Source organism: Acomys russatus, chromosome 2 (assembly GCF_903995435.1).
Source record: "Acomys russatus chromosome 2, mAcoRus1.1, whole genome shotgun sequence".
In the NCBI taxonomy this organism is placed as follows: Eukaryota; Metazoa; Chordata; class Mammalia; order Rodentia; family Muridae; genus Acomys; species Acomys russatus.
Window position 1 is genome coordinate 68,126,468 of NC_067138.1, and position 214,178 is coordinate 68,340,645.

Below are 214,178 nucleotides of genomic sequence, written 5' to 3' on the forward strand. Positions count from 1 at the left end.
AGGGGGAGATCCTACTTGAGCCCTTTACACTGAAGGTCTCTGTCACCTGTTGTGCAGCCAAACTCCCCTCACAAACCCTTTCTGTCCCGGACAGCAGCTGTCAAGGATGGTGCACCCAGGTCATAAGGACAGCCACTAAATGTGGAGTGTGTTCAGCAATACATTTTCATCAGAAAAACATCTTTTAAATCATGCAAATATTTCCCCTGACAGCACCCTGCTCTAGGAGCTCTGACTGAGTCGTAGAACGGAGAGGCACACCATTCCCCTCCTGGAGTCTGGGTGTTCTTTCCCTATGAAACACGCTCTGAGCATGTCACTGTGACCAACTACCCATCAAGAAGCATCCTTAATGGAGGAACGATTTAGTCTGGCTCCTAACACAGCTTGCTCACAATTTGGTGAACCAGGAAGCAAATGGCTTATGGCTAGAGCCAGAGAGAACTCTCAGCTTTATCTCTACCCTGCCAGCTCAGCCTCAAGTCCACAGCCTTTTAAATCAGCCCACCAACCACGAATTCTTCAAATACATGAGCCTGCGGGAGACATTTCTCATTCAGTCCAGAGCAGCCCTGGTCTCAGCAACCACATTCTGATCTTCAAAGGATTTTTGTTTTGTTTTGCTTGACAAGTGCATTCTGGGTGGTATGGCCAGAAAACGATTTTTTTTTTTTTTTTTTTTTTTTTTTTTTTTTTTTTTTTTTTGACTGGGAAGGAACTTCTTAGCCCCTGGTCATCTCAAGGAACTTTTTTCAAGTGAATTTAGGAAACTGGTACAAAGTGGTCCCTATCCTATGGACCACTGCCCTGCATAGCACTGACAAGACTGCACAGAATGCTTATTCCTGGTGAAGTGTTAGCTGCCAATGACAGTCTTATTATTCTTGGGTTCAGCACAAGGTGCCTGCTTCTGCAAACGACCTCTCGCTAATATTTACAGAAGAGTCCCTATCTTTTGTTTTATTTTGTTTGAACTTCTGGCTATCCTCCTGCCTCTGCCTCTGGAGAGCTGAGCTTGCAGGCATTGCATCATCACACCATTCTTGAATCGCTCTGTTTTCTGTCATACAAAAGCAACTGGAGGCAATACACAGATAGGCATGGCTGTGTTTTAAAACTTTGTTTCTAAAAACACACTGGCTCCTGGATTTGCCTCAGGGGTCTTCGTTTGATGGTGCATGTCCCAGAATAAGATACTATTGGTCAAAAATTACAACAACACCCAAAGACACACACAAAATAAACAGGAGAATCGCTATGTGTCCAGCAGGACACACAATGGCTTATCACCGACGGGTGCTTGGGGATGCCTGGGATGAATCGTAAGTGGCCCTGCAGATAAGACTGGGGTGCCTCAGAAGTGAGTTACAATCACTTCTATGTTAGCATACAACCCAATGTAATTCATTATGGCATTTTCACACACATGTCACGGCACACTGTCCCTGCTGTTGCCCCTTCCCCCTTTCTGCCTCTCACTGGTCCTCTCACTCTCCCCAGTGAGTCTTTTACTCTCTCTTTCACCCTCTTTCTTTAAGATTTCTCCCTGCTTCTCCTAGTTCCCTCCTACTTTCATGACCTCATCCCCAAATAGAGTTAAGTCTAGACCTTTGTCTGAGAGGAAACATGTTATTTGGCTTTTTGATTCTGGCTTATTCACCCAAAGTAATGATCTTCAGTTTCCTCCATTTTTTTCTACAAATATCATGATTTCATTTTTCTTTATACCTTGAAAATGATTGCATTGTGTACACGTGGTGCATATTCCTTATCCGCCACCGATTGATGGACAACTAGGCTGGTTCTGTGTCTTGGCTGGTGTCAATGCTGCAGCAGCAAACATGGTGTACCAGTGTTTGTGTGGTCCCTTGGGAGTATACCAAGGAGTAGCACAGGTTTGGTCATAGTTGCAGAAATGAGTAAAATGGATTAAAAGAGCCCACTGGTTATTTATGAATCTTACTGCAGAGAAATAGAGGGCATTTTCCATTTCCCATTTCTTTCTTTTTTCTGTCTGTCTGTCTGTATTTCTTTCTTTCTTTCTTTTGTTTTGTTGTTGTTTTTGAGACAGGGTTTTTCTGTGTAGCCCTGGCTGTCCTGGAACTTGCTCTGTAGATGAATCTGATGTCAAACTCACAGACATCCCTCTGCCTCTACCTCCAAAGTGCTGGTAATTCTATTTTTGTTTTTTGAGGAACCTCTACACTGATTTTGATAGAGTTTTCCCACTTTTCTATTGTCCCAATTCTTAATGTGCCTGGAGGGTTTTCATGTTAAGTGGGTATAATTTAAATTTGCATTGTTTTATGGAAAAATGATTGACCACCAACTTCATTCCTGGCCGCCTCTGTGACAGAAATGAAGAACGCCCTTCGACCTCTCATGGGTGGGTTTTTCTCACTCACAGGTGTTTGTCTTCAGCTCTTTTCTCTTAAACACTGGCACTCCCTGAGCTAAGTCAAGCTGTTCTGAGAACTTGCCCAGATCAAGAGATCCTTCTGGGCATGTCGTGGAGGATGAGATCACCATCAGAATCTGTACATCTAGTACACAGCTCTTCTGGGTGTGACTGGGCACTGTCCACCTGCTGAGGGCATGAGTGGTGCATACATAGGTAGAGGAAGGAGGCCCTCACCTCTCAGCCTCACTGAATACCTTGGCTCATCTTTTCTTGACCTTGCATTATGATTTGCCCTGTTCCTCATCCGGAGACTCAGTCTAAAGGACCAATCTGAGCCTGTTGCTGGAAGATTGTAAGACTTCTCACACTTGATAAACCTGTGAGCCAGTTCAATAAAGACACACACACACTCACACACACACAAAGTGTCACATGTGCACACACACACACACACACACACACACACACAGAGTTCTCTTTCTTAGAAGAGCCTTGCCTACTCATTCCCCCATATCCCACTTGGCTTTTGTTTGCTCTGTAGTCTGTGCTGCCTACTCAGACTCTATAAAGAACTACTACCTAATCTAAGTATTACCAGTCATTCCATTCCTCATGACTTTGGCCCACTCCAGACCCAACCCTGTTTTACAGTGGTTAATCCAACAAATGGGTGGATGCAGATGCAACTGAGTTCTGAGGATCAAATGATATCATCTGTGGAAATGTGACTGTCAGCCATGCACCACTTTCACAGACACAGGAGATTACTATTACCATTCGCTTAACACCAAGCTCACAGTCACTGGGTGCTTCTACTGGGGGATGATGATGACTAGTTAAAAGAAAATAGAGCCTGCATCTTAATCCAGAGAATTTACAGTATAGAACAATTTGGTTAAGCTAAAAATTCTTTACAACCCTCTACCATGCTTTTGTGCACATGTATATGCAATGTGAAGACAAAGCAGTAAATTTTCTTCTTCTTCTTCTTCTTCTTCTTCTTCTTCTTCTTCTTCTTCTTCTTCTTTTTCTTCTTCTTCTTCTTCTTTTTCTTCTTCTTCTTCTTCTTCTTCTTCTTCTTCTTCTTCTTCTTCTTCTCTTCTTCTTCTTCTTCTTCTTCTTCTTCTTCTTCTTCTTCTTCTTCTTCTTCTTCCTCCTCCTCCTCCTCCTCCTCCTCCTCCTCCTCCTCCTCCTCCTCCTCCTCCCCCTCCTCCTTAGTGCTGGGATTACCGGCATGCACTACCATGCTTGTCTAGGCCTATTTTTGGAAGCCTCCTGATATGGTTTGGACATGATATGGTCCCCCTAGGCTCATGCACCTAATCACTTGGTTTCAAGCTGACAGTGCTTTTTGGGAAAGCTTTAGGGCATGGAGCCTCACTGGAGGAAGTGGGTGTCACTGGGGACAGCCTTGAAGCTATAGCATTTGGGCCCCACTTTCTGGTCTCTGCTTCTTAAATGCAGATGTAATGTGATGATCTAGCCTCCTGCTTCTGCCACCATGCCTTCACTGCCTGCCGCCATATCTTCCTCACCATGGTAGACTGTGTAACCCCTGGAACTGTCAACCAAAATAAACCTTCTCTCACTTAAGTTGCTGCTATAGGGCAGCTGATCACAGAAACAGGAAAGGAAATAAAGATGGCCTACCCTTCCTCACCACCCAGTGCTGGGATAGAGTACACACCTGCTCAGTAAATGCTCCACCACCAGCCTGCATTCCCAAACCGCTAGCTCTTGTATAATCAGTTTCCTAGGAACCGCTGGACCTGTCATTTCTCAACTTAGTTCTGCCTGGGCCACATGCTATTGTGGTGGTTGAATGGACCCCATGGACTCATATATTTGAATACTTGATCCGCAATGAGTGGCATTGTTTGGGAAGGACTTGCTGGAGGAGTTGTGTCACTGGAGGCAGGCTTTGAGGTTTCAAAAGACTTAGGCCATCCCCAGTGTGCTCGCTTTGCCTTCTGTGTATGGATCAAGATGTGAGCTCTCAGCTATTCCTGTCCCCGTGCCTTTGCTCTGCCCACACGGACTCTAACCCTCTGAAACCATGAGCCCAATTAAACACTTTCTTTTCTAAGTTGCCTTGGCCATGCCGTCTCGTTGCAGGATGGAAAGCTAACTAAGACAGTTATTGTCTAGCTTGAGAACAGCATCAGAGTCTGCTGGGCATGGGAAGGATGGAAAGGGCACCGTCCATGATTCCAAGTGTGGTTAGCATGAATACATCTTGAACAAAAACACTCATAGGAATCTCCCTTGGCATTGGAGTTGGTAATTAATCACCCACCTCATAACGTGGAGACAGACTGGTATTCGGACAGAACTCTTTATACACCTCTCCTCCACTCCGTCCCTTCTCCTTCTCTTCTCTCCCTTTCTTTCATTTCTCTCATCCAATCTACCTGCTAATAGATAAAGATAAGACACCATCACTCACAAAAATGGAAAACTATACATGTTGAAATTTCAAAATGAAATACCACATTGTAAGCGAAAGCATGGGAGGATTACAGCTAGGAGGAAAGAACAGGATTTAGGGAAACAGGGTTTTAGAGAATGGACTTCCATCTCACTGTGAGGAATTTTGTCTTCACGATAACTGGTTCTCCCACAGACGGTATGATGGTGTTAGGAGTGTGAGCAGTACTCTCTGATGTCCATCACGCTAGACTGTTGCCCCGATGGGTGTGTGGTGACAAGCATGTCATAAGCACGTCTGACTGACACAGGATATACATAGGAGCATGGACATCTGCTAGGGAAAGGCAGAAGCAAATGCTGGAAATAATTCCTCAACATGAAATCCAGAGATGTTATACGCGTAGGAATCAGTGCCAAGAAGCAGAAGAACAGTTTTTTGGGGGAAAAAGAGCAGTGTTAAAGGAAGATAAAGAGGAGAGAAGGAGAAGCTCTCAAGCCTGCACGGCATGAAGCATCCTCACTGGAGTCTGGGAAGGGAGGGGCCACAGCGTTTGAGGAAGCACGCCGTCCAGTGGTTGGGCCAGCAGGCACTCTGCCTACCTCTTTGCACCCCACCACTTTAATCTGTTCAACTTTGATTTTATTGCTTTTACATAATACAAAATTACTGAATTTGGATAGGATTGTGTGTGTGTGTGTTTGTGTGTCTGTGTATTTGTGCATGTGTTCCTAAATGTTTCTGCCCAAGAGAGAATGCAGTCACTATGGCAAAGCCATAGGGAGGAGAACAACAATTCCTCAGTCAATACCATAAAATTTTGCTATAAAAAATGGATAATGAGGAAATATTGTCAGGAAAGCAACCCGGAAGGAGACAGTGTCAGAGAGTGGGAGTTTACTATTTGACTGAGTGAGGATCCAAAAGGGTCAATTTGGACCATGTGATTACTGCTTCTTCATACCATCTTCTCTTTGTATGTGTGTGTGTGTGTGTGTGTGTAGGTGTGCCTAGGTGTGGCATATGTATTTGTGTATGTGCGTGCACACAAGTACATGAGTATGCATGCTTGCATTGCATGTGTGTGGAGCTCAATCTTTGACATTTGGTATCTTCCTCAATCATTCAATTTTTGTTCACCGATTCACCAGAATAGCTAGGCAGGGATCCACCTATTTCTGGCCCCTACTCAGGGCTGCGAGATAGAGACGGGACATACCTGGCCTTTTATGTATGTGCTGGGGGTCCAACTCAGATTCTCATACTTTGATGGTGCAAGCATTTTACTGATTTAGCCTTTGTTCTTCCCCCTTCCTTGCTCTCAGAGACATTTGCAAGCAGATTTTAAAGCTCGTTTCTGACCACACAATTGTGCCTTCAAAGCCACTGTTGTAAGAGTGAAGCGCAGTGTGTGCTCACAGCCTCTTAGACATCCCAGAACTGCGCAGTGGGGGTTGCTTTAACGTAGCTGCTCTTCTTGAGTAGATAGAGGCTCTAACAGGCAGGAGAAGCCGTGAGCCTGGAGGAAGAAGGAAGGGCTGAGGTTTGGTTTTCCACTCTCTCTCGGATGATGATGTCACTTTGGTAACTCTCACGTAGCCTGAAGCCTTAACTCTTAGATCTGAAAATGAAGGCAGACCCTGGTCCTTAACGATGCTCAGCACCGAGCTAAGGTCTCTTCTGAGCGTTGCACTGTGGGAGGGAGGGCCTGAAGAGCCCCCATTCACTGTGGAGGCTCTAGAGAGGACACATGATCTGAAGCAGGAGCCAATGAGAAAAAGGAAGAATGATCATACCAGCAACAGAAAGACAAAGACATGGTGGAGGGTGGAGGCCAGATACTGCTGTGTGTTTATGTGAGTCACCGGAGAACAGATGACGAGGCCAATGTTGGGTGGAGAAGGCAGTTTGGATGTGTGAAAGCAGATGAGCCTGTTATAAAAGGCAAAGAGAAGCTCTCACCTGACTGCTTGTTCTCATAGTCTCTGCTTGGCTCTTAGGGAAAAAAAATCAATCAAGAGGGTGCTGTCAGATTTAGTGTATCAGTGCACAATGAAAGGTGATTCATTAGAAACAAAACAAAACAGCTGGGTGCACCTGTGATCCCAGCACTCGGGAGGCAGAGGCAGGCGGATCTTTGTGAGTTCAAGGCCAGCCTGGTCTACAAAGCAAGTCCAGGACAGCTAAGGCTACACAGAGAAAGCCTGTCTTGAAAAACCAAAACCAAAACAAAACAAAAACCCACAAAACAACAAAAACAACAAACAACTAACCAAACGAAAATTCCTGCTTTGGAAGCTCAGAGTTTCAGATAACTAATGCAATGCTTCTTTCCTTTGTTTTTATTTATGGCTACTGAGTGTTTTTCCTGCACATGTGTCTGTGTGCCAAGTGTGTGCCTGGTGCCTGTGGAGGCCAGAAAATGTGGATCTGCAGGGAGTGGAGGGACAGATGATTGTGAGCTGTCATATGGGTACTGGGAATCAAACTTAGGTCCTGTGGAAGAGCAGCCAATGCTCTTAATCGCTGAGCCGTCTCTCCAGTCCAGTTTTTTAAAGAACAAGGCCTCAGACAAAAACATCACAATGCTTTCGTAGGTGTAGAAAATACCCCTGGAGAGTTGGGTGATTAGTTCACCTGACTTTGTAAGTTTTCACATGCCAAATATCATAGTGAGACAATGATAGACACTGGAGGTTTAGTTTGATCAATTTTATTGAATCCAGGTTTGTAGGAGGCATCATTAAATTCTCATACACTTACTCTATGCCTTTTGGTTGTGAGAGGCATGCTCATTTCAGGGATGTCAAAAAGGAGAAATACTTTTTGAATGAATAAAACACGATCATTGGCTTAACTCTGTGGAAAAGTATGATTAAGATTTGAGCTGATTCGGACACTAATCTGGGGGTGTATGGTGGGGTACCTCTGGCTTAGGTTTCATTAGTCTTCAATATTTTCTAATACCTGGGCCTGAGTACTGAACACAGGCCTGTGAAACTCAGTGAGGCGGGCCTATTTCAGTAGGGGCACCAGAAAGAGAGGCTAGGACAATAGAATATTTTGGTCACTAGATTTCAGGGACCATTAGGCCAAGAATGGGGGCCGGGAGGGTTCTGCAGTTCCAGTTGCAAGCATGGGGTAGTGCTTACATCTCAGTGTTGGTCCTTCCTTCTTTCTTCCTGAAAGAGGTTTGGAAACATTAAGGCTCCAGATCCACATACTGGCTGTGCTGCCCTCTGGGAGGGGAGTGTCTCAGCTTCAGACATCATTGTGATGGCTACTGTGTAGGCTCCATCAGTTTAACCCACTTGGGTGGATCCTGTGTGGAGTTGAGCAACCAGAGCTCGGAGCCTAGTCTCATGAACTGTTAGTGTGACCATGGACACGGGGAAGCATTCCTATGGAGGGAAACTGACGGCCAGAGCAGGTTGGGTGAGTACCTTAGTGTGAACCCTGCTCCCGTGACACCCACAGGAGAGGGAGACATTTGAACAGCACTTTGTTCAAGTCACATGGCTGGTAAGGTCCAGGTCAGGATTGATGTGGGCGGCGGAGTTCCAGAACTCTGCATCCATAAATAAGAAAAGAAACCTTGCTATTAAAGATGGCCAGACACATAAACTAGACAGCCTGCAAGGAGAGGTGTGCTTTAATGCAGATGTTGTTTGAAGTGCTACGAAGCCCAAAGGATGAGATGGTTAGGTTCAGGGAGTGAATCAGCCACGTTGTCATTTTTAAGAAATGACACGTTTTATTGCTCAGTAGTTTCAGAGCTTGTATCCATGGAGTCAAAACTTTTCTAATGAACAATTAGGTGGTTAGGGGATAAAAGAGAAGGAAGAGGTTTTTTTTCTTTTTTTCTTTCTTTTTTTTTTTTAATGGGCAGCAGATGCGGCATAGCTTTATTTATGAGGTTAAAAGCCCTGAGCATAGCAGTAAACAGTGGGCAGTGATGGAAGTGGAAGTGCCTTTGACAAGGTGAGTGCTGCAGAGGAGGAGGTGGGCTGCAATACTCCAGAGCAGGCTAGCCGCTTGCACTGCAAGCCTCACAAGGCAGTGCTTTAATGCAGCTTATGATTTACCTTTGGATAGAGTAATGTTCACTATCAACCCCTTCCAAAACCCAACATTACTGTGACCTGTGGCTGTGTGTAGTGTCTTTTGGCACATGATGAACCAAGGCAGTCTCCATGGTAACCATCATCAGTTGTATCATTCAGATCTATTCTGTCTTTGACACTGGAAACACGTTATAAAAACAGAATTAACAAGTCAGGTTTCTGGGGAAGTGCTACAGCCTTGCCAGGGGGAAGTACATCATGGGGGGGGAGCAGGCTTTGAGAATTCATAGGCTCACCCTACCTCCAGGCTGCTCTGTCCTTGATGGCTGCAGATGGGATTTCTCAGCTTCCTGCTGCCATTGCTTCTCCCCACCTATGGACTCTCCCTTTGGAACTGCAAGCCACAGTAAACTTTTTCTTCCATTGAAAAAAAAAAGTTGCTTTGCTCCAAGGGGTGGGAAAGCCACCTATGTGTTTGTATGTCTATATAAACACAAAACATCTAGACTATTCCATTGTTTAGTAATATAACTTTCCTGGAAACTCCCCAGAATGGTTTTTTTTCTTTAAATTGCATGAACGATTTCTCCCCACTAAGTCTTATTTTACTTTTCCTCACAGTTTATTGTAGGTTTGCCAGAGGCCAAATGTTACCAAGGATAAACGGATAAAAAACACACAATGCTTCCCTTGACAGCGCTGACATGGACTGCATTCAGGATCGGAGTGGAGCGGTAACCAGTACTGGTCAACGGGTAAGCAGAGGTGGGTGGAAATTGTTATGTGGAAGAAGGCAGAAGGAACAAAATGAGTCAAATGCATGAATGTAAATCTCTCCAAATGCAACATTAGGAGAGAAACCAGAAAGAATTATCTGCAGTAGTTTGTAGCCTTTCCAGTCTAAGAGGGAGGGTACGAGGGACAGCAGCACTGGGAGCGGAGGGAGCTAACTGTCCCACTCTTGTGTACTTTAGGCACATTTTAGTCCCAGTTGTGGCTTTGGATCCTGAACTCTTAGGAGGTCGATTAACATGGTTGAAATCTAAAGCCTAAGCGAACAGTCTGCAGCAGGAGCACCAACGGTCTAGTTAGCGTCACCTCAGGGCACGTGCTTACGTGTGGTTCAGAAGAGGTTGGTGAGGTTAGACAGCTGTTCGGTGGGCTGGAGCGTGAAGACTAGGGTCCTGCTGCTTGTACGGGGAGAAGTGTGACCCTGTGTAGTAAACATCAGTGGAACTACAGAACTAGCAAAATAGTATAGTACTTCAGTGGTGTGGATGAGATCAGGATACAAATAAGGGAATGTGCCTTCCTGTGTTTATTCGGTAGGCTTGGCAGCCTGTGCAGGATAAGGCATCAGTGCCAGCTTCTGCCTGTTTTCCCTTCCACACTTCCAGCATGCAGGACTCTCCCCAATACAGAAGTAAAACACCGCCGTGCCCGAGTCTCTAGGATCTGGGTCTACATTTGGGACCTGTTTGGTTAGCAAGCTGGGCAGTGAGTCAACACCATGGCCATGGATTTGTTTGGATGGTAATAAATAGATTTGTGGTGTGTGTGTGTGTGTGTGTGTGTGTGTGTGTGTTATCAGCTTTACTGATTTTCTTGAGACTTAATATAATACACACGCACGGAAGCACACACGCACAGAAGCACGCGCGCATACACACACACACACACACACACACACACACGCATACACACTGTGTTTTCATTTAATGTTGGGGTTGGGACCTATGTTTATTTGTCTGTTCTACTCATTGTTATCACTGACTAAAAGGGACCATGGGACAGAGAAGGGCAGAGTTCATTTTTTTAACCATCCTAGATCAACTGGCCTTGTTGTATAGCAAAGTCGACAGTACCTGGGACCTCAGGGGAGATAATCCAGTCAGCTTAAACTCCTGCCTTGCAAACACAAGGATCAGAGTTTGAGCCTCAGAACCCACATTAAAGAAGCCGTGAGTGTAATCATAGTCGGGAGTGTTTGTAATCTCAGTTCTGAGTGGGCTGGAGAGAGGAGGACTCCAGTGGTTTGTTTACCAGCCAGCCTAATTTACTTAGTGAGTTTCAGGCCAGTGGGAGATCGTGTCTCAAAAACTGGACAGTGACTTAGGAGTTACTTCCAAGGTTGTCCTTTACCCTCCACGTGTACATGTGCGTGCACACACACACATATACATGTACACATAAGCATGTACCCATAAGAGCACAAATGTAGGAAGAGTATTGTGAGGGCGGGGTCGTGATGGTGGAGCTAGGTGGGACCAGAGAGAAGAGGGAGGTGGAACAGTAAGGGAAATACCTTGTGTAAAGGCCTCTGGAGGAGAGGCTATGGCAGTCAGAGATTCGAAGCTGAGGCCGTTCAGCCGGAGGACCTCTTTGTTTTGCAGTTCTGACTTCTAGAACATTTAGGCCATCCTTTAAACACAGCCTAGGGGCATTTGGTGGGACTCTCTCCTAAACCAGAGATGCCTTGTGATTAAGACGTTTTCCTTTGCAAACACTAGACACAAGGCTGTAATAACACGCCACCACACTAATAAATCTTCCACGAGGTTGAAAATGCCGAGGTCAGAGCCCAGCTAAGGTTTGTTCCCTGGAAAGGGTGCTGCCGATGGTCTAGCTGAGCCTGACCTTGGATTTGGCATTGCCCCTCCCCCCAGCCCCCCCCTCCCGTGGGCGTGACTCCCGCTTCTGTGTTCTTAGGTGAAAACAGGAGCTTTGCAGAATGTGCTGAGACACGCTGGGGAGGGCTGGGCACGAGGCAGGAACAAGAAGAACCGACAGTAAAGGATTTATTTGGTTACTTATAAAGTGACAGGCGTCCACAGAGCTTTGAATCCTCACAGCTTTATGCGATTGTGTAGGGAACAATTCGTTTTAGATGAGAAAGCAGAACACAGACTTTAAGCTGAGCCAAGCAAGACTTCGGAAGTGTCTCCGCTCTAACCATGTCATACATCCACAGGAATCAATTTGAAGACTGTGGTGTCCTTGGGAAATGCACGCTTGTAGCCTTTTTTGTGGTCCTTGCCTCAGTCTCTCCTATCAGGTTTTTCTAGTTTGTCCCTGGCCTCTATTACCTTTCGCGACAGGATACACTTTAACCTAAAGAAGCAATTAACCTCCCTTGAACCCTGCTGGGAAAGTAAAAAGATCCAGCAGACCAGATGAAAGGAGGAAACTTAAAGACTGACTGAGGAGTGGGTGTGTAATTAGACAAGCTTAGGACCTGGGACTTATGAGACTCACTCGACAGGGGGGGGGGCAGTTGGGGGGGTTGGGGGGAATAGAGGGGTGGGGAGATGTAGGGGGAGTGGGGGGCTGGGGATATGGGGGGCTGGGGGTTGGGGGGCTGAGGGCGGGGACTGGGGCCAGGATCCAAGGTTCCTCAGAAGAGGAGGGTCTGCAGTGCTCTGCTTCTAACTGGCCAGACACCCAGGAGCCTGTCTCTTGGGGTACCTGTTTCCAGGGCACCACGCTCTTCAAAACCCTGAAGTATTCAGATTCCGTGGCCCAATGACATGTATCTCAAGTGGCTTTGGCCACTGGGTTCTGCAGTTGAGAGCCTGTGCCTGTGCTTCCCTGCAGCCCTGTGTTCCTGCAGTTGGCTCACTGCTTTTCGTAGTCATGGCCAGAGACTGCTTGTTTGATCAGGTCTCACACAAGCCCAGGCTAGGGTTTCCTGGAATTGGCTCATCTAGCAAGAAAAAGAAAGTTGCTGTCACTGCCTTAAAGCCTTCTAGGAGAGTACTGTAGTAGCCATCATCTAAGGCTTGTTGCTATGCTGGTTGCTAAGGAAGTCCCAGAAAGTGATTCTGGTAGGACTTGGCTGGAACATTTGAGATATTTTAAGTATCTGTCTCTCCTCTCACTGAACCCTTTACCAGAGAATATATAGGTACAAATGGGTGAGCTATAGGGACAGTTTAATGTTTGATTCATAGATACCTTTGTTTAGTCATCAGGCAGTTTCTTCTCATGCACACAGCTGTGTACCACCAAGCCAGGCTCTCTGGCATCATATTAAACTAATAGTCATCTTGATCTTAATTCTTCTCCACTGGTTTCTGAAGGGGTGTTTAAACAAAACTAAATGAAGGCAGGTTCTAAGTTTATTTGGTATCTGCCTACGCCTATGACGGAGCAGTTACATGCACATACACACTAATGTGAGAATTTCATTCCAGTTAGTTTTTATGGAGATCATCACTTGTTATGAAGAGGTAACTGTATTTACAAGCACAAATGTGATGTAGGTTTTGGTTTTTAATGTTAAGATAGAGCCTCATTATGTAGTCCAGGCAGGCTTGGCACTTAATATATGGTGCAGGATGGCTGGGACTTGCAGGCCTGTCCCATCAAATCTTAGTCTAAAAAGTAACCTATCTTCATTGAAAACAAGTTAGTCATAAAGGGGAAAACTGGATTAAGATATAAAAATTACCCATAGTTCCCTGTCTTACAGAAAATGCTTATTAGCAGATCTCCATGTATGCTGTAGGTACATAATTTAGGCAACTGAGAACCACTAGAAACATTGTATACTCTATTTTCAACTCATCTTGTGTCCCACTGAATTTTCATGTCATTAACAATCCTTGTTAATGTGTTCGCAAAAATATTTATTGGCTTTTTAATATTTAATCCCATAAATAAACCATGAACCATGGGGCCAAGTCTAAGTTTTTGAATTACATAAATCATTGCCGACTTTGATGATACAATTGTTTTGTGCACAAATAGTCTACTGCCAAGTTGGGTTTCCTTGTGGGATTTCTTCTGAGTCAGGGGATTACTGAACTGAGAGGCATAATTCCTGTTTTAAACGTTTTTGTTACATGGTTAGCAATTGTTCTGAGGAAAGGTAGTTTCCATCCACTAGAGAGGTCTCAGAAATCTTATCTAACAGCCAAATGCACATTATCACTGGACCAGCACCACCACCACCATCACCGCCACTACCACTATCACTACCAACATAGCCACCACCACCACCACCCATCACAACCAGTGGCACAACTATTACTAACATAACCATCACCAGCAGCACAAACACTACCATCACCCCCACTACCACCAACACCCACCACCATCACCATAATCACCATCACCACTACCACCACCACCAGCACTGTCACCAGCAGCATCACAGCTGCCACCAACCCCAGAAGAAGCTCAGCCGATTTGTTAGGCAAAAATGTAGAAATTCTTATGGGATTTCTTTTATTAGCAAGATTTTTTTTTTCCCCATCAGTATTCATTATTTTCTCTCTCTCTCCTTTTTCTTTCTTTTCTTTTCTTTTTTTAGTATTAAGTTGCTTTATCATATTTCTGTCTAAAACAGAATGTTTTCTTAGGGACATCTATTAAAGAATTTACTATTCTTTAGAATTTATATGTGTGAGAGAGATGTATGCTTGTGAGATGGGTCACATGGAGGTCAAAGGATACGATCCAGGTGTCTGCTCTCTCCCTCCTTGCACAGGCTACTTCTCTGTGATGCTCCTGCTGAACTCCCCCAGGAATTCCCATTTCTCAGGTTCTTTTTGTCCTCGCTTCACTTATGGTCAGACCTGCAGTGAGCACACAGCTCAGGTGGCCTGAGGAAGAAGTCTGGGTCCCGCACAAAGTGCTGCCTGGAGCTGGTAGAATCTTTGAAAGGTAAGAGGAGAGTAGACCACTGGGGGTGTGCTCTTGAGAGGACTTTTGGGACCCTGGCCCACGCCTGCCTGTCTCTTTGTTTCCCACAAGGTGGAACAGGTTTTCTTCTCCAGTACTTCCTCTCTGTCCATTGGTAACAGCCGAAGAAATAGGGCCAAGCAATGTTGCACTGAAATATGGGCCAAAACAAACCTTTTCTTTTATTAAGCTGATTACCTCAGACATTTTGTCATAGTAACAGTATGTGACTAACACAGTTCTATAACTCCTTCCCTGTTCTAGTTTTCCTCATCTACTGTCTTGCAAGCATTTCCTCTAGGACATTTGTTGCTTGTCTAATCCTGTCTTGGTTCATTTTTCAGAGGGTCCAAGTTACCAGTGACAACCTTCTCTACCACCCTGAGGTTGGTTTGTTCTAGATCATTCGTTTTATTCCACAGACACCAAGCTGGCTCTTTATAGTTGGTACAAATTACAGCACTGAAAGCTTGATTACATTTTAATATCTGGCAAACTTAACTATTCTTCCTTACATTCGTTTGAGTTGCTCTCCATGAACTTTCCTGTGACACTAACTTTTAATAATAATGTTTTGTTTTTCTGGTCTGTGCTAGTGTAAGACATTGACAGTATTTAGGAACAAAAGATGTACGAGATGAGTGCACCCACCCTCACAGACAAATAATGACATATATTGATCAAAAAAAATTCCTCACTTATATGATGCATTGCTTCCTTAAAATCTTACACAATACATCTAATTTCGATTGGTTTGGAATTATAAGCCTTTAATCCATTCAAAGTAAATGAATTCAAATTCTAAGCCTTTTTTACCCTATTTGAAGTAGCGGAAGTCTACTTGGCAAATATTTCATCAGTAGGTTCTTTGAGAACCAAGTGTTACGATCAATGACTTTTTCTTGCTTTCTTCCTGGCACCACTTTTCTTTTTATTAATAATAGATGTTAATTTTTATTTTGTATTTTTATGATTATAAATGATAAAGATCAGCATAGGATGGAAGCCGGCAGGCTGTAGACAAACTGAATGAGCAGCAGGCCCATAAGCAGGAAAGAATAAGAAGTGGGAAGGATGTCAGGACAAGGAGCTGATGACAAAGAGACCACTAGGAACAGCAAGACCCTTTCCGTCTTTCCTGCATCTCTCTGCAGTGCTGCAGTGTACCCTACGCCTTGTGGGGGAAGTTCTCCCAGAGGACAGAGCCCATATGAATATTTATTTCCTATATTAGAAAGAAAACCTAAGGGTTGGCTTTATCTTCTGGAGTCTGGGGAGTCTTTGTTCTGAAGTAGATGGAATGATGGAAGTAGATGAAGCCATGGAAACAGCGGGGCAGTTGTCTTTCTTGTCTCGTCTTTTCCTTCTTTCTTTCCTTCCTTTTTTCCTTCTTTCCCTCCCTCCCTCCGTCTCTCCCTCCCTTCGTCCCTCCCTCCCTCCCTCCTTCCATTGTCTTTCTTTCTCCCTTCAGAAGAACCGGGAGCCACCTCTGAGAATTTTTCAGAGTACATCTACCTATAAGTCATAATCACCTCACACCCCCTCCTGCAAGTTGATATCTATAGTTTTCCAGATATGGAAAAAAGATCTTCCAAGTCACCCTCAACATCAGGACAGGATTCTTTGCAGAAGGCACTAGGGCACAGGTGTTCTGTTAATGAACAAAGGGAACCTTTACAGCCACACACTGTGTAAACAAGACAGGACCGAGGGAGGGGCCTCCTTTATCACACCTGTTCAGTATACCGCATGCATCCTTGCACTATGCCATAGGGTTAGGGGCGCACTCATGAGTTCTCTTCTTTGTTCCCCAGCTGCCTCAGAAGAATAGTACCGCCCAGAAAAAAAAAAAAATCTTGTTTAGTAGCAAAATATATTTTAATGGAAAGTCATCTTTAAGTAACAGAATAAAAACGTGTTCCAGGGGCTTTCCCAGAAGGCAGCAGAGTATGTACATCTGGTGAGGATGGAGCAGCGTCCGTTTAATATAACTTTTATATAGAAAATGCAAGCATATTTAAACAAAGGAAACAGGTAGGAAAGGACATCACAAAAATAACAAAATCAATCACAAAATCAAAAGTCAACCTCAAGTTTATAAAACAAAACAAGCCCCAACACCGTGTTGGTCTTCCTTGGTTTGTGTTCCAGGAGCTACCAGGAAGAGATGATCCTACTTTGGGAGATGTGGTGGGGGCGGGGTTAAAACCCAGTTCTTCTCTTCCTGAAGAGGGAAAAAAACAAAACCAACAGGCTGGAGAAACTGGGTAAGGAGAACATTCGGGGGGGGGTGCTCAAGGAAAAGGAAGCAATAAGTCTTAGCCCAGTAGGCACATCTGTAAAATGCTTAAGGATAAGGGTCGCTCCTCGGGAGAATGAACCACCTTGGAAATATTAAAATACTAGTAAACATGCTTATCAACTTCAGTAGTTTCATTGTAGTCAAACAGTTCAAACATCAGCTAGTATAGTTTTTCTTCCCTTCTCTCTCTCCCTCCCTCCTTCTCTCTCTCTCTCTCTCCCTCCCTCCCTCCCCCCCCCCCCCCCCCCCCGACAAGGTTTCACTATGTAGCCCTGGCTGGCCTGGAACTCACAGAGAACCTCCTGTCTCTGCCTTCAGAATGGTGGGATGAAAGGCATGTACCACCGTACTGAATCTTGCTAGGACATTTTCTATAAAATATGTTAATTTCATTATTTTATATTCTGTTCAAGAGTATTACTTTTTATCATTTATGTAAAATGTTATGCTTTTTAATATTTATGTATTTATTTAATGTGCACGTGTGTACATGTATGTATGTGTGTGTGCCTGCCACAGCTCACAACTAGAGGTCAGAGGACAATTTGCAGAAATCGTTACTCTCCCTCTACCTCGTGGGTCCTAGGGATCAAACTCAGGTCTTCAGACTTCACAGAAAGCACCTTACTGCTGAGCATCACCAGCCCTGCACCTTTTTCTTTAATCATGGAAAAGTCTGTCCCAGCCCTTGGGAGGGTGAGGCTGAAGGACCACGAGTCCACCATCACACAGGGGTCATATCAGCCTCTCTATGGCTCCAGTTTTGGTGAATGTGCTGCTGACGGGAGCCAGTACTGTTTATTTGAGCTCTTGTTTTCGTCAATCCTGACTTGGTGTTTTCTAGTGGCGGGTTTAGCGAGAATACGTAGACAGCCTGTGACGAACAAAGTTTACACTCCAACTAGAGATACCTTCTGGCTCTTGAACTATCACCTCCCATCCCTGGAAAACAGCTCAACACTTGCATTGGGTTGTCTTACCTGGAACAGTCATGTCCTGCCCAGGCTGAGAGACAATGGCATCGGTTTGGTCTTACGCATTTTCCGCCATTTAAGCAGGGAGACTGGCAGGTAGCTGTGATGAAAAAACAAAAACAAAAACAAAAACCCCACAACCCACATACATTCACTCAGTCAATACTCAGACATTCTAAAGATGCCACAGAGGCTCATGGGGGTAGGACTTGTTCCTTTTTCCCCTGAGCCATCAGTGACTATTCCTCACACACTTTACATCCATATGTGTCATCACTGCCCCTTCCGAGCTATTCAGGTTTTCACATCAAGTCCTTGTGTTAAGTTTCCTCACACTAAGAACAGCATTACTGATCATGTCACGCCCACTAGGTTCTGTCTTTTAAAAATATTTTACTGCTACTATTTTCATGTGTGCAACCAGTCTGGCACTTAGTTCTGAGCTTTTAGCTTTTTATATACTCAGTTAATTTATGACTCTCTGGAGGGAGCCAGCAATAAACTCTAGACTGGCTAAGCCAGACACCAGTTTACAGAAGAATAAGTCTGTCCCACAGAGTGCCCAGAGCAACAGATGGGCTGGAGAGATGGCTCAGTGGTTAAGAGCATTAGCTGCTCTTCCCGGGGACCTGGGTTTGATTCACAGTTTCCACATGATGGTTCACAAACCATCTGTAACTCCGGTTCCAGAGGATCCAATGTCCTCTTGGGATTTCCTCAGGTACCAGACATGAAAGTGGTTCACAGATATACATGCACACGAGACACTCACACATGTAAAACGAGGTGTCCAACTGCCCTTCATGTTTGGCCAGGAGACACAGCTCATGTTTTTTTTCAAATTAAAAAACAAAACAAAACAACCCAGGATTAATCAGAATTAGAGAACCTTAATTTGGGTTAAAATTAAAATTAGTAACAGATGAAATCCTGAGAGAACACCCAAAGATGGAGCACATGGGCATCTTCTTTTTTTTTTTACAAGCCCACAAATTCTCATGTGCACGAGTCTGTTCACTAAAACAGCGTGGCCTGAAAACGTTGATGAAAGTCCATTACCCACAAGTCCACCCTGCCGAGTGAGGCCTTCCAGGAAGAAAATCAGGTGATGTTTGTTAGGGGAGAGCTGGGCATGAGCTTCACCTTAGCACAGCCAGCCAGGCCTGGCTTTCCTAGGTGAAAAAAAAATCTCAGCCTTTATAAAATTCAGCGAGCTGTCTGCTAAGCGGCTACCAGGCAGGAAAAGTGAATACTAGGCTTTCCCCTTGAAGGACCCTCTTGGTACAGAAGAGTCAGAGCGGGTCAGCAGGATACACTTATTTGCAATTGAGATGTAATATGAATAAATTAATAAAATATATTTTAAAATATCCTTAATTGGTCCAATTATTAAAAAAAAAAATCAGAAAAAAAATTTGATGAGACAAAGAGGATAAAACCCAAAAAGAGTAAAACTTGAGCATCTCAATCCGACTCCCCACAGCTTCTGTTTGCTGAGACGAGAAAACGTGACTCACTCTCAGGAGCACGCTGTGTGCTGGTCCCTGACTAACTCATCACAACAAGCAGTATTTTCACTTTTCAACTGCTTCCTCTTTCCTTCTCATGCCCATGGGGGCTACCCACTCACTCATGCTCTGTATCTTCTGCACAGCGCTGTTTCCTCCCCCCTTAAGTGCTTTTCACTGAGGTCGCACAAATCTGTCTTCAGTCTCGATGTATTTGCTGGGAACCTAAAGGACCATACAACTGCCTTGCAGACCACTCCCCTAGTGTGTCCCAGATGCCTCAAGTCCATCTTCTCGCCTAGACATCGACCTGCTGCTTATCGCGGTTCCTCTAGCTCAGTAAATGACAGTCATTTCTATTCCTGAGACCACACTGGAAAGAGTGGAATCGCCTCCCTCTGTATCTGTAGCCTACTCCTGGCCCCGACAATCAGATCTGTAACCAAGTAGTGTTGAGTCTTCTTTTACAGCTTCTCACAGAGCCACTTTGGAGTTATTATTTATCTCGAGTTTGTTATTTCTTGTCTACTGTGTATCTATAACTTCCCAGCTAATCCCTTGCTGCTGCCCAAAACCACTTAAAAAAAAAAAAAAGACAAAAACAAAATCTTTTTATGTGTATGGGTGCTTTGCGTGCATGTGGGTCTGTGTACCATGAACTTCCTGGGTACTCAAAGAGGCCAGAAAAAAGCACTAGATAACCTCAAACTGAAGTTACAGGCAGTTGTGAGCTGCATGTACTGGAAATTGAACCCAGCTCTTCTGAAAGAGCAGTCAGTGCTCTTAACTATGGAGCCTTCTCTCCAGCCCCCATCACTGTGTATTGCTCCCGCCTAAAACCTCCCCAAGGCTCCTATACTCTCAAGGCATGGTCCCACACCTTGAATTTGCCACATACATTTCCTGATTCGGTTCTGTCCATCTTTACAGCCACACCCTGCATTTTCTTGGTGGCTTCTGTCAGATGTGGCTGAACTTCAGTTCTATAACAGTCTGTACCTGTGTGCTTCATTTGTTTTGTTTTGTTTTGTTTTTGAGACACATTTCTTTGTGTAGACCTGGCTATCCTGGGCTCACTTTGTAGACCAGGCTGGCCTCGAACTCACACAGAGTTCTGTGCTCTGCCTCCCCGAGTGCTGGGATTACAGGCAGGCACCACCATGCCTGGCTCATCCAGTGACTCTTAATGATGGTCGGCCTGGAAACGGAGCTGGCAATGAACTGGTAGATGTTACATAGGATCCAGAGAAGAGGTCTTGCTAGCTCGTGGGGGTACAGCGAAGGAGTGAGGGACGTTGCTCAGGAAGGGTCAAGAAGGTGCTGACTCAGATGGCGTTCTTCGGAGCATTCTCCTGAAAAGTGTTTTTTCAGCCAGGGGTGATCCAGCTCGGGCCTGAGACCTGGCCGCAGGGCCATCTTGAGACGTACCTGAGAATGGCTGGCACCCTGCTGTTGCAGTGCCACCTTTCAGACCAACTTCCTTTCCTCAGTGTCTCCTACGGCATGTCACGAAACGAAAGCATCAAGAAAGCAAACCATGGGAGGAAGCCTACCTGTATGACAGCGGGACCCAGTCCAGCCTGCGGGGCAGTCACACTGATAAGGGGCCACACAGCGCCCGCCATTCAAACAGGGAAGTATACATATTGCTAAAAAACAAAAACAAAGACCAAAAAAACCAGATTAAAAAAAAAAGCATAGAAAAGAATTTGATCACAACACCCATGCTCCGATCTGCCCAAATGTTCAAAATCCATTTTCTTGGAGGAGGAGCTTCACATGGCCACTAGAGGATCTTCCCGTATCTTCTGCTCACTAATGAGTATTGCTGTGAAAGCAGGAGCTGGGCGGCAGGCTCCTCCTTACTCAGATGTAACCACTGAGGCCACCGCCCTCTTTCCCGGAAGGCACTCTGTTCCTGGTGTTTGCCAATTGCTTTGCTTTCACTTTTTTGCAACATAAACGGAATGAACTCCATTTCTAAATCATTTCAAATGTCTTTTGAGAATTGGGTAAAATGCTGTAGGAGGACTTGGCTGCTTCAGGCCTTCTTCTTGAACTACGTGTGAGAATTGGAGTTGGTTGGGCTAGACCATAGGCTCCCGTTGGTATGATTTTAGCATTAATAAGACAACTCGCTCTTATTTCCTAGGAAGTGATGTGGAGCATGTGCCATCATTGCCTTGCATGAACTAGGAACTGACCACTTTGCCTTGGTGGGGAGGCCTTGGGACACTCAGAGGAAGGGTAAGTAGGCCACCAGGATGAGACCTGAAAGGCTGTGACCATATGGTGGGGGAGGAGGTCCCCTTCTGTCACAGAGCTAGGGGAGGGAAATAGGGTGAAAGAGGGAGGGAGAGGAGAACTGGAAGATACAGGTGAGGGGATAACAATTGAGATATAATCTGAGTAAATTACTTAAATAAATTTAAACGAATAAAAAATAAATAAAAAAGAACTAGGAACTGGCTAGAAGCACAGATGCTCAGGTCCCATCTCTGGTCCACTGAACCTGCATCTGCATCTTAAAGGCTCTCCAAGATGCTTCTATGCAAATTAAAGTCACGGACGTCCCTGCTTTATGCACAATGGCTGGCATATGCTCAGCGAGCTAAGCCAGCCTGTGACTAGGGGATCCCAGAATCGTTGGAGCCTAAATATTATGGCACGGAAGCCTGGGAGCCAGCCCCACATGAAAAGGAATGAATATTGGAAGGAAATCATCCTGACACTTTTTTTCTTAGCCACTGTGAAAATACTTGCTTTGATTAACTGACAGCAGCCATTATTCATTTTCCTTAAAAGAACAGATGAAAAAGTCACCCTGAATAGGTTTTAGAGTTGGCCTTGTGTTTACTGGGGAAAGAACTTGACTGCTGTCACACCAATGACTCAGCTTCTTCACACATGAAACTGTTTCCTCCTTACACATTAAGACATCGAAATAACACACTTCAGACATGAAAAAAAAATCACTTAACAGAACATATTGCGGGCCATCGAGATGGCTCAGTAGCTAAAAGCACTTTCTAAGCAAACCTGATGATGTGTGTTTGATCCTCAGGATTCTCTGTGGAAGGGGAGAACCGACTCCCCAAAGTTGGCCTCTAAACTCCACGCATGCGCGGACACAGATTAAAAAAAAAAAAAAAAAAAAAAAACCCAAGTAGTTATTTATACGCCCTTGATAAACTAAGCGTATTTTAAGTAAGCATCAAAGTTCTGCTAATTTCTTAAGTATTGTACAGATTATGGCTCCCGGCTCCCCTTGTTTTCTTAATCAGGAGTGACTTTCTTGGAGCTAAGAGCCATGATGGACTTGCGTATCCCCTGAGAGGCACAGTGCTCTGTGATGTTGCACAGTTGTTCCAACTGTAGCACATACAGGCTGTGGCTGGACATCCCTGAGGTGAGAGAAGGGAAGAGAGGGCTGTGACATGATTGGAAAGCCCCTTCCTGTAAAAGCTCAGTTACTGAGTGCCAGGAGGCACGAGTGACTTTAGATGAGGCGACTGCATGTCTGCTCAGTTACAGATGATGTAAATAGATCTTCTGCAGCCAATTGATGTGTTCGGGTTGCCCTGTGCCCTCGGATAGATGGGCTTTGAGGATGTGAGGCAAACAGTTCCTCAGCGTGGCAAAAGCAATTCCCAGGAACTCTCCTAAGTCTCTCAGCTTCTCAGGGAATAATGGGATTAAAGGAACATTCGAAGACACACTCACGCTCTTCACAGAGGCGCCCCATCCAGCCATCTGGGCAGGAGCAAGCATTTGGGCGTTGGCAGACCCCTCCATTCTGACATGGAAACCGACAGACAGCTAGAATGAAAACAAGGTGATTCATAATTCTAGAGAATTCTGGAAAGCTGATATCAGAGAACAGGATCTCTTATTCACCATTCATAAATGACGTAGGCTTTAGAGAGGAGAAATACAATTGAATACTAAGAAAGAATTTCAACATATGAAGAGAGGCACGTGTTGTTGGCTGGTACTATGACACCCTCCTTCATCTTCACATAGGTGAAACAGATAAACGAAAACTGTATTGACAACTTAGAACTTGATTGTTTCATGCATGTACCCTAAAGCACGCATAGTCAAGCTAATTACCATTTTCTAGCACATAATTGTCAGTCCTTCTCCCCCCCCCCCCGCCCCTTCCCACCCTTCCCCGCTTCCTCCCTCATCCTTTAGCCTTCCTTCCATCTTTCCCTTTGTCCCTCCCTCCCTCCTTCTATGCTTTAATTCCTCCCTGCAAACTTCAAAACTACAAAACAGCATTGTTCTTAACTGTAGGGAGGAATGCATTAGATCTCCAGGCTGTGTTCACCGTGACTATATGAAACCTTCTATTCTCCTACTAACGTCTGCATGCTCTTCCTTGCAGTCCGTGAGCCACAGCTGTGCTTCATGGCTCTCTGAGTTTGACCACTTTAGATGCATGGTCAGTATCATAGCTCTGGACTTTTAGCAAATACTTTTAGAGTGAATAAAACAACTGTAATTAAAAAAAAAAAACCAAACCAAACAAAAACAAAAACCATTCAGATGTTTCTGGAAAAGTGTAAGCTTTAGAGGAATGCACTTGGAGACCTATTGCCTATTTCCATTTTGAAGAAATGTACACGTTTTCAAAACCATAGATTAGCAAGTTATGGACAAGGACATAGTCGTCAAGCTAAGTTTAAGGTCAGGGAAAAACAAAGCGGCAGAGGTATATCATATGCTGGCTGTAATGACCTCTGCCCACACAGCCCTGCAGCCTCACTTGAAAGTGATCGTTCAAATATCCCTTTACCTCTGCAAAGAGGAGATGGTGTCCATGTTCCATTTTCTAGGCAAACACTCCTCAGAGAACCTTCTAGCATGTACCCACTGTAACAGGAGTAGGTGATCATGTCCCCGTATTGGTAATGTACACCTCGAGCAATTGCGTTTTCTACGTGAGTTGGAGGCCCACATGAGATCTCTACAGGAAGACACAAATATCAATCAAGCCCTTCCAATCAACTCAGATTGAGAACGGAAACCGAGTCAGTTTAAGGAGCATAGATAAGATACCGACACAGACTGTTTTCACCTGTATGATGTCTAGAATATTAGAAACTGAAAAAAACAAAAACAAAAGCAAAAACAAAACAATCGGCAGCTTTAGCCAAATTAGATTACAAGATCCCATGGTCTTTGCCCTGCAGTTCAAATGTCTGGGAAGAGCTGTTCGAAAGCCAAGGAAAGACACATAGCAGAGAAGGAGGAGGAGGCGGCTGCTGAGGAGGTTGAAACAAAATGCTTATCAAATTAGCAGGGGTGGGGGGTGGTGGGAGTGGAGTATGGTAGCCTGCCATCTCAGAGTAATGACCGTGGGCTATGGAATGTTCTGTTACTGAATAGAGCAGTGCCCGCAACCCAGTGAGTGCTCAAGATGTGTTTAGGAAACGAATGGCTGCAGATACCAGCCTGGGGTTGAGTTTCATGAAATTCAGGACCCCTCTGTGATACTTCATGGCGGCGTCTCTGGGCATCTGCCTTAGGCTGAGTAACCATCCCCTTTTCAAAGCTTCATGTTCTTGGAAAGTATTATACCTGTTTTTACTTTGAAGATTTTTATACGACATCTCAAGATAATTCTGGGGCGTATTGAGGACTGGGCTGAACTCCGTGTCCTGTTAGTTTGTGTGATCTATCAGACTTTATGAATGGGCTGACCAAAGGTAATTTTGTTTTATACTATTAATCTCTTTTCTTTCTTTCTTCTACTAGAAATAGATAATTTTCTCATACAATCTATCCTGGTTATAGTTTCCCCTCCCTCTGCTCCTCTCAGTTCTGTCCCACCTCTCCTCTCCTCCAGATCCACTCCCTTTCTGCCTCTCTTTAGTGTGGGAAGAAGCCATGCCAAGTTCTGCCATGTCAGAAATCCTATGCTTAGGCTGTATGCTGTGACCTTCTAGTTGCTGACCTTTACCTCACAAGGTCTTGTGTTCTAGGCTATCCTTGGACTTTTTACCTTTGAAAGAAGTAGGGAAGTCCCAACTTGGAACCACCCAGAGGATCTAGAAGTTCTTACAAGGAACTACTCAAAGAACTAGGAAGTTCTACAGGGAGCAATTTAGGCTATTGTATTCTTGCCCGGGGGCTAGGGTGAGTGAGATAAGAATAGATCCTATTGACCTTGCCCTATATATGTTTCTGCTAGTCAGCAATAAAGTGAATCTTGATCAGAAATGTCCTGACTGGATTCGTTATTTCTTGCGTCTCTGTATCCTACTTTCAATCCCCACTCCCTCTTTCAGGTGAACCCTGATTCAATTTTTACAGCAGGCCGGGACCCGACACTTTAGAAAAGAATTTTAAAAGACAACAATAAAACATGACAAAATAAAATATAATAAGATAAAACAAAAATTATCACATCGAGGCTGGGCAATGCCTTAACAGGGAAGAGAAACCGCCCACTATATATCCCAGACGGACAAGAAATAAAACACTGTGCTTTTCTCAGATAAACAGGGAATGTCAGACAAGCGATATGATAAGCTTCCTGTGAACTATATCATAGAATAGATGACCTGTCATAAAAACATTGAGGTAAGTGTAACTGGGCGTAGAGCTGTCAAGGTATGAACCACAGTAAAAGCACCATTTGTACTAGGCTAGGGAGTGCGGAGGGACCAGAGGGAAGGGCTTCTAAGACTGGGGCAACAGCCTATAGAAAAGAGCACAGAGAATTGATGCTTGGCTTATAACAGCTTGATAATCAAAGCATGGGCTTCACATCACCTATATGGGAATCATCTGGTGTTCTTCATAACGCATTGATGGGCTTTCCATCTTGAGAGCCTGCATCTTACATACCTGCCCTGGGTGGCCCTAATGTGCGTTAAGTTTTAACCATCGATTTGTAGGGATTAATATGAGAAGCAGGTAGGCAGGCTGAGGAAGGCAGCTGCTCAGGCAGAGGAAGGATATGTGGTTTTCATCCAACGACTTCCTGTCCGGTAGGAAATGTGAAAGAGGCTGGAGGGTTAACGGCTCCTCTCCAAGGCAGCTTGTGATCCACTCCAGAATACTGAATGCTTGCAGCATGCATCGAAGGAGCATTTGTAATGAACACACGTTCCTCCCTCCTCTTGTTTCCAGGGGCCTGAATGGCACGCATCAGGGAGCCAAGCACCAAGGTGCGGATGTGTGGGCAGAATGAGGTCACTTGGCCCAATTCTCCTCAGGCAGGTGGCTTTAAACTAGACCAGAAGGCCAGAGAGAAATCTAATGTGCACTCACTTACCTCTTTCCCTTGCATTAATGGATGATTTCTTAAGTGTTGGCAGTATACTGTTAGCTAAAAATTTGGTGCGTGTGTGTGTGTGTGTGTGTGTGTGTGTGTGTGTGTGTGTGTGACTGTGTGTGTGTGTGTGTCTTGGGAGCAGGGCTACTGGCCACCTCTTCCCATCTAGAGAAACTGTTGATACAGTATACACCAACGGATTTATTCTAGAAAACAAATCCACCATAGAAGTATTACTGTTGCCTTTTTCTGGCCTCTACAAGCCACCAAATATGCACATGGTGCGCAAACATATATGCCAGCAAAACCACTCTTACATGTAAAATTAAACACTTAAAATACATTTGTTGTTAACAGAACCAAGCATAAAAATAAAATAAAATAAAACAAAAACAAAGCCGCCAAAACATCAAATGGCCTGCAAGATGGCTCAGAGGTAAACCCACTTGCCAAGCTGGAGAATGGGAGTTGGATCCTTTGAACCTGGTTGCCCTCTGACCTCTCTCCATTAATGCTGTATGTGACACCTGCTCTCGCGTACTCTCTCTCTGTCCTTCTCCCCCTCCATCCCTCTTCTCCCCTTCTCTTACACACTAAGAGGAAATAAAATATGCAATTTACTTAAAAAGGAAAAACAAATTCCTCAGAAAGATGGAAAAGCCGTTCACACTAATGTACACCCCCCTGCCCCCCGCTGTGCACTCTGCCCGTTGACTTACTCTCACACTTGGCGTTGGTCTGTGTCCACGTCTCATCAGGGTTGCAGGTGATGACACCGTTGCCTTTGAGCAGGAAGCCTTCCCTGCACCTGATGGATACGTTCTGGTCGACATAAAACTCCTTTTCAGAGAGCAGAGCATTGTCCGGAATCACAAAAGGGACAGGGCACGGGTTTGCTGTAAAAAGGCGAGGCAGACGCTTACTGAGATGGCCTCTCTTCCCCCCCTCACCTCTTTAAAGTCAAAGCAAAGAGGCCTGCGGGACATGGATTCTCAGGGACAATAAAAATAGAAATCTTAAAACATTTTCCAAGAGTCCAGCCTCAGCCTCATGCCTCTCCTGACTCAGTCCCACCGGGCCCAGCAGGGTTTAACAACCTAGAACTTCAAACGTTTAAGCATGGATTTACCTTCGATCCACATAAAATTATTTGTAAAGATTTAAAAATCAGGCATATAAGAAATCGAGGGTGACATTGAGTCCTCCCTCAATATGTGAGGAAGTTCGACAGCACGGGGAACACCTTTCTTTCAACTAAAACGCCCTTCAGCGAGGAGAACCCTCAGACACTGCTGCGCGGGCGGGCGAGCAGGGCCTGCGCTGTGAGGATCAGAATGCTAAGACCTCGTGCTGCCTTTGTGGGCCTGATGGTAAAGACGGGAGGTCCCCACAGCTTAGAGGGAGCGCAGCATGCTAGGGCTTGACTTCGTTCAGAGAAAGAGCATGTCCCTGTACAGACACAGGCTTCAAGCTATTTCAATTTTTCTGATTTGAAGTGGGTATAAAATAAGTCTTGCCAAAGTAGGGCTCTCCTTAGTTCTAAAGGCTCCATTGGTATACCTGAAATACCTTAAGCACTAGCCAGAAGCCTCCTCAAGTTATATTTCATTTGTATTGTTTTCATTAAACTGGCCAAATGATCTCTATTTGCCACATGTATATGTGTTACATCAACATTAGATTTGTAACCATATCCTCCTCCTTTACCTCCTTTCTTCCCCCAGTAGAATTTGCAGTATCTTCATTGCAAAAGGTTTTCATTGATTTGTATTTTCCCTTAATCCCTGAATTTAGTCAGCCAGGAAATCTATTAAGAGCTGATTCTTTTTGTTTGTTTGTTTGTTTTTGTTTTTGTTTTTGTTTGAGATAAGGGTTTCTCTGTGTAGCCTTGGCTGTCCTGGACTCGTTTCGTAGACCAGGCTGGCCTTGAAGTCACAGGGATTTGCCTGCCTCTGCCTCCTAAAGGCGTGCGCCACCATGCCTGGCTAAGAGCTGATTCTTAGGCAGGCTATTACAACATAATACAAGTAGAGTTTTAAAATATCCCATAAAGTTGAGTTTTATGGCCACAGGTGGTTTTCCCTGAACCCATTTAACTTAGCAGTGCTTCCTCTTCATTTCATATATGAGAGAAGCTGATTTTGAAGCCAAAGGTGATTAAAATGGCTCCTAAAGTCAACACACACGTTTGCAGACGGGAGTCAGGTGACTCCAAGTTCCATTTTCAGTGCAGTGTGCCTCAGGGGACCCTTCCAGGGTGTAGCCTCTGTTGCAGGAAAACCGCAGGCTGGGTCCAGATGTGGTGTTTTCCATGACAGCCTTGCCATTCAGAAACTCAGCCGGAGCCTCACATCTGTTTTCTAAAAGGAAAAATAAAGCTTTGTATTAAATGTGTTTCAAATCTCCATTGCTTCTCTTGTTATAGTTGCTGAATGTACTTTGTAGTGTGTGTGTGTGTGTGTGTGTGTGTGTGTGTGTGTGTGTGTGTGTGTGTTGTGCGTGTGCAAGCATGTAATATTCATATACATATCAAACATATATATCTAGGCATGCCTACTTATGAACAAAACAAAATAACATTCATTAATATAGAAAAAAACCCTGTATGTATCGGTTGGATTATCACATGATCACAAGTGAAGATTGCTATTTAGTCCTATGAGGTTCATCTGTCTTTATGTAGTTTGCTAATAGTGATGGATATGGTGCAGTTTTAGATGCCCATGTGCATGAAATAAAGGAATCTCATGGCTGTGAACTTATCATATACCAGTTTTACTATTCTTTTTTTTTTTTTTTTTTTTTAATTATACTTGGTTTGTAAAACCAGATAAAAACACAGGATTCTAAGATACATCTGAATGTCCTATAAATAACATACATTATTCATCACAAATACTTCTCAAATACTGTGTGGTACATATTCATATTAAAATTATTTTTCATCTGAAATTTAAATTGAACTGAGTGTTGTGCATTTTTCTTCCAATCAGCAGCAATTCTGAGATGAGCTCAATAATACTTAAAAGAAAGTGGGTCTCAGAAAAGCTAAATAACTTGGTTGTTTATAAAGGCCTAAACAGGTGCTCAGTGAGATGATGTAGGTGGTGAAGGTGCTGCAGCCAAGCCCGGTGACCTGAGTTCAAGCCTCGGGATCCACATCTCCCGCAGAAGGGGGGAAGTCAACTCCTGAGTTGTCCTTTGACCTCCAGATGCACACTGTGGCTCGTGCACCTCCACTTTTCCACATGTACAAAAGAAACAAACAGATGTTTGAAAAGGAGACTGAAAAGGTAAACTTACTATGACATAAACTATGAAGTTAAAGTGTCAGGAAGAAGAAAACCTGAGTGTGGGGGAATTAGAGTAGAGTCCATTTCATGTTTTAGGGGCGTCTGACCTTCTGCCTACGATACTAGGTTGTATTAGAGCTATAGAATGGAAAAAGGCATTGAATCCTTGAGAAATGTTACTACTGGGAATGTCCTGCCAAAAGAAGAATTTAGAATCCTAAAAACTGGGCTTGAGGCCTATATATATATATATATATATATATATATATATATATATATATATATATATATATATATATATATATATATATATATATATATATATATATATATATATATAATTTTTTTAATGGAGTTAGAGAAGGTGGTTTAGGTCAGTGATCTTTAATTTTAGCTTTATGTTTAGCTGAAAGAGCTTGTGCCTGAGGTCATGTGTCAGGTGAAATGAATGAGGAATTCTGGATCATGGCTTGCACAGGGGAGCAGCAAGCGTCCCCAGATATATGGTGCATGGTCGCCAGCTTAGGAAGCTGGTTGACACACGTGATGATTCAATTGGATCAGGATGGACACAAACAAAATACACAAAACCCACTCTGGCTTCCTTTAAGCTCAGTTCTTCTTAGTTTTCCCCACTGTATTTTACTTTCTAGGCAGCTTCTCTCTCTTTATAAGTGGTATAAATACATTTGAACGAGATACCCAGGGCTTCTGATGCTGCTAGTCTGTGGGCTGTGCTGGCCGAAGGCATCCTACTGAGGTGCTTCGGCTTCCTTGAAATCCGATAACATATATGAAGAAATTCAATCATTTCATAAATTATGTAAAGATTTACAGGCCAGATTCTCGCTGCCTACATATCAACTTCAAGAACTGTTCATGGCTTTGAGGGTACCTAAAAATGTGCATAATAACGGGTATCAAAATATTGTGATTACTCTGAGTAGTAGTGACCTTAAACTTTCCTGATTTGTGTTGTCTAAGATCTTGAAATTAATTTGTGTAACTTTTAATAACTTAAAAATGGCCACTCATTAACACCAGGAAGGTTTCTAATGCCAGGCATGTGGGATTCCTCTTTGTTCCTCGCTCTCATTCCCTGCACATACAAACACTTTTTGAATATGAGTAGTTTAGATAGCATGCTACTGGGGTTGAGATATGCAAGTTCAACACATGACATAAACTTGTATAAAATGCCATGTATAATGATATTATCGTATAATTATGCCATGTACAATGAACATATGAAATGAAAAAAATTAAAAATAATAAGTAAATAGAGAATGTTAAATGTTTGGGACCACACTATATTTTGACATATGACTTAATTCAGATATTAAATAAAATATATTTGAAGTCAAAAGAAACGGTGGGATAATTTAAAAAAAGAAATGTTATTATGGACTGTCCCAAGTCCTAAAAAAGGTATTTCTGTGACTTGAGGTGTTACTGAACATTTAAAAATATTTCCAACATAATGTCTACCCAAGTTTTCGAGAACTACAAAAGACACGAAAAAAGGTTTCTTCATTAAATCACAACCATACAATATATTCCTTTACAGACTTAAGGTTCTTAAAGACACAAAGTTATTTCACTGGTCTACCTCTGAATGTATGGCTGAAGCCAGGGGAAGAAGGGTAGACATGGATTAACTGACACGTTGCCAAACAAAGTTGGCTGTTATCATAAATTCTTGCAACATTCTCTCAATCATGAGTATCCAACACCATTAAAAATGATGTCATTAGTGGCCAGTTGTTTCATCTATGAGCAACCATTCTAAACTCATTCACTTATACCTATTTTTGGAGAAAACACCCCAAAGATGCGAATGAATGTGCTTCTAAACTAATTTTTTTTCTGAAGCAGCATTTTTATGGCCTCTTGCAGCTAATCTCCAACCTCTACCACAGATTTTGACCCTTAATAGGCTGGGGTCCTTGTTCTCTTTTAGTTTTTGTGTCTGTTTTATTTATTAAGGTACAACATGAATATATTAAGAAATGGGGACACATTTTTATCTTGTGTGCTTGGTTTCTTCTCTGGGACCCTTCCGTGTCTCTTCACTCACCTCTACACACTGCCACCTGTCCACTCCACTGTCCGTTCTCCTGGCAGACTCGCTCCCCGTTCTCCTGTGAACCAACAGAGAGGGGTCAGGATCCTAGTTTCATAATAGAGAGACAAGAAGAGACTGTGAAGCCACCTTAGCCATGGACTTGGGTGGCTTAGCACTGGAATACTAAACGAATATATTAAATGAATATAATGTAAAGTTTAGAGTCTCAAAAACAATTTCACCAAAATTCCTCCCTGGAAGAATCATGTGATGATGGCAGACTTGGCTTTATCTTCTATTTTAAATGACAGCTAATTAGAATCCATAAGGAAGACTTGCAAAGAATGGAACAGCAAGGCCAGAATTAATTTTGTTTAATATTTTTAAAATATTTTGATTGCATTTATCCTTCAATACTTGATGCATAAAACAAAGCATATGAAATACTATATTGGTTTGAGGACTGAAAATTTCAACCATGACACTTATCTATTACATTGAAATTTATTAGGGGACTTTTGTGTTTAACATTTTAAATAATCTGGTGAAGTCTAAAAATTACTTCTCTGCCTTCTGAAATATAACTGTAGTGAACAATAATTTGTAAATATCTGAACATATTTAAAAATATACCATATGCTTTCAGGGCTGTGTAGGCTGCTTGCCTCCAGTAGCATCTAAGGTACTATTTTTTGATTCCTGAGTATAACTTTTGTTCATCTTTGCTTTCTATTTTTCTGTTATATCTTACCAGAACCACCTGTGTTCCTAACTTGTATTATGCGTCTAATCAACCCTTAAACAACAACTAATTAAAAGTTTATAGCATTACATATGAAAAAGACAAGGTTTTAAGGTCCCCTGATCTCATGTGGGGCATATATGGTGCACAGATGGGAGTCAGAGAGGCCAGAAGAGGATCCTGGGGTCTCTCTCTCTCTCTCTCTCTCTCTCTCTCTCTCTCTCTCTCTCTCTCTCTCTCTCTCTCTCTCTCTCCACCCCTTGTCTCCCTCTTCCTCTCCCTCTCTCTCTCTCTCTCTCCACCTTTACCTATCTATCTATCTATCCATCCATCCATCCACTCATCTACTCTATCTATCTATCTATCTATCTATCTGGATCTAAGTCCATATAATTGTGAATCAGCAACAGCTAGGAAGCTGCTAACCCTTTACTTTTGTTTCTTATCCGGATTGACTGATACCCTTATTGTTTTCCTTTGGGGTATTTTTTTTTTTTCTTGAGCCATGCATTTAATTAAGGATAATATTGCTCTGAGTGTGGTGGTGCAAGCCTTTAATCCCAGCACTTAAGGGAGACAGAGGCAGGTGGATCACTGTGAGTTCAAGGCCAGCTTGGTCTACAAAGGGAGTCCAGGACAGCCAAGGCTACACAGAGAAACCCTATCTCAAAACAAAACAAAATCTTATTAACTTTAATGGGACAGTCCTATCCTGACTATCCAAAGGAAAACAAAACAAAACAAAACAATAACAACAACAACAACAACAAAAAGTGGTTCCATAAGTTTCAGTGTTTTTAGAAACACATTTTTATTATCTTCTTAATAAAATAGTAACAATTCACAGAGAAAACTAGGTTGGACTCAGGAGCATCTCTCTTTCCCTTTATCTTTTGTAGGTAAGGAGATAGGAGCTGAAAAATAAGAAAGAGGGATATACAAATATAGAGGGAGGATAGAACAAAAGGTAGATTATTTAAGCTACTCCTCAACTCAAGGCCTTAATTGTTACTCACAAATAAGGTTATTCTTAATTCATTTGTATAGGATTTATATATTGATGCAAATCATGGTCATTTCAAAAACTAGTCTAATTTTATCACAAGAATATATAGCCTAGGTCTAATAGATATGAATCAATAGATATGTACAGTAAAATAGTTAAATAAGGTCTTCAAAAGCCTCAGAGACCTACAGAATATGGCATTTAAAGATGTTTTTATTGTTCTAAAGATTCTTTGACAAACAAGACAAGTTAACTCTTGGCAACACCCAGCCTACCTCAAAGAAGATGATGAGCATCAAAGAACCTCCTTATGGAGTTGGCTTCAATTGTGGTAAACTAGCCACTGTGCAAAATGTCCTCCTTTCTGCCACAGACAGAATTCGGCCTAAGAATAAACAAGCTTATATGCAGGCAGAGTTGACGGCTAAACTGTGCCAAGACAGGGTAAGCAAGTCCTCAATAGTTCCTGCCTTGCAAATATGTCTGCCAGATATATTGGACCAAAAAGCTGAAGATGATGCTCCAACATTACAGAGTGTTGGGTGTCTGTTCAGGCAGCAAACTGTCTCTGTCATTTTTTCCATTTTGGAAGCTGCTAACTTGCACTTCTGATTCACTCAGGTATTTAAGTTTTATTCCTTCTCAACTCTCTCACGGCACTGAAGACAAGAGAGTTTAGTCTTACAATTAAGTTTCGTTGGTTAAGGCTTAAGATGTTTTTAGATCAAGATAGATGTTTTAAGGTAATAGAGATAGATATGATTGATACTTATTTTCATTCAGAAATTTAGACCCAACAAAATAGAAAAGAGGTTTACTTCAAGTTTGCCAAATACAAATAGAATGTAATATTTATATAATTCCTGGTTGTCTCATGGTTCTTCATGCTGTACATAGTTTATTTTATTCACATGTAATAATATAAAATGTATATGTTCAAAATAATAAAAAATAAAATAGCAACATTTGTTCATTGTAGAAAAAATTTAAAATATATAAAAAATAAAGCCCCCACAGTTCTTCATCCACAGACAGTTTAATCCTTGTGCTTTTTTCTGTAGGCAGAGAAAGACTTTTTCTAACCTACATGTTACTTTTTAATGGTTTAAAAGAAATAGACAAGTACCCATCTCCTTAGCTCACTAAGCAGGTGCTCTCAGTCAAGTGGCCGAGTCAACAGGTTTGAGTTTCCTAGTGATCCTTGTCTTTGTTCTCTTCCTCAATGATCTCAGTGGTAAATATTCTGTTTGACCATGTCAATTTTTATTCTTATACAAATTCAAATAAATTATCAGTAGTTATTAATTTTTAAAAGCAAATAGCATCCACCCACTTCTTTAGTAACTCACAATGTTTATCATGTATTTCTTTCCTTTTCTTGCCTTGCTTTTTAACATGTCTGAGTTGTAGTTGTGTTAGCACACATTTCCCCTGCCTTCTCTAAGTTTCCAACCAACTTGCACGGATTCTTGTATGATGCTTTAGAGGCTGAACAGCTATTTTATTATTTCTGGCAGTGATTTCTTAAAACAGCTAACCCAGTCTCTAGCTGTTTAGTTTGATTTATCCTTTAGTTGACTTTAGAATATTTTTCCTACATTTTTTCAGGCATGGTATTTAAAAAAAATATTCAAATAGTTCATAAAAAGTAATTTGCCTCACGTACCAATGGGGATATATTTACACAGTAGAAGACTGTGACATAAATGCTATCGGATGTCTTGACTTGGTTTTGGTAACAGTTCAGATCCTGGGATGATGATAATTGTCCTGCACAGACTTGCGGTGATATGTAGAGGATGGTGCTTGCCCCTGTCATTTGCCTGCGGCTACCACAACCATATAAGCAAGGAAGCTCACTGTCCTGTATGTGCCAATAGGCTGAGGGCGAGCAGGCCATTTTTCCCAGTATCATTTCCCTCAGTAGAGCACATGGCCTGTAACAGAAGTCTGCTGGGACTAAGATTTGATCTAGAATTACTTTTCCACCCACCAACCTTTGATGCCCAGAATGCTTGTTCAGAATGCAAAATTTCTAGCGTGCTGGTAAATACCATGACCAAAAGTAACTTGCGGGTTAAAGGTTATTTTATGATACAGCTTACAATTCATCATAATGAGAAGTCAGGGAAGGAATTCAAGGCAGGATCCTGAAAGTGTAGAGACCAAACTAATGCCATTTTGTGTTCAGGGCCTGAGAACTTGACCTCTCCCCCCCCCTCCTCAAGTTTCCAGGGAGAGCCACAAATGTACAGCTAGTAACCACTCCTAGGAGCTTGCACCTGGGGCCAACCAATCAGAGCTACAGGTCACAGTGACCAGAACAAATGAAAAGTTGCCGCCTGCGTCTGGCCCTGGTCCCTCTCTTAGCCCTGGTCCCCTAGACAATCAGCTTTAAGGACAACTTTCCTGTACCCCTCTAACCTATTGTGTAATAGCAAGGCTTGAAACCGGCTTAGAAATACCCCCTACATTTTTTTTTTTTCCTTCAAAAACCCTGTTCTCCTATCACTAGGGGCTGCCATCTTCCTTCCTCACGAGGGGACTGACGGTCCAGCCTCTGAGCTTGACTAATAAGTGAGACCCTGTGTGATTTGCATCTGACTGGTTCCTGATGGCCTTTGGGGGTTTCGCAACTTGGGCATTACATTTGGTGCATTGGCCGGGAATCCCCAGACCTCCAGGACCCCCAGGTCCGGAGGGTCCAAGGCCTCCCGTAAGTATCTGAGCGCTCCCGTGCTGTCATTGTTTTGTTCTGTTTGCCTTCCCCCTTTCCTGTTACATGTTACTTTCCTTCTCAGGTGTCCCCACGTGACTCAGTATCCGAACAGCCAGAGGTGGCCAAGTGGATGTGCTAGAGGGTCATGGCTGTCGGGGGTGAGGGGGGCCGGAGGGCTCAGAAGACCTTAAAATTCCCCATGGGGGAGAGGAGAATCTCCATCTGGAGGTTGCTAACCTGGCTTGTGAGAGGGTGAGTTTCCATGCTGGCTAGCCAGTTCTCTTGGCAACCAGCTCTTGGCTTTTTTCTCAGTAACCCAGCTCCTTGAGAGGGCGCGTTCCTGTTCCCACCCCACCTGGCCAGTTTTACCTGGCAGCCACCTGCCTCTTCCGTGAGAGGGTGCACTTCCTGGTGGTCTTTAGGGGTTCACAAGTTGGTCATTACAAAAGCAGTGAGTGATACAGAGACTGTGAAAGAATGCCTCTTCCTGGCTTGCTCCCATGGCTTGTCTGGCTTGCTCCCATGGCTTGTCTGGCTTGCTTTCTTAGACAACCCAAGACACCTGCCCAGGGGTGGCACCACCCACAGGGGGCTGGGTATCATCTGTACACATCAATCACAGTCAAGAACTTGCCAGGCACATCTATAGGCTAAGCGAATGGAAGCATTTTCCCAATTGGAGCTCCCTCTTTTCACATGACCCTATCTTGCATCAAGTTGCCAACAGCAGCAGCAGCAGCTGCAGCAGCAGCAGCAGCAGCAGCAGCAAAACAACAAAAACCTAAGCAGGATGGCCCTACAGAATATCATGACTGCAGTAAATAATAATTTGTTATGTGTTTAAACAATTAAACAATTACTAAACCAAATCTCTAGGTTCCTTCTCCATTTACTCTCCTCCTCCCTGTCAAATTATTTCTTTCAGATTCTAGATACTTTGTCATTTGTTCTGCTGATATGCCAGAAAAAAAATATTTTTGTTGGTTGTTTTACATAATGCCACTGATACTGTTTATCAGAATTAGAAGCTTGGGGCTGGAGAGATGGCTCAGCGGTTAAGAGCAGTGACTGCTCTTCCAAAGGACCCGGGTTCAATTCCCAGCACTCACATGGCAGCTCACAACTGTCTTTAACTCCAAGATCTGACATCCTCACACAGACATACATGAAGGCAAAACACCAATGCACATAAAATAAAAATAAATTATTAAAAAAAAGACAGAATTAGAAGCTTGATAAAATCGAGTTCATTTTTATTTTTCCTGGAAGGGAACGAGTCATTTTCACATATGAGCTGTTCCCATCCTGAGACATGATGTATCTGATATCTCTATTTGGGGGGGGGGTGACATTAACAGACACAGCTGATCAAAGCCTAGATCCAGAAGTTTATAGGGATTGCAAGTTCTAGCAATTGTCTCTCATTCATTACCTGGGGTGTTTTTATGAAGGTGAGTGTCCTTTCACTTAGCATGTAGTTATTTACACATGCAGTCTGCACTAAGCATCAACCATCATCTTCAGGTATATGTTCTCAACATGAGTCTGCTTAGGAGCATCTGCTAACAGCTCTGGGTCACTGCTTTTCAGTACCAGTATGATCTCCTATCTGTCCATGCTGTTTGACACATGTCACTTCGTTGGCACGACCACCTGTACTGCTGCTCAAATGGCTTTTAAAGACTTCCTCTAGTTGGTTCCATGTTTTCTTTAAAGATTTACATGTTTTTACTTTATGCCTGCATATATGTCTGAGCACCACATGTGTGCAGCACCCACAGAAACCAGGAAGGGACATTAGAGTCCCTGGGACTGGAGCTACAGAGGGTTTTGAGCCACCATGGGGTGCTGGGAATAGAACCAAGGCCCTCTGAAGGATCAGCAGGTGCTTTTACCTGCTGAGCCAGCTCGCCAGCCCCCTCTAGGTTCCCACTATCTCAGGTGAAGAGGATTTCCAGGCAGTCTTGCATCCCTCACTATAGAACGGTATTCACTATTGCTACAAGCAGCTAGGCCTAAGTCTTTTGAAGACTCTCGGGGGATTTTTAACGTTGATTGGAATGAGAACAGTTATATTCGCAGACCTCTCCATCTTTGTAGTTAATACCAGGCTGTTACCCCAACATTTTAAGTTAAATTACCAACTTCATTACCAAATTTCATGAGTTTTTGGTATATTTTGTTTCCAAAAAGGTATGTATGTTTTCTTAAGAAATTTCAAAATCAGCAGTCTCATGTAAGGAATCACCCCAGTTTCAAAACCAGAAGAATTCTCCACTCACAATCCATCATTAGGTTGCCATTCTCTTTTTGTGTTTATTTTTACTTATTTTTTAACCTTTGAGAAGTAAAATAAGAACCACAGAAACCAAGTTCCAGTTCTTATGGCCCCCTCTTATGACAATTCTTTCATTTCACAGACAGACAAACAGGCACACACACACACACACACACACACACACACACACACACGCACACACACACACAAATGGGCTGCACCATGCACACTTAACAGCTGCCTGGTAATGAACACCTAAGGCAGGCCCATTCTTACACACCCCTGTAAGTAAGCACGCAGAGATTCCTAAAAGGCGAGACGACAATCTCCTGTGATTCACGGCATCCCTCTTAGACAGAGTTTGATGGTGAGATAACACTTTCAGGAAAGCAACTGCAGCGCTCCCATTGGAGTCCATGGGGAGACTTAGGTGCTGCCGGCGGGGCTATAGCACTGCAATTAGGAGTCATCTTAAGGATGAGGTTGGGGTTTTCTTAGGATAGTTCTGAGGCATTTCAGGCTAGACATATCTCATGGTGTGGAGATTTGAATAGGTTTGGGCTTCATAGACTCGTGTATATGGGGGTGGTATTATTAGGAGGTGTGGCTCTGGTGGAGGAAGTGGGTCACTGGGCGTGGCTTTGAGGTCTCAGAAGCTCGTGTGGCAGGGTGTCTAGGTCTTCGCTCGTGCTGCCTACGGATCAAGGTGTAGAGCTCTCAGCTTTTTCTCCAGCACCTTGTCTGCCTGTGCGCTGCTATGCTTCCCACCATGATGATAATAGACTAAACCTCTGAAAGTTTAAGGCAGCCCCAATGAAGCGTTGTCCTTTATAAGAGCTGTGACACAGTGGGGATGGTACCCTTCTGTGAGAAGAAGGGGAGAAGAAATGGGGAGGAGGATGTGAGTTGCTGTGGTCACGGTGTCTCTTCAAAGCAATAAGACCCTGACTAGGACACAGGGGCACCTGGCATCTCAAGTAAGAGCTTGCCAGTGCCTGCCAGTCACTTTTAGTGAAGTCTTGGCTTTACTCTGGTGCCTTCCGCTTGTGGCTGTACCATAGTGATGCAGAGTAGGGCAAGCTGGGGGCTACCTAATATGGGTGTTGGGAACTTAACTTAGTTTCTCTTCAAGAGCAGCAAGAGCTCTTAACTGCTGAGCCATCTCTCTAGCCCTGATTTGCTTCTTGAGCTGGAGATTGAGTCCAGGCCTTCAGTATTCCCCTGGGGTGTACACTCTGACCCTTTCTTTTATTTCTGTTTTATGACAGAGCCTTGACAGTTATCCAGGCAGGCCTTGAACTTGTTGCCTTCCTGTCTCTGTCTTCTGAGTAACTGAGATCACAGGTAACGGTCACCACACCAGGATGGCATTTTTTTGTATGTGTTTAAAAATCCTGAGTCATCTGAACTGTTTTTCCAGAAAGTGTTAAGAGAATAAAATAACAAAATATAATAGGCTAGTTTTAGGAGCAGTGTTGGCAAATTTAATTTATTCTAATATTAATAAGAATCCCAGGCATATCAAAATAGCATATTACCTTCTGTTAAATAGTTTGTTAGCATACCTCTAATTCGTAGCCAGGGTCACACTGATAAACAACGGTGCTTCCAAAGCTGTATTTACTGCCGACCACGAGCCCATGCTCTGGACTTTCAGGCTGCCCACAAGAGACCGGGATGCAGGATTCATCAGAAAATGGTGGCTCCCATGTCCCGTCGGGCTAAAGGACAGACCACAGGTCCTAAGTTATATTTAGGATTTAATATGTGAGTGTGCTGTTTATATATCACTCTCATCCCCAAAGTCAGAGTCAAAAGGACCCAGGGTTTCCCCCTAATTGTGTTGCTTATTTTTTTTTTTTATCTGCAGTTCTTAAAAAACACATTAATCATCAGAAGAATTTTTTTTTTTTCAGTCAGCACTGAACATTCGTGGACATCTCAGAGACACACAAAATGAGCACTCTCTTCCAAACAGACCCCTCCCTCAAGGAACTCTTCACTACTACAGCAGGCCAACAAGAGTGTGGACTAGAGTGAGGAAGGGCGGAGGGTCGATGCAGATACTCCAACTTCTATCCCAGGGCACCCTGTGTTTCACACTATTCCATGTCTTAATGTCAAATTTCTGAGCAATAGCAGCATTGGGCAGTATTATGTCAATTCTCTAAATATTTTGTCACATTTATTTATTTACTGTCTCTCTGTATATCTCTCTCTCTGTCTCTCTGTCTCCATCTCTCTCTCTCTCTCTCTCTGTCTTTCCATTCCGCCCTCCCTCCTCCCTCCCTCCCTCCCTCCTTTCCTCCCCCGTCTCTGTTTTGGTGTCATCCACTGTTTCTGCTCATAACTTTTTCTCCGAGGCAGGCCATAGATGCCTGGATATTTCCCTGCCTGCCTTGGAGTGGTTCATAAATACGTTCCTTGGAACACCTTGTGTGGCAGTAGATTGCAAGCTTCCCCATTTCAGAAGGGGTCCTGGCCTGAGCCCAACAGGAAGGAGAGTTACATAGAAAAGTCAAGGAGACTCTGGACAGTCTTTGTGTGGCTTCTTCACTCAGCCTGTCAGCATTAGAACATACCCCACTGTCCAATCACATTGCTACACAGTGGCTTTTACTGATTGCATGTGACTCGATGTGATGCAGTCTCCATCCATCCTCAAAGTGTAGCGTTCAGAGACCTTCTAGACAGCTGAGCACCTGAGGGCTTGTGCAACAGTAAATAGCACTCATCCACACACCTAAACTCTGTGGGGACGAGACAGAAGCTGCCACCTGCCAGCCTTCTCCAGTCCTTGACCTACGCATCTCTTCATTTGCTGTTTACTCGTGTTCCTCATAATGAGCTTAGTGAGACACTTCAGCAAATTACCGCATCCCGAGGAGGGAGAGGGAACTCTGACTAGTTGTCAGGAAGTCAGAGATTCCAGAGGCTCAGCCTCGCTTCCTGGTGTCTGAAGTGGGCGGCCTTAGGTACCTAGTCCTCAGCCTGCAGGACATAACACAACCTTCAGGTGTAGAGCATCAGAGTCAAAGGGTGTTGGGGGACACCCAGAACTGATTACTAGGTGTGTGTGGACAGCCCTATGTCAGGAGGTATTAGAAGGGTGCTGTTGATAACAGTTTGAAACAGTATTTGAGGCAAAACCCTTTATCATACATGTAACGCAAGTGATTTTGTATAAACAAACATCTAAGAATGCCTGTATTACAGACAATCAGTCTCCCAATGGATGCAAGCTGCACCCAGCTTTTCAGTATTCTTAGAGATGTTTCAACAAACACAAGTTTTGCACAAACATTTCTGAATATTAGTACAAAAATACTAATCTTTTAGACTGGCATACAAAATAGTAGGTTTCCTTCTGGCCCCTTTACACACCTGGTGCCCTTTGCTTTCATATGTTTCTACCCACAGCCCTCCCCAACGTACCCCTCTCTTTGCCCTGTCTCCAGCTGGTTTCCTCACTTTTCCAGTCAGTTCCCTCTTCTGTTTTCTTTGATAAAAAAATTTCAAAACTCCATTCTACTGTATATTTTTGAAATATCTGCTAATTTGGTTTTGAATATTTAAGTTTTATCCATGATGATATTTAACTGTCAGAATAATTCATTAGCTATTCACCACCTTGATGCCTTCATCAAGGTGTACTTCTGTTTTGTTTTTTTTTCTCTTCTGCCCCAATTTTACACCAATACTGCACTGATGGAAGTTTTGTAATTCTGTGATGTGTCATAATTTCTGGGAGGACCAGGCTTCCGCCAGTATTCGTTTTAAACAACTATATATCTTATCTACTCATTCTGTGACAAGCAAGATGATTTTGCTATATTATCATAAAATATTTCTAGGCAATGAACATAGCTCAGTGCAACTTTTGCATTTGGACACTTAGAAAGGGGTTTGTTTATTTTTCAGAGCAAAAATTAAGACAGAATCCAGGTGGAGAAAGGACAGAAATCATATGTTGTATAGAGAAAATAATAAAGGCTATCAAAAATAAATTACTGATTCAGAAAAAAGACCCCAGTCACCAGCGACCCAGGATCCTACAGGGCATGTGCGGGTCCATCGCGTCCCAGGATCCTACAGGGCACGTGTGGGTCCATCTAGTGCTCCATAACCTCATGTAGAGAGCATCAAATTGGAGCTCCTCGTCATGAAGAAACCCTGTTTGTTCAGGAAGCTCAAAGCTTTGGGGAAATTTTCCCTTTGAGTCTTTGGCTTTGAATAAACGGGGGGGGGGCAGATTTTGAGAACCTGGTATGTTGGGCTGCTATTGTCCCTGCTTCCTGCGATGGTTCTGTCTGTAGGTTTGGCAGTAACCAACTCATTGTGGATGCACTGATTCTAAATGGAAAATTAGGACAAAAATTTAAAAAAAGCCTTGAGTCCCTGCTCTCTGTTAGACATCTTCTAAACATTTGCACAGGCTAAATAATTTAATTCTCTCAGTGAACACAAACTTAGAAATGAGAATCAAGGCAGAGGATGATGTGTCGAGGAGCCTCTAAATGTGAGCAATGCCATACATGACCTGCAAACCCACATGCTGAGGGAAAAGATGATGCCTGCGTCATGCTGCAGACCTCCTCTTCCAGTCCCCAGTCTCACTCCAGTAAATGAAGGGTGGCTCAGGGCTCATTTTACAGTTTTCCTTTGATGTGGAAGCAGGGAGAAGGGCCTCTGCTAGGAAGGCCTGCTATCTGTGTGGTAACTCACATTTTTCACAAGGTGTAAAGTTAGCAAATGCTTAGACTATAGATAGAAAGCTATTCATGATAAGCTAATTATAAGTTGTATGCCCAACAGTGTCTATGTGTACAAACCAGCTGATGACTGCTGAAAGATCAAAGCTTGCAGAAGTAGGCACTTCCTCTCATCACTGATTTTTTTTTTTTTTCACAACAGCCATATGAGACGTGGGTCATTCCACACACTTGTTTTCCAATAAGGAAACCGGAAGTATAGATCCCTCTTCCTGATCTTGTAGCCTAGGCTGTCCTCAAACTCCTTATGTAACACCTGCTCCTCCTCCCATTTCCACCTGTAGGTGCAGCATTGCAGGTGTGTGCCACCATACCCAGATTGGTATGCCTTAGGCATCCTGGGCAAACATCTATCAACAGAGCCCCATCCTTCCCCAACACCATTTCCCCACAGTCTTGATGCATAACCCAGAGGTCTGGGAGTCTTCTTGCCTCTGCCTCTTGAGTGCTACATTTCTAGAATGGACCACTACACCTGGTTTAAGAGATTTTCTAAAATTAAACATGTAATAAATAGTGAAGGCATTATTTGACTCCTGTTTCCTGTCTGCTTGTGCAGCCTTTGGGCCTTCCATGAAGTCCATCACAGGCCATGGCAGACTTCTCCACATAGATCCTCACCCAGGCATACGACGTTGGGTTGATTTGCTATGATTATCTCATTATAGGCTTTTAAACATTTCCCCTAACATTGACTCTTAGTCTAAAATTGGGAGCATGAGAGGGAAACACAAATTCTATTTCCTTTTTCCTCTTTGTTAAATAATTTTATTTTATACATGTGAGTACTTTTGGCTGCACGTTTCCTCTGTGCACACGAACATTGGATCCCCTGACCTGGGGTTGCAGTTGTAAGCTACCATGTGGGTGCTGGGAACCAAACCCTGTTCCTCTGGAGCGGCAGCAGGTGCCCTTAGCCACCCATCCATCCCCTTGGCACACCTTCTATTTCCAGGAAACTTCTCAAATCTTTGGATGTAAATGAAAACTTGAGGTGTTTGTTCTTTCCAGGTAAGCAAGATGTGTGTTTAGTTCATAGTCACAGATGCTAGTTAGATTTATACATTCTATTTGGATGCAGTATCTTACCTGGCATGTTGATGAGTCCACTCCTTCATAGGTAAAACCTTCCACACATGACACAGAGACTTGTCTATTTACCCGGAAGTCGTCTCCATGAACACGGACATGTGTTGTGTTTGATGGCACAGGACATTTTTTAGGGCTGCAGGTGATTCTTTCAGGGAACCACCGACCATCTTCCTGGCAGGTGAATGTATCTGTGTCTGTATCCATCACAAACCCTTCTAGACACCTGCAACACAAATGAGAAAATAAACACCTGGTAGAAGGCACCACACTGTAATGGACCTGTGCTCAGATCAACGGAGCTGTCACAAGACTCAGGAGACACGAGAAACCTCAAAACTGCCTCAGCAGTCAGAAGGATAGCATCATTGTACAAAAAAAAAAAAAAAAAATTAGTGCAGCAACATCCACACAGATCCTTAGGGATCCACGTTCAAGGTTAGCTGCGATGCAATGTGTCCTAGATGCTGCTGTGGTTTCCTTTATGTACTTGTTCATTCTAAAACAGCCACTAGTTCAAGAAATGACAAAGAAGTCCAAAATGGCCCCAGACACTTGTAGGAATATAACCTGGTGTTTATGGTTTATCTACTTCTTGGAAGCATTTTTGCAGCTATTATACAGGCAAAACGCAAGTCAAATGGGCTCTAAAGCCCCCATATGATTTAAAAATGTGCAATATTTATGCAGCAGATGGTTCCATACAATGATTAATTTCTGTTGATCTTTCTTGGCAAACATCAACTCGCCCAACTCTCATGTCCACCTCACTAGCAGGTGCCAGTAGGGCCTTCATTGCCATTTGTCAGGGATGAGGTTGGTGCCTTCCTTGAAGCTACGTAACTCTGCATGGGTAGTGTGGGATGTGGTAAAACTGTGCACTCTAGAGGTAGGATTCTGGAACCTGTGCTCCTACCATGACTATATGATGCCTTTTAAATAAAACTACCTAACTAATTCATAATAACCATTGTAGAACATCTTTTAAGTTCCACATCTTACCAGGTTAGGTAGGAGATAAAGGTCTCATACAACTGGAACAACCTAGTATCCAGAAACTAAATGATCTGCTACTTGGTGTTAGCATCACACACCAAGGACAAGGCCTCAGAGGAATCTTGTCAAGCAGGTGACATCGTGGCTCTCAAAATGTCAATCCCTGATGCATCAATATCCACACGGAGGTTTTAAAATGTACCTCAAAGTTGAGGACTGGTCACTCGTGCTTCCGATTTGTGCTCAGGCCTTTGCTACTGTTGGGCTTCCTCATACTCCATCCTTCCACAGACTCTACTTTTTATTACAGTCAGGGCAAAGTGAAGGCGGGGCTAAAATGTTCAGAATGGGTCATCCCAGGAGAGGTGCTAAGTTCCCAGTCAGATGTGAGGTACTAATGCCCACAGTTCACTCAGGAATGTAAATGAACCCTTGGAACAGTTGAGATGCTTTGGGACATGATGATTATTTATGCCAATAAAAATTTTAACTCCCAAACTCAGCCTGTGCTTGGTTTAGGTAGCACAGGCTGAATAGCCTTTTCACTCATATTGTACGGTGATTAGAGAAGGATTGACGTTAGAGGACCTTGCAGCGCCAGGAGCACCATGAGGATTGTGTTAGAAGTCACAGTCTGAAAAGGGCATAGATTTGTTTTCATAGTAAATGGGTTTCTACATAATCCCAAGTAAATAAAGTCAAGTGTTAAGGGCTTTGGTGTTTGGAGGGCATCCCAGGGATGGTGGCTCTCTTTCTAATTAGCTACACTTTGACCTTTCACTTCATTTAATAATCTTTTGGCCTACATTCCTTGCAGACTCTATAGCCATCCCCAGTCTTACCTGAGTTTCACTTTGCTTTCATAGGTATGTGCCTCTCCTGTTGCCACTGCATTGTCAACAGATGGTGGGGGGCCACAGGACAGGGGTTCACATGTTGGGTAAGGCTGGCTCCATGTTCCTTCATCTGTACAAATCAGATCTGAACTACCCTGCATGATGTAGCCAGGTCTGCAGCTATAAGTTACCGTGCTGTCCTCCAAAGGGCTACTCTTGCTGATGATTGCATTGGGTACAGTTGGGAGAGGACCACAGTCAGCATGCTCACAGAGGGGCATGCCAGACCACTGGCCATTGGCATCACAGGTGATTTCAGGAAGTCCAAGGAGCTTGAAGCCTCTGAAGCACTCGATCTGGACTGTCTTTCCACAGCCCAAATCAGTTGCATTGATGGTTCCCTGTTGAATGATAGGTGTGGAACACCTACAAGGTAGGCAGGAAGGTGGGCTGCCAGTCCAGGAGCCATTGGGGAGGCATCTTCTTGAAGAGTTTCCATGGAGCTTATAACCAGGAAAACACTGATACTCTATGTGGCCCCCACGATGAAAAGAAAAGCCATTAGGGAAGCCCTGGGGAAGATTATCAGGAGGAGGCCCACAGGTAGCTAGTTTACAGACAGGAACCTCTGCATCCCAAGTCCCATCAGACTGACAGGTGAGTTTCGGAGACCCATGCAACACATAGCCCTCTAGACAGTGGAATGCTACTTCCTTCTTGAACCTATAGTCTTGGCCATCCATCACCCCATTTGGCACCTGTGGTGGGGCAGTACATCTGACAGGCATGCAGCTGGGAGTGGTACCACTCCAACTTCCATTGGTAAGACAGACACGGCTCATGGCTCCTTCAAGTATGAACCCTTCGCTGCAAGAGTAAGAAACCTCTTTTTGGGCTGTGTATTCGTCTCCTGTCACCTGGCCGTTGGTGGGGACTGGGGGTGAGCCGCAATCAACACGAAGACATGTGGGCTCATACCCATCCCAATCTTTATTTTCCTGGCATGTTCTCTTCTCGGTGCCATTAAGCACATAGCCAGGGTCACACTCATAGTATAACACACCCAGGAATGAGTAGTTGTTTCCTTTGATGGATCCATTCCTGAGTGGGGTTGGCTTACTGCATGAAATGGCTTCACAGCGTGGAGCACTGCCACTCCACTTCTTATTCTGTAGACAAAGTCTTAAGTGGGAGCCTTCCAGAATGTACCCTGGCTTGCAGCTGTACTGTGCAGCACTGCCCATGGTAGTCTGTGTGAAATGTAAGAAGCCATTTTCAGGAGCAACGGGCAAATCACATTCAATTGAAATGCAAGAGGGCGCACTCCCGTTCCACGTTCCATCTTCCTGGCAGATCAGCACAGGGTTTCCTAGCAGTTCATAGCCAGGGTCACAGCTGTAGTAAACCATCGTGCCATACAGAAAGTGGGATGCATGTGCAACAGGTGTTTCCTTTGTGTTTTCCAAAGTTTTAGCTGTTGCTTCTAAGTGTTGAGGGTGAAGAGTCAGATATGGGACTTCCATCATGTCATCGTCTTGATCAAAATATCCCTGGCTATCTTTGACTTTCGTACAGTCCCCAAAGTCTATGTGAGGAGGGAGACCGCAGTCTATGGGTACGCATGTCGGGCTGGAGCTCGACCACCCTGACTCTTCACAGGTCTGCATGGCATGACCAACCACCTGAAACCCAGGGAGGCAGCTATAGATAATCATGGCACCATATCTATAATCTGCACCTTCTACAAAACCATTTTCGATGGGCTGTGGGTCACTACAGTGGATGGCATTGCAAGAGGGGGCATCCATATCCCAGTCACCTGTCTCTAAGCAGGTCAGGACTTTGGGACCTTCCAGCCGGAAGCCTCGGTCACAAAAGTATGTGATGGTTTGTCCATACTGAAAGCTCAAGTAAGAGAACTGGCCATTTAAAATCTCTTTGGGTTCTGAGCATTCAATGGGTTTACACACTGGTTTTCCTCCAAGCCACTGGCCATTTTCCCCACAGAGGGTGGTAGAATTGCCCACTAACTCGAAGCCTGGCTTGCAGGTGTAGAGCGTGGTGCTGAGGTAGGCAAGCCCTTGCACATGGATGATGCCGTTGAGGATCTCCTCAGGTTGCGGGCATTCTACTGGAACACATTCGGGCAATGGGGAACTCCAGGTGCCGTTGGTCTGGCAGAGGACGGTTGGATTGCCTCTTAAGAAAAACCCATCGACACACACATATTTGACAGTACTTCCAAAATGCAAAGTGTCTGAAGATACAGGGAAGCCAAAGGAAATAAAGGGAGGTGAGTGACAAAGGACCATCTCACAAATGGGAAAGGAACCATTCCATTGCCCGGATGGCAAGCACTTCAGGACAGAGGGACCTTGCAAGACATGCCCCTCCTTACAGGAAATGGTTATTACGCCTACCTCAGAAGTTAATTCCTTTAATACAAGCTGGTTCTCTATGAGGGGAGGCTCTGGACACTTGGTGGGGACACACTTTGGGCTTGGTTTCTTACTCCATTTGCCAGATTTCTGGCAAGTCCAAGAATTATCACCAACAAGCTCATATCCATCATTGCAGAAAAACTGAACCTTGGATCCCACTTCAAAGTTTTCTCCTTTTAAGAAGCCATTCTGAATGGGCGGGGGTTTCCCACAGTTCAGAGGGGTGCAGGACAGAGGGGCCTCACTGTGCCAGTGTCGATTGGCTTGGCAGACAAACAGAGGACTTCCAGCTGCCTTATAGCCTGGGTTGCACTGGAACCTGGCTTCACTCTCAAAGGTCCTGCCAGTGGCATGCTGAACAACATGGAGAAAAAAGTCAGTACAGCTTACAACAGGCAAGACAACAGATGGCATACATTGCTAGCCATACAGACTAGAACTCAAAGACCCACATTTATAATTAACCAGTTAGCATTTCCATGCATAAAGCTTTATGTTGTTTGCAACGGGCCAGGAAGTGAAAATGCAGAAATGAAACGTGGAAGATCTAATGAGGTAATTTCCTCTGTAGAAATTCTTATGGAACTCAAAAAAGATAAAAGATCACGGTCTACACAGATTAATGAGTTGAAGAGTAAGACCAATAGTATGCGCAGACAACTTAGTAAGTTAAAAAAAAAGAACAAAGTATACATAGATGCTTTAAAGCTGTTTCAGTAAAAGTATTCTCTATTTTAAATGGCACTACAGCCTTTGACTTAGAGGACTATACTACTCTTCTTTTCCTCCTCCTCCTCTCTTCCTCCTCCTCATGTTGCTCTCTTTTGGTATATGTGGGTACATGTGTCTGGAGTCCAGAAGCCAACATCAGGTCTCATTTCTCAGCCACCATCGACCTTGTTTTTATGTATCTAATTTTTTGAGACAGCCTTTAACTATTGCTTGGCAGGCAGGCCAGGCTGGCAAGCCAGTGAGCTCTGGAGATACACCTATCTCTGCCTGGCCAGCACTGGGGTTACAGGTTTGCAGCACCACACATGGGCAATCTTACCCTGGAGTCTGGGAACCAAGCTCACACCTCACTCTGGCACAGAAAGCATTTTACCTCTTGAGATGTTGCTATGGCCCTCATTCTTGTCTTCCTGACACACCAAAAAGACACTTGAGTGTGAAAGCAGATCATGTTGGTATCACACCTAACAGTTTGCTCATTGTAGTGAAATTACCTAAAGATAGCTGAAGAGCAATGCAAAAAAACTGTACATTTCATTTAGAAATCAGAGTGATAATAAATATCTGTGAGTTTCACTTAGCTGATGAATTATATAAAAGCAAAATGGAATTTCATTAAAACTGGCCTGCTCTAACTTCATATTTAAGTCTAAGATATGGCTACAAAGTCCTTGGAATGTCTATAGGTTACTACAATGCAGAAAGATGTATATTGAGGGAGCTGGAGAGATGGTCCCATGGTTAAGAGCACTGGCTGCTCTTCCAGAAGACTAGTGTTGAATTCTCAGCATCCACATGGTGGCTCACAACTCTCTATAACTCTAGTCCTATGGGATCTGATGCCTCTTTTGGCTTCAACAGAAACCAGGCACATACATGGTGCACAACCATACAGGCAGGAAAACCCTGTACACATAAAATAAGAATTTAAAAAAATATATAATGTAAACTCTCTTAATTATCTTGGTTCCTTTTTATTCAGTACACACTGTGTGTAGATTTGAACCAATCTGTTCACTGCCTCTACTATAGAGGCAGTCCTATGAGATGAAAATTATGGGTCATTTGCTAGTCTCTTACCTCCAGAAAGCCATTCTCGACCTTAGGTGGGTCACTACAGGATACAGGGTGGCAGGTGGGCATGGGTCTGCTCCACTGTCCTGTGGCCTTACAAGTGCTCTTCTTCTCCCCTTTGATATAGAATCCCTTGTGGCAGCTGTACGCTACCACAGCCCCAAAACTGTAGTTGGTTCCACTTGCATAGCCATTCATGATGCTCGGAGGGTCTCCACACCGCACTGGGATGCACTGGATCGACATGGGAGAAGGGCTCCACTGTCCACCTCGCTGGCATTCAAGCTTTGCTGAGGTGTTCAGCACAAACCCCTCCATGCACTTGAAGCTCACTATTGAGCCAGCTGCAAATTTTGCTTTGCTCACAGATTCCAAGATGCTGTAGGAAACAGATGGGGGTTTTTCACAGAAGTGAGCTATGCAGCGCGGCATAGCCCGGCCCTCTGGGGGAACCCATTTCCCTTGGGCATTGCAGATGAGCTGGGAGTTGTCAGCCAGGCTGTAACCATCTGCACAGTAGTAGAACGCGGTGTCTCCAAAGAGCCGGTGAGCAGTCTCTGGAGAGGCGTGGTCCACATTGGGGGGCTCATCGCAGGAGACGGCCAGGCACTGCTGGTTACTGGAATTCCACTTCCCGCTGGCTAGGCATATGATAGTGTCAGGGCCGGCAAGGGTATAGCTATGGTAACGAGGAGAAAGAAACAACAACTCAGTGTAGTTTTGAGAAAAGTCATTGAGTTTTCATTTTTTTACATTTCCAATACTAACTTTGCTTTTATTCTGTTTTAAAAAATAATATTTGACAACTGAATATTGAGCTTATTGATCAAATGATTTTAATGCTTGGTCAGAAAGAAAATGGATTTAAGACTTTTACTATTTAAAGAACTCTGATGATTGTTACACTTGTGTGTGAGTGTGTGTGTGTGTGTGCGTGCATGCACATGCAGTTGTGTGTGTGTACACACTTGGAGAGGTCAGAGGTCATGACCACTTATCAGAAGCCATCTACCTTAGTTTTTGAGACGAAGTTTTTGCGGGGACCTGAAGATTGCTGCTTAGGCCAGCTGGCTGGCCTATGAAGCCCAGGGGGCTACCTGTCTCCACCTCCCCAGTAGTAGAGTCAAGAGCAGGCCATGCTGCCACACCCACACCATGGTTCCTACATCGGTGCTGGGGATCAGGCTTAGGTCTTCACTTTCTCAACTAAGCCTGATCCCAACCCCTGACTATTTTACACTTTTTGAAATAAAAATGGAAAATAAGCTTTGTTCTAGTTTGACTCAATTCAATATCAGGTCTCCATAGCTTTGGTAGCTTTAGTCTGTTGATATTAATACTCAGATTTTTAAGAAAGCTACAATGAGCTGCATTTAGCCTAGCTGTATAAGCCTAGCTTATAGTTGCTCATTTATAGTCAGTCAACTCTAAAACAGTGATTGTAACTCTAGGCTCCAGTGTTTCCAAGAACTTCTGCCCACATGGTTAGAATTAAAAAGCTGTGTTCTCCATAGGGCTATGGCATGCGATGAGTGCATGGGTACATTTTGCTCAATAGCTCTCATCCTTTTTTTATGTGCCAGGTATTTGCCCATGTCTGATTGACAGATTAATGATATGCTCCCCAGGGCTATCTCAATAAAGCAGAGCAAAGCACGAGGCTGTGTGGTGTCAGGTAAGGTGCACTCGAGGCATTCGGATGTTCACTTCCAGTCTCTGAGACGACAGGTTTTGAAGAGGCATCTCAGACGAACACCCGAGCAACAGTGACACTAACAACGAGTGAGGGAGTGGCGACAGCCAGCTGCCTAGCTGAATCCTTGTTAGACATCGTGGTTGGTCCATCTTACAGATGGCGGGGTGCTAAGTCAGAGAGGCCCAGTCTCTTTTCCAACATCACCCAGCTGTTAGCAGAAGAGGTGAGATCTGAATTTGGTTACTAGATTCCAACACTTATATCCCCTGCCCCCTTTGTCTTCAGCCTAGTTAGATACGGCTGTTTGTGGGCATGCCGTGGGAACTACGTGGAGGTATCATAGTACAGATTATTAAACTCAGCTTTCAGCCAAGATTCTTAAGTCATTAGTAACCAAACCTTTCACTGAGGTCACTTTTAGTACTAAAAGGAAGAATCCATTAGAGAGAAAATAGAGTTCTGTCATCCGCACCAGAAGAATTCATAACATTTAGAGGAGACCGACGGACAATTCAACAAAATGACAGACATCAGTAGAACTACACATCGCGCCACCTGCGGTCCCGTTCTGTGCATGCACAGAAGTGGTGTCTACTTGCATACTCTTAGATACCCCCAACAGCTGAGTGAGGTCCTCGCTTAGGGCCTCTTCAGTTCATGGTTTGGGAGAAACCCGGCCTTTGCAAGTGACTATAGACTTGGCAGTGTTTAGATGACTCCTCTCTTACCAGTCACAGGAAAGCATCCACAGGCAGGATGCTTGGAGCATAACTTTATTACTAAAAAGCTGCTGGGCGAGGCCTGCTCATTTGATTGCTACTGCATAGGACATGCCCCGGTGGAAGGTCTCCTTACTGAGGCTCCTGGTGTTTTACAGCACAACTTGAGTCATTTACGCCGTTTGAAACATGCATCACCATGGCGCCGACCCCTTGATGTGGCTGGCATTGTGTACTGACTGAAGTTGATTATGCACAGGCCCAGGCACCCTGATTTACAGAAATCTACCATACATAAAACTTTTCCTTTACTCCTCAGCTCCAAATGCTCTGAGGAAGAAGCATCTGTCTCTAGAATCTTCCTTATTCCACAGAACAACTTGAGAACATGAAAACTGTGCTATATAATTTGGTAGGACTTCGTGGGGACTCTGGACCTTGACCCCCTGATAACTCTCCACCAATTATTCTTTCTTGATGAAAAAAAATTAATACAAACCGGCTCCCTAATTGAATGGATAATGAACCCTGAATAGCCACCTTTACAATATATATGAGTGCAAATAATTCACTTTTAGAATCTTAGCTATCCCCTAGTTTGGATTAAGACTTTTCTTTTTTAACTCATTTCAGTTAACATTTATTTCTCGACTCTTTGTGGCCAGCTATGGGCCAGGTGCTTTCCTGAGGCACAGATGCTGCACTACTGAAGAGCTTGTTTTTTTTTTCTGAGACAGGGTTTCTCTGTGTATAGTCTTGGCTGTCTTGGAATCACTCTGTAGAGCAGGCTGGTCTTGAACTCACAAAGATCTGCCAGCCTCTGCCTCTGTCTCCCTGAATGCTGGGATTACAGGCATTCATAGCTTAGCGAGTTTTCAATAGTTGGATTCACACCCCTAGAGGAGGCTTACTAACCAGTATGGGCCCTGAGAGCTTTATGAGTGAGCTCCTGAGAGTGGCAGTTGAGCTCCTTCTAAGAGAGAAAAGACACTCACTGAATGGCGGCAGGTTAATGAGAATAATAGAAAATGCGGAGAAGCACCAGTAATTAATCTTGCTTCAATTCATAACAACAAGCAAAGATCAAAGCTTCTCTCGTAATAGGATCCAATAATTCCATTCAGAAGCTTATATGTAAGAAGAATCAAAGAGGGAAACTTGGTGAGGGTTTTACGATGTCATTAACCCTTCTACACTTGTGAGTTTCACACCAACAAATGTCAACCTAAGGATGAGAAGAAAAAGGAGAAACAAATGAGCACTCATATATTTGGCTAAACAATTAAAGCACCCCTCCACTGGCATCTGGGGTGTTGATAAACATTTAGAAAAGTGAAATATCTGGGTAAATATATAAATTTAGAATGGCAAGTTTAATGAAGCTGCTCGCTTCTTTCCTCTCCTGGCATTCACTGTTCTATTCCAGTCTCTTAACTTTGTGCCTCCTCACTGTAAACTTGAGAATGTGTCTTGCTTCGGTGACTCAGGGAAAGACTCCAATCCAAGCCCATTACCAGGAAAAAAGTTAAGATCAAACAACCAAGCAACAATTCGTCATCCATCCCTATTCACAGCTAACAGATGCTAAGCGAAGGAGAGACAGTTTTCTTTAAAGGTGTGGTCACCAGTAGGTGGTCCATGCTCTCAGGATGAGGTGGGGTGGGGGAGTGGGGATGGGGTGGGGAGGCAGTTCCATGTTCATGCATATATGGGCAGCACAAATTAGACTCAGTGGGTGGTAAAAAATCAAAACAAAGCAGAGGTCATGAGGTTTTGAGGAGGGTTCAGGGAGTAGGTGTGGATCCCAGAGGAGTTATGAGGAAGAGAGAAGAGATCAAAGTACATTGTATGCATGCATGAAATTCTCAAAGAACTAATAAAATATTACAATAATTTATAATAATTAAAATAACAATGGTGAGACAACAGTAAGAGTGTGCGCATGTTTCTGACATATGGAGGTCTGGGTGTCTTATACGGTATGGAGGGCAGACTTGAGGCTCGAAAGGAGATAAGCTCCACTTTCATGAGGCTGCAAGCAGCTCAGGATGTGGAAGGAGACAGCCAGCCAGGTCAGTTTACCCAGAAGTCATTGCTTGGATACAATGATGCTGTTTTTAATATAAGAAAATGCAGGGGGTGTGCCAGACAAGCTCCTGGGAGGAAAACAGAAATGGAAGAGACAGAAAGCGAAGAAGAATGGATTCCTGCTTCTGGCTCTCACATAATCTGGGACCCCCCTCTCTACAACACTTGATGAGATCCAACAAATATCAATTTAAATGCATAACTGGGCTAGCCAGAAAGGAAATCCCCACCCCCAACTCCCGTGCTCTTAACTAACAGGGGGTGGAAACTGAAACCAGAAAAGCAAGCTTGCCAACGAACGCTGTGGTTGCCTTTGGATTCAACAAAGAAAGGAACAAGAGAGGAAAAGAAACCCAGTCTTGGCCTGAATTCATAACAGGAGTGTCTGGCAGGAATTCCCATCCTAGAAGGAGGTTTGCTGACACAGTACTCTCGGAAAATTTGCATCATCTCTGTGTTTTCAGAGATGTTGGGCAGAAAAAACAAGGCCCCTGCTAACTATGAGTCTGTACCTGACATGGATTTCATGTTAGAATTCACACTACTTGCTTTGTGTGCAAAAAACCTTTCAAACTGATAAATTAATGTAAAGCTGAGGGCCCTGGAGTAGTAGGTAGAAAAAAGAACCCAGAGAGTCAGATCACGAGGGGCTTGTTGTACACACAGTAGGCCCTGTTCCCTGTAAGGAGCAAATCTGAAATGGCAAGACATACACAGGAGTCATACGGTTACTCCCACTGTGATGAAATGCTTGACCAAAAGCAAGTCGTGGAGGAGAGGGTGTATTTGTCTTACATTTCTATATCACTGATCATCATCAAAGGAAGTCAGGAAAGGAACAGAAACAGGGCAGGTACCTATAGCCAGGAGCTGATGCAGGGGTCAGAGGGATGCTGCTTACTGACTTGCTCCTCATGGCTTGCGCAGCTTGCTTTCTAATAGAACCCAGGACCACCAGCTCAGAGGTGGCACCACCCACAGTGGTCTGGGCCTTTTCCCACCAGTCACTAATTAAGAAAACACCTTACAGGCTTGCCTACAGCCTGATCTTGTGGAGGCGTTTCTTAATTGAGACTCCCTTCCTCTCCAATGACTCTAACTTGGGTTAAGTTGTCATAAAACTAGCCAGCACAACGGGCCTGTTTCCCATCAGCACACACAAAGAGCTGCAAGAATAGAGCGCTGATGAATGAGATACTAGAAGAAAACTGTTAACATGCTGGTTTTAAAAAGCCACTGTTGTTGAAATTTAGAGTGGGATGCTGGGTGTCAGAGACCAGAAGGAGTAGGGGTTGTCAGGCAAGGGGAAGGTATATTCTAAGGCACCAACTTAAAGGTACTCAAGAATAAAAGGTAATAGTGTAGGTAACAGCCATGCATATTTCAATAGGATGTAAGAAATAATTTTAGAAGTTTTCACCATAAATGACAAACATATGAGTAGACAGGTATATTTAACGTGGTGGAAGCATGACACTGTGTACATATGTACTGATGCGTTATATGATGTCCTGCTAATGTGTAGGGGTTTCAGACTTTCATGTATCACTTTTTAAGATATCACTTAAATTAAAATATAATTACATCACGCACCACTTCCTCTTTTCTCCTTCCAATATTTCCCACATCCCTTGACTTGTTCCCTCTCAAATTCATGGCCTTATTTTCTTTAATTATTATTGATACATATGCATATACGTATAAATGTATATATGTACATATATGTGTGTGTGTGTGTGTGTGTGTGTGTGTGTGTGTGTGTGTGTACAAATCACAGGCAATTTCCTAGTCTGCTGGCCCTTACAGCTTTTCCACCCTCTGGAATTCCAGATAGCTATTTATGATTGGACCATCAAGGTCTTCGTACCTGAAGGTGTTGTCGCCACCTGCTGGCAGTCACATGTAAGTTATACCTTAACTGGGCTGGCAAGGTCACTCTTTATTTTGGCAATTTGTTTCTATTTTGCAAAGCTCAGCATATGAATATCCCATGACCTGTGGTTGTAGGTTGCAATGTCTAGGCGAGGGATTCCCATTATAAATATGCAAGGGTATTTAGTGCAGCTCTGCTTGTATTAGCAAATACAGTGGGGACAGAAGAGCCTACTACTGTAAAGAAATGGGTAATTTAGAGACGGTTCCTGTAAGCATACATGTGTGCATGTGTGGCAAAGGCCAATATCAGGAGTCTTTATTGCTTTGCAGTTTATTTATTTTTTGGTTTAATTAATTAATTACTGTATTTATTTTTGAGATAGGATTTCTCTGTATAGCCTTGGCTGTCCTGGTCTTGATTTGTAGACCAGGTTGGCCTCAAACCCACAGAGACCTGCCTGCTTCTGCCTCCCTGAGTACTGGGATTACAGGTGTATGCCACTGTGCCCAGCTTGCAGTTTATTTTTTGAGCCAAGTTCTCTGCCAAACCTGGAACTTGCTGTTTTGGTTTGATTGGCTGGCTAGGGAACCACCAGAGTCTGCCTGTCTCTGCCTCCACCAGCACTGGGGTTAAGATATGTGCCACACTGCTTGGCTTTTTACCTGGGTGCTGGGGATTCGAACTCAGTCCTTGTGAGGAACTATACTCACTGAGTCACCTCCCCAGCCCCAGATAACATGCTCTTTTATGGCATATTTTATGATAGTGCAAGAGCAGGCTCAGTTGAGTCACATGTAGCTGAGAGAGAAGATTATTCACACATAAACATATATATAATTAAAAATAAAATGACTCTTTAAAGAGAGAAGTGATTTAAATGATAATTCTTTAAAGAAATAATATGTACAAATACACATAAATATGTACATTAATAGTATATCTGCCTATGACAACATGTACGTATTAGTGATAAAATGGTACTTTGCTAACATGAGGAGTGTAGAGGAATATTGAGAACGGCATCCAGGAGAATCTGTAATATCATGTGTCTTTTATAAAGCTATTTAATTGTAGCAAAATATTGACATGTACTTTTATCTCAGTAATGGGAACACAGGTGATTTTAAACAGAGCATTTGGTTATTTTCACTTCTGTATGTTTTAAAGGGACCATTAAGAAATGTGGTCAGAAGGGCAGGGAACAAGAGAGAGTCTCGCCCTCCAGTGCGGTCTCCCACAGCACCCCAGGAGAGGATGGTGTCCACAAAAGAGCTTAACGTCCTTTCTGTCCTTGAGAGTTGTAACTCCAGAGAAAGAAAACTGCCTCTTAATTGTTGGCTTTTTTCTTTCATAAAAACTACAAGTGGGTAGTGATTGTGACTCTGGGGGCTTACTATTCATTTGTTCAACCAGCAAAGACAGTTTGCTCCTGTATTGTTGCCTGCCAGCAGGTGCCCATGACTTTATAAGATCATTGTATTACAACGATAAGGCCATGTTTGCAGTAGCGCTGCACTGTGAAAACCTGTCACCTTCCCTCAGTAGCTATGAGATGTACACGGGCAGGTCCAATTCCCATTTATTCACTGGCCAAAAAAAAAAAAAGAATCCACAGACATTACCTGTGTAGACCTGGCAGCATCTCTAAGATATTCCTTCTTCCAGATTTCATCTCTGTAGAAGGGCCTGGGAAGGTGACTCAATAGGTAAAGTGTTTGTTGTATAAGCCCAAGACCCGAGTTAGAATCCCAGAACCCATGGGGAAAACTCTTCATGCGACTAATGAAGTAATATGGATTATTATGTGATTACATAAAGTATTTCACAAGAAACTTCTTTGAAGAAAGTAAAAATCGGTTCAAGCAAATGGGCTAGATATAACACCTGTCGCTATCTCTATTTGTTATAAACCACTGTAGGACAGAGAGACAGAACAATCGGGCAACCTGAAACTCCTCTGACACTGCAAGTAACTTATCAAGAAAAGATGAGCTCTCTGTAACCTGAAGACAGCACGACTGTTAAGATTAAAACTATATGCATTGTGCTGGGGTGAAATAAAGCAAAGCACCAATGCTATTGCTTTTCTAGATAGTAAAATAACAGGAGTCTTTTGCATATAGGTTTTATATTCTCTCATTTTATATGATAGCCACACATTGCTTTTTAGACACGTCTGGCTTTCCCCCTTAGGCTCTCATGCTTACACGACAGCCACTTGACCAACTGGCCCATTTCTCTAACTCCAGGAGCAAATCCTATGCAAGTCAATCTGCAGCAAACGCTGGAGAGCCCCCCAAAGTCACTACTGCATTGACATTATTTTTTTCTTTATTTTTATTTTATGTGTATGACTGTTTTTGCCTGCATGTATGTCTGTGCATAACAAGTATGCAATATCTGAGAGGCCAGAAGAGGGCATCAAATACCCTGGAATTGTAGTCAGTGGATGGTGTGAGCCACCATGTGGGTGCTGGGAATGAAATCTGGGTCCTATGGAAGAGCAGCCAGTGCTCTGAGCTGCTGGGCCATCTCTCCAGCCCACACCGACCTTTAATATTAGAGATCGCTTGTTCACTTAAGATATTAAAATTTAGCATTAGAAGAGGTTGAGCTTATGGAAGTTTAGAATAAAACAGTGGGTACAGGAGGCAGCAGGTGTGGGGGCTGGGAGGCTTAGGGAAATCTTGATTTGTTGTTGCCAGATAGGAACAAGGAACAAAATCACACGTGACCACCATGTACCACACTTGTCGGTAAGCTGGAAACTAGGCTTTTTGAACACTTCCTCCAAGAGGAAATGATAAACACCCACTCAAGGAGACAGATATTCAGAACTCCAGGTAAACAGCACAAGAGGCATGTGTGGAAATGTGACATGGGGTCCCATCAGTGTGTACCGTTTTTGCACTTTTATGTATCAGTTTTGTTGCTGTTTTAATTTAGGATTTTAGAAAGTTCTTTTTTTAAATTATTTTTTTATTTTATTTTATTTTTTATTTTTCTTTTTATTTTTTAGATTTATTTATTGACTACATATACAGTGTTCTTGTCTGTATGTATACCTGCACACCAGAAGAGGACACCAGATCTCATCATAGATGTTTCTGAGCCACTATGTGGTTGCTGGGGATTGAAATCAGGACCTTTGGAAGAGCAGCCAGTGCTCTTAGCCTCTGAGCCATCTCTCCAGCCCCCTTAGAAAGTTCTTATGTCAGTGTTAGAGGCTCAAGATCTCCTCAAGAATATGTCACCACCTGCTGGTGAAAGAGTCTGAACTGATGACGTGACTCGTGTCCTCTCTGATAGCTCACAACCTGCATGATCTCACCCGGGCACCTTTGCTGCCTTCACTGTGAGCTTCATTGTCCCCCCACCCACACATGGCTAAGCCATGCTTCATAATCTTTGTTCCCTCGTGACACCCACAAATATCAGCCTTTAGTGAACTAGTTTGACCTTCGCCAGTGGTTCTCAACCTGAGGGTCGAGACTCCTATGGGAGTGTCAAATGGCTTTTTCACAGGGGGCGTCACACCTAAGTCCACTGGGAAAACACAGATATTTACATTATGATTTGTAACAGCAGCAAAATTACAGTTATGAAGTGGCGATGAAAATTATTTCATGGCGGGGGTCCCCCGACACCAGGAACTGTATTAAAGGGTCGTAGCATTAGGGAAATTGAGAACCAGTGCTCTATGAGGTCATTGAAAACACAGAGAGGATACGCTGCTTCCCCGAGGGCACAGAGAAAGGGCAGGAATCCAGGGAGCAGCAGCTGCTGCTGCTCCTGAGTGCAAACACCAGGAGGATGAAAATACCTAACAAGAAAGTGTAGACAGGGAAGAACCACCCTGGGGTGTGTCAGACCACTGAGGGGGTGGGAGGTGGGGGTGGGCGTTAACCACACTCAGTGCCTTGGCAGCCTGGGACCCTACGCAGGCCATCACAGGCATCCCTCCCACCCCCACGTCTCACAGGGCTCTCTCAGCCACCACCAAATGAGGTCCCAAGCTAAAGCCTTTGCAACATGTTTCCTGATATGCCAAATATTAAAGTAAAATCAGCAAGTGAGAAACCCAAGTCCTATTTTTTTTTTTTTTTAATTCTCCCACTAACTTATCATCCTTATATTGTGACTTAAAGCCTTGGCTTTTGCTTTTGTGGGCGATAGACAGATACAAGCCTGCTTCGATGGCTTTTTGACATTCCTGGTTAAAGAACAGAGCAATTTGGCACTGCATTCTTCTTTGCTTATTGTCTGAATCTTAGATTGATCACTATAGTGGATTCTAGTGAGACACTATTTCCATGGGAAGCGTGCCTCCTCTCTGCTCTCAGAAAATAGGAGCAGACAGTGCTCTGGCCTGGCTGCCAGGAAGTTCATTCTCTGTCCTTGGTGCTCTGTGGCTCCTCTCCTCATCCTCAAGGCTCTACTTACCCCTCTTTGCATGTGTAAGTGGCCGTGTTCCCAAAAGTGAAGTTGCTCCCGGTGATGACAGCATCTTTGAGGACTGGCGGCTCTCCACAGGAGACCAGGTGACAGCTAGGTGGTGCTCTGTCCCAGCTGCCAGATGCCGTGCATTCAATGAGGGAAGGGCCCTGTAAGCTACAGATGTGAAAAGGGGCTTGGGTCATTTCTCTCATTGGGTGATAGTTTACAACTGTGGAGAAATAGAACTCCAAATAGAAATAGAAAATACAGGCTGCATGTTGAGTTTTAGCGCACAAAAAAAAAAACAGTTCTTTTCATTGTTTGCTTCATACGAGCCTCAGAAAAATTTACACTGGCCAGGCCATTTATTTATTTAGTTAGTTTTTCGAGACAGGGTTTCTCTGTGCAGCCTTGGCTGTCTTGGAGTCACTTTGTGGAACAGGCTGGTCTCTAACTCACAGCGCTTCACCTGCCTCTGCCTCCTGAGTGCTGGGATTACAGGCATGCACCACCACGCCCAGCTAATTTATTATTTTAAATGGGTAGAGAAACTATACTGCTTGGTGCAAAATTCAAGTCTAATGTGTTATCAATAAAGGGGGAACTCCAGAGCTTCTGACGGGCAGATTAGTGGGATAAGAAGGGTGAGTAGACTATTATCCCACTGGAAGGAAGATACCTGAGGAGACAGGTGACCAGAGTCACCAAGGTCAAAGGCAGTGTCCTTCCGGGACCTGGGATTTGGGTTGTTTGCTCATCACTCTGACTTTACAAAGCCTGCATCCTGTGTCATGGCTTATCCACCCATGCTTCCAGCATGATTCTGATGGCCTCGGTTCTTTCTTTCTTTCTATCTTTCTTTCTTTCTTTCTTTCTTTCTTTCTTTCTTTCTTTCTTTCTTTCTTTCTTTCTTTTAAATATCATTTATTTATTTGCTAGGGAGTGTGTGGAGGCCAGAAGACAACTGGAAGGAGTCAGGTCTCTCCTCCCATCATGTGGGTCCCAGAGATCGAACTCACGTCATCAGGCTTGGATGCAGGCACCTTTACCCTCTGAGGCATCTCATTGACCCTGGATTCTTTACTTTCTATCTACCTCATCTGTTTCAGTCTGATTTTGTCTATTGTTCCATCTGTTTGAACACACACACACACACACACACACACATACACACACACACACACTCAAGTGAACTTCTTACAGAATTAATCCCCTCCAATGCTTTTCCTACACTATGCCATGTGCTGCTGATTATAATCTTGATAAGCTGTGTATATGAACCAGCGCCAAGGCAAGGCATGACCTCAGCTATGGTTCTGTGCTCCACAGATCAACTAGGCCTTCCTCTTCAGAGTCCACCGAATGCTCCAGCAGTTGAACTGTGGTGACTATGGAGTCACAGACTGACAATCTCCCTGACATTTACTGTAAGTCAGGCTCCAAGAAGCATACAGTTTTAGGCATCCCTACTTTTACAGTTTTGTTTAGAAAGCCAGCTATTTCACTCACTCAAGCTTAGGAATGGCAGGAGGCCGGAGGAAGCCGGGCAGGTGTCCCACCCTTTACCTGTATCCACTCTCACAGGAGTATGAGGCAATAGAAAGGTAGGTGAGGCCGCTTAAGATGTATTTCCCATTATCTATGCTCTCAGGGCGGGAACACTTCACCAGCTCACACACAGGAGAGGAGTGACTCCATGCACCGCTAGCAAGGCAAGCTGACTCTTCATCCCCAGCCAAAGTGTATCCTTTATCACACCTGGAGATGGAAGAGGAAAATGTCCACGTATGCATGGCTTCACTTTGCACTCTTTAAAACTGTGTGAGCGTACGAGGTGTGCGTGTGAGCATTGCTTCCTAAGTGTGAGTGCAGACATGTGCATGCCATGTCGTGCACCAGGAGGCTGCAGGATAACCCCAGATGCTGGTCCTTGCATTTCACCTTGTTTGAGGCAGTGTCCCATTTTTGTTTGCTGCTACATATGCTGGGTGAGGTGTTAGAGTCCTAGGGAGGAGTACTCCTGTCTCTGCCCCCATCTCCCTGTAGGGGCACAAGAATTACAGATGCACACCATTGCACTCAGCTCCACCTGAGCTCCGCGGATTCAAACTCAGGCCCTCCATATCCTCAGCCCTATTTTACATTGTTTTATGTGTACCAAAGGGCAGACGTGAGAAGTTGGCTTGTCTCCAATATGTGCCATGGATGAACAGCTGACATCAGAGAATCCTGGGTTTGAGAATGATGTGGGCCAAGTCCCTTAGGCTATAAGGCTTGGACCCCCAGCTGGTTACTAACCACGGTTATCCATTAGTTGGGTGTGCCTTCCACCACAGTGCCTCAGGAAGATGCTAATGGCAACAACAGGCTCTTGGCCAGGAGATTTGAGGGTATGACTACCTGTAGATCATCAGATTTGATTTCTTTACACTATTCTGAAACCAATTAATTCAACAACAACAACAACAACAACAACAACAACAACAATAATAATAATAATAATAAATAAAAACAATCTGGGGATGCTGGAGAAATGGCTCAGCAGTTATGAGAGCACACTGCTCTTATAGAGTTTGGTTCTCAGAATTTACATCAGCATCCCAGAAGATCCTGTAACTACAGTTCCAGGAGATCTCATGCCCTTGTTTGGACTCCAACAAATCTTTATAAAACCTGGAGTTGTTTTCTTTTCCCCTGGCACTCTACCATTGCTGACATGTTGTTAACAACTACACTACATCTTTGAAGTTAGACACTCACCTGTATGTCACCTTGCTGCCATATGTAAACACTGACCCTTCAACACCACCATTGTCAGGAGCAGGTGGGGCACCACAGGAAATGGCTGCAAAAAGGGAAACGAAAAGTGTGGTTTTCAGAGACTCTATGCAAAGCCCCCTGAAAGCTCCTGGCTTCCGGATTTTATCCCCTTGTCATATTTAAATTTGAGCTTTCAGAACAAGACCGACATGACCTAGAACTTTACCGTGACAACCGTTTTATCTTTCTAGACCTGCCCAATACAGTCATAATGGCCATTTTTTCAGCCTACCTTCACAGGATGGTTTGAGGTGATCCCACTCGCCGGTCTCCAAACACATGATTTTGCTCACTCCCACCAGCTGGTGCCCTTCTTCACAGGAAAATGTGACTTCGGCACCCACGGTATAAATCTCGCCCGAAGAGTGGCCATTCTCTGGATTTTCTGGAGCTTTACATTTTACAGGTTCTTAAAAAGGAAAGATTTTGTGGAATAGTAAGTTGCGCTCACACAACCACAAAGTCTCAAAGCAAATGACGTCTGCGGCAGTTAAAGCAACTATAGACACGGGGCAAAGGCTTTTTGAAGGGAGAGTCAGTCACAAGGGCCAGAGACTTGCTGGACATTAGCCAGAAAATAGGTTTGCTAGGCACTTAAACATTCATATTTTTAAAAGATTAATTTTACTGTTTTCAAATGGTTTATTATTCTAACTTATATGTATGTGTCTCCATGTTGGTATGCACATCTGAATGTTGGTGCCCATGGAGACCAGGGGTATCTGATCCCTTTGGAGTTGTATTTGCAAGTAGCTGTGAACTGCCCTGTGTGGCCCATGAGAATCAAACTCAGGTCCTCTGCAAGACCAATGTGCGCTCCTAACTCAGCCATCTATCTGGCTCAAGGTGCGTGTTTGTGTGTGTGTGTGTGTGTGTGTGTGTGTGTACAGGTGCCCATGAGAGTCAGCAGATGGCATCAGATTCCTTGGAGCTGGAGTTACAGGCATTTGTGAGCTGCCCGAGGTGGGTGCTGGGATTGGAATTCAGGCCTATGATAGAGCAAGGCTTCTTTTTAACTAACTGCTGAGCCTTCTCACTAGAGGCTGATGTGATGAGGCAAGATGCCAATTTCCTTCAAAGACATAATTTTGTGTGACTGAGGCAACAGGAAGGAGGTTGGTGGTGAAGCTGTGAGCGGCATCTTCCTTTTCTGGTTGAGGCCTCGAGGCCAAACAATATTTCTGAGTCTACCGTTACTCTTGTAGCTTCCTTTAATATATGACAATATAGTGGGCTCAATTTTGCACTCAGAAAGTGGGAAGTCAGGGGAGGTCAATGCTAGTTAAGAGTAGCTTTAATGTTCCTATGTGTCCTTGATAAAAATGTTATCCTCCTCATCTACCCCTTTGCCCTTTGAACATGAAACCCTTGTCTTTTTTTTTTTTTTTTTTTTTTTTAATAACATACCCTTCAACATAAACACTTGCTTTAAACAGCTGAGCTAAGACCATCAGTACCTGCACAGTTTTTCCCATCTCCCGTATATGGTGGGTTACAGGAGCATGCGTAGGATCCGTTGGTGTTCAGGCAGGAGGCGTGCTCGTTACAATCCGACCCGACTGCACACTCGTCAACATCTGAAACAAAGATAGCTTACAAACAGTCCAGCCGATTTGTTTTTCTTAAAAAAAAAAAAAAAAAATGCCTTTGCTTTTGCTTTTAGGTCGATATATATCACTGAACGCGTAGAACTGTATGCAGTTTTTTAAATGAGGTTTAAGTGCAACCATTGTGCTTACACTGCAGATGAACAATAAAACTCTACTGCTTCCTCAGCTGATAGGTGGAAGACCAGGGCTGGAGCTATTGTCTTAATACTGAACTTGACTGAAAATGAGGAGCAGTTTTTGGCTCCCCTGGGAAGCAATAGCTGCTTTCCTATTACCTCTTGCCCAGGGCTTACTGGGATGTGGTGGAGTCAGCAAAGCGATGCCTGCCAGGAGAGCCTTGGGATTTGTGGTAAATGTTTCCCATAGAACATGGATGAATCCACATGGCAGTTGCCAGTGTTTATCTTACCAAGACACGCTGGTGAAATGCCATTCCAGCTCCCGTTGTCTGTACAGAACATTCTGGAATCACCCAACAAGTAGTAGCCATTGTTGCACTGGTAGGTCACCGTGCTGCCGGCATGGAAGTCCTCAGCTGAGTAGAAGCCATTCTCCAAGGCAGGAGGCAGCCCACAGCGAATGCCTGGAACAGGGCAGGAAGAACCGAACTTCAGCTGGAGCAAAGTGCTCACAGGACATCTTACCGACATGGACCTAGGCCCGTGGTAGTTGTCTTAGGTGGTTGACTTTTTCCTACTATATACCAACACTGGCTAGAGTATGCTTGCCACAGATGCATTCTCAGCATGTGGCATATTGTCTGGTTCATAGTAGGAATGTCATTCATTCATTTATTCATTCATTCATTCATTCATTCAAAAACGCCCAAGGCACTCTTAGGTACTGTCCTGAGTGCTGAGCTTACAGCAATGAGTAGAATAGATGGCACTCCTGCTTTGTGGTGCTTCTTGCCCTGTGAGGTAGACAGACAAGAAGGTACATGGATGCTGTGTCAGGTGATTGCTGCTAGTCTCTATTCTTGCAGTAGCCTTGGCTAACAAATCTCCTCCCTTCATCCCCCTACCCTTGCTGCTTGCTTAGTCTTCTGTCCTTTATCATTATTATTCATTATAAATAAACATTACAATATGCACTTTCCCCCCATCTTTTCTGACAGAATACAAACACAAGAACATGTGCCAAGGTTTTTAGTCAGTATTTTAAAACTTGAGTCAATGAATGAGTGGAGACACTCAGGCCAAGATACAGATTCCTCTTCCCTCACCCAGCAACGACACCCCTCAGGCTGGGTCTCCACCCTTCACCCTTACGTCACTCAACTCTCAGTTCCTTGCCACCGCCTCACATGCATTTGTCAGGAGTCTCTTTCCATCCTCATCATCCACCTCCCACAAGGTGCCTGGCTCAGCCACTTAGAACCAGGATGAGGATTTGATGGCTGTTTGCTGTGTTTGTAACTGTACATAATTAGCATTTTTCTAACATTCCCCAAGGCCTTATATAGGTCTCATAACTTTTCGGGGCCACCAAGTGAGTTGAACAAAGGCTGCTCACGTTCACAGTGAGGGAGTGGTTGGGTCCACTGCCCTTGGTTCAGGCAATACTGCACAGGATCCCCGACCATCTGGAAGCCCGGATCACAGTACAGACTGACTTTGGAATCTGGCTTTCGCTCTCCTGATGCGATTTTCAGATGAGGTATAGATCCTTCTAAGGATGGGCAATCTGAGGACAAAGAGCACAGGTGTAGAGTGTGTCAGCAACACGGCAGCAGGGCCACAGAGTCATGGGGGCTCCACTCTCTTTTGTACAAGCATAGAACCAGCTTTATTGAATTAAAACAAGTTATCACATTCTGAGGTCATTGACGAAGAAAATGATAAAGAAAAAAGCAAGCAATTCATCAAGCAATTCTCCTTCTCCGCTGCAAATAAATCTGTTGGATATTTTTAAAGGAATTTTTTTTTCCCATACAGGGTTTCTCTGTGTAGCTCTGGCTGTCCTGGAACTCACTCTGTACACCAGGCTGGCCTCAAACTCAGAGATTCACTTGCCTCTGTCCTGCCAAGTGCTAGGATTAAAGGCATGAGCCATCACTGCCCTGCATGTATTTAAAAAGGAACAAATGGCATTCGGGGGATAGTAGTGGCCCATTCCTGTAAATTATCTTAAGTCACAAACCCAAAACACAAGAATTCATTTAACTGTATCGATTAACTGAATGGCTTCTATTCTTCAGAGTGAACATTCTGTGTGCAGGTGGGACATCATTGGTTTTTATCTGTTCCATAAAAGTAACCTTATCTCAAAAAGGAGCAAGGGAATTTGGTGATCATTATAAACAAAAACAGGGGCTGAAGAGATGGCTTGGCGGTTATCTTGTAGAGAACTCAGGTTCAGCTCCCAGGACCCACACTGAGGATCTCAACCATCCTTAACTCCAGTCCAGGGAACCCAGTGCTCTCCTCTGGTCTTTAAGGACACCAGGCACTGGTACAGACATACATGTAGGCAAGAGAGAAAGACATACAGAAATTAAATTTAAACATTTGGAAAAAAAAGATAAACTCGGGGTCTCCCACCCATCTTTTAAATTTCATTTTATCCTTATCCAAGTATTCTCCCTAATTATTTTGTACCCATTATACAGAAAGAATCTCAATATTCAAAACACCCTTTGGGTGGACATGAGATAGATGTGAGTCCCAGTTAAGGGGCAGATTGACCTGTGCCATGATGAGACCACAAGAGAATTCTGAATTATGTGCTTTTGAGAGAACATTCCAGAAGAATCACGACATGGCAGAGTTGGTATAAGAGTGAAATCCTCACCAGAACAGAACATGCTGCTAAAATCAACCTTCACCTTCCCTATGATTCCCGACAAGAAATCAGGCCATGCTAACACGTTTCCCCGACTGAGTTCCTCTGGGCAGGAGCTGGCCAGCGACTTCACCTGAAAGTTTAAAGCACACTTTAAGACAAACCTTCTACTAAGATGGAGTGTGCACATCATACCTAACCTTGTTGAGTCAGCCACAGGTTGTTGCGGCAGAGGGAAAGAGAAGCATAGTTTCAATAGTGTGATGGTGATGGCAACAGGGAATATTCTTTCTTTTTCCAATTCCCATCACTATGTCCCCCCTTAATATTACTCTTAAAAGACTCATGGTTGCCTGAAATTTCGAAATTCTTTGCATAGTTTCTTGTCTAGATGTTAAGGTTTGTTGTGGCATATTATTTTCTCCAAAAGATATTACATAGGCGCTGTGTGTGTGTGTGTGTGTGTGTGTGTGTGTGTGTGTGTGTGTGTGTACCCACGCGCGTGCGTGCGCGTGTGCGCCATCTCTGTGCAGGTGCTTGAAGTGGCCAGAAGAGGGCATCATATCCCCTGGAGATGGAATTACAGGGGGTCGTGAGCCGCCTAATATGGGTTCTGGGAACTGAACTTGGGTCTTTTGCAAGGGCACCAAGTGTTCTAAACCACTGAGCTGCCTCTCTGTCCCCATCTCTCAGTATGATTTGGAGAGTGAATATTTATCAAGCCATCACCGTGGGGCAAACAATCCCACTGATGTGTAGGTGGCCTTCGGTTAATACTGTCTCCTGTGTAGGTGTCGTTCTCTCCTTTTGTAGTTAAGGAAAATGAAGTTTAGAGAGATGGAGCAACATGATTGAGACCATCTCAGAAAGACTGGGTTAAGCAGGTTGGATCTCGGGCTGTCAGACTCAAGCCTGGCTTGAAATACAAGTCTATCTGTTTCTCTCCGTGGCTACTCTCACACCCATTCTAGGTCTAGTCAGGGAAAATATGACGTACGACTCCCTATGATTCTTTCCAACTTAGAAACAGTAATACTTTCACAAAATACTCATTCCTACTTAAATGTCGGACTATCACCAAGAAACTAAAAGGATCATCAATGGAAACCACCATAGATAACATTCACCTAGCAGACCATGCCGTCCAGTGTCAGTGATGAATCCTGCTAATCAGGAGTCTACAACAAGACACATGGGCTATTCATGGTTTTACCAGGTTTGTACCTTTGCATCTCATTACTGTCATACACTGAAAATGGAACTGACCTGCTGTGGAGACAGGACATAGTCCCAGAGGTTGAGCTGGCTTATGGCGCCCACAAAAGACTCCGCTGGGTTGAATCCTTCTCCTTTTTTGTCTTGCTCTTGCCCAAGAACTAAGGCACCACCACCTTGAGAGAGAAGAGAGGGGGTGAGAATAAAGAGGAAAACTTCTTCAATGGTTTGTTATTCTCCAAAGGCTAATTTAATGAATGCGTTACTGAAAGCTGAACTATGAAACTTTGTTGCATGGTGGCTTAGGGACAAAGGACAGATGGAAATTAAGTTTCTGTGGATAGTCAAAGGCAATTGGAGGGTGAGACCACTGGGCTCCAATGGATAGTACACATAGCTCCCTGCTTCTGATCTCAGAGTTTCCTCCACTGTGGTTGCTTTTCTCTCTTGTTCAGCCAACTCCATTTCAGCTTTCAAGGCAGGCCTGCTGAATGCAGCAAGTACTTATGCAGCTCCTAATGCTGTGTTGGCTACACTATCATGGTTGGAACTGCACAGGTGTCAAAGCAGAGCAGAAAGCTTTTCTGCATGGCGGCGGGGGGGGGGGGGAGCGGGTGTTGTAATTTAAAGAGAAGATATGTGCATAAAATATGTTCCCGTATTGAGCGGCGAGTAAAAAAAAAAATGAAGTATGCAGAATAGAAGAACTGATGGTGGGCTGGGGTGGGGGATGGTGATTAGGAAGAGATGCTTGAGTAAGAGTTAGTTTTGTGTAGATAAAAGGCACAAAGTTTCTGGGCACAGGAGTCAATGCCAGAAGAAATACATGGGGTATGGGACTGAGGTTAAAGGTGACTGTCTATAGTTCCTTGGGTCTCTCCTGCAGCCTGTGTGCTATATCTTATAAAGGGCAACATCCACTACATCTGTGTACATTCTCAGTAAGTAGGAAAGGCAGACAGTGAGAACATACAAAGGGCACAGCTGTGAGTCTGAGCACCGGGACTTGAGCTGAGCCACCTGACTCTTGGAGTCTCTTTTCTTCCTCCCATCTAAAATGGAAACCGTTATTCACTGTTAAACTCACATGGTCATTGTAGTGAAACTGTTGAGTACATTGAGGTAAAAAGTAGAAATTTTTTTGGAAAAAGGTAATTAGGCTTAAATGGCATTACAAGGAAGTTGGGGGTTCTACAGTGGTTTTTGTTCAAATATATCTTACAAGGAGGCACATATTGCTAGAACGAGATATTTTACATTTTTTACTTTTGTTTTGTTTTGTTTGAGACAGTGTCTCACACATCCCATGCTGGGCTCAAACTTCCTATGTAGCCAACGGTGGCCTTGAACTTCTGAAGCTCCTGCCTCTGCTTCCCAAGTGCTACTATTACAGGCATTTCCTACCATGCCCTGCCCAGAATAAAATATTTTAAGTTTATTGAGAGTGGTCTCATTACAGCCTTCTGAATATTGTCCCAATCTTGTAAAATAATCATACACATTAACATTAGTATCAGGAATTGAAACTTGGGTATCTCATATGATAGGCAAATGCTCACCGCTAAGCTGAGTCCACCCACATGATTTTTATTATTATTATTATTTCAATTTAAAAAAATTTATTCAGATTACAATTCAACTGTTATTCCATCACATGTATCCTTCCGTTCCTCCCTCCCTCCCGCTTTCACCCTATTCCCCTCCCCTAGGTCTATGACCGAGGGGGACCTCCTCCCCCACTATATGGTCATAGGCTATCAAGTCTCATCTTGGTAGCCTGCTTATTCTTTCTTTGAGTGCCACCAGGCCTCCCCACCAAGGGGAGGTGGTCAAATATAAGGCACCAGAGTTCATGTCAGAGTCAGTCACCACTCTCCACATAACTGTGGAGAATGTCCTGTCCCTTGGCTAGATCTGAATAGGGGTTCAATGTTTAGTGAATCTATTGTTCTTGGTGCAGTAATTTGAGAAGATCTCCTGGGTCCAGATCTGCCCATCATGATGTTTCTTCTTGTAGGTTCCTAGGACCCTCTGGGTCCTTCTATTTTCCCATTTTCCCATACTTCTCTCACCTAGGGTCCCAATAAGACGTCCTCACATCTATCCCAGTCTCCTGGTAAGTGAAGATTTTCGTGGGACATCCCTTTTGGGCTAGTGTCCAGTTAAAAGTGAGTATAAACCTCGTGAGTCTTTCTGCTTCTGGGTGAACTCACTCAGTATGATTGTTTCTAGTTCCACAACCACATGGTTTTTAAAAAGCAGCTTCTATATCAGTATCCAAACAATATCACCATAAACGACCCCTCTATTGTTTCCGGTTGACAATTTCTGGTTCTTCTAGGTAGATCTCCCTAATTTATACCCTTACATGTAGTTCACTGCCTGGATTCAGGAAACCCCGTGAGGTTCCTTTTCTCCCCTCCCCTTGTCCCTGTCTCTACAGCTGCCTCTTACCCAAGCTACTCTCCAGATGGAGCTGGCTCTTGATAACACTTAGTGTGGGGCTCACATCACGGAACGTGTGCATGGTTTGTTTCTCCATCACATTGGCTGGCTGGCTCCTGTTTGTCACTTGAAGCACACCTTTCCCTCTCAGTAGAGATAAGCCAAGGGCTCCTGATTCTTCTGTCATTAATCTTCTCCCTTCACTGGGGACTCTTTTTCCTCTCGGGTTGGAATCATCTCTGCTATTTAGCCCCCCTCCTACACACTCTGTTGCTCTGTTCTCACCATGCCTGGAATGACTATCCCACGCTGGAGGCCACCAGTGACATCCCATTGGCTTTGCCCAACCAGACTCTGTGTGATCAGCTGTGACCTTTTTTTTACAGCCTCGTGCAGTGCATAGAACATTCATTTGTTCCATCTGCATTTCAGATACTTCCATTGACCTTTGTTTAATTCTTTCAACGAAGTCCAATCCCGTTCACTGGTTAGTGCTTGGCCAGCCTTAGAACTCAGGGAAGACATCTCCCTAGCCTTCACCAACATTTACTCTATACAGCTGCTCTGCTGGGAGCCAGCATGGAACTGTGTCCCATTCCTCGACAGTTTGCATGAACTATTCAAACTACCCCTTCACCTCAGTTTGAAATTGCATCTGATCATGGACTCAAAACAACATATCAGTTCTCCCTCCATACCAAAACCTTCTGGAGGTCATATGGATTTTGCTCAATAGGTGCCTGACTTACTTAGGGGTGGGTTCTCAATATATGTTTTCTATGGCCACAAATGAATGAATTTTAGTGTCTTTCTATAATCTTTTAGTATTACAAAGGAAAACAAAGAGACAGTTTCTAAAATTTAAATCAAATATCTGTTTTGAGGTGCTGAAAGGGTAGTCTCACCACATTTTCATGAGGATTTGTCTTTTGTTATAGAGTTATTAGTATATTTACCTTGGGTCAATATAACTTGCTTCTAAAAAAGAATAGTTCATTTTTAATACTTTAAACTATTTTTGTTGAGTTTTATTTAGCTAGACACTATTTTTAAGTATTGGAAACCTTAGGAAACTGCAGAACAATGCATCTACATAGCCCTTCCATGACCAACCACATCTATACAAACAAAATTACTTGTCATGTAAGACTGTAGCAATTTTCAGACTAACCCCCACCACCCCCTGCTGAATATTTTAAAGTGAGTTTAGAGGAAAAGTTGAATTCTACTTGAGAAAGGACACAAAAGCTGGAAACAATGCCCAGTGGCTCAGCTTTGTTCCAAAACAAAACAGAAAACTCCTAAAACATAGTAAGCAAGCAAGCAAGCAGCACACAGCAGTAATTAATGGCTTCCTTAGCAAATGTTCCTAGCCAACTTCGCTTCTTGGTCAAACCAAGATCCCCAAAGGCTTCTCCTACACAGTCACAAAGCTTGCCCAGGGAAAAGCATTTGGTAGCTTATAGTTTAGATAACTGATGGGCTAGGTAAGTGAAAGAAAGGCATAACCATGGGTCTTTGTCTGGAAGCAATGACAACAAAGTTGGCCAATGCTGTGTCCATATAAGCACAGACACCTCCAGAGTCCCCCACACATGTACGCATTTTGCTAAAACATACCAGGTATGGCTTTGCCAATGGAGAGGCCAGTACCACTGTCAGATAATTGCCCATCAATGTAGACCTTCCAGGCTCCACCAGCACTTGTCCACGTGATTGCAATGTGATGCCAAATGCCATCATTTACAGAGGGACAGTTGGTGATCTTTTCCTTTCCGTTCACATAAAGAACCCAACTGCAGAGAGAAAGATTTCAGGGAATGCAGTCAATGGTCACACTTTGGATTCTTTCTTTGAAGGCATGTCACTTTTTATCATGTTTGTGGGGTGTGTGTGTGTGTGTGTGTGTGTGTGTGTGTGTGTGTGTGTGTGTGTGTGTACACGTGTATAAAGTACTCATGTAATTCTCTAGTCATTTTTTCCCTCCATCTGATATTTTAGAAGCAGATCTGAGTTACCAATTACACTAAATTCTAATTCAATGTAAATATTGATGAGTGAAAACAAAGCCTTATGGTGAGCCAAGATGATTGAAATGATTTGCCATCCTTTGGGATGTCAAGAAGATGCTGAAGTGTCTAACTAATGCCCTTCCTCCAGCATATGTGTTTTTGTAAGACCAGAAACAAACTTCAGATGCCTGTAGGAGCTAAGTCTCCTCCAGGGCTTAGACTTCTGACTGGGCATTTGTGTCCTTCAAACTTTGTATGTTCAAAGTCCTGATCAATAATCTGTCAGTATAAGAAGAGAGGCCTTTGGGGGTGACTAGGTCATCAGGATATGGCCATCTGCACAGGATTATTGCAGTTACAAAAAAGGTCAGCTGGAACCCCTTGCTGCTTTGGTCCTTTTGGGCACAGGAAGAACACACCTTGAACAGGATCTGTGAGCCAGGAAGGGGCTCTTCCTAGACCCTGACTCTGCCACTGCCTTGATCTTAAGACTTTTAATATTAGCCTAAACAGACTCACATGGGCCACAGAGTAGCCCAAATACATCCATCCAAAAGAAGAGCCATAGAGACTCCCAGAAATCCCACTGCTCAGGGAAGTGGCGTGATGACATCGAACTGTCTGAAGTGGAAAGCGCCCAAAGACAAATGGAGACAAAGAAACGGTCATGAAAAATGGAGAAGAAAATAAAAGTCCTCTCAGGCTCCAGCAACAATATTCACAAGAGAGGAATATTCTTGTCAGCACTAGCTGCTTTCTTTCCCCCTTTTCTCTCTTTAGCCAAGCAGACAACAGTTTATCTCTTTATGTACATTTTACCTCAAGTGCTTGCAAATGCCTTTAATTTCCCCCCTGAAATTTCACATTCACTACGAAGTGTGTTTGATGAGATGTCTACCAAAATAATGAGATTTCCCTAGCTTGAGAAGAAGAAAACTCCCATAGGCCTCTGGGACCTGCAACCTGCTCATTAGGCCAGCACTGTAGGTGGGCCCCAGAAGAAAGGGCCCTGTGGGTCACCATGCAGCCTAGCCAGGGTGGATCTGCAGGCTTGCTGAGGAATGCAAATGTGGAAAAGAGTGGGGGTCTTCAAAGAACTACAGGGGCCAAGCCAGTGGACAGCTAAGCAATAACTAGTGGTTGGGCCTGTCCAAGCCTGTGGCTTCTCAGCAAGACTCAAGGGACAACTGAAGGGACATTAGAGACAGTGCCGAGGGAAAGACTCTAGAGTTATATTTAATTTCTCTTAATGGAACAAGGAATGCCCCCTTCTACCCTGAGACTGTTTGCTTCTCCTTCTAAATAACACCTGTCCCCCACAGACAAGTGTGGCTGATGGCCCTTAATCTCTGGATGGCCTGCTGTGCAAACAAAGAACATCAGGGGAACAGTTCCTCAAGGCACTGTTACGATCAAATAAAACAAAACTATGAAATCACCCAACACACAAGAGAACACTTCTCACTGACACCCCACTTCCCCAGGTGTTCCAGTGGCTGTTGTCATCCAAGTCTCCGGCCCCCTGGTTCCCAACCAATGTCAGAGGAAGAGCCCTGGGTGGGATTCAGTTCTAACTTGGTGTCAGAAGAAGGCCACTCTGCCACATCCAATCCTAACTCCGGTTTACCCATTGTAGTCAGTCAGGAGGAAGGTGTTGTCTTTGTCGCCCTCAAGTGCATAGGAGATGGGCGTCCCGTAGTTGATGACGTCAGAGGACTTCATCCAGAATGCGCAGGTTATGGCATGGAGAGATGGGAGCACTCCGTCTAGCATGACATACCCGTAGATGCCGGAAACTTCAAAATTCAGGTTAAAACCTGAAGGCTGTTCTGCAACAAATACAGAGAGTGTGCAGAATGCGGTACTTCTGTGCACTTCTGGATGTCCAAGGAAAGCAGCGGGGCTAGTAGCGCAAAGTCCAAAGAAGCTACCTTCAACAGACATGATTTGAGAACTGAATACTTATTTAACCAGTGAGTGTGCATAATAATAGGGGGAGGACACAGCTGCTGAAAGGGAGCAGAAAAACAGTGGTGAAAGGCCGGGAGCTGATAAAGCAGGGCATATGCTGTGGAGAGAGAGGGGTTGATGCTGTGGAGGAGGAAACGGGCTGACTCAAGGGCAGCCTCCGCCCTCACTCAGGAATCTGTTCTTTCCATAGCTGATGAAAAATTCAGCTCTTCCTCTGTTTGCTCTGCAAAGCCTACCATATAACAAAAGTCTTTCACCAATAAGACTTTGGTCTTCCGAGAAAGCAAACTAGCACTGGTCTATTGATTCTCTGAGTCCATCTGACCACCCAAGCCCAGTGGCTTTTGAAAGTATCCTTTCCAGACACATGGGAGAAATAGAGATATGATAACTACAGGTAACACAATCTCAGGGGAGAATACTTTGGTTGGTTCATTTGTTGAAATTCAACTCCACAACATGGTAAATATGGTTAATAACAGGGCATTGTACAACATTGCTAAGAGATTACTGTGTGCAGCAGTTGGGGTAAGAGACATATTAGCTAGATTGCCTTGAATATTCTACATTTTTTTCGCAAATCATAACATGCTCTTCACACTGCACGAATGTATATAATTCTAACGTTCCAACTTTCAATTGTGCAAATATCATTAAAATGAACAAGACTGGGATTGGGACGGAGGCTTGGTGGGTAAAGTGCCAGCTTCTACAAGCATGAGGGCATGAGTTACCAACTGTAGCACCCACATGAGAAGCCACACATGTGCATGTCTGTAGTCCCGGTGCTAGGAGGTGGAGACAAGATGACCCCTAGGGCTTGCTGGGCTGCCAGTCTAGACAGTGAGCTCATGGTTCAGTGACTGACTGCCTCAAAAGGGAAGAAGATAGAGAGCAGTTGACACTGACTTCTGGCCTCTACTCTCACATATATGCACACGTGTGCACACACGCATGCACACACACAAAGACATGCATACATGTACTAACAAGACAACAAATGAGGAAAAAAGGAGGAAGAAGGAAGAGGAGGAGGAGGAAGAAGAGGAGGAGGAATAATTGAACATCTGGTGTGTGGCAGAGCCTGGATAACCTAAAAGGTTAAAAAGGAAAACGTGGGAGAGGTCTGCCAAACTGTTTTCTCATCCATGCTGCTGGGGATAGTGACAGCAGTTCCCAGTTTCTTGATGGCTGTGAAGATGAAGTAAGTACCAAATGCTTAGCAGAGCCTCTGGTGTATGGGCAACACAAGACGTGGGTAAGCCCCGGCGCTGTTCTGTTGATTATTATGGGTCTTGTTAACAGTCATTCTGAGTTCATACATACTTGTCTCATGCCTGAGTTCATGCACACCCATCTCACACCTGAGCTCATGCACACTCATCTCACACACTAGCTCATGCATACCTGTCTCACACCTGAGCTCATGCACACCTGTTTCATGCCTGGTTCATGTGCACCTGTGTCATGCCTGAGTTCATGCATACCTGTCTCACACCTGAGTTCATGCACACCCATCTCACACCTGAGCTTATGCACACCCATCTCACACCTGAGCTCATGCACCCTTGTCTCACACCTGAGTTCATGCACACCTTTTTCATGCCTGGTTCATGCGCACCTGTCTCACGCCTGAGTTCATGCACACCTGTCTCACACCTGAGTTCATGCACACTTGTCTCACACCTGAGTTCATGCACACCTGTTTCAAACCTGAGTTCATGCACACCTGTTTCAAGCCTGAGTTCATGCACACCCGTCTCATACCTGAGTCTGTGCACACCCATCTCACACCTGAGTTCATGCACACCTGTCTCATGCCTGAGTCCATACATACCTGTCTCACACCTTTGGCCTGAAAATCCCGGCAGACATTTACAACTGTAGGAGTTCAGCTCATCCACGCAGGTGGCCTGGTTCCTGCATGGGTTCGAGTGACATTCGTTGATGTTCAGTTCACAGTGTGTCCCTGTGAAGCCTGCTGGGCACTGGCACCTAGAAGAGCACGGAATGTAGCAACAGACACTGTTAGAGGCTTATGATGACCTTGTTTCAGAAGACTTGGGAAAAAGCATTTGAATTGTTTACTTTCCCCATCCATCTGATTGTGATCGAACCTCTTTAAGCCAGTCAGCATCGTAAACAGAACAAAATAAAGCAAAAAGTAATTCAGGTCCTAGCATGTGTGAGTTTACGTGCAGTGAGCTCTTTCCCCACAGAGATTCCTAGAAAACACGAGTAGTTCGGGCTCTATCCTAAAGTCTTTTTATTTATTAAGCCAATTTATAGTAATGAGATAATGCTGGTGGGCTAAAGTTTGCTATAATGAGATAATACTGATGGGCTAAAGTTTGCTATAGCTGTTATGTATTTGTGGAAGTCCTGCTGCCACTGAGTGGTGGAGTGGGAGTCCCGTTCTTATCCATTGTGTCAGATCTGTGGTCACAACCAATTGCTAACACACACTGCAACCTAAGACACATCCAATAGTGACAAATGCTCACCATCCTGCTGTGAAATAAGAAATCTGAGACTGATATTAGAATTACAATCCCACAGTGGCTAGGGCAGTTGAGATCTGCTCCCCAGAGTCCTGTGTATCTACTTTATACCATTTGCTCTAGACAATCACGGCACATGAGCTCCACATCCTGTGTCCTGTGCTTATGACAGCAGTGCTCTGGAGAGGTGAATGTGAAAGCAATTCCTGGTACACACAGGTCATAGATACTAAGCAGACATTGGGAGAAATAAACCAGGGCAAGTGCATCTACTTGGCAATGCCTGAAAACAATGTTAAATGACAAATGCTATTTATGGAGTGTACCTAACACTCTGTACGCTGTATAGTGCTTATTGTGATTTAGGTAGTAAAATGTAAGCCCTACATGAGTTCTTTATGTCTATATAAAAACTTCAGAATATTGATTACCACTAGGAGAGAAGGAGAGAGGGAGGAGAGGGAAGGACGGAGGGAGGGAGTAAGTGAGTGAGTGAGGGAGGGAGAGAGAGAGAGAGAGAGAAACAGAGAGAGAGGGGGAGGGAGAAATTGTAAGTTGAAATGAATCCAACCCTGTCTTTAAAACTTTATTCTTTCAAAACAGGTATCACTCAAATAGAGCAAATATTAATATTTGCCAATCACAGTGATGAATGCATGTTTTTATTATTCTTTGCAATTTCCTACATGACTGAAGGCTATAATATCAACACCAGCACATTCGCCTGGAGCTGTCTCTGATGTTGATCTGAAGGTGACTCGTGTGAGTGCACAGCACTGGAGGAGTTTAAAAGGAAACCTTTGAGTGGACAGCCATCTTGACCCGGTCTCCCCTCTGTGGTGAGTCTGTTTTGGCTAGCAGCTCACTCATCTTTATCTGCCATTACAACACTACCATAGCTCCCTCCACGATGTTTACAGAAGCCACAGCGCTACATTCTGGAGACAGACGCTTTTCTCCTTTCCTCTGGGTCTAGATGAATTACATACTCTTTCATTGTTCTGAGGCCTGGGGTGAAGTCAGAACTGTTATAGATCTCCTGAACATTTCGTACTGCTTACGGTGAGGTGCTCTTTGTTGGAAAACATGATACCCCATGAGAAGATGAGGTTACATTGACAACACCTCACTTCGACCCTGACAATACCGTTTTCACTGCCTTAGCCACCCGCCTTGTATACACTTTATGTATGGGTTGGATGCTTGTAGGAGGGTGACAATAGGCAGGGACAAAGCTGGAAGGGGACTGTGAAATGTTGTAAGGGGGTGACTTTGACTTTTTTCTTTTAACTTTGTGAGTTGATAGATCCAGCAGCAGCTTTAGGACCATGGCCTTTCCTAAGGTTCGCCAGCAAGAGCAACCTATGCTCTCTATTGCAGAAATGTTGTCTCCCGGGTTTTCCTGCAGGCTGGGCGGATGCCTAGGGGGCTCTGGGAGATGCCGACTGGTGGGGCTGCTTCTTAAACTGCATTCTACTGACACCCTAAGTGCTCCCCCAGGAAGGCAAAGTCTTTCCCCCCAAGAACTTTAACTTAGTCCAGGAAGGCTCAGCCTTTATTATTTTATGTATTGTGCTCATGTCAGATTTCTTTTGATGAAAAATTTCTAAAGTAGATGTTAAAACATCATGGACTTCCAGTGCACATGGGCCCTCGGGCCGTATCATCAGGTAGCCCGTTTTTATCTTACCTCATGCAAAAACTTCAGCTAAAAGGCAACATGTTTGAAAATACTGGGTTTTGTCTATTGCCAATATATTAACTTTCATGCCCTGGGACTATACGTCTTTCCTTTCATCACTGTTTTGTGCAGGTGTGTGTTCCCATGTGTGTATTCCTGTGTGCGTGCATGTGTGTGTGTGTGTGTGTGTGTGTGTGTGTGTGTGTGTGTGCCCATGTGCTGGCCAGAGGTTGGCATCAGGCATTTTTCTCTTTCATTCTCTTATTTTTCCAAGACATGGTCTCTCACTGAACTCAGGGTTGGCTAATCCGGCTGGCTCTGTGAGCTCTAGAATTTACCTGTCTCTGCCCTCTAGTCTTTGGGGTGACAGATTGGTTGCCGCCTCACTGAGCTTTGTTTTACACAGCTGCTAGGGATCAGAGCACAGGTCTTCATGCATTCTTAGCACACACTTGACAAACAGGCCACCTCCCCAGACCCTCCTTTGCCCTTGTAGGATTTCCCAAGGTCTAGTTTAGGTTCCTAGACCTGGCACACCTTACACTCACAGACTGCAAACACATTGAGTTGCCTACCTTAAAACTACAGGTTTGGGGTTGGAAGGATAGCTCTGTGGTGCTTGCTTAACATGCAGAAAGCCATGGGTTACACCCCCAGAACTGAAAAACTGCCCAGGCGTGGTGGCACCGGCCTGTGATCCCAGCACTCGGGAGGTGGAGGCAAGAGAATCAGAAGTTCAAGGTCATCCTCAACTACATAGTGAGTTCTAGGCCAGACTTGCCTATAAGAGACTCTGTCTCAAAAATAACACCCCCACCCCCGCGAACAAGCAACAACAACAAAAACTCAATGGGGTCACATCTAGCCGTAACCCTGCCTTATGCAAGTGGTGGTGAGATTCTGCTGTGCCTACCTTTGGGTCAGCATGCAAGGATAGCTGATTCGGGGCTTTGCAGTTATTACTCCATTAAGACTGTTCAGTAACATGGCCTTTTACCTGAAACTGTTGGCACCATCCTTACAAGTGGCTCCATTTTGGCATGGCTGGCTGAGGCACTCGTCCACGTTTTTTTCACATCGAGTACCCAAAAATCCAGGTGGGCATTTGCACAAGAATCCCCCAACTTCGTCTTTACAAGCTGCATTGTTTAAGCAGGGGTTCGACTGGCATTCATTGACGTCTGTTTCACAGTGCACACCTGGGGGTAGGTGAGGATAAGAAAGAGCCAGCATGGTTACCTCCAGGAGGAAAACTGAGCCAAATGTGACTCCTTGGCTGTACCTTGAGGAGAGATGCTGCAAAGCCACTGCCACTAAAACCGGCTCAAAATGCAGCTTATAGTTTTTTTTTAATGACTTATTTTATTTTATGTGCATTGGTATGAGGGTGTCAGATCCATTGGAATGGAAATTACAGACAGTTGTGAACTGCCATGTGGGTGCTGGGAATCGAACCCGGATCCTTTGGGAGAACAGACAGCGTTCTTAACCACTGAGCTATCTCTCTAGCCCACAGCTTATAGTTTTGATGAGTCATTTCAGGACTGTGGATCTGATACTCAGCTCATGTTATCTTGCTTCTGGAACTATGGTTAGCAATGGACATCGAGCTGAAATAATGTTTAAAAAGACGATGAATTTAGCTCCTTTTTTCCCTTTCCCTATTTCTTTGGCCTCATATTTTTTCTTCATTAGCACATTCCTCCTTTCAGACTTCCTCCCTAACAACTAAGTACATATTTCTAGCCATATCTCTTCTATCAGTTTGCAGAATGTATTTTGCATCGATTTGTATTCATTTATGACTATCATGTATATGACTTGTCTCCAACACTATGTCCATAAAAATTCCAAATATAATATGTATCTATTATGTCAGTAAATGCATTGACCTTTCTTTACAGAATTTTAAGACAAGTGAGGGAAACGCAAGCTTCTTACCAACATATCCTTTCACACAGGCACAGTGGTAGCTAGCCAAGCCATCAGTGCAGGTTCCTTTGTTCAAGCAAGGACTGGAGCTACACTCGTTTATATTTTCTTCACATACTTGACCTGCAAAGAGCCATAGAGTCTTGGAGCTGGAGAAAACATGAATTTCTTTTTTCAAGCAAGTAGTTCAGGGTGAAAACAGCAATTGGAGATCATGGTTACTGAGTCTGTGGGTTTTCTGCTCTTTGCCAAATACATTGACACAAATATTTCTCTTCCACCTTTGAGTTTCAAAACTGAAAATGTTTCCTCAGAGATGGAACATATTTGGCATACAGTGAGAAATGACACCCAGAAAAAAAAAAAATAAGACACCCAGGAGCACCTGACTATACTTTTAAGAAGGCGTGATCTTTCTCAATAAGGTCGTTCCCCCTACCTCCCACACCCCCCCCAAACACACTATCTGTTCATTACTTGTTCGTTCCTTGCTGCGTACTCCTCCTGAAGTTAAGCTGTAACAGCACAGCATTGACAAAAGATATTGTAGAAAATGCTGAATCAAGAAAATAACTTATTTTATCATGCCAATCCAGGAAACAGTAGCCAAAGTTCTGTGCAGCTGCCCCATATTGTGTGAACAGGTATTTGAGGACAGCTGATGTCCCCCACACCCCTTACTCTATTGCCTAAGATTAGAGGCGCGATCTGGGCTATTACCGAGCACAGAGCAGAAATAAGCCAGAGTGACCAGTTTTCATGTTCAGGTGATATATACAAGGATGCCTCAGTCTGAAGAGTGTAGGATGCTTAAACCCAAGGCACACGTGGAAATATGTAACACATACCTAACAGCATATATGTCCTACCACAAACTACACTAAAGGGAAATTTTATCAATGAAAGATTTTTGAGAGAAGTAGTTTCCAACAAGCCTACATAGTCACATGCACTGTAATAGACACTGCTCTATTGTTTGTCACACTATGAGGACCAGCCCACTGTGGGCAGCACCATCCCTAGGCAAGTAGGTCTGGGCTATGTGAGGGATCCAGCTGAACATAAGTCAGAGAACAAGCCAGCAAGTAAAGTTCCCTCCTGTCTCCAAGTGCTTGTTCTGAGTTCCTAGTCTGACTTACTTCCCTCAGTGATGGATTGTGAGCTGAAGTGTTAAGTCAAATAAACCCTTTCTCCCCGGGTTGCTTTTTGTCATGGTGTTTTATTACAGCAAGGGAGATCAGATAAGAACAAGTATTTTTTCAGTAAATACTAACAAAAATGTAATATTTAGTAAGTAGCACAGTGCATCCAGAGTCTAATAAATGCATACTATTCAGAAGTTTGATGTATGTCTGCCATTCTGTTCACAGACTTTTATGTTTCACTCCTGGGTCATGCTAACATGAGGTTGGGACTTTTACGTAGAGAAGTGTATGTAGAGACACAGCCTTTTTATACTGTTTGTGGAAAACACAACATAAACACACGGGAGAGAGGGAGGAGAGGAAGCATGGGGAATTAAACTGAACTAGCAAGGAACGTGGCCATGAATCCACCTACTGAGCACTCACCCTCAATGGGGTAGAAGCGCAGATCTGCAACCTGCCCTCCTATTGGAATATAGCTGAATTTAAGTTACACATGACACAGCCCCTAAAGCAAACCACACCCTTTAACTGGTGCTTACCAAACAAAAATTACCTCTCTTCTTGTTAGAGATAAAGAGGCACACATTCTGCATCTGCCTGCTTGTCTACTGGAGGGAACTTTGGGTCTGTTTTTACTGCTTATAATTTTTCCTATCTAAATCTTTGGCTGTCTATAAACAAATGTGCAGGAGGGCACAGTATAATATGCAGAAAAGAGAATGAGAGAAAGACAACATATGAAAGGATGGGGAAGGACTGAATGCAGGTAATGGACATGAATTATGAAAGAGGATAGAAAGCTAATTGTTTTTCTGTTGCTATTCTGTCATGTATTTCTATGATGGCAGACAAGGGCATAAAAATATATTTGATAGTGAAAGTGTGAAATCCAGTGTGAAACTCCATGGCTTCCAAATCGCTGTTCAAACTGCACCGATGGTCTCTAAGATGTATAGACTTTTGGTCTAGTTAATTTTGGTGTGTGATTTTTTTTCTGTTTGCAAGTTGTTTTGTTTTTCGATAAAAACTTTATAAATAAAAATACCCAGAAATCTTTTAATTAGACTTCCAGACAATATAATTCTATGGTATAAACTCAGTGTGCCTCCCCACAGGACCAGGGCTGCCATCATGTCGTGGATCTCAGATGGACAAAACAGAACTGGTTCAAAGGATCATCACCACAAATTATATCAAAATATTTATTTCAATTTGAAAATTGTTTTTTGATGATAAACGTTTCATAATTTAGTCCCTGTGCAATACATTATAAGGAATATAGAGGGATTATGAAATACAGAAAATGATATACTTGCATGAATTAAAATAGTTATTTGAGCATATTTTTAGTACAACAATTTCATGAGTTAGGTATAGAGGTAACTTGTTAATATGATCTCTATTTCTGTCATAACAATATTATGAGGGGGCTGGAGAGATGGCTCAGAGGTTAAGAGCACTGACTGCTCTTCCAGAGGTCCTGAGTTCAATTCCCAGCAACCACATGGTGGCTCACAACCATCTATAATGAGATCTGGTGCCCTCTTCTGGCCTGCAAGTGTATGTACAGGCAGAGCAGTGTATACATAATAAATAAATAAATCTTAAAAAAAAAAAACCAAAACAATATTATGAGGTTTTTTTTTTTTTTTTTTTTTTACTACTTTTAAGATCATAAATCGCACTCTAGTCCATAAGACTCTATTATCATCCTAGAATAATTACAATGAAGTCCAACAAGGGAGCCGATAGTGAGTTGATGTCTCTGGACTCTGTTGGAGTGAGGATACTTGAAGATTGTAATTCTCTGGCTTAAATACAATACACACTTAAATGTATGAACACCTATGGGTTACAGAGAAGAGCAGAGCCTGTAGTGACAGAAGTGTCTGGTCCATTATAACACACACACACACACACACACACATACACACACGCGCGCGCGCGTGCCCCAAAATGTTAGAAGGTTCCAGTGAAGAGCTATAAAGGGACCTGTTTACCATGAGAAAAAACAAACAAACAAACAAACATGTTTTCTCTCCCTTCCTGATCTCTATTTTCTGATCTTTGTTTGGAAGCTCTGAAGTCACACATCTTGTAGATAAAACAGGAACCAGATCTGTCCATTTTTTTTTTTCAAGACAGGGTTTCTCTGTGTAGCCTTGGCCATCCTGGACTCATTTTGTAGACCAGGCTGGCCTCGAACTCACAGCGATCCGCCTGTCTCTGCCTCCTGAGTGCTGGGATTAAAGGCGTGTGCCACCACGCCCTGCTCCAGATCTGCCCATTTTATAAACCATAAGCAATTTGATACTGACAAATTGATAACATTATTCACCCCTTACATAACTGTATAGTAAGAACTTTCCAAATGTATGCAAACAGTACAAAACAAGACCAGGTTTATCTGGCAAAGGCACAGCCTTGCCCCTTACCTGCATAGCCCAATGGGCACTTGCAAGTGAATCCCCCAACTTGGTCTCTACAAACTCCACCATTGAGACAAGGCACTGAGCTGCATTCATCAATATCTATTTCACACTTTAAGCCTAAAATGTAAACCAAACACTGAATTATCAAAGGAAGGGCGTGATAAACACTCATGATCATTTAAAAGAAACAATCTCTGTAATCTAGGCTCATAAGGAAGAGTTACCATCTGGTTGTGTTTAATGAAGGCACTACATGTTTTCATATAGATTTAGGGTATCTTGCAAACCTATGTGGAAAATAGAAGAATATCTTAGGTCATTAAGAGAATGGGGAAGGAAGTTGCAATTATACACAGGGGCCACAAATTGTAATTAGTCATAGAGCAAACCCCACAAAACTATATAGAATTGCTACCAAGGTCACTTGGCTCAAAGGGTGGGGTGGGGTCATGTCTTGCTAAGTCTCAGGTCATAAATCAGATGCCCTGTAATGGATATCATCTTTCCATAGGGTGTGCACAGGTTTGCTGGGATAGCTCTGCAAGAAACCCTCTCCATCAGGAAGACTGTAATCTTCATATCACCAGCATGGGCATCACTTTGGGACAAAAGAGAAATGCCACATTTCAAGCCTTCCAAATAGTTATGGTACACATTTATGTATGAGAAAGACTATTTATATGCCTTCTTTAAACAGTCACTCAAGGGTAGAATTCTCAGAAGAGATCCATCCATCCTTTCCTACCTTCCTTCGTTTCTTTCTTCCCTTCTTAATTTTTTTCTTAAAGATTATTTATTTATTATGTATATAGTGCCCTGCCTTCATGTACCCCTGCAGGCCAGAAGAGGGCGTCAGAACATATAGATGGTTGTGAGCCACCATGTGGGTGCTGGGAATTGAACTCAGGACCTCTGGAAGAGCAGTCATTGCTCTTAACTTCTTGAGTCATCTCTCCAGCCGTTTTGTTGTTGTTGTTGTTGGCTTGTTTTGCTTGTTTTTAGATAGGATCTCACTGTGTATCCTTGGCTGGCCCTGAACTCAGAGATATCCTCCCGTTTCTGCCTCTGCCTCCCAAATGCTGGCATTAAAGGTGAGTACTCTTGTGCCTGGAAAGTTCTCTATTTTCTATGAAATATCAGCACAATTTTTAAATTTAATTTTTACATTTATTATAATTTATTCATATTACATCCCAATTGTTATCCCCTCGCTCTTATCTTCCTGTTCCCACCCTCCCTTCCCCTTCCACACTATTCCTCTCCCCTAGACCTCTGACAGGGGGCCCTCTTCCCCCACCATCAAGCCACAGTCCATCAGGTCTCATCAGAATAGCCTGCATCCCCTTCCTCTGTGTGCCGTCAAGGCTGCACTGCCCAGGGGCAGTGATCGAATCTCGGGCACCAAAGTGTCAGCACAATTTTTTTTTTAAAGAAAATATACACAATTCAACTGTGCTAAGTGGAACGCCAATATTCTTGCTAGCCTGTCTTTTGTTTCCAATTTTCCTTTTGCTTATTTCTTTTTTTGATGAATTTTATCAAATATAATTTTCCATATCAAACTTTCAGAGTTCATTGTATAACTTTTTCTTTTTTTTCATTCAGAAATTTATTTATTTATTTATTTTATTAATTTATTCAGATTACATCTCAATTGTTATCCCATTACTTGTATCCTCCCATCCCTCTCTCCCTCCCTCTTTCACCTTATTCCCTCCCCTAGGTCTGTGACAGAAGGAGACCTCCTCCCCCACCATATGGTCACAGCCTATCAAGTCTCATCTGGGTAGCCTGCCTTTTCTTTCTCTGAGCACCACCAGGACTTTTTTTTTTTTGGAGGAAAAAAGAGCCATTTAAAAAAAAAGAGGGGGGGATTGTTTTAAATTAATTGCAATTTTAAGATATAGTTTATTGTCTCCTAAATTGTTTGTGGACACATCTGATTTGTAAAGCAAACTGCAAGTAAACATTATTCTTACATAACTCCTACTGCCTCTAGTCGGGAGCCCTGTGTTCTCCTCAAGCTGGAAACAAAGTGTCAAAGCTCATCAGTGAACAAGAACCTCCACTGTTGAGTAACAAACAAGAGAAGCTGGGAATTTGTTTCAAAATGTTAGTGTTGAACAAAGTTGAGTGTCAGGCGTTTCATTCATGTCAGAACAAAACCTTGGACATGAGTCCCAGACTGTATTCCAGTCAAATCCCCAGTTGTGTTGTTAGCTTTCATAATGAAGGTTTTTCCCCCCTCCAAACTGTACAAAGAAAACTGCAAGGTATCTTGTATCTTGTACAACACAGCATTTCTCCTCACTATCGTCTGATGTCTTATATGAGTTGTGTTTGGTATCCCAAGGTCTGATTCCTCTGTTACCTGTGTATCCGGGTGGGCAGAGACAGACATAACCACGCCCAAGCTGCTGGCAGGTTCCACTGTTATGGCAAGGGTTTAAGAAGCATTCGTGGAAGACCTACCCAGGACAGAAAAGACACGTATTACAGAGAAGTACTTATTCATCTCAGCGCATTCCTACCTGCAGGGACTAGGTTGCCATGGTGCTTCCAGGTGAGTTTACTCAAGCTGGCTGGCTCAGTGCTGAATCATAGGAGCCTGCCATGTACAGAGGATTCCTCAGCAAGGTAACCTCCTGCAGGGTCCCACGTGTTGTTGCTGTTAGAATCCATTCGGGATGTTTTTGAAATATATGAAGTAAAGGAATCAACTGAGGCCAGAGAAAACAGAGCCTCTAGTGTGAAGTCCATATATTACTATTTAAAGGTGGCCAGTGGACGCCATCACACCACTGCTCCAGAGGTTCCCAAATGTTTCTGTGCCCAGCCAGCTCACTTTCAAATGTGCTACACAGACCTCTAGCAACTCACTATGCTGGACTGTGGGAGGTTGACAAGAAATACACTACCGTTGGCTGAAAAACACCAAATGCCAAGGGACTCATGACTTTTTGGTAGGATGGATTAAGAGTAATGGCAGACTCTACCCCAAAATATTTAACATAGCAGATATTTAAAAAACAAACAAACAAATAAAAAATAACTGGAAAGTAGACCTGGGATGTACTTATTGGCAAGACACCCACCCAGCATTGTAAGGCCATCAGTACATTTCCCAGCAACACACACACACACACACACACACACACACACACACACACACACACACACAGAGAGAGAGAGAGAGAGAGAGAGAGAGAGAGAGAGAGAGAGAGAGAGAGAGAGAGAGACAGAGACAGAGAGACAGAGAACAATTGGTTTAGTCATGTTCCTGAGTGATAGTGCTTAAATCTTCACATATTATTCCAAGAAACATTTGCTTTGGTCACAAAAATAAGTAAGTCATTTTGAAATAAAAGCTGGATTTTCTTTCTACCACCATAAAAAGCCTTTGGTAAACCAAACCCCCTTTTCCCAATGGTGGGTCACTTAGTGGACCAAAACTTCCCACATCTACAAACTACTGAGCAGACATTTCTGGGAAAATAACTCCAGTTTTTGGTACCAAGAACATGTAATGTTGCACTTTTTGAAAGTTATTGTTAAGAATCATAACTCACTATTCTTTTATAATATTCATAATCTGATTAAGGTTTCAACCCGGTATTCTGTGATAATGTAAAATGGCAAATTATCTTCTAAGCATCCCATCAAAGAAAATGGTCCATGGAAGAGGCAGACTTGCCTGACTGCTGACTTCATATTTCTTCTGGGTGTGTCCAGGGGTCACAAGGGGCACTATGCTCTCTTCTGCTGCTGAGAAAGTGGAGCTAAAACCTAACAAGACAAATGGGGAAAATGTCAGTAGCGTGGTGGGTGTGGCTCATCACTAAACTCTCTCAAAATACTCTGGGTAAGGTCTGGTGGTAGAGTGAGTCAAGCCACGTGTATTTTGTTTCAGTAATACTAAACAGGAAAACAGTCATGAGTGGCGTGTCATTCCATCCGAGACTCTGGGAGAGACATTTGTTAGTTACCAAGTGCAATGTTTCCAAAATAATTCTTCTAGTCCTGTCATGAAAAAGGCATGAAAAGGATCTGGTGAGATGTACGAGGGAGTAAAAGCACTTGCTGACAAGCAACATGATCTGAGTTCGAGCCTAGGACACACATGCTGGAAGTTGTAAGTTATGATTCCTGTAAGATGTTGCTCTCCATGTAACTGTTGTGGCATGCGTGAGTGCACGTGCGCGCGCACACACACACACACACACACACACACACACACACACACACACACACACACACTGCATAAACAAATAAGTGTAATAAAATTGTTTTAAAGGACCATAGAAGGATGAATTAATAAACCCAGGTATTAGAATCCACCAAAAAATGTTGATGTTCAAAAAGGAAATTGCCAGAGAGGCAAATACAGGTAAACTCCAATACAGGGTTTGTAAGACAAAGACTGAGAACTTACTTGAACAATCTGTGATGGATGTGGCCCCAGTGATGGTTGTAGTTCCGTAAAAGGGACAAGCAAGGCAGAAGGACTTGCCTGCATTGGGCTGGTAATAGTCGCGAGGACAGGGATAGCAGGGTGTTAACCCAGAACGGGAGAATTCCCCTATGGGACATGGCACTGCAAAGAAAAAACGTCATTTGTGTGCATGGAATTACACATTACATTTAAAAGAAACTGTCTCTAACCTTCAGTGGTGAGAAATCTACTGAAGTACTTATGCCACCTCTTTCTATTTGGAAAAGGAACTTTCAGACACCTAATTAAATCAGTCCACTGATATATAAGATGAGAAATGATATAGTAAACAGAGGCACATATTTTTATAGAGGTATTGTTTAGTACATAATAAAAAGCTAAGCATGCACAGAATATACATGTCTTAATGTTCTGATCACAAGGAAAGAATGTAGAAACTTATATTAATGGTGAAGTCAAATTTCAAATAGTGTACTGAAATAGCCAGAGGAGGGTATTACCTTGCAATTATCACTTCCTGATGGTATAACAAATACAGCCACAAAGGTCAGTATATTTGGCATTTAAATATGTTTCCTGGAAAGTTGCTACTTCTATATTATATAAACCAGGAAGCACCATTGGCATAGATTTCTGGAACTTTTCCCACAGAAAAAAGCATAACAACATGAAATGAGGTGGGGGCAGGAGAGGGATATGTTAACTTGTTTTGACTACAGTGAGCATGTGCATATGGTATCAACATGCCACACACTTTAAACATATAAAAATTAAAAATTAATAAACAAACAAGTTAATATGTTTCTAAAGACAATGCCAGAGGTCAATAATTTTCACTTAACATCTATTTTAACTCCACCCTGAAGGGTCAGAGTGAGAGGTACTATTATTCGTGTCCTCACAAAATATTGATCCTTGTGCTATGGGGTGAATGTGTTAACAATGATGACAAGGTGCGATTTCTGGGACCAAAACCTTCTATATTCATAGCCACAAGCCAAAGGGTATATGTGTGAGAAGAGACAAGATGAAAAAGGTCGTATTGTATAAGCATAGTAGTAATGCGAGATGTGTAATTGTCACAGTGATTACAACAATTTTGAGCATGCCAAAACATAAAAGGTGTTTTCTTTTTAAGAAATGTAAGATAAACTCGGCAAAAAAAAAAAACCAGTACATATCTGTAAATCAATCAATATATAAAGACAGAAAATGCATGAAGAGAGACAGATTGAAGGAAGGCAAGAAAAGAAGGAAGGAAGTTGAAAACTAAGAGAAAATATGTGAGGGTCCATTGTATAAGTCATATAGACTTCAATTTAGAGTACACTAGTGTTGCTCCAACTCAACAAGAGAAAGCTGAGTTATTCCTGGTTCTCACCCATGATAAACGCAATGTGGCTAACTATGCTAGGAACACTAGGAGATGTGGGGGCATTTACCGGAATTTCTGCCACATTCTGGGAGTTAGAACTGTTTAATTGCAAAGCTAGTGTTAGACAAACCTCAAGGCTTATTTAGAAGGCTAAAAGAAAGGTCAAATATGAACTTGCTTCCTTATGCAAATTCCAGTTGCTTTGTGGTCACAGGAAGTTGGGGCAGGGGCAGAATTATTTTACTGCAGATTTTCTTTCAAAATTAGTTCACGTATTAACAAAATTAAAGCGTGTCTGGAAGATCCATCTCAAGCATAACATGAGACTTTATTTGATTTTTAAGTAAAAAACCAAAAAACAAACAAACAAACAAACAAACAAACAAAAAACAACAACCCCCCCCCAAAAAAACCGGAGACTGCTTTGACACAACAGGCATGGTTTATAATCTTCCACCACTGTTTAGAAAAACTCTTCCCAAAGCTTTGCTCAAACAGTAGATTGATGAACACTGCGTAAGGAATCTGTTAAGTCTAAAACTTTTGTCAACCATGACCCTGGTACACTGATACAGTTCTAACAGATGGGAGGACTTGCAAAACTTATCACTGGACATCACGTCCTCCGATGTCCTATGGCTCTTAACTTTCATGGATTCTATTTCCTTAGATGCAGGTCTCTGGGCACATTCCTTCCACTGTCACATGTAAACTCCTCACTTGGCTGGTTCCAAGGAATCTTGGAAACTTCTTTTTGGTTCTAGCTGTGTTGTGGCTAAAGCTCAGTATGGAAGTGGGTGCATGCCCCCTTGTGTAGCCTGGGGAGCTGGGACAGAAGCAGGCTGGTCCCTAGGGACATCACTCTCGCAATAAGAAAGCATCTTTTTACTCTCTTGCTCTAAAGCAATGGGAATACTCACACTTTTAAAAGTCATCATGTACACTTGATTGTTCTAGCTAGCCTCTGCGGTACTTCAGAGGCACTCAACTAACCTTTAATTCCAAATACAGCTATACTGGCTTTACAGAGAAACAGACTTTTGGAGGCTTTAGCAATGCAACAGGTTGATTGATTGATTGATTGTGTGTGTGTGTGTGTGTGTGTGTGTGTTTATGTATGGGCATGTGGGTATGTTTATGTGTGTGTGTGTATGTGTGTGTGTGTTAAAAGGTCAACTTTGGGTGTCTTCCTCTATCCTTTTCTTTACGACAGGGTCTCTCACTGAGCCCAGAGCACATCAACAGGAGAGAGGTTGCCCAGATAGCTCCAGTCCTCCTGTTCCTGCCTCCTCCCCCCCAACCCCCATGCTGAGATTTCCTGTGGGCTGCAGTGCCTGGCTTCTTATATAGGGGCTGCCAATCTGAGCTTGGCTCTCCGTGCTTGTACAGCAAGCGTTTAGTGACTGAGCCATCTCTGTAGCCCAGAACAGATCGATTTTTGACGGTCAGTCCTGGTTTTGAGATAGTGTGAAGTTTTTAATCTTCTAGTTTGTTTACATCTTCAGGAATTTCCGGCTGCATAACTATACTCAGCGAGGATGTTTGAGATACTCAAAGTGGAATGTTGACCTTTCATATCTGTTTAAGCCAGTAGCAGCCACAGTGTGATCCCTGGATTAGTAAAAGTAGGCATTACCTGAATGCTAGGTAGGGATGCATGTTACACCTGGTGATTCAAAACTCTGGGGACAGGACCCAGAAACCTGCCTTTCTATAATGCTACGAAGCCTCATGCTTATTAGTGAGTCCTGGGATAGAAATCTTCGCTATACAGGGAGAGCCCTTCGCTTACACTGAAGAGCTGACTGGCTGGGAAGGAGTCACTCCCCAGGAAGAGACAGTTATTTATATTCTTTGCATACTGCGGACATTCAGCTTTGTGAAAAGCACCCCACTCCTCCATGCAGAGAACTTAGCATATGTAAATAAATCGAAACATTTAAAGCATTGATGGTTACCTCCACAGGCAGAGACATCCACAGCTCCTCTTTTTACAGTTGTGGTGGGTTCTGGGCATAAGAGGCAGCTCCGCGATCCAAATTCTGGCTGATAAGTACCCAGTGGACACGATTCACAGGTCTCCAGACCACTGGGAGAGTAGGTGCCTTGCTTACACTGAGCTGAAAAGAAACACACACTGCAATGAGTAACCACATCAAGGCGCTCAAAATTAGCTGTGTGAAGTGTAGGGCTTCCACAGTCTAAGGCATGGCAGAGAAGGAGACATGGGCTCTTTCCCTGCAGCCAGTGGCACATGGTAGAGTTATGTTTTAAACACACAGCCAGTTCCTTCCACCACTGCCTATCAGGGTTCTAACCACGGTGTGTTTAAAAGTCACTGGATAAATCTGAAATAGACAGCACAGTGAGGCAGTATCTCAAAAACAAGTTGGGCGCTTGGGTTTTGTGAACAAGCTGTGTGAAGAGTGACAGAAACAGAAACTCAAATTGGCCTTCGTCCATGTCGCCTCTCCAACATCTCACATCTCCAAGCACTTCAGTTGTTGGGCGACTCCTGAACCACTGTCTTTTCCTTCATTTTTCCAATGGACTTCATTTCTCCAATTTTCCATATTGCTAACATACGCGGTACATTTCCAATCAGCTGGCACCTCCTAGAGTTTATATTTATACTTAAATGCCCACAACTGCCTGCGCATAAAGGACAAATTTGAACATCCTTCTGTGAGGCATGTCTTCTGTTAACCTTCATGATGAAAGAAAATGATTCCCAGAAACTTGCATCCTGAAGAACAAGTGAAAGGTGGAAAATGCTGCCTATTGTGGTAGCAAGAATCTGTATCTGTTGGAAATTCATCTCCAAGTCAACTGAGAACTAATCTCACATCAAACGCTACTCTAACAAAAACTAAATTGATGATTGCTAAGGGCCATGCAAGTCCTTCCTACTAATAAGTGTGCAATGCAAGAAAAAGGTTCAGGCTAAGTAATAAATGTGGATTGGAGTTTGTCTCGGCATGTAGCGAAGCATAGTTCCAAAAAGAAGAGAAAGGAATTTTTTTGGGGGGGCAAAGCAGGAAAACATTCACTTAGTACTTTATAACCACGAGAAAGAACGTGTAAGATTGCTTTTAGTACTGGTCTTATTTCCTCCTAGTTTTAGAACGATCAATTGAGTCAGGGATTAGAACCCTCTACCCAAGTGGTTCTCAGCCTTCTTAACGCTACGACCCTTTATAATACAATTTTTCATGTTGTGGTGACCCACAAGTATACAATTGTTTTCCTTGCTACTTCATAACTGTAACATTGCTACTGTTATGGATTGTAATGTAAATATCTGATATGTGACCTCTATGAATGAGAATTGCTGCTCTACCCCAAAGTATGGTGCCTAAGCATACTGAATATTTTTTGTTTTGGTTTGTTTTGTTTTTCGAGAAATGGTTTTTCTGTGTAGTTGTTCTGGAACTTCCTCTAGAACTCATAGGTTCAATGTTGGCCTTAAACTCATAGACCTGCCTGCCTCTGCCTCCCAAATGCTGAGATTGAAGGCTTACGACACCATGCCTGGCTGCATACTGAATATTTTAAGCTAAAGGAACTTGAGAGCATTGCAGAAGCAGGCAGGTCTCTCTGAACCTCCCCAGCCCTCTTTCTCTCACTGTGGGTACTAAGACTGTAAGAGGCATGTCCATTCTGGAACCCAGAGGAAAGAAGCACCCTTGACTCTGAAGGCACAGGGACACGTGGGAGAATGCAGACAAACAAGCCTCGACAACACCTTCCTAGTTTATTCCATTAGCCCATACTCTCTTTGTCCCTTTGGACTTTTATATAGCCAGTCACCTCATCACCAAACTTACCGTGATACACATTTCCTAGTTTCTAAAGACTCTGTGCCACATAAACTGTCATTAAATACGTGAGTATGATTGTTTCTTGTCAACTTATCTTCTGATGCAGGAGCCTTGACTAAGACCAAGTGACTGGACAAAGCAACCTTTCTCCCATTACAACTGAGCACAGAATCCAGCCAGCCTGGTCAAAGCATGGAAGCCCTGTACCTTTGCATTCAGAGATGCTTCTTGAATGGAGATATTCCGTGCGTGTCCTTGGGGGACAAAGCTTGCACTCAAGCTGCCCTTCTTCGTCTTGATAGGATCCCATCAGGCAGCTTTCACAGGTGGAGTGCTCCCGAGAGTAATAGGTTCCCAGGGGGCAGTTGACTGTGGAGAAAACAGCCAGGAAATTCAGGTCCCACAGCCAGAGCACCTTTTGGTTCCCTTCCCCATAAAGCATGCTTCTAGGTCAAAGTTTACGTCAGAGTTTTACACCCACAGTGGGTAGACCTTCCAGAAATATATTTCTAAAAAAAAAAAATAGTAGTAGATGTTTAAAAAAGAAGATGCATCAGTTTTTATTGACCTATCTTAGGGTTGATATAACAGGGCTTTAAATAACAGAGGAAAGCTTTGAGATACCATAGCACTATAGAAAATACAGTTAACAGAAAAAAAAAAAAACAGCCAGAAGGCAAGGATGAAACAATGAATATTTAGGGGAACTTGTGATGGCTTTGTGATATTGAAAATGTTTTCTAAACTTACCTCTCTACACCCCCCCCCCTCCACATAAAACTAAACTATGTGTCCACTGTGGGGTCATTCCTTTTTTATGATCAACTCATATTTTTGGTTTATTATAATACTGACAGGATAGCCATTCTCAAACCAGTTCAGAGTTATCGATGGCTCTCCCTCGTGAATGTGCAGATCAACGCAGCAAAACTAAGACAGCTGAGGGAGAGCCTCAGCCAGGCTTAGAGGATTCCTTGCCCTCTGAGGCTATGCTTCAGGCACCCTCTGATCCAAGGGCTTCAAGGCCACAGGCACACTTTAGAACGTGCAGTGACACGGAAATGATGAGGTCAAATATAATTTTAGATGCATCGAGCAGGCAGTCATCAAAATCAGCATTGTAAAGAGACACTTGAACTTCATACCACGTGAGTTGGGAATGCTTATTAAAAATGGATTCCCAATTCTCTACCCCTACAGTGCCAGGTGTAGGGTGAGCTCTGAGCCGTGGTGCATCCCAAGCACTTTAAGGAGGCACAGGCTGTCTGAAGACCCCACTGAAGTGGGGGAAAAGGTGGCCAGGACAATGCCTGATTGTTCTCAGCGATTAAAAAAAAATCCAGCATAGGTTCATTGTGGCAGCTTTGAATGGGCTGATTTTTGTCACACCAGGGAAAGCACAGATGAGCTATAGGAATGGTGGTAAGAACTGCTGAAGGAGGTCTCCCAGACAGGATACAAGGGCAAAGACTTAAGGGAGACTAACGTGAGGCTTATGTTGTTCACTGTGTGTGTGTGTGTGTGTGTGTGTGTGTGTGTGTGTGTGTGTGTGCGCGTGCGTGCGCGCACATGCATGTTTGATAGTCTCTTTAGGAAAGAGGCTGAAGTTTATCCCAGTTAAAGCAGTGTGAGTAGGGGTTGAGGGGATAGGGAGGAAGAGTGGGACTTGATTAGTGACTACGGGAGACTTTGAAGATGTTCTGAAAATAGACAGAAGTAATGGCTACACTCTATGAGTGACCTTAATGCCACCGAACCGCACATTTAAAAGTACCTATTTATGTGAATTTTACCCTAACTGAAACAAAATCAAGACTTGAGAGTTGGCTGCTAATCCACTCTCTGTCTTTGACCATGCTCAGTGCCTCTCTGTATTCAGTTTTCTAATCCATGCACTGACATTAACAGTACATCATAGAGATGCTGAACGAGATTAAAGGGGAGATTAAATGCATCTGCTAGACAGAAGAGGCCGAATGTGTGAGCTACTGCTGTGGGAGCAATTGATAAAAGAGTTATGAATGTGGCTTGGTTTCTAAGATTATTTTTCTTTGTTGGTGTGTGTGTGCGTGTGTGTGTGTGTGTGCGTGTGTGTGTGCGCGCACGTGCGCGCACGTGCACACGGGGAGGCCAGAAGAGGGACTCAGAGCCCTTGGAGCTGAAGTTATCAGTGGTTGTTAGCTGCTTGGGGTAGATGTGCAAACTAAACGCTGGTCTCCTACAACAGCAGCAAGTGCTCCTAACCACTGAGCCACGTCTCCAGCACCACTACGAAGCTTAAAGATCTACAAACGAAAATACGATTTCTTACCCTCACATAAAATGCCTGTTTGTCCTCAACAATGGCGTTTACTCAAGTTCTTGAGACAATATATATTACGATAACAACCACACAACAATGCAAAATGAATGTTCCCTATCAGCGATCTTTATAAACACTTGGAAAACGTCTGTACCCAGCCCCTTTGACCCAGTGCACAGTCAACAGCTGGCTCCCGGGGAGTCTTACCACACATGCGCCCCCTCAGCACAGAGCCTGGTCTGCAGAAGAGAAAGGCCTTTTCGGTTTCCAGGGAATTGCTGTCGGCCACCACCATCTCTGAGGCTAGCTGGAAGGAGTACATGGGCTCTTTGCTCAAGGTGCTTTTCAGGCGGTTTGTGATTGTTTCCAGGGTCTTAATGAGTCGCTGCTGGTTTTCCAGTTCAAGGGTATCATTCCTTTCCTCTGGGAGTGGCACACTAGCTGAGATAAAAACACAACAAAATTAAACACTCTCTCTGTGTATGCCTCTGTCTCTGTGTCTCTAACTTTGTCTCACTGTCTCAGTCTCTGTCTCCCTCCCTTCCTCCCATCCTCCCTCTCTCTGTCTCTCTGTCTCTCTCTGCCTCTCTCTCTCTCACACACACAGGGTGTGCTATGTACTAACTGCAGTATTTTTTACCCCCCCCCCCCCGACTGAAATCATATCTTAAAGTCCTTTGGGAAAAATTAATTGAGAATAAAGTCAACAATCAGTCCTGACTGAGTAAGTCGCACATGGACACTATTAAGAACAAAATATATTTGATGAGTCCTTTTCTTAGAGGCTGGATTAACATCACTTGTTGAGGGAATTCATTGTCACAGGGTGAATTTTTATCCTATATTCTTCTTGCTTTTAAAACAGGCATCTTTGCTCATCCTGTCAATATGCAAGCTAAGCAGGGTGCTGGTTACTGCAGGGACCAGAAAATGGATCTGTGACATTGAACAGTAAAGATGTGGCCATGCTTAGTTGGCCCGAGGTTCCTAGTTCTCACCTCCAGGGCTACTTCCTTATAAACATAAAGCCCAGCAGAGTTCAGAAGTAGCTTTTCAACCTACGTTGGCAAATAGAATATTAGTTCTTACCCGTGATGTTAAAAATTAGCTGAATTTTGGGGTCAGACAAGGAAGCAGTTCTTTTAATCCGTGCCGGTTTGGCTTTGCCCACACCTGTGGGCGTTTCTTGTACAACGTCCAGGAAGTGATCATAGGAGTAATCCAGCCTGTTACCTGCACCCCAGCCCCCTGGTCCTGATGAGAATTGGGCAGAGAGACAAGTGGTCAGATAGGTGTGTAATCCTCCACAGTTAGGGTCTAATGTCACAAGTCAAACTGCCCCTGGTTTACATGAAGGTTTGGCCAAGAGCCTTACGTTGTCATTTGGAGGGAAATTTGCATTTAATTTAGAGACTGACATTTTACCCATTTTCCTATGAAAGTATATAGGATTTTTAAAAAAGCATCTTTAAGTTACCAGGTAATTATCCTGGCATTCAGAATATCTGCCTCACATATTAACAGTGGGGAAGCTGGCAAAGGCAGCCTAGAAGTAAAAATCTGTGTCACTGGATGTGTATGACTGGTGAAGTGTCCTTGGTGCCACTGTGATTAACAGACGAACACCAGATTTTCACTTCATGAGGTGTGACACATGATTGTGTAACCCTAGCCAAATTGCTATCATCATCTTCCTCAACTCCGATTTCTTCACTAATAGATGGAGTTAATGAGCCTGGCTTTATGCTTTGTCTGTAGTAAGAGGAGGACAATTTGTATGCACCTCCTAGTTTAATATCTGACTCATTACAAAGCCCAGTGTGTCAACTAATTCAGTGTACTGATGTTGTTCTTGCCACATTGATATTTAGCTCTGTCCTTTAAACAGTAAGTTGTGTTTGTAAGGTGAACCGTCTTCAGAGGTTTGTTGGTTTGCTGTATGTATTTTAAAAGTTAGTGTCAATATTTTTTTGAGTGTGTATGCTTTCAGTTACATAGTTTCCAACAAATACAATGTAACAATTATGGAAAATTGATTTACCATATTTAGAAAATCTTTGATAAAAAATTTTGGTATACTTGGTAAAACACTCAAAATCTTGGCTAGATGTAGATACTAGATTTTAATAACTCAATTTTATAACTTGGGTGAGAAATATGAATATTTCCCATGCATGACTATTTTGAATCAATGGCTTAATTGCAAGGCCAATTGAATGCCATATAAAAATTATTGCTGGGAGTCCTCCTTAGCGTCACCCTTGTAGAACACTGGGAGTTTCTACTACACACAATTTTAGATCAACAGGAGAAAAAGAAAAATATCATTCTTTAAGTACTTTATGACTACTATGATCACATTCTATGATAGGCCACTTTTTAAATTTTGCCACCACAATGTGACTTTTGTCCTGAAATACTTCCATTAATATTTTAAAGTGACTAATTTCACACCAAAACTTAAGATATCTGTAATGAATTATTACATGACCAAGTTGTATAGCCATCCTAAAATACTTGATGAATAAATTAATAGAAGCTAAAATTTCCATTTCTGTTTCCACCACTCTTGTGGAGTAATTTTATTTTGCTGATCCATCTTGCAAACCAGAACTGCTAAGTAATACAATTACCAATTGCAAAGCCATTTTCATAGTCATAATTATATTCGATGCAGTATTTTTTGGTCAGGTCCTCCAGTCTGCAGTCAATGTCATCAGCATCACTACAAAAGGATGGGACCTGCAAATGAAGATGGAGAGAAAACAGAAATCATGCCTCCCTGTGCTTCTGCTGAGCCCTTGGCTCCCATGGGCCTCACAGCTCCATCTACAGGAGAAGAGGGAGGGTTCTTCCTGTTTCCAGAACTCTACACGTTATGGTTATGAAAAGTCCCCTCTCTCTCCCTCCTTCTCTCCCTCCTTCCCTCATCCCTCCATCTCTCCCTCCTTCTGTCTCTCTGTCCCTCCCTCCTTGCCTCCCTCCCTCCTTCCCTCCCTTCTTCCCTCCCTCCCTTCGTCCCTTTCCCCTACAGCTTCTCACTGTCTCAGACCACCAGGATTAAAGCCATACTTTTTCATCTCCATTCCTGTCACCCAGCAGAGGCATCCTGGGATCCCTGGCTGTCTCTGACTTGAGACTACCCCAGTACAGACTCTCTAACCCCCTTTTCTGATGCTGTGTGTCACTCCTTCCAGAGTCCTCAAGCTTTCGTATGTGTTTTCTGAAACTCAGTTAGTAAAAGAAAAATTGTCAAAGTAGTCTTTTCCCTATAATATGTTCACCTTTGCTCTAAATGAAACTCAGCTTTCCAGACTTCAGGACTATTTTTTTGGAAAACGATCCTGGAAACATTATAAATCCAGGTCTTCTGAGCAGATCTGGAAGTGGAACTTTCGCCATTTCGCTTTCGCTCTATTTCCAGATCATCACGTTCCCTCTGCCTTCTGGAAGCCTCAGGAGCTGTCAACTCCACCCTCGCTGTCCCCCTTGAGCAGCATTTCCTGCGCAGACTCATTTGCATCTCTTCAGCCCTCTTTCAAACAGGACACTTGCTGCTGAGAGCTACCGTGTTCTGTACTGTTTAGTTCTGTAGCACTCACCACCCAGCATGCTGTGTCCTTCCCTGTGTCCTTCCCTTGTTCACTGTTCATCTACTCATTAGGATGCAAAGTCTACAAGCACATAGGGCTTCCCAGGCTTACCCGACAGAGCACAGATGCTGACTAAATACTAATCAAACGAACGGGCGTTCAGCATCACATTCTGATCTACTTTTACTGTCTTTAACCTACTACAGTTTGGTTTAGACAAAAGAAGCCATTAGACCAAATGGAAGTCACATTCACACAGTTTTCAATGTGAGTTATTTGAGGAAGAGTTCAATGCACTGAGCTAGGGTGTGCTACTGTGAGTGTATCACTGCCCTTCACAGTATAGACCTGTCACTCAGTGCCCACATGAACAGTCCTTCCTCCATTTCCTGGCAATGATGACAACGATTTTACTATTAGGAATTTGGTCCTATTGACTTTTTAGGTAAAACATTTTAAAACAGGGGCTTACTAAGTATATGTGAGTGAACACAGAGAACATTTTCATGACAACAATTGGCACTTGGCAAGCAGCATTTGGACATGTTCATTAGCCTGTCAACAAATCTCCACCTACTCTGACAGACAAGAGCCTGCTTCCTGCCTTTAAGAAATCCGATTCAGTTAATTGCACTGCATTGCTGCCTTGAGACCTAAACAAAAATGTACAACATAGAAAATCCTTTTGGATGGGGAATGTGGCTCATGTGGTAAAGTGTTTGCCTCGCATGCATGGAGTCTGGATACAACCCCCAGGAAAACATACTGGGTGTGGTGGGATATGCCTGTAACCCAGTGTCTCTCAGCCTTCAGTTCCTCATGTTGTGGTGACCCCCAAACACAAAATTATTTTCGGTGCTACATCATAACTGTATTTTGCTAGTTATGAGTGATAATGTAAATATCTGACATGCAGATGGTCTTAGGTGACTCCTGTTAAAGTGTCATTCAACCCCCAAAGGGGTCACGACCCACAGGTTGAGAGCCAGTCCAGTGTAATCCCATCCCTAGGGAGGTGGAGACAGGAGGACCAGCAGTTCAAGGCCATCCTTAGCCACATAGTGAATTTGAAGCCAGGGTGGGCTCCATGAGACCCTCTCTCAAAGCCCCAAATCAAATCCCAAATCTAACAAGAAAAAGGAAATTCTTTAAATGTGCATCTAGTTCTTATAATAAAATAATATAATATATATTTGGATATTTGGGGTGGGGGGTTTCAGACTTTAAATAATAATAAAGCAACGATTTTTTAAACCACAAAGACCCTAAACCTTTAAAATTTTCTAATTCGGAAAGTTTGCAAATGGAATTAAAACTTATCATAGAAGTCTAAATTCAATAAGTAATTATAAACATAAATTTGGATCCCAGAGAAGTACACATTCAAAAGTGGAAAGACTCGGAGCCCAAGGTGCCCGTGACGTACCATCTTTCCTAGGGTAGTCTCAAATGCTGCAGAAAACTTCTTAAACAGGTCCATGTCATCACAGCGAGTGGTTTTGTACAGCATCTCAAAGGACTTGAAGCCATGGTTTGCAAAGCGTTTTACTAGAAAATTTTAGGCAAAACAGCCTCAATTAGGTAGAGTTTCAACACACATTCAATTTCTTTCCTCTATCATCCTCCCCTCCCCTCCCCTCCTCACCCTCTTCTTCCTTCCCTTTGTTGTTCCTGTGCTAGGTAGATGCTCTATCACTGAGCTGTATCCCCAGCCCAGAGACTGCATTCTATGAAAAAAACCCCCAACAACCCTGAAATTCAAAAATTGAGTCCTAAAAGAGGACTAATTCTACAAAGGGTCATGACACATAATTCCATGGTGAGGGCTGGAGCTTTGTATGCAAATTTAATGAGTATTTTAAAGTTGAATATTTTTTTATTCTGACATGGTTTACAAGATTGTTTTCATAGTGAGAGGTGGCAGTGAAGGGCATTTTCCAGGTATCCAGTGCCACAGTAAACCCAGCCAGGAGGTGCTGGCCCTGCCACTGGCACAGCTTAGCTTTGATCTAGTATTCTGTAACTTCCAGTCCTGTGAGAAAAGGAGTGCTGGGGAGAACCCAGCACTTGACGACATCAAAGGTGTTTACATTTATATAAGTTGTTATTGTGTGTTTATAGTGTCAACCAACAGATGTTTAAACATTTTAACTATTATGTGTAGTCATGATTCTTGAAAGCATAATTTCCACAAAGGCAACTTTGCTCTTGCAGTGAAAGCTTGCACTGTGGACTGCTAGTTTAGGATGTAGTTTGCCCAGGGGTTAGATCCCCAGCACCCTCCACAGCCCCCACAACTCCAAGCCAGCCCCACACTTAGATTTAGTAGCCCTGGATCTAAGTCAAAGACACCCCACAATATATTGTATTCTGTCACCCACACTGGACATCCAGTTGCATTCCTTCCTTCAATGAGAATCCAAGGCTCATCAACATTTTCAAGCGTTTCTGGTAACCCATGACCGGTCAAGATATTTCTGCCTCTCTATGGTAACCCGACCGCTAGCAAGACTCTGGTGGTTCATATTTAGATCATACACATCCCCGACGCGTGACACCCTTCCCACTAGTTCTCCTTGTAAGACACATTTCCTGTGTGGCATGTGGAAAAGCACAAGACATTACACTTTAAAAGGCACAGAATTGAAATTTACCAGCACAGTCTGGCCATTCAGTGGAATACGGTGGCCTCCAGATTCCATCTTCAAAAGCACAGTAGTACTTCTCAGCAGATCCCTCTGTGAAATCATAGCCCTCCCGACAACTCAGACTACAGTTCACTCCAGCACTGTCCTGGGCACAGATGAAGTCCCCGTTGACAGGGGTGAAGGGAACCTCACAGGGAGAACCTGTGTCAAAATAACAGGGTTATTACTCAATTAGAGTTGTAGGAGCCGTACAGTCCAGGAATCAAACCTGAGTTGAGGACTCTTGCCTTCCACTCCCCTGGAACATTTTACCAAGGAGCCTCAGAACGGGAGAGCAGCACCGACTACAGTTTGGTTCCTGTGTTGTGGGTCGATGTTGAAAAGCTGTACCAATGTGCAGCCAGGAGTTCTGCACATTTTATAAAAAGGTGAAAAAAGTATACCTGACCTTGCACTGTTGTTTATGGCATAAATGCTTGAATGAAAATAAAGCCTTGGTAACATTTTATGTCAAAGACATTTCGGGGATCTTAAAAGCAACACTTTGCAACCTCGGGGCAGGGGCAGGGGAAGGTTCAGAAAAATGGCAGATGTGATATGAGCCTCAGCTATGAGCTTGACGGGGTTGAGTGCTGCCTATAAAATTAATAAGGCACCTCCTCCACCCTGCTGCGAGTCACTGAAGGTGTTTCCAGAGATGACTGGCAAGGGGCAGGGCAGTCATCAACAGAGGAAGGCCCTGCCCTGAACGTGGTTAGTTCCATCCGATAGGCTAGGAGATGGGGTGGGATAGAAGGAAGGAAGAGGAAGCCAGCAGGTGTGCCCACTATTCCTGAGCAAGTGTTGAACAGTCTACTGTTGCGGTCTTTACTCCTGGGTATGAAGCTTGGGCTCTTTCAGCCTTTTAGCCTCCCTGCGACTCTTCAAGGAGCTTCCAGACCCTCATCGCTGGACTGGGACTGCATCATGGGATGAAGGATGCACCCTCCAGGCTTCCAACTTCTTGGACTGAGCAGCAACTGGTTCTCTGCATCACCAATGTGCAGAAAACCATGGCTGGGCTGTCCAGCCCATGTCAGCTAAGACAATTCAGCAAGTCCCTTTGTAAGTGGTTCTTTTCCTCGAGGGTACTTTAGTTGACATAGGCACTATGAGCTACCCTCACAGGACATCTGCCACAAGGTCAAAGATGATGACTGAAAACTTATACCGCGCCCCCCCCCCCAGTCTTTCAACTTGAAAACTCAGAGCTACTCCTCCCCCACCTCCCCACAATAGAGGACTATAGTGATCCCATAGACCAAATGTTAGCTGGGCTCCGGGAGGGCCCAGTGAAGAGAGTACCTTTTATGACAATGTGGATGTCACAGGTTCTGTTGTTGCCTGAGGGGTCAGTGGCTGTATACCACACTACAGTTTCCCCATGAGGAAACAGGTCTCCTTGTGTGTGACTGCTGGTAATGACCAACTCAGCCCCTACAGAGAGAAAAAGGGATGTGAGCTGCATCACTCTGCCATTATACCGTTAGCTTTTCATCCAATTGGTTTCATTTTGTATTTATGCAAATTGGCTGAGCAGTCCACTCAGCATGATTTGTCTACTACTAGAGAATAAAAGATGCAAAATAGGCTGAAAAATCCTATTAAATTAGGGAATTTTGTTAAACAAAGTATCTCTCTTTGATTCATTTTTTGAAAATGGAATATTGAACAGTTTTTGAACTTTGAGCATTGGTGGTTTAAGAAATCGATACAATCTCCCTCGTTTTAGGGAATGATTCGAAATGAACTTCAGCTACATTCGCTCAATTTCCCCCCCACATTCCTATGACCTTCTGTAGTTTTAGGAACTGGGCTTGTTCATTTGTTTTTCATGACAAGCTTTCTCTGTGTAGCCTTGCCTATTTCCGACTCTCTTTGTACTCACAGGCATCCACCTGCCTCTGCCTCCTGAACTGCTGGGATTAGAGTTGTGCACCACCACGCCCAGCTACCTATTTTATATTTTCAGGGCATTATAAGCTCAGTTTAGCAAACTCATTAAAGCCTTCAAGTTCAAAACCTGGCAAAGGTGTAATCCATGCCCATCAAGTATTGAAAAAAGAGAAAAACGCCATGGCTAAGCAGATGCCAATGTTAATTTAGACAAGCATTACAACATGCCACTAGGTACCACTTCTCACTCTTCTTAGCTCTTGTTGCTTTTTACTTTTTTGTCGTTCAAAGAAGCTTTTAAGATTGTGCGTCCTCACCAGAGTTGTCTGAGAATTGAGGCTCATCCCAGCTGGCAGGGTGCTCCTTCTCTGAGACCTGGACTGGAGGTGGAGATCGGCACCAGTCTATAACGGGCGGCTCCACATCTACAGAACACGGAATCAGACAAAGAAGTCAGGTGGCAGAAGTGAAGCGATTCTAAGTAGACTCACAGTCTGACTATCAAGACTGTTGTTGAAACAACAGAGCCCAGATGTTGGGGAGGAATATCATGCTGGGAGAAGGAAAAGGCAACAACAGGCAGGGTGGAGCTTGTCTCCCAGAGAGAGATTTCACACAGCTCTAACAATTTGTTAGACCTCCTTCTCCAATGAGCCTGAAACCCAGACAATGATGGGTCCATGGTGGCTGGGGCCACACATGGTGGGGGGGTGGACTGTTTAAATGGTCACATCCTAGGCCCATCTCTTACACTTTAACCTCACTTCAGAGCCCTGAAGACAGTCTTGGGGCTTTCTGGATCTCTTTACCTGGCTTCCCAGTATGGCCCCCAATGAATAAATCTATTTTTATGCTTTGTTGTATTTATCTGACTCTTGGTTTATTGAGGATGGGTAGCCAAATCTGGATTGGGTCAAAGGCTGTGACCTTCAAGTTTGATGAACTTATTAAGCAACAGAATTCAGGTTGAAAGGCAGTGTGCTGACAAGTTTAATTTGATACAACCTAGAGTCATCTGAGAAAGCCTGTGGGGGACTGCGTCAGTTGCTGATTGAGGTAGGATGACACACATAACTGTGGGCAGTGCCATTCCCTAGGCAGGGGTCCTGAACTGTGTAAGATTGAGGAGAGCTAGCTGAGCACAAGCAAGCCGACATGCAGTGTGAGTACATTCGTTTCTCTCTGCTCTGCACCTTAGATGTGATGTGACTAGATGCCTGAGTTCCTGCCTCCACTTTCCCTCAGTAATCAACTGTAACCTGGACTTGGACTCCAAATAAACCCTTTTCTAAGTTGCTTTTGATCAGGTGGTTTTATCACAATAGTAAGTGGGTTTGAGACAGGATGGGAAAGCCATGTTTTAAGGTGCTGGTAAAGGGCTGGAGAGATAGCTCAGCCATTAAAGGTTAGGCTCACTAGCACAAATAAAGTACTAGTATATTTAGTGGGAAAAAAGTATATACAAATAAAGGACAGTAAAGAAATTACACAGGAAGCAATTTCAATCTGATTATAGATTTTACATGTCCAAAGTATACTTCATTACACACATTTGATGTCTGAAGGAGAGTGTACAAATTACTATTTTAATTTTTTTTATGTGAGGACATAGGACAGACAAATGTAAGGAATTTGCTTGAGGTCATTTAGTTAATAAGTTATCATCACAGCACCAAGGCTGAGGCATTTGGCTCTGTACATAAAAACACATTCTGAAATCAAATGAGCTATACTCCTGAGAATGCATGTATTTCTGTTTTAGCCTATGTTTTACACATAAATGCTCAAGTTTTGTCTTTCACACTCATTTGCCATTTCATTAGTGTAGTAACTTATGGGCTTAATGCTTCCCTAGATTGTTAACTGTAAAATGGAGTCCCTTTTGGTCACATTTAAGTCTCCATTGAATAGCATAGCACCTGGCTTCTAGCTGGTGCTCAAAACAAGACGCCAACTAAAGCACAGAAAGAAGAAATTCTCCTGGCAGGTCAGTGCTCTTCGTGAACACAGAATCAAGTCAACTCATGGTTAACAGGGCGGTCTGAAAGCAGGCATCAGTCACCCCAACAAGATGACAGATCAATATTCCAAGGTCATCCAAGCTCATCTGGTTTTAGCTGAACATTTACAAATTGAATTGCAGGAACAGGAGAAAACCAGGACTTAATCAACTGCTGTTTGTTGCAAGCAAGATGGCACTCCCAATGCCAGCAGCAGCAGCATCCCTTCTTGCCTTGCAGCTCTCTGACCCATCTGCAACCCTAAAGACAGGAAGAACTGTATAGGCCTGGAACTAGTTCCTGTCTCTGTCTCCCTATTATCTCTCTCCCATGTTTCCCTCTCCCTCTTTCTCTCTTAGAGCTTGGAAATTCAACTAATGTCTAGCCAGACACTCAAGTGCACATTTTCTATTTCACCACCCTGATCCTTCTTAGGAAAGACTCATACTTGGCAAACTCTGAAACCACATTTCCATGTTTGAAATCATAAAGTTGGACAAGAAGATCTGTTTCTCATGCTGTTAAATCCTGCATTTAAAACAACATGGAAAAGGCAGCTAGAAAACTAAATATTAGATAATGAGTTAGACCGATGTGATTTTACTTGAGTCCCTTGTTTTAACCTAAACTTAATGGCTCATAGGCTGTCCGGCCAGCTTGAGATACATTCATTAGCTTAAGCAGCTGTGTAAATTTCATAGAATAAAATAAATTGGGAGTATTACATTTATATGCAATGAAAATAAATCCATAATAATCAGAGGGAAATGTAGGGGCTGGAGAGGTGCCCAGCTGTTAAGAGCACTTCCTGCTCTTACGGAGGCCCTGGGTTTGGTTTGCAGCATCCACAGGGTGGTTTACAACCGTCTTTAACTTAAATTTTAGGAGACAGGATGCCCTTTCATAACCTCCTAGGACATCAGGCACTCATATGGTACAGTCAAAACACTTTTGCATGTAAAGAATATATTTTAACAACAAAATTGGAATATGTTATTTTCTAGCTTTTACAAAGAGCTGAACATGTATCAGGCTGTAATCCAAATGATTTATATGTCTTAATTAAAAACTTCACAGTAGCTTAATAGGAGAGCATACTTTCACCATACTTTGGATGAACCAATAGAGGGAAGCATCTGGTCACAATGCTAGTGGTTGTGATGATGGAGACACCAAGTAGGTGAACTGTATGAAACTTGATAACTTAATGGACTTGGTGACGGAGGAGGAGTCAAAGGTGACTTCCTGGTTTCTTCTCTCTAGCTCTGAGGTTGACAGCATCATTTTTCTGGGCTAGAAATCTCTTAGTTCTACATGAGTCTGAGATGGCTGTGACACATCCACATGGGAGTCTTCTGCTTTCCTACTTTGTTTTATTTATTTTTCTGACAGTTTCCTCCCATATTTGTGGCTGGCCAGGAACTTCTGTGTAGCTCGTGCTATGTGATCCTCACGTCTTAGGCTCCAAAAAGCTGGGGCTCTGAGCATGAGCCACCATGCCACATCCTGGAGGGGTTTAATACTCGGGTTTGGGTATCAGAAAAGGGATCCAAGCTAGAGATGTGGGGGTTGTCGGTCAACAAAACCACACAGGGAAACCACAGGTAAAGAGTAGAGGTCTACAGCCAGAATCCTGGGTGCTCATCAATGCTTGAGAATTAATGAAGAAGCAAAAGTCTAAGAAAAAGGAAAAGAAGAGCAGGTAAAAAAATGGCGTGTGTCGGGGAGTGGTGCCCAACAAAGACTGGTGGCAGGAAAGCTAGGGGAGAAGAAAACGTTGGCAGGAAAGTGGTGGCTAATAAAATAAACTCTGAGGAAAGATCATGTTACATAAGAACTGAAATGTTTACGATCAGAGCACACTCAAGCTTTAAAACTGTACAAAGTGTAATTTCTTTTCAGAAAAAATATGCTCTATAATAGCATGTTATATAACAGACACTATAACCTTTGACAAGCATAAAGTATTTTTTTCAAGTTTGATATTTGTATTAGGTTAAGAAGTTAAATGACAAATAGTAAAGTATATTTGTTTTTTATTGGATTTTTTTTTCATTCAAATAAGCTTGGAGAGGCTCCCTCCACTTTTCAAGCCAGGATTTCTGTGTGTGATACCACTGGCTGTCCTACACTTACTTTGTAGACCAGGCTGGCCTCCAATTCACAGAGATCCACCTCCATCTGCCTCCCAACTGCTGGGATTACAAGCATGGGCCACCATGTAGCCACTGCTGGAGAGCCCTTTATGAAGCGATTTGATAAGCATTTGTATGGATCTGATGGTACTTTTTTTTTTTTTTCTTAACAATTAGAAGACTCAGATGGTGAAAATTCAGGCATGGATCTGGAAGGGAATGGCATTTGAGAGTCACAACAGAGATTGTTGGTGACTCACAATAATACAGTCATAGGAGTGCAGAGAACAGAGTCAATGTTTGAAAGACCTTGAGAATAAATGGCAAGTGAGAACATAGAGACAGCGGCCACCTGGAACTTTCCAAAGAGCTCATTTGGGAAGAAATAGACACGGAGACAGTTATAGGACACACAGGGCTTCAGTGAGAGAGAGGCCTGGTGGGTTTCAATGCCAGGAGGAAGAACCCGGGCAGAGGACACTGATGCATGCAGAGGGATTGCCTTTGTGAACTGTCTACATGACTGGGAGACTTACCAATCACCCTAATGTAGAAAGTGCAGCTGGCTTGGTTGCTGGATGAATCAGTCGCTGTGTAGGTGATGGCCACTTCTCCAATTGGGAAGAGGTAAGGTGGGGTAAAGGCTGGATGGACATGGATCGAAACCTTATGGAGACAAGTAAATATATAATAGTATTAGCAATACATTTATCTTCTTTGGAATCATATATGATAGGCAAGGAATAAGACGATATAGTATTTCATAAAGAGGAAAGGAGGAATGAAGCAAATCCTTTCAGTGTATTTTTTAGACTACTCTTTCACAGTTTATAGAGGTGGCAGACATGATGTTTCTTATGTTTTAGTGATAACACAGTAGAACACTTTAATACTTGTGTGATCTTCCAAACTTAAGAAGACTTTTAAATGCCTTTATTAAGTTCTGTACAAACATATAATTTTTTTCAGAAAAAAATATGTTGAAGAACTTCTAATTTGGTTCTAAATTTTACTCATATAAATAGTTTTATACTCCAATTTAAGTACATTTGTTTTTTTTTACTATTTCCTTACTATATGTCTTCACGCTTAGACTTGACCTCAGACTATCAATATATTATTGATAGGTAATAATCTTTTCCCTAAAGTATGGTAATAATTTGCATTCCTATTGTTTGGGACTATGATGTCAGTGTTCCCAGATCTATATTAAATATCTTCAACTGTGCTAAGTGAAAAGTATGGTGTAGGCTCTTGTTTTGGTCATGTTTTAGGGTTATTTGTGTGGTGCTGTGGATCAGAACTGGGCCTCATTCATGCTAGACAAAGCCCTCTGGCACTATTTTACATCCCAAACCCAGTTTCTTAGTTTCCAACAAAGATTACACTCTCATATTTTCATAACATTACATATATTTGCTCCCATTTGCTTGAAAATTGTGATATAATAAAAACTATATTAGTGTGCTATATAATAAACATTATAACCTCTAACAAATTTAAAGATTTTTCTGAGTGTGATATTTGTTGCTATGTTAAGAAGTTAAAAGATACATTAGTAGAAATGCTTATACAGTAAAATATAGTTATTTTCCATTAGTTTAAATATTTCAAATAAGATTGGATCTCCCTTTTTGAAGTATTTTGATAAACATTTTTATGTATTTGGTGATATTGCTTTTTTGGTTTTTAAACAATTAAGAGACTCAGATGGTCAGCATTCAGTCATAGGCCTGGGAGGGGATCCACAGGAATGGCTCCTCCCATGGGAGTGAATGGTAGTTGAAGGCTGTTGGGAGACAGGAAGTCATTGTCTTCAGTGCTGTAGCCACTGGTGAGTACCCAAGCTCTATTGGATCCCCTGACACGCAGACCCACAGTGGGTGGCTGAGGGGCACTGGGTCAACCCAGTAGGTCATAAAACAAAACAATTGCTGGGGAGAAAACACTGCAGTTGGGCAGGGGGCTCTGGGAAGGCAGGATTTGTGAATGGTCACCCAGGCTGGGGTAGGCTTTCTGCTTACACAGCTGCCAAGCTGGGCTTGCTCCTTTGGTCTCCCACTGGTGCCCTGTTTGGGGGTGAGTGGATGTTAATGCTCACCTCTTCCCAGAAGAAGTCACAGGACAGTCTTGAAAAAGAACACAGAATGAGTAGAAGAGGAAAATACTCTAAAAATAGAGAAGAAAACTCTGAGTTGAAGAAGCTAAGGCATGGTTGCAGATGTTATAAAAAGAAGTCTTGAGGTACCAGGTGAGAGGGAGTAAGAGCAGCCAGTACTCAAGGAAATGTTAGACAATTCCATGCACAGTGAAAAAGTCTTACAAGACCTGAGGACAAAAGACTCATCTGGAAATCTTACCAAGCTCTCTTTGTCATTAAATGCTAGTTCAGAATAAGAGAGATATTGGACAACTGGAAATTCTATAAACGTTCTAAACGCCCGTGTGTGTGCGCGCGCACACACACACACACACACACACACACACACACACACACGCATACACGTACATACTCCCTCTCTCACACACATAATGCATACACATACATATACCACACACACACACACACACATAGACACACACACACTTTTCTGAGGGAAAGAATATTAAACATGCCAAACAAACAAACACCCCCACACACATACAAATAAAGGAAATCTTGGCCCCTGCTATTAAAGGACTGGCTGCGGAGCCCACAGCCTCATGACTATGGACTTAGTCTAAAAAGGGCTCATAACTGTGGCTATGAAGCAAACATGAAAAGTTATAATTTAGGGAAGAAAATACACATAATGTGAAAAACTAATAATTAACCAATAATGAGTTGCAGTAAGAATCGTACATTATACCAACAAAACCTAAAGTGGCTAAAAACATCAGCTAATAAATTTTATTAATTTGCTTGGGAGAGACTCAACCAGCAATTTTATTCTTTTTTCCTTGTTGAGAGTTAAGTGATTATGGGTTTCTACATATTTTAAGAATATTATTAAAAGACTGTGTATTTCTTTTATATCTGAGTGTAGCTAAAGTCCCAGAACAGAGGATTATAGAGACCAAATAATGCCATATTCTACAAGAGAGCTCCTGTGGACAGACAGACTGGCAGGAGGCTGAGATTCAAGTTGTTAAATGGATCAACGGCAGCACTCCCATCAGCTCACAGGCACAGAGAGAATCTGTGGAGACAGAAGTGTTCACTGGGGTAGAGTTCTGAAAATGTCTGTTTTTTTCCCCATAGGCATAGTGTCTGCCTCAAATAAAGTAGCTGCTTCAGACAATCCCACAGGATGCCCATGTGGCGCAGACTGAGCTGTATGGAACTCCTGCACTCCACTAACGGATGGAGGCTTGCTGGGCAGTACAAACTCACAGTTCCCTCCAACGCAGTGAGTGTTGTTGGGTGAGATTGACCTCCGACTCTTGGAATTCAGGGATGCACATAAATCTTTCTCTTCCTTTGGTGAGTGTTGCAGGCAGAGGAGGCTTGACCAAGCAATGTGGGTAGTGAGCGCAGAAGAATGCTATGTGGTTAGAGGGAGAACTGTTTCCATAAGCTCAGGTGTTTGAGCTCTTGGTCCCCAAGAGTCGCTGTTAGGGGAATGGTGCAGCCTTTCCGAAGGAACTGCATCACTGGGAGTGGGTTTTGAGGGTTCATAGCCTCACCCTGCTTCGGAGTCACTCTTTGCTTTGTGTTTCTGGTTGAGGATGTGACCAATCAGTTCCTGCCGTGCCTGCAGTATGCTGCCATGACTCCCCACCATAATGGATTCTTATTTCTCCAAAATTATAAGCTCCAAATAAACTATTTTCTCCTCCATAACTTGCTTTGGGCATGGTGCCTTATCACAGCAACAGAAAAGTCACCAAAATAGATGCTAATCACAAGTTAGCTATGGCTCCTGTTTCGGCAAGGTGAAATAGAACACAGACTGAGCCATTTTGCCTTTACTCCATTTTGGATAGATCCTTTAGGCATTAAGAACCTATGAGCTGGAATTGAAATTCCAGGCCCTGGAATTGAAAGAGCAGGCAGAAGACGTTCTGCTAGAGTACAGTGCTATGTTCAGGAACTGTTTGTGGCAGAGTGGGGCACCCCTGCTGGCTCTCCTGCAGAATCTATGTATAGGATGCACGAGAGAAGCAATGTTCGCATGCTAATCTCTGAGTATCTCCATGATATTGGAATGACGACAGCATTAGTTAAATGGGAGAATGAACCCTATCCTCAAAATTACTCCTTGCTCAACTGTATCCATTGCCTATTGTCAGGACAGAGAGAGACCTTTGAAGTCAGCAGCTCCAAACAGCACACACTTTTATCACCACACTCTTAAGGGTCAAGATACTAACAGCTCACACAGGGTTGAAATCAAGGTATCAGTGGAGCTGAATCTGGTTCTCTGCTTTGCTCTTCTAGTTTCAAGGAAGCTTCCTGAATGGACCCTTCCTCCAGCTTCTAAAGCCAGCAATGCCCACAGAGCCCTTCTCAGCCCATGTCTCTAGCTCCTCTTTCATCAAATCATCTCTCTCTAGCCAGAGCTGGGACTAGCACTCTTTCCCTGTGGTAATCAAGCAGGGCTCATTTAGATAATAGAAGATAGATGGCCTACCTTGAAATCCATTCTCTAATGATGCCTGTAGAATCCCTTTGCTGTATAACGAAAGTCACTGGGGCGGGAGGAAAAAGACATTGTTGGGTGGCTTGACCCTGCTGGCTGTACCAATTCGGACTCTAGGGAAGGCCAAGCAGGAGTGGGGTGGGGGTTATAGAATAAATCAAAGAGAATCCACAGCTGACTTTCCAGTCCCTTAGGTCAGCTCTGGGCTACAGCAGGGTAAAGCTTTGAAGTGCATATGAGATTCAAATTTTTATTTAGATAGTGAGATTCTTCTTTTTTAATCCTTGAAAGTGGATCTTAATTAGAGAAAAGAAGTTGTTTTTATATCCCAAAGTAACTTAGCCTGGGACTGGGGGAAAAACAGTTATTTTCTATTGGTATCTGTCCCAGTTGAGTTTGTTCAAGTTGAGTTGGACAATTATAGCTTTGATCACATTGCACCTGTAATTTAGCATCCCACTTTCCCCCCAGTAAACCTCTCTTTTTGAAGTTGTCCTAAAGAATGATCAGAGAGAAAGTCTAGAAAAGGGTCATCACAGAAGCTTCATTTGTTCCTTCTTTCTCTTACCTGCCTTGAGTTTGTGTTTTGCTTTGTGTTGTTACTGTATGCTCTGAATTGCCGAGCCTTGCTCTCTTTTTGCTATGCTATACTGCAAGAAAAGCCGCTTCACCTGCCTCCTTATGTCTATTTCAAAAAATCCTATCGGTTCTGAAGATATTAACAACCGTGTAGATTAATCCTGCTATAGTGAGAGACCACCAATCTCAAGCCAGTCCTCAACACTGTCCAATAACCCTGCAGTGTTTCTTTGGTTGACCCTCTCCTCTTTCTCCTCAGACGTCCAGAACCGTTTTCTCTGGCAAACCTCTCCAACTGTGCTTTGAGTCTGACTGTTTTCTAACCACGAGCCACACACAATAGCTTTTCTGTGTGTATTCAACTTCTCTGTCCACACATGTGTCCTCCCATTTCTATGCTCCTTCTTTTAGGCTGCTGTAACCTGCTTAACTGGCTTAAACTCTACAGCCCTTCTGTGGAGACCTACTTTAGTTCCTAGGATAACTGTGGCTCCTCTGTTAACACCTGCTGTCGCCTTTAGCACACCAGAAGCCATTTTGCCTCCAACTCTTCATTTTTATCATAAGGTGAAATTAAGTTTGGGTTCTCGGGCTCTACCTGGTTGAACAGCCTTTTACTTACAGTTCAATATTTGTTGAATATTCTGCTTGAAGTAATGATTTATGTTCTACTTAAACAAAACCACAATACCCTGCTATGTTCCTTTCTCCTAGAACAGAGGGGAACTGAAAAGTCCCCAAGCCTATATCCTATCAACTTAAAATTCTTTGTCTAGCTTTCTGGGCATTGTGCTCAGAACACAATCGATATTTCTTGTGTTTAGCTAATCGAAGTGATGCAATGTTGCCCTTCCTCTTGCTTCCCACATGGTTACCTGGTTATGGGTTCTCTTACAAAAAGCCTGCCTCAGAAGCAGACCAAGGTCACAGTTTGGCTTTCAAGTCTACTGTGTCCCTGGCCATGGTCAGTCTTGGCGTGTGACATTAAACCATCAATATCTCACTGAGATTGGTACTCGAGTGGTTTGTGTGGCAATTCTTGAAAAAATTTTTTAAAGATTTATTATTACAGATACAGTGCTCTGCCTGCATGTACACTTGCAGGCCAGAAGAGGGCATCAGATCCCATTATAGATGTCTTTGTGAGCCACCATGTGGTTGCTGGGAATTGAACTCAGGACCTCTGGAAGAGCAGACAGTGCTTTTAACCTCTGGGCCATCTCTCCAGCCCCCAATTCTTGAATTGTAACAAGGCACATCTGAGTTCTTCTCCACTGTGGTAGGCCCAATAACAGTCCCTAAAAGATATCCATGTTCCCTCTGGAACTGGTGAATGTTACCATGTATGGCAAAAGGCATTTAAGATAGGACTGAATTAAGAATCATAAAATGACAGAATTATCCTGGTTCATCCAGATGGGCTAAATGTAATCACCTCATTCTGGTGTCATCAGACATAGTCTGTATGATAGCATTGGGCCAACAAGCTCCTATTCCTAGGCAGTATATTTGGTCCTCTGTGCTACGCATAGCACGGGTTCCTAGGAACTGGGATAGGCACTGCTTTTGTGGAATATCCTACTTCCCTGGGTCCACACTTCTCCTATGTACAGAACTTTTCTAAATGACCACCCGTTACTAGGTGTGTGCTCTCACCACACGTTCTTTATATTCTTCCATCTCTCTCTCTCTCTCTCTCTCTCTCTCTTTTTTTTTTTTTTTTGCTTTTGTTTTTGTTGTTGTTGTTGTTTTTGTAGAAGTTGAACCACCTGGCGGGTGACAATGACTTGGTTGGGAGTCAAGAGTCAGGCACTGGAAGTGATTTGTACTCAGATGCATGAGTTGAGTATAAACATGCAAGAAGTGACTGAGAAACACAGAGGTGACATTGGAAAACTCCATCATTGATTCTCCAGGCAGCAGGGAATAAAAGACAGGGATGGATTAATGCATCCCTTGAGACCCTGCCTAAGAGCAGGTAGGGGAAATGGAGACATGTTTCCTGCTTCCTGCTGATGCTGGCTGGGCTGTCTTTGCTCCGAGCCTAACAGATACAAGATTTCTGCATCTGTGTACACACAGGGGCTACACTTGCTGCAACGTCTCGTTAGATCCTGAAACACACCCCAGTGAGCTCTTCTTAACGCTTGCTATTGATGAGGCTGGTGCATGACGCATGTTTCATAGAAAGCAGTCATATCCTGCACCTCCTTACATTTAGTCCTAGAGGCCAGAATTCTAAAAGCTACTTTGAATGTAAATATATTCAACAGAATTATCGGAGCAATTGTTACTGTTTTGCTTTCTCCCTCCAATATATCCTGCCTGGAAGAAATTACACATATTTATATGCAGCTGTGAAAGCAAAATGCCGTTTAACAATATCTCCGTACATCTGGACACAGGGTAGTTATAACAGGAAACTGCATTCCTAATTCCTAAACGAGCCTCTTCCCTAGCCGCTGATGGTTGGCCATCTGTAGCCAGGGGAGTGCATATAATGTGAAAATGCTGAGTTAAGAACTACAGACACCCCACCCTTCCCCTTCAGACTGGTCAATATGCAAGCCTTTGGGGTTTATCATGTAAAAGATATGGTCATGACAAGGATCAAGGTTGATTCCACATCTTTCTTTTCGTAGATTTTCAGAACCACCCACAGAGCGAAGACTCATCAATCATGAGGTTTGAGTGGAAAGAAACACATCAAACTCATGGAATGAAAACTTTGCTGTCAGAGGTTTTTTTTTTTTTTTTTTTTTTTTTTTTTTTTTTTGTCTGAGATTTCTATTTAAAAACTTATCACTGGTTGTTCTCTCAGACGAGGCACTAATATTTATGAGTAAAATAGAGGGACAGTATTGTACATCATCAGGGTATAGTAAAATATTTAGAATCCATTCAGAGGGATGGGGATGGTTATGGCAGCCTTACCTTTTCGCCAGAGTTGTCTTTAGCTGTTGGGACTTGCCAGGTGATGTTCGCAGAATCTTGCTGTTCCCCAGTCTTAGCCTCGATGTCTTTCGGGCAGCTGATATGTGGGGCCTCCACATCTGACGCAGGAAAAAAAAAAAAAACCTCACAACTCAATCAAACACCCTGACATGTACTTCTAAGTTATTTTTTAAAGGTGGTAAAAATATCTGGTTATATTAATAGTTTATATTTTTTTAACATGCTAAGGTTACTAAGTGAATATGACCCCATGGCTACTTTGCATAGTTTATCCTGTGTGGCTTGGGAGCCCCCTCCTGAGCTGGCCCTGCTGTGTAGCCTAGCCTCCCATTCCGTTTCTGGGAATTCACGCTCCACATGGGATTGCTGTTAGCCCACAGAGCTGTACAGTCTGCCCTGTACTTGGGCCTTTGCCTGGGTTCTTTGCTTTGCCTTAATGCCCTCTTTCCCCCACACCTCAAGAGCAGCTGTTGGTCTTTTCACCCTAAGCTCAAAAGCTGCCCTTGGCTCTCCCAAGCCACTTGGAATCCTCACTTGCAGACACTTCATAGTCTCTGTTCTTTTGAACCAGAAAAACAGCAGCATGCCACTGTGAAACAGAAGTTTCTCCCCCATTTATTCGAGGGAACAGAATGGTTCTTACCCACCTCGTTTTATTTAGTGCTTGGCAGACAGCAGGAACTTGGTCAGTATTTTATTTTTTTTAATGAAACAGAGGAATAAATGGGAGAAAATGAAAGCTGACTGGGATGGAAATCATACTCGAAAGTATGGCCATCAATCAGAATTAATTAGCAGTCCTAGAATGTACTATCAAATAAATGGCAAACTGAAGCTAATGATACTTTTCACTGTGGAAAAACCTTACACACTGCAAATGCTGAATTGAGCCTGCTAATATTACACAGATCCACACAGGGACGTCAGTTTCCTGTTATGGGCTAGATACATCTTTTATTCCGAAATGATGTTGAACGAGGTCTGCTAAATTTCCCAGATGGTTATATTTAATTTTCCTATATCGTGTCTCATCTTATTGCTTCTCTAGAATTTTCTTCAATTTATATTTTCCCCTATGAAGATGCACAGCTGCATACTGATAATCTGCAGAAAAAGGATTGCAGTTTTCATTCATAGTAAACTAATAATTGGGCTATTTGAAATTGCATATGTCTGTGTTCTCCCCACCTCCTGAGGCATGGTTGTTTGTCTCACTGTAATATGAATCAGATTCATGTTCTTTGATACAGTTTCTCTTTCTCTGGAAATTTAAGTTTCCCTTGTCACCTCTGCAACTTAGAAGATGAAGTTTGTTAGCCCAGCACTCTGGGGGCTACAGGGGGATAAAGATCCAGATTTCTCAGGCAAACTTTTTCTGTAATGGGAAGTAAGGGAAGAAAATTCATGGCCCCCCCTTCCCCTCAGCTTGTGGTCTCTTCATTGCACAGGTGCTGGGCTCCTTCACCTCACTCACAACTCTTAGCTTCTGTCTCTTTGGGTTGGCCAGCTGAGATACTCAGGTTTCTTACTTCTTACTTGTTTATTTCAAAGGTACTCTCATCTTTATATTTCAGATTAGTGATATTTCAACAACATTCACTGCAGTTCTTATTTTTATATTTCCTCCTCATCTTCTGGAACACCACACACACACACACACACACACACACACACACACACACACACACACACTTTTTACTTCTGAGGACTATACACTTTTTAAAATGTATAACACCTTAGGACTTCTCCGTGGCTGTAACACTGCTTCGCCGTGGTTTGCTCTTGCTGGGGTAAATGATAATGTAGCAAGGTGCAGGCTTCACCGTGCAAGCGGCTCTACTCCTTCAAGCTGGTTCAGTCTTGACTGCATTATATGCATCAGACATTCTACAAAATTTCCATCCCCCAGTGGGGCCTCTCAGCGGATCTCAGCATTAACATCATCTTCATTTTCTCATTTCTTCTGCCATTCTCTCCCCACTGGACTTTTATAAATTCACTTTTTTGAAACAGAACCCATCCTAGTGCATACATGGCTTTCACCCGCCCCCCGCCCCCCCCATTTTCCCATGGGCTTGCAGCATAACCCACAGAGGTGCAGCCCTACCAAACACTCACATGCCATTATCCTGGAATTTGTATTTTTTTTTTTTCCCTGCTCTGTGCCGGCACTTACCTTTGCACGCAGCTGTCTGAACTTTGGCGTTCCATTTCCCAGATGTGGTACATCTCACCTCTCTGGCCCCAGATAAAATGTATCCCTGGCGGCAGCTTAGCTGACAGGTCATCCCAGGCTTGGCTGGCTGTTTGCCACAGCTGGGTGGAGATACGATGACACCCTTGGGCTTCTGGAAGGTGGCACAGTGGCGTTCTGTTTCAAAGACATGATCACACATTACTTGGATTCCCACAAATTAGAAAGGATACAGATTCCCTTGACCTCATACCCAAATATAAATGTGCTACCTTAGATTGTCATAACTCACACCTAAATGATCGTGTGTGACACTGTATGTACAATGGATTATAATAAGCCTGGAACTATCTCTTTGGCTATCTCTTATTTAATTTGTGTTTTGTCTTCTTTATGAGACAGGGCTTCCTGGAGCCTAGGCTGGTGTCAATTTTGTCATGCAGCCAAGAATGGCCTTGAATGTCTCATCTTCCTGTTTCCACCTCCTGGCAGTAGCATTGAAGGCATGAACTGCAACACCTGTTTGGTATTTTTTTTTAATTTACTTTATTCAGATTACAACTCAATTGCTATGCCATCACTTGTATTTTCCCATTTCTCCCTCCCTCCTGCTTTCACCCTATTCCCCTCCCCTAGTTCTATGACCAAGGGGAACCTCCTCTCCAACTATATGGTCATAGGCTATCAAGTCTCATCTTGGTAGCCTGCTTATTCTTTCTTTGAGTGCCACCAGGCCTCCCTACCAAGGGGAGGTGGTCAAGTATGGGACATTCTCCACAGTTATGTGGAGAGGAGGGACTGACTGTGGCAACACCTGGTTTTATGTGGGATAGAATCTCAGGTTTCCTACAGGGTGGGCAAGCACTCTGGGAACTGAGCTATATCCCCAGACATTTATGTATTTGAAGGATAAACTGGACTCCATCTTTCATGGATTCAGTGATGTATTCAGCAACTGATTTTATATTTATCAGCTTTTGCTTTCTATCCTTAGGTGAGCATAATTCAGAAAATTCTTAACCTCTGCCAAGAGACAAATGTGTTATAACTGGGGCTTTGATGCTTCTTATTATCTTTGGTACAAAGCACAGCAGGTGGATTAGGTAAACTGAAGATAGAAGCAGTAAGTCAAGGCTAGGACTGTGTGTGTGTGTGTGTGTGTGTGTGTGTGTGTGTGTGTGTGAGCGTGCGTGCAAGTACATGTGCACGTGAGTATCAATTTATTGCAGTAGAGAGTCTAGGAGGCCATTATTTACAGTTTCTGTCCTTTTCTTTTTCTTTTTTCTTTTCTTTCTTTTTTTTTTGTTTTGTTTTGTTTTTTTCTTTTTTGTTTTGTTTTGTTTTGTTTTGTTTTGTTTTTTGAGACAGAGTTTCTCTTTGTAGCCTTGGCTGTCCTGGGCTCACTTTGTAGACCAGGCTGGCCTCGAACTCACATTGAACCACCTGCCCCTACCTCCCAAATGCTGGGATTAAAAGTGTGCACCATCACACCAGGCATGCCTCCTTTTCTTGTAATAAAAGTCAACATTTATCAGTGCCAACTATGGCAGGGCCTTGCTGTCAGCACTTGCAGGTCGACTCATTTAATTCCAAATGGGAAGAAGTATTGCTGTTCTCGATTACAGTCAAAAGAGCTTAGCATATATGAAATGTGGCAGTAAGTGTCCTGTCACCGAGCAGGTAGTGGCAGAACACTCCTGCTCCTAAATGTTCTACCACCACACGCCTCCTTGACTTGATTTCTCTCAATTCATTCTGTACCAGCAAGAGCCACCTTCCCTAAGGAACCGCTTTATCTCTACATTTGCAACAGGGTAGTCTTTGCGGGCCCTACTCTAACGTCCATGCCTGCCGTGAGCAGAAGGAAGATCATAGCAAACATTGTGGTTCAAGAGTAACGAGTAGTCACGATTCAGTGCTCTCTTTTAGGGTCCACCCTTCACAGCGTAACACAATTAACTTCTGACTGAGAGATGTTGACAATTTTACAGAGCTTACTCACAGTACTTAAGTGAGTATGTCTTTTTCATCTAACATACTGATGTTTGTCTTCTTAATATTTTAATACTTATTTCTCTTATGCTTGGTAAAGTCTGAGTTTGGTTAGTGTTAACTTACATATATTAAATAGATTTTCTTTATGTTTAGTTTTAGTGATTTTACTTTTTTACTTAATATTTTTAAGTTTGTAAGAATGAACTTCAGTGAGTGATGTGAATTATAGGCATAAGAAAAGTTTCCCCAAGGAGTTGACAGATTGTACTATGTGATCTCTTGAATAAATCTGTTTTTCCTTATCTATAATGTTTTGTTAGTAACACATGAACTCTGTAAGTTTTATGAGCTATGTTGCTTCTGAGCTGTCTGCAGTCTTTGCGTTACTTAATTTTGCAGCTTTACTATGTATTTTAAAACCAAGGAGATCAACTTTTATTTAGTCTTCCCGTTGCTTCCCCCCCCCAAATTTATCTTAGTGATTTTTGACTGTACAATCTTCTACAAGAAAAATTGCTCATCAGAATGGCTAAGATCAAAAATTCAAGCGACACCACATGCTGGCGAGGATGTGGGGAGAGAGGAACACTCCTTCATTGCTGGTGGGAATGCAAACTAGTACAGCCACTTTGGAAATCTATCTGGTGCTATCTCAGAAAAATGGGAATAGGGCTTCCTCAAGACCCAGCTATTCCACTCCTTGGAATATACCCAGAAGATGCTCCAGCACACAACAAGAAAATTTGCTCAACCATGTTCATAGCAGCCTTATTCATAATAGCCAGAACATGGAAACAGCCTAAGTGTCCCTCAGTAGAAGAGTGGATAAAGAAACTGTGGTACATATACACTATGGAATACTACTCAGCTATTAAAAACAAGGAATTCCCGAAATTTGTGGATAAATGGATTGAGCTAGAAATGATCATAATGAGTGAGTTAACCCAGAAGCAGAAAGAATCAAATGGTATATACTCACTTATATCTGCATACTAGCCCAAGGGGCATGTCCCACGAAAGCCTTCACTTACCAGGAAACTGGGACAGAGGGGAAGGCATCCTATTGGGACTCTAAATGAGAGACGCATGGGAGAACAGCAAAATAAAAGGATCCAGAGGGTCCTAGAAATCTACAAGTAGAACAATATGATAGGCAGATTTGGGCCAGGGGTCCCGCTCAAACTAAGGCACCAGCCAAGGACAATACAGGAGGTAAACTTTAAACCCCTTCCCAGATCTAGCCAATGGTCAGAATATTCTCCACAGTTGAGTGGAGAGTGTGATACGACTTTCTTACATACTCTGGTGCCTCACATTTGACCATGTCCCCTGGAGGGGGAGACCTGGTGGCACTCAGAGGAAGGACAGCAAGTAGCCAAGAAGAGACTTGATACCCTATGAGAATATATAGGGGGACGTAATCCCCCTCAGGAACAGTCATAGGGGAGGGGAATAATGGGAAAATGGGGGGGGGGAGGAATGGGAGGATACAAGGGATGGGATAAACATTGAGATGTAACAAGAATAAATTAATAAAAAAAAAAAAAAAAAAAAAGAAAAAAAAGAAAAATTGGAACCATTCTCAAATTTTAAAAAGGGGGAACAAAAGAAAAACCCCCTTTAGGCTATGGAATGAGGCTGCACTTGTGTATGCATATGCATACTTGGAGAAAAAATATATATATAATCAAGATGCTCTCTTTTGGATTTCCAGAAGAATCTTCTAGTTTGCTTAATACAAGTTTCACCTATTTCTTTAAATTTTCTTATATACGTTATATAGATATTTTGTGGGTCTTTATTTGTTTTGTCCTTTGGAATAGTAACTCAAATATCCCAGGTAGCTCTTGAATTTTCTGTATAACCAAAGATGACCTTGAGCTTCTGATTCTGCTGCCTCTACTTCCTGAGGTTTTAGGGTTATAGGTGTGAGCCACAGTCTTCCTTCTTACAAGGTTCAGAGAAAGAGGCATCCTGGATTCTGCACACCAGCTGGGTGGGTCCTCCAACTGAACTGCACCCCAGCACATTAAACCAGTTGCCAGAATGTGATTTTTACTGTCTGTCCTAGTTCTCTCTCTCTCTCTCTCTATACACACACACACACACACACACACACACACTGCTTACTTGCTTCTCTTATGATTTGGATGAACTCTCAGTATTCTGAGTAGATTAATTGTGTTTTTAGTGACCCATCAATCATAATCTTCCCCAATCTTGAGGCTCATTATCAGGGCTGATACTAAATGATAATTTATGATCATGTATTTCTTTCCCAACTTTCTATAAAATGGCCTTGTTTCTCCATGACAGTTGTGGCTTACTGTGGACATTTTTTTTTTTGTGTCCACCATATTCTATGCACATGAGTATTTTACCTGCCTGTTTGTATGTACACCAAGTGTATCATGTGTAGTGCACACAGAGGCCAGACGAGGACATCAGATCCCCTGTCACTGGAATTACAGGCTGGTGTAAGCCTCCATGTGGGTGCTGGGAATCGAACCTGGATCATCTGAAAGTAGTAAGTTGTCTTAGTCACTAAGCCATCTCTCCAGCCCCTAGATACCGGTTTCTTATGAGTCTGTTGAAAATGGGTTTGAAATGGCCATGAATACGTTGGTTCTCTTATACTAAGCAACCACAAACCTTTTTCCTATTTACTGTAATGCAGCAGTGATGACTTTCCTCATTTTTAAACCCTTGCTGAATTTCTATGATAAAATATCCATTTTTTAGTAGAACATTCTTTTGGATGTAGATTATTTTTTATATTTGTTATTAGTTACATATAAAGTTAGTTTATAGTTTCTGAGTTTTTGTTTTGTTTTGTTGTTGGTAGGTTACCAGGTTGGGAGCAAAATAATAATAGATTACTAACATGAATTAGATAGTCTTCTATACACATTACACAGTATGAAAATTGCTGCTTTTTCTTTTTTCTCTTTTTTAATTATATTTCTTTTTTTTTTACATATTTATATTATTATACACAAATAAAATAAACTGTATACAGCAAGAAGAACCACAAAACAATCAGGGATTATATAAATGTTACATTAACAGCTTTTTGTTGTTTTTTTTTGTTGTTGTTGTTTTGTTTTGTTTGCTATTTGGCAATCTTGAAGAAAACATCTTTCCTATCTTGATGAGTCTAAAATTCTCAATGAGAATCAATATTTATCACACTTTATCTCTATCGACTTAAAAGAGCTGCTGTTTCAAGGTTTGAAAGGTGTTAGTAGGATGGCTCGGCAGATACAGGCACTTGCCACCACGCCTGATGTCATGAGTTCAATTCCCGGGACCCACAAGGGGAGGGAGAGAACCAACTCTCGAAGCTTGTTCTCTGACCTCCACATGTGTTCTGTGGCATGGCTGTGAGTGAGCCCAAGCACACGCATGCTCACACACGCCCTCAATCAGCTTAATTCTCCTCAGTCACACTTGGAGAGATGATTACTACTATGATAGTTTTCCCTCAAGTTTTATAAGTAATACGTGTCTGATTTCTTTTTCTAAATCACGTATTTGCATTTCCTTAGAAACTGTGGACAATATAAACAGTTTTCTACTTATAAGCACAGGTTCACCCAGCATCTCACTTTAGAGGTCTTCCTCCTGTGTGTTCTATTGCAACTTTTTAGGACTATTCTACTTTTTGGATTTTTCTTAAATTTTAAAATTCTATTTTATTACTTCATTTTAAGCACTTCCCTCATTGCAATTCTATTACATCTATTCTCCTTCTATAGTTCATTTTCTTCTCATTTCAATAATTATGTCATGGTCAATTTTGCATGCAACTTTTCTTTACTTTGCAATTAAACATTCAGTTTTTAAATTTTCTTTCCGAAAAAGACATTAAAATTTGCTGGCTCACACTTATGTCCTTTCAGCAAGGCGAGAAATAAACCATATTCAACAAATAAAGTGATTATAAAGCATTTGGTTTTCTAAAAAAAAAAAAAATCCATTCAAGTTGCCTTTTGTGTGTGCATGTGTGTGTGCATGCGTGCATGCATGTGTGTCTTGCCGGCTGGAGCTGTACACTTCACTGAGCTAGAAAACTGAATTCAAGGTTGGAGTCTTCTTAACAATGGAGAGAATATTCGCCCTCTGTGGAGTGTGGTGGTGGAGTTGGCGACCGTGACTGGGCACATTGTTACACTGAGCTCTGCCTAGAAAGGTGCCTACAGGGCGGATAGTTGAAGTTTTGCAGCAGTCATTGGGAAGAAAGGAGAAAAAAGTCTAGAAGCCTCAGAGTGACTGAACAATGACCTGAAAATGCATGTGCACTACCATGTGAACTCATATGTACACATTTATATTCATATGTATCAAGAACGTGTGTTCGGGTCCAGGTCTTTTCCGATTCCTCGCACCTTCTGGCCACTTACCCACACACCGGGGCTCTGTGCCATCCCACTGGGTGTTCCCTTGGCAGGTAAGTTTAGCACTTCCTTCTAATCTGTATCCTTCATTGCAGGTAACCAAACACACAGTGTTGTAGGACATTTCCACAGTGGAGCAGCTGATGTGGCCGTGTCTGGGCTGGCGGAGATGCCGGCATGTCCTCACTGTGGACAATGTGAGAAAACGTCAACAATTACATTTTACTTAACACAGTTAGAAGTGGAAACTGTCACTTTAATAATGGCTTTGTGTTATAAGCAAGACAATGTCCTGTTCCTAAGTGTCAAGAGATAAACAACACATCCTCATTTGAAAAATTGTGGGTCCTTACCAACCTACATCTTATTTGCATCACTACGATGTGCAGTCTGCAGCCCATATATGGGGAATTAACCTGCGTGAGGAATCTAGCTCTGGCTACAGGATGACAGCTGTAGAACAGGGGTGGCTCCCAAAAAAGAGGTAGCTGCAGCCCTCAGCTGGGCCTTTGCTGCGACTTTTCCAGGCTATGTTCCAAAAGAAAGTGTTTTTCTTCTTCCAGGATAGACGTTTCAAGGTCGCGATCAACTCAGTTCTCAGACCTATGGGCTACAGGCTAGACTTTTCAATAGTTCCAGCTTTTGCAAAACTGCTCAGTTTATATAATCTAAAATTCTAGCATTCTATTGTCTACCAGTCACTCTAATCCTTCCAGGCTTTTCTCTCCTTTCTTCTCATGCACTCACTGCAAAACCTCATTCTTAGTGCTAATTTTGATTAATGTCATAAGATAGCTTGTTTCCGCCCGCTGTGGCAGAGTCTGCGAATTGCCACCCAGGAGCTGTTCTTCCCAGCATAACAAGCCCACGTCATGCGCCAGTCTTAGTCTCCCAACTTCACTGCAGTTAACAAGAGCCAATTTGAATGCGACTTTCCAATGGACAGGGTGCTATTCTGTCTTCCCTTTCTCCTGTCTATGCCAGCACACTGTTATGTATTTACCAGCACTATAGGAAAAGTACCACGCATTAAGATAATGGTGTGGAAACACTAAAGAAACCTTAGTCTCTGGTGATAATGGGATTCTTCCACCCGCTTTGGCTTGTCTGTGTTGTCTTCATTTTAGACGAGAGAAAAACCTCAAGGAATTGATATTTGGAACTTTGGTACAAGTTGCTGCACACAAGTCAGATTCTTTCTATGCAGCACTCAATCATTTCCTTCATCAATTCTCTATGGAAAGACCCTGCAAAGGAGCTAAGATCAGCTTGACTGCAGACAGTGCTGTGCAACACCGAAGGCTAGGAGACTGAATAACAAGCCATAGAGAATCTTCAACATGCTGTTTGGAAATCAAGATTATAGCGGGAACTCCGAGTATACCTTTATGCATAAGCAAGTTTTTTTTTAATAGCAAGAATGTGTATTTGTTTATTTTGAAAAATGAATGTAGAAGAATAGAAAAGAAATGCAAAATATTCAAGTGCATATTCTACTGAGGTTACTGGCAGGCTTTATTCTGTGGGAGCTCATTCAAATCACATCAGTTGGAAGAGCATAAATATTAAGTGAATTACATATAAATTTCAGATTTATTACTTCATAGAGAAAATTCAAGAATTAAATGAGAGGATTAAATATGAAACCCTGTCCCCTGCTACAATTGAGACAATTTGGCCTAAAGGTAACTATTAATAAATTATCAAAATATTCTGCCTGCCACATAGGATTGCTATCAAATGTGTCCAACATGCATACTGTCATGCTTACTGCTGGCTTGGCTTAAAAGGTAAATAAGATAAATTCCTATAATTGAGATGTATAAAACAGAAAATCATATCAGGCAACTGCTTTTACCTTCAGTTTAAAAAAAACTCCTCAAAAAATCAGATCCCAACTTTCCAAAGCTAAGATGAAATGGATTTGTAACATTTCTCATGGGTCCTCAGGGCAAATTAGAGTTGATGTCACAGATACAAGCTATATTGCTTCTCAAATGTTGGTTTTTAATAAACTTCTATTGCTTCTTAGGGAAAACAAGGCAGACACAGTCATTTATATCTATTTCTTAGACATTTTTATACTCTACATTCAAGAGTGAGTATTTATTACCATTTTCAGGTACACATGTAATTACTAGATTCAACTTATAATTTTTTTTGGTTTTTGATTTATATTTGTTTCAAAGAAATTAATATGTGGTTGGTTCAGAAAACAGTGACTTACCCTAACTTGACCGTGTCACATTGTGTACATGGATTGAATCACTTTACTCCATAATACACAATTATTATGTACGGATTATACACCAGTTAATAATTTAGAAAAATGACTAAAATTGGAAAATAAAGACAGAACCTGGTCTTTTGTTGTGAGAGAACAATCTATTATGTAATCTAGACAGTGCCAGACCTGCAAATGTGCTGTGAGTTTTGTCTTAAAAGATGAATAGGATTGTTTGCCCAGATATGTATTTCCTGTCAATCTCCAAATTGTGGTTCAGTCTATTACTGGAAATAGAGCAAATCTGATGTTAAATGCAGGCATCTTGATGTTGGAACTTTTTCCTCAGGAAAAACCTAGCATCCCAGGGTTTAATTTACAGTGCTGCTGCGTTTTAGCTAGTTGTTATTGAGACATCACTGAAGATTCCCTCAGGGGTTTAGAATGAAACACATAATTCAAAGAAAATGAAAAACGACTGTGAGTGCTTTATGAAGGAGATTAAGTGCTGCATTAAGAGGAACAAAAATGAAACCCGTCAATTATCATTCAACATTATGTAAAATTGACAGTGTAGAATCTAATTTTTGCTCATTATTCTTTCCTGACTCAACCTTAGATTTTTATAAAAACTATGACAAAATGAAAATTGTTCCCTGTCCCTTATAGTATACGTGTGAAATACTACTTTTGCAGACCTCCCTGAATTAACAGAAGGCAGCCTTGCCCAATGCAAGCATCTCAGAGAGCCAGACACACCACTGATTATGAGCCACTGCTGAAGCCACAACTGTGCCCAGGAGACTGCTTACTGTGCACGTTTCAAGGCGCATTCCAATTTTACAGACACACACACAAAATGGGAAAAAATACATTTTATAGTTGGTGAAATACGGTCCTTGCTTTGTTGCACTGCATCTCAAGCAGATCCATAAGGCCTGGGTAATACGGTAAAGGAAGGACCCGAGTCTTCACTCAGGACAAGTCTACTTAAAGGCGAGCTGGGTAGTGGCTTTGGTAGAGAAGCTGCAGGAATTTTAGGGCAATCCATAGTCTTGTCAAATCTTCCCTGCTGTGATTAATATGTTTATATTAGAATAGCAATTGAAGAACAAACATGCTTTTTTCCTTTAGCTTTGTACAAAGCATGTTTATGAATACGCATTGTTGTCAAATTGAAATTTTCATTGGCCAGAATTATAACTTGGGTTAGAGGGGAGGAAAAATTACATTCTATATTATGTCTGTATTAACAGTGCTTTATTAACAGTTTAGCAATTAATCAACAGTGCAGATGGCTGTGGTAGCTGGTATTATAACAGGGTGGTCAAGTAAGATATAAGAAAATCCCTCCTGTGGTCCCAAGTCAGGCTAGGTCAGAAGAGAAGCCTCCATTGCTGTGGGAGGCAGAAGTACAGCAGTGGTCACTAAAGTCAGAGTCAGCCATGGACAAATGCAAGGAGGACGGGTGCCTTCCAACTTTTCTCTACTTGCCTCCTTGTCTCACTGATAAGCCTGGTGCCCAGTGGTGGGGCCATGTTCACTTCTGGCTGCTAGAGGACAAGGCTCTTTCAGACTCCCCAGAACGCATCTGAGTGTGCCTGGTGGCTTCCACCTGTAAGGCTTGCCAGGCCTGGGATCTCAGGTTGAGTCACGAGGGACTCTTTGATGTTCCAACCTCTCTTCAGAGCTTTCTAGCTCAATTTCCTTCCAAAATTGTGTAGCGTTTGACCTCCAAAATAAGTCCCAAACCCTGTAACAGACAGGTTTCACTGAGCGACCCTGACACAGCATAACGACTGGAACTATGGAAGACTGCAGAGAACATTCTAGAGCCACGCCTCTCAGGCTGAAGAGGTTGGCAAGGGATCAGGGTTTCCGCAGATGATCAAGGCTTGAGACAAGGCTTCTATGTGAACAGCATTCAGAGAGGTGCTGTATGGACATCTATGGCTGTTAGTGTAAGGCAGAGGTTTGGGTTTGATTCTGGAAGGCAGTGGGGGCAGGGTCAGGACCTTTCTCTGAAGGGATAGACTGCCCAATCCACTTTTCTCCCTCGAAAAGTCATGGATAGAAAGTTAAAATGGAGTCTTCTTCACTGTCCTCTATTTGGAGGAAAGAGTAAACATTTCGCACAGAACTGGCAACTGCCAATAACTGGTGACTTCAACGAAAATGTTTCAGGTCAACAATTATTTCAGTAAGGTTGTGTGGGTTTACCTGCGTGACAGAAAATGACCTTCCTTTACCCTCACATACCTAGTGTGGCTGGTGAGACTGGAAATCAATATTCTTAGTCTTTTCTCTCAGAATCATAGAAATATATTCTCCAGAAATCTCAAGCACCCAGTACACAGCCTCAGGGTAGGTGAAGCCTCTCAGAGGTGAGGCTATTTGCAACTAGGAAGCCAATGCTCTTCTGTGTTTTTCTGGGGCATTCAGATATGTTGCTAAGATTATTTCCAGACATTGGTCTGTTTTTAATATTCTTTTCTGGCATTTGCTAACTGATTTTTTAAACCGGATCTAAAGGCTTTGGTTGTGCATAGTTATTTTCAGGATTTCACCTTGGGCTTATAGGCTTTGATCTTCTCTTACTGCTGTTCCTTAATTCTACTCACTCTCTGAATTCCTCATATGAGAGGAAGACGTCAAGTGGTGAGTTTTCTCTCACACCATTTTTTTCTGTTCAGAATTCTTTTGTCTTTGAAATTATCCCCCACTTTCAAGGGGATCTCCCAGGTTACATTTCTCACTTTATTAATTTGACTTTTAACTATGTTTTTATTGAGCAATTGGTTTTGATTTCCCCTCCCTCCTCCTTGTGCTAAGGAACTTCATTATTCTTAGACTCCCCCTCAATTCCTACTCTTTATTAATGCAAATGCCTTTGAGGCTCATCCATTGAATTTTCTATGCTCCCCTGTCTGCCATTTTTGCTCAACCTGCTGATCTTAGCTTCCCCTTGACTTTTTGCAGGGTACATGAGAGAGATCTGATTTGCACAGTTTCCTATTTACCCCTGGGTTCGGTTTCAGTGCCTAATAAACACGGACTACATGTTTGTGGAATTTTGAAATGCTCCAGGAATGGTGAGTCAGCGAGCTTCTTCTCTGGGTATAAAAGCACCAGGGTTCCCAGGAGACAGCATCTTTTACCCAGTGATCTGGGTGAATTATGGATGGAGTCTTGGGGAAGTCAAGTCCTCAGCAAGGAGTGTTGACCACAGACAGAGTAAGGCTGCCAGGTTTCGCAATGAGCAAATCAACCCACCAAGATGTTGAACTAAATTTGAACATCAGAAAAAAAATCAATGACTTGGTTTTTCCATATACCTATGTCTCACATCTAGTACACTATTCAAAGCAGCTTTGGGGGGCCAGGCTGTTGCAGAGAGGTCCTCGAGTCCTTGGCTTGCTCTTCTCTTTCCTTGGAAAGCCTCCTTCCTCCTGCCTTGTGAAGCCTTTGGAGGCTGGGGCTGTGCAGCTGTTAGAACTAGGAACTCAGATGATGAAGGTGACCAAGTTGGGAGAGGGATGGTGGATCTGAGACTCTACTCTGTCTTCTATGTGGAAGCCATGACTCCCACCCCTTTTCCTGCTGCCTTGAAATCTTGGGATCGCACCATGATAAATCCTCCACTTTCTACAACTGGAGACATTTGTGTTGAGGTGCTTCCATTGCAGGACTCTGGTGTGACTCAAGCTCTGTCTTGTGGTTGGACTCTAGCCCTAACTCTGACTATCTCAGAACTTGTCCCCAGTCCTGGTGTTCTTGTTACCCCTACTGAAGTTTGAATAACCTGCCTACTTACCTCTAGACCAGTGTTTCTCATCCTTCCTAATGCTGCGGCCCTTTAATATAGTTCCTCATGTTGTGGTGACCTCAACCATAAGATCATTTCATTGCTACATCATAACTGTAATTTTGCTACTGTTATGAATAGTAATGTAAACACCTGGTGTGCAGGATATCTGATATGTGACCTCTAAAGGGGTCGCGACCCACAGGTTGAGAACTGCTGCTCTAGACAGCCTTTTTTTTTTTTTTGGCTTGTTAATCAAAGAAGTATGGCAATTTTTTTTTTTTTTTTTTTTTTTTTTGGCAATGATGGGCTCAGTCAAACTTAGCAGTTCTCCACCTTCCTATAATTTTTATTTTCTTAGGAGTATGATCTCTGAGAACGGAAAATCGACAAATAATTGACCAGTCCATTAGACTTTAAATAGTGAATGTCAGGCCAGACTACCAAGAAACAACATGAACTGGCCAGACTGCTTACCTTTGCAGAAGCTCTCTGTCCCAGACCACAAGCCATTGGGTTGACACAAATGGATGCTGCTTCCCACGAGGTCAAATCCAGGGCGACATCGGACCCCACAGGCTGCATTGAAGTGGTTTTTGCAAGTGTTTTGTATAAAAAAACCATTTTCAGGAGGCTTCAGGGCAGGGCAATGGACAACTGACATTCACGGAGAGAAAAGCAAAAAGCAAAGTCAGAGTCTGTATTTGGGACTGCATTGCTTCAGTTTATTTAGCAAAGCATGCCATCTGTCTGTCTGCTTGTGTGTGTGTGTGTGTGTGTGTGTGTGTGTGTGTGTGTGTGTGTGTAAACATATATATATATACATATATATATATATATATATCCATATTTATTTATCTTAATTTTCACAGCTTTTCCATTTGATCTATCTGATTCCTAAGTGTTTGGAAGAAGAATCCTTACATACGACCCCTGGTAGATATTTGCTACCAATTAAAATGTACTATAGGTGGAACACTACTTTTTAAGCTTCAAAGGGTTTTATTTTAATACTGCATAGATAAATGTAAGATCTCCCAGGCTTTGTTCCCAGCTTTGGTGCTGGACCCCAGGACCTCGTGTGTGCTAAACACGTGCTCTCCCATATAACCTACAGGCTCGCAAGCTATAGCCCTAGAGCCTAGTTCTTGACCTTCATAGATCATTAACTATTTTCTCTATTAATTAAGGTACAATGAAGTAATGGAGAAACAACAAGACTGGAGTGATGGGACACATCTTTAATTCCAGCACTAGACAGGTAGTATTTTTTGAGTTTGAGGCCAGCTTGCTCTGCAGAATGAGTTCTAGGACAGCCTGTCTCAAGAAACAAAACAAGGAAAGAAAGTAAAAAAAAAAAAAAAAAAAAAAAAGTCTAATTGATACAGACTATAAAACACATCTTCTATCATGTGCTATATACTATGTAAATACTTTGAACTTCTGACATGATAGAAAAATGTTTATGAAAAATAATTATTTTGAGTACTATGATGGCCAACACAAGCTTAGTTGCTATTCAAATTCATTGCTGAAGCTGTAGCATTCCTCATTTCTAAGTACTAATTCATGTTTTCTGCAATCACGTCACTCCTATGATCTCAGATCCTGTCTCTGGGGATACTTATGGGTTTAGTGCTAACAAATGCTATGAAATAGAAGCAAATCACACACACACACACACACACACACACACACACACACACACACACACACCCCACTGTGACCAAAGGCAGAGACGCTAAAGATCATCCTAAATGAATTGGATGCAAGCACACACTCTTTGTGTCACAGAGCTCAAGATCAGCTTTCGATTTCCTGTTTGCCAGGAGTTGGTAGCTCACCTTCACAGGTCTGGCCGGATCTCTGGTACCCCTCTCTGCACACGCAGTCTTCAGGGGATGTGCTTCCAGGTGGAGAGGTGTGGTTTGGATCAGGACATGGAATGCACGTGCTGATTCCTCCTGGAGAAGCTTCAGGCTTATACGTCCCTGATGGGCAAGCTGTGGGCAGACAAGTGGCCAGAGAAGTCCATTTATGTGATATAGCCATAGAAACTCAGAAAAAAAATTAAAATGATGGGGTGGCAGACAGCATTCTACACAGAATAATTATTATATAATTTAAGCAAAAAAAAATCTTTCAAAAAGATTTTGTTGTGTTTTTATTTTATGTGTGTGCTTTGGCTACATGTTCCTATGTGCACCATGTGGATACAGTTTCCACAAAGGCCAGAACAGGGCATCAGATCCTCTGAAAATAGAGTCACAGATAGTTGTTGGTTGTCATGTGGATGCTGGGAATCAAACCCAGGTCTTCTGGCAACACTCTAGGTCCAAAAGCAACTAACCCCAAAGACTGACATTGTTTGTTTGCTATGTGCAGAGTACAAAGGCCTCTCTGGCTCACAATTAGTTTCTGTCATAAAATATGACATGTCTGGTGGATTTATGGGAAAACTCAACCTAGTGGCATCTGTTAAGGGACCCAAAGTAATCAAAGATCATCAGTAGATTTCAACAAATAGGAAATCTTCTATATATTTCATCTCACCCGTTCTGTGCATCCATTTACCCCTACCCTGAGGTCCCAGTGCCCCTCAGATAAGCAGAGGTCACCCCTTTATCATTTCTGTTGAAGTTCTTGATGGGGATGAGGTGAAAGTGAAGAGTTAGAGGGAAATAGTTCAGTGATGGGAAAAGGTCTTTTGAAGAAAAAGGAAGGAAAGATCCTGTTTCTCCAAGGCTCACAGAGTGTGGCTTAGAATTTGTAGCCCTTCAACCCTTTGGGGTTGCCCACCTGTAAACCGGCTCGAGAGTAAGCCATTCGGGGACTCGGCAACACTCAACTAACCAATTAAATGAAGCACAGCTGGAAGGTGGGTTTGATTACTGAACAGAGAAGCCACAAGCAAGGAGCAGATATTTTCATGCAAAAAAAAAAAAAATGGAGTAATCATAACAGAAGATTCATAATCTAACCATGGTTCTAAAATTCTTCATTGCATTAAAAAATACCAAACTCCCAAGGCATGTGCTGGAAAATCCCGGCTCTGAATCCACTTAAAAATTTTAAAATGAGAGAGAGACATTTAAAAATACTATTAATGCGACTGGCCTGTGAAAAATAGTTCAGCATAAGGGAAGGGACTCTTACTTCAGAGCATTTTGTTAGTGATCAGTCAAGTGCTGTTGACTTACACATCATATAAAACATTTCTTCCCCCGAATGCTGAGGATCAAGATCCCCAGGCAAGAACAAGACAACAAGATGTCCTTTAAATAGAAATCAGAGCTTGCAAGAGAAATACTTATATATAACTTAGATAAAGACACTCATACATAAGACAAAGTCCAAAGGCAATCACCACTGGGGGTGACTGACAGAAGCAATAGGCCCGCTGGGCAGCATAGCTTCGTAGGCCCAGTAGCAGTCACCGCCGTGCCGTCAGGGCTGAGACTCTAGTCCTTACCTGAAGCTTTAATGCCGAGATGCACAGTGATATGCAAGTGAAATTATGCCAGTCACACCCAGCAGGAAGGAAACATATCACAAGCTTGTGAGAAAAATAAATGAGATAGTGATGAGAATCAAGCAGATAGTTCATTTCTCCAGTGCAACAGCAAATGCCAGAACAAAAGACATGGACTAAGGTAGAGAGCTACGTAAGAGGACATTATGAATCCAAATAGTCATAATGATAGGCAAAGAGTCAAGAGTGAAGGAGGACACTGGGCAATGCACATGACTTTAGAAAATAAGGACATATTTTTTGTTCTCTTGGTTTTTGTTTTTTGTTTTTTTCTTTTTGGCTAAGAAAGAAATAAAAATCAAGAACACAATAATGAGAAACGTAGTGTTTAATAAAATTCTTGAGCCTGACAAACTTTTGGAACATGTAGTAACATTCTAGCATTACATGTAGTTACATGTTACTACATGTAACATTCTAGCATTACACTGAAATAGATGTGAAAATTGAAATAAATATCAAGTAAAACTCCCTTTTCTCAAGAAAATACATGATCAGAGAAAGAAAATAACTCTTACATAATATAAAGAACAAAGGTTCAAGATATGAGAGAAACAGATGTGGAGACAAGAAAGCAGATCATTTCATATATAGCAAGATGATAAAATGGAAAGAAAAGGCAGAGTCTGATTTGTACATAAAAATATTTGTATAACTGTGAATAACAAAAAAGTTGTATGACTTCCAAGCTAGCAGAGAGAAAAATACAAAGAAAATCTGAACAGTATGAAACAAAAAAGAGAAGAAATAATAAGAATGAGTGAAATACAAAAGCACACACGTGAAGGTGGCAGCAGCAGAACCATGTGTCAACCTTATCACCAGGTATCAACCTTAGCACCAGCTATCAATCTTATCACCAATCCGTTTGATCTGATATGACAGAAACCTGACATGTGTCAGATTTACCATTTTAAAATACTATGCTGTTAAAAGATATGTGAAAAATGATGAAGGAAACAAATTACCACCTGGTGTGGTGATGCACCTTCAATCCTAGCACTCAGGATGTTGAGATAGAAAGATTTTGAGTCTGAGACTAGCCTGGGCTATATAACAAGTCTCTGTAGAGAGAGGGAGAAGCGAGGAGGAAAGACGATGAATGGGGTGGAACTTGTAATAACACAAGACCTATATGAGTGTGCCAAGAGATAGAGTGAGAGAGAGAGAGAGAGAGAGAGAGAGAGAGAGAGAGAGAGAGAGAGAGAGAGAGAGAGTCAGTTTTTCCTAAGGAAGAAGTGCATGTGGTTGGCAATCCCAGGACAAATCTTTTAGTGCTCAGAATAAAGTGAAAACGAATGGCTACTTTTTAATTTGGCAGCATCTCAAAAGAAATTAGTGCACCCTACAGATAGGTGTGTGAGGATCGGGTTTTTTCTGAGCTGGGCAAGACACGTGATGTTTCTGTAGGGTAAACTGAGGGAACTCACCGGAAGTCTCCAGAGCTTGTTCTCTTTAAAGAGTTTTGTTTCTGAAGGTGTTCCAGATGAGCATAGCCAAGGATGTATACGAGACACCGTTTCTTGCTGTACAACATTGAAGGCGATGCAAGTGCTCACAGAGAAAGGCACTGTTACATTCTTAAGACACACCCAGCCAATTAAACAGTAGCTATGTCATAGAAGCATATGGAAATACTACAATTCCTGAGCTGGGGAGATGGCTCAGTTGGTGAAATGGTTCCTGTGGGAGCATGAGGGCCAGAGTCCCTACCATCAAGCACCCATGTAATAACAACAAATAAATAAACATGGCAGTACACATCTGTAACCGCTGGGCTGGGGCATATGAAGACAGGCAGATGACTGGAGTTTGCTGGGCAGCCATGTACCTGAATCAGTGAGCTCCAAGTTCAAAGAGAAGAGATGAGAAGAGAGAGAGAGAGAGAGAGAGAGAGAGAGAGAGAGAGAGAGAGAGAGAGAGAGAGAGAGAGAGAGAGAGAGAACAGAGCAAGCAATAGAGGAAACAGCAGGTAGGCACCAGCCTCTGACCTTCTTTGGCACTACATATACAATTCCACACTCCACACACACACACAGGACAATGTCCACACATAGTCTTTCCTGCCCACTTCATATAAATGAAGGAGTAAAGTATTCAGTAATGGGTTTTGAATTTCTTAAAATTTAATTATTTTTGTATGTAGGTGTTTTATCCTGCATGTGGATAAGTGCACTACGTGGATGCCTGGGTCTCAGAGTCTAGAAGGGAGTACCGGATCCCCTGGGACTGGAGTTACAGACAGATGGGAGCTGACATTGGGTTCTGGGATTCAAACCTGGGTCCTCTGGAAGAGCGGCCAGTGTTCTTCACGGCTGAGCTGTCTCTCCACCTCCCACCCCTACCCCCGCCCCCATTTCTGTAAAGTTTGAATAATCTCCTCAGCCCATCAATTCCCAACCACGCAGAGAGGGAGTGTTCTTCTTATAGTTGTGTCATAATAAATAATGTTTCCGTTCTTGGTAAATATTGTCTCTGCTCCCCCATTCTTTCCCTTTCCTGTCCTCCGCTTGGCTTCTGCCTTTGTACATGTTTCCCTTCCTCTAAGAGAACTTTCAGCACCTTCCAAGACTCTCATGTACTCGTCAAAGTTTCCCCCAACTTCTTTTGACAACTGTGCTGCCTTCTCCTCTGTACCCCACAACACACCACCACGCCCTGTGGTCTGGTTCCATGTATGTAATAATTTACTTGTCTCTTTCTCCACCCTGGTAAATTCACTGAATTTTCCAATTTGTCGGACTCCACTGCTGTCTCTCTCACTGCCGAGGTCAGCAGTCATCCAATCAGAGGAGAGCAAGCGAAGAGAAACCAGCACCTGCTGGAGCGTGGGGGGGGGGGGGGGGGGGCTAGGCGGAGGTGGTGATGTACGAGGGTTGATTTATAATCTCAGCTCTTCTTTTCACAGCTATGGGGTGCTGGAGAGTGAGTTTTCATTTCCATTTCTACCAAATTAGGAAGTTACAGCTAATGACATCTAAGGTTTTTCTCAAGTTTTTATATATAGAATAAGAAAAGGCACCCCAAAGGAGCATTCCCTAAGGGCCATCAGACTCTCCATGCAGATTTGTTAATTTATGTTGAAAAAGTAATAGAACGAGAGAAGAAACTAGCTGTGCATCATCATTCACCCAGGCCCCTTGAATAATCAAGGGTTTACCACATTGGAGAATACTGTTTGGGATAAAAATATCTAAACGCACATTTGGAGACACATTGTGAAATACACAGTGATGACGGGAAACAGACTTCAGGAGAACTATTTAGAGGCATTACACAATTCTAGGGGGGAGAGGTGTAATCAATTTCCTGGACTTCCAAGAGAAACATGTCCTCATCCCAAACTAAGCAAAAGCTGAACAGATAAAATAAATCTGTGGCTTGAACACGTTCCTCAAGGCTTGCTGGAGGTGTTTGGAGGAGGATTTGTTTGTTTGTTTGGGTTTTTTGTTTGTTTTTTTCTGTTTAAAACGAGGAAACCAAATATTAACTCCTTTCCTTGTTGTTGTTAAAGTTAATCACTTTCTTTTTTCAGAAACTTGTTGGCAGTTACTAGCTACTATTCCTGGAAGCCTGAGCCTTGAAGTTGTCACGTAGGGACATCAGATCTTCCTTCCACTGACAGTGACTGAAGTAGATTCAAATATCAACCATTTTAGGTTCTGTAAAAAGAGAGGCCTCTATGCCCTCTGATCTCTCTGGCCCATTACATATCAACATACACTGTATAGCGTGTACGATGTGCCTGTGTAATACAAAACACACGGGGACTGACATTCTATCAACCTCTAAGATTATCTTTTAAAACCGTGATGGATACTGAAAGCTTTGATCCGTGCAAGACTCATCTCTAAAGGTTAGTGAATAACTTCGAGGCATGTGGCCTCAGGGAGATTGCATGAGATGCACCTGGTGGGGCATGATGCCGGAGTGCCCATCCACGTAGAATATAATGGCAGCCTGAGGAGCTGGGCCACCCAGGAGCCTTCATTTCTGCCCTACCTAGGTTAGGGTACCAAATGTGATGTTATAACCTCAATTGCTTCTTTCCAACCATACGTAAACACTTGCTCTGAGCACAGAGTCTCTTCCTGTAGGTAGCTTTACCAGGACTTTGAGCACAAAGCTTCATTGCTGTGCTCACATTCACTTTTTGTGAAAGCCAACACTTTTACAAGGACAAATGGAGCTGTGCATAGAGGGACTTTATGTCACTGGGCAACTCTCATCCACTACGATGTGGTCAGTGAATTAGGCGAATTAGGCGACCCTGAAGTCTTACACATCAGTGCTCCTGTGGAATGTGTAAGCCGTCCTGCTGCTCTCCCTGGGACCGGTTAGCTCACTTGGCTAGAGTTCAGACTATTTAAACAAAATTGTGAATTTGAACCCTGTAGGGTGCCTCACCAGCAAATGGCACCTTAACCGCGGGGTACCAAGCTTGTGTAGGGGGCACCTGCTCAGACTTGCCAGAAGAGTCACGTATTACTGAAACTGTCAAAACACAAAAACCCCAAGCCCTCAAAGAGTGCCATGGTGAAGAAATTGTCATATATTAAGAATTTAAATGCATGCATGCACACGCGCGCGTGCGCACACACACATACACACACACACACACACACACACACACACACATACACATACAGGGATACAACCTGAGCATGAAATATTAAGGCAACCCCATTTTTATGGAACACTGCCACCTTAATTGTCTTATGTAGTTTATTGTCTGCATGAAGGCGGGAGCTCACCTTTAATTTTATAATTACACTTTTGTGAGCATACACCTTTAAGAAAAGCTCTTTGGAGAGTTTTAGAGTAATCTTTGACTTTATTTTTCCCTTCTACAAGAGCTGATGACTCAGAATCACATAAAAAGAGAAGAAAACATATCATTTGTTAATTTCTTTTAACATTAAATACTCAGCCTGATGCCAACCAATTTTGTAATTTTAAACAGTCTTTATATGAAGCATCATATCTTTGCAGTCCCTAGTTTATTAAAAAATTTTTCTCTAGCAAAATATTAACTGCTTTTCCTTTATGTGTATGAGTGTTTTGCTTGCATGTATATCTGTGCACCATGTGTGTGTGTATGAGTGTGTGTGTGTGTGTGTGTGTGTGTGTGTGTGTGTGTGTGTGTGTGTGTGTGTGTGTGTGTGCAGTACCTGTGGAAGCCAGAAGATGGCGCTGCATCCCCCATAACTGCATGGTTGTGAAGTCCCATGTGATTGCTTAGAATCTGCAAGAACATGCATTCTTAGCTGCTGAGCCATCCGTCCAGCATTTTCTTTGTAAACTTATGAACTATTAAAGTATTATATATCCCCATCACCATGGTCACAGGTACATGACTTTTTGCACTGCCTTTCAAAGGCTTTTGTTACTTCATTTTTAGATGGAGGTGTCATGATATAGCTTTGACTGGCCTGCAACTGACTCCATAGACCAGGCTAGACTCAAACTCACAGAGACCTACCTGCCTCTGCTTCCCAAATGTTGGGATTAAATGATGCACCACCACACCTGACAATAGTTGTTTTTGAGATATATATGGACAGAGACAGAGAGAGACAGAGACAGAGACAGAGACAGAGACAGAGACAGAAACAGAGACAGAGAGTCAGAGAACAGCTTTAGCTGTCATCCTGAAAACAATTCCATCAATCTTTTTGAGACAGGGTCTCTGACTGGCATGAAGCTCACCAGTGGGGCTAGACCAACTGTTCCATAAGGGATCCTCCCATCTCTTCGCTCCCAGTGCTTGGTTAGGAGCATGTACCAAGATGCCTGGCATTTTTTCCACAGGTGCTGGGGATCGAAACCAGGACCTTATGCTTGCAAGGCCAGCACCTTACTGGCTGAGCCACCTCCCTAGGTCTCAACAGTTGTAAACTGTCATCAGTCGTTCATTGTTGTGACTGTGAGGTAGGAGGCAGAGAAAGAAGATCGTGTGGATAGACAGGGACCAGGGTTGGACAACAATACATCCCTGTTGTGAGTAAAGGTGGAAAGAAGGAAAAAAACCTGAAGTTGTTCACTGATCTCTTCATGTGCACCGGGACACATACATGTCCACACTCACACACGTGAAGTTTGCATGGGTGAACACGATGTGTATATACGCGTGCACACAGAAGTGTATGCCTCAAAATTCTTGCTAATGACACCCATTCTGACTTGTTTCTAGTAATTACATCCCTGTTTCATGGCAGGCTGTCTTAGGGCAAGTATTGGGCAACAATCTTATCTGCCAGAGTACCTAAAAATAGTCAATACTGAGCCTAAGGGGTCAAAGAACAGCCTTTACTGATTTTCTTCTGTGATTTCCATAAGACCTGATTTGGAACAAATGGGCCTGCCTGTGTGGTCTAGTCTGCCACTCTTGAAGCAAGTCATCACATAATGCTTTTTTTTCTTCCACATTAAAACATCTCGAGTATCTTCTGAATGACATTTGTGTAAATAAAATCGCAAGTGCTTTATTTTGGCAACTGTAATGCTTTCAGCACATGAGATTTCCCTCTATTGTTGTCTCTCTCCCATTTCACCCATTAAGATAGGGTGTGGAAGAAAGGAGAATTCCCAAAATTGCTGCTGGCTTTGAAGCTCCCATCCTAAGGTATGTAACTAATTAGAGAGCTGTCTTCAGCCACTCCCCCCCCCCCCCCCCCCGCATCACTCCTGCATGGGTGAGCAAAGCTCTAAACTGAAATTCTGAGCCCCTCTGAGGGATGGAAAGGAGTAATGGCATTATCAGGGATGAAATAAAGTATAAGGCAGACCTGTATCTCTGCCCTGTGCAGGACTCCGGCACACACAGACAGCTCAGCAGGGGAAAGGACTCCAACACACACAGACAGCTCAGCAGGGGAAAGGACTCCAGCACACACAGACAGCTCAGCAGGGGAAAGGACTCCAGCACACACAGACAGCTCAGCAGGGGAAAGGACTCCAGCACACACAGACAGCTCAGCAGGGGAAAGGACTCCAGCACACACAGACAGCTCAGCAGGGGAAAGGACTCCAGCACACACAGACAGACAGCTTAGCAGGGGAAAGTGCCCATTAGATGACAGTGGGGAGGAAACTCTTCAAGGCACCGTGGTTGGCAAGAGCAGCCCCAGCCCTAGGTGTCAACAGATGGGACCACACAAAAATCAGGTTTCTGCACAGACAAGACCAAACCAACAAACCAACCAACCGACAAACAAATGACCCGGAACTCAGCAGGGCACACAGCTAACATCTGGAAGAGAAATTCTTTACAAGCTATGCTTTAGACAGAAGATAAATATCCAGAATTTACAATATTTTTTCAAGTAAAATCATTAAAAAAAAAAGTAAAAGATGTCAACATGATTCAGAATCATTTTAAAAAATAAAGTAAAAAGACCACATGGTCCAGAACTCAAAAGCTGGGGTGTTCTCAGGTAAACTTTGTGAGTCAGCGTGATGTGAAAGGTGACGGGTGATCACGCCCAGATGGAAGACTTAACCCTGGCATTCTACTAACAAATAAAACAGCCAATGAGAAGTGTTCTCCTTAGCTAAAGGACTGGCACAAGGGTGGCCCAGAAGGCTAGGACATTTTAGATAACAGTGTTCTACTCCTACCAAATGCTTGAACAAACAAACAAACAAAACCCGACACGGCCCTGTGTTCCAGCCCTTGCCACATCAGCAGAAGCCAAGTGGGTTGTTTAGCTTTAGATGAGAGGTGTTCCCGCAAAGCCTCAAGTGATGAGGTTTACTGGGAGGGAGCCTGGCTGGGGAGAGTAGGTCGCTGGAGGTGTGTCCTTGGAGGGTGTATAGTGGTCTTATCTCTATCTTTGCTTCCATGCTCCTCAAGGCTTTGGTCCACAGCATGCTCTTCACCATGCTCAGCATCACCTCAGGCTCTGAACAGAAGATGAACAACGTGGATCAAGAGCTCTGAGGCCACTAGTTAAAATCAAGCTTTTCTGCTGTAAGTTGATTTTCTCAGCTTTTTGGTCACAGTGATGGAAAGCTGATTAACAGTCCTGTACATGCTCTGATGAGATGCCCAAGTGGGTGTCATAAAAGAGTTTTGAAAAATCAAATGAAGTTGGCAAAACTTTAACAAACCAAAATAAAGAAAAGATGATACAAATTATCACTCTCCAGAATGAAACAGACCCTGTAGACATGGGTATGATAATGCTACCTAGAGCAGGTCTATACATGTTTGACAGCTCAAAAGAAGTGGATTAGTTCCTCAAAAACTACACACCACCATGATGCTACACAGTGGCATTTGTATGGCTCTGTTGTTTAGCAAAATTGAATTCATAGTTTTAAAAACTTCCATCTCCCCAAACAATGAAAGAGTAAAAGCGGGGGAGGGGGGACCAATAAACTACAAATAAAGAGTAAAAAAGACATAGAGTACTATATCTCAGAAATGCAGACACAGAAATGCTCAATAAAATATTAGTAATACATATGATGAATTTTACACCATGAAGCAGTAAGATTTATTTCAAGGATGTTAGGTTGACTCAATATTGGAAATCATTCCAGGCTAAAGAAGAAACTCTATCTGAAAATATCCTGATTCCTTTTGTGGAAGATTCGCGCTAGTCTGGTCTACAAAGCCAGGTCTGTTACACAGAGAACCCGTCTCTAAAAACCAAGCCCTGCTCCACAAACAACACAAAACAAAAGAAATTCTAAGTATCTATCAAAACCAGAATCCCTTCTGGAACTGATAGTCGACTTAAATAAAACCAGCACACAAGGGTGACAAACAAAACTTGGTTGCATTTTCATAGAGTAGCAATGATCCCACAGGTGAAATTTAAAATACACTTAAAAATTAATTACAGTGGCCCAAAAATAAACTACATAGGTGTAAGTCATACAAACAGCACACAGAACTTATATGTGAGATGTTATGAGTGCTGAGAAAGACAAAGATCTGAGCACGCTTTGTGTTTATAACTTTGAAGTTTCACCATAACGGAAGGGTCAAATTTTCACCAAGTGATATGCAGCTATAGAGTGCAATGCCTATGAAAGTTAGAGTAGGATTCTTTGTGCATGAGGATAATGTTATTCTTAAACTTACATAGAAATAGAAGGAAGCCAGAATAGCCACAATGACCTTAGTAAAGCAGAAGAGGACAGCCAGTTTCAAGACTCATCGCACAGCTCTAGGGTTGATGATGTGCATCTGATGGAACAGAGAACATCCTGAAAGTGGACACTAACATATCCAACAAGTGCAAAGTGAGCTGAATAAGGGAAACATCACTGTTACAGGAAGTAGTGTGGAGACACTCGGTAACCAACCAGACACAAGTCTCACACCATAAGAATAAAACGTGGCATGGATGTCAATATAAATGCAAGGTTAGGATGCTTTTAGAACTGAACATAGGTTAAACCCCTTAGAAATCAGGGAAAGTACAATCCACAGAAGAGAAAAGTATAAAGCACAGATGGAAATGTTGATAAATGGACGCCTTCAAGTTCAACAACATTTGTAATGGTGCCAAGAAAAATAGATCCCCACACCCAAAAGAATGATCTATATCTCTCACCCAACATGAAAATCAATTTAAAACAGATCAGGCATATTCATGTAAGACATTAGACTCTGAAACAGTGAGGGGAAAACTCTTTAAGAGACAGGCATGAACAACGACTTAATAAAAAGGACTTCAGCCGCAGCAGCAGCACGGTCTCACAGAACTGACAAACTCATAGAACTTCAAAGCGTCTCCAAAGCAAAGGAAAAATCAATAGAATGAAGCTGGAGCCAGCAGAATGGGAGAAGAATCACTGACAAATGTACAAAGGACAGGGAACCAACATCTACGGTCTATAAGGAGGCCTGAAATTAAACACCCAAAATAGCACCCAATCAACAAATGGGTGAATGAGCTGACTGAAAAGAAGAACACAAATGGACCATAAATAATTGAAAAATTGTTCAATATCCTTAGCAACCAGAGAAATGCTGATTAAAGCACAGATGTTCCACCCAACAGCTATCATCAAGGCAACAGCAACAAATGCTGGCCATGGTGTGAGGGAAGAGGAACTCATATGTGCTGCTGGTGGGAATTTAAACCCGTGTAAGCAATAGGGAGGTCTCAAGAGCTATAAATAGAACTACCACATGACCCAGCTGAGCTGTCACTGACTATTGTCCCCAGCGGATGCTAGTCAGTGAACCACAGAGATATTTGCAGGTCTATGGTGATCAACAGCCAGATATAATTACATAAGTAGATTTAAAAAATTGATATGCCTAGGGTAGTCCCTGTCAGTTACAAAGATTGAGATGATGACATTTACAGGAAAATGAATGGGACTGGAGACAATTGTGCTAATTAAAATGAATCAGATGAAGGAATGTGTAGGAGAAGGAGAGGACCAGCAAGAGGGCAGAAGGCAGGATGTGGGAGGATAGCAGCGGGGCATTATATAAAATGATATATCAAAATACAACAAAGCCATCACTCCGTATGTTTCCTAAAAAACAATTAGTAAAAAGGAAAATGAAGCAACTATGTCCTGAGATAATGGAAAAAATGAAAAAATAAATTATACAGAACAAAGGACACTATTTGTAAACTACAAATACTGGCACAGAGCTAGCATGTATAAGATGAAAAGAATTCTCATATTTTGAAAATAAAAAGTAAAGAAACAAATTAGAATAAGGATAAAATGCAGGCAGAGAGAGTTTACTAAAAATAAAAAAAAAAGGCATCAGTGGAAAATGAGCATAAAAATGCATGTCCAATCAAATGGAAATTAAATTGAGATGCCACAACCTACTTGTCAGAATGACTAAAATCAATAATAAGAAATGTTGAAAATGATACAGAGAAACTGAATCACAAACCGCCTTCTCTCTCCTTCCTTGCCCTCTCTCCTCTCTCTTGCTTTTATTCTTTATTTTATTGTAAGACAGGCTTGCTATGTAGCCCAGGCTGGCCCTCCATCATAGCATCTTCCTATGTCAGTCTTCTGAGTGCTAGAAATATGGCAGGCATTATCAGGCCCACTCACATGTTTCTGATTGGAGCATAAAATACTGTGCTATATTTTTGTTTGTTTTTTAAACTGAGGACATAGTTCCTATGTTACCATATCATCTGACTACTGTCAAATTTAGCCCATAAGTACTTACAGTCACACAAAAATGCCTGCACAAATGTCTAGAGCAGCTTTAGCCATAGCAACGCCCCCACCATCCATCCCTACCTTCCCATTTCTTTAATTTCTCACCCTTTCCAACCCTCCACCCATACCCACCTTGTTAGCATTGATTTTCAACTTGACACAGTCTACAGTCATCTGAGGAGACCTCAACTGAGGAATTGAAGGCTGTCTTGACTGATGCAGGAGGGTCCAGCCTGGTATATTTTATGCTATCCCTTCCACTGGCAGGAAGGCCTGGGCTGTGTGAGAACAGGCCAGAGAGCAAGCCAGCCAGCTGCATTTTCCCAAGACCCCTGCCTTGAGTTCCTGCCCTGAATTCTATCAAATGATGGGTTGTGTAACCCGGAAACGGAAGTCAGACCAACCCTTTCCTCCCCAAGTCACTTTTGTTAGGGTGCTTTGTAAAAGCAGCACGATGGAACTAAAACAGTCCCGAACTGAAATTCGTCCCGATGCTCTCCAACAGACGAGGAATGAACTATCAAACCGGTAGCACCCGGGGAGAGCCTCCAGGCACCCATGCGGAACAAGCAGTGCCAATCTCACAATGCTGCGTGATCCCATTTATAGAACATTTTTGAAATAACAACATTATATAATTAGACAACAGATCAGTGGTTTCCCGAGGTGAGGTGGCGGGGGGCAGGTATGCAGGGGTACCAGGAGCTGGAGGAAGGCGTTAGCTCTCTATTAGAGCAATAGCGTGATCCTTGAAGCAGCAAACATGGCGGATCAATGTCACTATCTGAGATGATTTGAAACACAGTGGCTCCCAAAGGCCCAAATGCTTGAATACTTGGTTTCTGGTTGGCGGAACAGTTTGGGAAGGACAGGCCTTGTCGGAGAAGGTCTGTCACTTGGGGCGAACTTTGAGATTTCAAAAGACTCGCCATTCCCAGTTAGCTCTCTCCACTTTCTAGACATCTCCAGCCATGGACCAGAACCTGAAGAAAAGCACCAGGAATCTTCAGACTAGAAAGGCAGACCACAGATTAATATTCACGCCTACATCAGTCCAGCCCACAGCTCCTTGGGTGCTGCATGCAAAGCTCTCTCAAATTCTTCTTAGGAGGCATACACATTTCTCATTACAACTGTTGGAATCTTACCAATTTTAAGCTTATTGTTGCTTCCTAAGACAATTAATTGATTTCAAAGTATTTCTATGACTGCCTTACAAGCCTATTCTGCTAATGTTAAGGGTTTCCAATTGCTTCCTTTGGAATTTCCAGGGTTTGGGGGGAGCATAACGTATAGATAATAAGAGAATTACTTTTATTTTAAGCATAAAATAATAAAACCATGTTATCTTATGAAATTTTACCCTTTTGCTGTAAACATTTCACATATACCATGCGTTTTCTCAAAACTTGATTTACGTTTAGTTTCCCCTGTACTTTGACAAGCTTTGTAAACTTCATTTTAACAAAAACTCTGTGCTGTTAACCTCATACTGTATATAGCAGTCACGCTTTGCTTTGTGCATTTGTTAAATAATTGCTTAATTGGTAAAAATGTACAATGCCCTGGGATGTTATGCTGTATGAATTAAAACATTTTCACTGGCCTTCAAAGCAGGAAGAGAGAGAGAGAGAGAGAGAGAGAGAGAGAGAGAGAGAGAGAGAGAGAGAGAGAGAGAGAGCGTGTTAGGAACAGATTTGGAAACAATCTCAATCCCCAGATAACATGGAAGAGATAAATGTGTGATTAGCCACTTCCTGTTCTTGAACTCAGCCATCCAGATGGCTCCCTTTGATTCTGAGCCAGGGCTGCTCAGGGTCAGTAGATTTGTTCACCTCCAATTCTCCATAAGAGGAATGGAAAATTCCTAGGAAAATGAGAACCAAGTGGAGTTCCCATATGCCGTACTCTAGCATCTAAACATGCAACTCATTTTATTCCTTTACTCACTCATTCACTAAAAATGTAATGTCCATTCCAAGCTAATGTGCCATGACACATAGTCCATAGTACTGAGGGGGAAAAAAAAGGTATAACCATATCCTGAAGCAATTCACAAAATATAAGTGAAAGAAGATATACTCCAAATAATAATGCTATTTGGTAAGTACACAGGAGAAGATATTTAAAGGAGCCCAAACACCTAGGTCCGTGTTAGTGATGAGCTTTGGGAGGAAGAGCTGAGAGCCAGTACAGTGTTGGAGAGGTATCTTCTGTGAGCACTGGAGCACTGACCAGACAGGGAAGCCATGGGAGATTCTAGGCAAAGGAAACAAAAGGGCACCAGCAGGAGCCTCACAGGTAAAGTAGTTGGAGGGAACTGCGGTGCAAGTTGCTACAAGGATGAGACTCAAGCAAGAGTTCAACTTACACGCCTCCGGCATTTCTTCTCCCCCCCCCCCCCCCCGCTATATTTTTTTGTTTTGTTTTCGAGACAGAGTTTCACTGTGTAGCCTTGGCTGTCCAGGACTCATTTTGTAAACCAGGCTAGCCTCGAACTCACAGAGATCTACCTGCCTTTGCCTCTCCAAGTGCTGGGCTTGTAGGTGCTGTTCCTCCTTGCTCGACTGGTATTTCTTCTTAAACTCTTTAAAAAGAGAGATAATGTTGTGGGGTCTACTTAAATCCAACATAACTCAAACAACAGGTCAATGCAGGTGACAAAATGTACTGTAATCAAGCCACTGCTGGTTAGTCAGAGCCACAGAACAGACTCGGGAGCTGAACTACTACCCTGAAGGGAAGTTGTACAGCATATTTAATGGATGAAACCATAAAGCTGGGGGGGGGGGCGGATATGGGCTGTAGCACTGTCCAGTCATATTTTGACATAAGGGACTGAGCAAAAGAATTTCCATCAGTCAGGATAGGAGTAGGTCCCTGGGCCTAAGAGCATGAACTTAGTTGACCCTGCCAGCAGGATGGAGAAGTTGTCCTTGAAAACGTTGGACTCCATCTCGTTCTCCATGGTTGTGGGGAGATCAGGAGCTGCCTCAGAAATGAACTCTCATGGCCCCAATCTGATCACTTCCCCCTGGTGGGGAGGTCGGGAGGCACACAGAGGACGGGGAAGCAGCCTATCCGAATGAGCCCTGATAGGCTGTGGTCATACGGTGGGGGAGGAGGTGCCTTCCAGTCAGAGGTCTAGGGGAGAGGAATAGGGCAGAAGAGGGAGGGAGGATGGGAATGATAAGATACAAGCGAGGGGATAACAATTGGGATGTAACCTGAATAAATTATAATAAATGTTTTTTAAAAATGAAAACAAAAACAAACAAACAAAAAAAAATGCTGGACTCAGACAATTGTCTCTTTACAAGTTGTCCCTGAGATGTCTGGACTCAGACAACTGTTTCCTTACAACAGAAGCTGTTCAGCTACTGGGAAGTGCCCAGCTCCCTATGATCAAATGGAGTCTGAAAATGAAAGAGTAATACTCAGAGTAAGTTTCTTTTGCTTGTTCCCAGCAACAGCAGTGTTTGCAAATCTCACTATAATGCACAAATTTAACTTGTCAACATTGAATAGTGTTTTTCCCCCTGTGCTACTGATACTGGAATTTGGGGTTGTGCAGTTGCAGATGCCATGTAACTTCCCTGGCTACTACCCCATTACCTACTAGGTGCTAGTAGGTTTGTGTTGTGTGGCACTATTCCTGGGAAAATATGAAGAAATGGCAACTCACCCCAGATGTGGAACTAACAATAGACCTGTGTGAGCCAATGGCTTTTACTGGAGTTACTTATAGGAGCAGACATGACACAAAGACAACTGCATCACCAAAAAACTCCATCCCAACATCGGTGCGGGTGGCTAACAAAAGCTGCATGGTTTTCAGGGAGTTCAAAGGGTTGCAAAGTTTCCCTTCCAGGCAACTTAGTTGGTCTAAGCCTCTTTCAGAAGCCCCACCAATCAGATTCTTCTGGGTAGCTCAGGTGGTCCTGCTTTTAGGTGACTTGGCTGGTCTGAGAGTGTCTCTTAGAAGTCCTTACTGCTTATATGTGCTTGAGGAAAAAGGGATAGACTGTATCTAGTCAGTTTTAAGGACTTCCTGAAGCCTTTGAGTTGTTTACTTCCTGAGATTACCTAGCTTCTCTGGAGGCTGGCATGTTTACTCTTCCTTTAACATTGTGTCTTAGGAGATAGTTTCCAAGGTCTAGGTTTATCTCTGAGGAAATAAACACAACAGTCCAGCAGGTCTCCACATTATTAAACATCCTGTGGAAAAAGAGTGCAAAATTCGACTAACTCTCTTAGTCAAAATAACTAAACACCTCCTATTTATTAAACATTACCTTTCATTTTTAGGGCAATCTACGACGACTGGCCACTGTTAAACTAAGATTCATAAAGACAAAAGAATATTTGCTTGTGAAAAACAAAATTAGTAAGTGAATTAGTTATGAACGTACAGTTGCACAAAGACTGAATTATGTCTGTTCCGACATCACCAGTTCTTAGGTTGCTCCAAGACACATCATGATTTCACTGGGTTTGGGAAAAGGGACAGTTTGAACATCTATAGCCTGGTCCTATCTAGTTTGGACAATTCTTTTCAAGTTGCTGGCACTGTCTATCATCTAGACCAGAACAATCATCTAACGTGCAGTAAATATCGATGCTCATGGACCCCTCAGAACCAAGCACTGTGGGCACCAAGCTTCATGTATCAGTGGAATTTGGAAAGCGTCCAACTCTCTGTGGGTCACTTTGTAATCAGGGTCATATGCTAAAGCCCAGAAGGAAGAGGAAAGGATCTAAAGAGAGATATTTGTGTTCCTCCACCAGCTATCAGATTACCATATTATCTGTTTTTGTACTTGCAAAGTTAGTGTGTGTTGAGATCAGCGTGCCCTGCCCTAAGTCATTCCATCATATATGAGACTGTGCTCACACTGGACATTCCTTTCAAAGATTCCATTTCACAAGCAGTTTTTCATTCCATTTGGAGGATAGATGCTGCTGCTGCTGCTGCTGCTGCTGCTGCTGCAACTGGGTGGATACTTGCAAGGCATTATCTGCCTGGCACCTCCCATGTGGCACAGATTGCTACATGACCAAGTTTCAGAAGTAAACATGGTAACACCGTGTGGTTGCTTGAATAGGTATGGCCCCCATAGACGCATGTGTATGAATGCTTGACCCACAGAGACTGGCACTATTAGGAGGTGTGGCCTTGTTGGAGGAAGTGTGTCACTGTGGAGGCAGGGCTTTGAGGTCTCCTATGCTCAAGTTACACCCAAGATGGTACACAGTCTGCTTCTTGCTGCCTGTGGATCAAGATGTAGAGCTCTCGGCTCTTCCAGCACCATGTCTGCCTGCATGCTGCCATGCTTCCCGCCATGATGATAATGGACTAAACCTCTGAAACTGTAAGCCAGCCCCATTTAAATGGCTTTTCTTTTAATTTATTTATTTATTCACTTTACAGCCTGGTCATAGCCCCCTTCTTCCTTTATTCTTTTTCTTTTTTTAAAATAAGAGTTGCCTTGGTTGTGGTGTCTCTTCACATTACTGAAGCCCTAAACTAAGACACACTGTATAAATTTATTGAGGGTAAATAGGGATTTTAGGGACACATGGACATATTAAAAATGTCAGGAAAACCATGACCAAGAGCTTAGTAGACACGCCAGACTGAGGATATGGTAGAATCCTTTACTTGGACCCCACAGAGAGTGGGACATGTGACTCTAACATGGCAGCGACATGGCTGATATGTTCTCTGACCACCTGGTGTCTGTGTCAAAGGACCAAGAGGCAGAGGACTGCTGACTGTCCCAGGGGCTTCAGCTCAATTCAGTCCCTGCTGTTGACATGGTCTACTCATTTATGAATGCCTGTCCTTCTGACGCCCCATCTGGACATCCTGTTCATCCATCTACACTTTCGTTCACCTGGCCACGGTCCTTCCCTTTTTCCCCTGTGGCTGGGCTCAACCCTACAGCTCCACTCTGCTCTGTAACTTGACACTGAAACAGTAGCTGTACCTTCCCAGAGACCCCCAAGTGGCTCTTTATGTCATTTTCAAAGTCTCCTTTACATTTTGTATCAGTTTCCCAGCTCTGGGTCATGGGCTTGTTTGAAATTCTTTGCTTCTAAGTCTTTATAGTCATTCTGTAACTTACACACACACACACACACACACACACATACACACACACACACAGTAGGGGAAGGAGAGGGACTTACTGTGTGAAATGAAATATGTGAACTGACAGTTCATATTAGTAATTAAAACGGGAATAAGATAACCTACCTTTGTAAAATAGGAATATCAGTAAAACAGGAATATCTGGCAAATTGCCACCAATGAAACTATCGCACCTTGTAATTTTGTTGTTCAATAAACCCAACATTGTGAAAAGACACAAATGTGTTGTTCATCTATGTTTTTTTGACAGTATCTCATGACTGTAGTTTAGTTTCTTTTCATCTTACTGGACTAAAATGCCCTGACAAGAGTAACTCAGCATTTTAGGTTTCAGTCCACCATGATGGGGAAGCCACAGGAGCTGGAGGGGGCTGGTGATACTTCATCCATAGTCAAGAAGCATAGAATGTGCCATTCAGCTCCCTTTCTGCACTATGTAGTTCAGGATCCCACTTAGGGGATGACTCTCCCCACAGTGGGCAGTTCTCTTCATGTCAATTAACAGCCAAGATAATGCCCTGTAGGCATGCTCAGTAGCCTACTTCCTGTGGCTCTAGATCCTGCAAAGCTGACAATTAACACTGCCAATCCCAGTGTGTTTGCTAGCCATGCAAGAGAGGTTCAAGCCAACACCCAGAGGAAAATTCCAGTGACATCTATTATGTACTTATTAAAAGAATGATTTTTAAAAATGAATTAGAGCTGAGGAACTCTGTCAGGCCTGGAATGCGGAGGTCTTATGTTCCACAAAGCCCATAAGATGCTTTTTACTTTCAAGAATGGAGGATCTCTATGACCCCATTTTCTTCCACTCTGACTTGAATTCTAAACTGTATTTGCAAGCAAGAGCAGAGGCGATGGAGGCAACCTGGGACCCAGGTCCCTTTGCTCTTAGAAAAAGATTAGCAAAAGTGTCACAGTTAAATTTACATATTGTCTAAAGGCTTTGTACAATTTGTAAGATGGCCATGGGCATCAGGGGAGAAAAATTAGAATTCTCTCCCCACCCTTCCCTGCTGGCTTGAGAAAACTGTGAATAAATTCATTTTTCTTTATCAATATCTATTTCCTAGTTCTTTGGTGTACAAGGAAAAGGAGGCAGAAACTTTATGGCCCTAACTACACAGAAATGATGATTAAAAATCATACAAATTATGCATGGACTGAGTGGATAATGTTAGGTGGCTAGGTAGAAATCAGCAAGCATGAAGCTCACCAAAGATGGAGCCCCGACCACCACAGGCAGCCTTGGGCCCCAACTCTTGTATCTCGCAACATACTGAAGAAGAGGAAATTACAATTTAACCTCCTTAGTATTTGAAATACTATTAATGAGAAAAGGAAAAGGTAATATTGATTCTCCTTACAATTTTAAACGTCTCAGGAAAGGATGGCTGCAGATCACAAAGAAGTAGGGAGGTCTGGTCCGAAACGCCAGGGCTCTGTTGGGGGCCTTTAAGGAAATCCTGTTTACTTCTGGTAGAGCATGGATTATTTTTAATAGGTTTGTTTATTTTTTCTTCAATTCTTATTTAATCTACTCTGATACGTGTGTGTGTGTGTGTGTGTGTGTGTGTGTGTGTGTGTGTTCAGAAGAATGGAATCGGAGTCATATCTCTAGCCCTTGATGCAGACATCACTTTCCACTGCTAAAAAGAGTCTCAGATTATTATGATTTCTGCTAAAGAAGAAAGAATTCATCAAAATAGGCCTGCCAGTCATCAGAATAGGAAAATACCTCCTTAGGGAAGCTGTCTGTTACAGAAACTCTAGGAAATATCGATAAGCCTGGCTAAACATGTAGGTCAGCACTAAGGTCTCTCCGTCCACTGTCCAGTCTTATTCCGTGAAAGTGTTTTTCTGAGCAGTGGGCTCTCTGGACAGTCTCCACTCTCACCCTTGAAGAGTGTTTCCTCCACAAGATCTCCCTGGCCACTGTATGCTCGCTCTTTCTCTCTGTCAAAGTGTTTTCCTCCTTGCTGGTTTCTCCAGGTGCGAAATCCAGCGCCCAGAGTGGAGTATCACCGAACAAGTTTCTTGAATTCTTTAGAACTGTTTCCTGTTTCCTCTTTTACAAATAAGGAAACTGAGAAAGCAAAGATGCAACAGGTGGCATGCTGGTGTGGCACAGACATTTCTAGAGCTCTGCCCCCCCCACCCCCCCCCCCACCCCCCGCTCCTTGCCCCGACATTCCTCATAAAGGCCATGCCCGAGAGACTGCTTGCAAGCAGCTTTCCACAGCTGTCTGAAGGAACTCTCAAGGGGCCACGGGGGCAGACTGCTGGAGGTGTGGAGTTGATTAGAAGACTTATTAGTGGTGTGGGGTTTAAAGGAGAAGCATCCCCCACACGCTCCGGCGGACTCAGTCCCCAGTTGATGACGCTCTTTGGGAGGGCTACAGAATCCGGGACAGGCTTTGAGGGTTTATGGCTTTGCACTATTTTCTGTCTCTCTCTGCTTCCTAAATATGCATCCAAATGTGATGACTCAGCCTGCTCCCACCGTCCTGCCATATTTTCCACACCATTATGAACAATGTTTCCCCTGTGTTAGGAGACAGCGGCCTGAGTCCAGCCCCTCAGGAACAAGGCTATCTTACTGATAGAGACAAGGCTCCAGAAAGGCTTCAGACTCAACTCCTGTTCTGCTTCTTCAGGTGTTCCGGGGTTGTCTGTTAGCCAGTAAAGGATTTAAAGACGGAAGTTGCCCTTATCCCGTTTTCCAAACTGAGTGAGGCACAGGGTTCGTAAATGTGTTGCCTGTCATGACTTAACTGACTATGTGCAGCTCGCCCACTCCTTAGTTCTTCCATCATTCTGAATTCTGGGCCAAAGTCCAAGAGGGGACCTGACCGCAAAAGGCGAGTCAAGGGCCCCAAAACCAGGTGACCTGGATAAGGCCGAGTCACCCACAGTTACTTCCTTGCTCAACCCCTTGTGTCAAAATATGATTGGTCAGAGCAACAGCACCCCCTGGACCCCTCGCTTTGTGTTTCCATTGTTTGAAAATGTCCTACAATCTCCCTTCAGGATGTGGTTCACATCCCGAACTGGCATCTACCTGAGCTCAGAAAATAAAGCTTTCATTTTTAGGCTTCCATCTCTAAAGTGAGGTGCCTTGGCTTTCCACCCCGAACCCAACACCTGAACTGTAGCCAAAATAACCCTCTTACCCTACCTTAAATTGCTTTTGGTCTTAGTATTTCAACACAGTGGGAAAGTAACTGATAAAAATGCCAAGATACAATTCCACAGTGTCCCCTTGAGTCACGTTTAAAATAAAGAGAGGAGGGGATTTGAGCTAGCCACCTCCTGTGCAGCAAGGGTGTTCCAATGGCTACCCTCTTCACCCTCAATGACTAAATATTACTTTAAAGTGGGTTTAGTCTTTCGCAGGGACCGAAACTCTCCCACAAAACTACACCTCTCAGATCTCTTGTCTCCTGACCTCTGTGTTTGTGCACTGATTTTCCCCAAATCTAACAGCTTTCAACTAAGTCTCCCAAAATGCTTGTGCCAAAGATCCAAAACAGTTCCTTGTTACTTGAGAGGTTGCTACCACATAATTTGTCTTTTGTCAATTGTTCCGTGTCTGCTCGCCATCACTGTCACGAAATATACATCTTCTTGTGTTAAAACATGGCAAAATTTGTGGACAAATGGAATGAACTAGAAATGATCATAATGGGTGAGTTAACACAGAAGCAGAAAGATTCAAATGGTATATACTCACTTATATCCAGACACTAGCCCAAGGGGCGTGTCCCATGAAAGTCTTCACTTACCAGGAAAGTGGGACAGAGAGGAGGACATCCTATTGGGACTTTAGGTGAGAGAAGCATGGGAGAATGGGGAAATAGAAGGATCCAGAGGCTCCTAGAAACCTACAAGAAGAACATTATGATGGGCAGATCTGGGCCCAGGCATCCTGCTCAAACTATGACACCAGCCAAACACTATACGTCCAGTAAACTTCAAACCCCTATTCAGATGTAGCCAAGGGACAGGACATTCTCCATAGTTGAGTGGAGAGTGGGGACTGTCTTTCACATGAACTCTGGTGCCCCATATTTGACCACGTCCCCTGGATGGGGAGGCCTGGTGGCACTCAGAGGAAGGATAGCAGGCTACCAAGAAGAGACTTGATACCCTATGATCATATACAGGGGGAGGAGGTCCACCTCAGTCACAGTCATAGGGGAGGGGAGTAGGGGAAAGTGGGAAGGAGGGAGGAATGGGAGGATAGAAGGGAGGGGATAACAATTGAGATGTAATAGGAATAAATAAAAAATAATAATAAACATGCAAATTAACATATTTAAAGAATTAATTTTCATAATGAAACCTATGATTACTTCTAAGATCATACAACATTTATGTTCAATTTAAAAATGTACATTTGGTGTTTCAGAACTGTCTTCCTGAGTTTTTAAATTTAGTGTTATAGTTTTATTCACAAAAGTTGTTTTCAAAATTCTAAAAATAACCGATAATGCCTAGCAGGCTACTTGGACTCCACATCCTCCTGATGTGAAAAGTGCAGACGCAGCCTTTGCCAAGAGGCCGAGACCAGACTATGCCCGGAGAAGAGGAGGGCCACCCTCATATTCATCTCTGTCTGTCCAGCTTTGTCTACCCTCCTCTTCGCCTGTCCAATTTAGAAGTCAGACGGAGTCGGCCAACAGCCACTGTCATTTGTGCCTCCTCTATCCCAGCATTATCCTGTAATATCATTCCCCTATTTCTTTCAAAGATAAACAAAGACCGGGGTGGAAGAGTGTCATGTTAGAATGCAGCTGCTGCTTAGACCAACTCATGGCCACCCTCAGGCACCCCGCAACGACGTGGCTTGTGAGTTTCTAGCTAAGGACGCCCAGGTGAGGGTTTTGCAGTAAAGTAGGTACTGGTGGCCACACATCCTGCTTCCCACCCCCTTTTTCCTGATTCCTGCCTGGGAATCAGAGCTTGGAGAGAGCCACGTGCTATAAAACTCTCCCCATCCCCAGAAAGGTAAAAGAGACCCTCGTTTCTGCCCCCACGGGCCTCAATTTCTTTTCTTCAGAATCCTCCCTGTTCTGACTTTGGTGTTGGGGCCCGCACTGTCTTCAGAGTCCCCACCACATTGCTGTCTGTCTGTCTATGCCGTTAATAATTCTTTTAATAAGCCCCCATGCCCCCCAACAATCTATCCCAGTTCCCACGTGAACCCCCATCCAAGACCTTTCAGTCTGTCTTTCAGTCTTCAAAAGAAATGCATACTTCCTGTGGAGGTAGAGCCCTTAATTAGAGGCCAGGAAACGGAGTTAGTCTCCATCAGGAAGTTTTACATGGTCCAGGAATCACAAACTATAAGCCGTGGAATTCTGCACCATGACACAGAAGAGCTGCAGCCCAGAGCCCATTGACTCAAGTTTTGGACCTAGTCTGAACTTTGTTCAAGCAGGACTGGCCTCGTTTGCATGGCCTAAACCTGACTATTAAGTGAACGTACCACAGATCACGCTAATCTCCCGGAGCCGGCGCAGTACACCAGATGAGCTGGGTTATCCTCAAAGCACTCAGTGCGTGTCAGGAAATGACGTGATCTAGGTGGCTTTTCGCTGATCTGATAAAACACTGAGCAAAAACAACTTGGGGGAAATGAAAGGGTTTCTTTTAGCTTTCGGGTTACAGCCCCTCATACTCAGACGCTAGAGCAAGAGTTCCAGTACAAACTCAAGGCAGGAACCCAGAGGCAGGGACTGAGGCAGAGACCTCCTGGGAGGGATGCTGATTACTGGCTTCAGGCCAGGCCCATCTGCCTAGGAATAGCACCGCCCACAGTGGGCTGGCCCCTTCTATATCAGTTAGCAATGAAGAAAACACCTCTAGAGAGAAGCTTACACGCAAATCAGCTGGGAGCTGTTCCCTCTCCACAGGTGTGCCAAGTTGACAATTGAAGCTACCCCCACCCCTGCAGCGAAAGCACTGGTAAGAAGCTCAGCCACATCACTAAGGCATTTCTCTCAAATGGAGACCTCTTGTGGTCCATTCCTTCACACCATAGACAACGCCGTTTGCTGGCTGGTTCATTGCTCTCCTAAAGTATGTTCAGTAAGTCACCTTTACAAAAGTGATCTAAAGGGTGAATTCCCTCTCCTCTTACTGTGGTGGAGGGCCACTGTGCAACCTCTTTTACAATCAACAAACAAGGCCTGGGAAGCCCCACCCCTACCCCAGGAGCTATCTTGCACAGCAGAATTCCAGGACTTACCCAGCAACAGCCTAGCGCATCCAGTAAAACCCATGGGAGGGAGCCTTCCCCAAAGCTGAGAACACAATGCTCACAATTGCCCAGCTCACTCTGTAGGCTAAATGTTTTCCAGTTCTTCAGTTTCAATGAAGTTGAAAAGGGACTCAAGGGAATGATCAGATGGTCAGCCATTAATAGTCTTTTTTTTTTTTTTTTTTTTTGGTTTTTTGAGACAGGGTTTCTCTGTGTAGCCTTGGCTGGCCTCGAACTCACAGCAATCTGCCTGCCTCTGCCTCCCGAGTGCTGGGATTAAAGGCGTGCGCCACCATGCCCGGCTCTAATAGTCTTTTTTATTTTTTATTTTTTTATTTTTTATGACAGATAACTGATGTCACCTTTGGCATGCAAGTTGGAAGGAATCCAAGAATTCCAGCCACATTGCACAGTGTGCAACAGGCCTGGCAGAAATGAAGGTGTTCTACATAGACACTGGGGTCTCACTCTCATTACCAGACTATGAATATAATTGATGCCGGGAAAGTGGGCATTTGTCCAGGAGGAGAAGGTGCCAGCCGGAGGGGAAACTTGTGTCTCTCTAACCCCGAAAACACACAATGTTAACAACTCATTAGACATGAGACTGAAGGCCAGATAACGGGCGGATGAACAGTGGGCAGGCCTGCACCTTGGCTGTGACTGCATGTGCACATCCTTTTGTGACGTTGATGTCACATCAGCAGGGCTGACTTGGGGGTCCTTGCTGGAGCTCTTTGTCCCCATTCCCGTTTCTGCTTCCACTTTTAATTCTGCCCTTTTAGTCAGCTTATCGAGAACTGTGGCCAGACTTGGCTCAGGGCACTTGTAGTGTGTTTGAAAATGCGCTTGCTCACAAATGAGTGTGCTGAGCAACTGAAACAGCCGCTTGATGGCTGCTTTTGCTGGGAAGCACCAACCACTCACTTGGGCCCACGGGGTGGAAGCCTGCCTTGATACTGCTGTCTTCACTCTCTGCCTGTGAATCTCCTTTGTTTTGGCCAATGGCACAAAGGTAAGGCCTTGTCCTCAAGCCTCCCCTTTGAGTCAGTACAATGAATTCCTTCCAGAATAAAATAGTCTTGTTCCCTCAAGCAAGAAGGACTTCCTCACCTGACAGGACACGAGCTGGGGCAATGACCACAGACACTGTACCTGGACCAGGATCGCTTAATTATGCACACTTCTGGTCCAGTCCCAATTCTTCCTCTCTCTAAACATAACGCTCATGGGAGAGCTGGTGGGCTGACCAGCTCAACTACCACCCAGGCTTAGATCCTATGTTTTGAGTTGGACCACCCCAACATTTCCCCTATCTATGAGCTACTGAGCACACGAAGGGGCCGGTCCTACAGATGCAAAGATGCAGGATCTCCATGACATCGGGCAACAACAGGATATCCGAGATGAGCCCCAGTGAGGACCCAGTACTGATGGTGTAGCAGAACCCAGAGGCCTTAAACCAGAGCAATGACTCATCACAATGAACATTTGCAAGCAAAGAAATTTGGACAAATAGGTATATCGTATGACAAGCTGTGACACACTATGGCTTCCACAACAACAGTTTTTCTTTTCTTTTGTGAGAGAGGTTGCCAGGGTGGAGGGTGGGTATGAAGGGACAGGACGGTGAATGAGATTGGGGTGCATAATATGAAATTCGCAAAGAGTGAACAGAAAAGTTAAATAAAAATAAAAACAAAAGCTCATGTCAGTAACCCAAACGTGGATTTAGAGCACAGAGAGTCTCTTCATCCGTTCTTTTTCCCCCGATATGGACATAGCAAACAACTCTCTGCTTTTAACCACTATACTAGGACCTGGGATTTCCCTCTAAAAACTCTAATAACAGAATCAAATTTCCTATACTGCTTGTACTTCGGTAGCCGTGTTTGAAAGTGGTGCAATACCTTTGTCTTAACACATCAACGCACTGTTATTGCTGCCCTTCAAAACCCTGCTGAGGAATTTTAGCCAACTACCTGGAAAAGCAATCAGGGATACACGGATCCCCAGTAGTTTAGCACATGATCCAAAATGCATGACAGCATGGCTTAGCAGGCTTTTAAACGCTCCCCCCCCCCCCCCTTTGCCTCCTTGGAATTCTAAGCATAAAAAAACTGCTTGCAGTGGGGTGGGGGAAGGGAAGCAATGTCGTCCAATAAGAAGCAGGATTACTGGTGACAACTTGATTCTTGAAAGCTGTAGGCTGCTGATATGTTGTTATGCATATTTCTACAGGGTAAAACACATTGTCTTGTTAGTTTTATGATGCATCCCATCTGCAGTGGTTTGAATGACAATGTCGTCATAGACCCATGTGTTTCACTTGGCTGCCAGTTGGTGGCGCTGCTCGCAGGGGTTACATATTCTTCAGGAAGGTACAGCCTACTGGAAGTTTGTCTGTCATTATCTTTTCTAGTTCCAGCCATTTGCTTGACAATTTCAAGATTTCCTTGTTTTTAATAGCTGAGTAGATCGTCCTGAGTGAGGTAACCCAGACCCAGAAAGACAGGAATGGTATATATTCACTTATAAATGGATACTAGCCCAACATAGATGTCATCTAAGAGACTCCAGCTAGCGGGGGATCCAGACAGATGCAGCCAGCTGAACTCTGGGCAGAGTGCTGTGACTTGTAGGCAAGAATGGGGGTCGGGGTCTTGGGGGGTTTTGGAAGGACCCGGAGGGTTCAGGAGCTCCATCAAGGGAGACCATCAAGGCCTGTGGATCTGGACTTGGAGCAGGGGCAGGGGCAGGGGAGGGGCGGGGAGGGTGAACAAACTGCTGCACCAACCAAGGACGATACATACAGAGGACCTAGACTCCTTGTTCAAATGCAGCTGAGGGCACGCAGAGGAAGGGGATGCAAGCTATCCTGACTAGATCTGATAGACTGTGGCCAGACAGCGGGGGTGGGGGGTGCTGCTCACGGTTTATTGCTATGTCATTGTGATAGACTGGAAAGGACCGTCAGGGCTGATCATCCACCTCACTGAGAGGAAACCAGAGCAAGCCAGCCTGCTCTATGCACCAAGTACAAACCGTCTCCCCTGAGCCGACAGGAAGCCATGTCTACGCACTAGCAATGTTCTCTCATAAAAAGCAAAGAGGAATTCGTTGCACACATTCCCCACACCTTATAAATCCATCACTAAGAACCGCTGGGGGATGCTATCTGGGGGGTGGGAAGAGGGAACAGCTAAGATCTGCTCGGGGGACAAGATTTCCAAATGTTTTTGTTTCCATGGAAGAATTTCTAGAATTCTTTGTCCTCTCTTTCCAAAGGAAATATAATATTTATACAGGAGGAAAAGTCGAGTGCAGTGTACATGTGTGTGTGTGTGTGTGTGTGTGTGTGTTTGTGTGTGTGTGTGTGTGTGTGTGTGCACGCGCATGTGTCTACGTTCAGGCTGGGCGGTGGGGAGTTACATGTATTTAAGTACATGTATAATAAGATATTCCTACATAAAAATTTGCGCATTTCTATTTCTGTATGATATCCTCCTCTGAAGAAATATAATATAGCTAGAACTTCCTTCAAGTTACATAGGGACCTCGTCCTTGGCCCCAATGGAGGTGCAATTTCAGTTGTTTTCGTTCCCTTTTCACTGAAATAGTCTGTCTCTGAAAAGGAATGGTGTCCTCAAGATGCCTGTTGGCCCTGCGCTCCGTGCTGCTGCGGGCCGTGCTGCTTGGCCCTCTCCTGGGGCATCCAGCACAGCTGCAACCACTTGGATTTACAAGAGTTCCCTTGGCTGTTTGAAACTGACTGGATGCTCTATCCATCTTAAAATAGCTACTCTAGCAAATCCGTTGTATGTGGCATTTAACTTATTGTTGCCAAGGGTCAAACAAATGTAAATGTTTTTGTTTCAAATATACTCAACCACATTGTAAAAAAAAATATGCTGTGCCACATGCTTTTGGTCAGGATGATTCGGTAGTGGTGAGGCAGGCATGGAAAAAAACTACAGATGTCCAGAAGATTCTGATATCAAGGTTAAGTTTTTAGCCATTTCCTCTGGGTGGCCTCTGGGGATGTCAGTGATGGTGTTTCTGGGCTAGGTAAATTGAGCTGGGGAGGTCAACACTAACTGCAGAGTATACCATTTCCTGGGCCGAACAGACAGGTGAGAATGAGCAGAGCACCAGCGTCCATCACTCTCCGCTTCCTGACTGTGATGCCCTGCGACCAGCTGCCTCGTGTTCCTCCTGTCCTGCCTCCCCTGTAGTGACAGACTGAATATCCAAATAAAGAGAAGGCAAACAACCCAGTTCTCCTTTAAGTTGCTCTTTTGTCATCCTTCTTTGTCTGTCTGTCCCAGCAACGTGTGAAGTGACAGTACACTAGATGAGCACTTTATGTCATTTTCTCTTGAACATTTATTATGAGGTCTGAGGGAAAGCAGTTGGAAATACAGAGCAAACCAGGAAGTCATTGTCCATTAGTTGGATGAAGACAGAGCAGAGGCAATAGTTATTTGGGCTGGGGAAAGGAGCCAGAAGTTTGAGACAGAGCTGGAAAGTGAAATAGCATGGAATCAGAGGGAAGTGTAAGCATCCTGACTTTTAGATCAAAGGTAAAAGAGGCAAATCCTTTATATGTTGCTGTGGGGTTGTAGCTTTTCCTATGACCAGGCAGGGTTTGTGGTGGCCAGGCTCAGATCTTACATAACTCATTCTGTTCTTTGCTTTCTGGTCCCTGGTTGAACCACATGAAGCTGATATTTGTAAGTTGAAAATGATCAAACAATGATAAATAACTTAAAATTTAATATTATGTATGTATATGGCATCAATCTTGCTAAATAAGTGCAGTCTGGCTTTGATTATAAGCATGTGTCATGTTCACCTTGACCCTATGTTTTTAAAATTGGATCTATTTGTTAAATCTCAATCATTATAACTGGACAGGAGACACTGGAACCAGATTACTTGGTTTCACGCCTCATCTCTGTTAGCTATGTTTCTGTGGTCATTTTATTTGACTTCTCAAGTTTCAGTTCTTTGTCTCTAAAAAGGACCAATACTTGAGAGTTACGTGAGTTGATATATTTCAATATTTGGAAAGGTGTCTCACATTCTAGCTGTTACTGTTTAATACTATCATCAGTTATTATATTATCTCCTCATTATCAGCATTGCCACCATCATTGTCATGACAATCCACATGCCTGTGGAGGGTTTCGGATGAAGACCATAGCCTAGTAATACAGTTAGGAGTGGAAGCAATATGTTTCCTTATTTTCTCAATTAATTACACAGTCTGCGGCTAGAAAGATGGCTCAGTGGTTAAGAGCACTGGCTGTTCGTCCAGAGGTCTTGAGTTCAATCCCCAGCACCCATATGGTGGTTCACAACCACCTGAAATGAAATTTGGTGCCCTCTTCTGTCTGATACCCTCTTCTGTCTGATGCTTTCTTCTGTCATGTAGTCATACGTGCAGCTAGAGTGCTCATATACATAAATACACAAATAAATAAATCTTTAAAAAATTCCACAGTTTATGTACACATACATTTGTCTATATGTGTATCTACATGTGTGTCTATAGATATGTAATATCAGATAAATTTGTACACACAAATGTGTGTGTGTGTGTGTGTGTGTGTGTGTAGAGGAATTTTAATCCAGCAACATGGTTGCTTCAGTCACATCTAAGTTGTTCTTCTATGTCTGTGTGATCCAGCTCAAATGCAGACACACCCTTACCACACACCTTTAATTCCACACAATGAAGGTAAAGTTAAGTCTATAGAAGGAAGCAGCCATGCTTGAAAGTGATGTCTAACTGTGGGGTGCACAAAGGGAAAATCAGAGAAAGATTTGACAGAATAGGATACACCCAACTCTCATGAGAACAGCACAGGAAAGAGAAGCCATTGAGGGGCAGAGCGAAAAGACATCCTTTGATGGAGGATTTACAAGTTTCTCAGGAATGTGGGCTTTTGTCTAGTGACTGGAATTTGGGGAAATGGAGTTCTCTTTGGATACGACAGCAAGCAGCAGAGATTTAACCAGGCTTTTCTGTGTTTTTAAGTATTTGAAGCATAGTTTAATATCTCTGGTCTTGGGAAAGCAATATCCACAAGCAGTTATTTAAAAAAAAAAAAAAAAAAAAAAAAAAAAAAAGGAAAAATACTCAGCACGATAGCTTAGAAGTGATTTAGAGCTTGGAGAACAGGACCCTGGCTTGCTTTCTGTCCTATTGATGGCTAAGCAAGTCATCCTGAGCAAATGCTGATCTTCCCAAGGTTTCAATTTCCTCTCGCAAAACGAGAGGTTTAAAACAGATAATCTCTAAGGTTGCTTCTGGCTCTGAAAAGGAATGGCTGGCCTCTGGAAGGCAATATTTCTGTAAGGGCACACACTCAGCGACCTAACCACGAGAGCGGATGTTGGCATCCTCTCCATTGAACAGAGGGCTAGCCTGGGTAATCCTCAGATCTCAGTGGGTTGCTTTTAGCCTTCTCTGGAGCCTGCGCTTCATACTACGGGCACTTGTACTGGATAGTGCCTATTGCAGTTTATAATTACAAGTTGACTTGTGTGGTTATGGTGTAGACCGAATGGCAGTGAGAGTGGCTTTGGGTTCCTTGTTGAAGATGGCAATATACATATGATTTTGGTCTTGTCTGTCAGAAAGCATCAAATGGAGGCTTACTAATTCAAGAGACTGGGTAAAAAACAAATCCTTCTGTGAATGGTCTTGGCTGGAAAGAACAACAGATGGTCTCTGATCACCTCTGTTGATGCTCCAACGACACCCAAGCTCCTACATGTTGTAGCTTACTGTTCCTTTCAGCATTTAGTCTCCAGTGAGGGCAGGGGGCTGTGAACCACAGCTGCCTCTTTCTTCCTGCAGCTTGTCCTGTGGGATGTAAGATCCTAGTACCTTGAAGTGATGGAGACTGTGGCCCGTAGTGACTGATGCTGGCAGGGAGGCAGCCATGCAGTGAAGACACTAGTTTATTGGCAGGGAACAATTCAGTCTAAGACCACATGGAAGGCAGATATACTGACCACAAGGCAGCAAGCAGCAAAAATAAGAATTTTCTGCTTGTGCTTGGTAGGTTCGGATGGGCAGAACGCAGGAAGGCATGTTGTGGAGAGTGCCAAGTGAGGCTGTGGATGAGAGTGTGGGAAGATTTGAAAGAAGGGAAAATCAAGAGGAGGCTGGGTACCAGCCCAGGCTGTTGGGTTGATCTTTCTCATCTTTCTGCTTAAGTGGAGAAAGCATGCTGGGTGGAGTGGCAAGAGGGCCAGGAAAGTAGCTGTTCTGCTGGGTGAACACAGATGCTCAGACCTGGCAAGGGTGTGTCTGCCATCTGCCATGGGAGCCAAGGGAGGCAGGAGATACGAAGGGAAGAAAGAGGAAGAGCAAGAATAAAAGAGAGACAGTGACACAGAGGCAGACAGTGACACAGAGGCAGTGTCCCACAGTGAGGGAGGAAGAAATGGTAAAAATAAATAAATAAATAAATAAATAAATAAATAAATAAATAAATAGAACAGCAGTCACACAGAGGGGAATCCATATGTCTGTGATGTGGCACAGGCCTCCCAACGAAATGCTGGAGCAAAGTAACATCACATGAAATTTTAAAAAGTCAACAAGTGACCTTATAGTCTAGAGGAAAGCAGGAACCCTGCCCCTATGTGGCCTTGGTGGGAAACAAGTTCTATGGGGATAGGGATACAGTTTTCCAAACAGCACATCATAGAAATCTTGGTGCTACTGTTTTAAGTTAAAAATCATTATAAGCAATGACACAATTCTATACATGAAAACTACAGACTACTTATAAATACTGAAAGTATAATGCAGAGCAGAAGGTTCCTGGGAACATCCCTGCATTGACTGTTAAGGTCTTCTTAGAATATGGGGAGAAGTAGAGGTACACACTAGTGGAGGGAGCTCTGTTTTCAGTGACATCACTTTCAGAACTTTTCATTTCCTTTTGAGAAGTCTTGTGACAAGCTAACAGCTCATCGGGTATATGCTGCTGGTCTTGTGATAATCTGACAAGCATTTGTAGACCAGGGACCAAAATCCCACTGGCTTCAGTCTCATGGAGAGACTGAGGCATACTTTATCATTAGGCACCTAGAAACCAGAGTAACCACAGCACAAAACAAAACACAAGAAAACCAAAACAACCCTCAAATATTCTCCCTCCAATTCTGAAGCTTTGTGAGCTCTCGTTCTTCTTCCTGTCTGTTTGCTACCACCACCACTTTCTCAACAAGTCCAAGCTAGCCTAACAGGGTATGAGAAGCCTCATATAAGACAGACTCCCTTGTCTCAGAAGAAGACATTTTAGACCAGTCCGCAGTCAGCCAATGCCAAAACGTCTCAGAGAGCCCACTTCAGGTCTGGATACCACATAGCTGATATCAGGACAGTCGAGAGCAAAGGTGCTACCTAGTAGACTCATGAGCAATCGTAAACACTTTTGAAGTCATAAAGTTCCAGGCTCATTTGTTACGCAGCAACAGAGGACTGACATAGCGGGGCCCAGAGGCTCACCTGTACACTCATACTGTAGACCTTTCCCGTAGTAGCCCTTCTCACACATGCATTCGAACTGGCCCGTGTGTGTCCCACATTTGCAGCTGGCCATTCGGTCACAGCAGTCTTTTCCAGCATCACAGAGATAAGAGCAGTGGGCCATATCCTCTTGGATAAAACTCCCAGAAGGTAGATCTGCCAAGGACATAAAATATAAGTCAATTTTAAAAGTTAACAGTTGATTGTTACATCCTTTAGCCATTACAAATCAAGAAAGAGCAAACTGGAGAGGGGGAAAAAAAAGCTACTCCATCTGATTTCCCACTGTTCCTACTCCACCCACATGTGAAAGGGAGTTGTTTGCAGGAACACACTCCAGGGGTTAGTTTTGGCCAATTTGGCTCTTTCAGTCTGGGACTTTAGTCTACATGCTCCAGGCCACACAGGGTCAGGCAGAAATGAAGCCCTGTAGAGTGCAATCTCCAGATGCAGCAGGTAATTAAGACACTTGGTCTTTTGGGTCATTTCGCTGGCTCCCAGCAGCAGCAGCAGCAGCAGCAGCAGCAGCATTCTCCGACCTCCATGTGAGGTCAGGCAGCAGTAGCCAGACTTTGCAAATCCTGTTCAAGTTAGAAATGAAACCACAACCCTGCACATGGCGTAGCGGTGTGGACTGTGAGCTACCAACTCTAGAATGGACAGCATCGTGTCCGTAGCCTTTTTGCTTCCAGAACATCGGCACATAAGTTAGATAACACAGTGGTAACCCAGTCCGGCTTCTTGGTTTTAAGCGCAGGAACACATGTTATGTGTTCTGAGTACTTGAGGCAGGAGCTAGAAGAAAGCACCCCTGGAATCCCTGTGCAGAGACATCCAGAAACTGGCTTAAGGCTGGGTTAAGGTTGCGGATGCCTGAGCCTGGCTGGGTAGCCTAGAATGGAGCAAGTGATTCAGCTACATCTCTAGCTGAAGAGCTTACAAGATCTTAGCCTGAATTCCAGGGCTAGGCTCAGGCTGCTAAGTCCAGATACAGGGATGGGCCCCTAGGAGGAATTCAAGTGGGTGACTGTTGGCAAAGAAGACAGTCTGCAGATGAAGATCTGGGAAGGAGATGAGAGACGTCCTCAAATGTGAAACATCTGACCTTATGTGTTGAGTCAGTACGGCAACTAGGGACGCAAATTAGGGAAAGAGATCAGCAAAACCAGGCACCGTAGCTCAGAGACTATGCTGTGGGTGAAAGGTTTGCACAGAGGTCCCTGGGAATTAGTTCTGAGAAAATGGCAACAGAGGACCTTAGGGGGAAAGAAAAGCCTGGCTACCAAAGCTGGTATGGTAGCATTTGGGTCCCAGAGAGGAGTAAGTGGAGGGTTATGCAAGTGGAAATCTATTCTGCAGCCTGACACTACAGAGAGTGTTCAGAACCATGGATGGTCTAGAGGCCAAAAGTAGGTCCATCCAAATTGAAAAATAGGGAGGAGAGGGCATCGGGCTCACCTCTGATGTTGTTATAGCTACTTCAGGAAAAGCAGAGCTGCTTACCCACCCTGGAAGGTCAAGCAAAACATACCACATTCTAGATGTGAGTTTAGTGTAATAATTGTGGCGCCTTCCATAAGCCCCAGTGTGTGATAGTAAGAACAACCTTTTCCTTGAAAAGCCCTGTCTGCTCTTAGGTCTGAGCCAACTCAATTTAGGGCAGAGGCAACGCTCCCATAAGACAGAGGAGTGGTTGTATCATCGATTCATTTGATGCAACATCTATAGACCATAACATCCATAACTGCACCTAGTAACACCCCTACCCCCCAACTGCAACCTCCCTGCTTCCCCACGTAGCATGTCACTGTCCTTAAGAAAGGAGACACTAAGGGGCTGCCAGTTACTTCTGACCACGTGCTGGGCACTGGAGCCTTGGTGAGAGGTAGAGATTCCATCCTCTTGAGAAAACTGCGGTACACATTTTTATGTAATCCTTATTTTGAAAAAGATTGAAGCCCATACTTGATTGCTTAAAGCAATTACTATCAAATGACCCATTGCCACTTATATTGAATATGAAACACACAGCAAGAAAATTAGTTGAGCCTTTAGATACATCATCAATAATTTTTAAATTGTATTTATTTAGTGTGTGTATGTAGGCATATGTTGGATTCCTCATTTCACCAGGTGGGTCCCAGGGATCAAACTCAAGTTGTTGGCCTTAGCAGCAAGCACCTTTTACCCAGTGATTCATTTTTCAGGCCCCATCAGTGATTTTCTAATTGCTTTTTATGCCTTAACCTCCTTGACTCCCGTAACAAGCCTGCAAAGTAAGCACTGCTCTCATTCGCTACCCCATTGACCAGAAACCTAAAAAGTGTTAAAAGATAGATAATTTGTCCCCAAATCACTCACTTAATAGATAATGAAACTGAAGTCCAAACCCAAGAATTCTGATATCTTATGGCTTAGCTTTTAAAACGCAAACTTTAGTTGTAGGGCTAGGATTTAAATCTAAGCCTGGTTTTCCTCCCCAAACTCCCACACCCTGGCCCCATTTTTCTAAGATTCTCACCTCCACTAAGCTTAGCTAGCACCCCTCCCCCACCGCCAAAGAGTCTAATCCTTTTTACTAGGGCCACAGCAATAGCTCTGTCGCCCACTCAAAACTCTTCTCTTGGAATTTCACCAGGCCTAACCTGGCTTCTGTTAGCCTCACAGGTTGCTTCAAAGCTATTGCTCCGATTCCTTCCTTAGGTTGAATTTCTCACTTGGGTACCTGCCGGGATCATACCCAATTTGGCACACAGCTAAATCTCCTGTCGACGCCTCACAATCTGCCTGCATTCTTTTCTCTGGATTCATATTACAAAAGGCAAGTCCATCAGACTGAGACCTGAACTGCTAATCATCCTTATACACGGGTGCATCAAGGCCTCCGAAGGATGCATTTGCTAATTTTTTCTCTTCCCTCCCCCCCCCGCCCCCCCCAGGACTGATGCTCTCACAACAGCATTTATCTCTGAGTTGTCAGGGCAAGAAGTATGTGTTAAGTGTTCATCATCCTATCTTCCTGTGTATTTCTGGAAACATTCGGGCGAGATTCAATGCTCATGTCTCGGAATGTTTACTTCATCTGTCCAGATAGCTGGAAATGCGATCTCAGTCAAGGCCTCCCACTCTGTGTGTGGCCTCCAAACACACCTCAATTCATCCCATGGATCTAGGTGGGACCATATGGATGGTCTAGGGAAAATGCATCTCAGCTGTGAAGAAACAAGGTAAAACAAGATTGCTGCCAGGTCAGCATGCCATCTCCGGGCAGTTAGGAGGATCTCGTGACACTCAAAACTTCATGCTCTACCAAGAGCAGTGTGAGAATTTGAAATCACTCTTCAACATTGGAGTTTCATGCAACACAAGAGAGAGAAAGAAAAAAGATGACATTTCAAAGTACCTGTAATTCTATTAGTTTCCATTACCTTCATGCAATGCCCTGCGAGCTAAGGCCTCAAATTCCTCAAAACTGTGGAGCAGGTAGCAGTGTTCTTCCTTCGGGGCGGAAGCCATGTCGTTCAGTTCCCGGATATTCCCCTGCCAAATCCCGAATGTGAAGATCTCCACTCCAAAGTCCCGCAGTGATGCTGCAACAGGTCTGGGGTCTCCGCCATTGGAATAGCCATCGGTGATGAGAAATATGACTTTGGTGGAGTTTTCTCTAGAGTGACGAAGGATTTGCTGTAAAGACACAGAGAAGATCCAAGTGTGAGTAGCACCAGCCTCTCTGCGTTCCTGGCTAAGGTAGTACCAGAGAAACAGGGGTTAGTGAGAGGAAAGCAGAAACAGCTGTGAAGACACGGAGAAGATCCAAGTGTGAGTGGCGCCAGCCTCTCCGCTTTCCTGGCTAAGGTAGTACCTGAGAAACACTGGTTAGTGAGAGGAAAGCAGAAACAGGTACAGACTGGGATTTGCAATGGCTTCATAGATGCACGGTGAGCCTCAAAACCATTTAGAAAGTATCATCAGCATCATCATTGTTATAACCACGTCACCATCATCCTCATTTCTACTGAGCTTGCCAATGAAGAGCAAGTGTTTACAGAATGCCTTTGATTCAGTAATTACCACTTCCTGTGAAACTAATCTATCCATTCTCCTGACCTCTTCACACAAACCAATCTACATTGCCTCTCTCTGTGTCTTTTTTTTTTTTTTTTTTTTATCGAAATCACACCAGCCTCCCTAGAATACAATTTATCAGAATATGTCTTTTCTGGGGTTTATAATGGCTGACCTCCTTCCTATACTTATTTTTCCACTACTCCTTCAAAAATGTAGAATTGATCCAATACTTCTTTTTTGGACCACCCAGCATTCACATAAAATCAGCAGGTTTTGGCAGCATCCTATCTTCGTGGGAAAACATGGATTCACTAAGCCTGACATTTGAGCTTTATTGTTTTAGGACAGGTCATTCTGTTTTACGGTGTGTATAATTCCTTCACACTCTACAGAAGCAAAGATGAAGCTCTTAAGACTTGGTTTGCTGGGAAGCATTACAATATTGGACCTCAAAGGCAGAAGAACCCCAGGTGTGAATCTGGCATTGCCATCCAATTCCTGTTGTGTGGGAAAGCAAGGAAGTGGTGGGATACATTTTTAGCAAGTTCTCACAAGGTTTATTAAGCAGTAATGGGAGAACCACAACCTGTTTTCCAGAAGGCAGGCCAGGAGAGTGACAATTATACCCTACATTTTGTCAAATCAAAATAAGACGATTTGAAAGCTAAGTTCAATTCCATTTACTTTAGAGAGTAGACACACAAACTGATTTACTTCAGAGTCTAAGACTGATACCTGTTTAAAGGAAAGCCTACCACTATCAACTCAGGAGATGCTGCTTAGAATTGAATCACTCTTACCTACTTTGCCACTGAGAGCTGCAACTAAAGTTGCCAAACCTGAATTTAAAGAAAATCAAACTGAAAATGACTCCAGAAACCATGTAGAGGGTCAGCAGTTTGCGAAGAGGTGTTTAAGTATGTCACCACCACGCTCCTCGAGAATCCAGTGTGATAAAGCAAGCTAGATCAGATGGAGGCCTAGAAAGTCAAGCACAGAAGGCTCTCTCTCTCTCTCTCTCTCTCTCTCTCTCTCTCTCTCTCTCTCTCTCTCTCTCTCTCTCTCTCTGTAGCATGGACAGTGTTAACAGAGACATTCCTCAGACACATGCCTGAGACTCAATCAACATCCCTCAATGTCTTGTTTCTTACAGCTTAAAAAGCTGTCCACTTGATGAAGGACCAAAGGTCTGGGATGAATGCATGACAAGTGTGAGGTTTTACTAATCCCCAGACAACAACCTCTGAGGAGAAGGGGAGGGAAGAGACAAGAGAAAAGGAGATGTTATAAGCTTGTGTGAGACTCTGAAGTCTGTACCAATCTGTCTACACACCCAACACCCACTTGAGTCACAGAGGAGATGACAGATAGACATCTCTTGAGGTACCGAAAGTCATAGGTCTTTTTTGCATTTGGAGATTCAGGATGATGGGCCATGAATGAGGCCATTGTACAAGTCAGAAAATGCAAGTACAGAGAGCTAAGGGGGAAACGTACCAGGCAGCTTTGCAAAAGGAAAAAAAAAGAGGGGGGATTCTAAACATGACTCAGTTTTCAAAAATGAAGTACTGGAAACTTCTAGTTTTGAGTTTTGTTGGATGTCTACAGATGGCTGGTCTTGCTTCCTCATCAGGAGGAAAGTTGTCTCAAAGAAGACGTTCTGGGCTGGGAGTAGAACACGTGCCTAACATGACCCATGCCGGGCTCCATCCTCAATGCAATACTAAAGAAATGTCCATAGACTATTCATTCCACTAAGTATTAGTAAGGTAGAGTTTTTAAAACCATCACCAGGACATAAGAAGATGCTTTGTCTTAAAACACAGTATCTCATCCCAGTGGGACCCCATGACACCCCGGGAGCTAAGTGGACACTGTTCTTTGAACCTCTGCATCTCCACGTGTTTACAGGATGAGAGGGTATGGTGACATTGTAACACAGCTCAAATGTACTCAGAGTGGCAGGCCCTGCATTTCAAGGGGAAGGATGGTTCCAGTCATAAATGTTGTCTTCTCCCAGTGTGATTCACCCTCGAGATCTTGAGTCTAGAGAACCCAACACGTGCCAGTCATGAGCAGCTCTCCCTTTCCTCAGCAGGGCTTCTGCCTCTTCCCCACCCAAGACCCACTCAAATATTCCCCTGTGCTTTACACTAATATAATTATTTTTAAAGTTCCAAAAATTCACATTGAATTTTGTTTTTACTGTGGTGCACAGTAAAGACCACCTTCATGTTTATTTAACTGGATTAGCATTTCCCCAGTGCTTTCACTAATCCATCTTCTCCTTTCCATCATATTCTTCTGTCTGTTCTTGGCTAATTCCACACAGTTTTGGGTGCCATTGCTTTCTTTCTTTTTTAAGTATTTGTGGTTAGACCTGAATGTTTTATTTGCCAGCTGAGCTTGAGAGTCAGCTCATGGAATTCTTCTCTAAATTATTTATAACAATTTGACCCAATAATTTCACTTCTAGGAATCCATCCCAAACACACACACACACACACACACACACACACACACACACACACACACGAGTTAAAGAACAGCCCCAGTAGAAATGAACTGGCTGCAATCTCCAAGTACCATTACCCACCCACTAGAAGGAGAAATTCGTGAAGAAAATGTTTGATTTCAGTCCAAGGGCAGGAAATGTACAATGCAGGCTGGGGCATCTTCTCATGACAGAAGTCAAGGACGCCTAAGGTCTAGCAAAGACAAGCCTAAGGAACCAAGGGCAGCTGGAAAGCCCCTTCTGCAGGCCAGGGAGGCTTGGGTACTGATAGAGATGAGAAACTGAACACACTCAAGTGTCTCAATTTTAATTTATATGTGTGCGTGTTTACACTTATAGAATATGCTAATTAAAAGGGGAAGTTCTAGGTATAAACAATAGTTGGAATGGGCCCATAGGAACACATGTATTACTCAGTACTATTTCTGAGGAAGAGCTCAACTATCTGTTTAGAATGGCACGAAGCAATTTGTTTGCGAGATTCTGTTTTTTCCGTTTTCGGAGGGAAAGCCTTTGCTCCAGCCCTCCAGCATGCAGTGAGCTGTGTCTGCGCCATCTTTGCTCTTTGTTATGAGATAGTGACTCTGTAGTTCCAGTCAGAAGCCGCAGTCGTATTCCCACAGATGCGCCACTGTGGTCATTTTGAGTGGCCAGTTGACAAGGCCGTGGCAGCTAACTGTAAGTGAGACACTGGACACATGGGAAGAGTAACAAGAAGGAAGCGAGAGGAAAGTAAACCTTCCTTCTCATCGTGGTGCTCTGGATAGCTGTAGTGTAAAGCACGTGTTAATGAGTGTTTTCTCAAAGAGCGGAGTGGATACTGGAATGAGTTGGTCTTGAGTAAGTAGTAGGGACATGAGTGTACAATCATGTGTACTGTTTATATAAAAATATTCTAGGAGAAGTTGGAGAGAGGTAATAGATGTTAACTGTGATCAATAAATGTATAAACATATAGGTCTTTCAGAGAATAAAAATATCACTTAAAATAAAGAAACATTTACTTTTCTTGTTGTGCCTTCTTTCCTGGAGGACTAGCCTCAGGTCACTCCAGTGCCTTTCCTGCACACTGGCGTGGACTGCAGCACAGCCTTCCCACCGTTCCTGCTCATCACGCAACATGGGTTCAGCTGGGTCGGAGGCCGAGAGATTGCTCAGTGCTGAGGGCACCTGTCACTCTTGCAGAGGACCCAGATCTAGTTCTCAGCACCCACATGGTGGCTCAAAACCATCCATAATTCCAGGGAGTCTGATGCCCTTTTCTGACCTCCATGGTCACCAGGCACACATGCAGGTCAAACACTTGTTAATAAATCTACAAGACAATCTTAAGCCGTGGTTCCGTTTTATTCTTTGTAGACATCCTGCTGAGTGTCCCCAGGAGCCAGGAGCTCTGTTGGCAAGTCACAAAGCCAAAGAGAACAAGTATGGCAGCAGGACTAGTGGTCCAGGCAAAGGCAAAGAGTTACACAAGATCTAGGTTTGGAATGTGCTTTAAAGATAGATGAGGGAGGATGCATAGGTGAATTATTGAAAATAATTTACAGCTCCCCCAATCCTTGTGCCTCATCATGCTTGAATAAAAACACAACTCAATAAAACGTCTCTCATACCAGGCCTTCAGAAGCTCGGCATTTTTTTCTTCTGTGTTTCTGAAACAGTTGACATCATCTGCTACAGATTTTTTTTTTTTTGGTCCAGAATACTGAATGGGAGAAAGGATTTGCTGCCAAAGAAAAACTTGGAGATGGACTCTGTGTGGTGAAAGGTTATCACCATCTGCATTCTGTCAGGCCTCTGATTTGCTTGTATAAATAACTGGAAGGAAAATAGGCTCCAAGTCCAGCAATAGTCCTCAGAATGACAAAAATGCAGGGTTGTGCAATGCAGGTTTAACAAGGGAGGTCCATCATGGTTACACAAGACTGCACCCCCCACCCCCACTGTGCCCCTACCCAAAGTATTTTTTCCCTTCAAAAAGCTGTTGCAAAAACACTGTTGGGGGTGGGGGAAGGAGGTGTCAGTGAAAGCAGAAGGAGACAACACTTTCTCTTAAGCCCTGACCAACAGGAGACAGGAGAATACAAGTGAACCACTGAGAAACCCAAACTGCCACTGCCCAATACAGGCAGCCTGCCCTAAGGATGCCAACTAGCGAAGGTCATTCGTCACTCTTTAATGAGTTTCCTACAGTGGACAAATCTACCCTGTGACTGTGTCTGAGAACCTCTTTACCATGGAGTCAGAGTTTCAACTTGATTTCCACACAATGTGAAATTCTGGTATATATACATTAAGGGGGTTAGAAACATAAATAAAAATTGGAATGGGCTGAGACGCCCGTATGAAGACATGCATTTATTACTGAACACTACTTCTGAGGGAAAGCCCAGTTATCTGTTTAGAATGCAGAGGGAATTTCTTGTTGGGAAACATAAAGCAGAAACGAAACACTGGAAGTTACGTGAGGACTTTCCTCACTCCCACACTCCAACTTTCTCCGTGGTTCAGCTGTTATTTAGTTACTATTTTCATTTTATATTATCTGATAGTCTTTGGATCAGGGAATTTTTTTTATGTATATTGTGTATTTTATAAAGAAATTTCTCTATTGATTCACCATCTCCTGGATGTCACCCACTCTAGTCTTTTTATTTTTTATTTTTTAATCTCATCGTAATGTCTTCTGGATCCAGCAGGAGCATCTCAAGCCTTTTCTTGGACATCCTCTTTGTTGTTGCTTGTTTAGTGGTACTATTTTCTTCCCTTCTACCTCTCATTTAGAATTATATATAATCATATATATACATATATATTGTATTTTCCAGTGGTATATTTCTCGAAGAATAAATTTTTTAAATCATAAAAGAATTGAGATAGATTTGTGCTTTATCTTTCTAGCTATAACACTTCTTTATCGAACTCAGTTCTCTCTTTATTCCTTTCAGTTTTCAGCCAGTTTTATCTTCATTTCAGTCTGTTTTCTATGAATTTTTCTCCTCTCTGAATCTGATTTTTATTTATCTAAGGGCATACAACAGATGCATCCTAGGATTTAGGGTTTTTTTTTTTCATAGTGAAGTCCATCTTTATAATCTCTGTCAGGGAATAATTAAAGAAACCAGAGAGACAGAGCTGAGGGCTTGTCTCTCTTGGTTGCTTAGCCATGAACAAAGTCATGGTCTAGCAAGAGCATTTGACACGAACAGTGAACGTCTGGTAGAAGTAAGTGCCCGGCGTCCATGGCTGTCAGTGCTCCCATCTAGTATGACCGTCATTAGAATAGTTATTATGACAATATACCCAGTGACCAGTGAAGAGAGGTATAGAAATAAGCCACCTGCTGTGTTTGCTTGAGAGTAGATGGATAAGCACCATGTAATAAATATTACAATGAGAAGAAACCCTCAAATATTCAAAAGGTCAATGAAATTTTCTGCCTTTTTATTGAATTAAACATTATGGATAAAATTACATAATTAATACAATAAATTATATAATCTTAATTTGGGGGATGTTTGTTTATTGACTGGGGGCATGCATACGCCGTGGCACATGAGTGGAACTTGGAGAACAACTTGTAAAGGCTGGCTTTCCTCTACACGTGGAACATGGAGATTGAACTCCGCTCATCAGGAGTGGTGGCAAGTCCCGTTGCTTACTGAGCCATCTCACCAGCCCTAAGTTATTCATCTTGAGACAAAAGTGGATATCATGGCCAACTGTGAAAACTCAATAGATCCCAAGTAAATAAGGAGTAAATCAGTGATTCAATTTTTTTCATCATTACTTAAGATTTCTTTAAAAAGTCTAGCCAAGATACCAAGATACATCATTAGAAAGTGCTGCTTTGGGACTGGTGAGATGGCTCAGCAGTTAAGAACACTGGCTGCTCTTCCAGAGGTCCCTGAGTTGAATTCCCAGCAACCACATGGTGGTGCTCATGATCATCAATAGAGGGATCTGATGTCCTCTTCGGGCATGGCTCCTGATCATCAATAGAGGGATCTGATGTCCTCTTCGGCATGCAAATGTACATGCAGACAGACTTCTCCTACATTAAAAAAAACCACTTTGTTTTGTTGCTTCTCTGCCCTCTCTCTATGTATTATATCTATTAGAAATCATGATTTATATGTATTTATTGCATTAGAAATCAGCATTAGAAAACAAAGAACAAACTGTAAAATATTTATCAAACAAGTTGTACTGTCCTTAAAGGAGAAAGAAAATTTACAGATATCTAGCTAAAAAAGAAAAAATAATAATAACAAGAAACTAGATGTGTTTTGGCCAAACCAAAAAAGGCAATGAAAGCAAGCAAGCAAACAAACAACCCAAAGGAAGAAAGGGATGGATGGAGGGAGGGAAGGAGGGAAAGCAGGCTATTGGTAGAAAATATAAAAATATTTAGTTTTAGTAATGGCAAAATAAGTTAAATAATAAACATTCTTTTGACTTCCCAAGTGGTTATGGCTGTTGAAATATTTTTAAGTTACTAAATATGTGGAAGAGCAGAAAATACTGGGAAAGGCCACCTGAGCCTGTAACATTTGGAGAATCATTTGGGAAAGTGGTCAAAGTCTTAAAATTTTTACATACTTTGACCTTAAGTTCTATAATTCTGAGTATCATAAGGAAATAACCATGGGCACACACAAACAATGAAAAAGCTTTTTCTCTCACAGTAGTTTGAAATGATAAGATAATTCAGAAACTACAAAATTCTAGCCACAGAGTACAATTTATATAAATACAAGGCAATTACCTACCACCATTGCCTTGAGTGCGCACTGATATTGTGAATGGGCTAATGTGTGCAAATGCGTGTGTAAACATATGTTTGAGTATGATTGACAACATACACATTTTTAAAAAATATCAGCTACCTCCTAATAGTGTATTTAGGCGGTTTTTATTTACTTTTACCATGTAGAGTTGTATCATTTTCACACTTTCTCCTTTTCCTCATCACTGTGCTTTCCCTAGGAGATGTCATTTGAGTGTCACCTACGATCCAATGGCTCCTAAGTCTACATCAAACTAAACTCTTGGATTCCCCCATGTGAAGCTCTATTGGCCTAGTGGGCATCTCTGCCTGAACGTTCTGCATGGTCCCCCAAATCCACTACACACAATTCATGGACAAATAAGGGTTCCACCCCCCTGTTCTCTATCCCTCAAATATGGCCCCCCATGCCCTGCCTTCCAAGATTAACCACCCGAGGTCATCTTTAGTGCCTTTGTTCTGTCCTACCACTGTCGGTAGCCACACAAGTCTAAGCATTCCACTCCACTTTACTGCCTATTGGTTTTATTGTCCTCGCCTTGCTCCATTTACCCATTTAAGCATCTCTAGGAAAGGAAATTCTTTCAAATCTGCTTTTTGACCTGCCATTAAGGTTATTTTTTCTGAAACCTCAGTACAGTCATGTTTCTAAACTTTCAATCTTGCTAATCTGTCTGTAAAGAGAAGGCTACATTTTCCCCAGGTTCCTTTATTTACTATCCAGTTCTGAATAATCCTCCCAGCCACCTTCCTTTCCACACTCCTGTCTCTTTTATTGTTTACGGTGCCACTTCCTTACTCTTATGTAGCTATTCCAACCCGGTTGGGGCTTTTGGAATGAGCAACATTTTCTTATTGTTTATAATGCCTGAAAAGTCTTCACTGCTCTTTTTCATTTTGTCAGCATTCCCTACATCTTTTACTAATCTATCAGAGCTAAGGTCCAAGTTCATCACGTAGAAACTTCTTCCAATTCTTCTGCCATAAAATAAAATTGTTGTTCATCTTTCATCATTCCAACTCCACCGAATTAACTCCATATGGCTTGCATGCCTGGCCGTACCCCAAAGTAGACTGCAAGGTATTATGTGGCAGATTAATCTTACATTCTTACTCTGTTGGTGACTAGGAGCCAGGCATGGTGACACATGGCTGTACTCCAGAGTGGTGACAGAAGAATCATGAGCCCATACCAGCCTGGGTTACATGAAACCTTGTCTCCAGATTAACATGAAAATTTGCAAATGAGCAAACAAATATGTGCTCTAATTTTTGCTCGCTATATTCCAACATGCAGGATGAAATAATAAACCCAAGACCAAAACCTGTCAGGGTGTGTCTTATTGTGGCCCGTCTGAACTGAAAACTGAAAAATATAATCTCTAGGCTCATTCCAGAACATCCATATTGAGTCTCTATAATACAGGCACTGTGTTGAGAGTTTCCTAATTGTGCTGTTTGGTGAGAGAAAAGGAACACTAACCAAATATGACAAAAAAAAAAAAAAAAAAAAAAAAAAAAAAATCCCAGAAGCAAAGTGGAGGGTTTTGCAGCAATGGAGCTTTCCTATTAATGCTGTGATTTCAAATGAATCATATTTAGTATGTCTTGTTTATTGAAAGTATTTATTCAACCTTCATAGACTGAAATTCTAGAACAGGAAAAATGTTGGCTCTGGGAGTCTTTGGGCTTTTTGTGACAGTCTAGCCAAATCACAGAGGAACCGGAGGGTCAGAGGAGAACTTGATCTCAGACTTATGGGTCCAGAGTTCATCCACCCACATACATGCCTTAGTTATTAAACAAGGACGCACATCAGTTAGAACGGGACCCACGGGGACAGTATATCAAATTGGAAGATGGTGAGCACAGGAGTTGACGAGTAGCAGGCAATAAAACAACAGAACAGATTTACAAAGACCCAAGAATTTTTTACTTGTGCCAACCTCCAATGTCCATTCCTTCCACACAGAGCTCTAGAAAATCTGGAAGGTAAAAACAGAGCTATTGGAATCCCAAACATGCTGCTACACATGAGAAAACTGCTCATTTACCTACAGAGAAGTATCAATTAAACTCCATTATCAATGTTGCGAACAGCTTTATAAGACAAGTACAGTCCTGATGCCAAGACAGCTCAGCGACTAAAGGTGCTTGCTGTCAAGCCTGACGACCTCAGTTCAATACCACCAGGCTTCCCAAGGTGGAAGCAGACAACCTACTCCTACAACTTGTTCCCTAACCTCTATACGGCACCATGGCAGCCCCACACATGCTAACACACACACACACACACACACACACACACACACACACACACACACGAGAGGGGGGAGAAAGAGAGAGAGAGAGAGAGAGAGAGAGAGAGAGAGAGAGAGAGAGAGAGAGAGAGAGTGTCACTCAATAAATTGTAATAAAAATAATTAACATGTATATATTAAAAGTCTATACAATGTTACAAAATAGCATTTAGTGCTCAAAACCAATTGTAAAGAATTCACATTCATGTGCTTCACATGGAAAGATGAAAGGAAAAAGACAGCCTCAAGTGCTACACGTATCACTGGAAACTGGCAACACATTTGTAATTTTGCAAGTAAATTAAGCAAAGAGTGTAAGAATGCTTACTTAACATGGCAGATAGAATTATCATAAAACTAATTGCCAAAATAATGCTTGAGGCACCCTCATTAAATTCAGGAGTGAGACAAAAAGTCCCCATTACTGAGAGGTGGGGATGCTAGTTCACATGATAGGACAAGAAACAGGCAAGTCAAGTAAAAAAAAAAGATCATATGTCAGATGAAGGGAAATCAAAATAAGGAACTAATGACAGAAGTTGAGAAAATGTGTGCATAAGTATTTTAATTATAAAATGTAATAGTAACAAATGATGAGGAGCAGAGTTGAAAACTCAGCTGGGGGCTGGGGATGCAGTGCAACGGTATAACACTTGTCTAGCTTGAGTCGGCCAGGTCCTGGGTTCCATCCCTGGCACCACAGACACACAGAAGATAGTCTCTGAAAAGATCAGTTATGGTCATAGCTACATGGCAACATATACTCAAAACTTCTTATTTAGAGAGGTTCTTCTTGTATAGGGAAAATGTTCATCATCCAACTCCAGAAATAAAAATTAGGAAGTACTTTCCTATATAGTGCACATAAGTGACAACAAATTCACATCGATATAAAAAAAGGCTGGGCGTGGTGGCGCACGCCTTTAATCCCAGCACTCGGGAGGCAGAGGCAGACGGATCGCTCTGAGTTCGAGGCCAGCCTGGTCTACAAAGCGAGTCCAGGACAGCCAAGGCTACACAGATAAACCCTGTCTCAAAAATCAAAAAAAAAAAAAAAAAAAAAAAAAAAAAAAAAAAAAAAAAAGGTAAGAGGCAAAAGCTCTGACAGGTGTATGTTCTTGCTTCATCTAAAACTTCAAGCAGTTATATTACTTTCATAAGGAAGGTAGACACAAGTGGGAGTTAACTAAAAATTCATGGCTTTCATGGCATTAAAAGTATTTCCATTTTTAAATTCATCTTAGGTTACAGTCTATGAGGAAATAATAAACACTTTGCTGCCTGTTTTTCACAGTTCAATGCAGCATTTTCTTCTTGACAGTTTTATACATGCGTACAATGCATTCTGATCACATTCACTTTAAGATTAAATAATTTCAAAGGATGCTTTGATCGTACATGGTGTCCCATGAGGGGTGACTATCTCTTTAGATGCCTCAGCCAAAGTGGGAGGTTTACGGAGAGGCTTTATATTGATGGGATTTCTATGTCCTGTGTACCAGCTCTGTGCCCTAATTACTGGAAAAACAAAAATGTATTCTTCCTAGGTTTCATACCTCAGTCCAAATTGCCAGAAGGAAAGCCATAAGGAGTCACCTCAACCTCTGGGAGACTGATAAATCCAAAGAAAGGCAACTTCCATGGGTGGTCTAGAGAGGAGGAGGGTGGCTGTGATTCTCTGTGAAGGGGGTTGTTGGCTGACACGTGCTGAAAATACAAGTCTATAAAGAGAAGAAATAACTTAATGGTACACTTAGACATTTCCAGGAGAGAAAACGATACAGAAGTTTATCAGCTCAGCTCTCCTTCCACGTGACTGCCAGCTCCTGGGTAACGTGGTGTGCGAGTTGGGAAAACTCAAGTCTAAGAAGGTTTTTGAGAAAGTAATAAAATATCATTTATGATCTGAAGTCATTAGGAAAGAAATGATGTCTTTTATGAGATGTTTTGATAGTCAGGAAAGCATCAGCAGGTGTTTAGGGTGCATGAAAGATGCGGGAAATCTAATTGTTCAGTGGAAAATATTTGGGCTTCAACAGTGCTAGCCTGCGAGACTTCAGAAAGCCTGAGAGATTTCAAGCCAAATCCACTAAGAAATGGAAGACTCAAAGGAGGGGGGGGGGGCGAGTTTTAAGTTCATGAACTTATGATGTATTTTATTTGTTAGAGTTACGTAAATTTATTTTTAAAAACACATTTAATTTGTGACATTTATTAGCATTCCAAGTAAATGATATTTGGAAGTTTGCTGTGTTTTCCTTCTCTTTTTTAATACTTGTTTGTACAAACAATCACATTAATTAAACACGGAGCAAAGTACTCTGTTTATATCTTTAGAAGTCAGAAACTAAACCCCAAATGATTTAGGCTTGAATCTTATTCATATACTCGATGTTGCTTTACAAGAATAGGAGCCTTAATCTGAGAGTCTGACATCTAAAATGCTACAAAATAGAGATACTTTAGCTCCCAGCTGATCTCATGAGAGGAATATTCCAACAATGAAACTTCTGTCCTCAAGAAAAATTGCTAACACTCTTCGATAAAATGACTTCAGGCTACTTGTACAAGAAATGTAGATAAGTTTCATGCTAAGACTTAAGCATCTCCAAGATATCACATTACTAATATGCAAATATTCTGAAATTTAAAATTAAATTCTGAAATATTATGAGATTCTCAAATATTTCTGGTCCTACTCAAATAGTGCCTGTATGTAAATTGTCAACCAAGGACTGCTGTGATATTCACATTTGTCATTGTTCAGAGGTATGGAATTTTAAATCATTTTAATATAGTATCATCCCAGCCATAACACTCCTGGGTATATATCCAAAAGGTGCTCTGCCATACAATAAGGACATTTGCTCAACTATGTTAAAAGCAGCTTTATTCATAATATCCAGTAGCTGGAAACAACTTAGGCATCCCCCAACCAAAGAATGGATAAAGAAACGGTGGTACACTTACACTATGGCATACTATTCAGCTATTAAAAGCAAGGAAATCATGAAGTTCGTAGGCAAATTGATGGAACTAGAAAATATCATTTTGAGTGAGGTAACCCAGCCCCAGAAAGACATGCATGGTTTATACTCATTTCTAAGTGGACATTAGCATATAGCACAGGAGAACTGTATTACAACACAGATCCAAAGAAGATAGGTAGCAAGGAGGACCCAAGGGAAGGATGCTTAAATCTCACTCAGAAGGGGCGATAGAATAGACAGCAGAAGCAGGTGAAGAAAGGGAACAGGGTAGGAAAGAGGGAGTGTGGAGAAGTGGGGGCTGGAGGGCAGAGGGCTTGCAGAGGGAAGAGAAGCTGTAGGTGGGTGCATCTCTGTGACAAGCTGGAGACCTAGGGCAGGGTAGGCTCATGGAGGATATAGGGGTGACTCTAGCTGAGATTCCTAGTAGCAGGTGTCATGGAGACTGAAGAAGACACTCTCTAAATAGACAGGACTCCTCGTGGAGAGAGGGAAACACCAACCCACGTACAAAAACTTCGACCCAAGATATAGACTGCTTACAAGATGTTCACGGATAAAGATAAAGCAAAGATTGAGGGACTATCCAACCAGTGCCTGGTCCAAGCTGAGACCCACCCCAACCCGACACTATTAACAATACTCTGCTATGCTTGTAGACAGGGGGTGGGGTGGGTGAGGGGTGGGAGTGGGCTAGCATAGCTGTTCTCTGAGAGGCTTACCCAGCAGCAGATCGAAACAGATGTGGAGACTCAGCCAAACATTGGGCAGAGTGCAGGGAGTCTTGTGGAAGAGTTGGGGGAAGAACAGAAGGACCCAGAGGGCACAGGAGCTCCACAAGAAGACCAACAGAGCCAACTAACCTGCGCCCAGGGGAGCTTATGGAGACTGATGCATCAGCCAAGCACCATGCATGGACTCAACCAAGCCCCCTACACATGTGTAGCCAATGGGCAGCTTAGTCTTCATGTGGGTTCCCTAGAAAATGGAGGGGCTGTTGCCTGCTTTTTTGATCACTACCTGACTGCCTCGCCAGGACACAGAGGAAGAGAATGTGCTTAGTCCTGATGCGGCTTCATGTGCTGGGGTGGGTTGGTGTTTGTGTGGGGTAGCTTCATGTATCTGAGGCATAGGAGAGAGGGGAGAGGGGAAAAAGAGAGAGGGCGTGGGAGTGGAGGAGAGGAGGGAGGGGACTATAATTGGGATGTAAAGTAAAAAAGAAAGAAAGGAAGGAAGGAACAAAAGAAATTATTTTGAGTATAATGCTGTCTCTAGGAGATTAAATAATCTGTACATTTAGAACAATGAGTGCTCCTTAAAAAGTGCTTCAGAGGCCTGGGAAGATAGCTTAGTGGATATGAATTAAAGCATGAGTTCAGATCCCCAGAACCCACATAGATATTGGACTCACATAAACACACATGCACAGGCGCGTGCACGTGCACGCGTGCACACACACACACACACACACAAATTTTTTAATGAGTAAGATTTATAAACAACCTAGTTTGATATCTACAGTACTTTAAAAATAATTTTGTGTGGGGGCAGGTGAGGTTAACCTTGAAGATCTCAAATTAGAATAAATGATACTTGGTTGAAAGACCAATAAAATTCATAGGCTTAATCTTGAGCTTCATGCTTGACAGTTACACTGAAGGTGTCTAGAACTAACAATGTTGAGCTCTTTTGCTTGAATCACATTTTTAGTTTAATAAAGAGTATGAATTAGTGTTGGTTTTGAATTAGGTAAACCTAAAAATTTAAAAATCTAGACTAATAAGGGGGACTTGAACAGACGTTTTGCCCCTTGATGTGATCCCACAGAATCGGCAGGGTGTGTCCTCTACAGTGATTGGCCTGACAAGTGGGAGATGGGTGCTGATGCAGCCACAGCACATGATCATCCATACACATGGGAAACCATTCTGTGGGCTGGAAGGGGGCAGGGCCAGTGAGGACCATGGGGACCAGTGGGGATTATCAGATAGCATCAGTTAACATGGCAGTTTCCAAATGCTCATAGGCCTTGGTAGTGAGTCTGTCTCACTGGACCTCTGACATCTATCTACCCAGCTCCCTCTCCAGAAGACGTTCCAGCCAACATCACCATCAAACACACACAGGTACACCTTGCAGGCACCGGACCTTCTGACAATACGGTATAGGCGATGGGCAGCTTTGCACAGTGCGGAAGAGTTTAGGCTACCTGGATCTAAATCCCAGATTTCCCACTCACTCACATATGACCTCAGCCTTGCCCTCTTCCTCTGTGTCCCTTGTGGTTTGGGGATGATGACAGTAGCATAAGCTAGCTGGAGTTTGCTCTTGTGGGGATTTCGTGACTTCACACAGGCAAAGTGCTGAGAAGGTCACCTGGTATCTCCTCATCACTCAGCAGTGTCTGTGATGATTTAACTCATTATGTCGCTAGAGTAGGCCTGTCAAGTAGGTAAGTCAGTTACAATAAAACCAACCTTTTTGCTGAAAGTTGGGAACACTTGTGGAAGCTGACAAAGTAGCTCCAGCGAGACTCTGAAAAAGAGGAATTCTCTGACAAATAACTGCCCATTTCCACCAGAGACAAGGAGGATTTGGTATTGTCCTGATCATAGAATAAAAAAAAAAATATCTCCCAGACCCCATACTGATGAGGACGCTAGAGGTGGCTAAAAGTAATATCGATGGTGACATGTGCTCCAAAGCTTAGAGCATACATAGTCTCTCTGAAGTCATCACCCAACCTTCTCTTTATAGGAGCTGAGAGATGACTCTGCCTAGATTTAAGGGGGAAACTGTAGAGATCCATACCAGTGTGCCATTATTATCAATGCTTCCTCTTGCTCCCATGGGAAAGTGGTCTGCAGGAAAAATTGCTTCCAAGTCATCCACCATTTAAACATAGGAGCATCCACTGACCATTCCCCGAGAATCCCAACTGCATCATTCTAGAAGCTGGAGCAGAAGAGAAGTCAGGGAAGCACCAGGCGCTGCGCTAACATTAGTCACATTGAAACTGTGACTGTGCAAAGATTCTGAGATGATACTGAGTGCTATCTCTGGGTCCTGGGGAGAGATAAAGTGAACCAATGAGTGCTATGGAAGAGTTGTGTGTCAAATGCCCTGTGTTCTGTTCCCTTGGTTTCCATGTATTATTTGTGGTGATTGATAATGATTGTCAACTTGAAAGGCTCTAGCATCACCTAGAAGACAAACGTCCTGTGCTGGTTTGAGTGAGAATCACACACACACACACACACACACACACGCACAAGCACACACACACATACACACGTGGAATGGTTTGGGAATGATTAGGAGGTGTGGTCTTGTTGGAGGAGGTGTGTCATTGTGAGCAGGCTTTGAAATTTCAAAAGATTCCTTGGATTTTTGCTTTCCCTCTGCCTGTGGCTGTGGATTAAGATGTGAGCGCTCAGCTCTGCCATCATGGACTCTAACCCTCTGAAACTCTAAGCCAAATTAGACACTTTCTCTAATAAGTTTCCTAGGCCATGGTCCTTTATTCCAGGAGTAGAAAGGTAACTAAGACACTTGTGAAAGATGATCTTGATCATGTTAGCTGACAGGAGAAGACCTATGAAAAGGTGAGCGGTACTGTTCCATGACCCTGGACCCTAGACTGAATGAAGGATAAAGCTAGCCAAATACCAACACTGTCAGCTCCCTGCTTCCTGATGGAAATGAAACGTGACAGCTGCCTCATGTTCCTGCTTCTGCATCCTCCCCCATCTTGATGCCTAGACCCTTGGGCTGTAAGCCAGAATAAACCTTTTCCCCTGAGCTGTTTTTGTCAGGCTGTTTTATGACAGCAACAGGAAAAGCACCATTTCTCCCACATTTTGGGAGAACGTCAAATGAAGCACTTTGAAAAATTCCTACAAAGAAATATACTGTTGGTATGATGACCACTTTTGCTGGATAAATACTGACTTCAGTTCTTTGGCTTCCAAGCCACAAGAGAAGGGGAATTTTGAAATAGAAAAGGTGAAAGGAAATAATGGAAAAAAAAATCAGCGACTTTCTGTACTTGTGGGCTGGCCTATGGTGAGCTCTTTGGAGTACTTTCTATTCTTTTCTCACCTTTCACTTCAGTAGTGCATATAATTTTAGACTACTGCAGTTTTTGCTTGTTTGCTTGGATGCCAGGACATCACTTGGGTACAGCTGTTTTCCATGGCTCTCCTCTCATACAAAGTCACACATCTTTGTTTGTAGTGCTGGGACTTGAACCCAGGACCTCATGTGTCCAAGGCCAGTGAGCTACATCCCCAGCCCTAACTTGTTCCACTTAGTCCCCTTCCTCTCTGCAACTCTTGTTGCTACCCAGGCTTCTCATACCAGAGTCTCCTTGCTTGAGGCTCCCCTGGTTGCTGGAGACCACTCTACTTGCATGCAGAGGATGTATGAGGGACAGAGAATTAACCACAGTAGCAACCCTCAACCATGCCTGACATGAAGAGGTTTTAAAAGGCCTGAGATCTCCCATTGTCCAGTTTTGATACTTGAGGCTTGAAGAGACACTAGCGCTCAGTGTTCCACGGGAATTAAGCACCAACTACCACTCATGTTGTCTTTGGCATCCTTCCTCTCCTTGTCTCTCTTCCTTCCTCTCCCACCCATTGCTGCTTGGATCCCCTCCCAGATCAGCTACCTCTTACATTCAGATGTTCTCCCTGGGTTATATTTCTGTCCAAATCTAAACCAAAACACTGGCAGTACTTCTAGTCACTTCTTCACTATGAAGGCACAGACTCAAGTCAAGGCCTCTGTCCATCTAAATCGACACTGGCATGACAATGTGGGTCTTGTCTCTGCCCAGCTGGAGTAAGGGAAACCCAAAACACGGGAGAGGAGATATCTGTTATCCTATAAGAACTCTGCTCCATCCAAATCTAAGACCTCTGTTTCCCTGCTTTTGCAGGCTAGAAGAAGGTGCAAGACAGTGGAGGGGGGATGTGATTGACTTGGCAGGGGTGGGTCTGCACAGGGTCCATGAACTCTGAGGAACATATTCTTCTCAATTGTTAGTGCTTCTCATTAACATGTGGAATGCACAGTGCTCCTTACTGCAAGCCATGGGTCTTGGCACTGAATCTAGGGCGACAGAAAAAAAACCTCATATAATGTCCTTTGCAGCTTACTTGCAATGTGAGGTTTTACTAATTAGACTGGGCTGTGCATAAACAGCCTTAACTCTGGCATCTTTAAGGCCAGAAAATTCCAACAACAACTTCTCAAAAATCATCACCTTTGAAGCGACACTCAAAAGCCAAGTGTACATATTGAGAGAAAATGTTACTGAAAAGACAAAGCCTGGCTAGAAATGGTGCTGGGGGTGGGGGCACAGAAACAAGCAGATGGAATATTTTATTTTTCTCTGAGTTTATTTCAGATTCCACTGGAAAGGGTAAGGCTATACTTCAGGACTGACATGTGTGCAGTTTTATTCTGCAGACAGAAAGACACCGGTATAAGGCAGAATGAGTGAGCCAAGATGAGCAGAGACACCCTATAAAGCAGCACACATCTCGGCTGATGACTAGAAACAACAGCCTGACTCTCACTGAACAGAACAAAATTCACAACAGAGGTAAGGTGGGACTTGGGGAAGAATTAGCAACGAAAAAAATGAATCCTTTGATGCGGTTGCTTTTTACATGGGATAGCATTAAACGCTAGAAGGCATCTCTCTTCTCTGTAAATGTTCTTTGATGCTCATTATTAAAGAAAATGAGAAAACCTGACAGAACATTAGCCACCTGTCCATGTATGACAAACCAGGGAAGGCTACTGTTTCCCGGCCTCTCAGCAAGGGAACAGAGTCCCTCATCTCCGCCATCTGTAGCCTCAGCACCTACTTGGTGTCACATCTGGCTTATTGGGGTCTCCTCTTCAGTGAGGTCTCCAGGGACCAAAGGAGCCACTGCCACCAATGTGCAGGTTTTATGTGTGCCTGAAGTCTTAAAATCTGGTGTGAATTGGAGGGAATAAAGGACAGCTGGAGCAGTGGCAGATCGGGACAGATGCTGAGACTCACAGACAAACTTTGAGGGAAGTGTAGGGAGTCTTGTGGAAAAGTCGGGGTAAAGAGAAAAGGACCTGGAGGTGACAGGAGTTTCACAAGAAGACCAACAGAGCCAACTAACCTGGCACCAGAGGGGCTTGTGGAGACTGAAGCACCAAGCAAGGACCATGCATGGACTGGACCTTGGCCCTCAATACAGATGTAGCAGATGGATGGCTTGGGCGTCAAATGGGTCCACTAGTAAGGGGAGCATAGGCTGTTTGTGACATGGAATCTGTTGCCTGCTTTTTGGTCACTTCTCCTTGGTGGGGCTGCCTCACCATACCACAGGGGAAGAGGACCAGCTCTGTCCTGATGTGACTTGATGAGCTGGGGTGGGCAGGTAGGGGAGCTTCCCTTTTCTGAGGAATAGGGGAGAGGGAGGCTGGCAGGAAAGAAGGGAGCTATGATGCAGCTGTGAAGTGAATAAGTAAATTAATTAATTAAAAATGGGGAGAAGAGAACAGCTAGAGTGAGGAGGGTTCAGGGGGTGACTCCTGCATCCAGCAGTTTGCAAACCCCGAAAGACTCAATGTTATAACCTCAGGCATTTAACAAAACAAGGCTGGAATTGTTTCATTTCAACTTCAAGACAGAAAACTTGGACATCCCCTAGGTTTTGAAAGTAGAGCAGTACTGTGGGGTAGGATGCTACATTCTCATGAAGATTAAGAGAAAAGGCTGGCATTTAAAAGGAATTTTGGGGCCCGGAGGGACGGCTCAGCAGTTTGGAGTACTTGTTGCTCTTGAGAGGGACCATATACACACACACACACACACACACACACACACACACACACACACACACACCATTCACACCATTCACACACATAAAACAAATCTGAAAAAATTAAAAACATTTTATGCTTGAGAGCAACCATACCAGAATGCACCTGTCGAAGTTCCAAAGGCATTGTCCCCCCCATTCAGTCCCATTTGCTCATGTACAAGATCAATACTTCTCTTCTGAATAAATTCCACATGTTCACTACAGCTACACTTAGAAATGGAAGGAAATAGATTCATTCAAATTGGTAAATATATTCCCTGTAGATAAATACTACTCATGTTTTGGTTTTCTGCTAAGCTTTTCCTTATACATATATACATAGTTTTTGTTTGTTTGTTTGTTTGTTTTGAGGCAGAGTCTCATGTTGACCAGGCTGGTCTCACACTTGGCTCCTAAGACAAGGCTGACCTTGAACTCCTCACCTTTCTGACTCTGCTTCCTAACTGCTAGTATTTGAGATCTATGCCACTACATCCAGGTAATGACAAGTGTAATTGCCAATGACATTGCAGACAGAGTGTTTTGATACTGCACACATACTTAGAATTTTACCCAAGTTAGCGCCGTGTCTGGTCATTTGTAAAAGTGTGGTGTTATTGACCGAGATGTGCACCAGCTATATCGGTACCTGTTCTGCTCTCCCTTCTCATTGATAAAGCTGCCTGAAACTAAGGGCAGGCATAGATCGAATTTCCCTCAAGGAGGCATACAGGAAAATATTCTGTGGACTGTGACAAGAGTCCCCTTAAGTGGAGTGTGACTGTCTTCACTTTTCTGCCCTGTCTGAGGTCTTAGAATGACGTCCTGATAGGAGAAACATGCAAAAGAGAAAAAAGAAAAAGCAAAGGAGGAGAGGACAGAGGAGGGGATGGAAAGAAGAGAGGAGGAGAAGGAGGGAGAGGGAAGTGAGGCAGCTGCAGAGGGGCAGTATATTATAAGCGTATAGATGAAAGTGTGTACAAAGTGATAGCAAGGCAGGGGGGGTGCCCACGTCTCAGGGCTAGTGCTGGCTGCAGAATCCACGACTCCAGACTTACACTTTGTAGTGCGGGCCAGGGTAGCAGCTAATGAGAGTGTGCGTCCACCGATGTTCATCCATTCAAATCAAGTGTGGTGATGACAGGTGTCCTCCTACGTGTTACCAAAAGGGCTGAACAGTTCTAACTCCACACATTAAAAGCACAAGGCTATTATCCTTCATGTTGAAGCCATCAAAAATGTGCTGATCAGTAACCAAAAGGCTTATGTTTGTAATGGCAATTCTTCATAGTAAGGCTTTCTATAAGGAGAAGGTGGGGCTGGAGAGATGGCTCAGTGCTTAAGAAAGCATATGCTTTTGCAGAGGACCTGAGTTCCATTCCCAGTACCCACGTTGGCGGGGAACACTTGGAACTCCAGCTCCAGTAGATCCAACAGCCTCTTCTGACCTCTTTGGGCACTGTGTTTCATATACACAAACCCACAGACACACACCTAAGACTGAAAACAAATATTTTAAAAAGATAAATAAAATGTCTAATTGGTGAGAGGTAAAGGTATTTAGTCTGGGTTTATTTGTATATCTGTATATTTCATATGAAGGCCAAACCACAAGCAGTTCAAGTGTCAGCCTTCTGCAAACACAGGGGAAGCCGATGAATTCTCTCACTCCCAACTGATGGTGCAGGTTTTGTGTCTGAGCCCTAACTCTGTGGCTTACCATTTGCAAACTAGGTTGGCAGTGAAGTGCACCTGTCTGATCTATATGCAGAAGTTCACCCAGCATCACTAGCACCATTTCCTAATGCTGCATCTCCTCCATCACTTTTCTCTCTGTGTTGTACTTTATACTTAAGAATCCCCATCAGAGGCTTGCGAAGGCTATAAAAAATGTAGGTTTCTGGCTAGACAGGGACTGGGTCCAGCTAACTTCTGTTCCTTCTCATAACTCAACCAAAATGAGGAAAGAAAAACAAAGTCAAGGCAAAGTTCAGTTAAATGAAACATTTGAGAAACCTCTGCTTGCTAGTCACAGATGGCTTCAAAAAGAATAAATACATCAGGAGCCTTATTTTGGCAACTCTGCTTTCCAAGACAATACACAGTGTTTGGAAGGGGGGTCTGAAGACGGAGCAGATCGTGAGGCAAGCACTGTGTCCTTGACTTATCCCCCACTTCGCATTTAGGGATCAGCATTCTCAGAAACCCAGGGCAAGCCTGTCCAAACCAAACAGAAGAGCTGGACCAAGGCATGGCTGCCCCAGTGCGGCTGGGCTCTCCTTTGGCAAAGTGGGCAGTGAGTAACATTAAGAGTAAGGCTGGCTATAATGGTCTGATGGGTACTGGGAGTGTGGAAGTATGGTCAAAAATGAATTCTGCCTGGTGTGACTACTTCAATAGACAGAGAGCATCTCTCAGCCTTTACTTCATCCCTTAAGAGGAAGAAAGCCTTTAAAGTGTCATACAATGCACAAGAAAAGGAAAAGAAAACTAGATTCAATAGACTGATAAAATGATAAGCACCATCTAATTGGAAGATAAAGGTTGCATTAACACTTAAAGTCTGTTTGCCATCTCTTCAATATAGTACTGGAAGTTCTAGCCAGAGCAATAAGACAACACAAGGAGATCAAAGGGATCCAAATGAAAGGAGGAAGTCAAATTATCTCTATTTGCAGATGATATGGTAGTGTACATAAGTGACCCCTAAAATTCCACCAGAGAACTACAGCGGATAAACACCTTCAGCAAATTGGCTGGATATAAAATTAACTAAAAAAGTCAGTAGTCTTCCTTTATGCAAATGACAATCATGCAGAGGAAGAAATTAGGAAAACTACACCCTTCACATTAGCCACAAGCAAAATAAAATAGTTAGGAATTACTCTAACCAAACAAGTAAAAGACTTGTTTCAAAAAAATTTCAAAACTCTGAAGAGATTGAAGATGACATGGCCATCTTACCAAAAGCAATTTACAGATTCAATGTAATCCCTATCAAAATACCTACACAATTTTAAAAGGACATTGAAAGTTCAATTCTCAATTTCATATGGAAAAACAAAAAACCCAGAATAGCTAAAACAATCTTGTACAATAAAAGATCCTCCAGAGGAATCTCCATACCTGATCTCAAGCTGTGCTATAAAGCAACAGTAATTAAAACAGCATGGTACTGCCACAGCAATAGGCTGGTTGATCAATGGAATCGAATAGAAAACCCAGAAATGAACACACACACACACACACACACAAATGGTCACTTGATTTTTGACAAAGAAGGAAAATCTATTCAATGGAAAAGGGATAGCATCTTCAACAAATGGTGCTGGTCTAACTGTATGTCTACATGTAGAAAAATGCAATTAGACCCTTATTTGTCACCGTGCACAAAACTCAAGTCCAAGTGGATCAAAGACCTCAACATAAAACCAGAGACACTAAATCAGTTAGAAGAAAAAGTGGGGAAGAGCCTGAAACACATTGGCACAGTAGACAACTTCCTGAACAGAACACCAACGGCCCAGGCCTTAAGGTCAACAATTAATAAATGGGACCTCATGAGGCTGAGAAGCTTCTGTAAGGCAGGAGTTACTGTCAACAGAACAAAGCGACAGCCTACAGACTGGGAAAAGATCTTCACCAACCCTACATCTGACAAAGGTCTAATATCCAAACTATATAAAGAACTCAAGAAATTAAACATCACTAAACCAAATAACTCAATTGAGAAATGGGGCTCAGTGTAACACACTGTACTTTTATCATTCATTAAGACACCATGAGGATTACTTCAAAGTTCTTTTTTTTTTAAATTTTTTTTAATGTTTTTTTAATTAATTTATTCTTGTTACATCTCAATGTTTATCCCATCCCTAATTTGTTTTTTTTTTGTGTGTGTGTGAATTCAGAGGAAGAGACATGGCAATTTATATATATATATATATATATATATATATATATTCACATACGTATATGTTGACTTGATTCTATGTTCCAAGTTAATAAAAGAACAGTATTTTTTTGGCTAAAAAAAAAAAAAAAGAGAGAGAGAGAGAAATGGGGCTCAGAACTAAACAGAGAATTCGCAACAGAGGAATATTGAATGGCTGAGAAACACTTAAAGAAATGTTCAACGTCTTTAGTCATCAGGGAAATGCAAATCAAAACGACTCTGAGATTCCATCTTACACCCATCAGAATGGCTAAGATCAAAAACTCAAGTGACACCACATGCTGGCGAGGATGTGGAGAGAGAGGAACACTCCTTCATTGCTGGTGGGAATGCAAACTAGTACAACCACTTTGGAAATCTATCTAGCGCTATCTCAGAAAACTGGGAATAAGGCTTCCTCAAGACCCAGCTATTCCACTCCTTGGAATATACCCAGAAGATGCTCCAGCACACAACAAGAAAATTTACTCAACCATATTCATAGCAGCCTTGTTCATAATAGCCAGAACATGGAAACAGCCTAAGTGTCCCTCAGTAGAAGAATGGATAAAGAAATTGTGGTACATTTACACTATGGAATACTACTCAGCTATTAAAAACAAGAAATTTCTGAAATTTGTGGACAAATGGATTGAACTAGAATTATCATAATAAGTGAGTTAACACAGAAGCAAAAAGAGTCAAATGGTATATAGTCACTTATATCTGGACACTAGGCCAAGGGGCATGCCCCATGAAAGTCTTTGCTTACCAGGAAAGTGAGACAGAGGGGAAGACTTCCTATTGAGACTTTAGGTGAGGGAAGCATAGGAGAATGGGGAAATAGAAGGATCCAGAGAGTCCTAGAAACCTACACGAAGAACATTATGATGGGCAGATCTGGGCCCAGGGGTCCTGCTCAAACTATGGCACAAGCCAAGGACAATATATGCAGTAAACTTTGATCCCCTACCCAGATCTAGCCAATGGACAGGACATTCTCCACAGTTGAGTGGAGAGTGAGGACTGACATTTACATGAACTCTGGTGCCCCATATTTGACCACATCCCCTGGATAGGGAGGCCTGGTGGCACTCAGAGGAAGAATAGCAGGTTACCAAGAAGAGACTTGATACCCTATGAGCATATACAGGGGGAGAAGGTCCCCCTCAGTCACAGTCACAGAGGAGGGGAGTAAGGGAAAAATGGGAGGAAGGGAGGAATGGGAGGATAGAAAGGATGGGATAACAATTCAGATGTTATATGAATAAATTAATAAAATATATTTTTAAAAATAAAATATGTTTACCAATGAGGAGAAAAAGAATCATGCCCAAATGAAACATTCCCCAAATGTTCAAATGTGTATTCAGAAAGGAACAGCTATAGAACTGGGTCAGAACGCATAGAAATGTGCTCAGCCTTGCTAATAGAGAAATACATTCCCTCACACACAAAATCAGGGAGAATTTAAATACTGCTGGCTTGGCCAGTCTGCATCCCGGTGTCTACATAGACAGCACAATTGAGAGTGCAAACTGGTGCAATTTTCTGTAGAGCAAGCAGGCACACATATACTCTTGGATACAATGATGTCCCTTCAAAAGTTTACACTCATGAGATGATCAAAGATGTGGAAAACATAAATATACTGTTTATAACAACCTGATATACAATAATATTGCAGTGGGAAATTATGTGACTGTAAAAAAAAAAACGCTGATAAAGTAGAAGTGAATTTCCTATTATAAATAGTAGATTGAAAAACATAGGGTGACACTGAAACCTAAAGAGAGTGAACAATTCCTTTACTTTTAGGTAAACACTGTTTGTGTACTCACACACATGCATGAATATGCACATATTGTTATCAACATACCACAGTACGTTTAGAGGAAACGTTTCTAATTATTTTATTTTCTATACAATATCAGTAAAGTAAAATTTATGAAGAAGAAAGAAAACAATGAGCCTAGGAGTCTTCAGGAAGAATCTGGTGGCTAAGTGTGGTAGCGTTTGCCTGTAGGCCCAGCTGCGTGGGAAGCTGAGATAAAGAGCACCCCATTCTCAGGGCTCCAGGACGACCTGGTCAGCATTGTGGCATTCTATCCTACACATATGTGCACGTGGCAGCACTAACTGGACTGTGCGGATTAGAAAGAAAAATAAAGACAGAAGTGAGGTGGGGGATGGGAGATTGTTGGAGGTTTGGGGTGGTGACAAGTACCGGTTCACTTTTACTAGGTGGCTAAAGAAGCCTTCAACTAAACTGAGAAGGGATTAGTGACTAGTGAGCATAGTGAGCAGGGGCAACTAACATTTTCTAAAACTGAGACATCTTTGTATGGGACCCCTAGGCAAGTTTCAGATTAAGCCAACTGTTAAGTGGAGAACATCTCTGATTTGGGCAGTAAGGCAGTCGTTGTAACAGTATAAGCAAACATAAGAACTTTGTCTTTTTTTTGTCTTAAGGCTTTACTTATTTTGTGTGTAGGGGTGTTTCATCTGTATGCCTGTGTATGCAACATGTGCATGCCTGATGCCCAGGGCTGTCAGAAAAAGGCATAGTTAAGGATGGCTGTAAGCCACCAAGTGGGTGCTGAGATGTCAGCTTAGATCCTCTTCAAGAGCAACAGGTGCTTTCACCTGCTGGGCCATCTCTTCACAGCCGCTGCCAGCCCACCCACATGTGGATCTGAGGACGAAGCCTGATAGAGGTGAACAAATGAAGGTTTAAACTAGCCATTCAATGACACTGTATAAACAGGCAAAATACAACAAATTGGAAGATGTATTTGTCGCATTTATAAAAAGGGTCCCTGGCCTCACTACATAAAGAGTGTATACAAATCACTAACAATAAACAAACATGTCAGCAAAAGCAAAAAGGGCAAAAACTATGACCAGGTTAGAAAAAAGACATATGCCCAGTAAATACAATAACTAATATTACTCCTCAAAAATTCTAAAAATGGGACTTCCTAGAACAACGCCTTTGGTTTTCTATCAAGTTAGCAATAATTCTTCTTTTTAAATCGTATATTCACATACATATAACAGGAGAATGTAAATTTATACAACTCTCCAATGGAGGAGATGACAATGTGGACCAAGAAGTTACAAATGTTTCATATATTTTACTAAATGAAGAACATAGGAAGTCTTCCTAAAGAACCAATCAAAGAGGACTGCCTAAATTTCTCATTTAAAGTACATGAATGTGTGCTCCCCATGTGACAGTTCAAAACAGTTGCCATGAAGCTGGAGAGATGCTGGGGACTTGAATTCAGGTGGCAGCACCCCCACGGCAATTCACAAGTGCCTGAAACGCCAGTCCCAGGGAATCCAATGGCCTCTTTAGACAGCCAATGTCATGCCACAGGACAGTACGAATTAGTATATAGTTGAATCATATATGACAGCTGAAGAATGCAGGGTGCAAAACTGTAGGCTAGCAAGTTTGCTGAAATAATATATGAATATACACATACTGGACAATCAATAGTCAACGGTATACCTGGAATTTTAAAGGATGAAGAAATGAGTTTGGTGCCCCGCTCCTTTTTGTTCCATTGCCTTAAATATGTCTCTGTATTCCAAATTATGCCCAGCTATGTATTACTTTGTAGTTAGGAAACACACACACACACACACACACACACACACACACACACAGAGAGAGAGAAAGAGAGAGAGAGAGAGAGAGAGAGAGAGAGAGAGAGAGAGAGAGAGAGGAGAGTCTACCACGTGAATGTCACACGCTAAACATTCATTTAGGAAAGACCTGGAGCATAAAGTCTTGGCCAATGGCTGTCATCCCAGCGCTTGGGAGGTGGAAGAGGACCATACTCGGGAACGTCCTCTGCTGTGTCATAAGTTGGAGGCTAGTTTGGAAATATGAGAAATATGAGAGTGCCTGTCACAAACAAATAAACAAAACACGCAAAGGCTGGAAGTTAAGGGCCTGCTCTTACTACATCGTGAAAAACGAATCGGGGCTGTCATCAGTTTTCTGCATGTCCCATCTTCACAGACGTTTTTTGAACCATACCTGTTCCACTTTGTATACATATTATCTTCACAAGCTTAATGGCGCTTAAGGGTCCCTTCCTACCAGGGTCCCTTAAAGGGATCCTTTAAGAAACATGACACCTCACTAAGCATTAAAGTTCATTTTCAGTTTGGACCCTCCCAAGAACAGTAGGAGAAGGGTCCTGTTTGTGGGCTAGGACCGCTTGCCTCCAGCACCGTGCGTTAAAGCACTTCTGAGGCTGAACCCGGCTAGAGAAGAGGCTAGCAAGGGGGACGAGAGGGGCCCCGGGGCGCTGGCCCTGGCGGGTCGGGATCTTACCGCGGCTTGCTGGAAGGCGCCCTTGGTGTAGGTGCCACCACCACGGTAGGTGATGGCTGGGATCTCGCGGCTGAGCAGCGCGCACTTGTGCTGGTGCGCGCGGCTGGTGGAGATGTAATCCACTCGCGCCACTACGTTGTTCTTGGACGAGAAGGTGACGATGGCCACGCGCGTGGCCGTGGACACCACGGGGAAGTCGGACAGCAGCTTGCGCACAAACTTGAGCTCGTTGAGGAAGTTGGCTTGACCCACGCTGGACGACTCGTCCACCAGAAAGACGAGCTCCAGGCGGCCGCTGAGCTCCCGCAGGCGCCGCACGCGGCTCCGGAACGCGCGGCCCAGGCGCTCCACTTTGCTCCCTATTGCCTCCTCCTCACCAGACGCGGGAGGCACGGCCAGTCTGCCCAGAGCCCCCGGGGAGGCCTCGGGAAACAGGCGGAAGCTGAAGTTAAGCGACGGGGCCAGGGGCTGGAAGTTGGTCCAGCCCGACACCAGTGCCAGAGCCCAGCAACAAAAGGCCAGACGCGACCACATTGCGCTGGGGACCGAGTGGTACCCCTGGGGAGTGCAAAGCGACAGTCCCGGAGCTCGCCGACAGGAGCCTGGCGGCCTGGGCTGGGCGGAGGGGACCCGGGGCAGCAGGCGGGAACCTCAGCGTCCTTGCATGTGACACTGAGGACACGATCCAGACTCCTCTGGTAGCTCAGGGACTCCGGAGAGACTGGAACTGGAGCGCTCTGCTCCTCTGGCTCTCCGCTATTTCGCTTTTCTCCTCCTCCTTCTATTCTCTCTCTCTCTCTCTCTCTCTCTCTCTCTCTCTCTCTCTCTCTCTCTCTCTCTCTCTCTCTCTCTCTCTCTCTCTCTCTCTCTCTCTCTCTCTCTCTCTCTCTCTCTCCTGAAGCCTAGAAAATGTTTGAAGGAAGGGGGCAGTGAAGCTACAGTCGCTTCCCTCCTTCTCTGCCTGTCTGCTCCTTCCTTTCCCTCTCCTCGCCCTATCTCTCCTCTATCTCTCTCCTCCCCCTCACTCTTGCCAGAGATCCAGCTAAAGACTCTTGGAGATTCCATGACACCAGAACCCCTCGCCTGTCATGCTGTCAACATTCCCTCACAAGCGCACTGATTGATCCCATATGTCTGGCAAGGAGCTGCAGAGGAATTCGCTGGAGCTGGGGCTGGATACCGAGAGTGCCACAGTAATTGGAAACATTGTAGAGGAAAACACAAGCGCGCGCGAGGCTGGCGGAGTTGAAAGCATGCCTTGAAAACTGCTTGCTCACCTTTTGGGCTTCTTTTCCACTCTTGGGGGCTGGGTTGGGGGTTGGGGTGGGTGTCTAAGCAAAGTGGATATTCGCATAACGTTCTTTAAGGGCCTGTCTGACCAATGCTACAGACTCCTTAGACTCAGCTCAAATCACAAGCCACCCCACCCCACCCCCGCGCGCGCATTGCATAGGCAGAATTATCCTGCTCCTTTCCTGCATTTAATCATTCGTGCATTTGTTCATTCTTCTCTTCATGTATAGACATCGAGAGGATGAGCAGGGAAAAATTGACACAAACTCTGCCCTCTAGGAGCTTGTAACAAGTAAAAGTGATGCCACCATCACCATCAACTCGGCGTTCATACATGAAATGTATATGCACATCACATGTTTGTGTGTGTGCACATAGATACACACACATATACATGTAATAACAGCTCACCTTAGTTAAACAAAATAGCTTGGGAAGGCAGACTTGACTTTAGTCAAGGCTGGGCAAGCCTTCCATGAGGGTTGAAGTTCATGCTAAATTCTGAACTGTGAGTAGGGGCCCTGTTTCCTTAACAGTAGTACCTGCTGCTATTGGGGTGATTTTTCCAAGCAAGACCTCAAAGATGTGCATGTGCGAAGCACATACTTGTTACATGAGAGGTAGTTAACAGATTCCAGGTAGAAATCAGGGGCCCTGTGTAGTTACATGAACCCCCATCACCTCCAGCCTTTGGTCCAGTGTCTCCTTTTATTTTGCAATGGAATCAAGTGACTGCAGACTTTCTCTGGTCTCCATCAATGTGAGTGGTTTAACGCAAACTCTATTTAGTGAGCTACTCTCCACATGAGAGGTGTCAGAGCATGTAAGCGGAAAGGCCAGGGCTCTTAAATCAATTTCCCGGACATGAAATTCTGGCTGTTTTATTTATTGGTTGTATCGGTTTGCTCATTTGGGCAAAATGGAGTAATAATAACATGTTAAGGATTAAATCATAAACTAGTAGAGCTCTCAGGAATGTGCTCCGAACACAGCGTGTACCCAATAAATGCTGCCTGTTCACACCACCACCTTGACTCATGAACGCTGTCCAAGTCCCATTGCCAGCGATACTCACTGATTGCCAAGAACGTACCAGCCTGCAAAATATTGAGAACCGACAGCGAGGAGGACTGCCTTCCAGTCCTCCAGGCCACACTGCATCAGAGGGAGATGGCGATTTGAAAATTATTCCAGAGCTGTTGTGTTTGCAAGAGGTACAAGGAACAGAGAGACAACAGATCTGGGCCTTCTGAGAAGGAACACGAACACATTCAACTTGGAACTCTTTTAAAAAGAACGCTTTTCCAAATTTCATCAACCCCATGTTATTTAAAACACATCATTAAGAGCTAGCAGTTCTGAGACCACGGCAGCTGCTGTGTACACTCTTTGTGTGTCCCTCATCCCCCAACAAAAGTCCAGGGAGGGTAGATAGCTGCTTCTTCTGCCTGCAAGCAATGAGTATCCAGCTTTTCCTTGTTTAAACAAAAAAGGATTTATTGGCTCAAGTAAATAAACTGGGGAGAGGACTGGGTGGAGAAGCCAGGCTCAGAAAGCCTTGGAAAATGAACACAGAGTGGAGGCTGCCTGAGCCTATAATGCCAGCATTGAGAAACTGAAGCAGAAGTTGAGGGTTCAAGACCATAGTCAGATCCTGTCTCAGTAAAAGAATGGGGAATGGTTGCAGGGGGCTGGAAGGAAGTGGCTCAGTCTGTAATGTCCCTTCCAGGGAAACATGAAGCACTGCATTCAGAATGGTAAAAAGTGAGCCCAGTGACGTGCAGTCACAATCTCAGACAGGCAGATCCCTGGGCCTCCTTGGCCAGGCAGTCTAGCTGAACTAGTGAGCTCAATGCTTGATAGAGACTCTGCCTCACAAAAGAAGGTGGTGAGCGATTAGAGAGGACACCTGACATGAGTCTCTGGCCTCCACACTTGGACACACACACACACACACATGCAGGCAGGTACACATGCGCATGCACGCATGAGCTCTTTCTCTCTCTCTCTCTCTCTCTCTCACCCCCCTTCTCTCTCTCCCTCTCTCTCTCAGAATTGCTTCTGCTTCTCCTTAAAGGCTACGTTTAGTCTCTCTCTTTTTTTCAGATGAGATGAGAAAGATTCTTGTCTATGAGCTCTGGTTTAACAAAATCTACCGCTACCACCCCCTAAGAAAAGAACAGAATTGGATCACTTTAACTGCTTTGTGAGTTAACCCAGAAGCAGAAAGAGTCAAATGGTATATACTCACTTATATCTGGACCGTAGCCCAAGGGGCATGTCCCATGAAAGTCTTCACTTACCAGGAAAGTGGGACAGATGGGAGGAATCTTGTTGGGAGTTTAGGTGAGAGAAGCATAGGAGAATGGGGAAATAGAAGGATCCAGAGCGTCCTAGAAGCCTACAAGAAGAACATTATGATGGGCAGATCTAGGCCCAGGGGGTCCTGCTCAAACTATGGTGTCAGCCAAGGACAATATATGCAGTAAACTTCGATCTCCTACCCGGATCTACCCAATGGACAGGACATTCTCCATAGTTGGGTGGAGAATGGGGACTGACTTTCACACGAACTCTGATGCTCCATATTTGACCACATCCCCTGGATGGAGAGGCTTGATGGCACTCAGAGGGAGGATAGCAGGCTACCAAGAAAAGACTTGATACCCTAGGATCATATTCATGGGGAGGAGGTCCCCCTCAGTCACAGTCATAGGGGAGGGAAGTAGGGGGTAAGTGAGAGGGAGGGAGGATGCAAGGGATGGGATAACTACTGAGATGTAATATGAATGAATCAATAAAAACATTTTTAAAAAAAGAGTCCCTGAATTTTAGCTGAGCACAAAGACGTCTAGAGTAAAATCTGTATTTTTCTGGCCACCTCCTGAAGCTGGATATGACAGCACAACTGGGTTCTAAGCTGGTTTCACGTAGCAACCTCCAGAAATACTCCCTTCTCCCTGCAGCCCCCAATCGCCCAGCCCCCCACAGCCCCCATCACTCTCCCCCTGCTACCTGCCCCCTGAGACAAAGTTTCTCTGGGTAACCCTGACTTCACTCTGTAAAGTAGGTTGGCCTTGAACTCAGAGAGCCACATGCCTTTGCCTCCTGAGTGCTGGGATTAAAGACAAAGACATGCACCACCACCACCACCTGACTGGCATCCGCTACCTTTTTAGGTTGACTCTCTTTTATACTTTGTTACAGTCTTCTGTGTAGAAAACACAGAGCTAAAGGAACTAGGCTACAGGGAGTGTGTCTTGGAGGGGCTGAATCCGACCCTTGCTGCTTCTTGTCCTAAGAAGTGAACAACTGTGTATTCCATATGCTCCCACTTCTGTGGGGCTCTGTCTAAGCACATGAGGCTAAGCCACCTCACACTAAACCCTTTTCAGCGGTTTCTGCCAAGCACTGGACATTGAGATGACAACAGGCTGCGCTCAAGCAGTGGTTCAGAACAAAGGGCTGGCCTTATATTGCCCCCTCACCTTGAAAATACTGAGAGGTATCTCAAGACACGGTGTGTGTGTGTGTGTGTGTGTGTGTGTGTGTGTGTGTGTGTGTGTGTGTGTGTGTGTGTGTGTGTGTGTGTGTTTTGGCAGGGGCATGCTACTGGCATCTAGCATGTATAGAAAGGGGATGCAGCTAATCACTTGAGTGTCCTAGAAAGCCCCCACAATAAAGAACCACTCATCTCAACACATGTGTAGTGCTGCGGGAGAGAAACTCTGGCCTATTCAATAGCACAGTGATAGGCACAGGAAATGATAAAATACTAACGCAAAGAAGAAGAACCTAAAGGAATTGACAATATGGAGCTGAACTAAGGGAAACTACTGTGGCTTCATCTCGTAAAAGAAATGCTCTAAGAAGAAAACTCAATTGTGTTAATGGGCAGGAGACGAAAGATGCACGCTAGTTTCTCCTGTATTCTGATGTAAAGTCAGCAGAGAAGATCAGCAAAAACAGAACTTCAAATCCTGTATGCCTATGGGGACCAGTCCCTAAGATGAGAGCAACACCCTTGCTATTTGTCACTGTCAGTGTTAGAGTAAAGCAAGATGCATCCTTGCCTAGGGAAGGTTGGAAGTGGGGCTGGAGACACCAGGGGGTGGCTCTGGAAAAGAGCCTCATGGAACATCAAGAATGAGGTCCAGAAATGGGAGCAGAAACAGGACAAAAATTCATTCCCCATTCCTCTGGAAATTACATCCTGTTCGCTTTGACTTCTGCAACATTGCTGGTGAACAGGAGGAAGATGCCCCCTTGTGACTATATCTGATAAGAATGCCTCAGTGTTGTGAATTTAACAGGCATCTCCCCTCATACAGAGCTTAGGAAAGCACACCACTCTGTGCTTTATGTAAGTAAAATTACCTCGAGCTGAAGTTTACAATAGAAAGGCCCTGGCCTTGAGACGCTGAGAACAATGAAATAGCAAAACCTTGTAAATTAATATTGATAATCTGATGATAATATTTGATGTAGGCAAAACATTTGAAAACGCCTTTCACTTTACTTCATGTTTACCTTGTGAAGTAGGTTCATAAATGAGCATAACGTTTATCTGTTTTTTATATTATACTTGTGTCTGATTTAAAGGGGAAGAAATAGAGCCACATAAGGCAGCACACATCTGTGAGAACATAAATGGATTTTCGTGTCACTTCAATACATGACGAGCGGCAAAGTGTTGCTTCTGTTTTTGATTTTTTGAGATAAAAACCTCACTCAGCAACGTTTGATAACCTGGACTTATCTGCCTAGCCGACGCTGGCCTGGAACTCACAGCAACCCTTCTGGTTCAACCTCTTAAACACTGGGTTATAGTCATGAGCCAGATCTTGCCATGTGCCATTTCTTGCTAGCTCCGTATCTGTCGGAGAAGGGTTGGCACTATTATGTCACTCTTTGTCACCCCCTGTGTTGTGTCTGTGCTGCACTGCCTCGGATCGTGAGCTCTCTGATAGCCACCGAATAAAACAGAGCCTTGGCAAACTGCATAGGAAGCAACCAAGAGGTTTGCCACATGACCACCACACAGCCTTCGCCACACAAGCCCACCTGGCCCTTGCCTCACTGTACTGGCTCATAGGCATAGCGCTAGCTATTGAGACCACTCGAGGAGTCCTTCTCATAGCCTGTAATACATAGGTGCTAACTGGTTTCCTTATATGAAAAAACATAAGTAATAAAAATCAGACACACTATTTTTTAAAAATTGGCCCCAAGTTACATCTTTCATAAGACACACACCATTACTCCTTGGTCTTGCAAATGGGTGGCTGATGTCTGCCAGTTGGCAGTCTACTGCCCCAGTGTCTCTAGTACTATTGGTCTGCTTCCCTTTTTAGGTAAAAAAGTAAGTTGGTTTCTAAACACCATCAGCAGGAAACCAGGTGTTCTTATGACCTGAGATCTGAGCCTCAGGAGAGATTTCAAAACGATGAATCAGGGAAAGCTTGTGTCTGGGGCAGGTGAAGGGTGACGGCTGCCAGAATCTTCCATGTAGCGCTCTGAGCTGGCCTTGGGTTCATGGTGACCTTTTCATTTGCCTCCTCAGAGACAAGCCACAGAAAAAATATGCCCAGATATTACCTGTCTCTTTGGATCTCCCAAAGGGAATGTGGGAGACAGCCTCTCTTCTAGAATGTCGTAGACTGAAGGAAAGCCTCTCTGGGTTCTCTGGGGCCCAGTCCTTACAGACAGCCACAGCAGAATGGCCATGGTTCCTTCACTTGTGAACTATAAACAAGACGTTTCCAGGCATCATTTCTGAGGTCAAGGATTGACCCAAACACCATTTGTGATCTTAACCATAACAATAGAGAGTGCCCACTAAAAGCAAATTAAGGGTGGCTTGGAAAAGACACAGCGTTTTGATGTTTATTCCTCTTTTTTCTCTCACTGATGTGTGAAACATGGAAGAGCCAGGTAGGGAGGGTTAATTTCCTAGAGGCAAACTCACTATACAGCCAGCATTCCCACTGGCGGTACCTCCAGCTGTGGTTACTTTCTACATTTTGTTTTCAGAAGTATGGTCTAGTAGAATTGTCTTTTGCACAAGTTGATTTTTATGAATTCTAATTAATACATATCCTCATTATGGGACCACAGCCACAGCCACGGTACAGCACCAACCTTACAAAAATAACTTCCTTTCCATCCGTCCTTTGCCTCACCCCTCACTACTGATCTTTCCTCCAGTACAGTTTGGTGGTTTTGAGAATGACATACACACGGAATGGAATCATATGCAATGGAAAGTACCTGCTCCACCTCACTGAGAACTGTTTCTATTTTTTTTTCTCCAGATTTTTTTTTATTAATTCATTCATTTTACATCTCAATAGTTATCCCATCCCTTGTATCCTCCCATTCTTCTCTCCCTCCCATTTCCCCTTACTCCCCTCCCCTATGACTGTGATTGAGGAGGGCCTCCTCCCCCCTGTATATGCTCATAGGGTATCAAGTCTCTTCTTGGTAGCCTGCTATCCTTCCTCTGAGTGCCACCAGGCCTCTCCATCCAGGGGACGTGGTCAAAAATGGGGCACCAGAGTTTGTGTGAAAGTCAGATCCCACTCTCCACTCAGCTGTGGAGAATGTCCTGTCCATTGGCTAGATCTGGGTCGGGGTTTGCTATTTACTGCACATATATTCCTTGGCTGGTGTCATAGTTTGTGCAGGACCCCTGGGCCTAGATCCGCCCATCATAATGTTCTTCCTGTAGGTTTCTAGGACCCTCTGGATCCTTCTATTTTCCCATTCTCCCATGCTTCTCTCACCTAACGTCCCAACAGGATGTCCTCCCCTCTGTCCCACTTTCCTGGTAAGTGAAGACTTTCATGGGACATGTCCCTTGGTCTAGGGTCCAGATATAAGTGAGTATATACCATTTGACTCTTTCTGCTTCTGGGTTAACTCACTCATTGTGATCATTTCTACCTCAATCCATTTGTCCACACATTTCAGAAATTCCTCCTTTTTAATATCTGAGTAGTATTCCATAGTATAAATGTACCACAATTTCTTTATCCATTCTTCTCCTGAGGAACACTTAGGCTGTTTCCATGTTCTGGCTATTATGAATAAGGCTGCTATGAACATGGTTGAGCATATGTCCCTGTTGTGTGCTGGAGCATCTTCTGGGTATATTCCAAGGAGTGGAATAGCTGGGTCTTGAGGAAGCCCTATTCCCATTTTTCAGAGATAGCACTAGATAGATTTCCAAAGTGGTTGTACTAGTTTGCATTCCCACCAGCAATGAAGGAGTGTTTCTCTCTCTCCGCATCCTAGCCAGCATGTGGTGTCACTTGAGTTTTTGATCTTAGCCATTCTGATGGGCATAAGATGGAATCTCAGAGTTGTTTTGATTTGAGTTTCCTTGATGACTAAGGAGGTTGAGCATTTCTTTAAGTGCTTCTCAGCTATTTCATATTCCTCTGTTGCAAAGTCTCTCTTTAGTTCTGAGCCCCATTTCTCAATTGGGTTATTGGGTTTGGTGGTGTTTAATTTCTTTTTTTTTTTTAAAGATTTATTTATTTATTATGGACATAGTACTTTTTCTGCATGAATGGGTACCAGATCTTATTACAGATGGTTGTGAGTTACCATGTGGTTGCTGGGACTTGAACTCAGGACTTTTGGAAGAGCAAGCAGTGCTCTTAACTGCTGAGCCATCTCTCCAGCCCAGTCGTGTTTAATTTCTTGAGTTCTTTATATAGTTTGGATATTAGACCTTTGTCAGATGCAGGGTTGGTGAAGATCTTTTCCCAGTCTGTAGGCTGTCACTTTGTTCTCTTGACAGTGTCTCCTGCCTTACAGAAGCTTCCCAGCCTCATGAGGTCCCATTTATTAATTGTTGACCTTAAGGCCTGGGTTGTTGGTATTCTGTTCAGGAAGTTGTCTCCTGTGCCAATGTGTTCCAGGCTCTTCCCCACTTTTTCTTCTAACTGATTTAGTGTCTCTGGTTTTATATTGAGGTCTTTAATTCATTTGGACTTGAGCTTTGTGCATGGTGGCAAGTATGGGTCCAATTGCATTTTTCTACATGTAGAAATCCAGTTAGACCAGCACCATTTGTTGAAGTTGCTATCCTTTTTCCATTGAATAGATTTGGCTTCTTTGTCAAAAATCAAGTGACTAAATGTGTGTGGATTCACATCTGGGTCTTCAATTTGATTCCATTGATCAACCAGCCTATTACTGTGCCAATACCATGCTGTTTTAATTACTATTGCTCTATCATACAGCTTGAGATCAGGTATGGAGATTCCTCCTGAGGATCTTTTATTGTATAAGATTGTTTTAGCTATTCTGGGTTTTTTGTCTTTCCATATAATGTTGAGAATTGACCTTTCAATGTCTGTAAAAAATTGTGTAGGTATTTTGATAAGGATTGCATTGAATCTGTAAATTGCTTTTGGTAAGATGGCCATTTTTACTATGTTAATTTTCCCGTTCCACGAACAAGGGAGATCCCTCCATCCTCTCAAGTCATCTTCAATCTCTTTCTTCAGGGACTTAAAGTTTTTTTTTTTTTTTCAAACAAGTCCTTTGTTTGCTTGGTTAGAGTTACTCCTAAATATTTTATATTGCTTGTGTCTAAAGAACTGTTTCTCTTTTGCACAACAATTTCATCCCCCGCTACTCCGTCATTCATCCAAGGTTATCTTTCCATTTAAGATTCTGTACTTCTTCAGAAATTTTTAACAATTTACATTTTCTTAAGGACCCTGTTCTTAATTTAAACTACTGCAAATGAGCATTTATTAACATGGATCATTTCATAGCATGTGCTGTTATTGTACCTCTTCTATATCTGCCTATGGCACTATTTAATGTCATTCTGATCTCCTATATTAATAATTTTACTTTCCTCCTCTTGATTACATTTGTGAAAAGCTATTTTGTTACGCTTTTTAGAGATCTAACATATGGGTACTTCTTTAATACATTAATTTATGCCTTTGTCCTGAACAATTAATTCTGTAGTTCCTTGACTTGAAATTTCTTCTCAATTATTTTTATTTGTTATAGTGAGTAAGAGAATGTGTGTATTGTTTTGTTTTTGCTTCTGACACAGGATGCCATGTATCCTAGGTTGGCCTTGAACTCACTATATAACTGAGGATAACCTTGACCCTCTGATCCTCCTGCTTCCACTTCGATTCCTTTCCCAGTACTGGGATTAAAAGTATACATCACCATATCTGATTTATGTGGTGCTAAGGACCAATCCAGGACATCCAGCATGCTGTGTGAGCTGCACATCACTGGCACAGCTGCATTTTTAAAAGGTATGTTTTTAAAAGTTTTATTCATGTGTCCATGAATGGGTCTGTGTTCTCTCTGTAGGCAGAAGAGGACACTGGGTCACCTAAAGCTGGACTTACAGGCAGCCATGCTGCCCAGAGTGGGTGCTGGGAACCTAACTCAGGTCCTCAGCAGAAGCAGTGTGAACTCTTAACCACTGAGCTTGTTCCTCTGCCTTTCAGACACAGCTGCACACAGAGGGTGACATTAGTTGTATCTTGTTTGTGGCATCATTATTACCTTCTAAACAATCTATAACCAGAGTTTTATTTTTTCCTTTGGTCCAAAAATTATTGAAGTGTTGGTTTGTTTTATTTTTATCTTCTTATCTTAATGCCAAGTGTCTGTGTGTTTTGTTAACCCACATTTCCTCTATTCTTGAGATTATTTTACCAAAGTTTAAGAGCAGGCATGGATGTCTTCTGTATTCATTTAAATGTCTCATGACCTAGCAAATGGCATACAATATGATTTGCCATCATATTTTGAGAAAAAAAAAAACCAAGCATTTGGGGTTGTAGGATAGAATTTCTTCTGTCTTATAAGTCATCTTTATTATACACATTAATCAAAAGTTCTATGTCTTCATTTACTTTCATCTTTTCCATCTGTAAGAGACTGGGAATATGTTCATGTCTGGCCCAGTTTTGACAATTTATATTTGTATTTTCATGATTCATGTTTTGAATGGTCTTTAAATATTTATTCATAAATGTTCATAATAGTTACATAGTTTCTGTGAATGTTCATAACATAAAGAACATACCAGCAAACTTTATTCATTTAGTGTAGATATTTGTAAATATTTGTTTCTATTTTTTATTCCTGTGTGCATGTGTATAGCACATGAGTGCTAGTGCCCTTGGAGACCAGCAGAGGGCGCTAACTCTCTCAGTAGCTGCAGTTGTGAGAGGCTTTCTGCTGCCCAACACGGGTGGGTGCTGAGAACTGAATGAACTCAGGTCTGCAGGAGCGGCAAGTGCTCTAACCACTGCGGCATCTCTCTGGCCCCTCATTTAACATATTTGCCAGGATTTGTCTATGTCTGGATAGCACCTCTGTCTCATTATCGTCTTCATCATCAACACTGCCACCAACTCTTTCCCCATTTCTTTAGCATCCTGTTCAGCCTGATTTTGTTTTGTGTTGTGTTAGACGCCCCGGGAAGGTATCAAGGCACGGATGGTTTTAGTTTCTTATCATCCACTTTAGATTGCCCCATTTTTATGTTTACCCCACTCATCTGCACACTGCCTTTTCTTTGTGGCGTAGATTACCCTCTCTAGTCTTCACTGCCAAGGAATGGATTTACCCCCATACCTTCATTTTGAGCTAAGCTTTGTGGCTTGCTATAACAAACAAAAGCTCACAAAATGACACAAGATTGGCCAAGACACAGTTTTTCTGAAACATCTGTTTTTTTTTTTTTTTAAAGAAAATTGTAATGCCTGTTTGAAGCTCTGTCCCAAGGCAGCAGAAGGCAGATAAATAGTTTAGCATTAAATCCTCCTGATATAGCCCATAATATCCACCCCAGCAGGTGCACAAAGGACCCTGGCAGAGATGGGCTGGGTCTAGCTAGTCTACATGCTTATGAGCGCAATGCAGATTACTAAACAGACAGATATTTTTTGTAGGACTTGCTCTTTATTTTTTCTGTGTGCGTGTACATCATATGTTGATATGAATATGTGATTCAAATGGCATCACCATGAATTTGGATATTGTGGTAAATACTTATCTGACTTTCTCAGAATTCTCAGTAACTCTTTGCTATCTTGTCTTTTCCCACTGAAAGAGACTGAAAAACCTGAGTTTCCTGTGTTTCTTATTTCCACCTGCAGCACACAGTTTCGTAGTCCAGTCTGAATAAAGAGATGTAAAGGGAAGTTAGCATAGCTTTAAGGAAATGTGTCTTGTCCCCACTAAAAAGAGACACGCAATTCAATACCATGCTTCTGTCAGTGTCTGCTCCCCACCCCTCCATGTCACACACCCTAGCATGTAAGCTATTCTGATCTTATGATGTCACAATGTAACTTCTTTTTAAGCGGGATCTTAATATGTAGCCCAAGCTAGCTAGAGCTTGTTCTGCCTCAGTCTTCCCAAGTGCTGGAGAATTACAGGTGTGCTCTACAATGCGTGGCATTGCTCATTCTTATGTAGAGTCTAATGGAGTTAATTGGGGAGCATACAGCAGGGAGGAGGAGTAAAGCTGGCTTGCAGTTCAACATTGAAGGGTTAGGTTTGAACTTAGCTGCTTGTATCTATTAAAGAATCAGGTTGTGGAGCTAAAGCCCACAACTCTTCTCAACTCACCTACTGTGTGTTTGACTGGTCCAGGGCCCACAGGAATGACACAGTACAGGTCCACGCTGACATCATCGAGACAATGTATACAAATCCTATGTACTCAGAGCACTGCTGGGTTATGATGCATTCTTATTAATGCATCAACAACAAGTTGCTTTTTGTTTTTGTTTTTGTTTTATCGAGAGATCTCCGGGAAGGAAAAGACAAACTAAACCCCACAAAGCGAAATAAAATCTCCATCCTCTTAGCTTGGCAAGCTCCTGGTCAGCCTTGTACCAATAGCCCAGAAGCTACTCCTAGTCAAATTCCTTACAAGGAACATCCCATCTCTGGTATCCCAGAAAACAAAAACCACCTCCTACTCCATACACAGGCTGGCACCTGGAGCTTTTTGTCTTCGAAAGGAAATTAACAATAGTGGAGCCTCTAGTTTCCAAGGCTTTTTGTTTGGTTGTTTGGTTGCTTGGTTGGTTTTGGTCTTTTACTTTATTTTATTTTTTAAACTCCCTTTCTTGTCTTTTACTCTTGAACATGGAAAACAAATCTATCTTTAAAATGATTTCCCAGGCCTTACTGACACCACAGAATTCAGTTGCGTGTGGGCTTTGCTTCCTGTAAACGGCAAGTAAGGGAATGCCATGGGCTTCTGTTGCTTGCCGACTGCTCTTCGGATCTTTCCCACATTCTCCTCCAGCACA

At 43.1% G+C, this 214,178-nt stretch overlaps 1 protein-coding gene across 1 annotated transcript; it reads right to left on the reverse strand.

Moving 5' to 3' along the window:
* Nucleotides 1–17,837: 17,837 nt before the first annotated feature.
* Svep1 (sushi, von Willebrand factor type A, EGF and pentraxin domain containing 1) lies at nucleotides 17,838–201,145 on the reverse strand. Its single transcript, XM_051162513.1, has 47 exons — nucleotides 200,560–201,145; nucleotides 172,190–172,445; nucleotides 168,741–168,917; nucleotides 134,938–135,096; nucleotides 133,571–133,750; nucleotides 127,071–127,250; nucleotides 120,655–120,849; nucleotides 118,458–118,576; nucleotides 110,859–110,988; nucleotides 106,505–106,612; nucleotides 105,597–105,728; nucleotides 104,259–104,453; nucleotides 103,031–103,152; nucleotides 100,645–100,753; nucleotides 99,101–99,265; nucleotides 98,219–98,452; nucleotides 95,917–96,078; nucleotides 93,847–94,008; nucleotides 90,493–90,654; nucleotides 89,755–89,846; nucleotides 88,432–88,528; nucleotides 86,064–86,177; nucleotides 82,490–82,603; nucleotides 81,546–81,747; nucleotides 78,204–78,361; nucleotides 76,023–76,224; nucleotides 74,004–74,179; nucleotides 69,990–70,114; nucleotides 68,733–68,856; nucleotides 67,455–67,625; nucleotides 66,349–66,522; nucleotides 65,787–65,906; nucleotides 64,562–64,738; nucleotides 64,270–64,354; nucleotides 63,076–63,267; nucleotides 61,516–61,683; nucleotides 50,700–51,372; nucleotides 46,453–49,241; nucleotides 44,615–44,840; nucleotides 40,319–40,474; nucleotides 32,021–32,084; nucleotides 28,837–29,010; nucleotides 27,370–27,546; nucleotides 24,164–24,334; nucleotides 23,086–23,181; nucleotides 20,916–21,011; nucleotides 17,838–17,954 (listed from the first exon to the last, which is right to left on the reverse strand). The coding sequence occupies exons 1-47, from the start codon at nucleotides 201,091–201,093 to the stop codon at nucleotides 17,857–17,859; spliced, it is 10,692 nt and encodes a 3,563-aa protein (XP_051018470.1). The 5' UTR covers nucleotides 201,094–201,145; the 3' UTR covers nucleotides 17,838–17,856.
* Nucleotides 201,146–214,178: the final 13,033 nt, after the last annotated feature.

Bases quoted from the DNA above. Each gene is read 5' to 3' on its own strand.
- Svep1 (XM_051162513.1), bottom strand. From the start codon at position 201,093: ATGTGGTCGCGTCTGGCCTTTTGTTGCTGGGCTCTGGCACTGGTGTCG. The intron at 135,097-168,740 runs GTGAGCCTCTGG...GTCTGCCCACAG, and splicing joins TCTACAGTATGAGTGTACAG to CTTGCCCATCAGGGACGTAT. The intron at 64,739-65,786 runs GTACTGATGGTC...TTCCTTTTTAAG, and splicing joins AGATGGGAAAAACTGTGCAG to AACCTGTAAAATGTAAAGCT.